This window comes from Anguilla rostrata, chromosome 14, assembly GCF_018555375.3.
Source record: "Anguilla rostrata isolate EN2019 chromosome 14, ASM1855537v3, whole genome shotgun sequence".
Taxonomy (NCBI): domain Eukaryota; kingdom Metazoa; phylum Chordata; class Actinopteri; order Anguilliformes; family Anguillidae; genus Anguilla; species Anguilla rostrata.
Genome location: NC_057946.1, coordinates 20,252,114 through 20,471,117, shown reverse-complemented (window position 1 = coordinate 20,471,117; position 219,004 = coordinate 20,252,114). Strand labels below are relative to the sequence as shown.

The 219,004-nt window shown below is 41.4% G+C and overlaps 4 protein-coding genes and 1 long non-coding RNA gene across 7 annotated transcripts; 2 read left to right on the top strand and 3 right to left on the bottom strand.

The window, feature by feature from the left end:
• Positions 1–3,268: 3,268 nt before the first annotated feature.
• On the bottom strand, positions 3,269–6,469 carry esm1 (endothelial cell-specific molecule 1). Its single transcript, XM_064309107.1, has 3 exons — positions 5,926–6,469; positions 4,503–4,661; positions 3,269–4,214 (listed from the first exon to the last, which is right to left on the bottom strand). Exons 1-3 carry the CDS (start codon positions 6,230–6,232, stop codon positions 4,126–4,128), a joined length of 555 nt encoding a protein of 184 aa, XP_064165177.1. The 5' UTR covers positions 6,233–6,469; the 3' UTR covers positions 3,269–4,125.
• A 3,371-nt stretch (positions 6,470–9,840) lies between these two features.
• On the top strand, positions 9,841–74,602 carry LOC135239901 (probable E3 ubiquitin-protein ligase HERC1). Its single transcript, XM_064308904.1, has 79 exons — positions 9,841–10,162; positions 20,976–21,964; positions 23,005–23,100; positions 23,736–23,918; positions 24,117–24,428; positions 24,627–24,723; positions 24,954–25,097; positions 25,664–25,791; positions 25,983–26,127; positions 26,340–26,511; positions 26,803–26,937; positions 27,756–27,921; positions 28,318–28,443; positions 29,467–29,679; positions 29,800–29,952; positions 31,314–31,446; positions 32,081–32,272; positions 32,605–32,817; positions 33,310–33,483; positions 33,710–33,821; positions 34,174–34,300; positions 34,636–34,810; positions 35,563–35,866; positions 36,084–36,168; positions 36,400–36,467; positions 37,186–37,450; positions 38,586–38,783; positions 39,009–39,129; positions 39,236–39,476; positions 39,597–39,763; positions 40,009–40,170; positions 40,384–40,481; positions 40,800–40,895; positions 40,983–41,150; positions 41,455–41,694; positions 41,789–41,872; positions 42,159–42,378; positions 43,127–43,424; positions 43,931–44,718; positions 45,722–45,935; positions 47,964–48,136; positions 48,945–49,028; positions 50,875–51,082; positions 51,602–51,729; positions 52,552–52,760; positions 53,683–53,951; positions 54,774–54,826; positions 54,929–55,126; positions 55,347–55,521; positions 55,645–55,879; positions 56,238–56,451; positions 56,889–57,148; positions 58,604–58,731; positions 59,287–59,411; positions 59,831–60,046; positions 60,258–60,385; positions 60,478–60,677; positions 60,804–60,918; positions 61,440–61,571; positions 61,763–61,864; positions 63,122–63,295; positions 63,543–63,824; positions 64,291–64,356; positions 64,881–65,006; positions 65,544–65,682; positions 65,822–66,003; positions 66,121–66,276; positions 66,369–66,491; positions 66,576–66,678; positions 66,837–67,006; positions 68,749–68,887; positions 69,548–69,717; positions 69,983–70,152; positions 70,277–70,442; positions 70,932–71,008; positions 71,202–71,454; positions 72,068–72,220; positions 72,524–72,829; positions 74,199–74,602. The coding sequence occupies exons 2-79, from the start codon at positions 21,011–21,013 to the stop codon at positions 74,382–74,384; spliced, it is 14,460 nt and encodes a 4,819-aa protein (XP_064164974.1). The 5' UTR covers positions 9,841–10,162; positions 20,976–21,010; the 3' UTR covers positions 74,385–74,602.
• A 1,681-nt stretch (positions 74,603–76,283) lies between these two features.
• On the bottom strand, positions 76,284–85,274 carry LOC135240009 (long-chain-fatty-acid--CoA ligase ACSBG2-like). Its single transcript, XM_064309089.1, has 15 exons — positions 85,132–85,274; positions 83,701–83,792; positions 83,052–83,437; positions 82,252–82,535; positions 81,752–81,840; positions 81,445–81,565; positions 81,225–81,305; positions 80,835–80,984; positions 80,476–80,643; positions 80,168–80,349; positions 79,634–79,867; positions 79,312–79,529; positions 78,951–79,090; positions 77,894–78,137; positions 76,284–77,576 (listed from the first exon to the last, which is right to left on the bottom strand). The coding sequence occupies exons 2-15, from the start codon at positions 83,778–83,780 to the stop codon at positions 77,500–77,502; spliced, it is 2,454 nt and encodes an 817-aa protein (XP_064165159.1). The 5' UTR covers positions 83,781–83,792; positions 85,132–85,274; the 3' UTR covers positions 76,284–77,499.
• Positions 85,272–123,481, top strand: LOC135240013 (uncharacterized). Of its 3 annotated transcripts, XR_010325547.1 has the most exons (3): positions 85,272–85,410; positions 91,750–91,971; positions 121,456–123,481. It is a non-coding gene; the product is annotated as an uncharacterized LOC135240013 (long non-coding RNA). The 3 variants fall into 3 exon arrangements; XR_010325545.1 differs by lacking the exon at positions 121,456–123,481 and having other exon boundaries at positions 91,750–92,483; XR_010325546.1 differs by lacking the exon at positions 121,456–123,481 and having other exon boundaries at positions 85,294–85,551; positions 91,750–92,483.
• Positions 123,482–140,016: 16,535 nt separating this feature from the next.
• LOC135240008 (potassium/sodium hyperpolarization-activated cyclic nucleotide-gated channel 1) lies at positions 140,017–218,542 on the bottom strand. Its single transcript, XM_064309088.1, has 8 exons — positions 218,019–218,542; positions 209,633–210,056; positions 185,455–185,616; positions 172,840–173,058; positions 165,676–165,822; positions 161,920–162,160; positions 155,944–156,108; positions 140,017–143,149 (listed from the first exon to the last, which is right to left on the bottom strand). Exons 1-8 carry the CDS (start codon positions 218,372–218,374, stop codon positions 142,155–142,157), a joined length of 2,709 nt encoding a protein of 902 aa, XP_064165158.1. The 5' UTR covers positions 218,375–218,542; the 3' UTR covers positions 140,017–142,154.
• Between the last annotated feature and the right edge of the window lie 462 nt (positions 218,543–219,004).

Below are 219,004 nucleotides of genomic sequence, written 5' to 3'. Positions count from 1 at the left end.
AAGGGAATGGAATGAGCATGCAAGCCCGGACCCCATTAGCGCCACCCCTGCAGATCCGTCTTATCACACCTGACTGTCCAGAGGCTTGTTATGGAGCCGGGGCACAGACACGCAAGGTTATGCCTTTGGTCGGCCAGGTCAAGGCTGTCTGCGTGCAGTGATGAACTTCAGTTTTGTACTTTCAAGACGTCTACTGGGAAGTTGCCTGAACAATGTCGCTCCACACAAAGAGCTTTTCATAATGTGTTCTCGCACAATACGGTTACGGCAACCCTGTGTTAAAAGGAACCAAGGTGTACTCTCTGTAAAAATTTGATTATAGCTGAATTCATTTAGAGTTGTCATGAAACACTTTTTAAAATAATCATATAGAACAGGACCCCCCCCCCCCCCCCAAAAAAAGTGCTAAACAGATTACTGTAAGAACCGCTCAAACTGAATGGGTCATACCAGGCAGATGTAAAAATGTTTGATTTGCAATGAGAGTCTTTTTTGTGAATATTTTTGTGCTATTACTATTTGGGTACGAACTGTTACTAAGAGTTGAGTTAACAGGTAATATATGGCAATAGTACTCTTAAAGAAAGATGGGCTGTTTGATATCATACAGTAGGCATATATTTATTGTTTCTGTCTACAGGGGTTGCCAATGTTTTAGTGAATGTTTGTGTGTGGTTGGAACTCCGCTGGACACACAGAAACATACATGTTGATCATGTGGTGAATTTTGATTAGTCCTGTTCGTACGCATAAGGATCCAGTCCGTGTCAGTCTCCAGCAAGATTAAGAATCAGAACCCGGGTTCAGCTGTTGGCCTGAGGGATATTTCAGATTCTTGCTTTTTGGAATTATTGCATTCTGTAATCTTACATTCCATTGCATTGCATTTATTTGATATATGTACAATAATACATTACATATATGTGGCAGACGCTTTTATCCACAGCGATGCACAATCATTGCATACTGAAGGTTATTAACTACAGAACATAGGTCTGATAAGGTACAATACTCACTATGTAACAGTTATTCATAGCCTTGAACACATTAAGTCCAGTTCACACAGTAAGCATAGTCTAGGTCAGAAAGTAATGTTAACTCAAACTAGGAGGCATGACAACAAGCTACAACATCAAGATAACGATACAAGTGCAATTACAAGAAATGGATCGAGAATTTCAGAGTGGTTTGTTACCAACCTGGATTGAACAAAAAACATTTTTAGATACATTTTATTTGATGCCCAAACTGGTTAAAATGGGATATATGTTCTATCTTAATCAAACAGAAGATTTTATTGGGGTATGTCTTATGGCTATTACATATACAAAATACATTAGAATTAAAACAAACATTTAAATGAAAATTCTTCATCTTGTTATCCACAAATGTTGATAGAACACCCTAAACTAAAATGCACATACTAAAGTCTCAGGTACTCTTTGTGCATAGGCCCTAGAGATGTTTTTTCAATGGTATAGTATGTAACAAGGAATTTAACAGCCAGACAAATTGTGTACCTTTCCTGTGTAATGTAAATCTCTGTCATAATAGCCCCTGTTTTTCTTCTACCTGCAAAGAACAATATATTCTGAATGTGTCCTGACCGATAGAACACCCTTTATTGATTTTATGTATTGTAATATGCATTGTTCTTGTGTGCAATCGTTTTGGATATAGCCTGGCTTTATTTTATTATGCCTTCCAAAATTATTTACAGAAGGGATGTGAATGATTTTGAAGGGTACTCAAATTTTATTTTGATTTAATTTATTGCTGTGATTTCTCCAAAACCTTTCTATCATTTGCACTGAAAATTGTTTGCAATTTTCTTTTTTTATTATTATTGCATATCTAATGCAAATTATCTTCACTTAATCATTTTAGTTGCACTGTAAACATCCAATTTTGATTTAAAAAAATGATTCAAATGATCTGTGTGACCATTGCATGCAGATGTGATATGTGAAAGGGGTCTGGTCTAGCTCATTCGCCCTCTCAGTTTCAGCTGAAGTGAACTTTTGGGCTGGTAGAGATTAAACATGGTAGCAGTAAATAGGCTGAAAAGGAAGACACAGAGGAAGCAGAGGAAAGTCCAAAATAAAAAAAAAAATAAAAAAAACAAGAATAGTTTGCTAAAAATAAGTACCAGTCCCTTAACAGGAAGGTAAGACTCAGACCTTTTCTTTCACTGCCTTTTAGTTTAGTAAGTTTAGTAATGGAAGGCCAAAAAAATCTCAATCTGAAAGATGTCATTCAGTTTATCTCTTGTTAGGAATGTGAACTCCTGCAGTATTCAACACAAAGCTCAGCTCAATGTGAACAGTCCACAATCTGTTTTTTTTTTTTACCCTTTCATAATTATTGTGGCGCTAATTACAAGCATGCAATGTTTTGCAATAGAAAAATCATGTAATTTTCATTATGGATTTAAAAGTTCATCATGCAACTCTTTGAAGTGTAAGCCTATGATTACATTCTCCAACTAACATTCTATAATATCGGCAGAAGCCTCCCCACACAGCTTGTTTGTGTCTAGGTTATTTAACTGTGCATCAGGAAAGAATTGTGATAAAGTAAAGCGGAAATGTGCAGGCTCTAGCTACCGCGACAGTGCTATGATGACGTGTGTCTCTTGACAAATTCCAGCTTTTAAAAATCCGGTCCTGTGCAGACACAACAACAACAGGAAGTGTGAACATTTTCACAGGTGTCAGGAAGCACAGGAAATAAACAAGCTGGATGCTGAAAAACAGGCGTGCATGGAGAAGGCTCCGAGGTGAAGGTGATAACAAACTATTTTTAACCCCCACAATGTTATTTACGGGATGGACTCTATTAAGCTATATTTATATGGGATGCTGTGCATATTTAAAAGTGTGAAATGGCAGTGCTAGTTTATTACAAGTCGTTCGGTTTTGGCCTTAGCTTTCAACGGCCACTATTGTGCTACCACACTGATAACAATGTGCTATTTTAATGTAAGAAATAAATGACAAAAACGTTGCCATTTGTTATCATCATTCTACTTGCTGATAGATTGGAAAACAGTGGGGGTTATGGGGGGGCGGGGGAGGGGGGTATGGGCAGTCTGGTCTCTTCCTTAGTTATAGAATACGTTGCAATTTAAGTTAAAATACTGTGATTTTTGTTGAAACAAAGATCGAATACAAAAACCCCACAATGGAATGGTAATACAGTTTTGTTTAAAAAAACTTGGCATTTCACTGCAACAAAATGGCAAAAAGCAACTGAACAGCCACTCCAGTTCTGAGAAGATTTCTCTTTTATTCCAAGACCATTTACATTTGTGAGTAGAGAACTTGCAGTCTAATATGTTGTTCTGTTGGAGTCCATAATAATTTTGGTAAGGGTAGGTGAGACCATCTGCACTGCTGCAATGCTAAAATCAGTCCAATGCTTTTGATCACACTGTAACGGCCCAGAAATTTCAAGTTGGTCTGATTCTCTTCGTATCCAATGGAGAAACAATGCATTAGAACAGACCACGAGAAATCCATTCCTGGTTAACAGCTCTGTCACCCTATGACACACAATGTAACTGTGAAACAGTGTAGTGCAATGTCTAAGAGACACAATCTCTGAATTAGACAAAGTCAAGGCAAATTTCAGTCCTATGGTTAATGGACTTAATTTTGTTAATTTCACAATATTATGTGCAGTATAGCTGCAATAATTAGTAAAAAAGACTACCTACCGTGTAAGTAAGGAATAAAGCATTTTCTTTATGTTGTTATTCAGAGACAAGAACAACCCACATTAATATTAGGTTAAAGTATAGTTCCAGGTTGTGCACAATTTTACACAGAATTGTAAAGGTTTTGAAACATTACTGAAACCAAAATCAGACCACCGAATCAAAGATTCATTATTCAGTAAATAGATTAAAATTATGCTAGTATACACAATGCTTAAAATAGCAGGGGAGCAATTCACTTTGGCGTAAAACACAAATACAACAGAAATCAACATTCTATAATACTGTATAAAACTCTCAATATAATTATTTGCATTGTTTTAACATAATAAAATATATCTTTTAAGTCATTTAATTTACTTCTTTGCTACATTTACACTGAATAACCTAAATCTATGCAATGCATGTCAGCGTGGGTTAAGCCACTTTGGAGTGGAGGATCTTTCCTGGATCAAATCTCCATTCACACTGCTGCTGTCCCCGGATCCCTCATTCCCTGAAATCAAAAAGATACACTGGGTCAATGAATTTCATCTTTTTTTTTTTTTTACACCAAGCAGATACCTTCAAAATATCATATATTGAAAATCTCTGCAGAGTATGTCTCAGCATAGTTAAATATATGGTTCTTGAGATTGAAACCAGAGACTCATGTCCCCTACAGTGGACAACAATGCATTTCTGGGTCTTAGGAGGCTTTGACAAAGGAAGATTTAACCAATCAGAATTTTAAATACAACTTAGCATCACAATGGCCATTTTAAGCAAGCGTCACTTCGCTTACCTGCAAGCGGCTGAGTCTTTCGATTGCTGGCCTGCATGGATGCCATCTTTGCAAGGAATTTGAAGGAGAGACAGGCCCCAGTTATCCTGTCACAGATGCCACCGGCCTTGCAGTTGCAGGTTTTGCGGCATTCAACCCCATAGGTTCCGAACAGGCAATCTGTTAGTTTGAAGAGGCAGGGAAACAAGTTTACAGAATTACTCCAAGTAGGAAACTACAGGGAAGCATAATCATGACCCATTTCCAAAATGCTTGATTGTTTATTTCCTCGGATAGTCATCCTGAAGCAGTTGCATTTTGAGATGCATCCAGAAAGACAGCTGGTCTCAAGATTCCTTTAGAAAAATGCATGTATGGCCATTTGCATGAAGGAACTGGTGTAATTGCAAAATCATACAAAATGAACAGATGGTGAGTAGATGGCAAAACTGTGTTTTGCTGTTATAGCTAATCTGCAGTAAGCATGGAGCTGTCAGTACATTCAGACATTATTTCTTATTTTAATATTTAGAAAATCCTAATGAAGTTAACATTAAGTCAGGGGGCTTATCAGTCCAAAAGTGGATGTCAGCGTGTGTCAACAGTTATATAAACTTGCAGGATGTAAGTTTCTTATCTTAGTCATTTTGAAACTGGTGAATTTTCTACATAGCACTGTTCATATCAAACAGAAATATTGTAACATTTTCCTCCTATTTTGGTCAATTTTTTAAATGACAAATTTTAAGTGTTCGCACACTTGGAGAAATGTTACCTTGATGGCACTTTATTTCAGATTTTTAGGGAATATAGAGAATTTACGAGCATTCATTATATATTTATTTAAATGACAATAAGATACAAAACGAATTACGTTATTACATTTGTAAAGGCGTCAAGCCGTGTCAACATTAAACTACCCCTTGTTCAAAATTAAGTGCGCAAACATGGAACGTTTACGTGCGTGTAAATAAATAAATAAATAAATAAATAAATAAATAAATAAATAAATAAATAAATCCCCTGGAGCTATATCAACTTATCTGCCAGTTTAATCAAGAAAAATGAATAAGTAAAATTGTGTTCTGCAGATTTACATTATTAAGGTTATTTTAGCAATTAATGTAACTTATCGTGCCTGTAGCCTAGCTCCTTTGCTGATACACACATATCTAGGGTTAATAAAATCGTAAGAGGATGTAAGAGTGCAAATGTGTAGGTGACAAACGCATACTTTCGGGATAGCAGCTCATACTGAATACTGCACAGTAGCATAAAATAAAATAATTATGTGTAATTTATATATGTAGTTAATATTGACGCACGGCTTATATTTTATATTTTTCGTATTGTTCGTATTTTCAGGCACACGAAAAATCATTGCCAAATCATGCATCTATTTGCGCACTGCAGGTGAGTCGCGGTGAAGTGTAGCAGTACCCACCTTTGCAAATGCCGTACTCGTCCCCGTAGTCGTCCTCATCTTTGTAGAACTCGCAGAACAGTCCTGGTCCACACTTCACGCCGTGCATTCCTGAGACAGTACGGTAACAATGCTCTCCTCTGCCCGCAGCACAGACCTGACAGCAACCGCAGTCATCCAGAACCGTCCGTGTGCACCTTTGAGTTCCGCCGCACAAATCCACATTACAGCGCTCCGGGCAATTCACCGCATACTTGGCACTCGTCCCCCAGCCTTCTACCTCTCGCAGCACCAACACAAAAAATACGGTGAAAAGGAAAATATGCATGATAAAGTGAATGTTTAATCTCAGGTACAGTTTAATTGTTCGTCTAGAAGCTGTTACACGGAGGAGCAGACGACGTCAACTTGGATGGTCTGAATTAGTACATCAGGTTACATGGTTTTCAGTTTTAAACAAGTTTGTTGTGCACATGGTTTGCCCTCGTCAATTTCCTCAATCCGGTGTTGATGTCCAGTTGCCAGCCTGTCCGCCTTGTTTTAGAAATCCGGCATGGAAGTGGGATTAGCGTTGAACTGTCATCCAGGAATTGAAATTCGTAAAACCTGATGTCATCGGTTATGTATAGGTTGTTTGTGTGGTTGCTGCAAGATTGCCCTCTTGACCCTTAGTTCCTGGTTCCTCACTTGACCTTTGTGTGGAGATCAAATTCCACAATACACTAATGTGGAAATTAATTAGGGTTTTTGAAAAATTTGTAATGTAAAAGTTTGCTTTGAGAGTCTCCCGGGATATTAATTGATACATTTGATTATTGCTGAGCACAATGAAACCTGGTAAGTATTATTATAGTTATATCACTTTGCTGATTCTGATTACCCATAACATCTGATGAAAATTAGCACAGCTGTCAATTAGCAGATATTTTCCCTGAAATTAATTTATGGTACAAAAAAATGTCAAGGTCAGTGAAAATATGAGCAATCAACATGTAATGTGCACTATATTTTAATACAATTATTGTGAAATAAGTTAACTCACAGAGGTGTTGTGCCTGAAATGTTTTTTTTGAATGTTAGCAATGTACCAGAGTACTGCTTCACAAGACCTGCTAGAGCTGCAGAGTATAGATAATAGGTTTTAAAATCCATCTCTATATGGCATAGACCTAAAATGACAGGTGCCATACATAAACAGTATTACAAAAACATTAGAGTTGTATTTTATATTGCTCACTTCCTGTCTTAAAATGAAGTAAATGCTAATATCATTCAAATGAATGAGCATTATAAGTACCATTATGATTTTATAATTAAGAATGATTTTTTCTCCCAAGTTGCTCTTGTAGGTTATCCCACTAACGGAACAGAGATGCCAGCTGCACCCATGCAAGGAGCACAGCAGCTGAGGAACAAACACTCTTATGACAGACAAGTTCATGAGCCATGCCTACAGGCCAAGCAGCAGTGCAGCATCTGATACTCTGAGTGTCTGGAACGTCACTGGCAAGCCTGCACTGATGCTGTTATGTTATAGCAGGGAGCTGTGCCAGAATCTGTACACGTCTCAAGTGATTTCTAATGCCATTCTATCTGTGGCTGTCCTCTCCAAATTCATGCCAAGGACTCATCAAATGCCATGCGTAAACAGCAAACTGGCAGAAGTTTACCAATTTATTTTCACTGGAAGAAACACAGCAGAGTTTTTGTTTGGTTGAAGGACCAGAGGAAAGTCGAACCACATGGAGCAGGCTGAGAATCAAAATTTTAATTCTGCTGCAATATCAGCAGTACAGCAGCAGATGGAGGGTTTAGAACATCGTTATTACTGTTTTGGCATGTTCTAAATTCACTTAAAAGTGTGCATTTTGGTTTGAATCAAGAGTAGGTGTGTTTACCATATGTAATTGCTGTGAAGCCATTGGTGCCACCACCGGTTAGGTATGTACCACTGGATAGGATATGGTTAATGCCACCGGCCAAACAATACAATAACATTGTATTGATAATGTTGATAATGTTAACTCTATTTTACTGTATGTGACAGCAGCATGGCCTCCACAAGACCCCAGAAAAACAGTGTACATCTCTGGCTTCTTGTGTGCCCCAGACTCAGTATTTAGACACTGTGGTTTTCTGTGGTATTCCTCTTGTAAGAATCGGCAACCTGGAGATGCCCTGCATGACCTGAAACACAGACATAATCACGCCTACCATACACACTTCAACTTATGAATCATGGGTCATTTAGCCAAAGGGCACTATAAAACAGCTAAAGAATGACCTCTAGTGATCACAAGGGGAAGTGAAATGTTGTCCTCTCTCTAATGTGCTCAAGGATATGTGAAGATTAGGACAGCAAACAAACAAATAAATGAAGTAGTACCAAGTGGTAGTACCTAGGAAGTATTTTCTAAAATTATTATTATTGAAATTTTACAGTTACTCTGCAGTATGTTGCAGAATTCCTTTTTATATTTTGATGCAATAGACACCCGCTTTAAAGTTTAAATCTGAGTGTCTGTAGATAGCTGTATGTGAAGGACAGGACACACTTAGTGAGCATTCATGCAAGCTTTTAAAATACATTTTCACTTACCGACTGTCCCATATATTCTACTAAGAAGCTAACACATTGTTTTCTCAAATACACTGTTCTTTGCATCTCCTTTGTAATCGGCCTAGGGATCACTATCTTATACCAGTAGCCTTTAACCCCATTTCCATTCTACCACCAAAGAAAAAGCCTCTGAATGAAGATATGGAAGTAGATGTGTATCTTCATTCATTCAGAGGTTACATTGCAGTAGATGAATGAAGAGGAAATGTACTGTGATATAATATTGCCCAACATCTAAATCAAACAAATAAACAGCCAAAAAATAATACCTGTGGAGCTTGACCATTTCTGACCTGAGAGAAAATTTGACTGTAAATTCCTGAAAATCTGCTGCCAACAAAGGATTGTTGGCCCTGCTTTGCTGAGGAAGGAGACACTTAACATTCTGCACTAAGAAAGGCATTGTCAAGTGAAGGGCCCGTCGGACGGAGTCCATCCGTCACTGTGACAGCTCATGCTATCCATCCATATCACATTTTTTAATTTTCTGAAGGAGCACTCCCCAGACTCACTTTCCCCTTTTTTTCTCCTTTTGTATAAGAGTATAAGACGCACCGCAAATATCTATGCAAATAAAATGTTAAGAATAAGCAATTCACGTTTTAAATACATTTGACAATATAATCTTCTGATATCACCCGGATGCATTATTTATTTTATTATTCATAATTCAATTTAATTATTTTAACCCACTTCAAACAATTGACACACAGTAATGATAGTTTATAGAGATGATTATTTACCTAGTGAGGAAAAATATTTATGACAGAATACACCACACTATCTCCCTGATTTTAGGTTGTATGTACCATCCAGATTTTCAAGTTCATCTTGAAGTTAATTGTACTTTCCAAACTCTCCTTTCGTTATTAATCACAATTTCATGAATGAATAAAATAATTGCTTGAAATAATTTAGCCTCAGGTTACAAGCAAGTTAGCAATTTATCATGACCAAATTATCATTGGTAATCAGACAAATAACGACACCGCAACACGCCAAATTTAACGACTTTTTTGGACTTGCAAGCGCACGTCTTGGGTTATTTAACTGTCCGGGACTATTTTTAAACGTCTGTCCTTCAAAGATACGTGCAATGCTCTACATTTTCAGCTCGGTGCGGTGCTTAATAAAGACAGCCTAGGGTACTACCAAAAGCTGACTCTGAATCAGAATTTGATACTAACATACAGTGGTTGAGGATATGGATTAGAGGTGGGAAAGCTGATTCTGAATCAGCTCATGAGGGCATAAAGTTCGCTGTGCGCTATCCTTTGTCGGCCTCAACGCCGTGACGTTTCTACAAGCGTTCGTACGCACAATGCGTGATGGGCTGTGCTGTTTTTCATAGCAACAACTGTAGAGTTGAATACCGCTACTGAATACAACTGCAGTTTACCGACTTGTTATAACTACCGTACATAAATCCTCCTTTTAACCGTAATAGCATTAAATGGCAAAGCGTCGTGTTTACTTAAAATAATATTTCCCACAGTGCCATTTGGGAACTATTAGCAACTAGGTAGCTTGCTAGCTACCTGAAGTACAGTTTGGCAGGGGCAGTGACTAGCAGTGTTAGCTAACTAGCTAACCAGCTAGCACTATTGAGGCTGGGTGTGAATGAAGCAGAAAAGAGAGGTAAGGAGTTCTCTTGCGCGCTAGTAATATTGGCTGCACCGCGGTTAATGTAATGACCCGTAGTGTTGTCAGCATGTATGGTTATTATTGGTGTGCTCCGTTATTTTACACTGACGTACAGATACTGACACCTTTCCCAGAAAGGTAATCGGCTAGCCAGTTAGCTAACAATTTATTTATTCCACACATTAGCTAGCTTAGCTAACTATCACACTGGCGCCGGCTGAGCAATTCAAAGAGCGCTACCTAGCCAACCTAGCTATTTAATTTCAAAATATTTGTGAATAACGTAATCAGAATAATCTGCAACCAGTCGATATTTCTCCTCGCAGGCGGACAATGAGCTAACAACAGCTAGCTTTAGAGCGATGGTAGCTAATTTAGTTGTACAAAATCTCACTAAACCTGTCAAAATATGATTGTTTTCAAGCTATGTTAAAGCAAACATCCACATCTAGTCGGTAGCCAGTGCAGCATGTTATGTGTAGCAGGTAGCCAATTTCGCTTCATTGCATTTACTTTTATGCATGTTTCTGAAGATATTTTGCAAGGTGAAGCTAGTTACACACACAGCTACTCCTATAGTCTTAAAATATTACTGACGATTGATTGGTATTTTCTGCGTCTGCTTTCCTGAATGGCTGGATTTGTACTGATTTCTGCTAGTCTTAAAGTCATGTATCAACCTGCATATGTAGCCAGTTGATACAACGAAGGGAGATTTTAAAATATATTTATATTTTTTATTTTTTAGAAATGAAGGTAATAATAATAACTATTAAGACTCATTGTTGTATTAGTATTATATATATATATATATATATATATATATATATATATATATATATATAATGGGTATTGTACTCTACGCAGAATTAATAAGATCCCACTGTATAGAGTATGTAAATATCCAGCTGTATAAATGGATTTTATGTAAAGGTATGTATATTGCTCAGGATATGGGCGTATGCTAAATGCCGGAATGTAAACGATAAGACATTTGTCATTTAGACTGTCGGTTGAGCTGTTGCGGGGTCCTGTCTGATGATCAGCCAAGGTTGGGTCCCTTCAGGGTTAGCACATCTCAGTCTGGGATTGGACAGTGCTGTACTGTGCCGCCACCCATGCTGAGCTATTTTTGGGGAAAGGTGCAAGTTGAGTGGAAACAGGTGAATTTCACTTAAAGCCAGTGTGTCATTATTTAAAAAAATATGCAACTCTGACCAGAATACAATAATCTGTATAATTTATGTTATTGTGAACAGGCCTACATCTCAATTCCATCACAATTCATTTTCTGCTTGTGTATTTCAGATTATGGTATATTTCCCATTAGCTTTCCTGTTTTGTAATAATTTCACTTTTGTGAGCATCTGGACTGATGCCTTTCCTTACTGCCTCAGCCCTTATGATCAGTGGTATACGCAGTAATGATGTTTTTTGACTAATGTACTTTGTTCTTTCAGTTATAATCAAAAATAAGACTATCACAGAAATTTTCAGAAACAAAGCAAAACACACCCTGAAATTGAAGCCATTGAAATATGCTAATTCAGTTGTGTGGTACTGTAAGTTGTTTATTTGGAACCAAGATAATTTCATTTGAAAATCTGTTTATATAAGTAAGATTTGTTTCTGACAATATAGCTAATGTACTTACCTAATATGTTCCAGTGTCAAAAAATGTTTTTCAAGAGTTTTGAATGGTTAATTGTTTCAGTGCCAGATTAAGTCAACACTTTAACATCTATGGTAAATGATTTACTGTAAGAACCCCATTTATAGCCTATATGAACTGTCTGAATTTTGGCCTGTTCGTCAGTGAATCTAATTGATCAATTTTCATGCTGGTGTACTGGTAATTTTCCACCCTTTCGGTGTCCTGAAGTGAATTCTTGCATTATTGTTGATTTTTGGAATTTACACACAGTCCTCCTTGGATCTTGAGAAGGAAATATTACAGATTTTTTCAAGACAAAAAACCCCCAATTTTTAATCTGGAATAAAGACATTTCAGTCATATAAAATTATTTTTTCCTTTGATCTTTTTTTGCTTATCCCACCGCTTCTTAATGCTAGGGCTATTGGTTGTTCAGCTTAAAGTTGAAGAAAGATGCAGAGGAATGGTTGTAGTGCAGAGCCATTTTGGCTCAAACAGTGTGGTGTTGTAGACATTTCCATAAGCAGTTGTTTTGAAAACATCACTATTGCAAAGATCACATTTGTGACAGAGCATCTGTCATCAACATTCCTTTTAAAAGCTTGTAAGCCTGGTTTTTTTGCTTCAACCTTTTTCAGCATTACAGTTTTGCTGGGTTTTTTGTCTTGAAGAAGACACATCTGCTGTTTTGTTTTTAGCATAATCATTATGATTTATAATATGATTTATATGATTTTATTTTTCCACTTTAATTTTAATGTACAGAATTAATAGACAACTAAGAGATCCGTCCCATAACATTGGCTGCCAAGACACCTGTATATGTAAATGTAGTTGTGATGTTGAATTAAATGATGAGATAAGGTTATAAAGTGCCGTATTCCCTTTAAAGAGTATGGATTTCCTCAGTTTCTTATAGTAATGTGGGCTAAAACGATAATTTACTCTTCTTAGTATTTGAAATTATTATTAGAAACATGTAACCTAAGCTGCACTTATATTTATTCTTGCATATTATAAATAATCACAGCAGCATGACAGGTCTAGTTCATGGTCTAGTGACACACACTGTAATGCTGACACTGACTGTAACATTGACATTTTGGCCTGAAAACTTGTTCTTATATTAATGCGTATTAATGTACTGCCTTTTAACTGTGACACCATCTGTCACAAGCAACGTGTCTGGTTGTTCAGTTTGAGGGCATACTCACTAGATGTCCTAGCCCTTTGCTGCGACACTAAGAAGCTTCTCGTTATTTTTATACTGAGGAAACCGTATAGTTGGTGTAATAAATTCCTTCGGTGCGTGCTGGGCCGTCAGTTGCTGAAGCGCTTTTAGACAGCGTTTCCCCATAGGCCAGGCGGAGTCCACTCTTCTGCTGGGTCATGGTTCCGCATAGCAGAGTTGTCCTTTAGAAGGACGGTGAGTGGCGTCGCCTCACATTTGATCCAGAGTGTTCAGGTCTTTTGGTTGAAGTACTGTTCACTTCACCCGGCTCTCTATGGAACCATCGTACATTGATCCCAGCGGTGGATTCAGAATGGATTCAGTGTTTCTGAAAGAAGTTTGTTTATAATGAATCGCCTGATTGTTCAGTAATGGATGCTTCTTCCGTTCAATCAGCATGTGGTTGAAGCTTATGATATACATGTAAAAGTAGGTGACAAGCAGTGCTTAATCCTGCAGGTGTGCAGTCTTATCTCAGTTAGGCACACCGGGGTCCCCAGATGTGCGCAGAGCTGGATGAATGTGTATAATGCTGTACTGAAGCTAAATTCCACTGATTTCAGTTTTCTTGTTGTTACTTAGTTCTCTTGTTGTCATGATCAGCCTCTCGATTCATTTCTCAGTTTGTCTTCATTGCTTAAAAAGTATAAGTAACTGAAGGGAAATTCTGCTATGTTCATGCAAATAAAATGACATGCAATCAAGTCATTTTTAATAGTATCAATTATATATGTTATATATACAACTATATTATGAAAAATTATAATATCAGTTATGTTTCAGGTTCTTCTCTTTCTTGTCTTCATCACAGGCTTTTGTTGTGATGCCCCATAATCTGGAGCTTTTGTAACGTGTAAGTTTTGTGTAATGTGTTGAATGATTCATTATAGCTTATAGGAATAGCTTAATTAGCTGAGATTGCACACTTGCTCTGACTCTGTAAATTGTAGGCATAATGTGTGCTCAAGCTTATTACTATTTTCATTTGTGTGCATGCCAGGATGCTGTAATTGTACCTTGGTTTAACACCTTACATTGTGTAGCTTGTGTTTCTGGTGATTATGAGCAAGAACAGTTAGGCTACTATTGAAGTCTTCTTACAAGCAGATAGTGGGTATCAAACAGAATTGAAAATGTGCCGATTCCTTTGCAGTGCTAGTTTTCATGAGCTGTGAGGGACCATGAACAGGCAAAGAAAAATAACTGTCCAATAATAATTATTTGAAATGCTAACAGGCATACCATATTCTGTAAACTGGTAGTTTAATTTATAACTAGAACAAACATCAGCCACATGGAATGAATACATTGCTATAATATAAACGTTGTATAGAAGTGGAAGAACTTATTTTTTAATCAGATCACAATTTGTCTTGATTTTCAGTTCCATTTTGATGTGGTATCTGCGTTTATGTTTCACCGCAAGTGTTCTCCACAGTTACCTGTAACAGCACCATTTTATTTTGTACTGATGAACCCATCATATTTACTCTGATATCGTATAATTATTCAGGTGCCTGTAATAATAGCCAAACAATGGCTGTAATTGGAGTGCCTTCGCAGGCACACGCGTGGGGCTGAGTGCAGAAGCCGTATTCATCATTCCCCGTCCGTGTGATCTCGGCTATCGATTGGGCAGGGCACTGATAAGCAGGTGTTCTCCCCAGAGGCACATGATGTCAGCCACCGCTGCTCATCACACCACAGTTTACCATCACTAACACGCGTCAGTCTTCATGTGCACGTGTGAATCAGCACTCCTTCTCATTCTGCCACGGTGATGATGATTATTATTACCTATTATAACCAAGAATTTCCTTCTGAATTAAGTGATTTTTTCGTGACAATTTTTTGGTAGCTACTGTGTGTCACCATCAGTCATTGCAGCTTATTCACTTTTTTTTTCCTGGTGACTCCACATTCAGTAGCCTACTTCTCAGTGCATTTTCTATCATGAACATTTGATGGTGCGTTTGGAATGGACATATATTCATGAAAAATTGTTTATTGTAACAAGCTTATGTACAGAATTTAAAAAATATATTTTGGTTAGTATCTATTGTTATGGATTTTTTTTGTTATTTTTGATCTGTGCACTACAGGAATTTATTGACTACATTTGTGTGTGCGTCCATGTGTGTCTGTGTGTATACGTGTATGTGCACATGAATTACAGATCAAGAACTCTGCTGATATTACTGCATCTGAAAGCAGGTCTCTATTCCGTGAGTCATGGTGAACTAGCGTTTCCTCTTGCTCTTGGAGGACAAAGTGCAGGATACAGTGCGATGCTGACATAATGAGACAGAGAGAGGATGTGTCTGTATGTGTGTGTGTTTATTTTAATAATAAGACAGAATGGCTAAGTGAATGCAAGCCAAGCTAATGCTATATGGCTAGTTTAGGTCCTAGGTAATTGCTATACTGTAGGCCTGGCTAACTACATTTTAAGGTTTGCCATCTAATCCTTTCTGCAATTAAGAAATTGCATCTACTTACTTACAAAGTTTATGGTACAGCTGAGCCCAACACTTGCATTACAGTGATTTTGTAATACCTAATATGCACTACATTGACATTTGATGCATGTTGCATAAATTTAATTTGTATTAAAGGTGCAGTATATACATTTGGAGAAACGAGCAAGAGAGAGCTAGATTTAGAAGAAAAAAAAGAAACATTTCACCCCTTCCCACCCGGTTCCCTCAGCTTTCCCCCAAAAGCCCCTCCCTCCAAACACGTGCACGTGCTCTACCTGTTATATCACCCTGTCTAGCTATCATAATCAGTCGGAAATCTGTGGCCAATTTAATATAAATTGAGGTTTGTCAAAAATGTTTTAAAGTTTTCGTCTTATTTTAGCAGAACAATATCTTTACTTTTAAACGTGAGATGACAGCACTGGAGTTTCACATTGTTTGGAAGCTAGGCAGCTTATTGTCAGCAGTCACACAATCACCTCTGCTGCTTTTGGGACTACAAGCTAATGGGTTTCATCTGATTTTACTGAAAAATGTCTTGGCTTTCGTGATCTGTATGTCTTCATGTCAAATTCAGTGTAAAATATTGTTTAAAATGTAAGATGATTAAATGTAAGATGACAAGCTAGCACCAGAGTTTCAGGTCGTTTCAAGGTCTAGCTTTAGCTTTAGCTATCTGCAGTAACTGTGTAGCCCCTCCCACCGTGTCTGCTCTGGCAATGCTGTGAACGAGCAGCAGGTTTGACTGACGGGCAGGCAGGGTAGAGAGCTGTCCTGATTGGTTGATAAGATTCTGGCGTGGTAAAATTTGGATTGGCTGATTTCAGGGCCTGGGGCAGTTGGAGAGACTGGATTTTTTTCTGAGAACTTTTAATTTTGATATCTGTTGGGTTGTGAAGAAAATTTTACCTACAAATGTGCATACTACACCTTTAAGAGATATGAATGAAAATAACATGAGCTAATTGCTTGGTAGTATTCCACATTAAAAGGCATACTTGGTGTAGCAATGTATGCTTTTCTCAAAATCTGAGCATTTGTAATTGACTGTTTTTAATCTGGCTTTTCAAGGTATTTACAAATTCCCCTACATATGATGTAATGATTTGGGGAGCAGTTGAACCTTAGCTAAACCTTGGGATTAGTTATAAAGGGAGCATTATAAAGTCACATCTGTTAGTACTGGTAGCTTTCTGCTCATTTCCTGATTGCATACAGAGTTTCTGTTAGTCACTGTGAGAAAATGACTGAAAATGATTATGGCTCATGACGCATGAATTTCTGTAGTTTGGGTCAAACTGAGGTGGAGCAGATTCTTCAGGGCGGTCCTGAATGAATGTGTCCTGCCCTGGGCCACATTGTTAACGGCTTTGATTAGCACGGGCCTGCCTCCCATTACGTTAGCATCAGCGCCTGCTCAGTAAAAGAGAGCCGGGCCAGCAAGACCCACAGTCTGAAATGTTACGTAATCTTAATGTGGAGCATGGTTTGTGTTTACATGTAAAAGGACTCCTCTTAAAGTATTTAATCATGGACCAATATGACACTGTCATAAATCAATGTTTCAGTATATTTAAAAAGACCACGCAAAGACATAGGCCTACTTATCGCAACTATGGTCTTTAAAATGGGTGACTACAACTATGAAAAACAAGCCTTTTCGGTCATCGTAACCGTAAGTGTTGCTTCCCTCAGTGGTTGTGGCTAAGAGCGTGATGGTTCTGAATCTCGTCTCTCTTGGCTTCTGGACGGCGTGATAGGGGGCGGTAGCGAGGAGCGGCGCAGAGCGGCCGTGGGGAGGAGGGGGTTAAGGGAGCGCGTGCGGCGTCAGGCATGTGATCGTGCGAACAGCTGAGCGCCGCGGACGCGACGGTATCGCAGGATTTATTTATAAATGAAACGGAGGGTCCTCTGCCGCCCCAGGATCGGGTTACGCTACTATCACCGCCAGAGCCAGCGCAGCGTGCTCCAGCCAGGCCCAGCAGAGCTCCGCAACATAAACACTTTATTTTCACGAGTGCATTAGACAACGGGCGAGCGTCCCTCCTTATCAGTTACACGAGCGAGGATACCTTTTAGGATGTATAACCTGAAGGAATTTTTATAAGCTATTAACTTATATGGACTTAATAGTTGTAGGTTAGGTTTAGTGCCACATTGCATGTTGGGAATATTGTCATGTCATTTCGTATTCTGCCCGAGACTCTGGCCTAGAGGGGGTTTTGAACCTGATCAACCAGCCTATCATGCGTAATATTTTGGTGAGATTGTGAACTGTAGTGCAAACCAGCAGTGCTGTACTGTAGTAGAAAATTTGATTTCGTCTCAAGTGCTTACCAAAGTGTATACCAGGCATATAGGCAGCAAACATTTTACATTGTATCTCTAATATGCTCTTACCTGGAAATAAAATAATCCAGCATTTGCAGAAATACCATATAGTAAGCTTTGTGATTTGTTTTGTTGTCTTGTTATTACTTGGGGACAGGGAGCATAACTTTGAAGTCATTTTAAATATCTCCAGTGCCAAACACTGCCCCCCCACACAAAAAAAAGGCAACATCTAAATGACTGAGCCACACTGACTCTAAACTCAGTGCTAGTGAATATGAAATAGGCCTACATGCTTGAGAGTTTTACCCACTTTGAGGCGTGCTGTGCAAGATTAGAGTTAATTCTGCTGCTTATCGTGTCACAATGCTGGACTCAATGACCTCATTTGTCCTCCTGTGGGAAGAGCTGTGCGCTGCTTGGGGAAATGAATGGTCCCTGCTCAGTGCTCCTGTTATAATGAAGCCATGTAATCTGTCTGTCACTACCCTGCCACCCGTGTGGCTCTTATTCCTGTTTATCCAGATGCTGCAGTGCATTATTACTTACAGGAGAATCCTCCCTACCGCGTCAAACATATTTCATATGGATCAGATGTGTTGGACATGGACAAGGCAGTTTAAAATTTTGTGAAAATACGTGTCTATTTTTTTGATTGGCAGCAATTTATCACAATGTAGGCTACTTGTTTATGTGACAAGATTTTCTTTTATTAGCATTAGCCTACTATAGTCTCTCCTGTTGATGAAAATTTAGCCAAATTTTACGAAAACGTGTGCACATTATTAACTGTAGATGTATACAGCTCTATTCCTTAGTATTTTATATTCCTGATGACTCAAACAAACAAAACCAATTTCAGATGAAAGGAAATGAAGTAACTGTGCGGTACACTTTTCTATAGGACACTGTTGCTCATGTTTGGTGATTGCCAGACTGTTGCTGGCTATCGGTGATCGTAAACGGTGATGGATGGAGGTGAGCAGTGCGGCTTCTCTCTGAGGTGTTGTTACTGGTTCCTGACAGGTGCAGAGGCCTGTCCGTCACAGTAGCCCTGTTTCCCGTAAGGAGCGGTGACACACTCTGTCATGCCTCACTTTGTGTGGAGTCGCGTCCAGCGTGGAGTCGGGCGAGGGGACATTGTGGCTCTGAAAGATCCACAGAGAAAAGCCTCCATCTGCATTGCCCATATGGTGCCCTTCCACGTCTGAAGCGCTTCAGCTGCACAGTCAGGGTTTTCCCTGAACAGAGAAATCTTTGGCGTGCGCCAGAGCGGAACAAAGGGAAAACAAATGATTAAAACTACAGAGTGTTATTTGGCACACAATGCAGCCCTCTGATAATCAAAATCAGAGAGAGACAGAGAGAGGGAGAGAGATAAAGAGAGTGGGAGAGGCAGAGATAGAGACAGAGAGAGAGAGAGAGAGAGAGCCCCACCCACTCATGGGCTCTGTGGGCGGGGCTATCACACACAGGGTCGCTGGGCTTGCTGGTGTCAGAGCTGTGAAGCTACGTGCCGGGAGAACGCAAAGGCAGATAAAGTCTCATTGTGCTAATTAAACAATGATGTCAGCGTTATAATGTTTTAATCCTTATTAGGAAACGTGTTCTATCATTTTGAGTCAATTTCACAACAGTACTGTACAGAAATGTCATTTTTGTCAAATCAGGCACAAACTGTTGAGCTGTGAGCCTTTCTTTCTTCAAAAGCACAGTTTGGTGACAGGTATGATTTAAATGACCTGGGCAGGGCTGCTGGGCAGTATACCTTATTTTTTATGTACACCGGTTTGAATTCACACGATGGTGTGTGGTTTAGGCTACTTCTCATGTAATTTGTACTGGAAAATAAAATATTGCCATACTGTCAATAATACGAAAAATGTGATATTTCGGCCTTATTGCCCTGCTCTAATGAGCATAGCTTGCAAAACATTTGGAGATTCTCCCCTTCACAGCCATATATAAAACCCAAAATTAGTTTCTGCGTCAAAATGGCAAAGCAGGTCATGTCCTACTCTATCCAACATGTTACCTGGCCCAATGATAGGGAGCACTGACCACCCCTTTCAGGACAAACCCAGACAAATCCAGCATGGAAGATCCTCTGTACTGTCCCGTGTGCTCTTGTGCTGGGGTAAACAGAGCCTTTAATCTCTGAACTCAACATTGCGTCGGTCTTCAGCTGGGTTTTAGTGGAAACATGTTGTGTCCAGGAGAGCCCTTGGCACACTCAGTGCCATGGCGATATGCGTAATAGGCTTGCTTTGATTCCAGAGCCCCGGCCTTGCTGTACAGGCGCTGATCTGGGCTCAGGTGTATTCCAGCTAGGGTTATATGTATGTAATATTACATTACATTTATGCGGCAGACGATTTATCCAAAGCTATGTACCATAAGTGCATACTGAAGGCCATTGGAACAACTACAAAACACAGGTTCGATAAGGCACAATACTGCTTGTGTAACTGTTATCCATAGTCATGGACACAGTAAGTCCAGTTCACACAGTGAACATAGCCTCGGTCAGGAAGTTATGGTAAGACTAACCAGGAGGCAGTACTTCAATTTTTTATGTTAAATATTTAAAATATGAGGTTCTTCATATCTGTGCAACAGATTATTATAAAATGCTGTGTGAATAGCTAATTTATACTTTCTTTAGTGCTCCAACAGTAGCCAAATTAATTATTTGCATAATTATTGAGCTGAATCCTCAATAGAAAAATCAGTCTGTCCCAAATTAATTATTTTCTCATAGGCTATTGTAAACTATTATTGAATGATTTTCTCATGTCCACCATTTACAAACCTAAGGGATGTGTTTAAAATGCAGTGAAAACAGCAGGCAGGGCCTCAGTGGCTTGAGAGGCAAACAGAAAACGGTTGGAGTGAAGCCGGGTTTTTATTCAGCATTGATATGGAGAGCAGATCTGGGCCTGCCCTGCCCCAGCTGTTTCTGACGCTCTCCTCTCTCCCCCCTCTCCCCCCCCCTCTCTCTCCCCTCTCCTTTCTCTCTCTCTCTCCCCTCTCTCCTCCCTCTCTCTCCCCTGCCTCTCTCCCCTCTCTGTCCTCCATCATTTCTCTCCCCCCTCCCCCCCCCCCCCCCAGCAGTCCCCGGCCGTGTGCTAAGATAATGCTCAGACATGGTGCCCAGTCAGACCCACGTGATGCTGAAGTGGCAGGAGCACCTGAACAGCTCGTGGTCGGCGGAGGACAGCGTGCAGACGGCCACGCGGGGCGGCGCGGCGGCGCTCTACGCCAAGCTCCTGCACAACCGGGAGGTGGTGGGGCTGGCGCAGCCGGTGCAGGACCTGATCGGGCCGCGGCTGCCCGACTTCCAGTATGAGTGGAGCGCGGCGGAGGAGAAGCAGGAGCACGTGGCGGCCCTCCTGCACAGCCAGCGCTGCCTGACGCAGCGCATGCTGGCGTGCACGCCCTACGCGCTGGCCCTGCACCACCGCACGCTGGCGCTGCAGCGCATCTACTACGCCCTGCACAGCAAGTACCACGACCGCTTCCGCCCGGCCCCGCCCGCCCCGTCCGCCGCCGCCGCCGCCGCCGAGGCCGGCGCCCTGGAGCCCGCGGCCGAGCCCTGGTCCCCCGGGGCGCGGGTGCGGTCCGGCACGGACGTCCTGATCGAGATGGGCGTGCGCACGGGCCTCAGCCTGCTCTTCGCCCTGCTGCAGCAGAACTGGCTGCAGGCGCGCCGCGACCCCGGCCTGGCGCTCTGCAACGACGTGCTGGCCACCGCCTCCTCCGTGCTGTCCTCGCTGCCCCCGCTCTCCCTGGCCAACGAGAACAAGATCCCGGCGGTGGGGCTGGACTGCCTGGCGCAGGTGGCCGACTTCCTGAAGAAGACGTCGGTGAGCGGCTCGGGGGCGGACCGGGCGGGGCGGCGGCTGGCCCTGGAGCTGCTCCTGGGGCTGGCCATGCAGAGGGGCTCCCTCCGCTTCCTGCTGGAGTGGATGGAGGTGGCGCTGGCCGCGTCCGCCGCCGCCGCGTCCGCCGTGTCCTGCGGGTCGGACCCGTCCCGCGCCCAGGGGGGCATCGGATACGACCTCATCGCCCAGACCCTGCTCAAGATGCGGCAGTACTCGGTCAGAGCTTTTCCCCTCCTCTTCTCACTCTAGTGATTTGTTCTGTGGTGGGTTTGGTCGCCATATTTGTAGTTCTAGGGTTAGTTTGTAGAACATTGCAGGTTAACATTGCTCTGATAGGTCATCTCTGGTTCCTTTAAGACATTAAAATTTAAGACTCCCGTTTCTTTCTTTGAATATTTATTGTGCATTACTATATATTAGATTATGATTTATCTATCTGTCTGCCTGTCTTTGTGGCTGGCATTTATAGCCCAGGGGCCATTTTAAAGCATGCAGTCACATTCATTTCAGAGTACAAATATCAACCTGTACCCTACACCTGCAGGAACTCCCTCACAGAGCCTGTGTTTCTCAATTTAAACATCTCAGACTGTCACGACTGTTTCAGGAGTGTTTCACGTCCCATGTCCTCCCAGATGTTTTTTAACATGGCAGTGCACGTATTTAGCTGAAATGATGTATTGAAGTATAAAACGAGACGTGCGGATATGTTTGCCTACCTGACAATGCAAGGCGATGCGACACTCTTTACTCTTTACACTGAGGTAAGCAAGAACACAGCCCTCTAATAAATGACTGTCACCGGCACGGGACTGCATCCAGTTCTTATCGGCTATCAGCACTGTCCTCATGAAGGTTCATTTGGCATTCATCCCACATGCTGCGGGCGTGGCCGTTTCTCTCCTGTAGTGAATGAGATTTATAGAATTATTTCACTTGGCTGCTTGGACAGAAGCCCAGCTGTAAAAGCCCTGACCCAGGACAGAGCCGCTGTCTTTTCACACTGTTTATCCCCTCCATGTCTGAACGCTAATGATCCATACAGGTGCTTTGATTCATCGCTGCTTAAAGGACTTCATCAGTGAGCTGACCTTTAAAAGTAAATAAAAATAAAAGATAAAGCGCTTAAATTTAACAGTGCGTAGCTGGAGCTTTCCGCCTGGTTCAGAACATGGCGAGGCTGCTTGCGTGGACCCGTTGCGTGGGCGCGTTTGGCCGCATGACCTGTGATGTAACGGCCCGTGTGTCTCCCTCAGGGTTTCAGAGGGGAGTCGGTCAATGCCCAGCTGCTGAAGAAGGACCTGGATGGGCTCTGCAATCTGGCCCATGTGGTGCTGTGTCTCTTTGAGGAGGTGTGTGAACCTGCAAGCCCCAGGGTTTGCTAGGGCTGGAATCCTCATCCTCTGTTCTGGGTGCATAACTGTATGAAAAGAGCATAGAATTGCCTGCATGCTGTCAGCGAACCACTGCTGTGGAGTTGTTGAGTATTTCTTGCATGATTGCTTTCTTTAAAGATTCAGGTTTCTCAGAAAATAGTTTTTATCCCTGTGACAGAAATCACTGCTTTTGAATGCTTGGCTTAATTGAGGTTTAATGATGTTCACTTCCAGAATATGATTGTAATGACACTGAATGGAATGAACCAAAGATCTTTGTCTGATAGATAAGGTGCTCACAAAAAGAATAATGTAGTGAGGTAACATAACAAAGGAAAGATATGTAATATCCCCAATATCATGGCACACACTGAGCTCAGTTGGGTAGCCATTAGAGGTGTGTTTGGAGTGGTTTTCTCTTTTTAATGAAGTTAATATGCTCCTGGCTGTCTTAATTGTATACCTTTTATGTTAGTGCAGGGACGTGCATGCTGGTGCTCTGTGACTTTGAGTCTGACTCAACCTGGCATCCAACTGCCTGTGCTCCTACGTGCTCCTGCTAATGCTAACGCTCTGTGCCTTTGAGTCTGACTCTGTGCTCTGCTCCACAGATCTGCAACCTGGCCTCCAACTGCCTGTGCTCGTGCAGCACAGGCTCGGCTGCGCCGGGCATGGAGGGTGACGCCGTCATGGTGTACGTGTGGGGCAGCAACAGCAGCCACCAGCTGGCAGAGGGCACGCTGGAGAAGATCCTGCAGCCCAAGCTGGCACAAGGCTTCAGCGATGCCCAGATGGTACAGTAGGCGCCCGGGCCACACGCTGCAGCGTCACTGCTGCGGCTCGCTAACGCTAATAATCTGTCAAAGCACTTTGTGTTTAACACACAAACAAATCATTATACTGCGGAAATACAATGAATTACACATTTGTACATTTGGTCAAATTGAACTTCTAAGGACTACAGTCATGGCTGTGCCCCTCCCCCTGCGCAGATCGAGGCGGGGCAGTACTGCACGTTCTCGGTGTCGGCCGACGGCTCCGTGAAGGCCTGCGGGAAGGGCAGCTACGGGCGCCTGGGCCTGGGGGACTCCAACAACCAGTCCGTCCCCAAGAAGCTGGTGCTGGAGCCGCCCCGCAACATGCGCAAGGTGTCCTCCTCCAAGGGCTCGGACGGCCACACCCTGGCCGTGACCGGCGAGGGCGAGGTCTTCAGCTGGGGGGACGGCGACTACGGCAAGCTGGGCCACGGGAACAGCGCCACCCAGAAATACCCCAAAATCATCCAGGGACCACTGCTGGGCAAGGTAAGGGGGACCGGAGATCTGATCAGACACTAGACAGGGCCGCCCATGGTTCTGTGATGTCACTCTGTTTTCCCTGCTGAAGACTGGTCTCTGATGACGTGGAGGTGTAATGCAGGAGTCCTCCGTCTCTCCCTGTGCTCGCTCGGTCTGTGTTCGTCTGTGTCCGTCTCTGAGCGGTGTCGTCTGTGTCCCTGGCAGGTGGTGGTGTGTGTGTCTGCTGGCTACAGACACAGCGCAGCTGTCACCAACGACGGGGAGCTCTACACCTGGGGAGAGGGTGACTTTGGCAGGCTCGGTACGCATTTCATTAGCCTCAGCATAGCCTCAGCGCTGACAGTGCTGTGAATATGCTTTACACTTTGTAATATATTAGGCAAGGGCAAGGCTCTGTGAGCATCTTAATAACCGTCAAAGGACCAGAGGAAATGAATGATAGGGTGTAGTGTAATGCTCTTTTTAGTGAATTGCAGAATTGCATTACTAAGTGCTGTAGAGGATGAACAGGTTTTTGTTCCTTCCCCACAGGCCACAGTGACAGCCACAGTCGGAACGTCCCCACGCTGGTGAAGGACATCAGCGGGGTGGGGCAGGCCGCGTGCGGGAGCTCCCACACCATCGCCGTGGCTCAGGACGGCCGCATCGTCTGGTCCTTTGGAGGGGGGGACAACGGTACTCACCGGGGCGGGTCTGGGAGAGGCACTGCTGTGTGTGTGTGTGTGTGTGTGTGTGTGTGTTTAAGAGCAGTGCTGAGTCCTCCTCTGTATGTGTGTGTGTGTTTAAGAGCGATGCTGAGTCCTCCTCTGTGTGTGTGTGTGTGTGTTTAAGAGCGATGCTGAGTCCTCCTCTGTATGTGTGTGTGTGTGTGTGTGTGTGTGTTTAAGAGCGATGCTGAGTCCTCGTCTGTGTGTGTGTGTGCGCGCGTGCGCGCGTGTGTGTTTAAGAGCGATGCTGAGTCCTCCTTTCTGTGTGGGTGTGTGCGTGTGTGCGTGTGTGTGTGCGTGTGTGTGTGTGTGTGTTTAAGAGCAATGCTGAGTCCTCCTGTGTGTGTGTGTGTGCACGTGCATGTGTGTGTGTGCGTGCGTGTGCGTGTGTGTGTGTGTGTGCGTGTGTGTGTGTGCGTGTGTGTGTGTGTGTGTGTGTGTTTAAGAGCAATGCTGAGTCCTCCTCTGTGTGTGTGTGTGTGTGTGTGTTTAAGAGCAATGCTGAGTCCTCCTCTGTGTGTGTGTGTGCGGCAGGTAAACTGGGCCATGGGGACACTAATCGCGTGTACAGACCCAAGGTCATCGAGGCCCTGCACGGGTTCATCGTCAGGAAAGTGTGTGCAGGGAGTCAGTCCTCTCTGGCTCTTACCTCTGCGGGACAGGTATGCCCGCACGTGCATGCCAACATGCATTATTACACACACACACACACACACACATACACACATAGAGTCTCACACTGTCACACATGCACAAACACAGCAATGAATGAAATGGCTGACACATAGCTGCTATGAGAAAAGATCATGTAATTGCACGGTTCTTGCGGTGTCGCCCTCGTTGTCTCACGCAGGTGTTCGCCTGGGGGTGTGGCTCGTGCCTGGGGTGTGGCTCATCCGAGACCACGTCTCTGAGACCCAGGTTCATCGAGGAGCTGAGCGTCACCAAGATCATCGACATCTCCTGCGGGGACAGCCACTGTCTGGCCCTGTCCCACGGTTCGCTCTGCCTTTCCTTTGCCCTGTCCCCTTTTTCATAGGCCTTTTGGCTTGCAACTTGGCCGTTGGTTTTTGAACTCTTAAGTCCTACCGATATTAAATGCATAGTCTTTAAGCTGCTTCGCTGACAGCATTTGCCAAATGCCTAAACTGTAACTGTTGAGTACTGTATGATCTATATAATGCATTTTGTGTTGCTCTTCTGGTTTCAGAAAATGAAGTGTATGCTTGGGGCAACAATGCCATGGGCCAGTGTGGGCAGGGACACACCTCTACGCCCGTTACCAAGCCCAAAAAGGTGGTTGGCCTGGAGGGCGTGTCCATCCAGCAGATCACAGCAGGCACCTCCCACAGCCTGGCCTGGACTGCGGTCCCCACGGACAGGTAAGCGTGTGGCGGGAACGTCAGCGGCGAATGGCCAGGGGCCTCCCTCTCCGTCCCCCCGCTCCACTGCTGAGCCGGTGTGAGGGAGCGAGCCGGTGTGAGGGAGCGAGCCGGCCTTCGCTCTGGGGCCGCGGGGCCCGAGGCAGTGCGGCTTGGCGCATAGCGCGCATTACCGCACACGCTCCCGTCCGCTTGAGTTTCCTTCACCCCGCTGGCGTAAAGGCGCCGTGTCGTCTCCCTGTGATTAATGCCCGCTGTGCGTGTGTGTGTGTGTGTGTGTGTGTGGCGCAGGCAGCTGGTGGCCTGGCACAGGCCCTTCTGCGTGGACCTGGAGGAGAGCACCTTCGCCTACCTGCGCAGCTTCCTGGAGCGCTACTGCGACGGGATCAGCAGCGACACGCCCCCCACACCCTTCCCCTCCAAGAGGTGCGCTACCACTAACTGCTAAAGGCCATACAGCCAGGGTGCTGCAAGAGGAACTGCTTTTGAATTACTGTTGTAGTACTGCAATTAGTGGGGCAGGGTGGAGGTAAGATTCACAGATATCTAGCTCTCGCCTTAGCCCAGCTCATCCCCGCTGAAGTGGAGATGCAGTTTTACTCAGCCATGTGTACTCTGGGACGATTAGAGTGCCAGACTGAGGAAGCCAGAGTGGGAGGCTTTCTCACGAGAGCCAGAGTTTGGCCCGGATATCAGGGTTCACCCCCTCCTGCGGCTTTTCCATGAGATAAGCCAGGGCCTCAGCGCCAGGGCCTCGGCTTCTCAATTCATCTAAAAAATGGCAGAAATAAATATTTTCCTTGTCACTGCACCAGGGCCGTGTTTTTCTTTTTACTTAGTTCTGTCGTCCAAATGCTAGTGAAGCCTTCTGATCTTCAGCCACATGGCAAGAGCAGCCTACCGGCTGTGTGGCTGTTAGAGCCGTTAGTGGAGTGAGACGTGAAAATGTGTGCGCTTGTGCGGTTAATGTGTATAAAATGTGTGTGCTTGTGTGTTTAATGTGTGTAAAATGTGTGTGCTTGTGTGGTTAATGTGTATAAAATGTGTGTGCTCGTGTGTTTAATGTGTGTAAAATGTGTGTGCTTGTGTGTTTAATGTGTGTGCTTGTGTGTTTAATGTGTGTAAAATGTGTGTGCTTGTGTGTTTAATGTGTGTAAAATGTGAATATGTGTGTGCATGTGTGTTTAATGTGTATAAAATGTGTGTACTTGTGTTTTTAATGTGTGTGTGTGTGTGTGTTTAAGGGAGCACCACCAGTTTGTGCTGCTGTGTATGAAGCTCCTGTCCATTCACCTGTCTCTGGCCCACGCGGGCGGGACGGGGGCCACAGTGCTGGGGGCCCAGGGAAGGCCCCTGAGAAACCTGCTCTTCAGGCTCATTGACTCCAGCGCCCCGGAGTCCATACAGCAGGTGAAGCCTCACTCTACACTGCACTATGTGTTTAAAAATACTGTACATGAATCGCAGTGTTTTACAGTAAAAAACATTCATTCAGCAGATGAAACCTCATTCTACACTGCTCTATGTGTTTAACATGTACCTCAGTCGCAGTTAGTGTTTTACAGTAAAAAAGATTTTCTGTAATATTACAATATACTAGTAAAACGACCATTATGACTAAGGTTATTTTACCAGTTTGGTTGGAGTACAGTTTTGAAATGTCCTCCATTATCGTAAGTAAATGAATAACAGTAGCAGTTTTTCAGCTGAATGCGAACAGCAGCTCAGTGTGTGTCCTGGTGAGCGTGGCGCTTGTGTGCGCGTGCACCCTGGCGCTGTCCTCACCCCGTCCGCTCCTCCACACAGGCGGTGATGAGCACGCTCTCCATCGGCGCCTCGCTGCTCCTGCCCCCCCTCAGGGAGAGAACAGAACTCCTGCACTCACTGCTACCTCAGGGCCCCGAGAGCTGGGAGACCCTCTCCAAGGGCCAGGTACACCCGCCCGCTCTGACTGCCACACCCCACACCCAGGGACCCCCAACAGGGATGAGACAGGGCTCACTGCAGGGCCACACCCAGGGACCAGCGACAGGGCTCACTGCAGGCAAGAGGCCACACCCAGTGTTTAGACCACACCCTCCAGCTCAGACAGGGCTCACTGCAGGCAAGAGGCCACACACAGTGTTTAGACCACACCCTCCAGCTCAGACAGGGCTCACTGCAGGCAAGAGGCCACACACAGTGTTTAGACCACACCCTCCAGCAGAGACAGGGCTCACTGCAGGCAAGAGGCCACACCCAGGGTTTAGACCACACCCTCCAGCAGAGACAGGGCTCACTGCAGGGCAAGTGGCCTTTACTTGAGCAAATTAAAAACAAATACTGCAGTGCATAGAAAAAGGGGAAAAAAAAGAAAGAAAAAAAACAAGGGGAACTAATGACCACAGCCTGATCAATAATCAGTTACACGGACCAGGAGCTGCACGGAGAGGAAGAGTGGAGAAAAATGGGAGTTCTTTCGCATTGATTTTATTGAATCTCAGCCAAAATTGAATCTTGGCTGAGATTCAATATTTGTCCTTAAATTAGACTAACTTAAAAACAATTATTTTTTATTCACAGTTTGTTGAGTTCAACAATAACTGAATATATCTTGCCTAACTGTGAAGAAAAACTTCTTCTGTTTATGTTAGTTAAAGGTTAAATATAAAGATTGACTACAGGATTATAAAAGCTACATTAATTTATTCATATTGCACTTTTTCCATGAAACTGAGAACCTGAATTTAATTAAAATTCATACATTAAATTTTATCTGATAAATGCAGAATTTAAATATTTGTTGAAAATAACAAACAAACACATTTTCCAGAATGATGAGAATTAAAGCTTTAGTAGTTGGAGAATCAGAAGGCTTTAGGAATGAGCCACCTCCTGCCTGATGTTGTAATACCGGGCTTTTGTCCAGCTGAGACGGCCCTTGGTGCCTCAGACTAACAGTGCTCTGCCCCACAGCGCCTCCAGCTGGACATGGTGCTGAACAGCCTCCAGGAGCAGTCCCACGTGGCGTCGCTGCTGGGGTACAGCTCTCCGGGAGAGTTCACGGCCGGGCTCCCCCCTCCCCCCTCCCCCGCCGATCGAACCTCAGGCAGCTCCGACGCTCACGACCACTTCCACCTGGCCGAGGTCCTGCTGAAGACCCTGCTGCTCAGCATCGGGTTCTACACGGTACGGCTCTCTGGCCCCCCCTGGTGGTCCTGATCACGCGTATGCGCACTGCTGCTGTACGGCTGGGACAGCGCTCATGTCCTCTGTGTCAGTCAGGACTCTTTATCGGTGTGTCTGCAGGAACGGGCTTTCGGCGAGCTGGAGAAGAACAGTGACAAGCAGCAGCCCAGTCAGGCTCCCAAGCAGACGAGCCCCCCGTCTCATTTCCACCACCTACTGTCAGCAATGCACAAGCACCTGCTGGCCCACTGCTACATAAACACTAGTGCAGAGGTAAACTCACAGATACTACATCACTGCTACATAAACACCAGTGCAGAGGTAAACTCACAGTTACTGCATCACTGCTACATAAACACCAGTGCAGAGGTAAACTCACAGTTACTGCATCACTGCTACATAAACACTAATGCAGAGGTAAACTCACAGATACTACATCACTGCTACATAAACACCAATACAGAGGTAAACTCACAGATACTACATCACTGCTACATAAACACTAATGCAGAGGTAAACTCACAGATACTACATCACTGCTACATAAACACCAGTGCAGAGGTAAACTCACAGTTACTGCTACATAAACACCAATGCAGAGGTAAACTCACAGTTACTGCATCACTGCTACATAAACACCAGTGCAGAGGTAAACTCACAGATACTACATCACTGCTACATAAACACCAGTGCAGAGGTAAACTCACAGATACTACATCACTGCTACATAAATACCAATGCAGAGGTAAACTCACAGATACTGCATCACTGCTACATAAACACCAATGCAGAGGTAAACTCACAGATACTGCATCACTGCTACATAAACACCAGTGCAGAGGTAAACTCACAGATACTACATCACTGCTACATAAACACCAATGCAGAGGTAAACTCACAGTTACTGCATCACTGCCACATAAACACTAGTGCAGAGGTAAACTCACAGTTACTGCATCACTGCTACATAAACACTAGTGCAGAGGTAAACTCACAGTTACTGCATCACTGCTACATAAACACCAGTGCAGAGGTAAACTCACAGATACTACATCACTGCTACATAAACACCAATGCAGAGGTAAACTCACAGTTACTGCATCAGTTACATAAACACCAGTGCAGAGGTAAACTCAGTTACTGCATCACTGCTACATAAACACCAGTGCAGAGGTAAACTCACAGTTACTGCATCACTGCTACAGAAACACCAACGCAGAGGTAAAATCACAGTTACTGCATCTGTTTTAGGCCCACATCTGCACAGAGATATACTCACAGATGCAGCTGCATGCACATCAGCACAGAGGTGTCATAGGCCGTATACATAAGAATGAGTCTGTTACCTCAACATGATTTAGTTAATCTAAAATTTATTGTCCACTTTGGTTAAAAATGGAAATTTGTCTTTGCTCAGACTTAATTACAATACACATTTAAAAGGACAAACAACACAGTGAACGGTTATCCTCAAGGTGCTACTGTAGACCTTGCAATTGCAGTATTCAGTGGCAAGCCACCAAAGCAACACAAACAATTATGCAATTAAGGAAAATTGCAAGTTTCTCGCACCAGGTTTCTGATGCCAGCCTCGTCAGCTTTAGCAAGTCTTGCGGTGTCTGTTTTGCTGTTAGGACGACAACAGCGTGAAGCTGCTCCACAAGCACTTGTGCCTGCTGCTGCCCTACGCCGCAGAGACCTTCAGGAGGTCCACTCTCCTGCTGGAGGAGAGCTCCCTGGACAAGCACGTCATCAAGAAGCTGCACTGTGAGAGCTGGCTCCAGCTGTCCCTTTCCTGCCCCTGTCCTCATGAACTGTTCGTGAACACGGCGTTCAGAGTCAGATCCAGCCGCAGTCAGTACCGCAGAGTGTTTATGGGCCGGTGGAGGACACTGAGCACTTTGTGTTAAGGTCGTGTCCCCACGTCGCTGATGCTGACTCATTCCCGTGAAAGCGGGCATTATGAATATTCATTAGTAGCAGTACTGTAATTTGGCTGGCTGTCATTCTAATCCCTGCCTGCTGGTGAATTGTTGCAGCGCCCGGGTATTCTGAAAGCAAGACTCTTCCAGGCATATTTATCCTTCAGTGTATTGTGTGTTCTGTGATAGAACAGCCACCAGAGCAAGTCCTAAGTGCAACCAGAAATTAATACACGCGAAGTCACATAGAGCTCTGTGTCTGGCTTATAATTAAATTTCTAATCTAGTATTTTTAAACAACTGAATTTGTAAAATTCTTGATACTATTCCCATAACAATTTGGCCATTCAAGCCCTGCCAGTATCCCATTGTGCCTGTGATTTATTCTGAATCCTCCTCATGGCTGAATTCTCTTGTGTAACTGTGTAATGGTGCGTGTGCTGGCAGTCCCTGTCTGACCTCATTCCTCCCCCCCCCAGCGGTGCTGTACGGCTCTGTGGCGGGCAGTCTGCTGTGCCAGGTGATGTACTCCCTCCTGCTGCTGCCCCTGCTGGTGGTGCGCCCCCTGCTGCCCCACCTGCTCTCCCTGCTGGAGCACCTCAACGAGCTCAACTGCTTCCTGCCCGACACCGGGCTGCTCGAGGAGACCGAGCTGGAGGGGGCGTGTCCAGGTGAGCGGCCAGCCAATCGCACGGAGACAGAGTGCCCACATGTGCACACATAGGAAAATGTTAAACTGTTTTCTTTTCTCGATATGACCAGATGTTTATGTCCAATATACAGCATTAGTGACCATCTAAGTTATGCAAGGATGTCAGGTCTCATTTAAAAGTTTGATATATACGATGTTGTTATCAATGTAATTTGAATAGAGACTCAGGTTAGGTACACTGTAATGCATTTAAGGCTATTTAAATATATAGATATCTTCATGAAGATTGACAGTATTTATTTTATTAACCCTCCACTGGTATAAAATGAGTGACAGACTATGTGGCTTCAGAACTGACAGAGGGTGTGGGACCCGCCTCTGGGGTGGAGTCTGAGACCTGGGTGTGGTTACTGGACCTGGAGAGGTCTGTGGCCCTGGCGATTGGCCGATGTCTTGGAGGGATGCTGCAGGGCCCGCCCCTCTCCATCCAGGAGACCACGGCCGATTTCTGGCTGCGGAACCCGCTGCTGAGGAACGGGCTGGAGATGGACTTTGAGCAGCTGGGTAAGACACAGCAGCACAGCTTCATTTCCCGCGTGCGTATCTAACTGCTTAGGTTAGTGTCTAAAATACACCTTAGGCTGTTTAGTAAGTCTACTTAAATTAAAAAAAAAAACATCCATACATATGATAAAAAATATACGAAGGATGTGCGTGTATCATAAATAAAATCGAAGAGGGATCCACTTTAGAATTTCAGCATGAAGGATCATAGACTATAGGAGGAGGAGGAGGAAGAGGAGTTTCCTCATTCGCACTTTGTATGCCATTTTAGCAGCTTTCGTTTATTCATTTTACCTTTCACCTATAGTCCACCTTACTTTCTGAATCCCCAGTGGGGCAGTGGCACAGTCCACGTCTGGCTGTGTGAATGCATGTGCATGTTAAATCCAGGCGTATCCAGTGTAGGTTACCTCAGTAAAGAACACTGTGGAATGCTCCGTACCTGTGAACCCCGGTCGAACCCCAGTGCTCTCCCTGTGGCCCCCGCTGCAGACTCCTCCATGGCCTGGCTGACGGAGGCCGTGCTGCTGGGCTGTGCCGACGTGAAGCTGGGCGACCTGGACGTGAGCGAGGAGAACGGCACGCTCGTGGAGCTGGCGCTGGGCGTGGCCCGCGAGCCCGCCAGCGGCCTGTGGAGGAGGATGAAGGAGTACGCCGTCAGCAGAGGTGAGGCGCCCGCAGCGACGTCCGTGCGGTTTATACGCGCGGCTGACGTGTTGGTGCCTTATCGTCCCCCCGCTTAATGACCTCCCTCTCATCTTAGCGTGACCCAGGGTCAGGCTCCACATTGGTGGAGATGAGTTCCCTCTCGTTGCCGTGAAGCTCTTTGAGATATGAGATGGAAGGCTAAAGGCTAAACGCTAAAGGCGATACTTTGACGTGCTGTTTGCAGACTGGGACAGCGGGCCGCTGGGGGACCCCCTGCTGGAGACTGCGTGCCGCTGCAGCCTGGCTGCCTTCCTCAAACACACCGGCCTGCAGGACGAGGCCTACTGGCAGGACAAGTGAGTGTCACCAGAGCGTCAATCACTGTCACATGATCTGTGTGAAAGTGACCTCATTACCACCATCCCACACTCTCACAGTTGCGAGCACACTCACTCACACACACACACTCACTCACTCAGACACCCACACACACACACACAGGCTGTGTGGCAGCCTGTTTTATTACTGGTTTAATGGCTGCAGTAGTGTGCTCGTCCTGTGTGTACAGTGCGGTGGATGAGTGCAGCCGGTGCATACACTGAGTCACAGTGACAGGGCACCGAGTGCATGTAGAACACATGTAATCTGGGACCGCGGTGCGTTCAGGGAGGAGCTGAGCGAGCGGGTCGTCTCTTCCTGTGACCGCAGGTACGAGCCCTGCGAAATGCTGATTGAGATCTATCAGATGGTGTATAAGGTCAGGAACACGCTGCTGTCACACAAGGACTCCCCCGGGAACACGGCCAAGGTCCAGACACCGTCTGTCACCAAGCAGGTAAACAGGATACAGACACTGCACACTGCACACTGCAGTCTGTGGGGCTTGGGATGCAGGTTTCAGCTTGCCATAGTTAATCATGACTATTACTACTACTACTACAAATAATAATAATAATTATTATAATACTAATAATGATAATAATAATGATAATGATTATTGTTATAATAAATTGCTGCAGCAGTATTACTATTTATTATAATAATTCAAAGGCTGTTATAACTTCTAGACTTAATTGCTGTAATTTTTAGTGCATTTTACATTTAAGGCAGTGTACAGGTATTTGGCAGAATTGTGAGTTTCCTCACTGGTGCTGCACCCTGATTTCCCAGAGTTCCCTGCTGTCCCAGAGCCCAAGTGAAGAGAGGCAGGAGGGGTGCTCTGGCGCCCCCAACGAAAGGGCGGCCAAGGAGGTGGAGCCAGGCTGCCAGGCCGCACCTGCCGAACACAACCAGGAGGAGGCGCCAGAGGAGGACCCGCCCAGTATCAGCAGTATGTACCTGCCGGGTAAAAAAACACATCTCTTCCTTGACTAGAGCGAGGCCAGCTGTCTGGATCTGGAATGGGAACACTGGCTCTGGGGCCAATTCCATTTCAATTTCCCAAAAGCGCTTCCTGAATTTCTCTTCAGTCCATTCACAAAATGATTTGAAATTCAGTTCATGAATTGAAAAATGCCTGTAAGGTTCTATGAGGTATTTACAATTAATGAATTGAATTTCACGTAATTTTGTTTATTGTCTGAATTGAAATGGTCCATTTTGTGGTCAGATTGTAATGGCTGTTCTTTGATATATGGAAAAAACAATGAATAAAACCTGATTATGGTCCTTGCATTAGGTTCTCCTTTTATGGGGAAGGCTGGAAACCTGAAACTGAAAACATAAAATTAAAAAGCTAATGTTAAGACTTTTACCAGTACAAAGTCTACCTTCTGCTTCAATATACCATTTTGTATCATAGGCCAGTATCTCTTTATAGCAGTACACATATTAAAACATTTCTGAATTACACCTTTCATCCAGTGGTGTAGAGATTGATTATGTAAAAATAAACTGGAGTAGTTAAGCGATCCTTATATTTGTTGGTCAGACCTACAGTTGAACCTGCTCACACAGCTCTGGTCCCTACTGGAATACTGGTGTTTTGCTCACAGATATAGTAGCTGTGTTTCACTGGGGTTCTGAAGAAAAGATGTATGGGTGAAAGCCCAGGACTGATGATTGGTCCCCTGGTGTGATTGGCCGTGCTCTTCTCAGAGGTGCTCCAGTGCTTCCTGGCCACGCGCGAGGCCATGCAGCTGCAGCAGAACGAGACGGTGTACGAGTCCTCCGGCACCAGCACCCTTCCCAGCAGCACCGAGAGCCCGGGCACGCCCGAGCGGGAGCCGCCGCAGCGCTGCTGGGACCGGCGCCGCGGCTCCGAGGAGGGCCTGTCCTTCCCCTCCGCCTGCCACCTGGTGGTGTCCCGCTGCGTCTTCCTGCTGCTGGGCGTACGGGCAGCCTGGCAGGAGCAGGACCCGGAGGAGCCCGCCGACGAGCAGAGAGAGAGCGCAGGGCTACGGTGTGTGTGTGTGTGCGTGTGTGTCTGTGAGAGAGAGAGCGTGTGCGTGCGTGCATGAGTTTGTGTGTGTGCGTGCATGACAGTGTGCGGGTGTGTGTGTGTGTGTCTGTGTCTGAGTGGGCAAACATTGGTGTGGATTCATGACTTTCATTATAAAATGTCAATAGCACCATTCCTCTTCATTACTGCTCTTTTTATCTTTGTTTGTTTACTACAGGAAATCCATTTCATCACAGGAAGGAGCCTCTTTTTTCAGCCAGAAGGCAGACTTCAGCCCAGAAATGAGAAAAGGAGAGAATGAAGTGTGTGCTTAACTCTGATGCCCTCAACATTAAAATGTGTCCTACAGTGAACGGTTATCAAAACACAACCAGTCTGCACACACAACCGTTTAAACTCAATTTCATGCCAGCCGCAGCTCAGCTTTCTCCTACTGCATGCTTTTTCTTTCCATTTGTAGTCCTTTCAATGTGTGTGGTGAATCCGCTTTCTTCTAGTAACTGCTTATATTTTCTTTTGCATCCCATCTGAAGAATCCTGACCAATCAAAGACCTCATCTGGATCCTTTAAGAACAAAATGGGTAAGTTTTATTTGTCTCAGTAGCTCATATGTACTGAAGGTCATACTGATTTTATTGCTGTCCGCCATTACTTGGAGATTAACATGGGTTTAAGTTCACTTTATATACGTTAGTGCATGTCTTTCTCAGTTGGCCCAGGCATGTTCTGTGTGCAAGCAGAAGACCTGCTGAATGTGCAGGTCTCATCCTGTTTTCTGTTGGAACTGTTCCCTATTGAGTGTGCAGCCTAAAAAGCAAAGAGCTACGATACAAAAATGGATGTTAATGCTTATGACATTTATGGACAATAAATGATAAATCAAAAAGAAGGACCAGAACAAATGAAACATTTGTTTTGGTTATAATGGGTTACTGAACAGGGATTTATTGTTCTGAAAGCCAATGAGGAACAAAGTAAAATTTAGATTCTAATTTTAGATCTGGATTACTACTAGTTTGATTATTATTTAACGTTAGCTAAGGTTCATTAGTATAAAACGAGAGGACACTGCAGAATAAATCAGTGTAACTTTCAAAGTTGTGAACATTTCAGGTGTGTTTGTATGTGAGAGGCTACGCTGACGGGACCGTGTGTGTGTGTGTGTGTGTGGTGTGCTGGTGTGTCTGGTGTGTGTAGTGGTGTGTGTGTGGTGTGTGTGTCTGTCGCGCTGTGGGTGGGGTCGCCGATCTGGGTGGTTGTCACGTGTGTGTGTGTGTGTGGTGCTGTCATCTGCGGTGGTGGGGGTCTGTGTGTGCAGGCCTGCCGCGGCTCCCTGGCATCCGAAGAGGCTGGGAGCGCCTGCGCCAGTGCATCAGCCCCAGCGCCACCCTGTGCCCCGCGGCAGCATCGCCTCGTCCTGGCCCAGCTCTTCCATCCCCGGCACTCCTCCGCACCCCTCCCTCGCCCAGCGGAGCGGTGCCGCGCCACCGACCCCAGAGCCTCACCCTGCCATGGCCCACGCACAAGCTATGACCGCCCCTGTTGTCTTGGACTCGCCCCACATGCCTCTGACCCACCCCCACGTGCATCTGCCCCGCCCCCACACACCTCTGACCCACCCCCACACGCCTCTGCCCGCCCCCACACGCATCTGCCCCGCCCCCACATGCCTCTGACCCCCCACCGCATCTGACCCGCTCCCACCGCATCTGCCCCGCCCCCACACGCCTCTGACCCGCTCCCACACGCATCTGCCCCGCCCCCACATGCCTCTGACCCGCTCCCACACGCATCTGCCGCGCCCCCACGCGTCTCAGCCCTGCCCCCTCCCGGAGGGGCCCATCTGAGCCATGTTAAAGAGTCCCTTTAGAGCTGTGTGCCCCTGGGATCAGGTCTAAATCCTGGGTTAAGAGTCGCATGAGATTCTCTTCCACTTGAAATGGAAGCCCTGGTTTCTCTCTGAGGCATTAGCAGTGGTTTACATTATGAATAGGCTGCCATTTAGCATGTTTATCCAGTCGGGCCTGAAATTAAATTTTTTGTCTTGAAGTCGTTAATTATTTAAAAATGGTCCACAGGGTAAGAGATTAGTTGGACATCCAGAGAACACAAGAGCCACTTACCCCATGAGAGGCCAGGAAGGCAAATAAGCCTGCAATGCTCTGCTCTAAGTGGTTACAAAAATTGGTTTTACTTATTATAACAAAATATATTTACAAAATGTACTAAATTAATATATTAATTATTTTTATACATATATTACGGGATATATCATTTTAGGCACAACAGTAATTATTTCAGTCAACAAGCAAACAAATATAAAGCCATCTGTGGTGTTTTTTTTTTTTCCTTACAACATGGCACGATAGAAGTTGAACGACACAAGCTATGTTCACCAGTATTATATTGTATTGACATACATCCAGCTGTAGATGTCCGTATATAAGCATACTAACTATTGCTGTTAGAGAGGAGATACAGAGCATCTTTGTTTTTGTGAAAATTGCAATTCTGCAGTTGGAAGTTGAGAAAATTGTTACTGCTTTTCCAAAATATTAGTTTGCACTCTTTATTAAAATGCGCATATTGCAATATTTTATTCGTGGGACATGAGTGCTTGGAGTGCAGAGCTTTGATCATATCTTCTTATGATACCGACACAAACCCAGCTGCCTGTTAAAAGCTGTGCTCAGGAGGAGGTGATGTCGCCCCCTGCAGGTGCGGCTGGAGGCGCTGCGCCAGATCTCCTCCTTCCTGTCGGAGATGGAGGAGAAGAGCCGGTGCTCGCCGGCGCCCCCGCGCTTCCCTGGCCTCCTGCAGTCGGTGCAGCTGCAGTTCCTGTCCGGCTGCTTCGGGCTGGGCATGCCCACGTCCGGCGCCCTGTCCTCCGCCAGCGAGAAGCTGCACCACTACACCGTAAGGCCCGCCGATTCGCCCGAAAGCTGCCGGCCGCTCTGCGGTGTGTCCGGCGCGGGAGCGGTGCGGTGCGGTGCACCAGCCGTCAAACGTTTGGGAAAACGTGCCCGTTTGTGGGGCGTTAGCGCTGCTGCGCACTGGCTAGGTGTGCCGCTTACAGTGTGAAGGCAGGTGTAGAGACGTGTAGCGCTTTGCTAGCGTGACGTTCTTGTGTTGTGCCCTCAGTCAGGGACGCATTCTGCAAAAATGTGCACGCAGAGGGAGCTGCAGGCTGCAGCGCACAAGCTCTACCAGCAGGTGGTGCGTGTGCTGCGACAGAAGGTCCTGGCAGAGAAGGAGCAGTCAGGTTTGTGAGCAGATTTCCTGATGACACTGGGCTAATGGCTGACTAGATTAGATTTTGGCTAGTGATATAAACACTTGTGATTATAGTGTTTTGCTGTTTATTTTAGGGTCGTACCAGCATTTACTTCTGGCCACGGTGTTTGCCCTGAACTTCCGCTACAAGCCGGTGGACCTGGTGGTGATCATAAAGTGCGGCGTTCTGGAGATCCTGTCCGCGCTGACGGAGAACGCCTGCGTGCTGATGAACCAGCGCTGGCTGGCGGCGTCCGTGTCGGGGCACATGCAGCTGGGCGGGGCGGTGAAGCTGGCCAGCGCGCGGCTGCTGCAGGTCCTGGCCATCGCCGCCAGGTGAGGGAGTCTGGGATTACCGCCATTACCCGCCTGGACTGTGTCTGGTCCAGCGAGAGGTATTTATCTCTCAGGATGTCTGGCTCTTGGCCTTATTGTCTGTCGCTCGTTTGACGCCAGCTCCTGTGAGGACGCCCTGCCGCTCGATGTGCTGCAGGCCTTGATGGACGTGATGTGCGAGCAGCTGCAGAGCCTGCTGCACTTGGTCCACCAGCAGGAGGCGCTGGAGAGCGGCGCGGCTGACTGCGCAGACCACGGCACAGGAGCCAAGAAGTCCAAACCAGAGAGTGAGAAAGCTGAATCACACACTGTCATGCACAGTTACTCCATTCCACTCTCAGTTCCACTGTCCTTAAACTAACACACCAGCAGCCTAAGAGGGAAACTGTGTTCATTAAAAAAAAGACTGGGCAGTTGAAGATAATGAGTAATGAATAATCAGGCCTGTACAGGCTCTATTGTTTCTGCCCGGCGTTGAGCGGGTGGCACAGTGTTGAACTTTGACCCTGTGGCGTTCCTGACTTCCTTCCAGAGGGGGAGGTGCCGCGGAGCAGCCGGGTCGTGGAGTCCCAGCTGGCCGACTTCCTGGTCTTCCTGCGGCGCATAGTGTCGTTTCGCGGGACCAAGAGGGTCTCGGCCTTCGCCAAGTGGATCGACCCCCTCATGAGCATCGTGTCCCACAGAGCCACTCCAGGTGCTTCGGTTATTTGTGTACCTAGTAATTCAGGTCAGGAGTCATGCCAAGAGAACTATGTTTTTAACAGGACGCTTCTTTGCCAGTATTATTTAACGGAACAGTTAGACTCTCCCACTGAAAGCACCGTAGGCTTGTAGGTAGAATATGAGCTGCCTGTCAGTATACCAGCTTATGAGGCATTGGTCTTAATGCGCACACGTTTCCTTTCAGGCTCCCCACTTTTCCGGAACTTGCGAACCAAACTGCTGGCTTTTCATATTTTGGAGGCTTTGCTGCCCGCCTGTTCGGACCCAGCACAAGTCAAACAGGTGAGTTCCACAGGGTTCGCTTGTAATTTAAATCCAATCAAATCTTGACCTTGCAATGTCTCATTGGGGGACTCATTCCACCCACACGGGTCTTCCCCTATCCGCTGGTTCTGGGCTGAGTGATGGGTGTTGATGTGCCTGTGCACTTGCTCCCGCTCCTGCCGGATGTCTGCAGTGACCTTGTGTCATTCCATCATGGCAGCTCACATCAGCCTCAGGCTCTTTCCCTTCTCCGGGGAAACGCACTGCGGATTTCCTGAGGGCAGTCTCTTCTCCGCTTGGTAAAGTTAACTCTGCTTTGTGGCTTTCCCGTCTCAGATCGTGGATCAGCTGTTCGGCCTCCTGTCTGCATACATGTGGGAGGAGCATCCAGACGCGAGCAGAAGTCAGGAAACGGCGGACAGCCCACTGAAGGTATTAGAAACCGTGTGTTTTTATCGGTGTCTTTGCTGCATACATGGTCTGTGTGGGAACGGACTGAACGCTGTGTGTCTGTCCCAGTACCTGGGGAGGGAGGACGAGTGCATTCCCATCGGGGATTTCTCCTTCGACCCGTACAAGCTGACCTGCTGCTCGCTGGAGAGCGGGAACGTGCTGTCCCACGGCTCTGGGGGGAAGGGCTACGGCCTGGCCACCACCGCCATCACCTCCGGCTGCTTCATCTGGAAGGTAGAGAGCAGAAGCCCACACGAGTCTGTATGACCAGAGCTGTTTCCTGCACAGTTCTGTGTGTATGAGCAGCACACTACTGTTCAGGGTCCCATCTAATGATGCTGGGACCTGAAGATATATGCATTCTGTTTGTAGGTGCATGGTTATGTGCATGGCATTTCATATGTGCTATAAACAAAATGTATGAATCAGAACCTCTCCTGAGGCTGTGAAGATTTGCCCTCTCCAGACTTCCCAGGATGTAATGTTTGTCATTATTTTGTGAGCGTTCCTCCGTGTCATGTGACGGTCATTCCCGCAGTTCTACATCACCAAGGAGAACAAAGGCAACGAGGGCACGTGCGTGGGCGTGTCCCGCTGGCCCGTGCGCGACTTCAACCACCGCACCACCACGGACATGTGGCTGTACCGGGCCTACAGCGGGAGCCTGTACCACGGCGGCGAGCTGGGCCGGGCGCTGCCCTCCTTCACCCAGGGCGACACCGTCACCTGCATCCTGGACATGGAGGCGCGCACCGTCTCCTTCGCCAAGAACAACAAGGTCAGCCCTGGGGACCTGTCGCCCGGGGGGGGCGGGGCTTCACACGCGCCCCGCGCGCTCACGCCGTCTCATGCACGTTGTCTGTGATTGGCAGGAGCCGAAGCTGGCGTTTGAAGGCGTGGACGCGGCCGAGCTGTACCCCTGCGTGCTGTTCTACAGCAGTAACCCTGGAGAGAAAGTGAGTATACATGCGCCATCTTAGAGCCATGTTCTGCCTCATTATGCAGATGGTAAAAGCCCTATGTGCTGAAGTTAATGCAGAACCATTATGAAGAGTCTGCCAGAGATTGCAATGCCTGATATAACCCTTCCTGTGCTTTCAAAGTAAAGATTTCTGACTTTGTTTGATATTTAGAGAGAAAGAGAATGAAAAAGAAGAGATGAAAGAGACTGAAGAATGGAATGGGAGACACTTTCTCCCTCTGTTTCTTGCGTTGTAGCGCATTGCGTGTGTCTGCCCCCAGGTGGCGCTGTGTGACCTGCAGATGCGGGGCATGCCCAGTGACCTCCTGCCCGGGGAGCCCCTGTGCAGCCCCCGCGGCACGGTGCTGCTGGAGGCCAGCGTGCAGCTCCTGAGACGCCTCCACCTGTGCGACGGCTGGACCCCCCACATCAACCAGCACATCGAGAGCCGGCTGGAGCTCATCGGCCCCCTGCTGTGTGAGGGAGGGCTGGCCAAGCCGGGTCAGAACCTCACACGCACACATGCATTCACACTTATACATGAACATTACATTACATTACATTACATTATAGGCATTTAGCAGACGCTCTTATCCAGAGCGACGTACAACAAGACATACTCTCACACACATACACACTTATACACTCACATACACTCACATATACACTCACACACGTACACATGCATTCACACTTATACATGAACATACTCTCACACACATACACACTTATACACTCACATACACTCACACACGCACACATGCATTCACACTTATACATGAACATAGTCTCAAACACATACACACTTATACACGCACATACACTCACACATGCACACTCACTCACACACATACACACTTATACACTCACGTACACTTACACACATACACTCATTCACACGTATGCACTCATACACATACACACTTATACACTCACAGATACATTCACATTCATACACAGTGCTCTTATCAATAATGAGCAGGAGACAGAGAGACAGGCTCCTCTGCAGGGCCGCTGCTGCAGCAGGTGGAGAGACAGGGCACAGCCGTGGTGATTATGATTTATCACATACATGTGGCCACACTTGTGTGTAGGGACGGTGCTGCCCCCTAGTGGACAGCACCCCAACTCCCTTTCTGGCACCACAGCACTCATACACTTACATGTATACATGTTCACATATTCACTCACATGCTGACTTCCATATGACCTGTGCTGACTGAATCATGCTCCTCTCCTCGTCCAGCAGGAGAATCCCTTGCGAAGCGGGGCCTGGAGGAGGAGGTGCCGGGGGAGAGCGGAGGAGGCGCGGGGAGGCATGGGGAGGTGGCGGCGGGCCCCTCGGCCCTCTCGGAGCCGCAGCTGGGCGCTCTGTGCCGGGAGGTGTGGCCCGTGCTGGCTCTGATCGGGGGCGTGGACCGAGGCCTGCGCGCGGGGGGGCTCTGCCTGCACAGGCCCAGCAGCCGCAGGGCCACCCTGCTGGGGGTGCTGAAGGAGGGCAGCCCCCTGGCCAAGCTCCAGTGGGAGGAGGCGGACCTCAGCGTCAGGTACTACACACACACACACACACACTCACTCACACACACAAGCCTGTCTGAGCCTTTTGTGGACAATCTGTGTACGCGAACGCAGAACTGTATTCTGTATTTATTGTGTATTTTACCAAGTGTGAAGTGTGATTGATGTTATTTCAGAATTATAGTGATGTTTTTGTTCTTGTATTGCTGTGTTGTAATAAAAACATTCCCTATTATTTCTCCTGTTATGTCTGGCATTGCAGATGTTTGTACGAATGCTTGTTTCGTTTAAAAAATCACGTATTCATTTGAACACAGAAATCTGTCTTTGTATGAATTTCCCTTACTGCACATTTCTTCTTCCATCTGTTAATTTCCTTCTGTGTGTCCTCACTGTTTTCACTCTCCTGATGTGTTCATTTCCCTTTCTCTCCTTTTCTCTCCCTCTCTCTCCCTTTTTTTTCCCATCCGCCTGCCCATCCTCCACCTCCCGTCCCCGTGTTGCATGTTCCGCTTCTCCTGCGCACTAACCAAAGCTTCCTGAATTCTTGGTCACCTAGCGACACGCCGCTGTCAGCGCTGGAGCCGTGCGACGCGCCCCAGCTGGACGTGGCTCGGCTCCGGGGCCTCAAGCCCGCCGTGCTGCTGGACCTGATCTTTCTGAGCGGGACGCTGGAGGAGCAGGAGCGCCCCGCCCCCTGCGCTGGCCCCGCCCCCTCCCGCAGGCGGAACGAGCTGGAGCGCCGGCTCGACGAGGACATCGCCCGCGTCATGGCGGACGAAGAGGGCGGGGCGGGGCCAGCGGAGGGGGAGAAGGAGCAGGAGGAGGAGGAGGAAGGGGTGCAGGGAGGAGGAGCCTCGGACCAGCCTCCCCTGAAGAAGAGGACAGGTTCTCTGAGCGCTGATAAAGAGGGGCACGCTGAACAGGAGGGCACTCCCTGCCCCCCGGCGGAGGCGACTGTACCCCAGCTCCCCCGCCCCGACCTCTTCTCCCTGGAGCTGCGGGCCGTGCGCGTGTCCTACCTCCTGCTGGGGGCGCTCAAGAGCCTGGCCGTCATCCTGAGCTGTGGGAAGTTCACCGACATGCTGGTGGTGCCGAAGGCGGCCCCCGCGGACTCGGCCAGGGCCGGCACGGCCGGCGAGGACGGCTCCGAGCTGCGGTCCGTCCTGCAGTTCGTGGTGCGCAGCATGGTGAAGTGGGCCGTCCGGCCCTGCCCCATCAGACAGGGGGCGTCGCTGGCCGACCTGGAGAGGGCGCAGGTCATGATCTTTAAAGGCGCCCTCAACCAGCTGCAGGAAGACACCGGAGCCAGAGACCAAAAAGGTGGGGCGTTCTCAGCTTCATTGTCCTTTTCTGAATCCGCCATTTTACACGCTGTTAAATCTAGGGCTGGGCACTGAAACCCAGCACCACTGTGACACCAGCTCCTACCAGACGACTTCCGTGCGTCATTCGCTGCTACTTTATGATACAACGTCTCGAGCTGCTGACTGAAGTATGCACTGTTTTCCCTGCCGTCTGGTGCTCCGGAACAGAAGCACAGGCAGCAGAAGCATCGCTCGCCCAGGCCCCCGCCACACGCCCTCACTAGCTAACGTCACACTCGCTCTGTGGACTCAGCCAGTGACAGCACGTACTGTTAGCATGCTAGCTAACATTTAACTTTGTCAAAACACCAAAAGCGAAGTGGTATACATTATAAGCGTAAAGCGGAAACTTTTAAATGAAACGATTTTAAGTGTTTAATTTTTTTGCCTTCACAATACAAGAAACATTTTTTAATGGCATCATTTGCTCTTTATTTTTAAGAAGTTCTTGGTACAGACACCGTTTAGGCACCGGTACCATTTTAAAAGTTCTGTTTTAGCACAGATATCAGCAAAATGTAATCAATACCCATCCCTAATTATATGCAGTTGTATGGGGTTACAGTCCCCTCCCTGTGGAGGAGAGTCGGGCAGGATGTGCCTGTGGCCTGTAGGGGCTGATGTTCCCTGATGCCTCCTGTAGGGGCTGATGTTCCCTGATGCCTCCTGTAGGGGCTGATGTTCCCTGATGTCTCCTGTAGGGGCTGATGTTCCCTGATGCCCCCTGTAGGGGCTGATGTTCCCTGATGTCCCCTGTAGGGGCTGATGTTCCCTGATTCCCCCTGTAGGGGCTGATGTCTCCTGTAGGGGCTGATGTTCCCTGATGCCCCCTGTAGGGGCTGATGTTCCGTGGTGCCCCCTGTAGGGGCTGATGTTCCCTGATGTCTCCTGTAGGGGCTGATATCCCATGACTGTTTATCCGAGCGCTCGGCGCTGACCGCTCTGACCTGTCCCCGCAGACCCGGGACAGCCGTCGTCCTCGCAGCCCGTGTCCAAGTCCTCCAGCACCGTGTCTCTGTACAGCAACGGCTCGGAGGGAGCGGCGGCGTTCGGCCAGTCCGCCAGCGCCTCGGCCTCGTCCTCCAGCAACGACCTGGCCGCCTCCCTGCTGTCCGCGCTGCAGGCCGACGGCCTGGAGAACTTCAACCCCTTCCTGCCCATCAACCTCCTGCAGTGAGTACCTCCCGCTGAGCCCAGCTTTATCGCTCCCCTGCTCCTTCGCCCGTCTCCAGCATATTCAGGTCCTGGTGGGTGAGTGGTCTGCACACGCTCTGCAAGCACTTGGGGATGTTTCATTTGGGACAGGTTTTGTATCTCAGGCAGTCAAGCTGGCCTGTGGGGGATGTAGTCTCTGGACTCCTTCATCTCTGCTGCATGTGCACTTGTGTGTGTCTGCTGGAGCAGATCATCAGGTCTGTAGGCTGTTAGATACCACCAGGCTGTTGGTATGTACATGCTGCTAGTGTTTATAAGCCTGCTCTACGTGAGGTTAATGTGTGAACTCTGAAAAGCCAGCTTTAAACAGCAGGCCGCTGACCCCTTGGGTCTCCACTCATAATAGTGGAAGTGGTTTTAAATGTAGCCAGCAGGATTTTCCAAGAACAGTGAAACCGTGGTCCAAAATAGTTAGATTAACATTACCGTTATAATAATGATAGAAATATAGTGAAAATGATGGTTACTAATGTTCAAAAACAATGGAATGGAGTAGACTATAATAGCCTTTATTATAGAATATCAGGATCAAGCACCATGTGGCAGGATAAGATGTGTCATTTTGTAGACATGTTGATAATATATGTGTGTCTGTACACGTGTGTGTGGGATACAGCCAAGAAACGTGTATTTCAGTGAAGCAGTTTTTAATATACTTCATGTGTGGGTTATCCAAATACCCAGGATAACACATAGTCATAATATACGATACATGTGTTGACCTACTGATGAAAATAACATCATCTGAATCCATGTACCCATATCTGGGTTTTGATAATTTAAGTGTTATGTTCAGCTCACCAAATGAAATACATGGAATCACATGTTGATTTTGTACTGGGTGTATTTTTCTTGCCATGTACTAAATGCCCATGAGAGGCCTTGAAGCTTTGAGAAAACTGCACAGTTTCATAAAAAAATGAATATGGTAGCAGAAATTTGACAGGATATAAACAACATAACATTACAGGCCTTTACTCCCAGATCTGTGAATTGGGCTTTGGTCATAGGCTTTAACCATAAAGCCTTATTGATTCTAACACATGTGAACTGCTGATGCGTGAAACCCCCGGACCAGCAGATATTTCAGGCTCTGGAAAGTGACATTTTACAGGTCCTGTGAGGTTTGAGTAGTTAGAGAAATCTGTTGGTAATGCACTCTGTCAGCGAAGTGTGCTGTGCTGTGTGAGCAGAGGCCTGTGTTTCTGTTAGCCAGCTGTGAAAATGAACCCCAGAACTCCTCTCCGCCAAGCACAGTATTCTCTGCATTCTGCAGGCAAAGTAGAAACTGGTTAATAACTAATAACAGCCCCGCAAAGCCTTGCATCTTGCTTAAAGGGTGATATAATTTAATTTATATTAATAGCAATATTCTGTTAGTTTTGTCTGCTAATTTGTTTTTAATAGTATTGTAAAAACGTTTTATATGTCAGTTACATTGTGTGATGACCTGTAAAGGGTTTCTTATTAGGGGATAATTTACAGTAGAGTAATGCCCTACAATAACCCATATCAATGAAGAGCTTATATCAGTGAGTATCAGTTACTGTGTTACTCTTATTGTTGACTGGTCGATTGTGATTTACGGGGGCGGGTTAGTGGGCGGGTGAGGGGGAGGATCAGGGGGCGGGGCCGACTTCACTGACTCCCTGGGTGTTTCTGCCTCAGATCCATGTCAGTCAGCAGCTCAGCTGAGAAGCAGAGGACAGGTAAGTGAATAGCCTGGGCACTGACACTAACCCCCCCCCTCGGTCTTTGGTTCTGCAGCCCTGCCTGTCTAACCACTGATGCCCCCGCTTTCCAAAGAAGAGCAGACAGAGCCACAGACACAGAGTAACCCCCCCCCAGTATCTTCCACAGACAAAGCTCCTGCCCTCCTTTCCTAATCCTCTCTTGCGTGTGGCGTGTGGCGGGCCTCCTGGCTGGGAGGAATGGCTCTTTGTGCTCGATGGCAGTCCTCCCTTTGTGTGTCTTGGCTTCTTTTAGGCGGATGGTCTTAGCACGGTTCCCCACGCTGGCCAGCCTGATAAATAACCCCATGTTGCACCCAGGCTTCGCCGTGGCCGGCTCCGCCCCCGGGCCCGCCTCCGGCTGCGAAGCCTTCACCGAGCCGCAGCCCGCCTTCCTGGAGGCCTGCGGCAGGGCCAGGATCCGCGTGGGTAAGACACCGGGCCACGGAGCGAAGCGGCTAGATTACAGCCGAATGAACTCGCGTTGATAGAGAGGAAGGGTGGGGCTCCTGTGTCAGCGCCCCCTGGAGGCTGTCCCGCTGTAGCGCAGAATGACATGGCTCTCTGCTTGTGTTTGTTTCCTGTCGGCAGCGGTTGCCCTGCTTGCAGTTGGTACTGCCCGTTTGGCACTTGGGTGCTTGCTGAGTGTAGTGTATGTGTTTGGTGTGGCCAAATGCATGATGTCCTGTTTTTTTTCACTCACACCCATTTGTAGCACCTTAAATAGATATACTGTAGTATAATAAAACAATTACAGAGTACAGGCTGATGCCCTTTGATAGATTCCCCTTGATTACTATTATTTTTTATGACAAATAATAAGTGATGAATATTGTATTATAATATTATATTATATATATGATATTAAGTCATAGTACTATGTTACTTATTACTTACAATTATGTATGATTCCAAATCACTTTCTGCTCTATGTAGAGGCTTTGTAAAGTAATCTGATCTACTAAAAGTCTCCTGATCCTTTAGCTTTGAGAAAAGGCTTTTACCACTGTGAATCGAGCCAGACTAGTTTATTTGTATGTCTTAGCATTTTGTCAAGGGTCAAACAGTAGTGTACCCTCAATAAGATAAGGGTACCCTTCTAGCTGTTACTTAATTTTCTATTATTTGTGTTAGGCATGTACAGGTTATACTAATTATACCAATCATTTCCTTTACACATCTCAATTTTGTATGATTCTATTTCTATTGAGTGTTGTTTTTTTCCCTAAAATTCCAGAACGGCCTCAAATGTTTGTTCCCGTACGGTTGCTAGAAATGGGCTTCTCTATGAGACATATCTACAAAGCCATGGAGGCAGCAGGTATTCTGCAAAACTGGATCCTATTTTTTACAGTCGTTTATGGTACACTGACTAAAATGCCAAAATAAAAGTCCTAGTTCAAATATGTTCATCATCATTATTCTCATGAATTTTTTCTATGGTTTATACTTTCTATACGGAGCAGGGGAAAGTAACAACAATGAAAAAGTAAATATAAGATCCCATAAGTAAAAAAGCAATGCATGTGGGTCAGGAACACTCGTTGTGTATTATATTACACATTGTGGTTTGCACATACATGAGTGTTGTAGTGTTTTTGCCCCCCCATATAGTGCACCAGCACCTGTAGCTTTAATGTCCTGTTTGGTCACATTCCCTGTGTTTGAATACTCTTGTCAGCTTTCTCTCTATCTCTTTCTAGATTTGGTTCATGTGTCTGTGTTTGTTCAGCCTTTATTTCACTGTATTTTGTGTTATAGAGATGTATATTATTTACTGTACTTTACTAAATGGCCATGCATAGACATCTGAATATCTAAATAGGGAGTTACAGCCATCTAGCTTCTTTAGTCATGGAGGTTCTTCTGTTGTCTCTGGGGAGAATGATGGTCTTAGTGCTTAGTATCAAACTGAAATAGGATTCATATCATCATTTATAGGGATGTGTCGCTACCCAAACTGCCTTTTGACTGTGTCTGAATGAGTAGTTGAATAGATATGAATAGGGGAAGTCACAGATTGACTGCTGAGTAACTGACAAATGAAGAGAAATGACTCAGAGTATAATTGTTCCTCAGCCTTCCTGGTCAAATGCAAGCGAAATAAGTAAAATCAACAGGCTCAAGGTCAGTGAGCAAGACCATCAATCTGATCACACCTTTTTAAGCCAAGTGTAATCTATTCACAAACGGTGCTGTGTAAGATTATCAAACCAATCACATAGCATTTTAATCTACTCTGAAAGAGGACTTATTGACAGATCAGAAATCTCTTCATAAATAAATGCATAAATTCCATAAAGATTCATCCTCAAATTCAATGTCAAATACATTCAGATGGCTGTCTGTTTAGTTCAGACTATGTCAGAAGTGAAAAAAACAAAATTAAATGTATGTAAAAAATGAATCTAAATGAAATTAAGAACAAAGTTCGATGATTCCAATTGATTGTAAATCATGAAGGCAGTAACTGAAGTGATCTTAATTCCTCTCATTTTACTGTCCTGCTCACCTGTGTAGGGACGGTAAATAAAGTGCAAGCGCATGCATTATAACTGTAGAACTCCCCTGTACAGTACATCCCCCACACATCCTCCATATCGTCACTTCCCAGTGCTCATTTATGCCGTACCCTCTTGTGCTCTGAGAGAGTGTCATCAGTACCCGAGTTTCACTGAAATACTCACATGATATGTTGTTTTATATGCTACTTGTTTGAATTCCTAATTTAGTGTTTGTTTAAAGCGCCTCAATGTAAGTAAGGGAACTGTAAGAGACATTCTTTTTACGCAAAGCTCATGCTGAACTTTGAGTGCAAAAATATTTATCCAGCTTGTGTCTGGTTTTATTTGAACCCATATTTTTACCTGATTGTGGTATTGTTTTCTTTGAAATCTCCCCCAGGCGCATTAGAAAATTCTTGTTACTTTTAAGGGGGGCAGTGAATCAGCCACTAGCCTGCCAGTGTGTATGTCTGGCCTAGCTTAATGAGTGATGCTGTCAATAAGAGCCCGTTCCTCCTCTCTCACTGCACCTCCTCAGCAGTGCCTGGCTTCCTCTGGGCACACTCTACTGTACTATCAGGTCTAGTCTCACTCAGGCTCACAAGCTGTAGGTCTTTATTTACGGGACACTGGGCCTTACCTGGAACCCTGTGTGGCCCTCAGGGGTGACGGGGGAGGTGGACTCCCGCACCATCGAGGTGCTGGCCAGCTGGATGCTGGAGCACCCGCTGGCGGACGAGCAGCAGATGGAGGAGGGGCCGTCCATCGGGGGCATCGCTGAGAGCCCGTCCCCCGAGGGCCCGGAGACGGTGCAGTGCCCCGAGTCCCCCGCCCCTCTGTCCCTGCAGGAGAGCAGCGAGCCCAGCGAGAGGTGCGCCCCCTGCAGAGACGCGCACGCATGCACACGTGCACACACACACACACGCACACGTGCACACACACACACACACGCACACAGGCACACGTGCACACACACACACACGCACACGTGCACACACACACACACACACACACAGGCACACACACACAGGCACACACACACGCACACAGGCACACACACACAGGCACACAAGCACACACGCACGCACACAAACATACACACACACACACACAGACACATACAGGCACACAAACATACATATACACACACACACAGACATACACACACACACGCACACAAACATACATACGCACACAGGCACACAAACACACACACAGACACACAAATGCGCACACACACACACACACTCAAATATGCACGCTCACACATGCTCACACAGGTACGCTGGCACACAGGCCATCGAGCATGACAGCTCATTCGCCTCAGTTTGCTGCCATCCCCTTGCTTCGGATCAGCATTTGATTGGTTGTTGGCTTGTGTCACTGGCAGCATGCTGGCCGGCCTGGATCTTGTGGAGAGGGAGAACTTCCTGGACGTGCACCTGACCAGGAACAGGCCCCCTCCGGCCCGGCGGCAGCGCACCAGCGCGGGGCACAGGAACTCCTTCAGGAGAGCAGGTGAGAGACGCACAGCTTCACTGCGCACTGCTCCATACTCATCAGGGAGCGTGAGATCTCTGCCATCAGCTTCACTGCGCACTGCTTCATACTCATCAGGGAGCGTGAGATCTCTGCCATCAGCTTCACTGCGCACTGCTTCATACTCATCAGGGAGCGTGAGATCTCTGCCATCAGCTTCACTGCGCACTGCTTCATACTCATCAGGGAGCGTGAGATCTCTGCCATCAGCTTCACTGCGCACTGCTTCATACTCATCAGGGAGCGTGAGATCAGTGCCATGAACCGCAACAAAATGATTAATCCTGTTTGTTAGTTACTTTTAACAGAACACAATTGAATTATTGTAAAATGCAGATTTTTAAATGTCCTGTGTTCCAAAGACCCCTGGTCAGTTTCTGCAAATAAGATTTTGGAATGTCTGTTTCTGAATGTTACAAAAAATGTTGGCCAAAACCCACTAAACCAACTGTCGGAAAGGAGCTTTCCAACGCTGTTTGATGTTCCGAGCAGCAGTTTGTTTGAAGCCTGCAGCAGCCTTTACTGAACACCCCCTTGTGGGTGTTATGCATAATACATGCCATGAGCTGTTCTCTGAAAAACCCTTATTTTAATGTTTTGACATTGAAAATATAATGAAAATGAGAAACCTTAAGAGAAACCTAAAAGTTCCAATGTTAGCCATAACGGCTTATGCTTGCTCTTTGAATCACTGTTTAGGAAACCTTGGCCCAAGTTACGAATCACCAAATACTGTGCCAAAATATTATTTGACAGCACCTTCTGCCTGTTTGCTTAAGTGCCTCTCCCTCAATCCTTCAGACTCCCCTTCGCCCAATCCCATCCCACCGATCTACAGACAGGATCCAGGGGTATCCGATTGGCCGGAGCAAGCAGAGACACACCCCTTTGCAGCGGAGGAAGAGTCAGAGCTGGGGTACATGGATGACCCCTACCACGAGGAGTCCTATGAAGAGGTGCTCACTCCTGAGTTCATCACCTCAGAGAGGGACACCCTGTGGATGGTTGAGGTACTGCGCCGCCTGTCATGAAATTCAAATGGCTGAGAGACCGACAGTATTAGAGGCTGGAATAGAATCAAGTAGGATGTTTGCTACATCCAGACTGCCAGCTCATTTAGAATTCATAAATTTTGCAAACTGGTTGATGAAACAGTTTTTTCTTTTGATAACTGGATAACTGCTGAAATTTAGGTTGACAGCCCAGATGGCCATGCGCGTGAGATTAACTCTGAGCCCTAGATATGACATGAAATCTCATCAGGGGTTTAAGAAAGAAATAGCTTTTTTCTGGAATTTATGTATTGCAAGTATTCCTTTGTAGCCAAACGGTGCCCTCTTTACATTATGCCAGATGGAGTCCTTCTGGTACACAGGGCACCCTGAGGTTTCACTCTCAAAATTTCCATGATACTGTCATTCCAACAAAGAAAATTAAGGGAAAGAAAAATTAAGAAAATATTTTTGGGGCGACTCATGCTCCCTAATTGGGTATCCAGTGGAGAACCTGCAGCCTTATTGTCACGCACCTTGCGGTCCGGGTTGGACCCTGACCACGTGAGTGTCTGTGGGAGATCACTGAACAGATACATTTTCTGTAGCGTCAGCCAGGTTATTCCCTGCCTGATTGAGTAGGGGCTCCTCTGTACCTGCGGTCTGTCTCCGGGCAGAAGCTGCAGCTCGGCTGTGGATTGCAGGGCTGGGAGGAGCGGCGAGCGAGCAGTGGCCTGCTGGTGTCCGCTCCAGGGCCCACAATCACAATCTGTCACAGAAACAGGAATAGAAAACAGGGCATAAAAAAGTTGGGCAAAGTAGAAGGAAAAAAAGTCATTTGCAGGGGATTATTTATTGTGGACGGGGTGAGTGAGAGGTCAGGCCAGATGAGGATGTGACGGCTGACGGGCGCGTGACCCTCTCCCCGCTGTCCCGCCAGGGAGGGGAGGAGCACCCGGAGCCCCACGAGATGGTGGAGTGCGAGCTGTGTGACGCGCTCACGCTGCAGTTCAACGGCCACATGAAGCGCCAGCACCCGGGCTGCGGCCAGAGCGCCGGTCGCCGCGGCTACCGCAGCAACGGCGCCTACGTGGACGGCTGGTTCGGCGGCGAGTGCGGCTCCGGCAGCCCCTACTACCTGCTGTGCGGCCCCTGCCGGGAGAAGTACCTGGCGGCCAAGCTGGGCGACCCGGGCCCCAAGCACGACAGGTGATTAGCGGGGGATTAGCGACGCGCCGTCGCGCGCCCCCCCCCCCCCTGCCATCTGCGTCCGCGGTGCACGCGCTCATCTGCGCCAGAGCAAATCGCCCCCTTTTACCGTCTGTCCACCCGAGCGCTAATCCGCTGCTTCCCTGGCTGACGGGGAGAAGTGAATATCTGCTCCGTGTCATGCATGCAGCGATGGCCTGCCATAAAAATCTCCTTCAGAATGCTGACATTTCATTAGTAGAACATACAGTGTAATTGGGCTGGACTGTGCCCAAGGATTAGTTGTTAATATGTAGTATGTTATTTACAGGTGTAATATAAAATCTCCATTTTGTTAGTCATTATAAATAGCTTTAAAATTTTGTAAATTTTATGTTTTACTGTATTTTAGTTCAGATGTAGTTAGGACAAGAAAACTAAAATTCTCCTTTGTAAGTTTCTGAAACCGGGAGGCATTTGATTAAAAACCAGAATGCTCACATTCTCACATCCGAGGTGTAAAATTGCCACCACCAAAACCAGCAGGACGAAAACAGTCGGACAGAAGTGCCAACACGCTGCCTCACCACCTGCTGCGTAAATATTAATGAGGATTGGTGTGAAACTCAATCACTTCAAGCTTGCACTTCGGGGTTGTAAAATAGCTCTTTGTATAATAGGGTAGTCATCTTGCAGAGATATTTATTATGTCTTAGTCCTGTTCACTGCAGTGTACATATCTGTGCTTCCCGCAAAAATCCTCAAAATGAAAATAAAAAATAGCTGTGGAAGAGGAATCTGGGACTCCAGGGAAGCATCCATTCATGAAATATGTGTTTTCAGGGTGAAGAGTCTGGCGTCTGATCTGATTGGACGATTGGAAAGTGCTTCTGATGGTACGTGCAGGAGTGATGTGGAAGGGCCCTTCTGATGAACTTGCAGCCCTGGTGTGGAGTGATAAATGCGTATTCGAGGCCTCTCTGCTCATGTGCACACAGATGAGTGGGACCTGTGTCCCCGGGACGACAGCGACGCCGACAGGCTGACGGGGCAGGAGGATTTCGGGGTGTTGCTGAGGCCTCTGGGCCTCTCTGAGAAGAAGCTGGTTCCGGACCCGATCCTGTTCACCGAGCACGATCCCCTGGGAGCGCTGGTGGCTAACTCCATCAGCAGCGACAAGGCCTCCATTTTCAAAGGTAATGGCAGCAGCCGGCGTGTGACAGGCGAGCCCCGTGACGAGAGCGGCCAGCCTTTCCAGCCGTCTGTCTCTCGCCTGGTCTTCATATTTCAGGCAAGAAATGGAAAGTCACTTCTGATAAACATACATTTAGGAGAAGTCCAGTCGTGTCGCTCTTCAGAACTGACCCTCAGAATGGATCAGGAGTGACATCACCGGGTTCCTCTGTGCTCCTGCAGGGGAGGCCGGTGTGGAGCAGAAGGCCCCGCCCGTGCCCCTGAGCCTGGGGGAGCAGGCGGCTGCCCTGCGGGACCCTCACGACCGGCTCCTGGCCCTGAAGCGCGTGACCACCACCACGCAGATCCTGCTGGCCTACAGCGTGGTGATGAAGGCGCTCTCCCAGACCTCGTCCAGGTACCCGCCCCTGGAGCTTCCGCTCCGTTTCCTCTGCGCGCGAGCCGCCGTGCGCAGAGCGGCGCTAGCGGTACACGCTAACGGGCGCGGGAGGTTCTCATCTGCGGCCCTCTCTGTACGCAGCGCCTCGGTGTGCAGCCACTCGAGCGGGCTGGAGGCCCTCGGCCTGGCCAACATCCGCATCCTGGTGCGCTTGATGTGCCTGGCGGCCTCGGGGAGAGTCCACACCGCCATGGACCACCTGGGCTGCGGACACGGCTCCAGCTCCGCCTTCCTCACCTTCCTCAGCTCAGCCATTGGCTCCCTCGTGTCCAACAGTCCCACCGCCTACCGTGAGCTGGTGGACATCTGCACTCAGGTGACTCCTTTTTAAATGTGCATTTTTACAAAAATGGAAAAAAGCAATACCTGTATATCTGATAGTTGTGTCCACAGGTGTATTCAACAAATATCAATTAAAAAAGATTTTAATAAAGTATCCTTTTATTCAAAAACTAATTTTTGCCTCATGACCAAAAGAATCAGTAAAAAAATTGTATTTTTGTATTTAAATTCTTAGTTTATTATTAAGTTCTTTTTACTGCTTGAATTTAGCAAGGATATGAATGCATTTGAAGACCACTGCACGTACTGTATAAGAATGTGTAATGTGCACTTGGTTACTCTTTACTGCTTCTGCTGCAATAAATCACGCTGCTCTGTTTCCATGGTGCCAGGATCTGATGGCGGCGGCCACAGGCATGAGCGTCGGTGCCGTTAGCGACGCTCACCAGAGGGGCCGCCTGAACGCCCCTGGGAAGGCGTCCCGGGACGAACCCAAGCACCCCACTCCCCCCACGTTCCTGGTCACCCAGAGCCTGGTCTCCCTGCTGACAGAGAAGGGCATCCGGTACCGCTACAGTCAGGACAGGGCGGAGCCCGACTCCAGGGGTGAGCGGCACGGCGCGCAGCAACACGCAGAGCTCCGCCCCTGCGCGGCGTCAGCCTTCCTGCTGCAGTCAGCAGACTTAGGACAGCACACTGCAGTACAGCTCCGCTGCCCTGTCTGGGTCCTGCCCTCAGTGGGTGACAGTCTCAGCGAGAATAGATTAGATTGGTTCAGTCCAGGCTAAATATAATTTGTTGAGTCATTGTGTAAAGGATTTGGTGGAAGAGAGGTTTCTTCTGCTGTGGGGTTTTTGCAGCAGGACTAGACTGCAGTAGAGGAGCCCTCTTTATGTGTGTGGTAAAAAATGTCTCAAGGTAAACTGAGAGAATGTGATTGTGGCACTACTGTTCATATCATTCATACAGTGTCTAGTCGAGCAAATTCACCCTGTTTTGATGCTTGGTGTTACTCTGTTTAATTACAGTAATTGTGCTTTCAGACAATAGCAGCCCAGGGACTGCAGGTCCACCCCCTCAGGTGGGGGCGAGGGTGGGGCCCCTGGAGCTGGCCAATGCGCTGGCTGCCTGCTGCCTGTCCTCCAGACTGTCCAGCAGCCACCGGCAGTGGGCCGCCCAGCAGCTGGTCCAGGCCCTGGCGGCGTCTGAGAGAGACAACCCCGCCCGGCCGCAGACCTACAGCGACATGGCCGGGGACCTGCGCAAGTGCGCCGTGAAGAAGCTGGAGGGCCACCAGAACAGGGTACACCCTAACGCTAACCCCTAACCCTAACCCTAACGCTAACCCCTAACCCTAACTCTATCTCTAACCGGGGACCTGCGCAAGTGCGCCGTGAAGAAGCTGGAGGGCCACCAGAACAGGGTACACCCTTAACGCTAACCCCTAACCCTAACCCTTAACCCTAACTCTATCTCTAACCGGGGACCTGCGCAAGTGCGCCGTGAAGAAGCTGGAGGAACACCAGAACAGGGTACACCCTAATGCTGACGTTAACCCCTACCCTAACCCCTAATTCCTAAGTCCTAACCCCAACCTGCACACTGAGTCTTTCATTAGCTCATTAATTTACTCAGTAGAAACCTTGCACCTTTATACCAGCTAGGCTGTGAAATTCTCTAATGATAACATCACTTCAGGGCTCTACGCTAATATTCTTTACAAGGTGCACATGTGCTTCTAAATTGAAAAATTTAGGAACAAACTAATAGATTCAGATTCTGAATTATTTTTCCAGGTAGCACACATCAATTTTCAGGGGCTAATGCTCATGAAATGGGAGCACTGAGCCATGCACTCACGACGTGAGCTGCTTGCGTTGTGGCCGCACTGTCCCTGCACGGCTGCTCTGCTCTGTCCCCACACGGCTGCTCTGCTCTGTCCCCACACGGCTGCTCTGCTCTGTCCCCACACGGCTGCTCTGCTCTGTCCCCACACGGCTGCTCTGCTCTGTCCATGCAGGCTGCTCTGCTCTGTCCCCACACGGCTGCTCAGCTCTGTCCAGGCAGGCTGCTCTGCTCTGTCCATGCAGGCTGCTCTGCTCTGTCCCCACACGGCTGCTCTGCTCTGTCCCTGCAGGCTGCTCAGCTCTGACCCCACACGGCTGCTCTGCTCTGTCCCCACACGGCTGCTCTGCTCTGTCCCTGCAGGCTGCTCTGCTCTGTCCATGCAGGCTGCTCTGCTCTGTCCCCACACGGCTGCTCTGCTCTGTCCCTGCACGGCTGCTCTGCTCTGTCCCCACACGGCTGCTCTGCTCTGTCCCCACACGGCTGCTCTGCTCTGTCCATGCAGGCTGCTCTGCTCTGTCCCCACACGGCTGCTCAGCTCTGTCCAGGCAGGCTGCTCTGCTCTGTCCATGCAGGCTGCTCTGCTCTGTCCCCACACGGCTGCTCTGCTCTGTCCCTGCAGGCTGCTCAGCTCTGACCCCACACGGCTGCTCTGCTCTGTCCCCACACGGCTGCTCTGCTCTGTCCCTGCAGGCTGCTCTGCTCTGTCCATGCAGGCTGCTCTGCTCTGTCCCCACACGGCTGCTCTGCTCTGTCCATGCAGGCTGCTTTGCTCTGTCCCTGCAGGCTGCTCTGCTCTGTCCCCACACGGCTGCTCTGCTCTGTCCCCACACGGCTGCTCTGAACCTAGGTATTGCATCAGGGGCTGCTCTTCTCCAGGCCTCTGACGGCAGCTCTCGGCGTGTCCCTGCAGGTGACGAGCTGCTGCTGGAGCGGCGAGCGGGGGCTGCTGGCCACGGGCGCTCAGGACGGGACGGTGCGGCTGTGGGACATCTCCCAGACCACGGCGGAGCTGCAGAGCACCCACACCTGCAGCCTCAGGTACGCGCACGTCTCCTGAGGAAAAGCCTCAGTACAGCTGCTACAGACGTGTGTGCAGTGTGTTCAGGTAGTTTTTCTTCTGCCAGGCCTGAGCGGCAGGCAGCGGTGAGTGTGCGGTGAGTAAGTGCTGAGAGTGGTGAGTAAATGGTAAGTGGTGAGTAAGCGGTGAGTAGGTGGTGAGTGAGCGGTAAGTTGTGAGTGAGCAGTAAGTGGTGAGAGTGGTGAGTTAGCAGTGAGTAAGCGGTGAGTGGGTGGTGAGTAAGCGGTGAGTGGGTGGTGCGTAAGCGGTGAGTAAGCGGTGAGTAAGTGGTAAGGAGGGAGTAAGTGGTGAGTAAGCGGTGAGTGATTGGTAAGTTGTGAGTAAGCGGTGAGTAAGCGGTTGAGTAAGCAGTGTGTAAGCGGTGAGTAAGCAGTGTGTAAGCGGTGAGTATGCTGTGAGTAAGTTGTGAGTAAGCGGTAAGTGGTAAGGAGGGAGTAAGTGGTGAGTAAGCGGTGAGTGATTGGTGAGTAAGCTGTGAGTAAGCAGTGAGTAAGTGTGATGGGTTTTCCCCGCAGTGAGGACAGGCCCAGCTCAGAGAGCAGCGTGGGGGTGCAGTGGGTGTCCTCGGTCGGCTGGAGCGCAGGTGGAGCCTTCCTGGCTGCTTTCCAAAACAAGCTCATCAACATTTGGAGCGTTAGCGGTAAGCCAGCGCCATCTCAGGGTCCTCCTGCTGGGCTTCCAGCTCTAACAGACTGCTTCCGTCAGGCTGCAAAATGGCCCTGTCACACTCTTTATGGAAAAGAGCAATAGTGTGCACCAGCGGTTTCCAGCCCTGTTCCTGGAGATCTCCCATCCGGTTGGTTTTCATTTCAACCCTAATTTGGCACAGTTGATTCTACTAATTAGCAGCTGAATTAAATCTCTAGCTGTTGAATAAGGTGTGCTTTGTTAGGGTTGGAGTGAAAACATAGAGGATGGTAGATCTCCAAGAACAGGGTTGGGAATCGCTGGTGTACACCATAGAATACCTGGATGGAAAAGTACCATTTATTTATTCAGCGGATTTTCAAAAGGCTGCTTGACAGTAGTTTGAAGTGCTAGATGTGCTTTGTTTTTAAGCGTCGCTGAGCCACATGGAAAGTCAGCCCTCGTGGGTGACGGCCCTCTCCTGGGTGCAGAAGTCCTCCCCCTGTACCAGACAGGGTGCTGCCAGCCAGGCCAGCCCCACAGAGAGCCTGCTGGTGGGCAGGCTGGACGGCTCCCTCTGCTGGCTGGAGGTCACAGAGGCGCTTCACGTGGAGACCACTGAGCTGACGCACTGCCAGAGGAAAGAATGTGAGTCCTGCTTGCATTCCTGATTTATTTATTATAAAGGTTTTCCCCCAGTGAGATAAGAATAAAAATGTATTCTCAACAGAGATATTCTTTGTTCTCTGGTCAGTTTCATGTTTCTGTTCACTTGCGTAATTAATAATAAATGAAGAAATGAATTTTATTCCGAGGCATGCAGCCATGTTGGCTCACCTTTCGTGTTTGTCTGTTGCAGCTCCGCAGTGCATCGCCTGGTACAGTCTGGACAAGCCCTTCGCTGTGGGCTACCCCGACGGGAAGATCCTCCTGGCCACCGCCGAATACTACCAGAGCGAGCAGCCCCTCATCCTGTCCGCGTTCCCGGTGAGGGGGCCGCCCGCTCCTTACGTCCTTATCAGCGTGACGCATCGCCCCTGGGGAGGTACTGACCCCCCCCCCCCCTCGCTGTGTTCCAGGACAGCGTGAGCGGCCTGAGGTGGGACCCCACGGGGCACCTGCTGCTGTCCATGGGCCGCTCGGACGTGGTGAAGGTGTGGGGCCGCGTGGGCAGCGCCTGGCTCGCCCTCTACTCGCTCTTCCACACGGGCACCGCCAACACCGCCGAGTGGTGCCCGCTCCCCGGGAGGGGCCCCGACCCCCGCCTCATGCTGGCTGTGTAAGTACGGCACAGGGGGGGGGTGGGACACTTTTCTGGGACGTTCGCTCTTAATTTTGGGACAGGTAACGAGCGTAATTATTTCCGCTATGGTGTGGTGTTGACTGCGTGCCCTTCCGTTCTCAGAGGGTGCCAAAATGGCGCGCTGTGCGTCTGGACTGTCCCACAGGGGGGCACCACTGTGTCAGTACCAAACTTCTTGAACAATTCTGCCAACCAAGAGAAGATTAGCGATGTAAAGGTATTTTTTCCGTGGTCTGCATTTTAAAATATTGAATTTATACTTACTGTACTATTCAAGTGAACTATTATTATTATTATTATTATTGCGATCATTAGTTTTATCAATTGTAGAGATCATCTCTATTTTTGGGTCTGTTTAATCAGTGCTGTTGAAGTGGTTTCTGTCTTGCTATTATGCTACTTTTTCTAATTACTCTTTACAATAATGCCTTAATCTCTGGGTGAACATAGTTTCAGTGATGAGTACAAATCAGCCATATGATACTTCTCATTTTTATCATTTAACAATTCTGACAAAAGTCTGTTGTGCATATTGTGGTTTAAACCCTTCCCTATCCTGTATCCTTGGTGGTATTGAATTTCGGTCAGTATGACTGTCTTTCCTGCCTATCTGTATATATTATAGGCTGCACCTCAGGTGCACAGTCAGGGCGTTTTGTTTGTGGATGCAGAGAAAGGTCCTTCAGTCAGGGACGCCGCTGTCTGTGCCTGTAATTCTGTAATCCCCTGTCTAATCAGCGCGGCAGTGCCAAGTGCATCTTCAGACTGAACGGCCACATCACCGCGGTGAAGACGCTGTCCTTCTGTCCCAGCGGGTTGGCCCTGCTGTCTGGGGGGATAGGGGGGCTCCTCAACATCTGGTCTCTGCGGGTGAGCACATGCCCATGCTTCTCTTCTGTACGGTCCCTGTCTTAGAAGCTTGCAAAATGGGGTCTCGGGGTGGCGGAAACGAGCTGAAATACTCACACCAATCACTCAGCGTATCTGCCATTTTAAAGATGCCTGGTAATGGCCGTGGATCGGCCTGGTCGCCCTGACACTGTGACTCTCCCTTCTTTTAGGATGGATCAGTCCTGCAGACTGTGATGACGGGTCTGGGCTCAGTGGTCAGTACCACTTGGATCCCAAATGTGGGGGTGGCTGCCTGCTCAGGACGATCTAAGGTAGGCTACGTGCCGGGTCATTTATATGCCTTTATTATGTGGCCTTGATGATGAGAAGTGCTTGAAGTGACAGTCACTTCCTCTCATGATCTGATTAGGGGCATACGTTATTTTTCACCTGTAGAGAGAGCACGAGACATCTGTAGATAGAAGAGAAGAGGAAATTGGTTTCCTGTATTATTAATCTAAACTGTTAACAATTACTTCTGATATAGTAGCTTCAGCTTCAGTTGGCATGTTCGAATTTGTCTCTGTTGAGTCCGTAAAATGTGAAGTGGTTTTGTAGGTAAGATTTATGTGCACTTGAGAGTTAATAAATCAGCAGAAACTAATGAATATACACGTGCATTAATTAATGTGTGATGTAAATTTTGAAGGGTTGTTATACTGGGTTTTAACACAATGGGTTTTTGGTTTGACAGGTAGGGTCAAGATTAGGGAATACTGGATAGTATGCCTATAAGATGAGGGTGAAGGTACACAATTTGAGCTGTGTTGCTGTCTTAGTGAAGGCAACAAAGAACACAGGCGTTTACCACTGAATTAGCAATTCTGTCTGACAATTCACAATTAAAGTCTCAACCCAGTAATTCTCAGTAATCAGTAATTCTATAAAAGTGAAGCATAGACTTTCATAAAAAGGTATCTCAGAAAATGGCAGAAAGCATGAGGGAGATGCACATCTCTTGCTGGATTTATGGGACAGAAAACACTCTACACTGTTGTGGGGTTTTCATTCAACTTTTTAATGCTAATTTTGAATTTGCACATGAATAAACCTGAGTGGAAATGCCTGAAATTTGAAAATAAAAAACAAAAGATGTTTTTAGCGCTTGGCCGAGGTGGAAGCGGTGGCATATTGATAAAGAGGAGATGTGGTGATGGGCATAGACAGGCGACGGAAACATTTTTGAATAAATAATGATGTGGCGAGGACCTAAGTCACATGCTTCCGTATCAGAAAGCCCAAAAATATGATTAAATTGATTACTGCATGCCCCCTTCAGTGTCTCTGGGCTGCATGTAATACAGCCATGCATAACCAAGACAAGGCTGTTTTGATTGCTCTTTCAAGAGCGAGTATTTCTCCGTAACTGTTTGGCTGGCACTTTCTTGATTACTTGATCTCGTGGTGCCCTCTTCAGAATATTTGCATAACAGTAGTTGATGGAAGCACACACTGATTAGCATTTTCTTTTGCCGACTGTTCGCAAATTTGTGAAGCATTTGTAAACTCAGTGTGTGACCCCTCCCCAGGACGTGCTGCTGCTCCGCTGCTCCTCGGACTGGATCTCCCAAAACCACGTCCTGGCCTCCTGCCGCATGGTCCTCAGGGCGCAGGGCATTGTGGGATTGAACAAGGCCCCCTGCATGGCTGTCTTCTTGGAGAGACTTCCCCTCCTTCTCCAGGAGCAGTACACTTATGAGAAGGTGACCGTGACGACCGTGCTCATAATTTAGCCACATACGAATGATTTTAGTGAAGAAGTTGACCTTGGGCCGGAGAGCGATTGCTTATGTAATATGTGGTTACATTACATTACACCAATGTAATGGAAGCTTACAAGGATTTGAGGGTAATGCCACCTTTTTGGGAAATATGTTCATTGACCCATTTGTCTAATTTCCCCCCTTATTTCTCATCTCATAACTATTCTGGCGTTTGATTGGTCCGCAGAGTCATGTGAACGCAGGTGACCAGCTGGTCCACAGTGGCTTCCTGCAGAGCCTGGCCTCGCTGATCGTGGGGCTGTCCCTGGATCAGCTGCTGTGCCGGCAGCCCACGCCGGCCCACCACGCCAGCCCCCAGCCCCAGCCCTGCCCCAGCGAGTGGAGCTGGCTGTTCACCTTCTCCACCACCGTCAAGAGCGCCGAGGCCTTCGCCCGGGGAACCGCCTTCCCAGAGTCCTTCACTGTGCCCGAGTTCCAGCAGGCTGGGGCCGACATCACCAGACCTCTGGTAGAGCACAAACCTCACTCTGTGCTGCCAGCGTGCATGTGTACCCTGTCAGGGACTGCTACTGTAAGGGCAGAGATATTAGGTTTAAGTAGAGCTTTTTAAATTAAAAAAACTGATTCTGATTCCGTCAGGTTGTACAGGGAAGACATAGGGTTAAAAAAATGCATGGTCTTTGACAGCTGAATTAATTTTGTTTTTGGAAATACAGCCATTGCATTTAAATCAGGGGTGTCCAATCATCAGGGGTGCAGTTTTTTTTATGTTAGCTCAGCCCTACGACACCTAATTCAGCTAATTAGCTAATCATTGGCTTTAATCAAGACCTTGATAAGTAGTGCTGGGATAGAACAAAAAATTTGCATACACACTGATTCTTTTAGGACAACATTGGACAACCCTGATTTAAATAATTCTTTGGACTTACCTGTACTGATGTGAAAGAGTACCATGATGGATTGTTTTCCAGGATAACTGTAAATGGAGTTTCATGATGGATGAGCAGCTGATGTCTTGGGCCACGACCAGGCCTGAGGTAAGTCACGCGCGCGCGTGTGTTTGCTCACACTCCGAGGGTGTCGTGCTCGTGTACGCACGGGCGCTGGGGCCGGTGAGAAAGGGCTCTCTCTGTCTGAGAGGTGTGCCGCCTGCTGCCGTTTCATTCTGTTTGGCTCACGCAGAGCTGACCCTGCCACATCCTGTCATCTGGGTAATACATCACTGAGGCGCGTCCACCTGCTAACTTTGGGCGCGCTCAGACGCTGGCTGTATGTTTCAGATACGGCCTGTATTTTATATTAAAAAATGTCCTCTTGGTCCTCTTCCAAGGGCTAGAGGATTTCAGGGGGCATGTAAGACGCATTGGCGTTTAAAAGGTACAGTGTCACATTTATAACGGGCGGGGTACGGGGGCGCAGAAAGGCTTGACTCAGCCTTTTGAGAGCGTCTCATTGAGAGGCTTTGTGGCGTGTGGAGCAGTGTGCGGGGGGAGATGATTGGTGGAGGGTGTCAGCAGACGCCCCGCTCGACACGCGCGTCACGCTGATGTCCGTTCGACAGGACTGGCAGCAGGGCGGGAAGAGCGAGGTGTTCCTGTGGGGCAACGGGCGCCACGGGCAGCTGGCCGACGCCGGCACCAACCTGATGGTGCCCACCCTCGCCCCGTCGCTGTGTCAGACGCAGCAGGTACGCCCCCCGCATTCAGCACGTTCACTCATCTAAAACCAGAGGGGCTGTCTGTGTCTGTACACACTCCGGTCCTGGAGGGCCAGTGTGTGTGCAGGTCTGTTTCCACGAAATACCCCGGCTACTTGAGCTAATTGGCTGTGTGCACCAACGCTGGCTGCCTCGTAGATTAGATCACAGTAAAACCTTTTATACTGGGACACAAGAGCACTCTTTGGCAGTAATGCATGTACTTATCAAGAGATGTAGCTTAAATGTCAGATTTTGTAAATGTTAAGACTGATTAAGTAATTAAGGCCAGAAGTTGGCATGAAAACCAGAAACTGAATTGGCCCTCCTTCCCTGCTTCTGCTATAGAGTTAATTCCAGTCATACACACCGATTAAAATGAACTTTCCCACGTACAGCTGGTGTGCTTTCAACTCTGCAATTACAGTTAGTGGGAGTCTCTGGTAAAAATGTATTTTGTGTGCCACAATGTAATATATTGAAACACAAAGCAAATTGAGAAACTGTTGGGTGCTGTGTGTGTTTCAGGTTGTGTGTGGACAGAACTGCACGTTCCTGGTGCAGGCCAATGGGACAGTGCTGGCTGTGGGGGAGGGCAGCTATGGGAGACTGGGCCAGGGGAATTCTGACGATCTGTACACCCCCACCGTGATCTCTGCCTTACAAGGTACGCTGTGGCATTGAAACGGCTGGTCTTACCGAAATTCCAGTCAGTGCGATTGTAGCCTCTGTTTACCGCAGTGATGACACGGTCGGCCTGTCAGTCACCCGGACGCTGACCCCCCTCTCGCCCCCCACCCCCGCAGGGTACGTGGTGACCCAGCTGGTGACGTCCTGCGGCTCGGACGGCCACTCGCTGGCGCTGACGGAGACGGGCGAGGTGTTCAGCTGGGGCGACGGGGACTATGGGAAACTGGGCCACGGCAACAGCGAGAGGCAGAGGCGGCCCAAGCAGATCGAGGCCCTGCAGGGGGAGGAGGTGGTGCAGGTAGGCCTGCAGCAAGGCACACGCGCACACGAACACTCACACGCACGCGCACGCGCACACACACGACCACACCAAATGAATACAAGCTCACGTGACTTTTTTTCCCCTGAAACACAGCTGGCCTGCGGGTTCAAACACTCGGCCGTGGTGACTTCGGACGGGAAGCTCTTCACCTTCGGGAGCGGAGACTGCGGCCGCCTGGGTCAGAGGTCAACGTCCAACAAAATGGTGCCGGAGCGGGTGATGGCTCTGGAGGGCTACAGCGTCGGGCAGGTACGTGGAGAGGCTTCTCACGCAAGGCTGCACGTGTAACTCCAGCACCAGCGCAGCATGGCCGACGCCCGTCTCCCTCCTGTCCTTCACAGGTGTCCTGCGGCGTAAACCACACTCTGGTGCTGTCATCGGACGGCACGATCGTCTGGGGCTTCGGAGATGGGGACTATGGGAAATTAGGCACAGGCCCCTGCACTGTGAAGTGCTATCCTCAGGTATGGCTCCCGGTTACAGACCCAGCGTGCGCTTCCATCGGTCTGTTAACTGTGTGTTCTCACAGCTGTGTGTGTGTTTCACAGAAAGTGGAGCTCCTTTGCAACAAAGGAATAAAGAAGCTGGCTTGTGGGAGTCAGTTTTCAGTCGCTCTGGCGAAGGATGGACATGTGTACACATTTGGGCAAGGTAATGACTGTTAGGGCGGATGTGATGGATTTGTGTGTGTTTTTCAGACATGTTTTATAGCTGTGTGTGAGTGCTCCCCACACGTGGCATCCCATGGACTCGTGGAGGCGTGGCATGTGCACCTGACCTCTGTGTCCCTCCCCCCTCCCCCCTTCTAGAGCGGCTGATTGGCCTGCCGGACTCCATGCTGAAGAACCACGACCGTCCCCAGGTGGTGCCGGCGCTGGAGGCCGTGTTCGTGGAGGACGTCGTCGTGGGCGCGGAGCACATCCTGGCCCTGTCCGCCACCGGGGACGTGTACGCCTGGGGCTGCAACTGCGAGGGCCAGGTGAGTGGAGCTGGAGCCCTGACACTAAACACACTGCAGAGAGCAGCACTCTCTGAGCACTCACTCTGCAGTTATTATCATTACCAAAGGCTGCTGGAGCTGGAGCCTTAACACTAAACACACTGCAGAGAGCGGCACTCTCTGAGCACTCACTCTGCAGTTATTATCATTACCAAAGGCTACTGGAGCCTTAACACTAAACACACTGCAGAGAGCGGCACTCTCTGAGCACTCACTCTGCAGTTATTATCATTACCAAAGGCTACTGGAGCCTTAACACTAAACACACTGCAGAGAGCAGCACTCTCTGAGCACTCACTCTGCAGTTATTATCATTACCAAAGGCTACTGGAGCTGGAGCCTTAACACTAAACACACTGCAGAGAGCAGCACTCTCTGAGCACTCACTCTGCAGTTATTATCATTACCAAAGGCTACTGGAGCTGGAGCCTTAACACTAAACACACTGCAGAGAGCAGCACTCTCTGAGCACTCACTCTGCAGTTATTATCATTACCAAAGGCTACTGGAGCTGGAGCCTTAACACTAAACACACTGCAGAGAGCAGCACTCTCTGAGCACTCACTCTGCAGTTATTATCATTACCAAAGGCTACTGGAGCTGGAGCCTTAACACTAAACACACTGCAGAGAGCAGCACTCTCTGAGCACTCACTCTGCAGTTATTATCATTACCAAAGGCTACTGGAGCTGGAGCCTTAACACTAAACACACTGCAGAGAGCAGCACTCTCTGAGCACTCACTCTGCAGTTATTATCATTACCAAAGGCTACTGGAGCTGGAGCCGTGACACTACACACACTGCAGAGAGCAGCACTCTCTGAGCACTCACTCTGCAGTTATTATCATTACCAAAGGCTACTGGAGCTGGAGCCTTAACACTACACACACTGCAGAGAGCAGCACTCTCTGAGCACTCACTCTGCAGTTATTATCATTACCAAAGGCTACTGGAGCTGGAGCCTTAACACTACACACACTGCAGAGAGCGGCACTCTCTGAGCACTCACTCTGCAGTTATTATCATTACCAAAGGCTACTGGAGCTGGAGCCTTAACACTAAACACACTGCAGAGAGCAGCACTCTCTGAGCACTCACTCTGCAGTTATTATCATTACCAAAGGCTACTGGAGCTGGAGCCTTAACACTAAACACACTGCAGAGAGCAGCACTCTCTGAGCGCTCACTCTGCAGTTATTATCATTACCAAAGGCTACTGGAGCTGGAGCCTTAACACTAAACACACTGCAGAGAGCAGCACTCTCTGAGCCTCACTCTGCAGTTATTATCATTACCAAAGGCTACTGGAGCTGGAGCCTTAACACTAACACACACTGCAGAGAGCAGCACTCTCTGAGCGCTCACTCTGCAGTTATTATCATTACCAAAGGCTACTGGAGCTGGAGCCTTAACACTAAACACACTGCAGAGAGCAGCACTCTCTGAGCACTCACTCTGCAGTTATTATTATTACCAAAGGCTACTGGAGCTGGAGCCGTTACACTACACACACTGCAGAGAGCAGCACTCTGTGTTCTCTGTGAAGTTATCATTAAATAATAACAGTTTAGCAATTAATGGAAGCTTTTCAAAGCAGGAATTGCATTTTTTCCCCCAAAGCTACTCAGAGCTGTGGAATAACCCGTTCGAGGGTGCCGCAGGATTGTCAAGGCGGGATTTAAAGATTGACAGGCTGCGTGGGCGTGTCTCTCTGTTGCAGTTGGGCCTGGGCCACTCCAGCCCAGTGAAGGAGCCCACGCTGGTCACCGCTCTGCAAGGGAAGAACATCCTCCAGATCTCAGGTGGGCGGTGCCACAGCGCAGCCTGGACCACTCCCCCTCCCGCGGCCCGAGCCCCAGGTACGCCCCGGCCCGTGAGAATCACCGCGCTCAGCAGGGCACGCAGCACGCCGCTAAGCACGTGACCAGCACCCAGCGCAGAACCAAAGCCCCCGGTCCGTAAAGCGGATGACCAGCAATACGCAATGCTCCTGTCAAAACCCACAACACACAGCTTCGCTGGCTTGATCCTCAGTACCCATTGGCTCATCATTTCTGTCTAAAGCTCAACATACAAATACTAAGACAGTGAAAAGATTTCATGGTATAGTAGTTGGGAAAATTTGTGGACTTGGTTATTTGTATCTGTTATCTTTTAATTTCAGTGCCAATTAATTGCCTCTGGGTGTTCTGTGATTTTAGTTGTTGTTGTTAGTTGGTGGTTTATTCTGTACCTTACCAAAACATATTTAACAATAGTGGGAACTTGAGATTAGCTTTCACTTCAAATGGATATCAGTGTCACCTTGACAGCCTGGAGTGGACCCTGCAGCCCAAGGTCTGCTACAGTATCTGCATCTCAATCTCTCAATTTCCCACAGAAACATTGAATGTCAGCAAACTCCGATAAAGAACATTGCTGAGTTCTCAAAGGAAATGCCCAATGTTGAGTTAGACATATCCGACTTGTTCCTTCCTAGGGGTGTTTCCCTCACATGACCCCCCCCCCGCTTCCCTCAGGTGCTTCTCCGGCCCTCCAGCTGGGGCGGCCTCAGTCTGTCCCCCCCCAGTACAACGCCCTGAAGGACTGCTGCCCTGATGTGCTTAACACCCGCCTCCGGGTCCTCTACCACTTCTCTGACCTGATGTACAAGTCCTGGCGGCTACTCAACCTCAACCCCAGGAACCAGGTAACGGCTCAGAGCCTGCACAGCGTCAGACTTCTTCAGCAAGTGAATCTGGGTGATTCAGCTCCTTTCATTACCAGAATCTCCCAGACCTGCATTCTTTATGGAGAACTGTAATGTAGGCTAGATTTATTTGATTGATAGCATGCTAATAGAACTATAAGAGTATGTGTAAAGTCCACTGAGGCTGAGGGACTGTAGTATTGCACTGTACAGACAGACTGAATGAGGACCTGATCTACTGATGTCACTTATTGGATGCGTGCAGGTTTCAGCCTCACGTTACAGCTCGGGAACCTCGGCCATCGTTCAGGGCCAGCTGAGGGGCCTCCTGTCCCCCAAAGTAAACACTCTGCCCCTGGTCCGGTCCATCGGGAGAACCATGACTCAGGGCAAGACCTACGGGCCTCAGATCACTGTCAAGAGGATATCCACCAGGTAGGATGATCATTAGCATAGCAGAGCTTCCCTAAAACCAGACACATTGGCCATTTAAATAGTGCATCTCTAAAAACATGAGACTGTAATAGTGTTCCGCACTTTTCTGGTTTCCGTCCTACAGGGGGCGCTCCAGCAAGCCAATCTTTGTGCAGATCGCCAAGCAGGTGGTGAGCCTGAACCCCACGGAGCTGCGCTTGCCGTCCCGCGCCTGGAAGGTGAAGCTCGTGGGCGAGGGGGCGGACGACGCGGGCGGGGTGTTCGACGACACCATCACCGAAATGTGCCAAGTGAGTGTAGCGCCCGGACCGCGGCGTACCGGGGCACTCGCTGTTCTGAATAAGGACCCAAGAACATGTTATTCTCCCCGCAGCCACGGCCTGTGCCAACTGCTGTAATTAGGCTACAGCTTCATTTACTTTTCACATCATTATAATCATAAAACCTACGGGCTGTCCCAGTTTAAAACTTTAATCTAAATAAACTTTATGCATCTTATTTAGGTAGTGAATGATATATGTGGGCATTTGATGGTATGATTAAATAAAACATGATATAATTCTTGTGATTCATAAGGCTGCAGTGTAGCTGTACATTTCTGGAAGGAGACTGATAAGTTCTCCGCCTGGTTGCTTATTGAATTTTGTGGAATTGCATTATTGGAATTACTGTCACTGGAAGAAAAGCAGAGGCCCCCTGTGCCACTTTGGATGAACATAAGGAGCGAGTGCTGAGTGTGCAGAACCCTGAATGGTGTGGGCTGTGCTTTCTGTCCTCAGGAGCTGGAGTCTGGCGTAGTGGATCTGCTCATTCACACCCCCAACAGCTCTGCTGACGTGGGCAGCAACACCGACAGGTAAAGAGGAACAGCCTGCTGCAGGGTCTGTCTAAGGCCTCAGCGCTGTCACCATGAATGCAAACAGACATGTCTGTTACAGAAATATATGCAATTGTTCTTGTGGGTAAAAATGCGAGCATGGTCGGAACAAAGTGAGGTGTTGGGACGGTTGACCCGTGTGCTGATGGGAGAGTGTGATTGGCCGCTTCAGGTTCCTGCTGAACCCGGCGGCCATGTCGGAGGACCACATGGTCCAGTTCCGGTTCCTGGGCATCCTGATGGCCGTGGCGATCCGCACCAAGAAGCCGCTGGACCTGCACCTGGCGCCGTGGGTGTGGAAGCAGCTGTGCTCCATCCCCCTGGGCGGGCCCGACCTGGAGGAAGTGGACCTGCTCACCTACCGCTCCCTACAGAGCATCCTCCACCTGGACAACAGCAGCATCACCGAGGAGAACTTCCCCGTGGTGAGAGACTCTCTCCTGGCCAGAGGGGGCCTGGGTCTGTGTGGGGTTCATGCTAGGTGGAAAAGCTTCAAGGGGAACTCAAACTGTAAACTGAAATGTTAATGTTATATGGTGTTATACATCCCTGTGTTTTCATTAAGTCATAAAATCTAATGCTTTTTTGTTCTGTAGCTCTCGCTGGTAACAGTTTCATAGTTTATGAGACTTTTTATTTTATTTTAGGAAGGCTAGCTTGCATCATCAAGCAGTCAAGTTCAGTTCCAGGCTTGAAGAACATGGTTCAGAATTCAAATGCGTTTTTTTTAAGCAGCTGTCCCTGTAACTTCATTAGCTAAAATATGAAGCTATTCTCCTGTTGACAGGCTGTGAATATGTTACTCACACATCCCTGAATATATTGCATTTTCACAGCCTTGGTAAGCATCATTTTTGGAAATTGTGTATGGCTAATTATCAAACATTTATCAAATGGGATCTTGTCTATTTTTTTCTTTTTCTTTTTTGTTATTACTTCTGGCAAATTGCCATTGTGTTTGATTGATTGACGTGCAGAAATGAAGGACTGGAACACTTGCAGTACTGATGCGGTCATGCACCTCCTGTCTCTTTCCAGATGATTCCTCTGGACTCTTTTACGGCCCACAGTGCAGACGGGAGGCTTGTACCGGTAGTCCCAGGGGGACACAACATCCCTCTGAACTTTGGCAACAGGAACGAGTACGTGGAGCGGACCCTGGACTACAGGCTGCACGAGATGGATCGGCAGGTGAGCTGGATCCCACGCTGTGTATTTTGTATCTGCAGAGACCATAAAACCCCAGACCAGAGCTGCTCAGCCATGTTCCTAGAGATCTACTGTCCTGTAGGGTTTCAATACAACCCAAACAAAACATTTAACAGCTTGAGGTCTTGCTGAGCTGCTAATTAGTAGAATCCGGTGTGCCAAATTAGGGTTTAAATAAAAAGCTGCAGGACGGTAGATCTCCAGGGACAGGGTTGGGCAGCCCTGCGCTATGCTGAGCTGAACTGACGCAGCTGAACCCTGCTTGTGTGTGGCCTGTCCTGCCAGGTGGTGGCAGTGCGGGAGGGCATGTCCTCCATCATCCCAGTGCCCCTGCTGTCCCTCCTCACCGCCAAACAGCTGGAGCAGATGGTGTGCGGCCTGCCCGAGGTGTCCGTGGAGATGCTCAAGAAGGTGGTGCGCTACCGCGACATCACCGACAGCCACCAGCTGATAGGCTGGCTGTGGCAGAGCCTGGAGGAATTCACCAATGAGGAGAGAGTGCTGTTCCTGCGCTTCGTCTCGGGCAGGTCCAGGCTGCCTTCAAACCCGGCTGACATCACCCAGAAGTTCCAGATCATCAAGGTCGACAGGGTAAGAGATAAAAGCTGGCCCATTTGGCCCTGTAATTTACAGAACCACACAGTAAGCAGGTTGGGGGTGCTGGCAGTTGGCTGAGGTTCTGTGAAGCTGGCTAAGCCTGCCTTTCTCCTGTCTTGTTAAACTTTTACTGGTCTTTTTTCTATTGTGATTTAGTTCTAAGCTATTTTAGACAAATGATTGTTGTGGTGGGGGCATGTCCCATTTGGCCCCATTTCACTTTATTATACAACGAATACCCAGGCAGTTTGTCATGTTCTTAATGAGCCCACATTTACATAATTGACCTTGCTAATGTAGATGGCATCTAATTAAAGTGTCACATGGAAAATAGAGAAATGCAATTAATGATATCAGCACATTTGGGCCAGTTTAGTGCTTCTGGGGCTTTTCTTCTCATAGATGAACTCAGAATTCTTGAATTGCATTTCTACATATTTAACATATTTAACATAATGTATCATAGGTATTATCTAACGAAGATGATTATGATTGTACGTAATCACAAATGAATTTTAACATCTAACGGTATTTCCAATATCAGTAAATTTCCATATACGTAATTGATAAAAATTCAGAATAGCACTCTCCTTGTATTTCTTGATGCACATATACAAAATTGGCCGCACCAAAATTCAAATACAACTCTCTGTTGTACCATGTCTCTCAAACCTATTTGTATTGATGACATAAGAACGGTTTTTGGTTTGTATATTTCTGTAATTTACTGCCTCCATCTTGCCTACAGAGTGGTAAAAATCTGCAGAGCTGAAGTCACAGCCCGTGATTCAGCTCACACACAGCACACTCAATCGACTTTCCTGTCTGATTTATTGCAACTGCTGGTGAAAATGACACCCCACCTTCACCTTATCTTCCACTCTTCTCCTCCACTGCATGTGTAGATAAGATGCCCTGGACCGTAGTGTGCAACTGTAGCCATTATTATTTACATATCCTGCTAGTTTCGGGCGGCAAGAAGATGAACCGTTATCATTAATGCTCAGTACGGTCTTTGATTACACCTCACGGCCCTACAATCTTAATTAAAAACTGGCAAGCTTTACCACAAGTCTATTTTAAAATGCATGTTTTAAAAAGTCTGTTTACACTGTTCTGTCTTTGACACACACAGACACTCACAAAACCACAGATCTACATTTGAAATTGCAGTGACACATTTTGTGCAATGGGACATCTTTCCAGTTCTGACATTGATAACTTGAGCTATTTGAAAAATTGATGTGGAAACCTGATCTCGAGTCTTTTGATGGAACCCAGTTCACAGCATAAAGATTATTTTTGGGTATTGCACTTGCTGTGTAAATACCTGTGGTATTTAAAAAAAATCTCTCCTTTCCAGCCAATCAATGGCCTGCCCACGGCCCAGACCTGCTTCTTCCAGTTACGACTGCCACCCTACACCAGCCAGGCAGTGCTAGCCGAGCGCCTACGTTACTCCATCCACAACTGTCCCTCCATTGACATGGACAACTACATGCTGTCACGCAACAGTGACCCAGCAGAGGGCTCCGACACAGAATACTAAGTGAGACAAGCGGCTCAAAATGGCTGCCATTACTTGAAAGCACAACTGTTTATTGTAGTTCTTCTTCTTTATGGTGCAATAGAGCTCTCTCTGGGAATGTGGTATCAAAGTGCTGTTGGGGACAGAGATGTGGGACTCGTACCCATAATGCACTTCTGAAAATCCTCGAGAGTTGGATCAAGAGTTCACCTCAAAAAAAAAAAAAAAAAAATCAAGAAGCAATCATTCAGCTGCAGTGTTCCTGCATGACGCAGAGTATTTTTTATTTAAAAACAATTCACTTTTTTTCAAAGACATTACGCAGTTCAATTCTGCGTGGCAGGAAATTATAAAAATGCCTTAACTGGCAAGGTTGTGCATCTATTAATGGAGAAATATTATTTCAGCGCCTACTGTATGCCTGTGAACTTTGGGAACAGCGCGTAATGAATTTACTGGTGCCCTTGAACCTGACTGACACGGATGACTGGCCAAGTGTAAAATAAGAACATGGTGAAATGGCCTAGTGGGTGATTGAACACTAATAACTGACAGATTAGTCTTTTTCAGTACACCTCTGAGCCTGTTAAAACTTGTATGCTAAATATCCGGTCATTGTGGCAAAGGCTGTCAAGAAAGACCAGAATGTGTGCTGCCGTGGCTTTGATGAATTGTAGAGAGGAAAGTGACATAGTATTGAAATACAGGTTATTGTATTCCCTATTAAGTTTGTCAGTAGTCTTATCAATAAAGAGTCTCTCCACCAGTGTATGTTGGACGAATGTATACCCAAATGCCATGCACATATGCACTCATACTAATTTTTATTTGCCAAAAATTGGTACTACTGCGTCTTAAGTGGATTTTGGTAATTTGCTGCAGTTGTGAAGAGTAGTGAATTTAACATGCTGTGTTTTTGCCCTTTTAAAATGCATTATAAGAATTAAGGCTTTTTAATGTGGGGTGGGTGGAACTATATTGGTCACTATTGGTAGTCTAGGATTCCATGCTTTAGTGCATATTCCACTTTTAGCTTGTCCCAGAAAGCCTAGGGCGGTTTCTCAACATGGAGCGTTGGAGGAGAGGCTGTCCAGCTTCTGTACAGATACATCAGTACAGATGGACTGCAGTTTAATACATTATAGCAATTATATTACTAAACATTTTAAGAGGTGCTCATAAGCATCTTCTTTTTTTTTTTGCTGAAAACTTGAAAACCACTAAGGGAATAATAATGGTACTGGATTGCCCAGTACTGGACTGCACTGAGGGAAACGTTCCATTGTGGTACTCAAGACGGCATGGTTGTTGTAATGTTTGCACTTTAGACTTTGTATGCATTGTTGAATGATCAGTGATGGTCCGTCAAATGCTTTGGGGCTAAAAAAAAGAATATGCACATGTGAGGAGCAGTTTTGTGTAAACATTAAATTCAGTGTGTTTCAAAAAGCAAAATGTGGTTTCTTCTTCCATTAGCTTTCATTTATGAATACAGAAGTGGAACCTTACTGAATTGAGGAATCTTTGAACAAGTGCCTAATGCCCCAGAGTAACAAGGAGCAACTCCAAACTCCCCCTTCAGTTAAATGACTTTAAACCAGGAAATGGTGCAGCCCATTCCCTTACTGCATGGTACAGGCAATCTATTTTCCAAGAGGCCATGTCCCTCAGAATCTATTACTTTTTAATGGAGCAATTAAACCCAAAAGGGCCATTGATGGTGTGGTCTTAATTCCCAGTTGTGTCTAAACACCAAGGTCAGAAGAGTCTAATGTGAAGAAACTTTCTTTTTTCATTTCACCCAAGGTCGGTAGTCTTGACCATGTAAACCTTGTGTGACGCCACCTATTTAAATCACTACCATAAAAGGACATATGAGCTGCAAATCCAAACTGCTTGAAGGCAGAGCACAATCACCAATTTTAATTAACTGCTTTTATTTCAAGTCAACTGCCATGTACTGAAGTCTCATTGTTATGGGAGCACCTTTGTGTGCAAATACACAAAACTGCATGCATCAATTCATAATTACCTGGTCTACAAAGCTTGGTATGCAGTTCACATTAGTGCCCCTTGGCTTTTACAATGAACAGAATTTGAGAGCTCTTTAGTGCAAAAGCACTATCAAGACAAAGAATCAAACATTTTCAAAAGGCAAGGAGCAATACATAAAGCGATTGCTGTGCTCCTAACAACTGAACTTGTTTGATTCATCAAACAGTGTGGCTGCCCGCATACTGTGCTTAACCGTTTTAACAGTTATACCCTCCATAGTTGAGCTGCATGTTTACAACTGGCAGGGAAAATTACTTTATACCGTAATTGTGTGTTCGGTCAGATGTGTAACTTGTGACACTCCACTTTACCGTTGACTGATTGATTAATTCCATCTGACCCTCACACACAGAGGCTGATGCCCCTTTTTAGAGGGGTCTTTTACTTGCACTGTGATATCTCTTTCAGGAATGCAGAAGTTCTCATTTATTTTACATAAGCATTGGTTTTCTCCATCTCTCTCATCACCAACTTCTGTTCATTAAAAGAATTTGCTTCATCACATACACGGTACCGAATTACAGCAGTCATAGCACACAAACACTGCTGCCAGGTTTGCTGCATTTTAGTTTGGCATAGTACATTTTAGAGGTTTAAACTTGTCACTTGCATACATATTTATTCCCACTTCCCATATACATTTTCTAAATTGCAAAGTGACAAGAAATTTAATTAAATTATATATTGTGAGCACAGACACTACTCCGCAGAGAGGGATTGCTGAAAGTATCAGTTTGTATTGCCGGCAAGTGAAAATGAGCCTATTTGAATTCAGTCAGCTAGATGTGGCAATTACACAAAACTGTACATCTGATTACTCGATCACGTCTCACCCATAGCATAGATGGCATTCAATTAAATGCTGGCAGTGAAAAGATGTTCAGTGAAAGCTCAATGTATTAGTCTATAATACCATGTGCAAGTACACAGACACTGATGGTATGAGGGAACTGGGGCTGTTCTCCAGTCATCTCAGTTGTGGATCAAGTGCAAAAGACAGCGTAAAGTGCAAATTCCACAGTCCAATGACTTTCCCATGTGTCAATTCTGAATTCCCACATCTCACGTTCCCGGAAGTGCATCACTCAGCATAAAACCTCTCTATTTCCTCTTTGTACATTTTGTGAACAATGGGCCTCTTCAGCTTCATGGTTGGACCTGAAGATCAGACAAGGATTTTGGTAAGCATCCTTAGCACTAAGGTAAGGTGTTCCTTAATTAGCTTCCAAGGTTAAGATTCAAATTGCACAAATCTATAAAGCTAGACAATTTATTTCACGAGTGAACCAGAAAATAGTTATACATTTCTACATACATTTTCAAAAAATATAATGGAAAGCCATTTGATGCCAACTGGAGAAGCGACCAACATGGACCAAATTAAATATCAATGGCAATTTATTTTACGTCACAGCATGGTTCTCCACTTTGATTTTCACACGGTAATGCAAAGGAATGTTATATAGCCGACTCACCCAGTTCTCCCCCACAGATGGAGAAGTCCCTCTTCAGTATTGTCCATTTCTGGATCTTCTGTGCATTGGAGGTTGCCCTGATGTTGACACGTTCTATGCCCTCCTGGATGGCTTTGGATATGGCTGGGGGTATCTTGACGGTGAGATCTGAGATATGGACCACAGTGAAGCCTCGCTGCTTGCAGAACTCCACGGTTTCTGGGGCCAGCTCATCGGTCGGCTCCCCTGAGTCATCAATATTACACTGTGGGGGAGAGTGTTAACATTGTGTGAAGCCTGCTCAACGTGACCTTTACTGGGTCTTTTGAAATGTGGCAATCGTCTGAAAATTAAGAGTGCATTAGAACTTCCATGTGTGCTATTCTATTCCCAAAGAATACCTCTGCAGTTGTAATTTCATTTTATAATTACGAGTTCTCTGCTGTATCACTGCCGGGCAGCTCACAATTAGACACACCACACTGCATTTCATGTGTAAAATAAAACACTAAGTCACTAATTTCAGATTTAAGAGATGATCTGGTGCATCTTCAAAATACCCTGTGTTAGCCAGATCAATGGAGCTAAACATTAACAGTAAAATAGCCAGTGATGGTTAGAAAATGATTGACCAGTTTTACACATGAAGTTACAAGAGTTTTGATTAGAATGATCTAAAGATGACAAACTTGATTGTTCCATCATTAAGCTACACAGCTTAATTCACAATTAATGCAGAACTGAAGCTAAACATCAAAACATGCCATGCTCTGAAAGCAATTCAGGCACAGTTCAATGGTGACCTTGGTGTTGATGCTTTGGTTTACCAATTAGGGGGCAACTCATACTTCATCTCTCTCACTCAATACAGAATTTGATGCATTTAGGATGCCACAAGTGAGCAGTCAGTCTCTCACATCCATTTGCAAAAACAGTGAAGTACACAGAGTGCAATAAATTTGTACAAATCATATCCAGAGAAATAATCTACAGTTAGTTGCAGGCATTTGCAATCAAGCTACATCACCTTTAAAATTTCCATGCAACTAAAGCTCCAGGAGCTTTACTGTAACCTTACTTTGAGTGTTAACAGGAGTGAAAGAAACTTCCTCTTGTCTCCCACCAGCATGGCATTGCTGACGATGGGCAACTCCTCCTTAACTGCATCCTCGATGGGCACGGGGGGTATGTTCTCTCCACCCGCCGTGATGATCAACTCTACATTCCAAAACAGAGCCGTTCAGATAGGAATGGCAAAGTCACTCATATTCTACACCTGGCATACTGCTAGTGCTGAAATACAGTGCCTTACCTAGGAATGGATCCAGCTTAAAGTCTGGTTCCTTACAGCTTTACTATATTAATCAACCAACTCCCCTTCACAATGCATGGTACCAGCTGATCGGTCATCTTGTTCTTAACTTACAGGTGACCCTTACCCTTGATCCGACCTGTGACGAACAGGAAGCCATCCTTGTCATGTTTGCCCAGGTCTCCAGAGTGCAGCCATCCCTCCTGGTCCAGCGCCGTTTCGGTCTGCTCGCGCATGTTGAGGTAGCCCATGAACACATGGCGGCCCCAGAAGCAGAGCTCCCCAATCCCATCCTCATCTGGCTTGTCCAGCTTTGTGCTGCATCCCACTACTTCCTTCCCACAGCTGTGGAAAAAGAGGGTGTCCCAGAGTCAGCCAGCTTCAAACACCTGTATGATGTGTCTACAAGAGACTAGAATGGCCATTCTAAATGTGCTGTGGTTGCTGACCTCATGATGCGGTTGGCTGAATGCCAGGATACAGTGTGGGGTCCCGTACTTTCGCTCATTCCGTACAGCTCAAACAGGGGGATGTTGAAGCTCATAAAGAACTCCAGCGTATCCTTGGTGATCGGAGCAGCCCCTGTATAGCAGGCTGTACAGCGGTCTAGGCCCAAAGCGACACGTACCTTTTTGAAAACCAGGCTGTTGGCTAGCATGTAACCCCAGGGCACTGCGTCACTGCTGGAGTCCCAAAAAGAAAAAATGGTCAATGCAACAAATGGAGTCTCAATTAGTCCAGAAGACATTTCTTCCCCACCATAATCTCAAAAAACTACCCAGTCAGCAAGAAACCCCACCCAGTCATATCCATGTACACACAATACACACGAGAACAAAGTGTATACATTTATAACATTTAAATGTTGCTTTTGAGGTTCCTTTTCCATTAGGATGCTACACTTGGAGGGAGCTCACTTCTAAGCTGCCTGCATGGGGCATTTGGGAACCAGCAGCCCAAACACACACAGTTGTGACTCTTACCCATTCATTGCATTGTAACTGGCCTGCAGTCCAATAGACTTGGCCCAATTTGCCACTTTGCTCCTGATCATAGAAGCCTTCGCCCCCATGGCCTTCATCTTCTCCTGCATCTTCTCCCAAACCCGAGGCACACCCAGGAAGGTTGTGGGCCGTACCTCCCTCAGGGTGTTCACCAAGGAGCCCTGCCATAGTAACAAGGCCAGTCTTAATTTCTCTATTACTCCAGTTAATTAGAAATCTGCCTAACCCATTAAACCATCCACCTTCTGTTCATTTACACCACTTTAATAAAAAAAACAACAACTTGCCTTCAAGGCATCTGGTTCAGCAAAGTATGTTGTTCCCGCAAACCTCATGCTGATCCACAGGTCATAGACCTGAGCCGCCACGTGACTGAGGGGCAGGTAGCTGACTGTCATCTGCTCCCCCTGCTTAAGGTTAGTCATGTTTCCAGCTGTATTGGCTATCCAGGTTATCTGGTGAAAGGACCAGATAGAAAATTAAGCTTCAGTAAGAAAATTAAGATTAACATTTTATGAAAGACCTTGACATTGCAGTATACCAGATCACTGAAAACTGACCCTTCTCATATGATGGTAGTGGTACCATGTATGGTTTCTGGCAAAAGGAGCTGCAAACATGTCAAGGGCCCCAAGGCCAAACTCACATTGTCATGGCTCAGCATGGCACCCTTGGGTTGCCCCGTTGTCCCAGAGGTGTATATGAGGGAGCAGCACTCGTTGGCCACCTGAGACCTGATGACATCATTAAGGGTTTCCTCACCGACATCCTCTCCCAGCTTTAGAAACTCCTTCCACTGTTGAATGGGGGAGAAGGCTGTCAAAAGTAAAACTGCACTAAGCATTACTGCAAGTGAAAGTTCAGATGAGTGGTAATCTTTCAAATGAAAGACAATTGTGTCAGGCAAGTTTGCACAGGATAAACATGCCTGATTCCAAATTGGGCCCATGTCAGAACAGGATAAGCAAAATCATTTCAAAAGATGGCAGTGAGCAACCGAGTCAGTTTTTAGGGAAGCATTTCAGACTAAACTCACCGTGTATAGATTTGACAGCTTCTGTTCCAATTCATCTTTGTACTGTACAATAGCTTTCAAGTGTGGCAACTGGTCTTTAACCTAACAGATAAAATAAGATTATGAAGCAAAATAAAATTCTGTATTAATGAATACATTTTAATCTCTGAATAATCCCCATCCCCATACCACACCCACCCAAAAAAAAAAAAACAAGTAATCTATGATTAGCATCCCTTACCTTGAGGATTTTGACAAGTTGCTTGTGATTCTCCACCACCAGCACATTGGCCTCACAGTGGTTACCCACATATTGGCAGGCCTCCGGAGAGTTAGTCACATAGATTCCAACTGCAAGGCCACTGGAGAAATGTACACAATATACAACCTACCGCCATTTTCCCAGTGAATTTCATCAGGCCATTGCTTGCTGTACAACTGTCAGTTTCCATTTCAAGAATGTAAACATTAAAAAAAATAAAATAAAAAAAAAATCATCCATGAAAGTAAAGGCATCATACACTGTAAAATATAAAGTTTGACATTACCCAGCCAAAATGCACCCAACATCTGCAATAAACCACTCTGGCGAGTTAAATCCCAAAATTCCAACACCATGGTAACGCTCCAGCCCCAACTAGAAAACAAGAGAAACAAAAAGTAACCAGCTATTTTAGAGTATTCTAAGAGCTTGATAATTTGTGTGTGCATTTTCCCCCGGGGGTAGAAATCTAGGAGTGTTACATCAATAGACCCTAGTATTTGCCTTCTGTAGCTATAAAACGTTCAATTTGATTTTTTTCCCCCTGTACATTCATGTTAGTCAACTCCCTTATGAATATTTATCCCACAATAGACTTGTATGTCAATCTTACTTCATGACTATTAAGCTTGTGTTCAGAATAAGATTTAAATTACAAGTACAAATATACACAGCAGCATACTCAAAAGGGAGATATGTACCTTCCAAGAAGTTAGTTTAAATATATAGATTCCCCAATTACTTGTATAGCAGAGGTTCTTCACTTCAAATTTAAGCCAAACTAACCTTCAGGAAGCTCTTAGCTGCTGCTCGACACTGCTGGAAATACTCCTTGTATGTTAGCATCTCCCAGTTCCCATTCTTCTTGGCTGCCAGTGCGGGGAGGTCCCCGTAGATCTTCACAGTCTCCTGAAACATCTGATAGACAGTCATCGAGGCTTCGGAGCCAGGGCCCGACTTGGCCATTCTTAGCTTGACAGCGTGGTCTCTGGAGGTGCTCCACATCTGCTCTGCTGGAGCTAGGGCAATGCCAGGTTGAACATTCTCTGTCGCTGTGAATGACAATGCCTCTGGAAGAGAAGAGGGCATACAGTATACTTCAAGTCACAATTACTGGTGTGTCCAAAGCAAACCCCCTCATCATGTGAGAAACAGCACAACATTCACTAATAATCTGTCAGGGCAGTTGGCAAATTAGTGGAGCAGTTCTAGACTTGTTGTGTAAACACAAAGGCAAAAACAAAATGGCTTTAGCTTCAGCTGAACCAAGCCAGAGATGATGCATTACCCTGTGGATGCCTAGGATGTACTGCTACAACCCATGCGGTTTTCTCTACTGTTGGAGCTGGTTTTAACAAAAGGCATTCATAACATGGAAAACAATGAAGCAGCAACTGCATTCATTGTGAAATGTATTGCCCACTTCTCAAGCTGGAACATGGCCTATAATCAACATTGATTTTACCAGAACAATCATACATGAACACAATTTTATAGAAAGTTCACATTTTCAGCTTTAAAAGATGTTATTACCAACTGTTTGCAACACATCTGCCATACACATGAACAAGCTGAAGTAGCAATACCTTTACACCCTGGAGGTCCATGTGGTCCTATAGATGAATGCAACTTAAGGGGTACCAGGTTATTATTGATGCAAGGTCTAGTAGTTCCATATTTGGGAAACTCCACAAAATGTTGGTTGATGGCTGCCTCTTGGCCCTGTGGTTCCAGGGGGCTGGCCCACCTCCCAATCCCAGATTGCACCAGTAATGCAGGCCCTCTCTCTCCTGTGCACGTAGACTCGACCTTCCTCCCAGCTCGAGCGTCCCGTCCTTCTGCATGGTGAATGTGTGCCATCTCTCCATTGGTAAGGGGGCAGTTGTAGCTTCCATTCACAATGACTTTATTCTCCTCAAGAGAAGCAGTACTCTGAGTGTATGAATCCTTTTTGAGAGGGGCATTTACAAATCTGAAAAGGTAATTTAAAAAAATACATTTTTAAATCTTGAACAAAATCAGTGTGAAGAACAATGGAATTTAAAAAATATGCTTTTCCGAAAAATTGAGTCTCTCCCTAATCACTCAAATTGTGAGCATGTGGAAAAATAATTATGGATCACACTGACAGGTAATCAAAATTCCCTTGGTGGAAAATGATAGTTAGATAAGCATAGCTAAGCCACCATCCAAAAAAAAAAAAAAATCAGTTTTAATAAATGGAAACATACTCACTTATCCAAGCCATTCTCTATACAGCAAACTCTAGGAGAGTAGGTTTGGTTACCTGGATGGCCCACACCATTGACTGACATCTTGTAAATTCACTAAAGGGACAAAGTCAAAGCTACTATTAAGAGGCATCAAGGCATGAACCATGACACCACTATATTATTGTCAAATTCATTATTTTCAGAATGCTCCACTACAACTTGGTGGGGAAAAAAAAAAAAAAAAAAAAAAAAAAAAAAACTACCCAACATTCCTTGAGATTCGGTAAATAAATAAATAAATAAAATAAAAAATCGTTCCTTTTTTATTCATGAGCACACACACAGAACGACAATGGCTAATATTGCTAGTTTGCAACCAATGCACAGTACTGTCCAACCACAAGTCGTTTTCAGTGATGCTTTTTAATGGCAGGAATAAATAACCATAACCAAGATTCAGAAAGTAAGTTTGAAATAAAACATGTGAATATAGTTTTATTATGTAGCAAAATTGATCAAATTATTAAATACAAGTCACTCGTTTTGATGGTCAGCATGCAAGACAAAATAGTGTGGTTTGACACAATACTTCACAATAGTCATTATAGTAAGTTCTTAATATTCTTAACGAATTATCTTTATAAAACAGAAATTAGACTCAAACGATTGTATAAATCACTTGCACTTGAAAGTTATTGAAAAACAACCGCATTACAACGGTCAAATGTTAGACTATGCCATCTGTACAGAATTCATGGTAGGTTATACGGGTGTCGCTCAATTTAAGAATGGAAGGGTGCTTGGCCTTGCTCTACTCAAACTTCTGTTCTTAGTCATGTAATTGAATTATGACATGCATTTTTCTCCAAAGTGAGCCTCACCCCAACACTTTATTAGGGGTTAGACAGAATCATTCTTACGAAGACCTTTATAACACCGCTCGCTGAAACAACCAGTTAAGTAGCTGCAATAGATTTGGGCGATCTTTCGAAGGGTGTCGTGAATAACTAATGTAAAGGCATGTAAATTATATGTAACAAGTAGTAGCCCCTAGTTGCATAAATAGGCTACGTAGTCAACATCAATAAACATAGTTTTGTGTTTTATGATTTACCTTTACATCTTAAGTAGCCGACTGAAAGCGCGTTTTGAACTGTTGCCTAATCACCAATTAACCTACATTCAAAACAAATTATTGTTCGATCAAATATAGAATCAATATTTTTATTTAGAATTATTTTACATCTTTAGATGGCGGAGGGAGCGTTTCATCTATGCTTTTTAACTTGGAAGTCTGTGGGACCGGAATAAGTATTTATAGCCAGCCTTAGCTGCTATGGGAATGGTGGTTAATTAGGAACAGGATTGAAATCCAACCGAGTAGACATACATTGGGTCAAGGTGGTCAGAATTCAAAAGTATATGTGTAATTAACGCCATAAACTGCACTTACCCAGAATGGACAGATCTACTGAAAGAAGCCACACGGCATCGGCAGCTTTTTCCAAACAGGGAAGGAGCTGGGAGGCCAAATGAAGATTAGCACAAAGCGACATAAAAGACGTGAGGGTTTAATTAGCGTAGATGGTTACATTGCTATGCACCTGTGTCTTTCACCTGTTAATCACCAAGCAGTTTCTGGTGGGGCTATTGTCTCGCTCCCTTGAGGAAACAGGTTGCAGAGACCCACAGGCTACCGCAATTAAGAGAGATCCCTGCGGACCCAAAACTTGTGAGTGGTGCTTCCTACATTATAAGCGTTCAGTATCATATGGACAACATGCATGTCCTTCCGTGGATTAGTGAGAACCGTCTTCCACTTTTGGAGGCTGCACTTATTCTGGGACTCAGCGGGTATGGCTGTAACACACGGGTAGGTCATCTAATATGACTTAATGGATGATTGATTGCTGCTTCGCGTGAGGAAGATGGTTTGGCATTGTTTGTTCGAGCACAACAAGCAACATTAATATTTGGCTAAAAAGTGTAAAATGATGCGCACGAGTGATGATACAAGTTAAAGAGCAGGCCCTGGGAATTTGGCCTATGTGAAAGAGTTCAACAAAATTCATCCATCCTATTTGCCATGCTAATCCGATTAAATTTATAGAATTTCTTTTTTTTTCCACAAAAGAAAATGATCAAAATTCACACATGCCACCAGTGAATATTTGATATGGAAGATTTTGAACTCAAAGCTCAACCAAAGGCTCGGTAAACAAACTGAGACGAAACTTTTTTTTTTTTTTTTTTGCTGGACCATATACTAGGTTTTGACCTGGTCTTGTTTTCATAATTGTTTGAAGATTTGAACATGGACTTGTTGCACGTATAAAACTAAACTGATTGGAGTGATTTAAAAGCGATTTAAAAGCTGCTCAACTCCACTACCGGTCTGGAGGAATATTAAAAAGATGCCTTGTACTATACATTTAATCTATGAGCACCTAACAGGTTTGACAGACAATAGGAAAGTCTATAAAGTATTTAAAATAACTACAGTGGAAATTGGTGCTCTCTCTCTCGATGACAAGAACTCAGTAGTTTATAGATGCATTTTGATTGGCTGAGTACATTATTTGCTAATGGTGATTCTCAATGTATGTGAGCCTCCTCTTTCATGAGCTTTAATTGCTGCTTTATGTCTATAGTGCTACTGTTTCCCTCCATATTTTCTTTTTAAATACTAAAAACTAAATTGATATTGTGCTCTCTGGTGATAATCATACTGAAGGTATCTCCACACTCGTATAACAATGCTAAATAAAACGGAGGTCCTTGGATGACATGAACTTTGAGTTTGCAATCCACTGCAAATGATGTCAAGCAGTGAATTTTTCCCTGTGGTGATTAGATTAGAGCAGATTGCGTTATCTAAGAACTGTTGCAAAGTATCCTTAGGCAACTGCGTTGGAACTCATCCGCAGTGACCTTCTACAGTGCAGTGCTTATACTTGCTGTGTGGGTGTATTCATTGAAAATCAATTGAAACCTCTTTCATTGTCCAATTTTCCACTTTCAGTCCTGAAGTTGTGTAAACAGACCTTGAGCTGGTCAGTTATGTGCCTACAATGAAATCGTTTGAAATGATCTGACTGTCTTAAGTGAAGGAATTAAATTATCCGTTGCACTTTTTGGAAGTTATCTGTGTCTAAATTCACTCAACAACTATTATTGCCCTTGGCAGGAATAATAATTGTATTTTTTGGCTGAATCGGAGCACCTGAGATTTTTTTTCTCTTTGATTTATGTGTGGTGGATGAGACTGTGTTTGTTCTATATCTAGAAGTAGAATGCACATTTTAAATGACCTTGTTAACCATCTGTTTTATCTGTGTACCAGGCAGTTGTGTGAAATTCACACTGTAGTCAGCATCACTGCAGCTGGGAGAGTTGAATCATCAACCCCCCCCCCCCCCCAACTATAAATAGCACCATTCATCTATCACCATAATTATTATAAAATGTAAAAAAATAAAATAAAAATAAAAATATTTAAAAGTATAAGAAACAATATACAAGTTACAAGTGCAAAAACTGAATAGAATTGTTAATGTCCGGTGTAGATGATGATTTAATGGATAGACTGTTTTGGAAATTCAGTTCACACTGTTGGGAGTTCTAATATTTTAGGCCTACAATATTTTTTTCTCAGCACTTGTGTTCTATGTGCTGCGTTCTGTCATCCTAGGATAAGAACTAACCCTGACTGTTATGTCAGAAATTATCTTTTCATTATGGCTCAAGCAAGCAGTCAACATGGGATTAGATTTATAGAATACACAATACATTGGCTTGTATTTTATTCAGTCTTCAGCATTTGACAACATGCCCTCATTGAATTATTATTTGTGCCTAAGCTTTTTTTTTTTTTTTTACACAAACATACAATTTACATTAAAATCTTTCTTGATTTGGTTCATAAACAAGATGCATTATAACTTACAGAGAATACATGCATACCTGCATATCACAGCTCATTCAAGGATAAGAAACTATTTTGCCCTTAAATAGCCTTAACAGACTGCACATAATGTTGTTCCAGCGGTTAATGATCTTCATAAAGAGGAATGGTTCATCTGCCCAGAGATAGTGGGATTATAAAACGATCTTTCAGGAAAAAAGGTTTTGCAATATAACAAGGCAAGAAAGATCAAAACAACAGATGAGATGGTGGCAATGCAGAGATTAAACTTGCTACAGGGTGTGCTAACCAAGGCAGTGGGGCCCAGCACTTTCCATTCCTCAGCAACACGTACTTGGAGGACAGGAACGTGATGACTTGAGGGATTTTAATGTTGCTATAAATTTGCATTTGATGTTGGAAACTAAGTCGGTTTTAAGCCCTTGACGGAGAACAGACTTGCCAGTCCCAACACTTAACATGCGTGAACAGCCATACAGACTTGCACACAAATGCATAAATGCACACTATACCATGTGGTGTACCATGATTAAAATGAATACTAAGGATTGTTTAGTACAGTCTAGTGTTATTTTTTAAAATTATTTTTGCATTTATTTCTGTTTAGCTTATTTTCTTTTGAAAGAAGTAAAAACTTATGAAATGGATTTGGAATGCAGTTGCAGTAGTTTGTTCTTGGCTCACTTGCCCCTTTTTAAAAATGAAGGACATGTCTGATTACAGGTATTATATTTTGTGATTTATTTGTTTTTCAGTAAAATTGTAAATGCCAGCACTAACTAAAGTTACCTGTAACTGTGCGAAATGTGCACAACTTGGTGGCATATGCTGTTTTTTGAATTATGTAAAGTACTGAATGATTGTCAGTCAATGTTAATGAGTCTATTGCAGTTCAAAATCAGGTTAAGCATTTTTAAGCTTTTTACGTCAGTGTCGAGCTAATGCTGTACGCCAATAGGGAAGGGCATTCTGCGCAATAAGAAACAAGTACAGTACCACTGATACCCAAAGGGTGGCAATAGTGTAACAGAGTAAATTACAATGTCCAAGAAGGCTATGGTTGGCATGGAAAATTGTTTTTGCAGATAAAAAAAGAAAAATAATATTCATAAAGTTCAGGTTTTGTTTATTTTTTTGTTCCAATCACTTTTGGATTGCCTGAAGGGAACATAGTGCAAGGATTTGTTTTTGACATGGGGAACATCTTAACGGAACTCAATAAATCTTCCACATCCTAAAAAAAAAAACCCTTCTATTGCAGCCTTTACCAGTCTTGCATACATCTGGTTGGAGGTGAATTGGATGGAAGGGACATAGTGATTGTACATCTTACCTATAATTTTCCCATAGACAGTTGATTATGCTATTATACTATGCATCAGAACTTAGTTTAGAGGGAGAAAACTAATTTTCACATTAATTGTATATTTCTGAATGCCATTGCCACAAACCAATGCAAAATCTAAGCCCTGGCTTTATTTAATGTGGAACAAGGTCACCTGGCCAATGAAGAGGCAGACAGGTTCAGTTTTGCCCAGTGCTAATTTAAACCTGGGCCAGCTAGATAATAATACGGTGACATCCCAAAATAAACTTGGCCTTCGGCCTGTCCTCTAAACGGGCAGTGTCTACAGGCCAGAGCCAGCAAAGATGATGTAAAATTGGCTGACTGGGCAACCCTACAGTCATTTCTGGGTTATTGACTTAAATTGTGTCTTTGCCCTCCCCCCTTGCACAACATACAAACACTGCCACACAAATGAAGCAACACTCATAAAAAATCCCTGGTTTATATACTGCAATATTAAATTCCCTCAAGTAAATAAACACAGGGTTTTTGAAATGGTTGAGACCTATGTAACCAAAGGCGCTATAGCAAAATCCACATGTGTGTGGATAACATTAGAGTTTAAAATGCTAGGGAGGCCTTGCTTCATAGTGAATTGTACAGCAGATCTCCAGTGTCTGTTGATTATGCTGTTGAAGGTAACTCGAGGAATATTCTTTGTCCGGTTCAGCTTTGCAGATGCACTGTGTTGCCAGGTTGAATTAGATGCTATTTGCGTGGTGAATGCTGAAGAGTTCCCTGATGTTACACACTTTCCAGTAAGGGTGTCGCATGCTGTATTGCTTTTTTGTGACTGGATGTTTAGCTGCATTGTTTCCCAGAATCCTCTCTCCCATGTCTTCTGCAATCACTCCCTAACTCTCAGCTGCATTCTGTCTCTGAGTCGTGACTGTCTCAGGCTCTTTAAAAACCCTCTCTCTCAGATCTCAGATTAAAGGAAAAAACTAAAATGCAACATTTGAGTGTTCCTCTGAATCTTGTTCTTCCCCAGTATCAGCTTGGGAATAGAGACTTGTGCATTTGAGAGCCTTAAAATTTCAGAGAACAGAATAAATTAAGGTGCACAAGAAATTGATTTTCTTTACTGAGATGTGTATAAACTGTATGAAAGAATATTAACCCTTTGTTTTACTGGGTCACACTAATGTAGTTATATGCATGTTTTTAGATGAAGTGCAATTTCAAAGATTGAATGCCTTCGGCATACATTTAACCAGTCTAATCTTGATTGAACATCTTATAGTCCCTTTATTTTCCAGATTTACAGGTCTGCTGAAAACTCCATGATTCGGGGAACTACAAGTTGCAATACCTCTTCAAGATCAAAGCATCATCATACTTCCTATATGTGTGCTTTTCTACCACTCTATCAGAAATACCAGATCACAAAAACTTACCTATCAGCCATTCAAATGTATTAGGGAGGCTACAGAATCGTGATTGTGGTCAACAGACCAGTTCACCGCATAAGTGGTTCAGTTCTAACCAGTGTTTATAAATGCTGCAGAATGAGATTGTTAACAATGCCTTGAGGTTCACCAGAGATTGAGCCAAGCCCTCATGATGAATTCCTCTCACAGATGTCAGGATAGTGGTGCAGATGTGAAGAATGCTGTGCTAATTATGAACAATGGGCTAATCAGCAGGGAGGTCTAAGTGAAATGGTGTGGGCAGAGGCTTCTATTAGCTACAGAACAACACATGTATTGATTGATTACAACCTGACTTTCATGGTGTTCTTGGACCTCAATTACATCTCTTCCTGTGGGCTCATTCTAGTGTGACTGCGTTTTAACAGGCAACTCCCGTTGTGATACACATCTACAGTTTGTATGATGTACAAACAAGGGTTGTCACATTATGCAACCAAAAATCATGGAGTTCATGGTATATGTATATACAGACCCAGACTTTCCCTTTATGGCATAAGGTGTGTGGAAGAAAATCTGTGACCTTTCTTGCTGCATATCTGAATTTGGACCCCGAATATGGTCCCAAATTTCTGTTCACTAGACAGCAAGTTCCATGCTTTGAGGGATGGTGCATATTTAATCTCTCATTACGCATACTCAGACCCTCTTCATGTCAATATTAAATTTAAGTCATGATCATCAGCCCTCTAATGGTTTTCACGCAATGGTGATTACAATTTGGAATGCATCTTTACCATCTGTTTCAAGGTCCAGTAGTGATTGTGGTTTCAGTAATTCATTTTCATTCATTGGAACAATGCAAAAATAGTGCGTAAAACAAATAGCACACATGGTGAGTCTTTTCCCCTTATCTTATTTCTTCTATAATGAAATGGACAGATGTGATGATGGAACAGATTTTTTTACTGTGCATTGCTGGTTGACATCTTTAGAAGTATGGCATGAATTATGTCTGTGACTCTTATTGGATTGGTTTTATTGTTTTTGTTGTATCCTGAAAATTGACAGCAGTTTGCTGCTGACTAGAAAAATAAAATGCATTTCCTTGTTTGTCATAGTGAGGTTGAATATAATTTTAAACAAATGCAGTGAAGAACCCTCAGTGAGTGTAGTTTCACAGAGAGCAGGCAGGTTATGTTCTTGGACATGTTTTTCCATTTAAGGGGGGGGGGGGGGGAGGAGAGGAGAGGAGAGGAGAGGAGAGGAGCAGAGTGGCAGTGGCTTGGTCCGGTGAGACCAGAATCTCCCTCAGTGACGCGCTCCAACATGTTTCCCTGAAGATCAATAAACATGACCTCTGCGCAGTGACCTTGAAGGGAGTGCTGCTTTTTTTTTAAAACCCCCTTTCCTCTCTCACTCCTGCAGGCAGGATGGAGCCATTTCTCAGCCACTGAGCAGGAGTCTCCTCCACAGCTGCTCACGTGTTCTGGAGGCCCCACCCCTCAGCCTGGCAGCCAATGGAGGCCTCGGTTTTCTGCAGGGAACTTTTAGCGTGTGAATGTGAAGGCCTGTCGCTGAGAAAGAACAGCGCCTGATGGTGATGATGATGATTGTCATGAGCGAAAGTACAGTAAGGAGCATGTCTGGGTGAGTCTGAAGCCCTGATCCCAGTTACTGATCCAAAATCTGCTGATCTCTGTCCTGAATTCACCTGACCTAATTTAGGCAGAGGAATAGATGTGAATTATCTCTAGATGTATCATAATGACAGCCACCCCAGGCTTTTTCTTTCCTCGCTCATATCCTCCATCTGTACTGACCTGTAGGATTACATATCAGATGAGGTAAAATGTGACTGGGACCCTGTGGAATGCATACATTTCTTTCTTTTTATAATGTTAATACTTTGGAATTAAGATCTTTGGTGTTTTGTTTAATCCAGCTTGGCTCCTATTCCAAGAAATATACTTACTGTTTTAGAACGAGGCTGTTTGAATAATCTGTTCATAACTGTCTGTCTCAGAAAGCATGTTGTTGTGAATTGGGCTGCCCATAATCTGGCCTGACAAAATCAGCTTCATGGTTCTTTTTGTTGTTGAAATAAGAACACCAAAGAAATAAATGAAGGGGAAAAAAACATTTCTTAATCTTACACAGTGGATTTTACTGTGGCCTCCTGGTTCCTACTGTAGTCTTATATTTAAATGATCATTGTTGAAAGGATGCATTCCATTTAAAATTGTATATTTTAAAAGCTCGCGCACATTTGACATCTGGCCAGACCAAGAGGCTTCATTTGCAGGCTGGAAAGGATTAGACTATGACTGGCTAATGCATTATGAACATCAGTGTTTGTCACATTTGCACACACATTCATAATAAACTCAAATTAGTACTACTGTTTACACAAAGGGTTCATGGTGCAATCATTTTAAGACACACAGCTTCCCATATTCTGAAATGAGTCTTCCTAATAACTATTTTACTCTAAGAAAAACTAATATTGAGTGAAGTGCCTTACTGACCTAAGGCACATGGTCTTATGTTCAGTACACAAATATACATAAACATAATGCATATCATACATTATGTAAAGTTTAGTTGACCTAAAAAAAAGTAGAAATAAGACCAGTCTGGACTCCTGCTATTACTAGAATTTCTGGTTACAAAGGTAATGCTGGGAATAAAACACTTGAACCGCTTTCTTTAAACAAATAAAACAGGCTGTTTTGCCACATCTCAAGTCATGACCTTGAATTTAAATGTGTGCAATATGCATTTACATGAAAAGTATTAAGATGGGACCTTTTTACATGTATTTTGGGAATCTCCTAAAATTGTTTGTTTTGGAAATATGTTGTGTCCACTAAGTAAAATTTTGACGGTTGATGTCCCCCATTCTCCCGAGGTATTGCTTTTGGCAGATGACTCAACTGTACTTACCTAGAGAATTCAATAAAATCTTACTTGCCAGTCTCACCATAGCAATGAAGACTATACTGAAGGGCTGGATGGAGCCTCTGAACTGTTACAATGCTGCATGGCTGGGTTATTTTTACGATATTGTTCTTGATAAAATCTACAGCGACCATCTACAGAGCTCATTGTAACACAATTGCAGCTTGGAATATAGCTGCAGATGAAGTTGTCAAGTTTCAAGCAATGGACTGCTGATTTCTGTAAACCGTCTCCTCCAGTTCCTTGGATGAGTAGGGGGTTAGGGTATGTTAAAAACAAAAAGAAATAGTTCACAAAAAAATGAAAGGTCTTAAGATATCCCAATTGTCACTGATTTCAGATGTTACACTGAATGACAAAATTTTGTATAAATCATAAAGCTAGCTTAATCCAAAACTAAAAGAACAGCAATGTTTCAGTGAAACATCGGTGTTAAACCTGCCCATCTCTTTGTCTACAGAAGGCTTAATCTGCTACTGTCACAGTCTGCTCTACCTGAGCTTCAGCATGACTCAGCATTTGTGTCAGGATTCATTTGTAGTCAGGACATCATCTCATTTAAAATGTAATAAATGTAATTCAATCATTTGTAATCAAAACATTTTAGATTGTATTTTTCTTTTGAAATTAGGACTGGCTTCACTTGTTGGCCTCATAAAATGTAATTTATGTTCACACATGCGCTTGCATTTGATTTTCACATGATATTATGATGTTTTAGTTGTACGTATGTCATCTTATGAAACCTGAAAAGCATACATGCTGTGGTAATATCTTGGGGTCTCTCTCTTCCTCTGATTGTTCAGGCATTCCTCTGATCAGCACCAGTGGGAAAGTGCCTTATACAGCATCATTTATATTAGTTCTGAGGCATTGCACAAACAGGATGATAGCTCCTGAATTTATGGGACCATTGAAGTAGCACGCACCAGTACACCATGACATACTGTTTTGCAGGAAATCAATTACAAACATCCATAATGTCTTGTGCTTTCTCAGCTTATTAAAATTTCTGCCCTGAAAGTTTTATAGTTTAAAAAAAAAAAAATTATTTTTTTGTTTTAATCCAACTCTGTTTATTTCAAAATTTAATTTGAGGTTGCTTCAGACCTTTTGGTCTTGATTCATCCCCACTGTTGGCATAAGTGGTTAAAACAAATTCTAGAAGGGAAAAAAACATACAAGTAAGGATTTTGTGTACTGTACTGTACACATGCCTATATCTAGAAACCATGAAAAATGTGTAATGTTCAAGATGTAAGGACTAGGCTGACACTTGCCTGTTGAACAGGGAGCAACTAGCACATATTTGCAGAGCTGGTCAGTGCACACTCTGAGCTAATGATGCACTGCACAGTTCACATTTACCCCAGGAACCCCTGCTGCACCAGCCATGAACAGATGGATCCATAGATGAATCCAACCATACAGCAACACAATAGTATACCATCTCAAATCTACGCATTGTAAAATGGATAGCGGTAATGAGGTGCTTTGATCAGATTAATGCGATTGTAACCATAAGGTGCTTGATCAAAGCCTATTCAGGACACTGGTGTTATTTCCTTAAGCAGGATGGACAAAGGACAAAGCAAGGGATCTGTATACCTTATTTCGCTCTGGACAAGAGTGCCCAGTAGTACATTGTCTTCTGATGGTGATTAGTCAGATTTCCCTACTTTGTCCACAACAGCATATTTCCATAAAAAGAAGTGTAATCAATAAAATGATCTCTAGACAATGAATCTGAATACAAAGCAAGCAGATCTCCACTGCGTGGTGCAACTGGGCGACTTCCTGTACTTCTGCCTGTCTCTTATGTAATGCTGACGTCCACACTGGTCTGTGGTATAATTATTTAATGTGTCTTTCAGGAGGTAGTCTGTGATGCCGCGTGATAATGTCTCGCACAAGCCTCAGACTCAGAATTACCGAAAAAAGCTGAATTGTATTACCAGTCACACTGTGCTGCTATTTTTGCCACATGTATACTGTTTTAAAAAATTCACAGAATGCAGGCTGAATTAAAATCTGCTCTAACAATAATGATTCTGTTTTATTGCTAAATACTGAATCCAAATTAATATTCAAAACTAGATGCCAGTGTATCTATTTTCTGAATCTATTTTGCTGTGCAATATGGGCTTCCACACCATCTGCATCTGTACAGTATATGGCTTGTGACTCGGGCATAAACAAAACGAAGTCCTGGATCCCACTTAAAAGGTAGTATTATTGACCTTATCATTCAAATTTGAGTATTAACAGTGGTGTTTTATCAATGTTCAAGGTAAAATTATTCATTTTGCCAGAGACTGGAAACAAGAGAACCTCCCTTTAATCATGAGACTTTTGTCTTCATTACCACTTCGCCCAGATTCCTGAAAAAAGGTGTACAGGCAACGTTGTGATCAACCGATTATGAAATGACACACATTTGCTCGTTTTCTGTCAGGTGACCATGAGTAATATTAGATCATAACTGCCTCATTTCCAGGACTACCCATCTGTATCAGTCTTCTGAAATAAATTAGCTCCAAGGTTATATAAGTCTCTAGGAGACTATAAGGTTTCCAGTACAAAATTGCTTTCGACAAACAAAAAGAAATTAACCACCCAATACCTGCTGTTATGTTGCCCATGCTTAACTTTAGAAATTTATGTGAAATGGATTTATGAAAATGGTATTATAATCTTTCTAATTGTAAATGCCCTGAGAATCTAGATAAAACTGCAGTGGGTAATTGCAGATATGGGAATAATATATTTTTTAAACTGGTGCAGTACATTGAATCTGAAGGCAAGTGCATATTTGCTTGAATATGCTAAATCCTTTTTTTCCACAATTTGTTTGAAATGTAAAGGTGACATGTTTAACCCGACTGAAAAAAAGGCCTCCTATTTGTGCCTCTTGTTTAGCAGTCGTGAATTCATGTTATCATGGAAATTGACATTTTTCACATTTGTTACAGCCAGGTCTGCTGAACCTCATTCAACGTGATCCACACTCCTGTAGGTTTTGAAAAGGCACACCTGATTTTGCTAATTAGCAGCTCAAGGAGATCTCTAGCTGTTGAATGAGGTGTGCTCTGTTAGGGTTGGAGTAAAAACCTACTAGACAGTAGATCACCATGAGCTGGGCTGGGCAGCCCTGGTCTAAGCAATCTTCCTGAAAGGGCCTTATTGAAATAAATGTGGAGCAGTATTGTTGCCCTTCAGCTCGTATAAAGCCTTGAGGAGATGACTGTATGATAAACATCAGACACAGCTTTCCTTTCAACAGTGAACATCTGGTCCTGCTAAACTTCTGATCCTCATACATTTCCCACCTGAAGCACCTACTTTGATGAGCTTAGTGGCAGCTCCCTCACCAGCTACAATAAGGTGCAATGTATTTTTCCAGAGTAATTTCTCTTTCCATGTAAAACTGACCCAGAACACAGATAAACCATTCAGTTTATTGCACCATAATTGTGGCCTATGGTACTGCCATTAAACATATTAAAATCCAAAGCTTGACATAGTTATTATAATTTATTATATTTTATCCAACATGCATACACTGTCTTTCCCTAGAATGGCTTTTCCCTTGATATAGATATGATTTTATTTGTCTGGTCTATTGGTAATGGTGCATTTCATGAGGATTGGAAAGGAGGTTTGCTTGACCCTTGTTCAAATCTAGAAAAAATCTTCCATGGTTTAACCATGTATCCCTGCTATATAGTACAACAGCAGCTCACAAAACTGTCTGCATGCTTAACATGGATACTGAATCCAACAGTTTTTTTCCTCAAATACAACGTCACCCCCCCCCCCCCCCTCCCATTATGCCTTTTTTTATTCTTGTTGACAGACACCAAGCTAAAAAAAAGCACTTTAAAGCCTTTTAAACCCTAAGGTCAGGGCTTAAACTGAAGCAGTTCAGATTGATGTTCAATCCATCAGAAATGTACAGTAGATAACAACAGGATTCCTTGACCTCAGTAACTTCAAGTCACATTGATACTGGAAATCATATTTTTCAACACTAATGGTCTACTGGCCAAGAATCAGAAGATGGTGTTTGTCCCAGACCACTCACATGTGTTTTTATTACTCCTGAGTTGACAATAAACATTATGACCTTTGTTATGTTATAGTTTTGTGCATCATAACATGAATTAATTTTTGATCCCTTAAGGAGGACTGGTTGCCATACAGTGGTAAGAGAGATTGTGTTTGGGAGTGATAAAGATCCTATACTAGTTATAAATCTCTGCATTGTCAAGCTGAAGCTGACATCTCTCATCAGTCAATCACAAAATAAATGTGAATGCTAATTTCAAGGTCATGGTTCCCCAAAGAGCAGGGTCAATGCATGCTATCAATGAATTATATATCAAAGATTCATAAATGTGCCCATCAATGCTCACGTTTCCTGGCTGAAATATTGTCTTTGTATATTATGCATATCTGCGTAAAGCACACATCTAAATCCAACCAAGTTACTGTGGTCAAAATGTATAGTCTGATATGTTGCATAATTATGAAAATAGTCTAAGTTCAGTATCATCTCACAAGACACCCAATGACATGCTGTCATAAATGTACAATTAGGTAACAAGCCATCAAATTATGAAGTCATTAGGGGTGTGTTGTTCTCTCCGCAGTCATAGCTGTGTGGCATCCCTTACTTTTGTCATCATGGTCAGGACAGAAAAAAAACACCCAAATATGAATTACACAATTTCTTTTTATTTTATTTTTTTGTCTTTGGTTTGTGAATCTATTCTGATCTGATGGCTTGTTACCTAATTGTACATTTATGACAGGATGTCATTGGGTGTCTTGTGAGATGATGCTGAACTTAGACAACAGGTGGTGTTACTGTATCTTCACTCCATACAGGTTCTTGAAAATAATGCAAAGTCTTCCCTACTTGTTATACAGTGCCCATTTTTTGAATATTAACAACCCCTGAATGAACAAAACAAATAATTAAAAGCAATTCACTTGCTAACTGAAAGTAATTAACTTCATCACAGTTTTGCTCTAACACAGAATCAGACTTTTCAGCAAAGATGAGAATGTTCTTCTTGGAAATCTTATTCCTCATAAATAGATTTCTTACCACATATAGTTTGTATGGCAGCAGCATTCCCATTCAACTTGACTAAGTCTGTGTTGCCCCACCCTTGCAGCCTTTGGGAGCAAGCACAGTTGATGCTCTGTTGACACCACAGTCAACCTCATAGTGCCCCATGCAAAGCAACCAGCACTCTTATATCCTTTTTCTGCACTTATATTTTCTTTAAAATCTTACCTTTTCTTCAGATGGCAGATTCCACCACAAGAATAGTATGATTGTTTTACTCACAAAATTGTCCATATTTGTGACAGTAGTGCTATTTCCTGACTAGTCAGCTCAAATCCATAAGTTATTGGCCAAAATAAACATGTTAGAACACTAAAATATCCTAAATATTCATTCATATATAATATACAATATAGTACATTCCAAATTGACTAATATCCTATCTAGAAGGTAATTGGGCTAACATGATAGACAACATTTAATATACCCAATGATTTTGGTGAATCTTGAGACTTCCAACATCATTTGGTCATCTGTAATTCTTAATCAATGATAAACATTACAATGCAAATACATTTTAGGAATGAAATATTTTACCTTTGTACTCTGACCTCAATGTAAGACTGTACAGTATGGGTCAATGTAAAAGTAGTCACAAGCAGGGGTGTAGCATTCTGGGCCCTGTGCATATGCAGTCTCTGTCCCTTAAAATGATAGACTAAAGCAAATTTTGTAGTCCAGGCCTGCCCTGCCCCCACCCCTCTTGCCTCGGGTCCCTGGATAGTCAGTTCCACTTATTCCCCCACAGTGGTGCCCCTGGTCACAGGCAGCAACAGTGGTAATCCTGCCAAGACATATATGCAGCTTCATATGCACCTGTCATATTGAAAGGTTGCCCCTGATCACTGTCATGATTATTCGCACCAACCCATGACGTAAACTGTTCAGGGAAAATGTGTTTCATAAGCCCTATCTGTAAAATTAATCTCTGTGCAGGTCTTGCTGGCATGCAATACTTTTCATGGTACAGCAGGGTACTGATTAATTCCTTCTGACAACATGCAACTCCTGTATCAGGACTGTATAAATCCCTGATCCGTGGACATGAAACAGGACTCCATAGGCATAAGTCAAGAGGGGCCAAGTCAGAGCATGCAGAAGGCATTTGAACATGGCTTCCGCTGGCATTTTTGAGTGGAATGCCATCTTCTGGTTGATCTGCAGCTTGTTATAAATTTGAGATTAGAAGACAAACGGGGAGAGGAAGAATTTGACAAGATATGGGACATTAAAGATAGCTTTACCTTGCCTACGAGGTTCAGTAAAGGAAATATTGCTGTCTGAGTCGATGGTTGTTTGCTTTCACACTGAACGTGAAATCCAATTCAAATTCTCAGACAGTGTTAATTGAAATGGAACTTTGTTTAAAGTGGGGAGTTATTTTATCTAAATGAAAAAAGATTCTAAAATGGCAGGCATACTTGCTTCTGATTTTAGCACATACTGTAAATGAGATCTCTATTGACACCGAGACTAAGTGGACTGTCTAGCTTTACAAATATTTCCACAGCAATTGCTTTAGGTTCATTTATATAAATCTAGATATTGCTATTCAACTAATATTTATTTTTATGTAATGTATGTGCCAATATGTATTTTTGAACATTTTAATATGAATTCAATTGAATTGTAATTGATGCTGCAATAGCTGCACAGCAATAGCTGATTTTCACTTTCAAGTTTGCATGTAAAACATTCTGACTGTGTTTGATTTTCCCTCATAAGTCAAATGAAAACATGCTGGATTCCCTGCATGAGTCTAGTTGTAGACCTAAAGAAGTCAAATCTTCTGCTGTTGACTGTTGATGGCATCTCATCTGGAAAATAAGAGATTTAGCATCATTTGAATTTTTTTAGCTATACTCCCTGTTGAGTGCAACCTCTCTGTTTTCAGAGGATTTTAAATGTTGCATCTTGGAAGAGAATTGCTTTTTTGTTGGCCCAAATTGGAGGGTAAAAAAACAGGACAGTGCACTCCAACCAAAGATTGGACTGATGCAGATATTTAATTATAACTATTTAAATTATTTATTGATAGCTACTGAAAAATATTTTGATAAATTATTCAAGGCAGATGACTGGAACTTATGGTTGCATTACCTTAAATTCCTTGGATAACAATTTTGCATAAATTGTACTGGAGAAAAAAAGGCAGTACAGGCTTACTATTTTTAGATTCTTGAGACTTGTCGACTTACAGTTGTTGGGCTGTTGCAGCTGTGTATAACCACGTCATTGCCCCCGCTTTATTGGAGTGTTTCTGTCCTTGTGAATTTTGTCCCCAAAGGATTTTTTTTTTTAAAGTGAAGTCTTCAATCTTTAATGTTTTTTTTTTTCTGACAACTACAGACCTTGCAGCTTTCCCTTGTTCAGCACCTTAACAGTACAATTTAACAGTACTGATTCGAAAACAATCCCAGCCTTTAGATAAATGTTGCCAATGATCAAAAACAGTATGGGAATAAAGTTAAGCCAAGAATCTGTAGAATTTCACTCAGGAAAATAAAGTACTGTTAATGGATGTTTTAATGTTTTGTTTTAATGTCTATTTTATCTGTAAATTGAGAATTAAATTTAAAGTATATAAAACTTAAGTGTGGAATCATTTGTTTGGACAAATTGGGTACCTAGAGTAGATTTAATCTGGAAAGATGAATACTAGATCTATATGCCTTTGACAAATGTTACTTGTTTTCCATTTTAAAAGTTTTCTCCAGTGCAGGGGTTGCCATGAAGTTTAAATTATATGATGTGACTATATTTCAGCCAGTGTCAATGCATGTTAATATTATGTCCTTGTCAGCTGTAACACAGCAATCCACTGTACAAAATTGCCAAAATTAGGTGTACTATTGCTTTGGATTTGCACAGCATTTGGCAGTTGGTTAATTGAAATTAAAATAGAAGCTCATTGCCTGAGTGAGAGTGCATATTAAATAAATCTAATACTGAATTTTCCATGGAAAGGCCATTTGCTAATCACATATGAAGTTCATATTCTCAGTGCAGTATTTAGAACATTGTTGGCCCTGAAAGGGGCAGTCAGCCAATTCTGCTGCTTTATACTTAATAATCATTTAATCTTTTCCTCAGTTCTGTTTTTGGCCAGCATGAACTTTAGCTTTTGATTTAGGGCCAGTCAGACCCCAGCTCCCTTTAAAGCTCCCCCCACCCACCCCCCGACCCCCAACGCCCTTCAAAAAAAAATTAATAATGCATTTGTACCCTGGTGGATTAAAGTAGAAATGCATCCTCACGTAAACAGTCTGTGGTGGCATTAGTCACCCAGGGGCCCCAGGCAAAATGGAGGAAAAAATAAAAGTTTCCCATGTCTCAGCCTAAAAAAGAACAATACAATTTCAATCTTAACAAATAAATTTCAAACCCCAATTTACGACACTGAATATGTTTAACAAACTGCAATACATGAACTGGCTCTAGAGCAAGGGTGTCAAATCTTATCCAAAAAGATTGTTGTGGGTGCAGGTTTTTGTTTTAATCCGGCACACCAACTCAAATAACCAAGGTCTTGATTTACGACCAGTTAATTCACTGAATCGGATCTCACAGAAGCATCTCAGCCATAAAATACTGAATTTCTGTCCTAATACTGGAAATAAGTATCTGTTGTCATTAGCTGATTGAAATAAAATCCATATACCTTAAGTAGGTCCAAAACTATTACAAGGACAAAGATTTAAAGGACAAAGATAAAAGGAATCAAAATGTGTTTTTGAAGTGAAACATTTTGCCCTACGAAAGAAGTACAAGAATACACAGAACTAAATTAGAATTAGAATTACTACCAATCCAAGAAATGTATGTTCTATTCTAATGTATGTGCATGTTTTGCACCTATTACATCTTGTTTCTGAGAACTGTTTGCATCTGCATTATTTGCAAATACCAGTTACAGAACAAGCAAACTGCAGTTGTTCCATATCTCTTTTTAAAGGAATATCTGCTGGAACAAAGGCTCATGCATAATCGGATTAGTATAAAAAGGAGGCAGGACCCAAAACTGAATAGTAGTGTGACCTCTTCACTTTTGTTTTCTACAAGCCCACTGTCTTCTCCTGATAAGCAGTGCAACTCTCTCATGACTGGCTATAGTTTTTATTGGAGGCCTGTGTCATGCAGTTAAATGTGGAAGTACTGGGGCAGAGATAACGAGTTTTGTTTTGGCTCTGTACTCCAGCACATTGGATTTGAAATAAAATGATTAATAGGAGATTGAAGTGTAGACGGTAAGCTTTAATTTGAGCCAAAACAACAAACCTTGTCTCTGTCCCAATACTTTCACATTTAACCTAATTCTTAAAGAAAGTAACATACTCTGTATAAAACTAGTAATACCATGTGAACTATTACATTACAGATGTTCACTAATTGCTGTTCACTTTAATGAATGAAGGTCATTTTCTTTGAAAGACCCGCTCTGGTCTTATTCCGTTTTTCCTTTGTTTTCTGCATCATCTCCTGGCTCTAACTGCTGCCATGTTTGGGAAGGAAATTCTTATTAGCATACCTTTTATAGAACATGAGCTAGGCCATGTCAATGCTTAGCAAATTACCACCCGCTTTCAGAAGTTCTTAATATTCATGTACAAAGAGGAGAGTCGCAATTAAGGCATGCTTTAGTAAACGAGGAACACTTGACTGAACTAATTTACAAAATCTCTGCCCTGTTTTTAAATGTTCACCCCAGGTATGCATATACAAGAACAGGCTTTACTGTGCATCAAAAGGAGAATCAGAGTGAGGTAATCCCCACAAATCAGATTCTAAAAAGTGATTTTGACCCATTGTGACCGTTTAGTTAATCTGACATTGATACTGTGACCTCGTAGTGACTCCTTTTGGATTTGAAAATCAGTCACAATCCTTTAGTAAATCCGGTCCTGATTTGCTTGTCTGGCAACTTTTGTCTAATTTATACAGACATTTTCATATCACCCTTGATCAGCTAGCTAAATAAAGTATTTTGAAGGCAGGAGGCAATTTAGTTAATAGACAAAAGAAAGTTCAGTGATGTGGGGAACTGCACGCTTGTTATAAACTAGGCTTGCATTACAGAAATGTACAGAGATCTCCATCATATGAGTTTCTGTAGTCAGAAAGCAGCATTTTCCGTAGCTAACAGGAGTGGAGTTGGCCAGCTGGATTTGATCTAGAAATGTGTATTCCTATATGGTGTAGCTGTGTTTTGTGATTTACTGTGATTCTCCCGAGGAACAGATGAAGAATACTTCCATACTGGTTAACAGAAAACAATACCCTGATACCCGCGCCACTCATGCCTTATGAAAAGTGTTCCTCTGCGTCCCTGTATGTCAGGTAGTCAAAACAGACATACTGGGTCTCCCCAGGCATTGCACATGCAAGACCAGGTTGCAAATTTTTCCATCACAATGTTTATAGAGGGGGGAAATGGGTCTAGACAATGACCAAAATAAGTAGTATGCAGCCATTAAGGGAAGGATTATAGGGGCATATTTCTTCAGTTTCTAAAAATTTTATAATTGCGTGGTATTATTTCTTCGGTGGAAGAGGGCTCATTCCCGGAACAGATTCAATAATGGTAGAAAAAAAAAATGCCAGCTGTGATCTACTCCATGAGAGGAAATAAATATGATCATGAATATGGTTATGGAAACCAAAACAAAGCCCTGAGTCCCTTGGGATTAGTTTAATCCCGGTTTAACAAACTTTGGATTATTTGCTGTTATGTGGTTGGTTTTATTTGTCGCATGGACTGACTGTGGACAGTGCTCGACATAAGAAGAAACAACTTAGATTTCTCTTCCCAGCTGATCTCAAGCTTTATGAGCTGAAGGAGGAATCAAAATGAGGAATATTCCCTTTAGTAAACTTAACAAAGATAAACATGATAAACAACACAGCATGTTTGATATCCACCTGTGAAAATTATGTAACTTATTTACAGTAATGTGCAGGTATAGCAGAGGATTGTAATTAGTTGTGGAATACCTCTTAACTCAGAATGAGATTTATTGATTTATTTGGTTCACCATCAGCTGTTACATAGGCAGCAGATACTCCTCCAGGGATAATAGACTTAATAACAGAAAGACAAATAAACTGTGAAAGTCCAGCCTATTTTAATTAAACATTTTATTTTAAATGTGCTTTTCTATAGATTGAGTTACCATTTAGGTATTTTGATATTCGACACTTTCCCACAGTTCAATTTAGAGTTTTGTTGATATTTGATTTATTTTTATTTTTTTAATGAAACTTTAGCATGAGAAATGTTTTACAGCACATCTATTTGCTGTGTAATAAATACTGTTTCCTGGAGTTCCTACACTGCATTCTTTCTCCTACATAATGATACTGTGTAGGTGTTTCAATGGTTAAACTAGTGAGCAGCAATAGCTCAGGCATCCCTCAGGCTGCCACAGAGTTTGTGTTGTGACTCATGCTCTGGCTCTCTGAAGGGTATTGTGGAAAGCACACATTTGCAGCAGATACCCATTGCCACAGTGCACGGGTGTCTTTTGCTGGAGAAGATGTCATGCCTGTATTCATGTCTATTCATGGGCTTAATGGGTACAGGGAACTGGCTACTGTTTCTTCCAAAAAGTCCAAATCCACGGTTGATATTCTGTTCAGATTCCAATATAAACATGGACAGACTTGATGTGTAAGATAAGCAGAAACTTGTCAGATTTTAATTATGCTATTCTCCCTCACCTCTCCCTTGTGTGTATCCAGTGTCTTACTAGGTAAATTGCTTTTGTTTAATCTCTGCTGATCTGTATTAGAACAAATCTTGTGCTAACATAAAAACCTATTGTAGGGGCCATTTCTGTGAGTTCAGGACATTTTTCAGAGCACGCACCTTGTTCCCTCATTGTGTTGTGCATGTGTGGGGACCTTGAAAGGGTTTGATATTGGTAGAGCTGTGTATAGCATGGAGCCTGTTTGAAATGGAATGTTTTAAGATTGAACGGTTTTTTAGTTTATTTTTTGTACCCTGCAAGATACAAAAGTGTAGCGGTAGATGGTTTCACTACTGCTGAGAGTAAAGCTGTTTGGAACAGCTCAGAGGACACTGCAAAATCATTATGAGAAAGAGGTAAGGTGAGAATTTTCATGATGATTTGTGAGGGTGAACTGCTCTGCATTGGACGTCTGCCTAAAAGGAGGTTGTCTTGGCTGAAGTGATGTGACTATGAGAAGTTGAAGAGACGCTGTTCAAAAGTCACTCCGCTACCTCCTCTCTACTGCAACAGAGAAACATGGATTTTAAAATGTGTGTGCACTGCTGTGGATGAGCATGTCTGAGAGTGTCATCTTTTCAATGGTCCGCATCTTGGATTTGTACTGTAATTTGAAGAAAGTTTGTCCAAGCCCAGTAGTTTCAGCATGTTTTTTGGCACAAACATTTTTGTTCCAGTAGAGCCTTCTTCAGCGTGGAGCTTTCCTTTCAATTCAAGCAGTTTTTATAATGGCAAAACTCACCACCAAAATTCATTGCAAATAATGGTTTAGTTAATCAGCCTTGTTTTTTCATAGTTCAGATTAAAATATGTCAGTACAAAGTCCTATTCAGTCCTTAGAAGTACAGTACTTAATGATGAAAAGAGTGCCCCCAAAATGGACAGAGATTACACTTAGGCAGTTCAACAAATTGCTGACACAGTGAATATACATGTTAATATATTATTTCATTGTGTCTGGACTAGATGAAAACTCATTAACTCCTTAGAATGGAGAATTAGAATTAACTCCTTAGAGGGAGTTTATAGGATCAGTCACTCTCAATAATTACAGGGTTCTTTGCAACCCCTGAACAGTATTTACCTGGTGATTTAATGCAGCTCCCAGTGCCTGGCGTGGCCCTCTGCTGAATGGTGTGATGGTGCTTGGGTTGTTTCTCCATCTGCATCCCGCTGAGCATTCTGGCACACATCCTTCCAGCACCATTTCTTCAGGACCTCGGCCTCTATGCCCTGTGGGATGTAAACACACTGGGGTTGAACCTGATATGTGGGCTGCATTTAGTGGGGGGGCTGGGGGCTGGGGGCTGGGGGCTGGGGCTGGGGCTGTCAGTCTGCCAGTCTGCATCCCTGATCTCTCGGGTTTGTAATGATATCATTACCCAAGCCTGCTGTCAATCATGGTCCACTGCATTGAGCTTCTGATTAGTGGCATTCAAAACTAATTTGCATATACTTACGTTAATACAGGTGCACATGTCATGTCTGGGGTGCTCTGCAAGCCACTGTGTGAAAAATGATTGCCATATAAATTTTTGTTTTATTTATTTCTTTATTTTTCAGCTAATCCCTCTTGTATATTTTAAGTGATGTGAGGGAGCACACAGGGCTGTGGAGAGGGATTTAAAGATTAAAGGGAAAAGGGAAAACTGAATAGCCTGCCCTGCCTACAGTTTTTAAAAAAGCCAACTGGACCAATGATTACTCAGATATACAGGTGTCCAAAATACAGTTTTACTATTATCTGTCCTGTAGAAATACTAGAAAATGCAAGCGTTGAAACATAATCCATATTTCACTTTCTATGAAAACCTATTCGAGCTCCCATGGGTACGCAGCCAATCATGTTCCCAGGGTGGTGTCACTAGCCAATAAATGATCCGGTGAGGTTCCACCTGGAGTGGAGCAGTCGGCTCCGCACCGATGCTGGCATTAATAACATTTTGGATATTTATAATATCATGCAGTGTTATTAAAGCCCCTGCTGACTAGTTGGTTGTATTCATTAATTTGCCAACGAATCGGCAACATTCCAAAGGGAACACCTGTGATTGGATTGGATTGAATAACATACTGTAATCCAACTGCCAGATGTTTGGAAAAATTACTTTTGGCCTTTCATAAGCTTTTTTTAAAATATTTTTTATTTATATTTTTGTTAACTAAGCTAAATGTGAATAATCAAGATCCATGAAGGAAAGGGAACTGTTAAATTAGCAGAGCTGTTATGGATTTTCATGGATTTGGCAACAAAAACTTCAGACTGGAAACACATAGAATGTGGCTCATTTTATCAGATATAGCTCACGGAAACATCTGTGCATGGTGTTTATTCAGTTAGTTTTTCTTTTTTCAATAAATCTGCAAAAAACATAAATGTAAGTTATAATCATCAGTCACAGGATCTGCCAAGATGGTTTGTCTTTCTAATATAAAGAATAATATGCATTGACTTCTCAACCCTACTTAGTATTATATAAATGGCATTATTAAAGTTCTGTACTCCTATGACATAAATAAATACATGGAAAGATTAGTCCACCAGAATGCAGCATGCATCATGATGACATCACGCCACATTGTAAAACTGTCAGATTTAAATACTTGCATGCAGCTTATCTCTAAATAAGCTTGGTTCTGAGTGTCAGGATCCTGGGTATTAAATAATGTACGCAACAAAGTTCTTTGATGTTCTCCCTTTTGATTGCATGCTGGCTATGTGACAGCTCCTTTAATGAGATGGCCACTGGATCACTTTGATCAGTTATTTCCACTGCATTTCAGTGGAGCTATGGAGCTCATTTTCATTTAGAAAAAAAAGCTTTTAATTACATTACTGTTCTACCCTTTGATTTTTCAGTTTCTCACATGTACTTCTGCATGCTGTATTGAAACATGGTGGTATGTTGGTAGTGCATTCATTTGAAATTAAGTTTGAAATTGAATGTCTCAATTTAATGTCCTGTGTGGTGTATTTTAATGTTGATATATATTATCCTTTTTAAAAATCTGGGTTTGCTGTGGTAAGTGTTCTGACTCAAATCTCTTAACAGGTTATTGTTGTGCACAACACCACACAGGTACCTATATTACGCATGGCACTTGATGTTACTGTATCATGTAAACAATTAAATGATTTTAAAAAATCCATTTCAAGGTTTTTTTTCCCCTATGTTAACTTATGAACAGGATAGATTAAATAATTGCTAAAATGAAAATTAATAGATAAATAAAAATTAAATTAAGCATGGGAAACAAATGGAATCCCATTATTTTGCTAATTTAAGCATACTGGATTTTATGTTCTGTGTCATCTAGAATAAATATCTATCAGTAGCAAGTATAGAAGATGCATAAGTCATGAGAGCCCCTCAGAAACATATAAAATTATGCACTCAACACCAATAAAGATAGCTTTAACCCAGCTGGTTGTATTACTGTATCAGAAATACAACACATAAGGACCTCTACCCTGTGTCTCTAGAATAGGATAGAGTCTTTCTTGTTTGAAAATAACATCCTTGGTTTGTATGCAGAAAGAGAAATAGAAGGAAAATTGGTTGTCCTAACTGTCAAAGTTTAAATGAAAGTAATTTATAAAGTAATCTCAGTGGTTCTCAACGTATCTACTAATGAATATATTATGTGGTGCACACCAAATTCACTAACAAAAGGCTTGTATATTCATGTAAGATGATATTTCTTTTCAGACCAACATGACTGTTTTCCTCTTTTTACTGATATTCTAGGGACAAATTGCTCTTCCAAACCACTTAAATTAGTTTTTCCCACTCTGTTGAGAACTGATAAGTGAGTTATGGATTGCTGTTGCAGCTATTAATGTGACATTGTTGTATAAATTCACCAGTATCATGAAAATAAAGATCACTGTGACAACTAAGGTATGTTTTCCAAGGTGCTGCATTCCTTTAGCTACCTGAGGATCTTTCTAGTATCTCGCTTTATTACATGGCAGTCACTATTATGCTCAGCTACAAATAGGCCGCTAGCCATCTAGCGGTATATGATTGCAATGAATAACACGCTACATTTAGTCTACTGACTTTGATCAGCTTAAAGACAAGCCCTTGAGCTTGCTCAGGCAGAGAGAATCCACTGTGTCCTCCGCTCTCCACCACTTTCAGCGCTGTTTCCATCCCCTCTTGGTACAGCAGCACCACTGCTGGTCCTGCTGATGGGAGGGTGTCTGTGTTAGTCTGCCCCACCACTCACTGCTGGGATGGACAGTGGGGAAGCTCACCCTCAGGTCATACTGGCCATGGCCTATGCCCAGCTAGCTGTGGGGGTGGCGATGGGAGCTTATCTCCAGCCAACTGCAGCTGCCAGGGATTTTCAGTCCTATCCATAGCTATGCCTCAATAAGCCCATCAGAGTGTGTGTATGTGTGTGTGTGCGCGTGTGCGATTGTGTGTTTTCTATTGATACGAGACCTGATACTAATTTGAATCTCAATATTCTCTTATGGTTTAACATAATACATGAATATTAATCTCTATCCACTGAATATTAATTTGAAAAGTCATTGTATCCTATTCATGAAATTAATTGAGTTAATGTATTCTGACTCTGATAAGAAACCATACACATGTACGTGTTTTAATGGGGCTAAAAAATGCAAAAACATACACTGTTAAATAAAATGAATTTTTATTGAATGTATCCATATTTGATAATTATAATTATTTAAATATGTTTTGATTGATCATTGTTACCATTGTTGATAATGATACATTCGAGGCTGACTGTTGCATAATTGTTATGCTTCATTTATCAGAGGCGATTAGGCTGAGGTAATGAGGTTATTTAACCTGTTGAATATCAAGCGGGGTGAAAATAAAAAAGTAAAAAAAAAATCCATAATAAAGATCACTAAAAATGACAAATTGTTTTAAAAATGAATGTCGGGTTCAATGTCTCAGTCGGGAATTTTCCATTTAAGGTACTAAATTTTATTTTCAAGAGGCATGTACAGAAGAAATACAAATGATAATTAATCATTATTAATCTCAATAAATAATAACATTATTGATACTGTTTATTAACAAGTGCATTTATACACCTTCGATTTAACACACACACTGCTTTTGGGATAATTTCACTGTCGCGTTCAAATTGAAATATGACCAGCAAATTTTGTCCAGTAATAAACAATGTGCTATGCAAGTCTGGGTGCATTCTCAAACTTCACTGAGCTCTGTCTGAAAGAAAGAACAGACATTATGTCTGTCAGTAAGCCAGAACTTTTAATCTGTCTGTGAAGACTTTTCAGTCAGATTTATGGCTTAAAATGACAACCTCATTAAACTGCTTTTTAACCAGGACACAAAATGTGCCCGGACAATGTGATGGATGTAGCTGTTTAATAAACATCCTTAGCAAAAAACAAGAAGGTATTAAATAACACTCTCACAACATGATAAATCAGAAAACTGTGATGATGGCCGAGCCTTGATATATATAATTTTTTCCACTTTACACTTCATGGTCTAATCCATGTTTTATGATTTTGTTACTAGTTTACATCATTTGGGGGGGGAGCCAAATAGTTTTATCATGCAGTCAATTATACTGTACAATCAAATAAACTTCAGAAAAAACATTAGTCATCGATTTCACCCTTCAATGGTTGCTTCCTTATCAAAATGCCAATGGTATCATTTACAGGCAACGTAGATATCATTGCTTGACGATTCTAACGCCAGTCTGACTCCAAAGTGTTGGCATAAAATCGCCTAAGAATTAATCATTGTAGTTCCAGAGGGTTGTCCAAAATGGTGGAACTTCACATTGTATCAGAACATGTGAAAAAACAGGAAGCTATTCTATATGGAGAGGTGGCTTTGTTCTTCTACACAAAGAGTTCTTTCATATCTGCCCTTGCATTTCTAGCCTGTTATTTTCTGATTTCTCATACAGGTATCAAAGGTGTAAGAAATTACGTTGGTTTCACATGTGTTAAAAGCTTCTTTGTTTGATTCCCCAGAGATATTGTGACACCATTTCCATATTCAACTACATTAAATCCAGAGCTCAGAATAGCATAATTATGGAACAGTAACTTTATCAGTTGATCAGGCAATGATGCTATTTTGTTTAAAAATAGGACTGCAAAAATAACGTGGAAATGTTATCAGAATGATATTCCTTTTTATGTATCTAGACAAGCAAGATATAACTAGGTCACATTGCAACCCTGAACAGCAAATGATCACATACTTCAGTAAACTGGTGCTATTGCTTGCTTCAAAAAATATTGTAATGGCTAATATTTGCATTTTAGGTTGCCTTATATAAGATGGTAAATTAAGCATGTAATGTAAGGTAATGGCATGTCTGTCTTTGGCACGTTTGTGTTTATGGTCGATTATCGTAGGCATCTGTCCTGACAGACCTCCCACCAGCAGGATCAGCTTTCAGAAAAAAATGTTTTGTCTGTCTCTAAAGTTTATGTTTTGTGTAGTTATGTACATAGGCTTGAAAGGTTTAAAATCTGTTCAGTTTTTAGACAGTATTTAATTTGATAAAAACCGCACATTGCACATTTATAAGCGTGACTGCTGGAATTGGCAGTGCAGCTTTAGCTAGGTGGGTTGTGGGTTTTACTGACAAGCCTGATAGAATTACATTACATTACAGGCATTTAGCAGACGCTCTTATCCAGAGCGACTTACACAACTATTTACATAGCATTTACTTTGTATCAAAATATACAGCTGGATAAACAATACATAGAAATCAATGATGGCTATCTTGTTTGAGAGCCCTGGTTCCAAAAAAAAAATGCAACAGTAAATACTAGTTTGACAGGAACTACAGATGAGGAAATTCCAGGGTTTCCTAATAGAAGAAAATAATAGGCGGCTCAGTGATTGTGCGTAATCCCCTACTGTATTGCCCCCATTTTAAAACGCAAATCTGAAAATGACATACCCAAAATAAAATGTTTACTATTCTTAAACCCTTTTGAGTACAGGCGTAATCATGATCTGTTCTGTAACCCTTGGGAGTTTTGTAACCCTTGTTTTCCAAGAGTCAGAATCAATGAACTTATCCACTAACTATAATATTTATTTTGGGGGAAGCGGGGGTAAGTGCTGGGGAGCAAATGTGTCCCCTCAATGTCAAACTCACTCCCACGCCCCTGATAATATAATAAATATATTGTGATAATTCATTTACATGCTCATCGATATAAAATAGGATCAAGTCCTTCATTGTACATGCCCTCTGCTATGGGGTTTTCACTATCCTCAGAAATATTCACTCAGATGAGTGATTTCTTCCAAGGCCTTCAAATTTCAGGTCTTCAGTTTAGACTCACGTATTGCAAAAAATATTTTCGTTGTAAAACGACAACCTTCTTAGGCATAAAGAATCAAGAACTTCTAGCTGGTGCGTAACATTTTCAACATACGTACGGAAAAACTTGTTTAATGCAACTAATATGCATTATTTCATGCAAGCCTAACAAATAAATTATATTCTAGATTAGAAACACAATTTCATTAGCTGAAGTGCTTTTCAGTGGTCACTATAATATCTCGCCACTGGCTGGCTGCACGCTGGGCCAAACTTCTACTGTCCAGGTCAAGCCTTTGCTGGCGCACGGTGGGTTTCATTAGCTATACTGAGGGACTGCTTGGCCAATACTCATCAGAGAAGCTTATACAGTAGGTGGGCTCCTTTCATTCCAGAGAATCTATACAAACTGGAGACAATAAATTTTCTTTGTACCCAATACTGTCACTGTGCATGCAACAGCAAAACGGACAACAATGATAATTCCTCCAGAGAATTGCTTAGTAAACAATGGACATTCTATCAAGGTTTCTCCCTGTTTGCATGTTTTTGGGATGAAAAATGACTGTGAATTTGGTTTGCTGTATTCTCTCCATGATAAAAAATGACTCATTCATGTCGCCTATGGATTTCCAACGTGCATAGATGGTTAGGTACTGCCACTCCACAAAATAAAAGAACAATTTACAAGGTTAAAGAATGAAACAAATGTGAAACAAAGCAGTGCACCTCCTTGTCTTACATACTGTAAATGCTGTCTATTCAAATCAGTATATTGTTTTATATCTTATGATATAGCAATTTTCTTTAGAACGCAGTGGCTGGGCTTGTTCTTGCTCATGTTACTCTGAGTTAGTGATATCATGACTCTCAGTACAATTTGATTTTCCCCAGGGAGTAAAGAACACCTCAACAAAGGTGACACAAAACAGTCCACAGGCATGTTCAATTGACTTTCATTCTGGCAATTTAATCAGAACAGCCATTAATCTTTGTTAGTAATTGACTTTCATGTTAACTTTCTATATCTGTCTGTCAGTTTAATAGAAAAGTATATTCCGAAAGGATTAAATATTTATTCTGCAGAGTTAAACGTACCCCATTATTTCCTAAATTAAATACTTGTTATGTATTAAGCCTGGCAGTGACATGATTTAATGGAGCAAGGGTGGTGTTGTTCGAAGCATTTCATGTACACAGCCATGTTGTGGTTTATTTAATGAATATACTAGTGCAGTCTGGGCTATGTCAAATTGGCAAAGAAGCATTCCAGAAAGTGTACAGTGCATCTGCAAGACCATGTTCTAAGGTGGGCAAGGAGGGCCATATCCATTCCAACAACTGGTTGTAGATTTTTGATTTAGCAACAGTAAATGTCTCTAGGACCAAATTCAACTACCAAATTCGCATCCCATATAATTATTCACACATTTTAATATGTGCAATTTTTGTTCAAAATATATATCTCAAACAATGGTGCTTTAAGCAATCTTGCTTGAGTATATGGAATGAAAAAGAAAAATGATCCATCAGTGTAAGTTGAATATTTAATTGATTTTAGGATAACTTCACACCAACCTCACTTGGACAGCCCAGGACAGCCTGTTGTTGGAATGGATATGGCCCTCCTTGCCCACCCTGTGTGCCTACCTCTCCACCTTTACCATCCCTTTCCCATCGAACGATTGCACACTTTGTCTCTCACTCTCTGCTCTTGACATTCAGGGCACTTTTTTCTCCTCAGTGTTCTGGGAAAATAGCATTAAATGTCACCTCCAGCCCAGCTTAGGGCAGCGGTCAGCAACAATATGATTTCCATTGTCTGTCAGAGGCTTTGTAGGGGAAGTACATTTCATTTGATAGACACACACAGACTTACAGACACAGACACACGCATGCACACACACACACACACACATGCACATACACACAGACACACACAGGCACACGCAGATACACACACATACAGACACATGCACACATAGACACACACACACACACACTCACTCACTCACTCTCCCCTGGATGACCTTCCTCCTATACCCTTTTTTCTTCTCTCAGACACTGGTCACGCTTTCCTCCAATTACAGGAGTACATAACATGGCAACAGTGTGTATTCCATCTAAGCTCTGAATGATAAACCCTGACATATTCTCCTTGATCTTCTCCCCTATAAACTAGGTCTCTCACCGCCAGTTTCTTTCCCTTTGCCTTCAAACAGCCTTGTTGTCCATCCCCTGAAAAACACGCTTAGTCACTTATTGACCCAGGACTACTGCCCAGATTTCCATCCGCTTTTAAAGGAGGCCTTTCTTCAACTGCTTTTTTGAGGAAAAGATGGCATTAATTTTCAGTTACCCCTTCATACTTGTCTCCTGATAACCATCACAGCACTTTGACTCTCTAGTGCAAAAAAATAAGGCTGGTTGGTTAACCTTTAACATTGCTTTTTACCAAGGACTCCAGAAGTTGTTCCATTTCTACTTTACGGGTGTACTGCCAGGTTCAGTCCTCATTATATTGTTATTTTTCAGTCCCTCAGGAGCCCTATTAAGCTGTCATAACACTGTTAAACAGGTCTCACATAGGTACATATTCTGATGCAAAGGTTTTCCTATAAATCTGTTTTCGGGGATCTTGACATGCCCCGATATATGCCCATACCTCCCTTTGATTGACCATCACCAGCCATACCTTGTCTTGACTCATTAGCCCAGTGCCACACCATATGACTTTAAATCCCCATGCTGACCTGCCAAAACAGACCAGCAATTATTGTTCTGACTACCTAGATCCTCAAAGTAATGATGTCCCAGCTCTCACTTTCTCATTCCATCCTTCTGTCCAATAGCAGACATAGATACCCTTGTGTACCCAGCAATCAATGAATCCAGGGATGGTACTGTTGTCTAGAATTTCTTTATATGTATGCAGATTTTTAGCGTTTTGTTTTGCAATTTTCAAGGTTGATTAAAATGAACTAGCTCAATTTGAATTTTCAACCATGATAGTGGTATGTGCTAACCTTGAGATATGTGTAAGGAATAAACCATGACATGCTGTGTGGTTCTTATAATATATACACATCTGAGGTGGTAATGCAGTATAAGGCTTTCAGCTGTTTGGCTTTCTCACCCCAGTTCATACCTATAGGCAGTTATTTCCACAAAAACCGTACTTACCTACATGCATTAACTAACTGTTTTTGGTAATACATGGCTTATAACTTTTCTTGCTAGTAGAAAACCAAAAGTAAGCAAGCTATGTGCTATAGCTAGGCCCACCCGTTTGTCTCCATCATGTGACCTGCAGGGCCTTGTATTTCAATGGTTATCCTCCAGGGGTCTCCATAGACACTCCAATGGCACAGTCAAGTGAATAATTGTACAGTTTCTAATTGAGACATTTCTAAAACAACTGGTTGACCTAATATGGGTAGAGTCAGGGCAAAAGAACACGAATGGAAGTTTAAATGGTACAAAAGCATGTCTTTGAGCCAGATATCCTCACTCCTGACCATGGAGAGCCACAGGGTCTGCTGGCTTTCGCTGTTAATCATAGTTACAAAAGATCCCAGAAGAACATTCAAAGAACTGCTAGCCTCTCTTTCCCTTGCTTAAAAAAATGGGATTTATGGGTTAGTTGCATGGCAGAAACCAATGGTAACCAAGAAAAACATCAGTGCTCATCTCACATTTACAGAAAAGCACCTGGATGATCCCCAAGCCTTTTGCGATAATGTATATGCAGATGAGTCTAAAGTGGAACTCTATGGACAACACAGGTCCCAGTGTGTCTGCAATGAAGCAAATAGAGTATTTCAAAGTAAGAACATCATACCAACAGTCAAACATGGTGGTGGCACTGTGATGATGTGAGGATGCTTTGCTGCCTGGGGACCTGGACGCCATTATCAAAGGAACCATGAATCCTGCTCAGTACCAGAAAATTCTTAAGGAGATCTGTCCGTGAGCCATAGCTGAAGCATAACTGGGTTATGCAGCAAGACAATGATCCAAAACACAAAAACAAGTCCATATCTGAGTGGCTGAAAATAAAAAAAAAAATGATTTAAAAAAATCCCTAACCCTATCCCTGGCTCCAACCTGAACCCTACCTCCAACCTTAACCCTAACCCTAACCCTGTCTCCAACCCTAACCCTCATTGTTTAAGTGGTAAAACATATACTCACATTGTTTTTTCTTGGCTTTTAAAATTAATCTTGATTATAGTAGTATTCACTTTAGTAATTCATTTAGTTTGGGAAGTGGTTTGTGGCAATTATTGTGGGCTTGGGGTGGATGGGTAGGAGAAGGTTCTTCTGAAAAAGATTGGAATATAATTTAAAAAACTGACAAAATTAACTAGTTAATTTTGAACTTAGTTCAAAATTCAAAATTGTGAACTATGAACATGAACTAGTTCATTTTAATCTGTGTGAACTGAACTGAACTTTGAGCTTGCTCTTGTGAAGTGCGAACTTGCACAACACTGCTAATTACAGCAAACTATATGTAATCTCAAATATAACATAAAATGTCTGACTAGATAAGCTGCGCAATATATTAAAGCCCGAATTTCATTGCTTCACGTTTACGCGCTACCACGTAAAAACAGTACAAATGATGGAGAGACTATATTGAAGTAGTAGGGGTTTGTTCCTGCTCTTGCTATCATATCTTTTATGTAAATTGGGCAAATGAATGTCCTACTGCTTTTGAAAAACCCTGCACAGATTTTCTGATCAGTTGTAATTGGATTTTCTGCAGAAGAGTTTAGCAAGCTGACACTCATGTAACCTCAATTTTTAACATGTCCCTTGTCTTTTTAAACAGCTGCAAGTCTAGGACGTGTGCTTGTTGATATCAAAGTGTTATGTGTTTTCCCTTTGGGCTACAAATAACTGCTGGGGGAGTATGCTTTGATTTTTGATCTCACCTTTCAGTGTTCTGGTCCATGAAGTTCTTGCGTATTTGTACATGGAAATGAATTAGAAAATTAAATTTACAATTTATTTTAATTTAAAGGCTTACAGTGTGCTATTGCATGTAAAATGTTCATATTCATGATTAAATTTAGCTTTGTAAATACCAGCGACCATGGACATCATGGAACAGAATAGCCTTAGGCTGGGTGTGTGGTATAACAGACAATATACAAGATTTTCATTAACATAACAAATAATGCATGCACATTATTTGTTTATGTTGATAGGCAATTCTGTATTTTTGTTTGGTTAAAAAAACATCAGAAAAATACTTGTAATGTTTAGGATGATTTCAGGATAAGGTTTTTTTTTTTACTATTACAAACTTCAATTGAGTACATCCTGCCTAACTGGGGTGCTGCCAAGGATTTTGGGCTGCATGCAAAGATCTTTCATTGGGCCCCATCACTCCAGGCCACCCCATCTTTGCGCAATAACAGCAAAATTATTTGAGGGTCCCTTTCAGTCAGGGCCCTTGGAATTGTTCTAACTCCACCCCTCCCCTCAAGGTGTCCCTGCCACCTAAAACAGATGTGGTATTGCAATTTGCTCCTCCTCCCCCCTCTTTAAATGCCCAGCATCCAGCAGACAAGTAAATAATGGGATTCCCTATGGCCATCATCATCAGGGGAGAAATAACAGCAAAAGGCTCTTTTATTGATTGTCACAAAAGGTTGCTTTAATTTCCATGTACTTGAAAGTTTCCTGCCAAAGTTAAACTGGAGATGTTAGGAGCTTATTACTGTGAGAGGCTGTGTGGCTGTTGCACTTAGGGACGGCTTCTTGTGACAATGAAGCAGCAAGGGTAAACAGATATGCAATTTTCTGTCCTTCAATGTAGACAACATCATTAGTCCTGCGAGCTGTAATAAAGTGATACGGCCTGACATACAGTTCAAACAGGAAACGGTAATGCACAGAAATCCTTTATGTTGTTCATTAGTATTTTTTATTGTCATTGAAAACCATTATTATCAAAAGTCATGGAGTATATTGTTCATCATTGTACATTGCCAATTGTACAGAATTTGTAGTTCATCACAGTAAATTGTTGATGTGCTGGCAACTTTAATTTTCACATTTCCCTGATTGAAAAATAAAATGAGAACGCTATTAATTACCCAGAGTGATCCTTTAAATTATAGTATAATGAAACAACCTACTGTTGCTTGGATATCTGATTGTTTTTTCGGTGTTTTGTTTTGGCCTACTTATATCCTACCTGAGAGGGTTTTGCTAAATACTACTCTTATTTTCCTTTAAATATTTTTAATAAATTCTTTTGTTAATCAGGGATTACCCTGTCAGAGCAGACATAAATAAGAGCCGATTACATAAATTAAGCTGTCCAGATTACTGCCTTCATTAAAATTGCCTTCCATTCATTATAGTCAAAATATCATTTTTAAAAACAAGACTGATTTGCTGTGCGATGATCATTCTAAGCTGGATTTCATTTTTTGTTTCCTGCTTTAGTGCATAAGAAAACAAAACAAGAATTGAGAGGAATAATTTATACCCCAGATTATTCTTATGCTTAAGAATAGTATTTCCTGGGAATAATAATACTGTAATCAGTCATAACACAGCATACAATATCATAGCACACAACAGCAGCAGAAGAAGAAAATAATTCTGCATATTAACGGTTTTATTTTGTGATTGTATTTAAGCAATATTTTCAGCCTTCTACCTATGGATTGCAACTGTTCTTCATTTCAATTGCCACACCATTATACTAGCCAGAGGAATCACTGAGAATCTAAGAACACAATCAACAAAATAAATACATAAAAATCTTGATTTATGGAGGCTGTGAGAAGTATCTGACGAATTTGTTTCACTAGTACATGAAATTTTAGTGCAATGCACATCAATGGGAAAATCAATCATAACTGGCTGACTGCAGTGCTGAACCCAACTGCTTTTCTGCTTTCTTAGGTGTGACTGTAACATTACATTTGCAAAACGCAGTACAGGCGCGTCCTGCTCAGTGTGGTTGCATCTGCTTACATTACAGTTTCATCTGATGCTTGCCAGTCTGGGAGGAATCTATCATCAAATAGAATCCAAAGCACAAACCGCATTTAGCGAAATCAGTAAAAACGGTACCGGTTAACTTCCCTATCCTCTCCAATTGATAGTATATAAATAATTGATACAATATAAAATCTTCTCTCACTGAATGGTTCTGTCATGGAATGAGAAAATATCTAATTATGTCACTGCTCATTTTTTTGTATATGAGACCCTTATTTTGAGTGTTTGTGCTGTATGATTCATGCATATATTACTCTATAGGAGTGATTAAGAAGCTCAGCAAGACTGAAATGCAAGATCTCACCCTCAGGGACGTGATTGCTATTTATATGCCTTCCCTAGAGGAGTGATTGGCAGGTACTGTATACACATAAATAAACACAGTGAAAAGGTAATGCAAGTCAATTTAAAGGCAATATAAAGACAGTACTCGCGCTTCACTTGCAGGCACTATTCATTTCCATAAAAGTGTATGGTACTATGTATGACCATATCAAGGGTTTCCTACAATCATAGGGCAGAAATTAATAAAGTAACATTCACAACTGATAACAATATACTGTTGGAGACCAACACTAACTTCACTCTGAGTTTGTTTCAACACCTACAGGAGTTCACTAATCACAAATGAGACAAAGAACCTTGTAAGTGTAGAAGATTTATTTAGCTGTTTACAGAAGATATCAACAGAAGTACCACTGGCAAAATGATACTCGTTTTTTGTCTATCGGACGTATATGATCTGAGGCTGTTACAGTATACTCTGGATAAGATGAAGATGGACATTGACATCAAAGCTTTAATGTTGCGCATGTAGCAAGTTTCGTTTAAAGTGAGAAGTATGTCCAGGTTGCTGAATGGTTTTTGGCTGGGTGTTGACATTGAGAGATCTCTGAGGATTACAGACCATTGGCCGATTCTGCTCAAGCTCTTCTCTCCTGTGATCCGCTGGTTTTTTCCCACTGGCAATAATATCTGGCCCGCAGTATTTATGAGTCATCCCTCATGAATACCAAACAGACACATTGTAGAGGCAAGTCACATAACTGACTGAATAAATGGAAAATAAATTTGGAATTGTATAAATATAATTACTTCTGCCAATGAATAAATGCTTCCAGCCATCAATTTATATCTTCAATTAATTTTGAAATCAAATGAATAATTACAGTAATAACAATAAAAAAGTTTTCCTCTGGTTTTGTGTTTTACATGGGATTTGTAGCCAGTAAAAATGATAAAGTCATCAGTCCCATTGGCATATTATAAGAGTGGGAGGGTACAGCAGTGAGCACACCAATCTTGACTTATTTAAATGCAAATGCTTTCTGATGTCACAAAGCCCGTGCTTTAGCCCACCTTTCACCTCTGTTGTCAACAACAGGCTCAGTATTCTCAAAGCTAAAATGCTCACCTACAGATTTGACTATGTGTTTTGCAGTTTTAGAAGTGCATTACAGTATAACACAGAACTTAATATCTAATCAGTTATCAGGGTGATTTTGACTAGAAGGGATGTTAAAAGCTGACATTTTCATACTATTGCACACATTGCTTTTCTGTTGAATGGGCATTTATTTTGAAAGTATCAGAATGATATTTGTGTCCTATGATAATCTGATTATTTCAGTCATCCACATTCAGGCAGTGCATACTTATCCCCTTTACTCTTTGTACATAGCTGTGCTGAAGATATACCAAAATACATTAACCAAAAATTGCAATCTGACAATAAATAGGATATAGAGTCAGTGGCACCAGTGCTTTTGGATTTGTCAGGTTAGTTGTATTTCAGGTACGCCAAATTATAGCTGCGCTTGTCTATATGTGAAAGATTCAAAATTATTGTATATATTGTATATACACTGGAAAAATGTATGATGCAATAATTTGGTGCGGCACATATCAACTCTGCATTTGTGTGGCCTTTTTCTTTCCCAGGCGCCTGATGTGCAGCTACAAGCCAGGCACATGATGAGAGCAGAGATGCAGACAGGAGTCAAGCTGAAGGAAAGCACGTCACTGCAGTGTGTGGGCGGGTAGTGAGCTGGCTCCGACCTTCGATACACCCTGTCAGCAGAAGGCGTCACTCTTCACAGAGGTTAAGTGTTTTCAGAAAGCCGGGTGCCCAGAGAAAGACATGGCATCCTGCCCAAGAAAAAAAAAATGTAGCCACATGTATGTCCATTTACTTTAGAGCTCTAAAGGCATCTTCAGGGCACCGTTACTTGAAATTGACTATGAAGAAAATGTCCGCCGTGCAGCACTATTGTGTGAAATGTCGGCTTCTGAGCACCCAGCAGGCATTCCTTCTCCTGGCAAAAATTCTCTACCTTCCTGATCTGAAAACTCACTCTTCCCCGTAGGTCTGTAGGAGCTCCCAGTGATAATCCTGATTGGCTTATCTGCTTGAGCAGGCTCCATTATCTCAAGAAAATCAGAGTGTGGTCTCCTAGTGCATCCTGTGAGAAAGCTGGTGTGTCAGGTGACTCTACCGCCCTCTTCCAGTACTAGTCATTCCATGTAAATAACTTGGTAATTGACATTCATTTGGACCTACCTTCCTTATTGACAGAACAGTGCAAAATCTTCCTAGACGTATTTCCTCCTAGTGATATAAACAGAAAGTAAGATAGATGCATCCATCAGGTGTGCTGTGCCATTGGGAAGGATATAACTTTGCATCTCAGACTAGTTGGATAAGAGGTGTGCCTCCTTGCTTGGGTGAATTTTTCTAAATACTGTGTGGATATAATACAGTCTGTTTTTTTGTTTTTTCTCTGCCATTCTCGCTGCAGTGCAGTGACACCTGTAACAAGGGATTTGTGTTCTCATCCAATCAGTGGAGCTAATTAAGTAATAAAGGGCCAGGTCAAATGGTCACCGCGGCTCTAAGGCTACTATAATCATGTGAATGTGTGAGGAGGTTTGTGTGTCCTTTCAGACAGAGCAGAGAGAGGCTTCAGGCATACATGTATCCAGCCCAGCTCACACATTCAAAAACACGATGTTGCAGCATTACATTTGCACTGTGATCCCCAAAATGGTGGAACGGTTTACATATAAAACAGACTGTAGTTCCTACACGGATCACCCAATATAGATGTAAACAACCTCAAATTAATGCTGACAGTCTGTCAGTACTTAAGCCTCATGTTCATTGTTTCATTTCAAATCAAAATGTGCTGGAGTGCAGAGGAAAAAAACAACAAAAATTGTGTCGCTGTCCAAATACTTACGGGCTGCATATCACCTTTCCCTGTTGGTTCCTGCTTTTTATGTTCAACCTTTGTTTTATGTGCTCTGTCGTATATTATGCTTTGTAGCCTCAGAGGGAATACGTGCTCGTAGCTCACGTCTCTGACTGCAGGGAGGAAGAGCGACAAGCAGAGCACCGTAAGACCGTGTCACCCTGCCCATCGAGAGCATGCTGACATAGACTGCAGTGGCACACACCCTCTGCATACTGATGAGGGACTCCTGCTCGGGGCAGAGCGGAGAGCCCTTTCGCATGAAGGGAGAAGGCCCCCCTTCCCTCAGAATCCACCCTGTCTGCGTGTGAAAATAATGACTTCAAAATACACCTGATTATCTACCAGATGATAGATTATCCGTCAGAATCCGCACCGTTTGTATATGAACAAATTTAGGTGCGCTGCAGGCTGGGGCAATCAGTGGACTGAATAAGGGATTGGAAAAATGTAACCAGTTATGGGAGAGGATGTATCGGTGTCTTTGTTTTTCCTCCTGAGGAATTAACCTTGGGACAAGCCTCGTGGCCGCAGATGGTTTCTTACACAAGTTGTGTGATGAGGTGCAATTCAAAATGTCATTTCTGAACCTGTGACACTGCTTTGTTCTCACTGAGCTTGCGTCTGGTTATCCTTATATATGACTTCTCAGCCTTTGTTTCAATGTAGACCAGCTATTTGCAGTTTAAACACAGCTGAATAAAAAGCTGAATATATTTTATTGTGTTTTGACATAGTGGAGTTCCTTGCCAAATATTAAATTAATTAAATTGAAAAAAAGTAAATACTGAATGTCAGCTATAACACCAAGATCCCAAGAATTGTTGCTTGGCTTGTTACTTAACAGTGACAAAAGCATTGCACTGAATTATTAGCTTGATAACATTTAGAGGGGCACTGATATCATTTAAAAAATGTTTTATTCTATTCAGACCTGATTATTCTATTCAGAATGAGACAGTGCAGGTAGCTACAAAGGGCACTTCAAGGGTGAAGCTACCACTACCCCCTGTGAGAGACCTCTGTGACCAGAAAATACTCCTAGCGCTTTCTTAAGAGGATAACAAATCTGTCGAGAACCCAATTTTCGTGGGATACCATCCCATATGTGATCACCGGGGGTCAAGAGTTCATGTCCTCACTGTCACAGCTGGTCTGTGCGTGGTTCAAGTCAAAAGAATAATGAAAGCTGGTCGATGCTCCTGCTCTTCCCAACTGTAGGTTTTAAGGATTTTAAATATCAGTCAATCATAGCCCTTGAAAATGCAAACATTATATACATGATTTTAAAATGAAATAGTCACATCTTTTAAAACAATTATATAAGCTGCAGATCATACATTAATACTTCACTTTGTCTTTTTTCTGGCATAATGCTCAAACTAAAATTCACATGGCCGCAATTTTCTAAACAACCCCTAAAATAGCGCATGCCAGCATCGTATGACCTTGGTAATGGATGGGTCACCAAAGGTCAAGGATGAGCCAGTAATGCTATTTTCTTCTTATTTCAATGGAGATAATGCCCTTTAATCTACCAGTCATTAGGCATGTCCCGGTGCAGACAGAGTAAGCAACTCCATGATGAGTGGATTGGTCTGTCTCTGGGGAGAGGTGGAGTGTGCTTCCTTGTGCTTGTCACTCAGGGTCTATTTGGATGATGGTTATGTAACGCTGAAGCCGGTCACCTTTTGGGTGCACAGGACCGCCTCAGCGTTAGCTCTGGGCTTACAGTCCTGACCTCTGCCGAGCCCAGGAATGTGCAGACAGATAGCAGTGAAAGTGAGCTTTAACTGCGGTGGGGGTTAGCATTAATGATGCAGCTTCTGCTGCTGGTTTACTGCCTGAAAAAATTAATGACAGTAATAAACATCGCAAAACTCTTAAAATAGTAAAATAGTTTGCAAATACATATCCATTTTATTCTGGTATTTATGTAAACATTAAACATGGTCCGTGTTGTGTTGCAGCGAAGCACTAGGCATTATGTTACATTAGAACAGGAAATGAAATGTTCTTGAAAACTAATGGGAAATACTGGGTACTGAGTTTCAAAAAAATAAAATAAGGGAAATATTTGGCACAATTAAAATATCTGTTTGTCAAAGCAAAAGAGGGAAATGTGGAATGATTGATAACAGTTTTTTCTTTAAACTTTTCTTGCATAAATAATTTAATAAAGCATTTACATTGTTTCAATGAGTTCCTTCTGTCATCATTATTAGTGTGGTTGCCTTTGGCAATCACACTACTATTGTCTCACATATTATTCTTCTTTATTCCACCCAATATTTGGACCGCTACTCATCCCAGAGTTTTCGCACCACATACATGTACAATATGTGAAATCGAGAGGCTTCATTGGGAATGGTGTGCTATTACTTTGTGGAAAGATTCGGTGCACGGTTTCTGAAAAATGTGACTTTTTGTGGGCAGTTTTGCCCCATAGAGAATGAATGGTGGAATGTTGACCCTCGTGACATCACAATGCCCTACAGCAGTTGAAGACAGAGCGTTGTGACATCACAAGGGTGAACATTCTGCCTTTCATTTAAATTTGCCAATGTTTATTATTTCATAGCTTTTGAACTGCAGGTCATAGAAAGTTGTAAACTTGGTAGAGTCCATTGTTCATTGGTGAACCCTAACCCTAAACCTAAATCTGTATCCCTAACCCCAACCATAGCTGTAACCATAACCCTAGCTGTAACATTAACACTAACCCTAGCTGTAACCCTAACCCTAACCCTAGATGTAACCCTAAACCCAGCGGTAGCTGTTAACCTAACCCTATCCCTAGCTGTTACCCAAACCCTAGCTGTAACCCTAACCCTAGCTGTAACCCTAATCCTAACCCTAGATGTTACACTAATCCCAACCCTAGCTGAAACCCTCACCCTAACTCTTACCCTAACCCTAGCTGTAACCCTAACCTGAACGCTAGCTGAAACCCTCACCCTAACCCTAAGCCTAGCTGTAAACCTATCCCTAGCTGCAACACTAACCCTAACCCTAGATGTAACCCTAACTCTATCTGTAACGCTAACCCTAGCTGTAACCCTAACCCTAAGCCTACCTGTAACCCTAACCCTAGCTGTAACCCTTACCCTAACCCTAGCTATAACCCTAAGCCTAACCTTAGCTGTAACCCTAACCCTAACTGTAGCTGAAACCATAACCCTAACCCTAACTGGAACCCTAGCTGTAACCCTAACCCTAGTTGTAACCCTAACCCCAGCCGTAAGCCTAACCCTAACCCTAACCCTATCTGAAACGTTAACCCTTACCCTAGATATAACCCTAACCCAGTTGCTTATTTCTGATGCCAAGGCACACATTGTAAGATTTCTACAGCTTGACAAGCAGATCAAAGGCCAATGCTGTATATTTTCTGAAATATCTGGCATCAATATATTGCATGTGTACAGAATCATAAAGGAGCCCTTCAGAGCTCATCAAAGTCCATTATTACATTTGTTAATAACTGAAGTTATTGAGTTTAAAATAGCATGTTTTTGTTTTATGGTACAGGAAATAATGCAGTTATGTAGTTCAAGGTATGGCTTATCTGTTCTGAGAGCCTCTCTTGTCATTGTCACAAGAGCTTAAATTAAGATGAACTACTTCACTGAAATAATATTTCAAGCATTCAACCAAACTCTCCTCTCTATCATCCATACAAGGCTATTTTTCTTAAAGCTGAAAATTATTTTCCCTTTACATTCATATGCATCAGTTAATTTATTTAATTAGAAGTAAAACCTGGTTTACTGCCAGTGTGAACACATGATCATTGTATTCTGCCAGGTTGAGACTTGCAGTGTGAGGCTTTGGGTTGAATATGGAAAAGTTGGACTTGACTTTGCAACCTCTTAAGCCACGTTAGTTGACATCTGCTCAGTTAACCAAAACGCTGAATCATTATAAATGAAAGCTGGGCACAGTGGTGCAGTGATTTTGATTCCAGCTCCAGAAATTTGACAGATGTAACAAATGGTGCCTGCATTTTTAGTGGATTGAGGCCAGCCTACCTGTCTGTGGCTTTGGCTCAGCACAGGCAGATATGATTTCAGACACACTGATGTATGCAACCAATACTGGCAAGTCTTGCTTCTGACAGACCCTGATGTATAGCAGTGGGGCTTAAAACAGAAACGAAGACAGTGGTTATGGATTTATTTAGTGCAACAGCAAGCATAGAGACCTCCATTTTTGTCATGGGAGGAAATTCTATTTTTCTTTGAATGAGAATACAAAAATGTGAAACTGAGGGTGGCGAAAACAAACAAAAACATTATTTAAAAAAATGTTACATATTCTTTTGTTAAAGAAGAAAAGAAATAGGTACATGAGGTCTGTCCCCAGAGTACAGTCTCACCCTATGGCTGCATGTTTGTGCCTTAGCTAAAATATTAGCTGTTATGTGTCTGCAGAGGCGAGAAAAAGTTGGCCTTGTTCAACTAGTGGTAGTGTGGGTATAAATCAGCCAACATTGTTTGGGTTAATGCTACATTAGTTCATCCCAACTTGGCACCAGGACCCATAGGCTCAGAGTTATACATCTCCTGTGATCTGCACTCGCCCTCAACTGTGGTACTGTGTGACCCGTAGGATGTAAATATTCACTGACCCTTGGATTCACATGGCATCGGCTACAGTCATTTTCTCAAATTGGACAAGCATGTAATTTCCTTAGAAATCCTATAACCCTAACCCTAACCCTAACCCTGTGCCTAACCCTAACCCTAACCCTAACCCTGTGCCTAACCCTGTGCCTAACCCTAACCCTAACCCTAACCCTAACCCTAACCCTAACCCTGTGCCTAACCCTAACCCTAACCCTGTGCCTAACCCTGTGCCTAACCCTAACCCTAACCCTAACACCTAACACCCTAACCACCCTAACCACCCTAACCACCCTAACACCCTAAACCCTAAACCCTAACCCTAACCCTTACCCTAAGACAAGCCTAACCCTAACCCTAACCCTAAGGCAAGCCTAACCCTAACCCTAACCCTAAGGCAAGCCTAACCCTAACCCTTACCCTAACCCTCAACCCTGACCCTAACCCTCCTAACCCTAACCCTAACCCAACCCTAACCCCTAACCCTAACACAACCCTAACACAACCCTAACCTAACCCTAACCCCAACCCCAACACCAACCCCAACACAACCCTAACCTAAACCTAACCCCAACCCCAACCCTAACCCAAACCCAAACCCTAACCCAACCCTAACTCAACCCTAACCCTAACCCTAACCCTAACCAACCTAACCCTAACCACTAACCTAACCTAACCTAACCTAACCCTAACCCTAACCCACCTAACCCTAACCCAACCCTAACCCTAACCTAACCTAACCTAACCTAACCTTAACCCTAACCCTAACCCTAACCTAACCCTAACCTAACCTCACCTAACCTAACCTAACCCTAACCCTAACCCTAACCCTAACCCTAACCTAACCCTAAGCCCTAACCTAACCCTAACCTAACCCTAACCTAACCCTAACCCTAACCCTACCTAACCCTAACCCTAACCCTAACCCTAACCCTAACCCTAACCCTAACCTAACCCTAACCGCCAACCTAACCCTAACCTAACCCTAACCCTAACCCTAACCTAACCCTACCTAACCCTAACAACCCTAACCCTAACCTAACCAACCTCTAACCCTAACCACCTACCCTAACCCTAACCCTAACCCTAACCTAACCCTAACCCTAACCCTAACCTAACCCTAACCCTAACCTAACCTAACCCTAACCCTAACCTAACCCTAACCCCAACCCTAACCCTAACCCTAACCCTAACCCTAACCCTAACCCTAACCTAACCTAACCTAACCCTAACCCTAACCTAACCCTAACCCTAACCTAACCCTAACCCTAACCTAACCCTAACCCTAACCCTAACCCTAACCCTAACCCTAACCCTAACCCTAACCCTAACCCTAACCCTAACCCTAACACTAACCCTAACCCTAACCCTAACCTAACCCTAACCCTAACCCTAACCTACCCCTACACCTAACCCTAACCTAACCTAACCTAACCCTAACCCTAACCCTAACCCTAACCCTAACCCTAACCCTAACCCTAACCCTAACCCTAACCCTAACCCTAACCCTAACCCTAACCCTAACCCTAACCCTAACCCTAACCCTAACCCTAACCCTAACCCTAACCCTAACCCCCCTTAAGAAATAGTGGCTTACAACAGCAAATACACACAATTTACATGCACCAAGACCCAATACTAATGTATTCCATAGAAAATTATTGCAACTGGCATCCTCAAAGATGGAGTACAAGAAAGTAATGCATAGTTCATCATTGGCATTGATGACATTAATCATACGTAAAGAGGAGTCACGTAGAATAATGTGCAGGTCCTGGAGAATCACCCAGTGACAGGCCTGAACTCTGGGCAAATGCTTATTAATGACCCTATGTTATGGCTTCTGTGTACTGAAAAACTAAAAATGATCACTGTAAAACCTGTCTCAACAACCAAAGGTATGTTAAGCACAACAGGGTGCATTTTAAGGCATGATAAATATACTGCTTCTGAATATACTATCAATTTTACAGTACAGAGTTCCTATTATTGTATAATTGTCATACTGAATAGTTTCAGATCTTTAGACCAAATGTAATATTAGACAGTGGGAATCTGAGTAAATTATTTAATTTATTATTTAATTATTATTTAATTTATCTTATTTATCTAACACCCATATCACACATGCAGTATATATGCAATAACAGAGGAAATCATACTTTTTCACAACACTCTATAACAACTGAATGGTCTCTTGCATTATGCATGTGTGGCAGGAGGAGCTGGTCTCCTTATGAGCGTGTGCTTTTGCACACAGCCTCCACCAGACCAGCTGATAATTCACTGTGATAAGCCTAAGGAGCCATGCTTCTCTGCGGCATCGCCTTGTGGAATAGAGAAATACAGGGCTCTGCTTTGCAGATGGCTCAACGTGTTTAATCATCTCACGTCTCATCAACCACAGCAAAGAGGCCCTGCTATCAACTGGAAAAAGAGAGTCCTGTCGGGTGTGTTTTTTTTTTCAGTAAAAAAATATATTTAAAAAAATCTTTCATGGTAAAGGCCTCGTTATTGCTGCAGACCATATGCTACTGCATTTGTGTGGATATGCAGCATGAATTACACTAATGGTACTGCCAAAATTCTTCCTGGTCTCTCATAGCATTACCTCCTGAAGAGAGGGGTCAAAATAAGCAGGTTCTGATACTTTATACCTGCTTCCCCTGCCAGTCATGCGTATGGTGACACCTCAGGTTGAAGATGCAGCTCTACTGCTCGAACATTTAGACAGAACACCTGCTCAAGAGCCTCAAATTTATGATGGATAGACATGCCATTACAAGCTCATCAATGACTGCTATAGCAGGGTGTAAGTTATTTACCCACAAGTTGAGTTTTGTCTCAAGAACAGATTGTGTTGTTGGGTGGAAGTTATATCACGGGTACAGTAATAATCCCATTCAAAGATAGCATGAAGAAAATGGCGGTATTGGTGTTTAGTGAATTCTGCATGATAAGGAGGCTTGAGAACAAATTTCTTCCTATTTCCTACTGAATGACCATGCTATACCCAAAACTGCCACTGAGAAGACAACCAACCTGGCTACTCATGAGATGAGCCCCCACAAGGATCCCCCCTGATGCCACACCCCGTCAAAGCCATGAAGCAGACTGGGCACAAAGCCTACATGATGAGCACGTATGGAGCTGGGAGTTCAGCCTGTCTGGATTTATCATTGTTTGGTTTTCCTGAGTGCATGAACGACAGACTGCTCACACTCTCCAAGAAGCAAGAGCAAAAACGTATACTGCTCTGATGTCATTTGCCGGCTATTTTCACTGTTAACTGGCAAAACAAAGGTACTGCACTTACTGCAGGGAATACACTCTCCGACTGAGTCAGTAAGTGAAGGAGACCACGGTTTCTGGGCCTGCTTAATTGTTGCCAGAGCCAGGTTTTGTCTCACGGTGAGTAAATACTGCAGACAGTCATATTGTTAGAAACCAGGAGGATCGAGTGCGTCCTGGCCAAGATGCACAGCTCTGTGCTTCACCCCCACACACCTTGTCACTGGATGGCTCCAGTTCCGACCCAGGGCCTTAGTGACCTGACAATGAGGCATTACCCGAGCAACAGCGTGACAGCGAGATCCCTTTGTCCCGCTCAGGAGAGAACGCTGGGTCATGTTACCCTGTTCATCACAAAGGAGCAATGTAAAATGGAGGCAGAACGATGCGCTTACATCTGTCTTTAGTAGGGACAGTCTGCCCTTTCACTCCTAAGTGCTGTAGGCGTGCCCATCCCATTCTGAATTTTGACACCACTCCATGATAATTAACCCTCTCTCCTTGGCTTGTGCTTAACTCATTGTTGTATTTTACCTACTCTGAATTATATAATAATAATAATAATAATAATAATAATAATAATAATAATAATAATAATAATAATTTGGGGCTAACTTTGTGATTCATTTTCATTAAGCATTCTGTATGCATCCTGAAATGGTACATTGTTGTATATGTATATGTGTATGTTGTATGTGTATAAAGGTAAGGAACTCTAAATCACACTGAAAGTTGATTTAAAAAGAAAAAAATGTGTTCCATTTGTGCTGCACACAAAAAGCAAGCTATTGTAAGTACTTTTTCAACACTGGGGAAATAATTTTGCTTTGAGATCTATGTAACTGTCCTGCAGAGAGTGGTTGTGTTTTGTGATTTGCAAGGGCTACAGTACAGACACTGTGGTAAGAAGGAAAAAGTGTCTGTGGTTTCATATACACTGGTTTACATAAATTAACTATATGCTCACTGTTTGGGTATATTTTGATGAAACAAGAATTAAAGTGTGGTTTAGATAAGCATTTTGTGACGACTACATATATGAAGGAAGATATTTATTGTGGGATTTGTACGTCTGTCTTTGTCTCCTGGGGCCAGAGTGAGAGCAGTACAAACACAAATAGAATTCATTAACCTTTCATTGAGTTGGTAGAATTGCAGCGCTGATATTTAATTACATTAACAGCGCTGTTTCATGCTCTGAATAAAATGAATGGAGGACTGCTGATGCTCTAAGGGAAGTCAAAAGAATTCATTTGTACATGTTTTTGATAAAACTGAATGTTGATAAAACAATATTAGTCTTGTTTCGTGTTCACTACAAATATATGTATATCAAAATTTTTCAATTAACACCAAGTACTTTGTATTCCTGTGTAATCCTCTCTCACAGAGGGATGTACATGTGAGTTCATGAAAAAGAAGCAAATCACATCAAAAATAGAAAATTCTATGTTATTGGCTATTAAAAGATAACTCCACCCTTCTGAATTATCAACATCAGCAGTGGATAAAGTGTCTCCTCCAATAACAGGGCACCTGTTAATTATTAATTATAATTCCAGAGGAAACTACCGATACCTTTCATTTGATTTAATATTATTAAATTAGAGTTTATCTCATTAAAATGCAACTCATTTATTTTCACAGTCACAATAGAGTAAAGAAAGTTTTTCCGTGCTGCAAAGATGAGTTCCAGCCTACAAAATGGTGTCTGTTATAATGAGAGGTTCATCACACGGTCAATGGCTGGATTTTCCTGGGTCTTTACAATGTGCTGGAATCCTATATCCAACTGGTCCAATCAGTGGTGCTTAGCTCAGTTTGAAAAGGAAGTCCATCCCACCTTCAGAGCTGTTGGTCAGCTCTGCTGTCACACAGGGTGTAGTCTTGGTGTCTGAAGCAGGGGTCTGCTCCCCTTCTTTCCCACTATCAAATCCTCAGACATTTTTTTGGCAAGGATTGTAGCAAGCATATGCTACAATAAACATAAACCTGTCCTGTGAATTTATGCAGTATTTGCTATTTGGCATAAACTTTGTGCAAGCCAAGGGAATAAATTGCCATTGCTAATTAACTGAGTATGAGACCAAATGAGGTGCGATAATACAGTATACACATGATGAATGCATTTCATAGTGCTAAGTGAGTGGCGTGGCATTATATCAAAAGCTTTGTCAGCTCTTTAAAAACAATTATCATTCATGAAACAAGAATGTTATTCATATTTTGTAAAAACATTTCCCCAGGTAGGAATTTCCAATGATGCTTGTAGCCCTGTCCCATTGCAGCCACATCCACCATCGATTTGGCAAGCTGCTATTTCCTTCTGCGATTCTGCCCAGTCATTGCACTGGCAGACTGCTGTACATGTGTGATGACACATAATGCCACGTTGATAGGGTCCATGCCTCCCTGGGTGGCAATTTCACACATCATGAGACCCAGTAGTGAACTAGATATCAGGACTCTAGTCAAGATTTGTTTTTCTGAATGTAAAATGCAGTATCTGACACCTTGCGCAGTACACTGAGAATCTTTGGGACAAAGTAAATCATTAGAGAATGATGTAATGATGCAGTCTAGTACAAAATCATGTTTTTGTTTGTGAAAATGATATATCATAGCCATGTTGTTGTTGGGGCTTTGTTTTAGAAGCAGTGATTATGTGGGCCCATCACCACCAGGAAACCCGTAGCAAATCACATGGGTTTAGGGTACTGTGCTTGTTTACACATGACTGCCAATAGGTCTATTTAGCATTGCTGACTTTGCATGTCCAGAGATAAAAATGTATAGTTTTTATTACAATTTTAATGGACATATTGAGACATTCGTTTTTACTGAGGACAGAGGAGCAGCCCTGTCGGGCTTCAAATCACAGTGTGTGAGTCATTCTACAAATAAGGTGTCATTAAAAGATTTTTTTAGACGATGAAATGTATCCAATGCATAGGGAACAATACATCTAAAATATTGCACGTGTCAAACAAGGTTAGGAGAGTGTATTGCTGCTTTATATAACTGTCACAGGATCAATGCATTTCATGGGCACTGTCACTGTTTCAGATGTGACTTTTCATTGAGAAATCATTTATCTTTTCATTCTGCTACAGGCTGTCACAAAGATTCATCCCCACATATGTAATCCTGTAATTCCTCCAGCCTGGGATTTATGTAGAGCATACACTTTATACTCTATATGTGTTTTTTTCCACACACACTCTTTCTTTCTCATCAATTTCCATTGGGCTGATGTCGAGTGGCTCGCATACAGGGAGGTCATTGGGAGGTTGTCCCTCTGGTTCATTCAGGTGGACCAAGCGCCTATAGAGCAATATAACATGCACTGCACCTTGAATGTTACACAGAAACACGATGTTACACTGAACTTGTGAAAATAATAGTTGTGGTAAGTGTACTTTGCGCTATTGGAGCCCTCCAGATAACCCAGATCATGAATATTTATATCTATACAGTAATCACCCATATTTAATTAAAGGAAAAACAATCTTGTGTTGCTTTATTTGCATGTGCTGATGGCTTCATCGAGCATGTCCTCTAGATGATATCTAACAGATTAACGCTCAGTAATCAGAGGTCAGGGATGTTTCAACCTTTCCTTGGGCAACATGAACTAATGGCATAAATTGTGTTCAAGGTCCTTCTAGCTAGCTGTGAAATGAGATTATGATATATATTTCTGTAAACAGTTTATCCACAGTCCTGCATCTGTACTTCTGAGTCACTGCTTATTAATGCATCCTTCAAATGTGGCTGCTGATATCCTGCCTGTTTGGAAATTAAGCAATTAAATTGGCCTCAGTCACCTGATAGAAGCATAATACAAACAGAATATGTTATTCATGGGTAACCTTCAGTGCAAAAATCTGCTTAATGACTGCAAACCCAGGTCACTTTGTAAGATAAATGTTATTAATATGCCATGTCTTTTTGAGACAAGGGGGCCCTAACCTCATATGCTGTGATGTGGTTTGTGCATTATATCTGATGTATCCAGTGAATTGCTTTTGAAAAACATGGGCAAAATTGCATAAATATACCTACTGTACCATAGTCAGTGATGCAATGGCATGTTGAAAGCATCTTTGAGTGAAGGTCAGATGAATTTCTGTGAACTGTGCATCAGTCACAGGAGATCAGTAGGAATGTACTGAAGGAAGTTCACAGAGAGGTGGAGAAATGCCAGCGGGAGTGAAATACTTCTGTGAAATACGGCAACCCTCCGCAAGTGGCATTTTTATGTTTCTTTGAAGTCACTGTCATTGCCATTGTGAGCCAGTCACAACACAGTTACAATAGAGCAGATCTCTAAAATTAGTCAATCTTTGCAAGCGGGACAAACAAGACATAACTTGGGAAACATGGCAAAGGGAATGAATACTTCTGCAATCCAGGTATTACTGTTAATATGTAGATATGAAACTAGTATGCGATGGATATTAATAAATATCATTGTCGTGATTTCCAGCTGTAAAATGTTCACACGCACGCACACACACATACACACACACACATGCACACAAGCATGCAAACACACACAAATTTATTCCCCAAGATTATATTGCAAGAAAATAAAGATGTTATTGCTATAGAAAGAATCAGAAAATAAGGAGGGCTTATGGTTTTTTCATCTATAGTTTTCTGAGGGGCCCATCAGCCATTGACCATCTGCCAAATGGCACAATATCCTCCTAAGACCGGGCAGTTCATTTGTGTCCCCTGTGGGGGACATACATCTCTGATATAAATGTCAAGAACCATGTATTCTATGATGCTGAAACCTGTACATTCATTAAAAATAATACAATATTTTTGTCATTGAAGACACACATCAGAAAAAGAAATCCATGCCAGGTTTCCAGAGGATATCAAATCCAAACAGATTAGTCACATGTGTTGATTATGAAACAGTTTTTTGTGCTTTAGTTTGGTTTCTCAAAGGGATAAATTGATATTTAATTAAACTAAGTAGGGATTTTGTCACATGTAATTCCAAGATTCCACAGTGAAAGGCCAGGCAAATGGTTCAATGGGTATTAAAGCAGCAAACTTCAAATTGAAAGCTTTACATTAATCTTTGAGGACTAACTTGCCTTTTCTATTATTTTCAAATAAAAAGTATGAAATAAAATACTCTGGAAATACGCAGTTTGTAATTATTTTATATTGAAAAAAATATGATATTGCAATAGGACAGAAATATTTTATTCTGTGACATATTTATTTATCACATATGTGGAGAGTAAAGTGAAACACTTAACTCAAACAGTCATCTGTATGGATTCTGTATGCATATGAATGGTGCCACAGAACTGAAAAAAAAGGGGAAACTATGATTGAACTTAAAAGATAAATCATATCAATCTTTTTTAAATGAGTAAATCTTAGATTTGATACACAATTGAAACTCATACAAATATATGCTCGTATACTATACAAGCTTATCCAAAATTGACAGTATTCATATGCATGTGATGCATACCATGATAAATGGTTTTTCTGCAGAATTTGAGATGACTATGTCAGGGACTGTATGCTCTTGAAGTTTGCTGTGGAACTGTGAGCTGTACTGTTTATTTAGCCTGTCTTCAAAGTTCAAATGTCATTCAGAACTCTCCTAGAGAAGACAATAAGACATTGAGTCTGCATTTAAAAAAATAAATGAATAAATAAAATAAATATACTGAAGACATTTACCTCAGACCTTCTGGAGTACTGTCCTATTTGTGGGCAGTAGAGACTACTATCTGTTTGAAAGGCTGTGATTGAAAAACAACAGAAAGAAAAAAAAGGAAAACTTCCCTCCAGCAGACCTGCATGTTGTGGCTTGAATAATTGTGGCTGCAGGCAAGGTCAGACCACTTTATATAAAGAGATTTTCCCTTCACTGTTTCATTTGGATTTGTAAACAGATCATCTATTGCAAATGAGCAGATTGCCATTGCTGTTCCGGACAGGGGATCATTTTTAATACATTGAAATGTGGCCAAAACAACAAAAAGATATTTCCTCATAAGACTCTGGGCAAAAAAGCCGCACATTATTTCTTTTCTTTTTTTGTTACAGTTAATGTGCAGTACTTTTGTTAATTCACAGTATATCCTCTTAATTACATTGATTTTGTAAGAAGTTCCATTATGATATGGATTTAAAATCAAAAGAGCACAATCCAAATTTTTAATTGATGTTTTCCGAATTGTAGTTCCAGATGTGTAATGGCTGAGAAATGTCTCTGTTCGTAGCTTACCTGTACATATCTCACACAGCTGGATATGGACTTACACGTTCATATTTTTCAGCAACAGTGAGCCACCTGGATGTCACATTTCCATATTTCATATTACACTATTCAGATTATATTCATTATAATTATAAATCCATGTACTATGCATTCCACATACTGAATTGTATATAGACTTTATAGACAGTATATAGACTCTAGTGTTGCACAGTAATGTCCCCCAACAATCCAATTCAATAAGTAAATCATTCTATGGCTCCATACTTAAATGTCTCCTTGTGCCTGTGGCCATGGTTGAACTGAAGGCTGTTTTCCTAAAAGGCATCTGCAATCTCAAACTGCTGCCTGGCTGAATTTCTACTGCCCAGCTGGCATTTAAACTCTCAGAGAATTTAATCACTGGCCATGTTCATTATTATGTTCTTTCAAACTTTCAAATGCAGCATTGTCTTGCAGATATTCATAGGTAATGCTGAGCCAGGAGAGACATCTACTTAATAACACAATCTCACCAGCGCTTGATGAAAAATTTATCCAGTGCGTATACTATTACCACATATAATGCAATATGAATGTCTAATTGTGAGCAGTGTTCCATTGATAATGAAGTAACAGAGTAACTGTTAACAGATCTTGCCCCCACATACACCCTTTAAGGCTGTCTCTCAATGGGTAAACAGAAACTGATACAGTAATGCAACCAATGGCTTTGATGGTTCTCAGCCAGTAATTTCACATACAAAACAGTTACATAACACCCAGCAAACAGTATCATGTTATTAAAGTCAAAAGTTGAATTCTAGAAGACTGTATAACAAATTCATGAAACAGAATATTTTGCTCTTATTGGGATCAAACACAGTTGGTTGCTGTAGCATGTTCCTACATTGTAAATGCATTGCATACAAGAATGAATGTGTTTTGAGAGGCAAACCATTCATATGGTTCAACATTTTAACTTACTGAAAGTTGACTGATCATCTGCTGATAGTGTTTCTGCTGAAGTATTTGCACTGATATACTTTTTGGTTTTGTAGAATGACATGGGGATTATTTAATGGGTAAAAGCAAAGCTGCTGTAAAACTGAGGAGGTCATTCAAACAGTCATTCCAAAGAAAGAAAAAATGTTTTTAAGTAATGCAGACAAAAGTAAAAATACTCAAATGGTAAGCAGTAAATGACAATATTTCTTTTATTTTTCTCTATATTTTAAAGATTTCTTATTTACAAACAAACAAAATAAAACAAAAAGTAATCAAAAGAAAGTTTTTTTTGACAAACACCGTTTGCCTGCATATAGTTTTAAGAAAGAATACATTAATCTTTCCTCAGCCAGTATCAAGTATCCATTGTTCATATACCAAGCCTTGGTTTACAAGAATGAGCACAGCAATAATCATGTCAGCGGGTCTAAAACGAGTATGTGACTTTAACTGATCTCTCTCTCGCTCTCTCTCTCTCTCTCTCTCTCTCTCTCTCTCACTCTACTATGCACATATCGGTAAACATTTAATTTATTACATTTTTACCTGCATTGTAGAGGTTGTAAACCTAAGTTTCGGTTTCATTTTCTGAGCACTGCCATTGTTCCGTATACATTTTCAAAAATAATAATTAAAAAAAAACATAGAAATATACGTGCTGGTTTATTGAATATTTCATTTATAATTAAATGTCTGCTTTTTCCTAGTTGATCATGAATTTTCACATAATGCCCATTACAGAACACTTGCTGTGGTCAAAATAGTGAAAAAAGCACATATCTGGGAAATATTCCCTTTGGAAGGCAAATATCAAAACAGCATATACAAACAGTATTGCTGTCCAACTTTGTACTATTTCTTTTACACTATGGCATAGCACAAATAAGAGCTCGCTGTTGGAATCAAAACATTGCTCCCACCCTCAATACACAAGATCAGGAATATTTGATACTATACATCTCTCTAATAGCCTAATGATCGTAAAATAAATGCAGATAATGGATCTGCTTTTCTGTGAGAAAGTGCAATTTCAAACAAAGTTACTTATGTTTTCCTTTGGCCAGTTTCATTCCACATACCATCATTTTCAACCAAACATAAGTTGCTATTTATAATCGTATAAAGGTGCTCAAAATGACTACAATGCCCCATCTGTAAGATGGCTTCCCAGATTTACAGAGATAATTTCATACTCAAATTTTCTTAAGCTAAATGGAGGATTATAGAATCTTTTACCGTACATAATGTTTCACGTGACGTTCAAAGATTCATAACAATATCCAATTACTAACAATCTGGTACATTTGGCCTTCTTGATTTCTATTATCTCTAAAATATTGAAACACTGAACATATGTATGTGTGTGCGCATGTGCATGTATGCATATACTGTAACTTACACTCATAACAAAAAGGATGAAACATGGCTATAGTTTAGGCACAAATACTTAAGAATGTCCTTTGTGAATTTTTGATGCTTCAGATACACACAGATAACATCTAGGCAGACAATGAACAAAATATAATCCCACGATACAATTAACGTCAACATTTTAAATAGTATCTTTTAGGTCTTTTTAGGTATTTGTGACAAATGCATGCTTTGATGACATACATAGACGGATGCAGAGTTTCATTATTGAAATGAACTGTTTGACGAAATGAAAACTGCTTCTAAGGGCCTAGAAACACCGAGCTGATCAGGTCACAATGCAGCAAGGAAACATAGTAAACTTATACATGAATCTTGGGAAGTCTTGAACAGAATATCATGTCACAGCATAGTTTACCCTGAACAGACAATCAAGAAATATCTGGAAGGAAACATCAAGAAATTTCTGAAGCATTCATAAATAGTATATATATATATATATATATATATATATATATATATATATATGGCTATTGCACAAATACAATTTTGTACAAATATGTGTTACCTGCAGAATAAGTTCACTGGGATGTTAAATACAGCTATATCCGGTGATTATATATATATATATATATATATATATATATATATATATATATGATAAACAGATTTACTAAAGGCTGATGAAGATAGTAGAATTGACTATTTTATTTTAAAAAAATGATGATATGTAAACTAAAAGAAAACTAAAAAAGTATATGCATAATATGCATTTGTAGTCACCCACTGTATTTTAAAGATCAAAACCTACATTTATATTTAAAGCTAAAGTTTTTAACTAACCTTGAAACTAATCGTAGAGGTCTGGTCACTTAATTGTGGTTCTTGATGTCTTGGGTAAACAGGCTAGCTACTGATGAACAAATACATTCAATGTAAATGTGTTTATATGCACCCTAACAAAATGATTTAGCTAAAGGCTGCCTATGTCAAACTGACCCCATGATTTTGCCAACATGATAGACCCATTGGACCATGTCGGCTCGGTGTATATAGACGCTCATACTGTACGATGGATGGACATGTGAGAGATAGAAACCTTAATGCAAGCCAGCTGTGTTTGCCCCTGTGGTGACTTAAATGTAAACTGTATTTTGGTTAATTATTTTTCTTATGTATCACTACAATTTTCTCTGTTTGAAGGGACAGAGGAAACATCCCTGTAAATGACAGAATCACATTTTCTTTTTTAAATGAAACTTTGGGGAATTCTTTTTTTGTTTTGCTTTTTGAGATGCCTTGAATTCATACGATCAAATTGAAAAGATTAGATTTTTCAGACAAATACCTTAAAAATTATACTGAGTGCAGAGTGATGCGTAAATGCAGATAACAGCAATTTTCAGAATTCCAATGGATTTAAACCTGGATTTATGGATGTATACTGATTATTATAAATGATTATAAAATGGTCATAATTTCATACAGTCTAAAATGTTGTACAACATAAAAATAACATTGGCATAACTGTCATTTAACTGTATTTAGAATTTTTTATTTGTTTTAATGTGACTTTCTTTGTCTGTTATAATTTATCTGATGTCCAATGGTTTGATGTCCAATTAGTTTGAAACTACTTCACTTTGAATCCCACAAATATATATTTTTATCAGACAAAACATTTTCCACAGTGGGCCTTACATTGATTAAACCAAAATATTATACATTTTTGGTTTTTACAAGAACATGAATTTGCATGCTTCTGTTTTTTTTTTTAATGCTAGCAATTGCATTAAGGTTTGCATATCTCTAATTATTTTGAGCATTTTTTTATTTGGGTTTCATTCTACAGTTTACTTATATTTATATACAGATGATACCATGTTCCTGTTAGAAATAAGACATTGTCATGATTGAGAATGCAACACACAGGATCCGTAAATACTAGATCTACAAAACTATTTACATACACACATAGATAATTTTTATATCACAGTCTATTGCATAATGGGGATATTTTGTAAGTTTATAAATATTATAAATGTACACATATTTATTAAGTAACATTTCATAGTGTCCATCCTTTTCTGAAATAAGGAATAGAAAAAAGAGCATCATCCATTCTACTTTGTCATCCCAAACCATCATCTTAGAATCAAAAAAGCAGCAAATAATTAATTCCCTTTGGACCCATAACACTGCCATGGTCTTGGTGGACCAGTAACTGAGGGCATCCCCTTGACAAGAAGTATTGCAGGAAGTTATTTACCATTCACCTTGTTTTAATCTGCAGTGATTTGAATGATAAAGTGAGGTTCTCAAATTCACAGAGTATAAGTGTATTATTCCATGTGCTTTTGACAGTTTCCACTAGGTTGCTTATTGTTTCCACAGTGATGAGAAAACTGATGCACTTGAGGAGTTGTTTACTTTCTTTTCTTCTGCTTCTCTTAGATCCACACAAAAAAAGAGATACATTTCCAAAAGTCAAGGTTAGGATTCATGTTGCATTCCAGTTACAAAAACAAAAAGACAAACAAACCAAAAAAAATATTCATCATATATTTCAGAGGAAGACTAGTGTTTATACTGTAGTTTTAAATAGTCAATGCCAAATATTCTAGTTGGATTTACACTTCTATATTTTTATAATATACATTCTTAAGTTGAAGGGAAATGTGTCTAAAATATAATACAAGGGCACGTCTGTACAGGATATCTACTGGGTCATTTTTTTTCCCAAAGAAATTGGAGAAAAAATATTCAAGTCATTTTTTTCTTTTTTTCAATTTCACTTCTTTGTTGCATCTCCATAAAAATGAATTAAAACATAAAATTAAAAAAAGGAAAACGGGATCATAAATTCGATGCGAACCGCATCTTGTCTTGCTCGGTCTCTGTACTGCTTAAGACTGTGGACTCTCTTCTGGAGCCCGTTGAATCCCTGTGCTGGACAGCGGGGGGCGCTGCGCGGACCGGCGGCAGGGCTCCGGACGACATCTGCCGGAACAGGCTGACCCGCTGCGGGACGTTGGCTCTGATCCCGCTCTGCTGGACTCCTGCGGCCTGCGCTGCGGCCGCCGGCGGGGGTATGGAGGCCAGGGATTCGCCGGACGTGGGGTGCGGCCTGGACACCAGCGACGTCTCGTGGGGCAGCGAGGGCTGGGAGGCGGAGAGATGGCGCACGTCTCGGCTCAGGCTGCCCGAATGCAGGGCCTGAGCGCTCTTGTGGATGTCGCTCCTCTGGGGGGACCCCGCTGGCTGCGGCTGTGGCTGCTGCGGGGCCTGCTGCTGCGCTGGCGGCTGCGCAGGCAGCTGCGACGGGGGCGGGGCCAGCGGCTGCTGGGCGAGGGACAGCTGAGAGGCGGTGGGCGAGCCGTACTGGAAGGTGCGGCCCGTCAGCGGGGTCTGCACCGGGGGGCTGCACACGGCCGCCGTGAAGGAGCACGGCGACATGATGGCTCCCTGCTGCTGCTGAGGGTTGGGGGACGGGGAGTTGACGTTGCCGTGGGGAACGCTGGGGGCGGCGAAGGCGGCCTGGGCCGAGGCGGGGATGACGCGGGACACTTGGGCGATGTTGGCCGAGGTGCTGTAGGTCAACGGGGCGGACTGCTGGAGCTGGTTGTTTCCGAGGGTGGCGGCGTACGGTGGCTGGGCCGGGGAGTTAATGATGGAGTTTCCAGAGATCGGGGTGGAGTTCATCCCCGTGACCGACTGCTTGCGGTCCACCATCATCACCATCTCCCTGTCCTGACGGATAATCTGCTTCAATATCTCGTTTTCCTGCGTGTTGAACACTCCGGCATTCAGGTCCTTCTGGAACTTCTGCAGCAGCAATGAGTTCTTCTTCCCTGTTGAGAGGAAGACGAGAGGAGCAGTCCTCAGCCGGGGAACAGGCCACACAGCACACCGGACTCCAGCAAGTGTTTAGGGTGTAGTTACACATGAGAAGTGAGTCACAGTGAGCACAAATGGAATGTTCAGCATGAGGGCGTTTAACAAATTCCAACACTAATGCATACATTGGATCTAGACACTCATAAAAATGGAATATATGAAGAGATGTCTACCAGTTTTCAGACAGTTTCATTATAGTATAAAATATCATAACAATACATATTTCATATGATAAAATATGGTGTTGGCAATGTTAGATAATGTTTATACAGTTTGAATGTAAATCAATAGTTTGTTCCCAATACTTACCTACATAAAAAAATGAATCAATCATCATTTCTGCTGTCTAAGATACACACACCATTTAGGGTCGGGTTCTCTTTAAGGGCATATGCAATTCAATCTTGTGAAACAAATCTTCCTGTATAAATTTGGTGTTATATCATAATAGAGTCAGTTTTTACCTTTGTAACCTACAGCAAATCATTGGAATTGGAAGTTTTCTGTTATTTTTCTCTGAGTGATTGACACTAGGGGTGTCATCTCTTTGGTCAGACAGGTGAGGACATACCTGTCTCTTTATACAAAAAAAAAAATCCATTTAAAATTTTCAGTAGGCTATAGCCAGCTAAATGTTTACATAACCTTAGCACAGCCTTAGGAAGACATCACACCATGGGAAACAAAGTTGTTTTTTTTTTAAATTATTATTGGAAAACAAGATATATGCAACATAAGTAAAAGTAAAAAGAAAGTTGAATTGATTCAAATCTACTTATTTGTTCTCTAATTCATAAAATGTGGAATAAATCCAGTGTAATGCCAGTCCTCATTTAAACCTCATTTTAAAAAAATATATATTTTATTAATTGTATGAAAGCAAGTCAGGCAACCATATAATGTGAATGGAAGCTCAGCTGGTCTGTTGGCCCAGGCACCACAAATTTTAGGTTGTGCCTTTTCCTGGATTTTCGGTAATTAGCATTATAAGATAGGTTTGATTGAATCTAAAATAAATAAATAAATAAATAAATAACTTGAACTGCATTTGCCCTTCATGAGCCTATGTTCACTGGACTGAATCTATGGTTAGAGTACATCAATTCTATACCTGTAAGTAAGTCAATTTATAAAATGGTCACACACAACTACACATAGTAATGGAGTCTAATGCAAATCAGAATTACAATTCTGGATGTACTAACTGGTTTATTTTTGAGCTCAGACAAAATGGCACATTTACACACTAAAACTATGCCTCTAACACATTATTACCTTTTTTGTTTTAGCTTTATGACTTTATGATATCACTACTACTTATTGCAGTATGCTCTACTGTTCAATAAAATTGCTTTTAAGCTGTTTGTACATACATGCAGTTTCTCCTGATAGTAAGAGAAAAGAGAAAGAATAGACAGAAGTTATTGAATTTGATAGAGATTTTAAGGTTTTTTTTTTTTTGCATTTTTGTATACTCTTCGTATTTCAGTGTAACTTTGTTTGTGCTGACCACCAGTAAGATTTGTAACTTCTATTCATTTAAACCCCAAAGCACATACATTTGGCCAACATTTGGCAAATGTTCAGTTTTATCATTAATATTAGTAATGACAAAATTTGCTTATTTTGTAACACTATAACACATATTTAAAGCTATTATTGAAAAAAGCACATTGTGATTATACTGAATAGCCCTAACCCTTTGTATGGGTGAACAAGCTGTCTGCAATGATAAATGATCAAAGCTTAGACAATACTGGCATAATCATATTGCTGAGTAGGGGATTTATGTGGGATAATTAATGATACTCAAAGAAACTGGGGCAAGTAATTGGAAATGATAATTACAGATAATGAATGAGAGCAATAATTATGCAATAATTACACAAAATTTACTGTTTTCTGTTTCAATTCCTTTATTGAGATAGTACTGAACAGAAGGGGATCCTGTTAGTACTATGATCCCTACCACTACTGCTTTTGTAAGGTTACACTTGTAAGACTCAAGTGTGCTGGTCTGTCATGTGTGTTCAAAGAAATTCAAAGACATTTTGGCTATAAGAATCTATAGTTGTGGTGCATTGTTCCTGCCTAAAGTAAGCTCATGCTGCACTTGTTAGTCCAGGCATAGCCCCATTATCTTCATGACCTCGGTCATGATCAGGCAAAATCACAAGATACAAGGGAACTGGAATCTCAAGATTGTCCTCTTTGTCATTCTGAAAAAACTATGCGATTTGGGGGTCAGGCTCGTGCTGTGGTGGCAACATCTCTGACTGTGAACTCTGCTCTGCTGTGTGCTGGCGTGGTAATTATGGGTAAAAAGGCAACACTCTCAGTGGGGCAGACTAGGATCGGCCTCATCGCGTCAGAAAGAATCTTGCTCTTTCTCTCTCTCGCTCTCTGCAATGGTCAGGACAGGACAGATGGTTCTTTAGTGGAGCTGAGGCACTGGGGAAAGCAGATGCTGTGTCAGGGATGAATCACAAAATGTTGCTTTTTCCTCTTTCCCAGGCGGAAGTTCATGGACGAAGATGAGATGAATGGCAGCTCCAGTAGAAACAGTGCTGTTTCATACTGTATGTCTGGTAGCCTTTATAACAACCACAGTGTTGTCAGACTTATGCAATCATTTGAAGTCTGACAGCCACTGAAATGAATTAAGAACAGTCTGCAAGAATTTTAAAAAGCAAATAATACCTGGTTAAATGCTTTACCTGAAGACAGAAATGTACTGGCAATAATTACGTGATTTTTCTGAGCCTCTAAAAATCTTTTCTGAATCTGAAATCTGTGTCATTCATTTGCTCGAATGGATTTTTTGAAGGGACTGGCTTTGATTCAAGAATTTATGGCCCACCCAAATTTCTGAGACAAAAAAAATAACAAGGAAATAAGCACCACTAGCTGTTGCCATTTTAACACCTTTGTGTGCACGAGAACCTTTCACATGAAATCCCAGAAGTCAAAGAAAGAGCAGTAGTTATCTATGTGCATGACTGAAAAGAACAATGAATTCTAGTAGACAACTACAGAGGCTACATCTAAATCTAACAGTAATACAAAATACTGCAAAGCTAGAGACTTACTTGGCCTCAGAAATGAAGATGGCAACCTGGCTATAATCTGTGAATGCGGGGGGTACAACATAAATTAAAATGAATGAATGAACGGACATGCGTTATTTTGGAAACACAATGGGGAGGGGAAGGGGTGAAACTTCAATTTGAGATGAATGTCAATAGAAATGTATAACTACTGCTCACAGATGTTTTTTTATTTATTATTTATTTATCTATTTTTACCAGTAGTAATCCCATATAAAGGCATTTATGATGCTTTTTGCATAAATACCCAGTACCTTTTGGGAATAAAAAATAAGGATCAATAAGACTTATTTATCAATAATGCCTTATTTTAGATTGTGCCACATAAAGGGGTTGCAACTTTTTATGATAATTTCTAAAGGAATCAAAAAGCTGAAAATGGAGCTAAGACAGTTTTTGCCCAGCTCTAAAGAAAGCAAAAAGCAAGCAAAAAAAGCAAACTGTTGTATGTACTGTCAGTCCTCTACAGTATAACACAAAAACGAATAGTGCTGCAAGTACAGATGGTCAAAGTTAGGTCAGAAAGAGACACAATTAGTGCTAGAACTACTGCTAAGGCAACACAGAGGAATGTCAAAACAAAACAACATTTTTTTAGTTCAGCCTGAAATGATACTAAAAAATAAGAACTTTAAAAACATTAATGTTTCACACTACATTTAGTCCCTTTTGTAGGAAGATACTATGACATTTCTATAACCATTATTTCGTATTGCCCTGTGAGAAGATGGGGAGAAAGAACAGATGTTTAAAAAGTGCTTTTCCAGCTCACAGGTTATAGTGCAGTGATTTTCGTGACACACAAAGTGTGATATTTGAGTGATGCCTTCCGGAAACATCTAACTGCAAAATAACCATTTGTTTAATCTTCACAAAATATGATTTCAACAAAATACAGAAAGAAAAAAAAGAAAGATTGGTAAAACACAACACATTTTTGATTCCTGAAGAAAAATTTAATAATAGAAACAAGAAAAAAGAAAAAGAAAATAATGAACTAAATAAACTAAATATTGCAGTTGACTAATATGTACAGATACAAGCAAATAAACAATGTGCAAGTTATGACAGATTTACAGTGCATCTCCTGTGAAACAAATGCATTTTCTAACAGATGTGGGTTGTGAGATGCTGTGTTATTTGCTGTATGACTGCTGTTCAGCAGGAGCTTTAAATAACTGTGATGCATACATAAAGCGGAAAAATAATCTGTCAGCAGGCTCAAATTGCCAGGTTAATACACGAGAGAGTAATTATATCATTGGCGACGATGACACACATTCATAGGAGTCTGCTCAACAAACAGAGGTTAAGCACAGGCAGGTTAAGGAAAATGTTCTGTTGTACTGTCAAATAACACCGCATCCTCTGACACTTTAAGAATATAGTCCTCTGAGTTGTTCTTCAGCTGTGACTGACATCAGTAACAAATGAAAGGAATGTGTTTTTCACCCAATTTTCTTTTTGTATTTCCACTGTAAAGTGTCTTCGTGACAGTGTCTCTATAAAAAATGCTAAACAAATGAATTGAGATTGAAAGGAAGAGCCTCATTGGGAATGTGACTTTGCTTTGGATTTTTTTATTAAATGCTTTCCTTGGCAGCTGTAGTTCTGCACGTCCAAATTAATTAGGCTGAGACAGACATGTAAGATGTATATATCATACTCACGTACATCTGCAGGTTGTGCACTCTGTACATTGTGAATTTGGAATCGTGTGTTTGGATCCAAAATTAGATCATAGTGGAAAACAAAAATAATAACCTGTCTAGTCGCTGTTACAGCTAACAGGTAGGAAACTACGCTGGTTTAAAATAAATAGTGACAATGTCATACAACTGCAATTATTCTCCAATTCCTATCAAGTCAGCACTACGAAGAAAAACAAAAAAACTAAACATATTATATTGAACCTATTAGGCTAGAACAATCTGAGCAGAGATAAGAAATTAAATAAAGTAATACTATGGCAATACTATGTCGCGTGGGGCGACATAGCTCAGGAGGTAAGACCGATTGTCTGGCAGTCGGAGGGTTGCCGGTTAAAACCCCGCCCTGGGCATGTCGAAGTGTCCTTGAGCAAGACACCTAACCCCTAACTGCTCTGGCGAATGAGAGGCATCAATTGTAAAGCGCTTTGGATAAAAGTGCTATATAAATGCAGTCCATTAACTAACATAAATTTTAGTGAACAGACAAGCATAGAGGAATAAACACTGAACAATTGCAGTTGTTTTAGATAATGGTTTCTTATACTGCTGATCAGTCACATCCCTTAGAGTGATTTTTTTTATTTTTATTTTAATTAAGGTGTCAATTAATGTATTCAGTAACCACTGCATGTTACTAATGCATCCAAATGGCATAATTTGCAAAAACGTTTCATGATGAGCATTTGGTGTCTTGCTGGTATCATGCAACTGCGATTAGCTTCTGTTCTCTTCTTAACCACTTTTGACTGCACTGCATATTTACAAAAAAATACAATCTTCATGTTCATCTTAAGCATGAATAAGCTCAAACATAATCTACTTAAAAATAAATAAATAAATAAATAAATAAATAAAATGCTGAGATGCTCAGTATACTGTAGCTTCACATAGCTATTCTGATGCCTGGCTCACAAAGCTGAATTTATTTTAAATGGAAACTTTTTAATCAAGTTTCATTACACAAAAATTAAATGCATATCATATGTCCTAAAAAGGGTATACCATATACATTATTGCAATAGATTTATAGCAAAATGTGACTCATGAATTGACTGCAACAGGCTATACATTTTCTTCTAAATGTTACTTTGCATTTATGCAGCTGATTTGTAGTAGAAAAAAAAAAATTTTTGGTATTAAAAAAAGACAGATAAAAAAAATCTATATTTCCTTTTCTTTTCTGGATTTCTTTTTATGCTTGGTTATTTATTTCCCTGGGTTTAACCTTTGCTTCTTCAGTTAGTTGTGTTTGACAGCTAATCCATCATTCAGTTTGTGAATGGGCTTTCCAATAATGTAAATTCACCTTCAGTAGCTGCAAGAGGGCAGCACTCATGCCAGGTTATATGAGTGGAGGTCATGTGACTGTAAGGTACACGTACGGACTGTGCTCTACATGAACGAAAATGCAGCGAAAATGAGCCCACATGCATAACAACAGTCCTCACTTAACTACTGCAATTTATGCCCCCAGACAGTTAAGGATGGATTACCTACCAAACAGAGAGAAAAAGAAAATCAAAGCAAGAGATAAGCATAAGGAGGAAGTGCAAAGGGAAAAAAAAGAAGAAAATATTTCATTTTTCAAATTTTTTCCTAATTCATTTTAAAATTGAGAAAATAATTATAATGATTCAGGTCTGACAAGCCACGTCACATATCAAGCTACATATCAACATAACATTCCTACGTTATTCATGCAAGTGTACAGGACTCAGAGTTTAAATACTCTTTGTGGAATACACCCCAGCTAGTCTTTAATATCAATTAATTATTTAGACTATTCTCCACTGAAACGAATCACCAGGTATTGTATGTAATGACACATTATTTTTCTGCAGTGGCCTTTTTGGTCTCTGTTTCTTGTTGCGTTTGTTCCTGTGTGAATATCGGAATTGGAATGAAGTGTTTACCTGTTGCCTATTCGTCGGCCAGGGCACTCTTGAAAACGAGATGTGCTCATCTCAAGAGGAACTCCTGGTCAAATAATTTTTAAATAGAGATACATCAATTTAACAGCATGTTATTCTTAGCAATGCATGGCATCTTGCTTTACATTGTTTTATCAGACAAGCACTAAATCAAATGCAGTCAAACAGTACATCCAGCACCGATCATGACATTACTTGTGTTTTCCCTTGTATGAGACAAGACCCCCTTTAAGTTTGGTTCTTTGGTCGAAATTTGATTTTATCCGCAACACTTTATTGTGAAGTGTTACTGTATATCAGAGTCTTCTGCTCTGTTAAAATATACAGATGTGACACGAGTGTTAAAAAGAAAAATGCTGTTTACAAACTGAAATTGTTACCAAAAAGGGCAAATGCAAATCACAGCGATAGAATCTCAGGGCATAGCCTTTGAAAGATAACATTATAATCCTGTAATTTGCAGGGACATAAAGTTTATCCATTGCCAGTCCAAGGCATGTGAATGAGCTCACATTGCCATCTGACAGGCTTTAACAAATGCTATAAATGCACTGGATTCCACTAGTCTGTTCAGACCAGATGTATCCTGCTAATCTTTTATCGAGCGATTTAGACATCAATATGTGCTTGCCCGTGGTCATAGTATTGCAATTATGAGTCAATACTAGGAGCACATTGGTTTTGAAACTGTCAAACCAAAACCAACTGAATGTCGAGATATTCTGGAAAAGGCAAGCAAACAAAACAAACATAATAAAAACAATATTGACCACAGGATAAACCAAAGCAAAAGACTGAGCCAACATTTGCACAAGATTAGATTCATTATTTATGTCTGTACATAAATGTACATGGTAGATTAGCTTCATATTAGCCTGAGTGCTGTATGTAAAAGTGTTATAGAGTGATGCTCACTGACTGCTTGCTAACCGTTATATACCGTTTCCTTCTAATCAAATCTTGCTCCATAATATAGTTACATATTTAACATTTTATTTATATTTCTTTATGAATTTATCATTCAAATCCGATAAACAGCCTAACTAGGTACATTACATTGTGAAAAGTAAATGAATACCTGACATCCATCCTCTCATCTATAATTATGGGCATTAATATGTAGTTGGTCCACCCTTTGCTGCTATAACAACCTCCACTCTTCTGGGAAGGCTTTATATTAGATGTTGGAGCATTTCTGCAGGGATTTGCTTCCATTCAGCCATAAGACCATTGGTGAAGTTGGGTACTGATTGGGCGATTGGCCAGGCAATTGGCAATTGGCTCTCCAATTGATCCCAAAGGTGTTGAATGTGGTTGAGGTCAGGGCTCGGTGCAGGCCAGTCAAGTTCATCGACACTATTCTTGACAAAACCATTTCTATATGGCCCTTGCTGTGTAGCCGGGGGCACTGTCATGCTGAAACAGACAAGGGCCTTCCCCAAACTGTTGGGGAATCACAGAATCGTCTAGAATTTGATTGTATGGTAGCATTAAAAGAAACCTTCACTGGAACCAAGGGGCCTAGCCCGAACCATGAAAAACTGCCCCAGACTAAGGGGTGTCCAGATAATTTTGGTCATATTGTGTATTTATGCTGAACATATGTAGAAGATAGGTTGTTCCATTTGCATTAACTTAAACCCCAGCTCAAGTACTTCTAACTCCAATCCTAAAACTAACTTCAGTCTTGTTACGTTGTAGTCATTGCAAATGACATGTGCATCATTACAAAATATTTAGTAGTATGGTGTTTAGAAAGCACTTTCTTCCATGTACATAATACCTGCAGAAAAATACCACCAACACAGAATACTGCAAGAACAACTTTAAAGGCTACTAAAATGAATGTTTAGATAGCCATCTGTAATGGCCAAACTGCATAATGTGGGGTTGACTGTTTCATAGACAGTCTATTTCAAATTTAGTGCTAGAGTCCTGTTTTACATATATTTTCAAATGTATTGTGCAAAATTATATTCAATGACATCAACAAAACACACAATCCCACATTTTAAGATATTTATACTAGATTAAAATCTTTTTAAAAAAGCATGTAAACTACAATTTGAATGGCAGTACCAATATACCCTTAGACCAGATTCATGGACATAAAACTCGTAGCGTCGGTATGTTGGGACGTTCACAATCTGCGTGAAATTAATATCTTATTTACTAAGGCAACAACTAATTACACAATCAGTGAATGGGACTGCCTGCTAATTACATTTTATGTATAAAGCAGAGCTTAAAAGGCACAGTTTATAAAACTCCTGCTTAGTGCATTGAATATCTTTATTGATTATGGGGAAATGTGTGTTTCTGCTGGTGTGCAATAAGAGTGTATCCAGCACATGGGACAGTGCATAACAAAACAGAACAGTGATATTCCAGCTGTGGTGGCAATTGTCAATTGAATTAATCCAGATGTGAGATTTCTATGGCTGGGTTTTTGGCGCAGAATTTCCTGGCATCACGAATTCCATGTTTTTTGTGCCTTTTTTTTTTGCAGTCAGCCTGCAGTTATTGTAATGATATGTTGGATGGCTCCTGTCAACAGTCTTGATGCTGCACACTCCTTCACCTGTAGCTATGGTAACGTTTAAATCGTCAGAGGCAACAAGCGCTCTATCAAAGACTCCAACCTTGCAATGTTGGCTACAACATGTACCAAATCTAACTAAAGTAAATCTAAAGAAGTAATAACATACTTTTTATTTTAGTAATGCAATTAGAGCATGATTTGTTTCTAACAATGTTCTGTAAAAGGCACACTATGCAGGAGTTTTATCCTTTTAGCCTGTGTTTACAATCAAAGTCATTTCCTCCCCCATCTTCAGCCCCATACACTCACCCAGAGTACCCCACATAGCGTAGCTAACTGGATAGCTAGAGTTCCATGAAATGAGCCACCGTGGGCGAGAGTACGGCAGATTTGATAATAGCGTAATTTATTAAATTATGTTGAACGTATAGCTTAATAAATTAATAAATTATGTTGCATGTAATAGTGGTTTTATCATTGAAACTAAACCCTCGCGAAAGTCCTTATTGTCACTAGCTTCACATGGCAGACAACATTACTTACAGGTCCAACAGAAAACAAGCCAACTCCATGTTGCTTTTCATCCCCTTGACAAACTTCAGTTAATGCCACCGAGGAAAAGCAATTCTAAGCTTAATTCTAGTTCTTGAACGAGCCTGGCTGTATCGTTGTTGCTTGGGTTGTTTCCACTTAATCTGATCCCAAACCACAGGCTCCGTAGCCACACCCAACCCTCCCCACACAGAAAAGAGTGACATGCCCAGAAATGTCTCAAACACATTCTAGAATAACAAATACAGGCAAAGGTGCATAATGACAGAAATTGCCAGTGCAACACAGACATGCCTTGGTTATTTTATAATATTTTCATGGTAAAAATCCTGCATAGTATGCCATTAAAAGTAAAAAGCATGTTATTTTTGTGATTGACAAAAGGAATTAAATACACCAGCCTATCAATGCATTTACTGTACTCAAATATTTTTACTACCGGCATTTAGTTTCTGAAACTTCAAGCTCTTGAAGTTACTGTTGCTACAGTTGCACATGTTATTTCAGTTATTTCCCACATGCGATCTATTGCTTAATTTAATAAATTAATTGTTTTAAAACACTGTTTCACTGCCTCTTATTTCTGTTTTTCATGACTTTAACAGCTTTGCTGTGACTACTCTAATATTTTCCTTTACAAACACCCAGCCTTAATTATTGCGTAGCTGCTAAATCTGTACCTTTTGATTATTTCTTGCTCAGGGAGTTGAAATAGCGTGATTCTTCTAACAAAGATACTCTCTTCAAGTGCATCTTCTAGGCCTATACCTGTGTCTCTGTCTTTCTTCTACCTTGATTTATGCCTGCTCTTTAGAGGTGGAGAAATTTCATGCAAAAATCGATCCTTGTTAATCATACAAACTTCTGAAAATTCAACAAAATAAATAATCAGCCACACTTATATCTTTGCCCTTTATTTGCGCGAACCTCCCTTAAATGCATATGCATTAAGGAGAGAAGTGCACCTTGCGATGACTCACATGGATGACACACATACTGCGCTTCAAGCCCCATGCACCTGTTTGACACATAGCATGTTTCCAGGGCAGAATGCGCCATATCTGTGCCTGAAACTAGTGAGAAAAAGCTTTGTACATCTGGCCCTGTAACCAGTACTATTTTAGTTGAGGTGGATCGTTTATATCAAGTCAAATCCGCAAGGGCAAATGTACTGAAACTTGTGTTTACATGAGGAGAAAAAATGCATAGAAAACTGCAGGAGAAATGAAAGAAAGAAAATAAAATTTTTATCAGATGGAAATATGATGTGAATTGACGGTAAAAATAAAATAAAAGTACCAAATCTCTCCATTAACTTTTACTTACAAATAAAATACTGTAATCCAAAATTAAACCATTCTAACCAGACTAAAATAAAGTACACATTTACCCAGTTAATATGATTTTGTTTATCTTTCATGATTTTGCTTATTTGGAAATGTGTACAGTGAGTGCCATAATGTCATAATGCTTGAGACAAAGACATGTTTTTCTTGATTTGGCTCTGCACTCCATAATTTTAGATGTAAAATCAAACAATTCACATGTGGTTATGGTTAAAATAGAGATTCTCAGCTTTTATTAAAGGGTTTTTTTAATGGTTGGGGTGGGGGGCTATGAGTAATTGTTACATGATGAAACCAAAGTATATGAAATAAAGAGGATATATGAGGATCTGCACTTAAACCACACGTGAATATCTTGATTACACATCTAAAATTGTGGAGTACAGAGACAAATCAAGAAAAAATGTTGTTATAACAAATACAAATATCTTTGTCACAAACATTATGGAGCACAGTATATGTACTTTCTTGACAAAAAAGTAGTGTAAATGTATGGTATTTGATATTTTTGTGAAACTACACTCTAAAATAATAATGGCATGACTGAATGCCAAAGATAGACTGATACCAGTGATTTTTCTCTTCATAAGATTTTTTTTAAAATGTGAAATCTTAAATGATTGATAGAAAGGAGGAAAATAGCTGATCAAATAAAAAATTAGCTCTGTTAAACCGAAAAGTCAATTTCACATTAAACCAACAAAGGATTAATTTAACACTGTACATGTACTACAATGCTGGATATATTTGTATTATATTAATTTCATATGCAAAATTATAAACTTCCAGAGGCCTAATTAGGGAGAGAATATAATCACATCCAACTTCATGAAGAAATGCCGTGATTATGATATACATGTGCCCCTTTTAAAATCTCTGAAATACTGATTTGCGTAATTGTGTTAAAGCTTTGAAAAATAGTCATAAAAAACATCCTAAAAAACAAACAAGCAAATAAAAATGGCAAAAAACACACCTTTAAAAAAGTAAAAATTAAAAAAAAAAAAAAAACACCAACAACGACAACAACAACGAAATCAAATCAAAATAAATTTTAAAAAATCTAATTTTTAAGGCCCCTGCATAGTGTTAATAGGAGCCGGTTCAAAGGTCCTGACTATAACACAAGGCACTGAAGGTATGTGCCTCTCTGGTGTCACTGTTGTGGCAGATGACCCACAGCGGGGGTGGGGGGTCTGCTCCCGGGGGCTGCGTTGGGGTGCTGCTCATAGCTGGGTGTGCAGGTTAATGGAGCCAAGGCACATGCAGATGAGGTTAGCGTCCATCCGCTCCACAGGACCAAACCGGGGGCGTGACCTGAACCCCTCCCGGGCAGCGGCATGCAATGCCTTCTCTCAAATTTGGTTATGCAGCTTTTTAATCCAGATAAATGGAGATGACGGAGAGCGTATGGGTCATGCAGCTCGGTGGCAAACAGGTACGGTGAAGATACGGACAAGCATGACAAAAACACAGAACAGGCAGAGCACCGAAGAACAGAAGGCTCAACACGGGTGGAGGGGGTGAGGTTCGACAAACGAGGAAAGCGTGGACTTACCAATGCGGTCAAGCCGGTCGATGGCCACGGTCTCGAAGGCGCGTCGCATCATTGGGTACTCCTCCAGCACCTCGTTGAAATGGTCGACGGACAGGGAGAAGAGGCGGCAGTAGGTGTCGGCCCGGACGCTGGCTGTGCGACGGCCTTTCGTTAGCAGACATATTTCTGGAAGACAGTGAGCGACATCGTCAACAGCAGGGATCAGAATCCCGCCAGCTCAGTCTCACACACGGGCCAAATCACCATGTAAAAAGCTAAGCCTAAAATCCGTTATGCAATTATATACTATCGAACCCAGTTTTGATGAAAATGGTAACACATGCTGGCATGGGCATGGAATTGCTAATCTTGTATGCTTTTCTTTACAGTGTTCCCTATTTTTTTTCCAGATTTCTCCAAAAAATTTAAAAATTGCTCAAAGTCAAATTTACTTATACTGTATGCGTGTTGATATAATAATTATACTTATAAACCAATGTCATTTTGAAGAAAAACATCATCATAATCATAAAGCTCAATGGGTAAAAAGCCAGTATGCAATGTAATTGTCAGCAAATTTAAATATCAGGCGCTGAAAACGGAAAACCAATGGTATAGATTTATCCTGTGTCCCATAATAATTGGCCAACACTTTGGAACAGAGTGTCCTTGTGATCAACAACCTGCTGGGGGTTACATCATCCTCCTTGGCACTGGACTAATCAGAGATGGGAACTGGAGCATGTTTCTGGGTGCGTTGCATTAAATTGGTGTCAAAGAGCTAAAAACGGCAATGCGCGATTGTTTGTTTTTCCAAATAAAGACAATGCCCTCCTTAGTCACAGCCTGGTCTGCGAGACGTGCGACACAGGGAGCGCGGGCCGTGTGAAAACACTGCTGTCAAGCTGCGAGCAAGGTGTTACTTCCCTCTCGCTAAAAAGATGAAATAAATAAAAAATTTAAACCTTAGCCAGGCTCAGTGTTACAACAGCGAGATGCCATGTGCTGCAGTACGGCAGAACGAAAGTGTAAATGTTTTGCTCACAGCGCGAACCGGTTCTACTGTAATTGGTGAATTTTCAGTTCTGGACAGAATGGGTCCATGGAAAAAGATGAATAAATACAGTAACAGCTGTATCTGGAATTAATAATGTTATCTGCCATTTGTGCCTCTCCAAGAAGGTTAATTGACTGAGCAAAGGTTAACCGACCGACAAAGCATATGATGGTGTTTTCTTTGTCACTCACACAAATGACTGGTCAGTCATTCAGTTATCCTGCTGCCATGGGAACAATGCCCAGGTCCAGCAGATTTGTCATGTAGGAGGGTGGGTCAGGATTGTCACATCTTCAGTGCGACACATGTGTCTTGTCACACAATGTTACATTTTCTCCAGGCTCAGGTAGATAATATATAGGTAATCAAATATTCTCACTCACTAACCATCTACACATGATAAGATTGTGACAATTCCATTTAACGAAAGAACCCTTGAATGTAGGTGAAGTATTTTGTTGGCAATATGAAAGATACAAATACAAATTCAAAATAAAAAGACTTTGTATGGTGTAATGATGTGAAGGTGCTCTGATGTGAGTGAGTGTGTGTGCGTGCGTGTGTGTTTGTGTGCCTTCCTGCATACGCCTGTGCACGTGTGTCCATTTGTGTGCATGAACGCAAGTGTGCACGTGTGTGTAAAAAGACTCGAGTCACATCTTGAGTTCATTTTGTCAAGGTGTGAGCCAATGGAGGGGAAGAGCACAGCTCCTGAAGGGTTTTGTTCACAGAGGATGCAAATTGCTTGTGGAGTCACCTGCCCGCTCCATGACGTCCCCCGTGTGAAGGGACTTGAAGGAAAAAAATGTACAGGGACACAAATCAGCGCTCCACAAGCACTACCATGGAAACAATCCAACGCTGTGGAAATGAAGCTTACAATCCAGATAAATGATAGTCAGTTAGCTAGCTAGCTAAAGTAGTTTAGTGTTTACTTTCTTTGTTTTCTGCGATGCCTTCATTAAAAAAGAAACAGTGGATTTACTGTAGAAGACGAGTGCTCCACCAGCTGCATCAAGTTATTTGACTGGTTTTGCTGCACAGGAGGAGAAGAAGACGGACTGTATGGATTCATCCTATACCAAGGTGACTTTCATCATTTAGTGTGGGACCTCAGGGCTGATTCTGCTCGATTTAAGATTTATTTTAGACGTAGTTCCAACCAGTTCAACCAGCAAACCATGGCTGCTTCAAGAATTCAGAGGCTCCGCAACAACATGAGGGCACCCATCTCCACTGAAGAACTTTGTTCTTAAATGAGTTGTTTCTTATTTCAGTATCAAATAGTTCAGATTGTACTTAATTGATCCTAACAAACTTTTTTGTTTTGTTACAATAGCAGCAAAATAAAAATAAAGAGCAATAAATGTATTATCTTAGAGAGTCCAGGCCTGCATGCTCATATAATGAACAGACACACAGTCACGACCTAAACACAAACCTGTAAAGGTCTGGAAAATCACAGCAGCAAGCATTATTGTTTCCTCCATCTTTAAAGGTAAAATGACACAACAAATCAAACTTTCATTTCATTGGTCAGGCAACAGGATGTCCACTGATTAGTCTATTGCGTAACATCACGCCAGGCATCCCACGCCAGGCTGTCAAAAATTAAATTCTGTCAACTCGGCCTCATCAGCCGGGTGGGGGCGCGTGCATTCGTGATACGAGCACGACCATCACAGTCCGTGCCAGTCCACCCACCCTGCCCTGCCTCGCTTCCCCTCTCGCCTCTCATTGAAAATGAATGGAGGCCGAGCGACTGTTGCATCCCGTGTAAAAGGCCCATAACACAGCCAGCTGCTACCAAGTCTGAGCTCATCTCCTAATGCAATGCTCATGCAACGGGTAAAAATATCACCCACCAGATGGGCAGCTGACTGGAGCAGGTGGCTGGCATCATAACATGGCAGCACAGATACATGCTTCATGCCGCAAATAAGCTTTGTTTAATTTCAATTTCATTTCCTTTTGGTGGCTGAAGTATAATGTGCCAAAAATAATGTTTTTGTTTGTTTTTGTTTTTTTGGGGGGGGGGTTGGTGGGGGTGGGGATGAGGGGGCGTGGTTAAAACAGATAACATCAACAGCATACAAAACTCAAGAGATAACTCTTCAGAACCTGAGCATGGGTGTTTTCCCGACATCCTCCATTGTTAATGACCCTTCTTGTCAGCCATATTAACTTCGTCTTTGCCTTCTGCTCACCTGTCTTTGTACTGCCATAGTAATGGGTCTCCTGGGACAGTTACTGAGCCCGGCCCCAAGAGAAACATGCAATCACAACAACCTTTGTTCATTGCCAGTGCCTAATTACAGCCTCCTACTGAAGGCGGTGGGTGTGGCTTGTTTATATGGGAATATGTCTGCCAGACTGAAAGTATACGTGGTGTTAGTATACACATTATCTGATGATGCTTTTGACTTCTCTTTAGCAGGTTTAGTCCTTTGCTCTTCCATTATAAGTCACTCTTGATAGGAGTGTCTGCTAAATGAATGTAATGTAATGTCGTTCAGGTGGGATGAAAATCTTTTGTAAAGAGACAGAAGTGACAAAGGAGCTCCATCCAGTAGATTTACTGCTTCTGCTCTGAGAATAAAAAAAATTGAGCAGCTTACTGCAGTTCTTTTCCTGACCAGAACCAAAGCCTCTTATTTACCGACAAACCAAAAGTAATACTGAGAAAAACACATGTTCATGTTAAAATACAAACTCATGTTTCATTATAAATAACAAGATAAAATTTGGGTAAAATAGTAAAATTTCAGTTGAGTAATTTTTATATCCCTTATTAGGAAAAAATAGAAAGCAATGGAATCTGGTCAAAAAAGGGAAATATCAGCACTTATTAAGAAAAAAATTATAATTAGTGGGGAGTGTTAGAAATTCAGCTTAAGAGAGTATAGGTCCCAAGAATTCCAAATTTGATCATTTCTGTTTTATCAAACCCATAATAAACTCACTAACCTCATGCAAGCATCACCTTTTATGTGCCTACACTTGTTACAAAAGTAACATGACAGTCCTGAGCATAGCCTACAGAATAATAGCCAATAGTACTATTATTAATAATACTGTTGTTTATTTAAATTTGAAACAGCAACCAACATCAAAAATTCTTGGGGGTGTATTATTATTTCCTACTGAACAGAATAGATTCCTTTATTGTCATTGCACAGTGTACAACGAAATTAAGTTCGTATCATTTAAATATTTTATGTTGCCAGTCACCCCAATGAATTATCAGCACTCAGCTAGAAGTTGTTATGGAGATATTCATGGCAAACTGTGTTTCTGGTCAAACAAAAAATAAAAAAAATAAAAGCTTTGTTTCTATCAAGTCACGACTGCTCTCCCTAGACTTCCATTTTTAGCAATATAAATATTTTATTATTTTTTTCATTTATTATTATTATTAGCTTAGTTATCGATTAAGGTTGAAACCCAGTGTGAGCACTGTGGTCGACAGCCAACAGTATTGTAAGGTAGTCCTCAAAAAGGAGTATCGGAAAAAATCTAATTCAAGTGGTAGCTAGACAGCATAAGAATATTCAGCAGTCAGCTAACAACTTCACATTTCGCTTGTTTCCCCATTTTGTATCATTCTCAAATGTATCTAAACTTACTTCTCCGGAAGGTCTGCACATGGCCAGAGACAGTGGAGAGACATGTGCAGAACCTATTTATAAGCATGTGCCCTTGTGTTTGACACACGAAAGCTTCTCTCAGTGGAAGTCACAATACTATCGACTCATTTGAAAGTGGGCTTGACCGCAAGGAAATAATGCACTGTATTTTCAGGCTTGATAAACATAATGGCTCATGGTGTTTTAACCTGTTCTTGGTTTGACAAAGTAACAGGCAGAGCAGACACTGCTGATTTCTAGTTTTTCATTATCTTGAAGTTTTGTACGATATATACGTGCTGCAATGTGCTTGCAATCCATTGATAGCCCATCCTGATGAGAATGTAGTTCATGTTTAATCACTGTTGCCAGCCACTGAAATCTGCAGTCGCAAATGATGTTACTGTAATTAATCACATCTTGGAGAAACTGAAGCATCATTGATTTTCCTTTTGTTGATTGTCCTTTGTCCTGAATGGTATCAAACTGTTCTATAATTGGACATTTATGCAGTTGTAGTACAGGCCTTTAATTCTTCACTGTGTGAAAGTAGTAGACATGTTCAAATGGAATTCTCTTGTTAAAATATTCCTACTTTAGACTTAGACCTACTTTTAATCTTTATTGAAAGAAATAACAGCAAAATGCTTTTTTATAATGCAAAAAGAACATTTCTCATTATTATAAAATGGTGATTTTTAAAATGATGCTCAGTAGAGTACGGTTAATGCAAATTTAGTCCCTCGTTTCTCAAAAGGCATATTCATTCATGCCGAGATGCCACAGCTAGCACTTGCACCCTCCCACAGAAGGCCGCGTACCCTCCAGGAGCTATGATTCCTAACTCCTCATACTGTACAGACGATGAAGGTTATGTAACTGGACACCAGAGAGAGGAAGCCATGTACAAGAAAGACTCAAAAACACTTATGCACTTAATGTACTAACTCAGTACTTCAGCTTGGTTTCAGTCAACATTTGTCTTTCACTTTCAAATATATATATATTATATATATGTTTTTTTTATTTATTTGCGAAATGATGCTGTTTTAACATGCTGTAAACCAGGGCTGCCCAACCTTTTTTCCTGGAGACCATCCTGTAGGTTTTCATTTAATCCCTAATTTTGCACAGCTGATTCAACTAATTAGCAGCTCAACAAGATCTCTAGCTTTCAAATGAGGTTTGTTAGGGTTGGAGTGAAAACCTACAGGATGGTAGATCTCCAGGCAGCCCTGGTGTAGGTACACACAGGCCAATCAAATAAAGTATTTTTTTGTACTTTTTCTTTTTTTGAGAACACATTTTGAATACCTCCAAAATAAGATCCATCAGTCAGCTTCATCTCCTTGTTCAGCTTGGTGATGACGCTTGCAACACCATGCTGAATGAAATACATCTTCTTCCCAACAGTCCCCTCGCGGATGATGTAGTCATTGGGCTGGAACACCTCAAACTTCAGCTTGCTCAGCATGCCAGTTACAAAGTTGGGGTCAGCGTTGGCGAACAGTGGCATCGTGGCCACAAGCTTCCGGCAGTTGAAGTTTACAATCTCCTGTAAACAAATAAATAGACAAACACGATACAATATTTTAATGCACAGCCATCAAAACAAACTTAAATTGCATACTTATCAATTGTCATATATTATAATTCAATGGATATTCACTCTCATATCACAAAATTATGATGGAAAAGTGGACAAAAATGTGCTACATTGTATGTGCATTCACATAGAAACATAAATGTCCAACACAGTTCATGCATGTTGAATGTATTTTGCCACACAGCTTGCTCAGGTGCGTATCACAAGTCTAATGCCCTAATCACTACTACACCCTGGCACTTAATGTTTATTAGAGGAAGAGAGCTATAGCACACAATCTAATTAGAGACTCTATTACTCCCTGTGTAACGCAAATGAACCTGTCACTTTATTCCTGGGAGCACCTATATAGATTATTTGTAAGCAGGATTCTCTTGTATTATCCACTTACAGGAAATGTGCATAAAAAGAGAAGTAGAATACAAGAAAACCAAACAAACAAAAAAACCTGTTAGATATTATGTAATTGCTTGACTTAAAAAAAAAAGATATTGACACTGTAATATTTTTATCATGGGTGGAATGTGTTATTTTGTTTCCATCTTTTAGTCACGGCTGAAGATAAATTAATTGACTAATGTCGGTATTGTTCTATTACATTACAACTGAGAGCTGATATAATATTTCATGTAGGGTTTTAATATGATGTCATGTGCCAGATCTGAGCCCAACATTGTGCTGCAGTGGGTGCACGAAACACCAGTGATGGTAATATTCTTTCACATTGCCCTTGAGTTATTCCACAAAAATAATTATCAATGCCAAGAGGGACTCAAGTACATATTAATCAGCATTTTATTATTCATCAAAAATCAGTTATTCAGGCAGAAGGAATGTTGTCTTACACTATTTTGAATTTGAGTTTACATACATGCACGATTCTCAATAAATCCTACAAGGATTATTACAGCATAATTCTCTTTGTTTTTTATTAAGGAAGTAGGACTGGAAATCAGTTGAGTTTTTCCAAGAATAGTCTTTCCATTAATTTTCTAGATGACAATAAGATTGTTCTTCGGTGTTTACTGAACAGCTTCTTGAATGACATGCACTTCCTGCAAAAGATGGCTGTCTGTCAGGGAAGCAAGGACCATCTGTCCCTCGCTAGGGAATAAGGAATCTCGGAGCGTTGCGGATTGTTAGCGCAGACAGAGAATAAGGTGGCAGTGGAAGCAAGGGTTTTGACCCCAATCATCCACTGCGAGTAATGAATTAGATACTAACATTCGGCCCGGAACTCCACAAGGGAAACAATCTTTAGACTTTGGCTATTTAAAGCGATCCATCACAGGGCTGCGGTAAAAATAGAAGATGGCCAGCTGCAAAGTTTTCCGGAGATGAAACATTAACCGTTTTCTCACCTTGCAGGCGTCATCGCTGAGGGCAGCCTCCTCAGCCGAGCATGCCGCCCTCTCACTTGCGACTTAATGGGGCTGCTTGTGAGGCAAAGGTAATTTGCCACGCTCCATTCAGTCCCCCTGCATCATTAGGCATATAATCCGCCGATGCAATCGTGCAAACGGCTGGCGGAATAGGCACAGCCCGCCGTCATCAAATGACAACTTTTAATTGGCTAACTGTAGCTGAGGAACTTTTGACTATTTTGGGCCTCGTTCGTGCGCTTTCTGTGATTTCCGGCTAACCACTGGCTGCCGCCGTGAATTCCTGTGCCCAGCTCTGATGATTAATTTACAATGGAGCAGATCCTTGTGGCCTAACCACCGCGGGAATGTCACTTTTTGATGGATTCCCTTTGCCGTTTGTAAGTGCCTCTGCGTGCAAGAGACTGTAACTGTCTGGCTTTGACTGTTCCTAAGTGTGTCTAATAACTACCCTGGTCCTGTTTCAGAACAGCAGTCAGAGCCACTTCACCTGGCCAATCAATTGATGTCATCTATCCTCTCAGAATGACACCATGGCCACTTGAGCATTTAACAGTGACATTATTACCATTATTACCAGTGAGCATGCGTCAATTTTTGGCTAGTAAAATGCGAAGCCTTCCAGATATTCTGGCCAAAAATAAAATAAATTATATATATATATATATATATATATATATATATATATATATATATATATATATATAGGCTAGAAAGCTTAAATAATGGGCCTTACAATTTCAAATAATTAAGCATTAATTTCCATAGGATAAAACCCACACAGAGAACAAGCCGTGTGGGAGGAGAAGGTTGTGTGGCTATTGCGAACCTCAAGATGAACTAAACTGTACAAGACATTCAATTTCAAGTCAGCATCATCTACTATCCAAATAGACCTATTTGTCATGGTGATTAGTGTAAATTTTGTTTATTAGTCTGAAAATCCTAGAACAAACTCTGGTCTGTAATAATCCAATATGTAACTCTGTCTAATTAAAATGCAGACATAGATCAACAACCTCCCCTTAAATTTACTTAATTAGTCTGAGTAAGATATTTTGGTATGCAAGATGTTACAATAAAGGTAATGTGTACAAGAAGGACATGAATCATGAATGTAGATTCTGCATTTAAACCAGGCAAATATAACAGAGAGTATGTCAGGCACACATGCCCATCTGAACGTATGGTGATGGACACATGATGGGTATGTTCTATCTTTGTTTTCAAGGAAATATAAACATGCTGCGATTACAGTCCTGCACGTATCTGCCAGACCAGATGGCTATGTATAGTAACACATAAAAAAAATATCCAGTTTCCTTTCATGATTAATGTTTATTTTGTCTGCTAAATGGTACAGCTGACATGCATTTTGACGTTCCTAGAGAACATGAGCCTTTTAAAAGCTCTCATTTGAAAAACCTTAGTGGCCCCCCGGGTATCTGAGCTTCCAGGATACATGCCCTGTGTGTTCTGGCCCCCCGGTGGTTAAATGAGCTCCCCACTGCAGTCCGGACTACAGGAACCCCTACCTAATGCCGACTGAAGGTCTCTTCAGATTGCATTATGGCTCTCCTGGCCCTTTTTAGTTATAATTTCTTTCTTTTTGCCTTTCCATTTGGGATAATGTAATATGTATAGCTGTGTAACACAGGTTAGTAGTATTGGGGTATTTGCTTTTGTTCACAATAGACTGCTTGGTTAACTTTAGACTAATTTTAAATGGGCCTACTGTGTTTTGTTAATTTTGTACATTCATAATCCCGAGATTAACAGTGATGATCTCCAGACCAGAGTTATTGAAATGTAATGTAATGCAATCTGAAGCTGTTGTCTTAATTTGCATATGCATATATTTAGATGGGCCTATTAACAGTTAAAATTACTATTATTTTCTAGGATGAGCAAAATTTTGCTTTTTGAGGTTTGCTAAATAAAAGTTTGTCCATAAATAAGTTTTCCCCCCAGAGAAACATATTAAGTTGATGTGTTCATTTCTACTCGCTTATCTTGTAGACCAAAATCATTATTAGTATCAGATTCTTAGGGAATTTTGTCAGAAGGAAAACATCAGCTCACCTCTTTCAATGGATCATTCAGCTCACTCAAGATGTTGTCTTCATCAAATATCTTGCCCTGGTAACGGTGCTCATAGTAATCGTGAATCTTCTGCCGCATGTCCGCTGGGAGCTTATGAAAGGACATGTATTGCTCCACTTGCTTGTACTGTAAAGAGAGAGAAAAAACAACAATACTGAACCAAACATGAATCACTCAGAGAACAAAAGGAAACATTGAATTAGTACCTATGATATTTTTAATTGGTTTAAGTGACCAAATCTGACTGGAGAAATAATTTGGTAATACAACGATATATATGAGAATCCATCATCATGACTTAGGGATTGCACTGTAGACACCATGTTATGTAATGGGAGCACTGAAAGCTAGGTCCTTCGGTCACTAGGTGAAACCATAGGCAGAACACTGCTGACAGAAAATAAAAACACCACCAAGAAGGTAGAAAAGGGAATGGGAAATCTCCCTAGACAAATATATGAATAATACATCTCTCTCATAAAATGCAATAAATGAATAATGATGTATCATGGCAGTACAGTACACACATTCAATTCTTTTTATACATGAAAATGTCTCAGAAAGAATATAAATACAAGATATCACAAAAGCAGCCTTCACAACATCTGTGGTGTGTGTTACAGCTAGTTAGGTAGTCAGATCTTGTGTTTACTACTAGCAAGTTATCAAGCTATGTAAGTGCAAGCTCAGTTTACCAGCTAGCTATCGACAGTCTTGAATAGGTAGCTAGTGTTAGGTAGCTAACCAACTTGTTTAATGCTACAGTAAGTTACTGTACTTAGGTAGTATGCTAGCCTAGCTGAGATAGCCATCTGATTATTTTAGCGAGCTAATTTTGGTGCTAAATCTTTTTTATTAGCTTGCCCTTGTTTGTCTCTTTGCCCAAATTAAGTAGTTTTTTTTTTTTTGTGCGGTCATTATGTGTGTAACAAAATAAATCTCCCAAACAGTGTCACTTTGATCACTAGAACATCATTCATTGCTGCCCACTACTGCAGTTCTCAGGATTTGTGCACTTCCAAGTAGTACGTGCCACAGGCAGCTGATTCGCCTAACATAACTGCGTAGCACTCGTCAGTGAAATTTGAGCTAGAAATTGCCCAAAAGTTTGTGGGAATAGTCACAAAGATTTAATTGTTTCCCGTGTTTCAAGTCAACTGGCCCAGCAGCATTACTGTATAGAAGCTGCATATATCTATTGTGTAACAGGTACACTACAGCTGGACTGCATAGAAGTATGGGTCTAAAGCTGTACTGATTAATAATCAGGTCTAGTTTCACTTGGCAAATTGTCTGATTCAGAATTATTTACAGTAATGTCTATGCTACACAACTGCTTTAGTTACATGTATGTTTAACACACAGATATGCACAGTTATATATGTTTAACACACATTATGCACAATTATCAATTTTATAAATGATTTATCTTTGCAAAAACAGGATCAGACAGCATTATTGTCAGAGGTTACAGGAGTTAACAATGCTGTGTCAAACCCACTCTCCCTTTTAAAGCAATTTCATGCAATCTACCTTCTTTGCCCTGAGAGCAAGATTAAATGAACATTTAGGAAGAAGGGAGGTTGTAGGGGAAAGACAAATGAGAGGGCACTGAAAACAGAGAACTGTTTATGTTTAAGTAATGCATTGCAACGTACAGGGTTTTAGTGAAGTGCAAATTAATTGGTCTGCTTGACTTCCAGCCTCAAGTTTCCCATTTAGAATTATTCAAGTTGAATGTGACTGAAACTCAAATGCAGTCAAGACCACAAGTAATTAGTGTAATGTTCCAAAAAGAGAGGATGTATTGAAATCTTAGTCAATTTGAAACAGGCCGAGTGCTTTCTGGAATCTGTAGTACGGTGAGTGTTGCTTTTGGAAGGTAGGTGTAGCGTAAGGAACCCTTGGGATGGCTGTGCTATTTTTATTTATTTTTTTTTTTTTTGGGGGGGGGGGGATGAGAGATTTTTTGGGATGATATTTATCGTCACCAGTGCCGCTGCTGGTAACCAGGGGAAACACACAGCAGTTTGGCACCATGTTTTTAAATAATTTGATTGAAGTGGGGTTTCTGTCAAGTGCACAGTTGTGTCATCCATCAACATAATCAACCAAAGACAAAGACAATCAAAATACAATGAAACCCTGGCTCTGGTTGTTCCTCAGATGCATTCTAAGAAGTAGGAATCATGCACATATCTGTGTCACTAATAACAGCGTAACTATGACTGGGTGACTAGTACATGTACACAGCCTGTTGTAGGTCCTAATGTAGAACATAGGTATTCAAATTCTTGTATGAACAACGCTTGGCCTAACCATATCCCTCCCAAAAGGAAGGTACTGTACGGTATACCTAAACTTCAAAACAGCACTAAACTCCAATGAGTGTAATTACAGAATTTATATGATGCTGAAAAGATCAGTCATCAGTTCACAGTTCTACTTATGATTACTGTTGTACTTATTTAACAAATTAAGTAAATTGCCTGATTAATTAGAAATATGACCGAAAATGATATTCTCCAGTGAAGAGCCAAACATGCTTGAACAATTGAACAATTTTTCAGAGAGACCCTCAGATGCCCACATCGCTGTAAGTCAATTCACACAAATACACCATCTCATACATGGACCAGAGAGAAGCAAGGAAATCTATCACATCTATCACAGAAAATGTTACTTATGCTAAAGCATAAAAAGGCATTAGGGGAATATTTTTTGGGACGGTCATATCCTGACATGAATATAATTTACTGCTATTGGAAGCCACAGAGGGGAGGAAGGGCCCACAATAACCTTTAACCCACACACAACACAAAGCAATGAGTGGAAATGGCATTAATCAAATTCAAAGCGTGTCGCACCTTGTTCCCCAGTGATTCAGCAAGGCTGCTGGATGGTGATAAGGCAGGGTTTTGTTTGAAGCAAACAGACATTGGGTGCCCAATAAAGCAGATTTTTATTTATTTATTTATTTTTTTTTGGGTGGGGGGGGGGATTTGAACTTTCAGAAATGGAACAGTGTTCTTGTGCACCAGTTATACAGATTAGTTTGATGTCAAATATTTAAGCAAATTTACCAAATATCAAAGCTGCCCTCCAATCTCCTTTCAAAAAATTCCTGCTGGTAAAATACTGGTAAAAAACTATGCAGACTTCTGACACTAAATATATGTTGTCCTGGAAGCCTATTGCTTAGTAATTAGCTATTTACATTTGAAAAAATGAATTCATTATTAGTCTATGGAAACATAACGTGCTGTACACCAGAGAGTCTGAGGGAAGAAGCTGAAACTGAACTCGTCAAAAAAACTGTGGCAAAACTAGGCTACATTAAAAAGCCCCCAAAAAAGATTTTTCAGTGCGTCACCCTGGTAAAGCAATGAGAACTGCTCTAGGTCTTATGAACGAGATTGGTGACGGCATAACCGTGACTCAGCTTTGTCCAGGCTTTACTAATGAGGTCTAATTAATATAATGCCCTCATGCAGTATGCTTCTCTTGCAGTATAAAATACACTCCTTCCAGGAATCCTGCCATGAAATAGCAATGTTGAAAAACCTCCTGTAACAGTGTTCGATTTCCCTGCTTGGAGAGGACACCGAGCCTGTCAGAGTGTAGAAGAAAAAGCTGCATCACAGAGAGACACATGCTCGACCTACGCAGGACCACGAAAAGGCACGAAAGGTAACAGCCTCCACTCTCAAATCTCCCATCAAATTAAATCTGGGGCTGGGAGGAGGCAGTGTTATATTAGATGTCACAGGCAATGTTTTCGCTTAACCCCACTGTTTCCTGTGGGCCAAGCACACACTGAGAGCTCTGCTATTGCAACAGATTTTCTCAGTGACGAAAAAACCTCGCCAAAGAGACATTGGATACAGCTTGTGGAAAATGTCTTTTCTGAGTGGAGGCATGGCTGTGACACATTCAGCAGAGTAATACATGCAGTATCTCTCCCCCTCTCTCTCTTCCCCTTTTCCAGTCTGTCTAAGACATTAAGCAGAATACAATCTCGATGACAACCATATGAACCGCATGATTACTGTATAACCGTTAGTGTATTTTATAATGGAATATAGGTTCTTCTTTATGACAGTACACCAATCATTTCCTTCAGTTAATTGTTATGCATGGTTCCTTGGATTCTGTATCATGTGAATTAATGATTATTTTGATTTCATATCCTAAAGTCACATGCCTTTTCCATTTAGATACTAATGTATCTTTGTGGCATTACAGGTTCTGTTGTAAGAGAGACAAATGCATACTTTTTAACTGGCACAGTAGTGTACTGTATCTGTTATTTTCCCAAGAGAATGTAACACAATTCATAACTGTCTGTATATGTACAGTATGCATATTGTATATGTTTATCAGCATGTGTTATATGGGTATGGCTGCTGCATATTTCAGGCACCAATGTGTATGTGTGTGTGCATGTAAGTATGGACACGCGTGAATGGATTACGTATGTGTGTATGTTTGTTGGTACACATGCTGGTTATCTGAGAAAGGCCCCTTAAACATTGGAAAGTGGTGAAGAAACTGATTTCGTTTTAGCTGCAGTTACAGTGCCGGCACAGTCAGTGAGAACAGAGCTCTTCTGTGAACCCTGCGCAAGGGCATCTCGGATAGTTCTGGTAATGTTTCCACTGCAGCTGCTGCTGAGATACGGCCGGAGGGAGACACTGCGGCTGTTTGCTTTATCAGAACACTGAAGCCCAAGCGCAGCCAGCTCCGCATGTCAGCTCTAACAACGGCAACGACTCTGTGTTTTACGCACCATTTAAGTTTTCAAGTCTTCAATCCGGGAGCTCAGTCACTTGACCTCCAGCATGGAATGTAAAACAGTGTTTAAAATGTGTGTAGGGAAATAAACCAGTGCTGACTTTAAATATGGCATGGCATGGCTTTTTCTTTCTTTTATTTTTTTTTAAATGAATAAATAGGGCCTCAGAGTCAATCACGGAACTTTGTTCTTAATCAAAGTTCCTACAAAAAAAGATCTACGTGGGATTAATGAAATGTACACACCTTTGATTCTGTGCTTATTCGCAGGTGTAGAAGAATGTCGACTATTCATAAATTTGATGCATGAGTCTGTGCATGTAAAGTAAACACCCAAACAATCCCATAAAGGGGATGTTGACTTCAGGGTCATGTGTAAACCCAAGCCATTTAATTGTTCTCTCTGTAAACATATCTGTGCGGTCCCTGAAGACGTGCTCTCTCCCCAAGGCACGGTTAGGCAAGAAAGCAGTTAATACGCCATTGCCAAGTGATGGGTTTGGCTGTGCGCTAGTGGATCTTTATGTCATTATCAATCCTCAACATCATCATCATCACTTTTATCAATCCCTTTCATCAAAAAATGAAAGAAATTACATGTGTTCCCAACAAGGTTATTAGTATAAACTAAAACAAAAATTAGGTGTGAAAAATCATTATCGTAAAATAATAAATAAAACTGAAACTGAACTGAAACTAGCAAGCCCCCTCTTAAAACGAATTAAAACTACACTGAAATCGTAATCAAAATTGTTAACTAAATTTAAAAAAATAAAAAACTCGTGAAAACATTTTAGATGAATTAAAATAGTTAAAATCAAAAACATTATTAAATATTAAAGTATATAATATAACTATAAAATTGTATATTAATATACTATATTAAAACATGAATATAATGTATTGATCAACTTTCTGTTGTTAATAGGAGGTCTGAAACTACTTAAAATTAATTTGCATAAACAGTAAAGAATTCTAAATAGAAACTGCATAAGCCTTGCTCATGATTGCACCAAAGAACAAATCCAGAAAAGAAAAGAAAAAAGATGAATGCTGAAATGTTTGTGGAGACATTCATAAGCACAGTTACTGATCAAATCTGATCGTACGCAAGTTTTTTCAAAATGAGGCCAATTGTTTCTATGTACAGTAACACTTTAGAAGGACATTTTCACTATTGCCTGACCAATTTGTTAGCTGATCTGTCCCAAATGACTTCTCAGTGAAATCTCATGTCTTGGCAGTGGATACAGTGTCTCAATAATGTTCATCCTTCGTGAGCAATCGATTCAACACCACTGCACAACTGTACCACAGATGAGACTCCCAGCACTGCCGTTAAGGGAAGTGGGTCACCCGTATTAATGTATTGTTTATATGTAAGGAAATATACAATGCTGTGGTATTGATAAATCTAGATGAAGCCTTGATAAAATATACTCTCTATGTCCACAGACGTTTTCAAGCGTAATCAAATTGAACATGGTAGAATTCCTAATGACCAAGCCCTGAACAACTTTGTAAAATTGGACAGCGTAGAACAGAGAGCCATAAACCCACACTGACATTCTCACGAAGAGGCTCAGTTTCTCCATTTTCCAGGGTGGAAGAGCAATACTTTTTTTGCCTTCAGTGGCCCAGTGAGCCAGTTTAATTGTTCACATTTCGAATTTAAACACCCTAAATTCAGATTAACTGTACCATAGTCACCTGCTTTCATCTAATTGATGAGACTCAAAATCACCCTATTCCATTCTAAATTATTCCAATAAGTCAATACAGAATCCCTGTTACAGAGCTGAAAATACCAGTGGCTTAATTGCATATTGTACCTTGTAAAACAATTTCATCTGTGCAGAAGATCTGATCTGTGCAAAGGTATAACCATCTTGTTATGTATCTAATATTACTTTGAGGGTTCCAAAACCCATATCAATTATAAATAAGAACTTTTATTTGGATGCAGTAAAATATTATCTGGGGCTTTGTCTCTTACTGCCTTATTTTCCAGTATATGCCTCTATGTACTTCTGTTTCAGTACACAAATATACGGTAGCTGCGTAAAGTAAAACACACCAAAGTGTGTGATGTGTATTATATGTGTTTGGGAAGTAGATAGAATTTTAGGAACACAGCTGTAGAAGAAACTCCACGCAGTGTCACATTCTTATGAAATCTATGTTATTATCTCATCACAGCAAATTAAGGAAGAGTCAGTTGTTAGCTATAGTACTATACTTTCTACCATTCAGAAGTTGAACATACTGGCACCACATACGTTTTTCAGTCAAAGCACTGTACAGTACAGTAAATCTGCAAATGGGTGCAGATAGGAAATGAGAATTTACCTTTTCTTGGTACTGCCTCCGAGAGGAGTCCAGTGATTGGATGAGGGCCGTGGCGTGGCCCACGAACATGGCATAGCAGGTGGCTCCCACAATCATGCTCAGCATGGTGATCCACAGGTCGGACATGCTGACGGGCGCGCGGGCTCCGTACCCGATGCACAGCATGTGGCTCATGGCTTTGAAGAGGGCGTAGGAGTACTGCTTACCCCAGGAGTCGTTCTGCGAGAGGGACAGAAGCGGGGGGCGGGGAGTTACCGAGCGCCGGCTCTCAGGCGAAGCTCTTTGATGGATCACTGAACCTCCACAGAACATCCTGCCAACATAGCTACCCTTCATGCTTGAGAGCCCCATTCCAGTGACTTAACTTCTTCTTTCTTTTTATTTGCCACTGGGGCTTACGACATTGGATGGCTGCAAGCCCCAGCCAATCAACATCTATTACTTCTGTTTGTTTCAGATAACTGATTCATAGCTTCCTCATAGCCCACAGATGCAGTGGAGAATGTAGAGAGGAAGAGGCCTGGCCTTGATTCTGCTGTTATTGGGGCAATCATTGCAAGTGGTTCAACGTGTCAAGGTTGTGATGGCGTGAGGCTTGTATTTGCATACATATTATTTTGGCCAGTAGAAAGTCAGGTCCTTAGATGAAGTTTTTTTTTCCTCCTACAGATTCATGCACAATACAATTGAAAGATTTTTAAAAATCTCACCGACACCTATGTCCCATGTGCCTTACTTTAATCTTAACTATCAATTTAAGTCTTTGTTGTGACTGAGACATCTCCCTCTGACTCACTAACTAAATGCAGGTGTGTATTTCTAGGAACTGGGCAGGAAGGCACACAGGTAAAAAATAGATTCATGATGTATTGGACTAGAGGACAGAAAATACTGTGACGTCAACTGCCTCTTTCAGGAACGAACGGGACATAAATAAACTCTAGTGCAACGCAAATCGATTGTCTCATGATAGCAGACTAAGGTCTGTTACCTTGGACTGTGGAAGAGAAGCCAAGCTTAACGGCATAGCATCATTACCATTCCATTACCCACAAAGTGCTTCTATGCACCAAGATACAAAAATATTCTAATAGTCTTTGACATGACAGACTTAAGTGGCAGTCTTATTTCCTCTGGCTGAATCATGTCTAAGTATATTTCTGATTCTTTGTGTCCTAGTTTGCCTTTAAAAAAAAAAATTCCCCTTCTGTTCTGGTTCCAAAATTGCTGATTCTGAGAACTTCTGCCCCCCCACTTTGAAATAATGCTGACTATGATGCCCACAAATAAACTGTCTGCATGAAAAACACAAAATATTGCAGGTGTATTGTATTTGCTATATAAAGGGCATTTAAAAAATGTTTCATGGAAAATACATAAAAACTAATTAGTATGGCACTTTTTCATTAACCTTGATGAATGAATGTAAGTAGTTGGTTTGTTTTTCCAATACTGACGAGAAAGAAAACTTTCCGACATTCTGTACATAATAGTATCGCAGATTTTCACAAGCAATTTCAGCTATAGTGTGGAATGTTTTTTGAAAAAAATAAATTACTGAGGACCCTTTCAATAAAGCAATGCGGCTGAATACTGAGGAAATATCCCAGACAATCTGCATTCAGAAGAGAAGCAGCAATGACTTTGCACAAAATGTCTGTCCTCTAGGCTGGAGGTAATCTGATTCGCTGGGACAGCGGGCATCATCTGTCCGGAGCATCACAGCCCTTGGGCTGGCTGATCACCCGGGGCTCACGGAGAACATGGATGCCGCCCTGAAGAGTTCCATGTGAGTCTGTGTGTTCCTGGATTTTATGGTAAACAGTTTAGCATCATTATACTGATCCAAGTCGTGTGGAAAGCTCACGACCGACCGGGACATGGACACCGAGATGCTGCGCCGTGCGTTTTCTGCTGTTCTGCTCAGAAGCGATTAGGGAATAAAGCAATGCGAAAACAAGGCCACATGCCTCGGGTATGCCTGAAATAGCCCGAGGTGAAACTTTTTCATGACTCTGTATAACTGCTTTGAGGCTTTAGTACTGAGGTCTGAGTAAAGAATTTTAAAAAGTTTGTGAGGGCACTAGGGTTTAATAAGCACGAATCTGCAATAGCTGCGACTGCACACACACGTGTGCATGCATCCACGCAGACACCCTCACACAAACACGTGACCTCTTCTTTGGCTCATGACCAACCTTTCCACAAAATCTTGTGCAAATCTGTGAATCCATTCGGGACTTATGCGGCCATCGCCACCCCCCTCTTGGTCAATCGGCCTCGGAAATTACTCAGCTGTGCCTTCGGTCATGACCAACGTCCATGCCAAATTTCACACTTCACACTTTTTGTGGACCAACCGACCAACAAAGCGACTGACCGACCGACCGACCGACCGACAGACAGACAGAGCTATAGAGCTGCCGGTCGCAGCTAAAAACTGGCCCATCACTGGTGGTGTTTTTTGGAAGGTGTTCCATGTTACACTGATTAATGCTGAGGCACTTTAAGAAACATCTTATAACTTAAGCGGATAATTCTTTTTGGGGTACATCTTTATTTCAAGCAACGATTGAATAATAAAGTGTTGGCTTATGTTATTTTATCTTAAGAAAAAGTAACGGAATGTATGTAAGTTGTATAAGTCACTCTGGATAGGAGTATATGTTTATTGTATAAAATTTAAACGGATTAAGACAATGACAATATGAACTTTTCATAGAAATAAATGCATAAATCACTCATATCTGAAAAAAAACTATGAAATTGAAAATAAGAGATTTAACTGTTTTAGACTACAATGAAGAATTCAGTTTTTTTCAGCATAAAATTCGATTCGGTCTTTTCATGAATTTAGAGTAAAGGCAATAAGTATTTCTTGGCAGGAAATAATGGTGGCAGTGGGATTGACAGCGAAGACAGGCTTCGAGAAGACTGGCCAAGGAAAGGTCTCCGCTGACAAGCCTTGGACAGAGGAAAGGCTCAGCTGAGAAAACCAACTGCATTATAAACATACTGATTCTTCATAGCTGAAATAACACTTGGAAAATGAAGACTTCTTTTTAGCTGTCTTCCCTGCTACAAGTGTAAATCCTGGCTATAAAAACACTGGACAGACATTGGAGTCTTGGCACTGAATTCTGGATTGAGACATTGTTTGATTACAACAATAAAGAACACGCATGACTTGTTTTCATCAAGCAACCAATAATCAGTTCACATTTGTTTGTGCCCTTGACTTTTTATAAATATATATCTTATATGTTTTTTATTTGTTTGGGAACACTTCAAGAACAACCTGAAAGGCCATAGCAGCTAATAATGAGGTCAGAATCAGTTGTCACCATAATGTCTAATCGGAATGGAGATAAAGTGGTGTCATGAAATTTAATGTTGCAACTGACCTCTGCTGCAACCCAACCCTAGATGACACAACTGAGAAATATGAACAAGTAACAAATGATGTCATTAGTGAATGTATCACAATAATCTCCTTTAAATTTTCTCTTCTTTTTCATCCAACTGCTCTTTTTGGGTCTTTGCTTAAAATGTACAATCTGTTCATTGTATGCATGTAAAAATGTGACATGCTTTGATACATTACATAATAAAAACACAATCTGTTCATATTTGGGCTACATCAGGGGAATCACTGTGGGCTTTCAACATTGCTGCTATGGCCTCAGTAACTCTGAGGCACCTCCAGGGCTCCCAGTTATATCTTATTATATAAGAGCAAGATATATGTGCAATATACACTATCTAATTATTATGTTTTGTAGGGTCCTGAATATTTGTAAAATAGGTAATATTATCAAATAAAGGTTAGGGCAGTATCTGCCTTTGGATCGACAATTTTCAATTTTCTCAGTTTTAATAAAAAATGTTTTTTTTTTTAATGCACCACACTGACACAATGTGCCTTTTTGTTTTGCATTCACTGGAAAATAAATAGGCTTTGTATGCAAATTTGTAAATGGAGCTGCCCAGATATGCAAAGAAGAAAGGCCAGGTCTTTTGATATTATCTAGGCATTACATTGGTCCCTTCTAAACACTACAGTTTTCAAGCTATATTTGAACCTGTATGGCTCGAAGGCCTGATGGAGACTGATGTGTAAGTAATGGTGTGAACTATTTATTGAGACAGATGCCTTCACATCCATTTATTGAGATGGATATGAAGAAAAAATGGAACCCAACTGAGTTTAAATGGTCACTTTGAGACCTAGTGGAGTTTTTTTTTTTTTAAAGAAGGAAGTACATTTTAAAAATAAGCCATATTTTCATATCATTTAATCCAGTCAGATACACACAGTGAGCTTACAGAGGGTAGAGTTTTGTGATGGCTAAGCTGAGTGCAATCCATTTGTCCTGACACTGGATCCACTGAGAAGGGGGGGGGGGGGGGGTAAAGTATGTTTTCAGAATATCCCAGAGAACAAGTTCAGTTTAAACCCCTAATTTTATGTGCTTGTCCTTCTACAGAAGAGATGAGATTTATTTTAAATTTGGCTTACGTTTTTATATCTCCACAGAGCTACAGAATTTATTCTTCAACAGGATCTCATCAAATTCTGGGGAAAGGACGTTTGGTGCCTAAGAACATGAATATGGCTCTGGCCACATACTGTATGTAAAGCCATGATCACTAATGTTAGTTCATTTTATTTAGTGTTGCAAAGGTGCGGCGGTAAGCCAGGAACGAACACGTGAAATGTTACTCAAAATATTAAGTACATTACAAAATGTACTTATCAATTTCTGTTGCCTATGAATTATTTGTGCAACCCAAGGTTTAGCAACAATGGTTAGTAAGTGCGTAATGTTGTGATTTTATTTAACGGATAGGTTTTTTTTTTAATTTTTTTTTTTACTCATTGATCTTTTGAAGGCTGCAAAAATTGCCCCAATGTGTTGCTATTGGAGCCATGTCTGAGGATGCAGCTATCAAACTCAGTTCTGAAATTATCATAAAAATTATAGTTTCTGTTGTTCATGTTAATTCCAGGCTATCCAAAAAAAGGTTCAAAATGACTTAAAAAATACTGGGTTCAAAAATACTAAACCTATGCTTTAACAGAGATCTTTCATCAAACTATTTACATTTGTGCTGGACAGTTACCAAATAGCAACCCAAGGTTATTAGCAATATGGATACACACAGTACAAATTGCATCCCTTACTAGATAAAATATTTTTGGATGAAATGCAAATGGACTATCCCAATAATACTACACATGGCAACCCTAGTAAATAAATAAATAAATAAATAAATAAATAAATAAATAAATAAAAAACACATAATATACCTGTAGCTTTGTCAATAGAAATGTTCTAACATGGCCTTCAAGATCGTGTTATTTATATTGAACCATCACATCACTTTGTACACAGCCATCCAAGTCTGCACAGATCCTGCTATTTGGTTTTCTATTCATTATAGTGCCTGCCATGGTTTTCTTACTCGAGCTAAGGGTGCAGCACATGGCTGGATGCCTTTTAACTAAGCCTCCCTTGAGAAGGTGTCTGAATGTTACCCAGGTCTTGAAGTTACTAATGGTGCCTGTGTTATCTTATCCGGTGATTAAATAAAAGAGGTCCAACAGAGGAAGGAGATACTTTCAATCCATTAGTCATGTAGATAATAAGCCTATATGCCATACAATGCCACTCATCTGTATCTATCACACACTGAATCCTTTATATAACTGGAGATGGAAAAAATGCTCAAGACATTTTCCTGGTATTTTATGTCTCAGAAGATATTATGTAATAAAAAACACAGATGCAAAGTATTTTTATATGACGACATGCAGTAAAAAATAACTTAATATTTGATAATCAAAAAAAACATCTGTCTTCTCTGGTTTGTTTAACAGATGAACAGAAAGCTCTGGCTCTGAATGTTAATTAATCTAATAACTAACATATTACAAGATTTCATTTTCAAAAGTTAACTTTTTAGTTAATTTATTTTTATTTTCTCTCAAGCTTCACACTGACCATTTAAAATGAGGAAAAAATCCACTATTATATAATAAGCACTGAATTTTGAACTTTAAACAGAAACACAACAACAACAAAAAGTGGAGGGCTCATTACACATTCAGATGGGGATGTTAATCTGGTCTGAGTGGACTGGGAGCTGGATGTCCTACTGAGTCTGGCCTTTTCAGGTCTGATCGGCTGTATTTCTGTCAGCATATCTGCACCTCGCCTTGGGTCCACGAGAGCAGCTTTTACTGCAGCAAGCGCAATGCTCTTCACAGGCTCACCGAATGGGAGACCAGACAGAAACTAGAGCCTATCAGTAACTTACGTAAGTCTTCTCGTGAGAACTGCAGGAGCAGGACACTGTATCATCCTTGCTGGTGTGGATGCCTCAGGCAAAATGTTTATAGATCACCCTGTTTACATAACCTTATGGATATTAAGTCCCTTGAGTAAATAGTGGTTCAAGATGCTAATAATGGAATTCTGCCCGTTTGTGTACAGAATCTTATTGCTGAACTGCTTTGTACATTATGGCATTTAGCAGATGCTTTTCTCTAGAGCAACTTATGTAGATAGCGTTTTTCATACAGTCCATTTATGCGGCTGTGTATTTTGCTGAAGCAAGTCAGGTTAAGTATCTTACCCAAGGCTACAACAGCAGTGTCCCAGCAGGGAATCAAGCCCACAACCAAAGAGTTTACCAGCCCAGTTCCCTTTATGCTACACTGCCGACATTAATGTAATTTAATGCCTAAGAGGGGCACGGTGACAAAGACGACAACAGTCCAGTGGTCTGGGCGTACATTAAAGCATGATATTCAGCATTAAATTTATGACTACATTGTATCTTCTTCCCAGCAGTTTTTCATGTTTCTTTTTTGGTGCTTTCTGCAACCACTGCCAATTGGTATTCTTATTTCTCATATCCGCAGAACTTATTTAGAGGTCAGCATGTAGCGTGACAGCAAAATTATATAATTTGAAACATGACGTGCGGAAAATTCTGTGGCACGCAACACGAAGAGGCTGTGCTTTGTACGACATTGGAAGCTATCAGAAACGATTCTTCAAATAAGCCTACTGTAAATCCTGCAGTGCAAGGGGGCACGCTAAGATGTCCATTATGCTATTTGCGAGAGCTTTCATAGTGAGATTGTACGTAGCCTGATTTGGGGTTGCATGCCCAGCCTCGCTCACTTGCTGTGACCCCACACCCTCCTGGAACCCGTCGCAGCACACTCCATAGCTCAGCCACACATCAACAGCTCCCCCGCATCTCCATTACAGTTTCCTCTGGCACGCACGCTGGGCAGAATAATGCCGTAACCATGGTTCCCCTGCTGTCAGTTCCCAGACAAAATGAGCTCATCTCAGAAACAGTTTTGTTAGCAGTGAATTAAATTTAACATGTATCCAGATGCTCTTTTTTTTTTTTTTTTACATGTAAGCAAAAGGTATTTGAAAGTTGTAGGCCACATTGGAAATACAAAATTAACACAGCTATATTATTATCAGTTAATGGAGTACGTTCAATGATAATCTAGAAAGAAGTTCTCAAATGTGTCCGTTTCTAAATCATTTCAATTCTAATTGCTCTAAATATCTTAAGGGATTTGTTGCCTTTAATACGAAGATTTAATATAAAAAGAAATTCTGCTAAAAATGAAACTGAATCATATACCTATTTAAAAAAAAACATATTTTTATTTAAAAAATAACAGGGATGCGTTATTCAAATCTTTCAGAAAAGCAATTATCAGTCATTTTCAACTGCACTTGAAAATGAAATGCTTTGTTATATGAATGTAACTTCTATACTGTATACACACGTCTCATGACCATTTAGCTTTCAAATTTTCTATTATTTTCTTTCAAGCAACCTCATCAAGTTAGCTTCCGCACCCTCCAAAATGCACACAGCCAATCACCGTGTCTCACTTCTGTAGTCCACCAGCTGAGCTCTGAAGCGATCGCTCGGGAGGACTGCTCTTCCTCCACAGCTCGAGGCAGAGCGGCACCCAGCGGATCAGAGGATTCGCCCCTATGAGGCAGGGGACTTCCTATCAAATTAAAAGTACCCCCCTGGGTGGGCAGGGCTAAGGGAACTTGTGTGTCATTCTGTGGGAGACCTGGTAACAGCCACTTGCACCGACAGGATTAGATTCCAGGCAGTGTGTTATATCACTGAACCAAGACCAGTGCTGTAGCTGCATGGACCTCTGGGGAGACTACCATTTATTTTTGTTCAATATACTGTACCAGCTACTTCACTAGATGGAGTGCTGCTAAGAGCAGACTATGCTACTGCTGAGAAATAAAAAGGGGTGGGGGAACTATGATACTAAAAAGTTATAACATTTGCACCTCATGTGTTCTGACATGCAGCAGTTAGAACACTTGCATATGAAAGAGCCCCTCATATGAGGCGGAGAGAGAGAGAGAGAGAGAGATCATTCCTCAGGCCCGCATTTAAAATCAGTACTGGAAGGGCCAATTTCCCGGCCCTCTCTCTTCCCTCTAGAATGAGCAACCAGGGGCACTTGACCTCCTTTATAGCTTTCAGGGAGAGGCAGCCAAGAGACGCGTGACAGGAAATGTAATGAAATCTGTTGCCCCCAACCCCCATCTCCGAACCCGCCTCTGTGTGTATGGGCCTGTGTTGATCCTTTTCAACAGATCTGTGAGTCCCAATCCAGTGCAAACAGCAACAAAATTACTCTGCTTACATTGACTTTTAGACTGAATACAACTGGAGACCATGAATAAAAAAGTAAGTCTACATGGTGCCATAGCTCAGGAGGTAAGAGGGGTTGTCTGGCAGTTGGAGGGTTGCTGGTTCGATCCCAGCCCTGGGTGTGTCAAAGTGTCCCTGAGCAAGACACCTAACCCCTAACTGCTCTGGCGAATGAGAGGCATCAATTGTAAAGTGCTTTGGATAAAAGCGCTATATAAATGAGGTCCATTTACATTCCTGCTCTATCCACATATGCTGCTCTTTATTTTAGAACACATATATGGGATCACGTACTGCAAAGTGGTTATATGAGCATTGATTTTAGTGCATTTCACACATTGGGGTATGAATTCTTGATCATGCATAGGTTTACATTAGTCTACAATAGCATTATCCTCAAAAACACTTATGATTTTTATATACACTTATAATCCCAAATTCTGATTCAAAGTTAAACATTTTTAAACATTTGTAGAATGACTTCCTGAAAAGTATTAAAGTCTCCCAATGAACAGATTAGCTTCACTGGCCTGTAGCAATTCTACAGGCCCAGACTATGCAGTGGTTTCCCACAGAGGGACAGTCGGACAGTTCAGCAAAATGAAGATTGATCTCAGCCATTTGTACCATCATGGTTGATAACAAACTCTGAACAAACTTTGCACCATTTTAATGGATTTACGTTCTACTTCAGCATCAGACTGACACATCATCAATTCACCAAAAGTTCAAGGGAATCTCAAATCAGATTGTTTCTACCCTCATTTCAAAATAGCACTGCAGGGACTTGTGATTCATCCATACTTTTGGCACATGTAAGCACTGCATTATAGCAAACTGATAATTGTTAAATAACTGTTCCTTTTTTTCTTTGCAAATGTCACACTGTGCTTCTCAAAGGCATCCGAGTGAAGGTGGCTGAAGTTAAATAATAATAATAATAATAATAATAATAATAATAATAATAATAATAATAATACATATGGGCTGCTATATTTAATTTAACAGTCTGACTTATGTAGCATGTGGTTAAGCATGTGTCATTAAGCAAGTATTATTAAACAAAAAGGTATTTGTTGAAACAAATCCAAAATACAGTGTACAGCTTATGACTAGCTTTTTTGTTAGAAATATATGGAGAATGATGCTTAATCAAACTACCAAAATATTTTGGTTAGAATATCATAAGAGTGAAATGTTGATTTGTTTGAAACAGACAAGAACATCCCTTGCTTGAAAAAAAAAATTATATTGGCCTATTTTCTAATTGGACACTAATTGCAGATCATCATTCACAAAAATCAAGGAATTCTCTGGTACAGCCTAAAGCTGAGGAGTGATAGCTGCCCTTAAAATGTGTTCACCTACATGCATGAGATGAAAAAGTGGATAATGTAGATTCACATTAAGATAAAATGGCTGCATATTTTATCCCTGTGACAGCATCATTCAAAGTATTAATCACAATGAGGTTTCTCTCTCACAAGCTTCAGTAATAACGTGAAGTGAAGCAATTTTTGCTAAACATAACCAAAGACAAAAACAAATGTGATCAGACAATGGGCAGCAGTAGTAAAAATAGAACAATGCTCAAGTTTTTTTTTTTTTTTGGCCCTCCCTTTGCGAACGCTTTCATGAATAATGAAGTGTTCTAAAAATGAGCTTGACGCGCCATGCTGACTCCTTGCCATGAAGCGTCATACAGTGAATAGTCCCAAAGACGAATGAATCAAAAAAGTGCAGCCTAAATGAATACCAGTTATATAACCATGGACAGCACTTGATGTTACCTAATGCAACGTTAAGCTCAAGTACTAAGTCAAATATGCAATAAACCAAAGAGATTTTCTTGCGTCCAATAAAGTGCATCCTTTGAGCTCATACATGGTTGGAAAATCTGATCTTAGTTGAAAAGAAAAAAAAAATGGATTGGTAAAATTATTTTCTGTGATGATGGGCAATATAGATTAACGTTAAGAGTTTTACAGGAAACAACCATGTTCGTGTCGCAATAAAAGTGGGCAACAGCAGTAGGGTATATTGTGGGAAAATCTCTTTCTATTCTCTGTTCAATCTTTTGTTCCATTTAACCACTAAGACATGTTTAGCACTATGTGCTCTGACCCTTGAGTATATGAATGAATGGTTTAGAGAAACCCAATCAAGACCAAACCGAAGCCCCATTGTTTCAGTATGTATTGTGGACCACATACGGCATATGCGAAGGGCATTTCACACAATCTGACCTTGAGGAGCTGCTGTTTATATATGAAATGAATTATGCATACTGCTGTGTGGAATTTAAACAGTGCTGCATAGTTTAGAACTACAGTAGAACCCACAAGATACAAAACCTTTGGGAATGGGGGAGGTTCGGAACTTTAAAATGTCCAAAGCCTTTGAAAATGTGGTCAAGATTCACCAGTTTAATTGAAAATAGCCTAATTTATGAAAAGATTAACTGTATTAGTCAGGCTTTATTTATTTTAAATGTCTATTCTCAAAAATTAAAACACTACAAATGTTATGTGTAGTGTTAATGTCATAAAGAATTCAGCCACATTGACTCAACTTATCTTGTGATCTTGACATAGAAAAGTCATTTTCTTGTGGTCTTAATTTTTATTATCTCATGATCTCAAAAAAACAAAAGTAGATTTTTCATTATCCTGACCTATCTTGTGATCTTGACATAAAAATGATCTTGTCATTACAACTTATGTATCTTGTGATCTTAACACCATCATCAACTCCACCATCTGAATGCGCAGTGATTCTGAGTGTTGGACTGGGGATAGCATATACTACATTGCCCTGTGACTGATGAACTTATTCAATTTTACTTTTAGCATCTGTGTAGCACTTCTGTTTTCCTGCACTTAGCCTCTCCAAAACAAATGTACACATTCAAAATAAAATATCTGCACAGGTGTGATTGGAACTGATGTAGGCGTGCACAATTCCAACCCAATCCACTTGGGCTTCTAGCGATTATAGAAAAGAAAGGAAGCAGAGAATCAAAAGGGACTAGGGCTCTCCCTCATCCTAACAATAATGGGACCAAAAAAAATAGCATGGCCTTTCATTTATGTCTGTTGATTACCAAGAAAGTGAAAGCTACTGACCAAGAAAAGAACTAGAATTATACGGGGCGAACAATGGGTTCAGAGGAAGTTTCGGATGGTTATGTCTCTGGTCAGTGAGAGAACATTTAAAAGGCACTAGCAGTCCACAAACATAATAAGCCTACATCATGGTAGGGAATGAAAGTTTAGGGTTGCATTAATGAATAATCAGTACACTGTTAGCACATTTGTTCAATCGACACAAACAAGTAATTTACAGTACACTGTGTTGAATACTTGTCAAAGAAGATATCCAGCATTTGTGCAAGCTACTGCACAATGCCCACAAATATGTAAAAAAAGGAAAATAAGTTTAAATGCCTGCTAGTAAATATTTAAACACTGGGTAAAATTGCATGACAAGACTTCTGGGGTCAGGAGACCTGAAACACATACAAAGACTACAGCTGCAATTGAATAATGCCACCTTTTTAATGTGGTATAGCTGTGTATCATATTTCCTTCCATTTTCAATATTTATTCAAATATTCCTAATATTTTGAGGAATAGATATGTCTTGACAGATTACATCACATTTTAGATTTTTCAACCACAAGACACCAGGCAAAAATACATGTTGCTCATTTTCAGTTAAAAGTATACCTAGTCTTTTGAACACATTTTTTCTGTATTTTTACCAGTAATAGCCTACAAGCAAGGGCAATAGATGCTGCTACACATTAGGACAGACAACACAAGATTAACGATATCTCAAAAGGAAAAAAACAAACGAACACCATGAAAAAAATTAAATACTTACAACCATACCGTTTAGCGACACCCAGCAATCTGGAGGAAAATCTTGAAGAAGTGGTACCAGGAACTGGAGACAACCGTCCCAGTGGCAAAGAAGTAGCATCATTCCAATGAGATTAAATATTCTTACCACAGCACTGGCCAAGTCGTACGTCATATGAAAAATCTATCAAAAGAAAACACAGACAAAAGATATCGATCAGAATGGTGTCCAAATGTCACTTACATTTCATCTTCTTGTCTTCAGGCAATACCAACTTGACTGCTTCCATTTGGAAAGCTTATCATTCATTTAATTTTGATTTATAATCTTGACACAACTGCAGTGAGAATGGGTATTAGTGTTAATAATATTTGCTTCTATTTTTATTTCTATGGTTGTTTTAGTCCTGATCACCTGCATCAGCTGGAGCTGATAATATTGCTGAGGCTGGCCGGCTCACAAGAAATCCGGTGGCTGTGCGCACTGAAATGAGCTCTGTTGCGAATGTAATCAATGTAAATAACCACAATGAAATATACCACCATTGCTAACAGTAGAAAACAAATGGTAAACAGAAGTGTTATGGCCGTCATATGCCTCAGTTCTTGTTGCAGAGAATTCAACGCACCAATTCAGCCAGCTTTTGCCAAACCTGGCTCTAACTCTAACTTTATAGTCAAGGAAGGGATTGAGGACTCAACTCACAGAGTTATGGCATATGTAGAATAATCAAAAATTTTTATTTTGTTTGAAACATTCACATGCACCCATAAGTATTAGATATAACACAGGCTACCACTGTAGTTTGTGCTTGTTTTTTTAACTTTGGCAACATCTAACATATCCAAATCATTTTTCTGTTTCTGTTGCACAACAATTATGCTGCATGAATGATTTCATTATATCCTCTTAGATTGGTAGCAGTATGCTTACAGAATTTAGGCATGATCTCATTAATGGAAAAGTACGTTCATTAGATTTTGGTTGCAGGGAGGTAGGATAAGTGGAAAAACATGATCAAATTATGAGGCACTTTAAATTATAAGCTGATATTAGCTCCTCTAAATACAGGCTTCAGTGACATGGATTTTCACCCATAATTTCTTATTGCATCCCTGTGAATCTGGTGATAATTCACCAAACCCCATTTCTAAAGCTCTTTTCTGACCGGCTGTCTGGTTATTGCCTGACCCCTTTTGGTTAAAGCTCAATTCTTTGATAATTTGGATTCAAAAATAAAAATAAAAAACATTACTAGGGACAATTTTCCATGATAAACCAGTTATCACCAGGGTTGGAAGTTGTCTCTGTCTCTCTTGGCCAAATATGGTGTTATCTGCAGCTTGAGGTAATTATTATCCATTTTTATAAGGTGATAGGATTGCTCTCTATAACTTAAGTCAGTAAAGTATGAATTTAATATCATTTTAATAGGCTTTTATGGTATGGTGCAGCACACAGCGATGGTGGATTAAAAAGTTAATTTTATGCCTAACACAATCTACGGGCAGTGAGAAATGGAGACATTTTGTTTCAGCTCAGCTTAAAATTTCAGCCAGAGTTCAGTCAGGTGAACTTCTTCTAACCAATTCACAGAAAAGACTCAAAAAACTGAACGAAATTAGAGGCAACATCAATAGCTACCTACCTATTTATTTATTTATTTTGCTTTGCAGCATTTCAGTTTTCCTTCAAAAATCAATAATAATAATTCAAAAAACTCAAATGAAATGGAGAATTCCTAAAACTGGTAGTCTTTAATTATGCTTTCAGGAACAGTCCTAATACTGTTTCCCATTAATATGTACATAGTATTCATTTTGCTAACACTCTTACACAGAGATATATGAAATTGTGACATCAGGCATATGGAAGCTACATTTGAGCATGGACACCTCACTGGGTTGGAGCTGTTCCCAGTTCACATGGTGTGAAGAACCTTGATGCAGAAATACCAAATCTGGATAGGGTGCCAGCCAATCAGAGGGACACCACCCCACTCCATCTGTGCACGACTGAGGATGGAGAAAGCCCCTGCAATGTGGCACACTCTAAGCCTTGAACTGCTCCGGACATTTACCCACAGCTCACATTTGCACCCACATTAATATTAACAGAAAAAGAAACAAAACAGAAAGAAACGCACACACACCCTCCTCATCTTAAACGAAAGACACACGCACGTTAAATTGCACTGATGTTGCGTGGCTTCACTTACAGGGCTGGTTATTGGGAGGTTGGATGAGAGGAACTAGGACCAGGGTCTCTGACATAGTTGCACTCACAACAAACCTTTTCTACTGCCACAGCAACTCTCATCACAAACACAAATGTGTGTTTCAATGACTTTGCCTTTGCATGATTTGACATGATGTGTCAGTCATTGTTATACAGTAGCTACAGACTATTGAACGGCTTATAAAATATTCACCCAAGCATTGGGATAATAAAACAATTTGTTTTGTCTTTATCAAATATATTATCTCTCTCTCTCTCTCTCTCTCTCTCTCTCTCTCTCTCTCTCTCTCTCTCTCTCTCTCTCTCTCTCTCTCTCCTCTGCCTACACTCTAGAGAGATGGGGCGCACACTGCCCCTCCAGATGGTATGCGGCCCTCCAGACGGATGCTGCCCTAGGCAGCCGTTCATATCACCTATGCCTAGACGAACCGGCCCTGAATGTAAATGTGTGTATCCATGAACAGAAAAAAGGCTGTGGTGCAGGAAGGGAAGGAAGAAAGTGGAAGGAAGATTCTCAAGATGGTTCTGTAAGTGATGGACAGCTGAGTCAGATTTTGGAAATGGTCTAGAAATGGTCTAGAAAAGGATTTATAGATACTTGGAATCAGCTAACTCTTCACTTGACAGTAGTCACTTCACCAGGTTTTGAAATGTTGCAGGATAACCGTATGATTGTTTGATTTAAATCCAATTTAAAGTCACCCAAGGTTCTTGTGGTCAATGTTTAATTCCAACACAGCCTCCAGACAAAGCTGTCAATCTCGAAACTGACCTCGCTAAGACTGTAATTCAATCCTGCTATAGCAGTTAATTTATGGTAAGGCAATTCAACACTGTCTCTTGTGAGTTGGGACAGGAACTTGTCACACCGGCTGACCCTGACCACTGATACAAACAAGCTGTGGGCCAAAGACATAGGCCCAGGGTAAGAGGACAGTAGAGATATGAAGACATAGCAGCGCTGCTAATCTACATGGTGATACCAGCGTAGGAGAGACTAAAATTAGCAGATGGCTCTAAGGACGGCTGAGTCCCCTGCTCTTTACTGGATGTGCCTAAAATCCTCTGTAATGTTCTGCTTGTGTTAAACCATCATATGATCCAGTGTCCAGCACTGCACGAACAAAGTAGCATATTTCTCCGAGCCTTCAGAAAAACAGGAAGCGGCACATTACCTCATTTGAATTGCTAATGCTTAACACCATTCCAGAGCGGAAACAGAGGGGCTCCGACAGCTTGTCTGAGCGGTCTTCTTCAACGACACATAATTGGAAACATTACAAAACAGACAAAAAAGACAGAGCCCAAGCAAAAAGTGATCTTTCTACCCGGTTCTATTTTTAATCCCTGAGCCAAAAAAAGCCCCACCAGCATACTCTCATAGGAGACAACACAAGCATCGTCTGACAATCAAAGCAATGTTCTTGCCTTGGTTACTTTTTCATTGTAACAGAGATATAAATTTTTAATTGATTCTGACTTTGATTAAAATGCAGAAGATTTTTTGCACTGTAAAATGCTTGTATTCACAAATGCATTTGGTGGACAAGTTGCAGAATGTATGAAAAATTTCTGCCTTCATTATACTGTATAAACCTCTCAGAAAATGCTACAAAAGAAAGACACTCACGTTGCAAATGAAAATACTTTCAAGTAAATCTCTAGATTCACCTTTATGACAAATGATTACAACATTTTATTTGCAATTATGTTAAAATGACTTTCCATAAAATGCAAGATGAGTTTTTATGAAGATTGAAGTCAATCTTATTCCTCATATTGGATGCTTTGGGATTTTTTGTCGTTGGTCTTGGTAGAGTAAAGAACCACCTTATGACAAATGAAATTGCAAACAATTTCAGATTCAAAAATCTCACTGCTTGTCCCAAATAGATTTTGTGTACAAAATACGGCTAATACTAACTGCCAAGTTCATCACCCAAGGCCCAGGACTGAACGTACAAATTCTTTATGACTGTGCTAATGAGATCAACATGACAAGGTATATGTCTGCTAAGAAATTTCGCATGAACCTTTACTTTAGTATGAGTAAGATTGCTCATTGTTTTCCTGTGCATACACCGGTGACATTGGGTTGGGGCCTTTGCTGTTTCAGTCCTTACATCCTTAATTTTACAAGTTCCGAATGAAAACGATTTAAGACAGAGACATCTTAGTCCACTCTCAATTTATAACCCCGTAGTTGCACATCAAACGTGCTATCTAATGAATAGACCCTTAATCAAAGACCCTTAATCAAAGACAGCTTTGTCATCAACTACTGTACAACACAAACTACATCCGGGCAGTGCATTCAAAATTCACATCAACATACGGGTGTGCCATAAAGTTATGTCCAGACCCATAACTACAAATAAATTTCCCTACTATTTTGAATGCCCTAATATGAACCTTTTAATAACAATTAAGACAGTGAATGACCCCCTAGAAAAGGTTATTAGGGATTAGCAAAACAGAAATTTAAAGGGATTAATTCATCACTGGCTCTTACAACTAAGGATGACAAACAATTTCCAGGAAAGGAATGGCTTGAGCTTTAAATGCTCATGTTAAATCCCCTTAATATTTATTTTTAATTTTAATGTCATGTGCATCATAAGTGAAACAATGCTTATGAAAGCATTGTTTCCAAGGCAAGTTTCCAGCTATTGCTGCCAAATTTCAATTTGATTTTATCTCGCTTGGGCCCTAATTCAGTATAACTGTAAGGCACTGTGTTAAGGACAAAATGCATTCCTTTTAGAACTCAGCTGAAGTTTTTGAAGAATTAAAATTTTACTGAATGTTCGACCGGCTAAATACAGTAATTTGCATTCACTTAGCCTACATTTCGCAATTACTTAAAATGTAAGATTACAAATGGTCCAGATGTTTTCTGTGCTTGTGTATGTTACACAAAATACATTGGAGAACTGTATTTACTGCACAGCCCAGTATATGGTGCAGAGACTTGCAGCTAAAGCTTAAAAAGTAGCAGTCTGATGCAAGATTGCTCCAGGAGTGTGTGCACACTTTTGAAAGTTTGCGAATGTAGCCTGTAGTTTTTGTGAAAGCTCACAAATATTTAACAATTGTGAAGCTGCCACTTAAAAAAATAATAACTGCTCTCTGTTCAACCAGTATTTTTAAAAACATTTCCTGCCTTTTTCTCCCTAATTTGGAAAACAGTTGTGCCTCTCAAGTCTCTGCCATACCACCCAAACACGTGCTATAGACAACGCAACTAAAAAATGTGCTGCACTCCAACACATTCCCCCGAAAGCCAATGAATATCATCCATTCTATGCGCTGCATAGTTCAACCAATGAACTTCACTGTTAAACATGTTGTGGTATTTTTATGGCTTGAGTGTTACTTATTTTATCATCAAGGCTTAATGAGCACAACAGAATTATGCTTTATAATTATACTGTATCATTCAGACACTTCTCTTTCTCCATAGAATTTAAATGCAACACATATACTCCAGATCACTGATAGCCACATTTGCATATTTTCTTATAACAAAACCATGTTGCACACATAAAAACATGGAACATACTCTCCACCCAAAGGCCATACCAATTGCTTTATAATTTTAGTTGAGACAGAAATCTCGTGAGACATCTCATGAGTTGTCTTTGAACCTGGAGCAGTGTCAGTGTCGTGCGGTGAATATGGTTACAACAGGTATGTGCTAAAATTGGCTAATGTGCCTTCCTCTACTGAAGCATATTCTGCCTCTGAAATGTCTTGAGGATTTCCAGCGTTTCGGCAGATATCAGCAAGCACCCCATCTTCCCCTGGGATTTCTGTCTTTGATATCTATTTTAATTTCACCGCTCTGAGGTGAGCACACAGTAGCTGTTCACATTTGATTTGTAGACAGCTTTAAAAATGACATTATATACTCAGCCAAAAAAGTAAAAAATAGACCTGTTTACAATGCTATTCCCTGTGTAGAACCACAGAGAGGTTCACTATTTTTAACACAGCTCAGAGGACCTGAAGCTTTTGTATGAGTTTGGACTTAGAGAGAGTATGAGCTGTTTTAAAAGCCTCCCACTAAGGACAGAATATCCAAGGGTGATGAAACTCTACTGACACTACCTATACGGATTCGCAGATAATAATCTGTCTTGAGCCGATTTAGGAAATTAATGATGCGAGTGATGCTGATCACTGGTGACTCAGCCTCAGGGTGCATGACGTTCAAAAGTACGAGCTAGCAGCCTTGGCCAAGGAGAGGCCGACATATTACAATGACACAAAACTTTAATTAAGTTTCTCCATCCATAAAATTTCGTATTTGAATGTTCATTTTATACTATAGTACAAAAGGGAAGTACAATCGTTGCACTGTGCGAAAAACAAGTAATTAAACAATTTTTTTTTTTTAAGCGGACATTTCTCATAAAATAACTGCAAATAGTCTATTTCATCTGCTACCCAGTACAGATCATTTTATAACAAAAAGTGATCATTTAATGATTAACCAAATTCTCTGTGAGCCAAGATCTCTGCTGTGGTTGTTGTGTGGGCTTTAATTAGATCTAAGGAGGTAACTACTTACACAAATAACAATTTAGGCAGTGAAAACAGGGAAAATGGTACCTCTAATGATGTGTAAATTAAATAAAGAGAAAAGTGGGCATTTTGCAAAGTGGGATTAAAGAGCTAGCTGGGAAACCTCCATAAACATTTTGAATTAGGTTGAATAAAATTGGAGAAAACAGATGGAGTTTTCCCCAAAATATTTGCAGAAGTGAACTCCTTAATTCTCCTTTATGATATTCACCACAATCCATTTAACTGTGCGGATTGTACCTACATTTGCTACAGTGTTATTTATTAATTTTCCTTAACTGCACAGTCATAGAAATTAAATATACAAGTAAAAATCTTTTTATATTTAAATATTCATTTGTATATTCAATATCCATAGATGTATTGAGTCTTCCATCTTTGGTGCTATGTGGATATGAGGATAGATTGTGAGTGTATGTACAGTTTTAAAAAATGCAGTTAACATGAATTCACTGATGTGAACCAATCATTATGTTCTGCTGCGGATTGTAAATTTTTTTTGATTGGTTCAAAATGTCAGCTCATTGTAGCCCTTACATTATGTTGTTCATAAATCCTCACTGATCCATACTTAATTTCAAGCTCTGTGGGCATTTCTCCTGAGCACACCCATAAGATTACTTTGAGCGCATTTATTTATTTATTTATTCCTTGTTTTGCATGTAAAAGTCAGTGAAATATATTGCTGACATTTTTGTTGCCTAACCAAAATAAATGTAGGAGCTCAGATAAAGAAGATATTTGCCAGACTTGGTTAATCTCTTGGGAAGCTTGGTCATATGGGACAGCTGCGTCTGCAAAATGCGATTATCAGCATTTTTTTTGTCTTTCACTTAATTCAGGCCAAGGCGAAGCATTTTGCTTCCATGGGAGCGTCTGAAGGCTAAGGGAGGAAGTTGGGGGGGAGGAGGGTGCTGGGGGGGGGGGGGCTCACAAATTGTCGTATACCGTCAGCATCTCGTTGCGGTAATGAGTATTTTGCCAGTGACTTTTCCTCCTCGTCGCTGAAGTCTCCTTGTCCTCACATCCTGCTGAACCTCCAGGCACCGACTCTATTTCTGTCTTCCGTGCGTGATAACCTCAACGCTTCTGTTCCGCTCTGATGTGTGCGTTGCCATCCAAAGGCGCATCCATAGAAACAGCGTCCGCATTCAGGATTTATCTTAGCTGGGATGTGTTTTGTATTGCAGTGATCACACCCACTAAAACTTCAAAAAGTTTATTTGTCATTATTGTTATGATAATATATTATACTTGATTATTTTGGCTGCATAAATCTAAACTGATTTTCCACGATTTGCTTTCTACTTTTTTTCACCTGCTGTCTGTCTTGTGGCTGTACTTTACTTTTATTACTTTACTTCAATCCCTGATCTTTGCACTTCTGTTTGCACTGTAAACCTCTCTGCTGAATGCCAGTAAAGCAAAATGACTGAGGAGTGGGGAATTTACTGCATTTGAATTAAAAAACAGCCATGGCAATCTGTCTGATGCCCTTTCTGGACCATTTCCTTGTCAACATCAGGCTAAATATTTGAACCTACAGTATGTTTAGCCTGTGTAAACAAATGATAAATAACTGGATGAAATGCTTTTATTCAAACAGGCATTCACATGCTAGTGCCTTTATGGACTGTATATATGCATCAACATGGCTTGTATTTAGTCTAGCTGGCTGGATTCCAGTTCACTTGGACTCATATAATTAATTAAAGCTCATTTAACAATTAATATTCTGATGACAGTAATCATATGTGGTTTTGGTGGTGATTTCAACAACATTACTGCATTACTGATGCTGTATCTTTCAATTTTGAAGATAAAATAAAACTTTACTGCAAATAAAAATAAAACTGCAATGGTTCACAAAGATGTCATTATTAAGCGATATGCCAGGGGGGTTTGTGGGGGATCCCAATGAGAGATCTTTTCTTGGGGCCCAAAATCCCTGGTGGCACTCCTGCATATACATAGAGGTAAGCATCAAGCCACAAGCAATGCATATCAAAATCCAATAATTGAGGGAGGTTGCACTAAGGATTCAATTATGCATAATTGTGACAAACTAGCATTGCAGATTTATAACTTTGCCTTCAGAGGTCATTTGTGATATCTTGTGATTGGCTTCTTTCATAGCATTAGTTTCATAGGACTGTTGAAAGTGAGTGGGGTCCTTAAGCCTTATAAAATGATTTGCTCTTGTTAGCGTACAGTAGATACAGAATATTTCTGGCATACCTTTCAATGAGGCCACACTGCATACGTATGCATGTAATGCATACAGATTTGCTATCATTCCTGCAGGAACTGCAGGCCTGCACTGGCGTAATAGATCCATGGGGGATGAGATCACTTAAGCGTGATTCATTTTGCATGCTCTCTTTTTAATCGTGTCCAATGAACCATTACTTTGCAAATATAAGACGCAAAATGGCTGCAGAATATATCATAATCATTTATTCTTCTGTTATATAATGTTGTTACTGTAGTTGCGTATACTGCATGTATGGTTATCTCCAAAACATATAAGACAAGTCCATTTTTAATAATCACTCCTACAAAGGACTAGTATCGGCAGCACATGGTTGATTCTGCTGAGACCAGGCTTCTGGGGGCAGAACCCTCAGGCCCCTTAAAACTGTTACAATCCCAAAGCACCGTGTGTTCGCCCCCAGACGACCAACCCAGCCCCTTTCCACCCAGGGCAAGCACCAAAAATAGGGATGGAAATGCAAGCCTAGGCACATACACCCCTGCGTCTCTTTGCACCACTCTGAAATGTCTATTGCCCTGGTGACAGTCTGGTTGCCCTGGTGAGTCTGAGCTGCTGTGAGGGTCTATGTGTATGCAAAGCGTACTTCTTCAGCTGCAAAATCTGCACGTTTAGATGAAAATTGATCCTTTCAAAATGCATCATTTGTAGTTATGGGAGAGTGAGGTTTTATGAACCTTTTTAACCATTCAAAACCTATTAATCCTTGTGTTTCTTTGTAGTGAATGATGTCTCCACCCACACATGTCGCACAATTTAAACATATCAAAATGTTAATTATCCTCTATTTTATGTACATAATCAAAACGGATATATAATTATCTTCAACTTGTCAGCAACAGTAACATTTGCACCATTCATATGCTTGCTGTCATAACGCTATATAAATCTGTTTTCACTAAGTACTGAATCAGAATATCCAGGTTTTTTGGGGGGCTAGAAGGGTATAGGCTGTGTTCTATATTGAATGAATGAATGAATCATTGCATTTATATAGCACTTTTCCTTTACAGTGATGAGTGGGAACTCACCTCACCCACCACCAATGTGTAGCACCCACCTGGGTGATGCGTGGCAGCCATTTTGCACCACAATGCTCACCACACATTAGCTGGTGAAGAGGGAAAAAACTTTTTTTTTTTTTTCATTGAGTGAAAACTATTGGCCTGTCATTGACGCACTGCATCATGGGGGATTGTGTCTGTCAGATGAGATTTAAATTGAGGTACTGACACACTATGGCCAAGAGGTTATGGCACTCATAGCATATGAGTGTTCCATGGTGTCATGGCCAAATTCCCCCTTGTTCTTTCAATCTGCCAGTTGTATTTCTCCAGCTATATAAACAGAGATGTTTGACTGTTTAACAGCTGAAAAAACAGATTTATTCACCTGAATCTGAGGAACTGATGTATAGTGAATGCTCAGATTGGACACACACACACACACACACTCACATGCCATCATCATCATAATCATCATCATTAAATTGCATTCCTGTAGAGTTAATGCTTAATTTTTTTTCTATTTGATTGAAACCTCCTTATTCATGACAAATGCTTTCTTTGACATGCTCATATTTCCACGAAAGGATCAATCTACTTCATCCAGCTGCTGAGAGAGAAGTTATGAGGAGCACTAGACAGATTGCAGTAAGTCCACTAATGCAAGCCACAGCCCCTGCCATGACAAGGAGTCAAGTCATCCACCAATCCTAATTATAGCAGCCAAAATTACCACACTTGAAATATTTAAAGCCATCACATTATATTGTAGCATCAACCAGGCGATCAGGCCGGACTCGATTGCTGAATATTCAGACCTCGCCCTGTCAGCCAATATTCATCTCTATTCTCTGTAAGATAAAGGAGTGGTCACTGACTTTTTCAAAATCTGTTTTGACAGTTATTTTGACAGCCATCAATGCAGCATACAAAATGTATTATTATATTATTATATATATTATCTTTGTAACCCAAGAAAAGTAATCTACATGAGATTTTTTTTTTAATTCACTTTATTAGATTTACTTATCAATTCAGGATTTTTTTTTTTTTTTTTAATGAGCCGTAAGCTTTCTCATTAAATTGTCTCTTCTCTTGTTAAGTAACTTGGCTGACAATTCCCAAAGAAAACTGTCATGTGCTGGCTTTGCATGACCTTTTCCCATACTGACGTAAGCAGCTTCAGAAGCCGCATTTAGATCCACCAGTGTGGCCTACAGTGAATACAGAGACAGACCCATTTTACCCCACTCAGCGAAGATCTGAAAACTCACCGGCTGTTGAGCAAAATTAAACTTGCAAAATACCTTAAAATCCTCCCAAAAGTTACCTTGGACCTGTGCTACCGCATATTGTATTGTTCTAATTATCTTCAGATAAGATCTTCATTTGCATGTTTCTTAGTCAATGGTGATCAAGGTGACAAAATGAAAATAAATTGGTTTTTGCTTTCCTAATACACAGCATCTGCAATCATTCATCTGCAAGCTATCCTTCATGATTTCCAAACAAGACCAGGTTAATTCTTGCCTTTTAAATTGGGAAAGAGCTGCTGTGTGTTGGAGCTAGAGCCGGCCTAAAGGTTTTGGTGGCCCTATACAAAAATATTATTATGGCCCCTAAGTTAAAAATATATATATATATATTTAAAACCTTCAATTGTGTGGCCCAGGGATGGTGGTTGTTTCCCTAAACAACTGTAAAGAGTTCCAGCACCCAGCTCTGTCTTCCACACTAAATCCCAGGTAAGCCGACCATGGGCATTCCCGCTTATCCCAAACATCTTCACGAAAAGGGCAGTCAGGTGTGATTAAACAGCACGTGTGGATAACCAGCTTTGTTCAAAATGCTCTGAATAGCCTACTGTGTCCAAGTACACACAAGCCGCAAAACAGTCCACAGCCCAGTACTGTTCAAACTGCAACGCTCTGTACCTGACTTAGACAAACGTACTAAATTTGTTTTTGGAAGGGTCCACCTGATTCATAATATCACACATTTTAGTCCTGTTTGACTGCATATTGCCTTTTTATCTTTTTTCTGTTAATATGCAAAGCTATATGCTTCTGTGGTTTGGGCTATCTATGTGTCTACTTTTGAAAGCAAATTAAAATATGTTTTATCTCTTATTTAAGCTTGAGCCATCATCTTACCTAGTTACAAAATCCCCAGAATTAAATGAATTGTTACTGCACAGTACCTAGAAACTGTTGTCCAGGTCAATCTGAACTCTGTGCCATGTCCATGAAGCCATGCAGTGCAACATCTCAAATGTCCTTTAAATATGAATTGCCTTTTTGCATAGTTCATATAAAAAATATAACAGGCACAGTATGCATAATGCCCTTTAGCTTCCCCCTCTGCCAGACCCTTGAATAAATCATCAAAAAGCCAATACTGTTCAGAGTAGTGAGCAAATGCACATGTCAACATGAAGTTATTGCTCTCACATACTGCTTCATATGAATGTTTTGGAACAGGACAGAGCAGAGGTTCTCAAAATCCTAAAATCTGCATATTTGAAATTCATTTAAAAAAATGGTAAAAAATGAAATACAACAGCAAATCAGATATGTGCATTTTGCCTTCTTCACAGGCTACAATTTTAGATCCACTGGGATAAGGTACACAAAATACATTATCGACCGGATGAATCAGCAGTACATGAGCAAACATGTTTATATTCAGTAGGACAAGAGGCATAGTTTAACGAGGAGGCACTTGGCTCTGCAGTACAAAAGTCATCTCAAAATACATGTTTTTCTTCCTCTGACTCACCACTGAGTAAGTCTTGCTTTTTTATAAATTTTGATCTTTCATCCTCCGCATACTGAACTTTTATCCTCTTACCAAACACAGGTTTTCAACCTAATTCCAACCTAAATGCTTGGCATTTCTTCGTACTTTACAGGGAAAATGTTGACATAATATGTCCATTTCCTTTTTCTGCCCATTATTGCTTTCTGACAAGTCTTGCCCCACCAGCAACCAGGATAAGAAATACAGAAGAAATATCTACTCAACCGAGCATGTGGCAGGTCAGTCATTGTTTTGAAAGTGCTTTCAAAAAACTGAAAATTGATGCTACAGTTATAGCCAATTATGTGCAACTGCACATTTTGTTTCATGAGAGCTTGTGGCTGGTCCTACTTAAACACTGTAGATATTGATCTCTGGAAAATAATCAGAGTACTGCATGATAAATGAAGATGAAAGTCCCCATGTGTCTGAGATTCAGATTTATCATCAAGAGCTCATGCAGTGATGCCATTTTTCTTTTGTACATGCAAAGGTTCTGATGGGGTGTGCAAGAGGACCATGCTACCAGCAGCTGCAGGTGAACTGGTACTGATCTCATCACATCAAAGACCCTGGAGGTAGCCGTGATGTACCAGCGAGGCTCTCCAATGAATACCACAGGTGTAACTCAAATACAGGTACTGTGGCAGGATTAAAGCATTCATATTTGAAAGCAATAAAAGCCCATTCCTCCTGGAAAATATCAGCCAAGATTTCCAGAAAAGTTGCCAACCCTTTTTTATGGGTCATCTGATCATGAAGTTGAAAGTAATTCATTATTTACTCTTCATCCAACATGCATTATTTTCTGGCAGAACATGAGGTCTGTGAACAATTAGAAATGTGATGATGCCATGTAGCACCATTATAATCGTATTTATTGCAGATTTTATATTTTTTTGTAAAATTCTGCTTCTATTTAGAATACAGCACACAAATTCACTTTTAACATAAGTGTTGAGTATTTTAATGTCCAAGTAAGCTTTTTCTTTTTCGGCTGGACCACAACAGCAGGGCCAGCCCTACAAACGCGAATGTCTGTGACCGACTGAGTGCGTGAGTGATGAAGTTACACCATTGGTCGGCCGGATCACATGTTAGGTCCAGCCATATACTAGGTTTTAACCTGGTCTTGTTTCAAAATGATCAGTTGCTGGATTTTGTTGCGTGGACACAATTCTGTATGCACTGTATTCAATAATCCTCACATGCACTGTCACTGGTCTGTGAAGAAAGTAATCTATTATACGGATTACTGTCCAACCAGACAGAGCTCCTCTAAAAGCAGACGTGACTGTAAAAATAACCCAGATTAGACAAATCTTTCTACTTATCACTCTTAAATAGCTTGTTCCCTGCTCATTAACTTCCACATAATGCTATATTATAGCAATATTATATAGCAATCTGATGAAATCTCTTTTCTAAACATCCAGTTGCAAGATTTTTGTACGAAAAAGCACAATTTTCCAAAACAAATCAGCATATACTCTAGTTACACTAATTGTCTCAATTAGTCAATAGACCACCGCAAATGAGGAGTTGCACTCAACTAGTGCAACTACACACATCCAGAAATCATGGAGATGATTTCTAAGTAATTCATTCAGACATCATATGTGTCTGGCACTAAACTATGTCATGGCATATATCATGGAAAGGAATTATGACCCCTTAGAATGTGGATGAAGAGAGGGATGGTATTTAAAAATTTCATTAAAATGAAAATTCCATCTAGGTTTTTCAGATATATAATTATATAATTATTTTGTTAATGCATTTAAGTATTGTCACTTGGACAGTATGCTTCCTTTTTTTCGTGGAATGTCATTGTGATGTCAGTATCTTCTCAAAGAAAGAAAAACTCATCCACGGAATTAGTGACAGCTGATAAATTCAAGTTAATGCATGGCTCTGCTGTGTCTCTTCTTTGCGTGATGTATGTAGTCTTCCATCTCTGATTTACAATCGTTGGCAAAGCCAGGAATAGCTTCTCAGGGAATGGTCCTTAGATTCAGGCTGCACACTTGTGAAAAGCCTCAAAGCCTTTAGAAATGAATGATCTGGTGGCACGAATCGTGTTTTATTTTTTAACTGACAGGGATGGTAATATGCAGTGATTTTTTTTCTTCTCTTTTTGGCAAGTTGAGTGTTCTCTTGCACTCTCACTCTCTATTGATCTGTCTTTCATATATACATACCGTTCCATTGTTTGCTATTCATGGATCATTTCCTTAATACCATTGCATTTTGTGAACTAAGATTTTAGACCCTCAACCCACTGAATCATTCCATTTAACCTTTAGCTATTCGTAAAAATAGCAACAACTGATTCTTCAGACATTCAAATCTCCTTCTGCAATATCTCTCATCCCTCTAAATACAGCTTTATTAGATGATATGTTTATTTTGTCTTCAATAAAGTTGTTGTAAAAACGGATGTACATGTGTATAAGATGGTACACCATAGCTGCATACTAAAGGCACCCTGCAGAAAGTCATTTAAGGCCACAGCCATGCGTCTTTACTGATGCAAATTCTGCTACATTGTTCAAATCTGCTTAATTAGAATTTAAACCGCAAAACTTTCTAAAGCCTATGTTGAATGGTGGGACTGATCTGGTTGTCAGTTCAGAAGGGTGTGTACTGTACATCACCTCAAAAACATTTAGTTTTTTTTTTCTTTAAAGGATTAAGAATGGAAGAATTGGCAGTAGTACTGACTGACATTTTTTTAAAATTCATCCACAGTGGCTGAAAAGGCTAAACAATTGCGTACATCAGTGTGAAGAATGCAATGCAGATATTGTTATAGTCTTTTATTTAAATTTCTTTCTAATTGGAGGCTCCATGTTTATTTTTTGCAGACACTTCCCTGGAAACAGTTGTGAATAGCACCCTTCCAACAGTAAGTTCTTAAATTGGTCTTTAATTGTATAATTGTTCACATTCCTTTGACTACTAAACACTGATTACAGAAATTAGAGTGCAAACAGTGATGGGCTCAGGATAAGGACTGAAATAAAAGATACTGAGGTCAGAAAAAACTCCTGGCTCTAACATTGGAAATTTGATTGGATTAAGTAGACCAATAACATAATCATAAAGAGTATTATTTTCTTCAACCATATTTAGTCATTTCTGTGTTTCAAATTATGGCTGAGCAGGAGCTGCATGCTTTCTCTGTATAAAATGTGTATTATTATACACTGAATTTTTCTCCCAGCAGGACAAATACAACAACAATGTGAACACACTGTGAACAATTGTAATCATGTATGCTACTTTGTTTCTGTTGCATACTGTAAAACAATTCATGTTAGTAAACCTCAGGGCTGTCCAAACCTGATCTATCCGTCCTGTAGGTTTTCATTTCAACCCTAATTTGGCACACCTGGTTCTATTAATTAGCAGCTCAATGAGGTCTCTAGCTGTTGAGGTGTGCTTTCTTGTGGCTGGAGTGAACATGTACAGGATGGTAGATCTCCAGGAACAGGGTTGGGCAGCCCTGGTCTACATAAATGATGAACTTTTGTTTTATTGCTGTGGCAGGAAAAGCATAATACCATAATGATTATAACACAATTAGAGTATCCTATTCTACCTATTGCATGTGCATAGTGGTTGCTAATTTGACATTGAATATTTTGCTATGGTGTAATTATTTTATTTTAGTAAATATGCACCACCATGGTTGCCAGAATATTGCTCACTAAAATTACCCAGACTAAATATATAACCCAACAATTCTTTTTACCTTCAAATCTTTAGATCATATAATAAAAAATAACTTCAGACATTTCAACAACCCTAACAGTATGATGTATTTAGGACAAAATAATAATAATATCAAACTTTCCTAGGAACTGTAGTAATGTAATGTAAATGTCCATCCATCCATTATCTATACCCGCTTATCCTGGGCAGGGTTTCAGGGGGTGCTGGAGCCTATTGGGCGTGCATGCATAATTGGGCGAGAGGCAGGAATACACCCTGGACAGGTCACCAATCTATTGCAGGGCACACACACTATTCAATCACTCACTCATACCTATGGGCAATTAAGAGTCCCCACTTAGCCTACCTGCATGTCTTTGGACTGTGGGAGGAAACCAGAGTACGCAGAGGAAACCCACGCAGACACGACGTTCTTGCTGTGAGGGAACAATGCTACCCACTGCACCACCGATGTGCCGATGTTTTTATGTGAAGAAAGTGCTGTAACTCAGAAGCACTGTAGCTTCTTAATTGTTCACTTCTGTCAGTGTCTTAGGGAACACAACACATGCTGAACTCATCTTACTAGACTGTAGATTGTAAATGCTCTTAATATTTCTTCCCTGAAGTTGAATATGATTCAAATGTTTTCCTTTTCTGTCTTTATTTCATTGGCACGAGCCAATGTGAAAAAAGTGGATAATGTGAAAAAATGTTTTTTTTTTTTTTTTTTTTAGGTTTAACAATGGCTTGCTTTTTTCTACAATAATTCTTTGATGTTTACACACGTAATTTAATTTCTTCACAGCTTTATTTTTTTTTTCATGCCTCCATATGTTTTCATCACTTTTTTCTGCATTGCATATTTATGGTATGTTTGGCAGGAGCATTACATCTGGCTGAAAAAAACAGAAAATGCATGAAATGCATATAGTTTGGAGAAAAATGCAGTAGCATCCATTCATGCCATTACATAGATGTTTAATATTCATGAAGTAAATAAAATCCAATATTGCATTTCTATAAATGTAACCCAAACATGCTTCAGTGAGATTATAGCTTTTACTGTATAGCTCACTTGAGAACAGGAAAGAACAAAGAGATTATCTCTATTATGCTTCCTTGAACATAACTGTCAGTTAATTGAAAGGAGACAGGGGGTTCAGGTTTTGCCCTGGATTCAGACTTAGCCTGTGACTTTGAATTACAATAACATTTTTCCATTTTTTTTTCCATTTTTATTTTTTACAAAAATATCTTAGAAATGTAAACTATAAGTGCCATACTTGTGAGATAAACACTGAATGACTCTTAGTCTTGTTATACTTTATTGTCTGCACACTAGTAATCAGTAAACAAGATAAAATATTGATAAAAGATTTGTGACTAGACAGGTGAGCCTCTCCAAAGCCCTGAATATTTGTTTCCTCCACTTCCATGGTGTATATGCTGTATGTCAAATTGTTTTTGATTCAGAATTCTGAGGTATGGTATTCTGCTCACACAGTTATATGTGCATACCTGAAATGTAATTTTACACTGCATTGACTGTAGGCAGACCTGGGTCAAATACATATTTGTTTTGGATTCAAATACTTTTCTACGCTTTACTGATCTTGTCTGGTGTATTTGAACCAATGAAATACTCTCACAAAGTACTAACCCCGCCGTCTGGTCATATTTTCAGGCTCGATTAAACCATCAACAGAGCACAGAAAAGTATTTGAATCCAAAACAAATACGTACTTCACCCAGGTCTGACTATAGGCATTTGCTGTGTGCATATTCATACTGTAAAAGACATCATCTTGGTTAAAAACAACATTTGAAATTTGAAGAGCAACTTAAATTCATCGTTAAACTATTTTATAACCCTTGAAGAACTGAAATATATGTATAGCATAATGCAGCAAGGAAACATTCTTATCGCTATTCTAGTGCCTGAAAAATCCAGTTTAAGCGACATGACACTTTGGAAGCTTATGCTGCAGTTGGCTCGCGTTGCACTGTTTTGCCTGACTGTGTCCAGACAAAAATTTATACATCTCTGCTATTAAAAAATTACAGAGAGAATTCCCCCAGGCGGTGTAGCAGTGAATGTGATGCAAGTGCCCTCCTGTATAAACAGGGATGAAGGCAGTCTTCAATAGCGCACTTTTAAATTTTGGGTGTGACAAAATTTCTCATTTCCCTCTCATTTTCGATGTACTTCACTTCAATGCCACAAGGGGCTTTCATCCTAAAGGTGATAAAAGGAATCCGAATGACTCAGCTTTTGGCAGACTCTCCACTGTGGCCAAGCAAGCTTCGAGGGTTACAGCAGTGAGAGTGTCTAACGTGAACCTTTACCATCTGGAGTGAACACTTCACCCCCTAGGAGTGCTGGATCATCATCACTGATACAAGCTGCAAGGATGGGCTACACTATAATCAGGCTGCAGACCAAAATTGCATTCTTCGACATAGTTTGCTTAATATGGCTAATTTTGCATACGGGCTGAGGAACGTTCTCAAGTGATTGAATCTGTAAGCATTTCCTTAATGAGGTGCTGCTGAAAACATCGCCAGCATTCAGAGATGAAGATACTGAACGCATCATCTTCAAGGCATGTCATAGCGGCCATATTATCATCCCTGGACTTCAAGCACGTGCAAAGCACTTATACTTATACTTCCAATCTAGCCATAGTTCATTAATTTGAGTAAATGTTTCCTCATTATTAATTTACTGTTCGGCCTGAGCCTCACGTTATGTGGAACACATGAGCCTATCTGTATGTATAATATTCAGTCTGTTCTTTGGTCAGTGTATTTAAAAACATAATTATTTAAGGGGATGTGATTCACGTAAAACACTGATATGTAAACACAACATATCTCCTACACGAAAATCGTAAAATTTGTCAAAAATTATTACTGTGTGCTAAATGCTAAACAATAGTAAGTGATTTTGCCAGGAAGCAAAATATCAGGAATTTAACAAACAATGTTGTATATTCGGACCAGGTCATTTGTATAAATATGAAAGGAAGTATTGCAAGCGAACACTATAATATGTAATTAGAGATAATGTAATGAAAATTATTGTAACATAATGGAAGCGAAAGTTTGAAGAAATCAATTTATCTGGACAGGCTGCTAATGGCCGTATTTATGCCGTAATTAGCATGCACGCATAGGCAGCCATCTCTGAAAGCATGGGGATCTTTATTATCACTGTCATGTGCACCAGTGGATAGTCAACGTGACTCAGCAACACTGCTTTATGTCCACTGTGGCTGGATGGCCCTCAGGGTTCCAGCCATGACTTACTCGGGATCAGGTGGGACAGCTGCAGGCTGGAATAAAGTAATCCTAGCCTGTGAGTGATCTTTTCACAAAGGCACTTAGACAGCACCTGTGTGCTGCTAATGTGTTCAGTGTTTACTCTCGGCATTTCTGACATGCATAAGAGCCCTGTAAAAGAGCCCTGCACCTTCCATTGTTGGCTCATAATCAGTGGAGTCAAGTGAAGGTAAGAGGACTAGGGAAAGATTCCTAATCAGTTACTGCACAGACATTTTGTCCAACTATGACATTTTTCTCATACTCCTTTTGAAAGTAGTGAGTACATAAGAGTATTTATATGATATATATCACAAAATTGTGCTGTGCATTTTTATTGCAAAGATGACATATTTGTATTTACATGTATTTTTTTTGCTTTATTGCATGAGTACGTGCTCTAAAAGACAGCACTCCAGGACAGCATGTCCTTAACTTTGACAAATACATTTATTTATTTATTTTTCTGAACGCAGAAACATTTTCCCGAAATGTTGGTGAGGATAATTGAGCATCAGCGTATGAACTATTCAATGAATTCAGACCTGCATTCACACATTTAGCATTAGTAAACAACTCTTTTTGTTGAGTAATTTATTTGGTCTGTACTAATTTTCCATCAGTGAGTAATACAGATATGAATTTGATGTTGAAGTATGGAGGTGGATATGTAACTGGTGAATCTTAGATTTAACAATAAGTTTCTGTGCTGCTGTGAATTCTTTGCAGTAGAAGTTAATTAGACCTTTAATGTTACATAACATAAGGGCCTTTCACATTGCACATTTTTCACCTCAGCCCCATGCTAAGATCCTCCTTAGCCCCAAGCATGTGGAATGCATGTGAAGTGTTTATGTTTGACCACATTGTCCTGGCACCACATGCTCATGATGCTGAACATAAATATTGGCCGTGCGTTGTGTTTGTCCAACAGACGTTAGCCCAGGGCTTTTACAAGTGTGACAATTCAGCCGAAGGCTTAAAGCTAGCCCTGGGTAAATCAGGATAGCACTGGACTACAAAACTGCAATGTGAAAGGCCATATAGACTAGATACTGCAGTCTAACTGTTTAGACGTATTTACACAGAATTCTCCAAGTGTACTGTGAAATAATTATATATTTATTGTAATTACTACTATAATTCCATTTTCATTTCTTGCTGCTTGGCAAATTCTCAAAATATTTGCTTGTTGGAGTTTTTGGAAATTTGCTGGCCTCTGGTAGCTACCTCTACCTCTGGTAGATAAACAAAAAAAATTACTAATATAGATCAAGTTGGCAATTCCAGTGTAAAGAAATATTTTTGTACTTGTTTTTTCTTTTTTCTGCTTGGAATATTCAGTATCAAACACTGGCTCTCCCTACTGCACACAGTATTTTGTTTCTGGCTATCTGCATGCAGTATGGATTGATGCAACATTTTAAAATGGAAAATAATATACAGAGATATATCTGTATTATAAGGGCCTATCAAACCAGTGTTTTCAAATTTTCACAATTTTTCAAATGAACATTTAGCAAGTGTATTGTATGTCTTCATTAATTTCAAATGACAAAGAAGCAAGGACACTTGACACATTCATTTGCATTTTCTCAGTGGGAGAGCTGCAAAATATTGCGAGCACACAGCCTGCTGTTAAACCCTGCTATGCTATCGCCATGTGTCTCAACATTCCCACTACCAGTGCACGGAAATAAGGCAAATCTTATCACAATTGTTAGTCTTTTCCTTTGTTCTTCTTTTGCTATCTAATTTTCTTAGGTGTTTTACCTGTGTTTATTTATTGGGCTGAATGGACGTTTTTAAAATTATTATTATGTTTTTATTTTGTTTTAAATGGAGATGCTTGTTACCCTTCTATCTAAGCAGTTTGAGATTTAAGCAGTTAAAAGCTTGGTACATGATGAATGGGAAATTTCTATTCTATAAACTGTGATCAGATTGCATGACAGTTAGCCTTAAACACAAAGCATGAGATTCTTTTCAGAATCAAGGGCGTCCTCTTTATGAATTCTAAAAGGGATCAGAATAGTGTTCGCTAAGCGGGAGACTAAGTGCACTTCCCAGCAGGCATGGTGCAGAGGCGGCTCCGCAGTGCTGGGCTCGTCTGATTTAGGAGCCCGGAACGCTTACGGAATGACAAGAATGCTCAGCGCACCGCAGCGACTGCGACTCTGCCCAGTCGTAATTGAATGATTGGCCATATTTACAGAACATTATGAACGCAGAGGTCTGTGTGCTCTTAATTTGGAACGGTCTCTCTAGCGGTGGCTAATGCCAACAGACAAGCTCCTTTAGCAATGTCATTACACTGCAACTGGCAGCCTGTGCTTTTCCTCCTTTGTCTGTGTCACTGTGAGCCAAGCCCCGATATGTGCACCACACTGAAAACCGCAAGGAACCCCATATTTTCACATTCCAGGAGGTTCCCACAAGAATTAGAAAAACAGGAGTTTCTAAAGTAGAGTGCATGACGTGAATGACATTTTAAGCTCAGTGGGTATCACCAGGTAGCATCTCTGATAGCCTGTCTCCATTTCGGAAACCAGCGGAGCATACTGCAGGACATCAGCGTTATTTATGGAACAAGTTACAGTGCTGTAGGCTCATGAAGTCATTTGTCTTATTTAAATGGATTAAGACCAGTTAAATATATTTTCTGAATAGCCATGCCCAGGAGATACCACTGTATCTGAAGCTATCCTGAGGACTGGAACCCTGGCTGCAGCACTGTGTTTTAGAATGACATCTGCACAGTGGGTGTGCTGACTCCCAACTGGGGGAATATGAGTCTGGCTAAATAAACAAAGCAAAACATCATGTAGGGAAACAATTGGTGCAGAAGCTTATTAAAGTCAAAGTGCTGCATCAAGGTAATATGAGTCTCGGTTGTACAGGGAAAATAGGCTATGACTCAACAACCTATTTATTTCAGAGGACAAGACAAAGCAGAATTGTGTCCTTGAGAGAGAGAGAAACCAAAGCCTACATGAACACTAATTGAGTAACTCTTTGATAAAAAAAAATAATACCAGATTTGTTATTTGGCAATTTTGTATGATCAGACATGGACAAGTCGTAACGCTATTTTGTATTTATCTGGCTGTGACAGCTAAAAAAACTAAATCAAATATGAGCTTATTTCTTAAAATTTATGTAACATGTGGTTAGGATTTTACTAGCGGTGGAAAAATCCAGGTTCAGAAAGTAAAAGTCCACCCCAGTGTTTTGTTCCAATCACTAGGATTTGCACATTAGCACAGTTCTTCAGCCAGGAGGTAGAACCAATCAGTGAAATTAGCTGGCTGAGTTCATGGGTGGAAGAAACACATGGCAGCACTTTCTGATGCCTGGACTTTCCATCTCTGGATTTTACAGATGATGAATTTGCATTTATTGACTTCATATAAATTACCATTTTTATGCAAGTTAGTTTATATATATATATATATATATATATATATATATATATATATATATATATATATATATATATATATATATATTTTTTTTTTTTTTAATATAGCCTCAGCTGAATTTCAAAAAATGTTAGGTAAAAGTTGTGAAGTAAAAAAATGTCAAGTTCAGCATGTTTTCTGTAACAGACAATTAATTAAAACAAAAGACGAGGGGAAATACTCAAAGAGAATTGAACATTAAACATTTGCATAATGGAATTCCATAAAAGGTAATTGGGTTACATTACAGCTCCGCTTTTGTCAGTCATGGCTTTGGCCATAATACTGAATGGTGAAACTGTAGCTCATGTATTCAGCATGTGCACAAGCCGTATCAGAATAGGCACTCACTCAGGTGGTTCACTGCACTCCACTGACTTCTTTAATGTGGACTTTAATATGTCATTGAACTCAAATTGATGGCATCACTTATGTTAACCTACAGATAAGCCTCTATCTGGTTTATTAAATCTCTCTGTTTTTATGTCTCAATTCCCAAATAAAAAAAATAATCTATTCCCAAATAATCTCAGCGTAACAACATTACCGTAAATTGTCTCTGCATTCAGTCCATGCATACACATAAACATGCATGTGAGCACTGGCAATGGCACACATGTGAATTCTTTTTATGCATGCCTACCATGCCAACATGCTCACACTCATGCATTCACACCTAAATGTGCAAAGAGACACACATACTTACGCCAACTCATATGTAGACATGCCTGTACACAAGCACGCACGCACACACACACACACACACACGTCTCCATCAAGATGAAAGTGCCTCTTACCTCTTCCCACTGGTGAATGTATCTGATTAGTCGAGAAAGCCTCAAAAGACGCAGAAGACTAAGGATTTTAGTAAACCTCACGATGCGAAGCGCTCGGGCAGTCTTGTACACTTCGGAGTCAAAACCTTTCTCCACTATTAGAAAGATATAATCCACTGGTATGGACGAGAGGAAGTCGACCACAAACCAGCTCTTCAGATAGTTCATCTTGATCACCTTTGGGTCCAGGATGATCTCAGAGCTCTCTTCATTGACAATCCCTGTTCTGAAGTTCATGACCAGGTCCACCAGGAAGATGGTGTCCGAGGCTACGTTGAACACTAACCAGGTGGTGGTGGTTTGCTCCGAAAAGAAGGTTATTCCAACAGGAATGATGATTAGATTCCCCATCATCATGATGAGCATTATCAAGTCCCAGTAAAACCTACAACACACAAAAAAAAAAACACAAGGATGAAGATATTGATTTAAAATGTATTATTTAATTTAACATCCGTACAGTGCAAAGATGACAAGTATATTTAACGAATAATGTAATGATTGAGGCCAGTAAATAAAATACTGAACACTAGTTATTTCTTCATTATTTCCTTTCCAGAGAAATACTGAAAAACGTATGAATTTTCATTTTTGTTCATTTGAGTGAACCACTGATCAGTTCATTTGGAGAACTGAATGTGGAAAATAAAATATTCTTACATAATATGTGAATATGCCAAAGCTATCATTCCTCAACAGTGTAGCTTCAGAATTTCATTAGTTACCTTCTGTGTAACAATCTCTTTGACAATGCCTAAACTAAAATAGGGGTAAATGGATGCAACTGCCGGGCCTATTCATGTCTACAGTATGCAGAAATGCAGAAATTGAACATTTTGAAAGATCTGTGTCTTAATACGGATCTCTGCAAGTGGAATCGTCACACATCCCTTGCAGTGCACTATCAGTACAGAATCTATGCCAGTGGTTCTTAACCTTGTTGGAGGCACCGAACCCCACCAGTTTCATATGCTCATTCACCGAACCCTTCTTTAGTAAAAAATAGTGTAATAATGCAGACTAGACTGAGGGGTGGACCTCTGCGGCGGAGGCTCCACCGAACCCCTGAGACCGACTCACCGAACCCCTAGGGTTCGACCGAACCCAGGTTAAGAACCACTGATCTATGCATAAATAATGATATTGTGACTTAGAAATCTGCTCTCTCATTTTTTTATTTATTTTTTTTGCAAAATATATAGGGGAAAAAATCCCATCACCTGCTAGATGGAATTTTCATAGATTGAGAGATTACATGCTTGCAGCCATACATGATAACTCACACTATCAAACTGCGTGACAAGATTTGTGAAGCCAAAATGACTTTCTTCTGGGCCATCTCTGTGCAGTTGCATCTGAAATGAATTTTCTGGTTTTCAATGTGGTTCATGCTTACAGAGTCCTTTCACACAGCCTATACTGGGTTTCATTCAAAATTATATCCAGATAAACTATAAATGCACGGCAATAATACAGTGCTAATATAAAAACACTGCTTTTTGCTACCAATAATTCAAAACATTTGGACGTTAATGTTATTGTGAATATTTAGGAATGCAAATGAGAATGTTGAGTGTTTTAGTACATGATGGTACATTTAATGTGCTTCCATTGATCTTGTTTCTGTCTGCTGTAAATCCAACCAGTGCAGTTACTGTTCCAGGCACTGTTTGCTGGCTGGCCCATTGGTCAAAATATATGATTATGAACAGATTTGAATGAATTAATTTAGCAAATTCATTTTTTTTTTAAACCATTTGAACGCATGCACACACACACACAAACACACCCATGTGTCTTCCTCATTTGGTATGGCTATTTAGCCTGAATTGTTTAATAGGTAAATTTATTTAATTGAATTTTACAGCATATCAACTGTTATTAAAAAACACAATACTGCTACACATTAACATTTCTCAGACATACACGTCTTGCATCAGATAAAAGTAAGATGGAGTAACTAACATGCTTATAATTTGGCATGTGAAATCAATGAAACTAGAAAGGAGAAATGCATGCTGAGGGATTGAATATCCTCCTCTGATCATAAATTATATGGCTAGGCCAAGAACGGATGGCAACATTTTCCACTTACAGCAGGTAGGCCACCCACTAATGATTTCTCACCATAAACCTATGACGTATGCCCCCTCCTTTTTTAATTGGATTGATCTGAACATTAATGATAAGTGGTCATGGCTAGCATGTTTGTATGTAATAACAGTAACCAGTAACACTTCTGATTGAACCAGACAATAATTTGAAGGAAGGTCTAATTGATTGTTCACTAGTGAGAAATAATGGATTTTTCAGAGGTATTGAAAAGTCTAGCATGGATGCTCTTATACTGTTGTACCATGAAGGAGAGAAGCACTGCAATTTGTAATCAATCAGAAGCTATTTTGGTAAACCAAATCTAATCTGGATAGTGGCGCACACTCAAACAAGCTTTCAGACAAGAACGTATGTACCCAAACCTCAACAAACAGTCACACCCAAAATACACCGAAAAAACATGCGTGTTCATGCAAAATAATGGCCATGTGCACAAAGCCTGTCTTCCAGCCTGTCACCCGCTGGTGTCAATCTCTCCTATTAGAATTCCCACACACACACCTTCTCTTCTTATCACTTCAATGCCATAATCTGGCTTACATGACTTTCATTTTAACAGCCCATCTTTTAGCTCTGAGCCCTTGGGTAAAAATGCCATAGCTCTGTAAGTGTTCATTAAATCTGAAGGTGCATGCAAGCAGCAAGGGTCAGAATTACTAATTTTTGTAAAATGTCATTGGACAGCAAAAAGCTTTCTGTAATATTCATGCCTGTTAGAAAAACTGTGTTTTTTCTATTTTCTGGCAAAAAATTATACAACGCTGTTTTTTTCTTTCATGTGAAATAATAGCAAGCACTGAGATTAAGTCTTTATTTCTTGTATTTCTTCCTGGTTTTTACTAAATGAAAGATTATTATCAAGTGGATATTGTCATTTAAAACACAAAATGTCTGACTGCTTCCATTTTCTACAACAGACAGATGTTCCTCTTCTCTTTTGCAGTAATGCATTGTATATCCCATGCTCATTTTTAAACTGCAGTTTAGTGTGATGCAAAGTTTACAACTTAACAAATAAAATAAAACTTTGAAAATGTCAATCATGTAGTAAAATATCAATTAGTCAGGAATAGCACACAAGTTATACAGAATAAGAAGCCTAATACCAGACAAACTGAAAACATGGGTTTGGACAAGCAATTTGGAGTAAAAACTGACATCAAAGAATCCCTGCTAGACAGGCATGTTAATTTTGATCTCCCTGCATGTATTACATCAGTTTTCACGAGTGCTTCTTGTAGGTTGGTACAAGCAAATATCTCGGGGGAGCTCGGGCGAGCTTCCCTAAATGTCCTGGGCACTGATAACAATGCACAGCCATGAACTAAAATAGATGCTTTCAAGAATCCTATCTCCTGCTCAAACTCTCTGGTGCCACCTATGCAGGAGACTCTCTCCTTGGTAATGGATCTGTTTTACTACACAAACTGAGAAGCCTTGTTTTATAAATATCAAAGGATCATGTGTCAGATAGTTACCTGAACTTCAATTAAATGGTCATCTTCTCCACCAAGAATATCCACACTATTTATTTTTAACTCAGCAAGCCTTCCTATAAGCCTGAGTAATCTATTAGCGTGCAATATAGTGGCAGAAAAAAGAACACATTTGGAAGTGTTGACCCTAACACAATGGCTGCAGTCAAGTTAACCTGAAATTAACCATGATGATTGCTAACAAACATTAAGCATTTATTTAATATAACTTTTAACTTATATATACATATATACACATACACAGTACTGTGAAAAAGTACTAGGCACCCTAGATTTTTAAATATAATATATAGTATATATTTGGTCTTAGATGTTTATTTTTTGTTTTCTGCATTAGTGTGTCAGTAGAAAAGAGCAAATTTGAGATTTCCAAACATTAATTTTCCAAAAAATGATATTTTACAGATACGATTTTGTATTTTGTTAAATAAAGTAACATTTTAAGTAATAGACTACTTTTCAGATAAAAAACTGGATCAAGGGTCTCTGGGATTACAAGTGAAAAACAAGTGAAACAGCCAAAATCTGCAGAAGAACTGTGGCAAGTTCTCCAAAATGCTTGGAACAACCTACCAGCCGATTTTCTTATAAAACTGCAGGACAGTGTACCTAAGAGAACTGATGTAGTTTTAAAGGCGAAGGGTGGTCACACCAAACACTGATTTTATTTAGTTTTTTACTGCTATTTACTGCTCTTTATGTAATTTTTTTTTCGATATGTATAACCTTTCATTTCATTATTTTTGAAAGCATCTTAGCTGTACAGCATTTTTTTACAGGTGCCTAAGACTTTTGCACAGTACTGAATATATATATATATATATATATATATATATATATATATATACAGAGAGAGAGAGAGATCAAAGGTGAGAGGTGTGGAGCAAAATAGTTCTATATTGCTTATATTGCTTGTGCTGATATTTACTGTGCACTGAAGGCTCACTGTTGCACAAAATCCACAGGATCAGTTAGGGCAGGGCAGACTGTGAGAGGCTGACACTGTACCGTCACAAGTCGGCCATATGACCTGACGACTGAGCCTGCCAGTCACATCATCATTACAGAGGAAGTGCAGAGGCTCCACCCTGAACACATATCCTTTCAGGATTACTTTTGTGTGTGGAAAAAAAACAATTACATAAACAAATAATATCAAATGGGAAGTCATTTTATATAAGCTTTAATCATATAGAAGCTTATACTGTATATCCATAAGCATTGGGGACAGTGCTGCAAAAAAAGAAACATGGTACAAAGGCCTGTTTGGCGTTGTGTTTTTTTATCCAGCTATATGACAGAGTAGAATTGAGGACATCGTCCTGCACTGTAGGTAAGAGCATATCTCTGCTAATTGGAGAGATACCAGAGGGTATCAATTAGAAAAATGGGAGGCATATAGAAGCGGTTTCATTCTACATTAGGACATATTTCAGATCAGTAAAAAGTAAAAACAAGCATAAACAATGCAAATCAAACATGATCTAAAATGCAGCATCCCTTGGTTTTAGATTTCAAAGGCCCTGATGTGTGAAATGTGTTAACATCCATGCATTTCTTCATATTGAAGTGATCAATTTGTGAGGCAATGGTTTAAGACTGGGAGGGCATTTACATTCATTAGAATGCAGTCAGTGTAATAATGAAAATATCTCCATACACAGCAAGATCTATTAATCCAGGCAGTGATCATTGTACAGTCTTCAATACATGACTGCAAGCTAAGACATTTGCTCCAGTGCAATACAGAGATACCTCAGACTGAGATGCTTTACATCTGAAGACAGACATCCTATGACTGATCACAAAGAATAGCTCCTCCAAAAAGCCATCACACCACCTCTTGCATGAAACCTTTCTGGACGCTATGAATAATAAATATTACTAACCTGACATTAATCTTTAAGTAGCCTTTGTATTAAGAGAATGTTGCATATTGGGTTTCCCGTCCTTTAATGCACGCACAAAGGCTGCATGAAAGCAGTTGTCGTTCGTTAGTTGTTTCTATATTTTGTTGTTATTCATTCACCCATCCATATTAATAATGTTGAGATCCTGTGTGCTGCACACAGAGGCTGTAATACAATAGTCATATTATATTAAACCTATACTCCATGGCTCTATAGTAAAAAAAAGAAAGAAATGTAAACAAAACTTCAGGATGTAGACTAAGGAATGTTCAGTCTACCATTGTGTGTCCATTCCCTGCTGTTGCAAGTAGCAGGGTATAGAGTAGCAGTACTGTTTCAATCAAGTGCCTTGGATACAGAAAGCAGCGATGACAGCATTTGTGCTTCCTTAACATTGCGACAAGTGCGCAGACCACCACTCTCTCCCATGTAAAGCCCACTGAAGGGTGTTGGGACAAGAGGATTGAGGCACCCGCCCTGGACTGGGGAAATCTAATCTCCAGTGATGACAAATCCTCTTGAGGGACAACATGGAAGACCTCTTGCGGGAGTCGCATGGCCTCTCCATTGTCTTCAAGGATAAAAAAAAGCTAAATCTAACTGTAAAAGCATTCTGTTTCACCATTGTGATCAACTAGGATGCCACATAAACATCTAATTTGTCATGATTCAGGTCTATTTCACTATAAAAAGTATGAAAGTCTACTCTATTCATTATATAGGTAACTGTTTTGTTTCACTAACAGTTACCTGGATATAGCTTTCAATCCAATGGAACCCAGGACTAATTGTGTTTCCAGTGCTCCTGAATAATGGGAATTTGGAAAATTCTTCCAAGCATGAAACAATATTTTCAGCTCACATTTAACGGTATATGCTCTAGGTGATTTTAGAGGGCGTAAAGTTAATTGACTTGTTACATCATTGTAAAAGCTCTACCGTAATCGCATTCAGCGTCACGTTGTAAAGCACGAGAAAATCCCGGCTCACCATTAGTTTACATTCTTACAGTGAAGTTTTAACATGGGTTCGCCAGCCCCTACCACCCACTCTCCATACAGTTAGGTTTTCACGATTGAAGTACTGCCCTGCGTACGCATACACGCAACCACGTCGTTTCCCTCCTATGATCCTGCTGCAGAGGTTATCACCATGGCATTGGACCACAGCGGAAGCTTTTTCAGCACCACGGACAGCGGTAGTTGCGATGAGGAAAGATTGTGAAATATGGTGAACGGGAACTCCTATAATCTGAATTGAAGACGAGGTGAATATTTAAAGCTGCACAAAGTACCTACCACGTATTTGTTTTGCTCATTAAATTAAAAGATTATTGTTTAGTCAGTCTACAACCCAATCAATGAACCGAGGAGACAAAAAATATAGCCAGAACTACCCTGTGGACTAATCGTACTTGCCGAAAGCACATGTTAAAGGACGAAACTATCCCACCACACAAGAAATAAGCATCTTCGTTGCTCTTTTACTGTGCACTACACAAGCAGAAAACGGTAGCGCCCGCTGAACAGATTGCAAATAGCAACTCCCTTCCATTTCCTTCACCAATCGACGACATGCACTTTGTGTTATGTGAGCTTCTCCTTTTAGAAGGCATTGATTAAAACCTGTTGTAGAAAGTAGCCTACCTATTAGTACAGGATATTAAGATGTGTATATTTTTTAAAGTAGCAAAACTGCAACTGTCTCAGTGCGCAGTATGGTGACGTTTAAAACTGCATAGTTCGAGAAATGTCAGTGAGGTGCAGGCAATAGCTTATATGCTTCGCAGCTAACAAAGATCTGCATGCAATATACAATCACAATGACGATGAACTCTGTAAGAACCTCGCTGTCCAAAGTCTTGCACACTGAATTCGTGCACCATTCCTTTTTATAGATGAAGGGCAAACATTACATTCATTGATTAAATACAATACCACATCTCTAGAAATCTACAATCGTCGTAAATCTATTATGTGCCACGCAAAAGAAAGAAACCCAAATAACAAGCTTTATAAAAGGTAATGAACAGCTCCGTGCACTGTTCGATGTTGATGTAGGCTAGTTGTTTCCTTATTCCCGTCTGTTTAGTCGCAAATCACGTTATGCTGTTTCCCCCCACATTTTTTTCTGCAGTATTCTCCGCATATAAATGTTAAAGGGAACATCAAATATTAAACGCCAGACCCTGGGACAATTGTCAATTCCCACGTTTATCATTTTACGCATACAGTATTTATCAAAATGTTACTGCAGACTGATAGGCTAATTATCGTAAGAAACAGAAAAGTATTTATGCTGCTTCATTTATTGGATTCTATCGCATATCTATACAAATACATCCCCATCCATGAATTGTTTGCACTGTACATCTACGTACATTTCATCACAACGCTACCTATACCTATATTTTGCGCCATTTATTTTTTTTTATCAATGCCCGAAAACAATATATGACAGTATAAAATAACTGTCATTATAAAAGCAATGCCTTATTTTTCATATTATCACAGAACGTCTGACGGTGTTGTAATTCACGTCCATGTATTTTATTTGTATTTTTTTTATCAAGATGACATTCACCATCTTATTTCACAAGGACATTCCATTTATTTATTTATATTTCTGAATTGAACGCAAGTCCAATCAAAAATGATGCAGTTCAATGTAAATTTCAACGCACATTTCAATACTCGACTGTATTTATACATAAAACAGATTCTGCATTAAACAGCGCGTGCCCGTGCAGATGGTAGGATGGATGGTGTGCTGCGGACCTGAGTGAGTGACGGCATGGGCAAGAGAAGGTGACTTTCCACTCCTTACCTAAAATCGCTATATGGGTGAATGATCCAGTATCCTGCCGTTTGAACCCTTTCTTGTTCTTTCTCCACTGCTTTCTGACTGCCGAACATTCGCAGGGAGAACTTATTGACACCGGGCTGCATCATTGCCCCGAATTGCCGCTGCATAAAGCCGTATTGCCGTGATGCCCCATCAAGATCGTCGAAACCAACCATGGCTTCTTCCCGATCACCCTTGAAGCCAACAGAGTTGCTGTGCTCTTTCATATTCTGGCTTCCCATGTTATTCTTCTGTATCGAGTCTTGCCTCTGGAATACATTATTCCCATCCGTTTTTTCGTCTTTGTTGCTGGAGAATGAATTTGATTTATCTTCCATGGTTTCAGACACTGCGGTCCCCTAGTTCGGAAGACGGGCTCCGTGCAGAACTCAAGAGGACCCGCTGAAAGCTCTCCTGTTTCATTTGATGTCCTTCAACCGCTCAGCTTCGCTGCCTCCGTTGCGAATGCTGCAAACTGAGACAGGGAGTTCTGGTGAACCTGGCTGATCAGGTTTCCTGGGTTACCGCCATCTACCGTTAGGATTTACAACTCACCCTCCTCGTGGCATTGCGGTTTAAATGGCAGAGGGGCGCTCATGCAGGCTCGTGCATTTGATTTTCATAATATATTCCATAATAGTTTTCACATCATTGTTGACGGCCAGGATACAACGCCATAGCTTATGGTTGTCGTACGCCACTGCAACTGTTTGTTATTCAATTGTATGATAGGCCTACATTTGGACATGGAAACGCAAAATCTATATCTGCTTCTGTTTAATTCAGTCCATCAATTAGGCCACTGTGCATAATTTACTTAAAATGTAATGAATGCATTATATAATTTTGATATTAAAAAAGTTATTTATTTTGGTTCTTCTGCCTTTAATGTATGCCTTCACATATATGTAACATGTAATTTATTTAAGTACAATATGGCTTATTTGGTAATACATTCACAGACACAC

Excerpts from the sequence above, each read along its gene's own strand:
- LOC135240008 (XM_064309088.1), bottom strand. The coding sequence starts at position 218,374 with ATGGAAGATAAATCAAATTCATTCTCCAGCAACAAAGACGAAAAAACG. Across the intron at positions 165,823-172,839 it reads GGAGGCAGTACCAAGAAAAG|TACAAGCAAGTGGAGCAATA; the intron begins GTAAATTCTCAT and ends CTCTCTTTACAG. Across the intron at positions 143,150-155,943 it reads CGACCGGCTTGACCGCATTG|GGAAGAAGAACTCATTGCTG; the intron begins GTAAGTCCACGC and ends TCCTCTCAACAG.
- LOC135240009 (XM_064309089.1), bottom strand. The coding sequence starts at position 83,780 with ATGTCAGTCAATGGTGTGGGCCATCCAGGTAACCAAACCTACTCTCCT. Across the intron at positions 81,841-82,251 it reads CAGCTAAGAGCTTCCTGAAG|TTGGGGCTGGAGCGTTACCA; the intron begins GTTAGTTTGGCT and ends CTTGTTTTCTAG. Across the intron at positions 80,644-80,834 it reads CCATGCTGAGCCATGACAAT|ATAACCTGGATAGCCAATAC; the intron begins GTGAGTTTGGCC and ends TCCTTTCACCAG.
- esm1 (XM_064309107.1), bottom strand. The coding sequence starts at position 6,232 with ATGCATATTTTCCTTTTCACCGTATTTTTTGTGTTGGTGCTGCGAGAG. Across the intron at positions 4,662-5,925 it reads CGAGTACGGCATTTGCAAAG|ATTGCCTGTTCGGAACCTAT; the intron begins GTGGGTACTGCT and ends TCAAACTAACAG. Across the intron at positions 4,215-4,502 it reads AAAGACTCAGCCGCTTGCAG|GGAATGAGGGATCCGGGGAC; the intron begins GTAAGCGAAGTG and ends TTTTGATTTCAG.
- LOC135239901 (XM_064308904.1), top strand. The coding sequence starts at position 21,011 with ATGGTGCCCAGTCAGACCCACGTGATGCTGAAGTGGCAGGAGCACCTG. Across the intron at positions 60,386-60,477 it reads TCATCCTGTCCGCGTTCCCG|GACAGCGTGAGCGGCCTGAG; the intron begins GTGAGGGGGCCG and ends GCTGTGTTCCAG. Across the intron at positions 64,357-64,880 it reads GGGCCACGACCAGGCCTGAG|GACTGGCAGCAGGGCGGGAA; the intron begins GTAAGTCACGCG and ends TCCGTTCGACAG.